Source organism: Artemia franciscana, chromosome 10, assembly GCF_032884065.1.
Source record: "Artemia franciscana chromosome 10, ASM3288406v1, whole genome shotgun sequence".
In the NCBI taxonomy this organism is placed as follows: domain Eukaryota; kingdom Metazoa; phylum Arthropoda; class Branchiopoda; order Anostraca; family Artemiidae; genus Artemia; species Artemia franciscana.
Genome location: NC_088872.1, coordinates 43,503,564 through 43,760,363, shown reverse-complemented (window position 1 = coordinate 43,760,363; position 256,800 = coordinate 43,503,564). Strand labels below are relative to the sequence as shown.

The following is a 256,800-nucleotide window of genomic DNA, read 5'->3' as shown; positions in this document are numbered from 1 at the left end:
ATAAAAATAATGGATTTCTTGTTCTTCAAGTTCAAGTTCTTCCATCATATCAAAATCTTCCAAAGGAACTTCTGCCGAATTCCCCCGCTTCTGCAGCCGAACTTCTGCCGCTAGCTGATTCTCCCGCTTCTCTAACAAGCCAAGCGCTTCCTTTATAAATTTTGCTTTCTTGTTTTGGTCATCCTCATTGTGTGATTTTTGGAACTCCAGTTCTCTTCTTTCACGACGTACAACATAGTCAGTGACCTTCAAAGAAAAATTATTTAGAAACATAATGATTATAATATGTTGTCTAATATGTATGTCTTTCAGCGTGTCTGTCTGCCTTCAACTTCAACCTATTCTTTATTCAACTTAAAAAACACAAAATTGACAAACTGATCACGACATTGATCTTTTCAATCAATGTCGATGAATCCCTAGCTTTAACTGTTATAGCTGCATCATCTGCAAATAAAATTGCGTGGCTAATATTCTCATGCAAACCTCATGGAGAAGAATTTCATGATTTAAAGTGTGAAATGCTTTTTTTTATATCATAGAAAACAGTAGCCACATGGCAATTATCATCTAAACAATCATTTATTTCTAACAAAAGAGCTGCAACTGCTTGTTCTGTCGAACGGTTTGCCCTAAATCCAAATTGATATTTGGTAAAGAAATTTATTTTATCTAAATAGCTGGAAATCCTTCCTTTATCCTTCCTGGAAACACTTATATATAGATAATATAGCGATAATATAGAATATGGCGATAAATATAGATAATGGCGATAAAATCACAATTGGACGATAATTACTTATATCTGATCTATCGCCTTGTTTATACAACGGAATTACTCGGGCAATTTTCCATCTACTAGGAAATATACCTGAATTGATGCTCAAATTGAAAATGTGGATAAGTGGTTCAAAAATAACTCTGACAATACTCTGTGACAAATTTGTTGATAATTCATTCATCTCAGTCTATTCAAATACTCCCTCTTTAAACATATTTCCTTACGACATCCTCCCAGCCCAATTGGGGAAAAACAGCTTTTCATTTGGCCCTAGACGGTTGGGGGACAAGAACAATCGTTGGCGATTTGTCATCACTCATGCGCAGAAGGTTCCCTAGCCATCTCAATCATTCTCTCATTATAGGCCTAGATAACGGGATTGAACCACACTTTTCGTAGAGCATACTATTTGTGATACGGTCAGTCAGTCGAGTTCCCCAAAAAATCCGTAAGCAATTTCTCTAGAAACAATCCAGCAAATCTTCCTCTGCTTCCTCAGAGCACACACACCTCACTGTAGCTACCAATATTCTAACCTTGATTCTCAAACTTATCTTCCTAATCTTCCAAACTGTTTTCAACTGTGAAAAAACACCCTGGACCTTGACTATTGTATTTTTAGCATCTTCATTGCACCCACCGTTCTTACTAATAATTATAATTAAAAAAGAATTGATGACAAGATTTCCATCCAACAACTTTCAGTGAATGCGCAACTTCCACCCTTCAAAAGAAAAGAGGGTATATTATTACATCTTGTTTTTACCCAAGAAAGTACGAAACACGCTCCATCCACTACATCATGTGTCTATTTTATCTGCCTCTTTCAAACTTGTATTCCTAGTCTCAAACACAAAATTCAGAAGCCTCCATTTTTTTGCTATATTTCAATTCTAGGTTTGTACAGTAGGATTTTGACCATCCCTATAGCAGTTCGATTTATTCGTTGATGTACACTAGAAAACTTTCAAAAGTATTGTAACTGTGCCTTTACTTTGAGAAATAAGTACAGGATGATGAATAAAAAGCATGTCTTTCTATTGGAAAGTCACTTGGTAGTATGGTATATTTAGACCTAAATAAGCAGGAGGCATTTCTGTGACTCCTGATCAATAAACTGGGCAAACGTGCTAAAAAAACATGTACAAATAAATTCCTAAAAATTTGAAAAGAAGCATTTAAGGGACAAATTTTAACTCCCTGGTAAAAAAATCCCTTCACTAAAATACTCTTATTTTCTGTCTAAAACTCGAATATTATGGTAATTCGAATTTTTCTAAGGGAAGCCACTCCTTTGGTGCACACTATATTCAGGTTCAGAGTCAAAAGCAGCAAAGCTCTGAACTAGTTTGATTATTTAAATGCTAAAATTAGAATATACGCATTATAACAGTTTCAAATGATATGTTACTCCATTTCATTTTAGAAAGAAATATCAGCTCATGAACAAAAGCGAGAGGGGGGAGTCTATTAAGAATCTACTCAGTTCTAGATCCACAACTATCCTTGCTAAGACCCACATAGACTAGATGTATGTTTATGATGCGGCCTGAGTAATACAACATGGAGGAGGTCCTAAGAAAGATCAAAGAGAAACATGTACATATTTCAAAGAAAAGATTCTTCTAGAAAAAGATCCTTCAGATCCACCCAAGGCTTTGTTTATTATTACTACTACTAACAGTTCATTGGAAAACTAAGCCATATGAGGCCAACATAGCTGCACGACCTTCTCATCTACTAGCAGTATATTCAAAGCTTCACTATCCATCCCCTTCTATTAAGTTCCAATTTTCTTTTGTATCCCTTTTTATACCCTCTTTCCATCCCAATCGTAGACCACTCGATTTTATCCTGACCGACTGCCGTTTGACCATTTTTTTATCTTTCTCTTTTTTTTTAACGACTTGAATTTCGTTGAAACGGATAACCAAAAACCCCCTTGAGATTTTTATGCCAATAAAAGAAGGAAGTTTTTGAGTCTCAAAATCTTTGTTTTCATATATGCCCTCGGTTTTACTTTGGTATTAGTTAAAAAGATTACCTCCTGAGGAGTTGCCAGAACAAGTTTTTGGCCTCTTTCATTGTTCAATCGGCCCAATTCTGTTGTTTGGGGTTGATTTATAAAGCGAGGCACCATTGATTTTTCTTCCCTAAACATCAGCCGGAACGTAATATTTTCTTCAATTTTGTACGAGGGCCATACAACATAGATGGCACTGGAAAAATAACATAAAATAAAATTAAGAAACGTATATATAGGCGAATTTGTAATCCTCGTAGAAAAACAAATAAACATATAATTTGTTCAATACGGGACACAGAGATTAATACAGGATTCAGCAACAGTAGCACACTGCAGGATAACCAGATGATGAGAACGTGGCATTAAGCTAATCCAAACAAGAAGAAGATATCCATCTATTGAATTTGATCCATTCTTTTTCTCCAGTACATTAATCCTGAAAACACAAGTTAAAATACGCTTTTCAATATAAAACGGTTGGACAAAGGTTGTACTTATTCTTGGTTTCTCCCCCCCCCCTCCTCCCTTTTTGCAAATATTATTTTTGGATGACCTTGGCTTATTTTGAACTTACTTTCCAGTGCAAAATCGTAGTGTAGGTACGGTTTAGAGTAGAAAGCTATTAGATTAATTCTTAAGGACTTAGTTTATAATTAATTTTTATAATTTCTATTCAAAATTAATTAATTTGGACTAATTCACTTACATAATATATTTAACTTAATAAACAAGTTATATTAATTTAATTAATTAAACATATTTATTAAATTTACATTAATCTCAAATTTATTTTAAAACAAATAATTTAATAAATTTGTATTCCTGCGCCATTTAATTTGCCAAGCTTCCTGCAAATAGGATCTTCTTGATCTTGCAATCTCAAATTGAAATTTTTTAAAATTTTTAAACAAATTTCTTTTTTAGTTTTTTCTTTTTTTTTAGTTTTGTAGCTTTTTCTTTTTAGTTTTTTACCTTTTTTATTTATTCTTCTTTTTTTAGTTTATTTACCTTTTTCTTCTTTTTTAGTTTTCATTTTCTTCTTTATTTTTCAGATGTCATATGCAAACCCTCAAACATACAAAAACACAAACATGCTTTAATTTTTTTTTTTTTTTTTTTTTTTTTTTTTTTTTTTTTTTTTTTTAGTTTTGTAGCTTTTTTAGCTTTATTTTATTTTTATTTTTTTACCTTTTCTATTTTTTTCTTTTTTTTAGTTTTTTTTTCTTTTTAGGTTTTTCTTTCTTTTTAAGACGTCGTATGCAAACCCTAAAACATACAAAAAACAAAAAAGCTTTAATTTTTTCTCTCTTTTAGTTTTTTTTATTGTTTAATTTTGTAGCCTTTTTAGGTTTTTTTTAGGTTTTTTTCTTCTTTTACCTTTTTTATTTTTTTATTTTATTTTATTGTTTTTCTTTTTAGTTTTTTTCTTTTTTTCCCTTTTTTTTAGTTTTTTAGCTTTTTTAGTTTTTTTCTTTTTCTTTTTATTTTTTTTTTTTTTTAGTTTTCTTTTTCTTCTTTATTTTTCAGACATCATTATTCAGATGCGTCATATGACAAACAAACACACATATTCTGGTTACGCGTTGCTCCAGTGATTCCTCGACACACCTTTTCTTTACTTTCTCTGTCAACTGCAAGCCTGGTTTCGCGTTGCATTCTATCTTTTTCAGTATTTTTCTATTTGTCAATGTTCATTCTAACATTGACACTTGGAAAATTTCGGAAACCCTACTGGTCTCTTCCATCTCATTTTCACATATATCCCAGGCTATCACAGATAGCCTAGTATTTATTATTGGGTGAACATATTTTCGGGTGAATTTTCTTTGTGGGAGGAGGGGGGTCATTTTCAACGGGGATAATTTTCCGAAGAGAAGAAATATTTTGGGGTATTTTCCATGGGAAATTTTAAATTTTACACAGGGGGGGGGAGGATTTCCTGGCATAATTTCCCATATCAAAAGGGCAACATTTATTTAGGCTATTCTAAGGAAATGGCTTTATCTCCTCAAAACAAATTTACAGTTTTTGCCTGTCCAGGTCATGGGCTGAGAAGAACTTCTTTTCTTTCTCTTTTTTTACTAAAATTTGATTCTGTTGCCAACATGCATCTTACTCCAAAACCCTCGTCGATGTATAGCAGTAGAGCTGTCTATCAGTATAAACATTTAGAGACTCTAACTTCATAAAAAACTTTTTGATAGGTATATCTTTAGTCTAAAGCAGGGTTTAACAATGGGAGGGGGGATCCTTTGGAGGTCTAAGTTTCAGCAGTCCCTAGAGAGGCTGCAATGAGTTACGCCAAAACCATCTGAGAAAAGAAGAAAGTATTTAATTAAAATAGTCCATACATCAGATAATAAATCCTCCACGGCCGCCATAATCCCCCAAGGTCCGGGAGCAAGCGGTATAATCTATGTCCTGGGGGCATGTATATTCGTACCTTTCTCAGGGCATACGGTAGATAGTTTTTGTGCATAGTTATTATCTTACTTTTGTCCTCAGAATAAGAATGTTGTTAGCACCTGAAAATTCTGGATAGTATGTATCGTTTGTGGAAAATTGCATTTAAAAAGATGTTGTATGCATATATCAGTTCTTTAAGGAATTTCATCAGCATTGAAGACAAAATTATATCTTTTTTAGCTCAAAAGGGGACATAGACCAACTTTCTAATATCTTGTGTTCCTGACTTACTGGTAGAATTGGCTATAGATGTGTGTATGTGGGGGGGGGGGAACAGAAAGGTACTTGCCCCATTTCCAAGATTTTAAATAAACAATTTAATGGTTATAATCATGCTGTAATTTATTAATGTTATTTTTACTGAAATAAAATTGAGGATGAAGTTAGTAAGTGAAAATAATTAATACATTATGAATTAGTTAATGCAAAACAATAATCATTAAAATAATTGAATTAAAACAATCAATAGTAATTACATTATTACATAAATCAAATCATAAATTCTTAAAAAAAATTACTAATTAATTGATAGAATGAATAACAGTATTGTAAATATTGATTTTGACACAATCAGTTTGGAAGTTGCTGAGGATAATAGTGCTAAAGATAGCTGTTACCATGACCTCTTGTTATCATCAGTCAATTTTAAAGCTGTTGCTATTGCAGTACACTTGAATTTATTAGATGATGGTCATTGTTTAATATATCGAAAGACGCATGAAAGTGGCTGGTATCGCTATTACGATTCGGAGGCGAAAGAGATTAATATTAACGATGCAAATAGAATAAATAAATATTTTGTTCAACAAATGACTTTTCTATTCCTTGAGAAGTGTTAAAGATTTTGAAAGGCCCTATAAACAAATTCCTGCTCTGGATGACACCTGTGGATTCATGATCAACTGGTGCAAGAGCGCCCAGCCAGTTAGGATGAAAAGACCCAAAGCAAATAGAGAACTTTGTAGAGTCATTTTGTTAACACCAGTTCAAAAATCAGATAATAAAACTCGGGAATCAAGAAAACCCCCAGAGCCCGATACAATTGGTGAAATTTCTTAACTTCATTTTTATTGAAATAAAATGGAAAGTGCCGTTAGCAAGTGCAAATAATTAATAAACTAAATAAAATTAATGCAAAAAAAATAATAATTAAAACAATCACATTAAAAGAATCTGTGTCCTTTGAAAACGATTTTTACCAATAAGTCATTTTTTTTTTACAAGTAGGACTTGAAATTTGATTCAAGACATGGCTAGACATGGATATAAGACAAGACTAGGGGCTAATCAAAATTTTACCCCGGGCACAAGAAAGGCCAGAACTGACCCAGCATAATGCTGATGAGCTATTTTGTTGACTGAGTATGCATATTGTCTTTGAATCTACCTTACCGCTCAGTTCCACTGAGGATTGTTGCGCAAAACCTTCTATATGGAACGAATACCGAAAATACTGTATCTTCCTCCTTTCCTTCAATATAAAATGAAATCTCATTCTCCCCCCCCCAAACTTCGTAAAAAAATTCCTTAAGCAGTCCTGAAATACTACAAATCCGTTATTTTAATGACCTTGGGGACACAGGCTCATCAGAAACAACAGTTTCGATGCCCTCCCCCAAAACAGCATTCTAAGTCTTCTTGCCCTTTATCTGAAGCTGAACTCGATCCCGAATATATCCTTAAATATTGCAAAGGAAGTAGTTTGAAAACTCGACTGCACGTAACTTTTGCTCAGATACTTCAGTTGTTTCAGCAATATACTTTTGGGGAGCTCTAAGCAAAATCTTAGCCTAAGATGCGATTCCAAAGGGTTGCAAAGTGATGGGATAGCCATAATCAAATGTGCCCACACTTTTTACGAAACATTTTACGTTTACAACAAGTAATTTGAGTCACTTGAGGCAATTTTCAGGTACTCTAGGGTATTGTTGACCCAGAGGCATACTTGTTAAACCTCCATTACTCTGAGCAAAATGGTCATTTCAAAATTGTGATGTGGTGCTATTTGAAGAAAAATGATGACAAAGACTATATTTGACGCACCGTTTTTAACCATGGAATAAGATGGCCCAGCTTCTTGTTCTGTGTTGCCAATTTCTTCCGTAATTTTTTGGCATTAAACTTAACCGAAAGTATTTGGTGACGTCCCATTTGGTCAAATTTTCCATTTCTGTAAAAATTTCAGATTTCTTTTTTTTAAAACAAATGTGTTTGTCATCATTCTTAAAACAAATATCCATTTGATTGGTGATGTGAGAATAACAGTCAATCAAAAAAGATTTAAAAATGAATAACAACTCTTGAAATATTTTCGTGCAACGTTAATTGTTCTCCCAGAAATGTGCTCATGGCGTCATTCCAGCAGAATGCCCAATACAGGATTAATTATGGCGTCATTTGAGCAAATCAGACATCATAATTTATCATGACGTCATCCAGTGATTAAAACCAGTTGCACTGATCGAATTGGTTCAGTATTAGTTAGTTAATAAAACAATGCTTTCATTTCGTAAATTTGCTATTCCTGCAGTATGTGCAAGTGTAATATACTGGACGTTTAAATGGTGGACGGCTAAAGAAGAGCCTCTTTTTAGTACTGGTAGCTTAACCAATTCAAAAAAAGAAAAACGTAAAGCTTTACCAGAAACTTGTGCTGATAAGGAAGGACTTGGTGTAAATAATTTGATACTGGAAGAACCTATAGGAGAGGCAGAAGAATCTAAAAAACAATCTGCTTCTGCCGAGGCAAATATCAAAAAAGAAGAAGAGCATAAGGCGAAAGTGGGGAACTTAGGCATCTCTGAAGCATTCCTAAAGGCATTACTAGTGAATGACGACAAGAAAACAACAGAGGACTTCGCTGAATCAAAATATACAAGTGCCATTTCTGCTGAAAATTTAGAAGTAACAATGCTGCAACAAGAAAATTTGAAGAAAGAAGGACAATTTTTTGACAAATTAGAACAAGAAGAAATGCATACCAAGAGGAAGAAGAAAAAGAAGAAGTTTATCCAAAGTGGAATATATAGCCCTGACCTCCCTGGCCAGGAGCTATACAACCAGGATATCCGTCATCATAGAATGCATGAAGGGGTAAAAGGATTTGAAAACCTTGACATGGTTTCATGTTATGCAAACTCAGCTGTTCAGTGTCTCTTTAGCATACATAAGAATCTTTTCAACGTTCTTCTCCAATTACGAGGCCCTATTTCCTATGAAATAGAACGACTTGCATTTTCATCCCTTGAGAAAACGGAATCAACGAAACAGCTTAGAAAATTACTTCCGTCTAGGTATGGCTTTGCAGATTCAGTCTATCAGGACATGACTGAATTTTGGGAGACTGTGTTTGATTGTGTTGATAATGAAAACATCCCTAAATATGCCAACCGATTGTCATATCAAAGTTCACTTAGTGAAATTTTTCATTCTGAAAACCGAAAATATTTGATATGTAATATCTGCCGCTGGAGTGAAATTGACGATATTCAGAATAATGGGAAACTTCTTTACTTAGCAGTTCCAGAATCCGATGAGCGTCCTATTCCTTTCAATATGGTTCTTCATCCCAATGCAGTTGACAGAAATTGTCCAAATGGACATGAACTGACTTCTCACATAGTATTTACCAAAACTAGTCCCTTTCTTGCTGTGTCTTTGAATAGAAATTTATCGGGTTTCAAAAATAATACCAGAATTGTAAATATCGATTTTGATAAAATCAATTTGGAAGCTACAAAGGATAACAGTGCTATAGATAGCTGTTATCATGACCTCTTGTTATCATCAGTCAATTATAAAGCGGTTGCTATTGCAGTACACTTGGGTTCATTCGATCTTGGTCATTATCTTGTATATCGAAGGACACCTGAATGTGGCTGGTATTGCTATGACGATTCGAAAGTGACAGAGGTTGATATGAACAATTTAGGTATGACACATAAAAATCGTTTACAGCAAATGACTTTTCTTGTCCTTGAGAAGTGTTAAAGGTTTTGAAAAGCCATAGAAACTAATTCCTGTTCTGGGTGACACCTATGGATTCATGATTAATTGATGCAAGAACACTCACCTAGTTAAGATAAAAAGACGCTAAGAAAATAGAGAGCTTTGTAAGCCAAAATGTATGCTGGTCGAATTAAACAGAACAGTTGAAAAGGAGGTTTGTCTGCTTTCCCAGAGATTCAGCCAAAAGCCCTTAAAACCAAAGCAAATGATATGCAAACGACTGCCTAGTTTATGGTCATTATGTCAGCCCCTATTTTGATTTTCCACTGACTTGCCTTCTATCAAGTGCCAGCGTCACTAGTTGTGAAATTTTGAAGTATTTGACCCATGCTGAATAAGTATTTTGTCTGTGTCCTTCCTGTTTTTCATTTTCTTATACTCCTCTTTAGTGCATTTTTGTTATATATAGAGGGTAACAATAAAATATTATCATTATTTTATATCTATAATTAAATAAGATAAAATTATTTGTATGAAGGTATATAGATCAATAGATAATGAATATATATATCTATATATATATAAATAAGTTCTTTGTATATATATATATATATATATATATATATATATATATATATATATATATATATATATATATATAATCGTTACACGCCATATTAGTTACGCGCCATTGTAGTTGTGTCCCTATGTCCCACCTGTGAATATAGATATATCTTCTATATATATAAAAATAAGTTGTCTGTCTGTGGATGTGTGGATGGATCAGGTGACGTCACCTGAAAAAACTGGATCAGGTGACGTCAAAACTGAAAAAACTAAAAAAAGGCAAAAACTACAAAAAAAACTAAAAACTAATAAAAAAAATAAAAAAGCTAAAAAACTAAAAAAACTATAAAGGTAAAAACCAATAAAAAACTAAAAAAAAAACTGAAAAAACTAAAAAAAGGCAAAAACTACAAAAAAAAACTAAAAACTAATAAAAAAAGTAAAAAAGCTAAAAAACTAAAAAAACTAAAAAACTAAAAAAAGGTAAAAAACTAAAAAAAATAAAAAATAAAAAAAAACTAAAAAAAAGGAAAAAACTGAAAAATAAGCTAAAATAAAGGTAAAAACCAATAAAAAACTAAAAAGAAAAAAAGGAAAAAACTAATAAATGACGACACTCAAAGAGAAAGCGACCAGGACAAAAGGAATGTTCGATTAGCAATCAACAAAGCACCGGGACACAGGGAGTATAAATGACGACCAGGACATAAGTAAAAAAAAAAACTATCTATATATATAAAAATAAGTTGTCTGTGGATCTGTGGATCGTGGATCAGGTGACGTCACCTGAAAAAACTGGATCAGGTGACGTCAAAACTGAAAAAACTAAAAAAAGGCAAAAACTACAAAAAAAACTAAAAACTAATAAAAAAAAATAAAAAAGCTAAAAAACTAAAAAAACTAAAAAAAGGCAAAAACTACAAAAAAAACTAAAAACTAATAAAAAAGCTAAAAAACTAAAAAAACTAAAAAAAAGGCAAAAACTACAAAAAAACTAAAAACTAATAAAAAAAATAAAAAAGCTAAAAAACTAAAAAAACTAAAAAAACTAAAAAAAGGTAAAAAACTAAAAACTAAAAAAAACTAAAAAAAAGGAAAAAACTGAAAAATAAGCTAAAATAAAGGTAAAAACCAATAAAAAACTAAAAAAAACTGAAAAACTAAAAAAAGGCAAAAACTACAAAAAAACTAAAAACTAATAAAAAAATAAAAAAGCTAAAAAACTAAAAAAACTAAAAAAAACTAAAAAAACTAAAAAAAGGTAAAAAACTAAAAAAAATAAAAAATAAAAAAAAGGAAAAAACTGAAAAATAAGCTAACATAAAGGTAAAAACCAATAAAAAACTAAAAAGAAAAAAAGGAAAAAACTAAAAAAAATTTTCATCTAAAAAACTAAAAAAAACTAAAAAAGGTAAAAACTAAAAGAACTAAAAAAGAAAAAAATAAATGACGACACTCAAAGAGAAAGCGACCAGGAGAAAAGGAATGTTCGATTAGCAATCAACAAAGCACCGGGACACAGGGAGTATAAATGACGACCAGGACATAAGTAAAAAAAAAAATTAACAAAACTAAAAAGAAGGTAAAAACTACAAAAAAACTAAAAAGAAAAAAAAACTAAAAACTAATAAAAAAACTAAAAAATCTAAAAATCTAAATAAACTAAAAAAGAAAAAAAAGGAAAAAAATAAAGGAGAAAAACAAAACTAAAAAACGAATGTTTATACAGACCGGTACACCGGGATACAAATGACGACCGGGACACAGGGAATATAAATGACGACCGGGACACAGGGACACAACTACAACGGGGACACCGGGGGAAACAGGGGGATATAAATGACGACCGGGACAAAAAAACTAAAAAGAAAAAAAAACTAAAAACTAATAAATAAACTAAAAAATCTAAAAATCTAAATAAGCTAAAAAAGAAAAAAAAAGGAAAAAAATAAAGGAGAAAAACAAAACTAAAAAACGAATGTATATACAGACCGGGACACCGGGATACAAATGACGACCGGGACACAGGGAATATAAATGACGACCGGGACACAGGGACACAACTACAACGGGGACACCGGGGGAAACAGGGGGATGTAAATGACGACCGGGACACCGGGACAGGGAATGGTCGATTAGCAATCACCATCAACAAAGCTCAAGGGCAATCATTAGAATCATGAGGTATAGATCTGAATACAGATTGTTTTCCCATGGACCATTATATGTTGCATGTTCAAGAGTCGGTAAACCTGACAATCTATTTATATGCAAAGGCAATGGGACAGCAAAGAATGTTGTATATTCGCAAGTTTTACGTAGTTAAAACCATATATATACCTATCTATATTCACAGGTGGGACATAGGGACACAACTACAATGGCGCGTAACTATTATGGCGCGTAACGACTTACGCGCGCGGGGGGGCTTGGGGGGGGCGCGAAGCGCCCCCACCAACTAGGTGTTGGGGTGGCGCGAAGCGCCACCCCAACAGCTAGTATATATATAAAAACTTGCGAATATAAAGTAAAACTTGCGAATATACAACATTCTTTGCTGTCCCATTGTCTGTGCATATAAATAGAATGTCAGGTTTAACGACTCTTGAACATGCAACATATAATGGTCCATGGGAAAACAATCCGTATTCAGATCTATACCTCATGATTCTAATGATTGCCCTTGAGCTTTTTTGATGGTGATTGCTAATCGACGATTCCCTGTGTCGCCATCGTCATTTATATATCCCCCTGAGCCCCCCCGGCGTCCCTGTTGTAGTTGTGTCCCTGTGTCCCGGTCGTCATGTCCCGGTGTCCCGGTCGTCATTTGTGTCCCGATCTGTATATACATTCGTTTTTGAATTGGTCTTTTTTTAGGTTTTAGTTTTTTACCTTTTTTTAGTTTTTTTTTTTTTTTAGTTTTGTTTTTCTCCTTTATTTTTCATTTTTTTTCCTTTATCATTTTATTTTCTTTTTTAGTTTTTTTAGATTTTTAGCTTTTTTAGTTTTTTATTAGTTTTTAGTTTTTTTTCTTTTTAGTTTTTTTGTAGTTTTTACCTTTTTTTTAGTTTTTAATTTTTTTTTACTTATGTCCTGGTCGTCATTTATACTCCCTGTGTCCCGGTCGTCATTTGTGTCCCGGTGCTTTGTTGATGGTGATTGCTAATCGAACATTCCTTGTGTCCCGGTCGTCATTTATATTTCCTATGTGCCGGTGTCCCGGTTGTCATTTGTGTCCCGATGTCCCGGTCTGTAATTTCGTCAGTCGAAAACATGACGTCAGCCGACACAGAAACATGACGTCACCTGATCCACAGACAGACAAACAACTTATTTTTATATATATAGATACTAGCTGTTGGGATGGCGCTTCGCGCCACCCCAACACCTAGTTGGTGGGGGCGCTTCGCGACCCCCCCAAACCCCCCCGCGCGCGCAAGTCGTTACGCGCCATATTAGTTACGCGCCATTGTAGTTGCGTCCCTGTGTCCCACCTGTGAATATAGATAGATATATATATATATATATATATATATATATATATATATATATATATATATATTTTTTTAACTACGTAAAACTTGCGAATGTACAACATTATTGGCTGTCCCATTGTCTCTGCATATAAATAGATTGTCAGGTTTACCGACTCTTGAACATGCAACATATAATTGTCCATGGGAAAAACAATCTGAGTTCAGATCTATACCTCATTATTCTTATGATTGCCCTTGAGCTTTGTTGATGGTGATTGCTAATCGAACATTCCCTGTGTCCCTGTCGTCATTTATATATCCCCCTGTGCCCCCCGGCGTCCCCGTTGTTGTTGTTTCCCTGTGTCCCGGTCGTCATTTGTGTCCCGGTGTCCCAGTTTGTAATTTCCCTTTGAGTGTCGCGGTCGTAATTTATATTCCCTGTGTCGCGGTGTCCCGGTCGTCATTTTTGTCTCGGTCGTCATTTGTGTTCCGGTGTCCCGGTCTGTAATTTCTCTTTGAGTGTCCTGGTTGTCATATATATTCCCTGTGTCCCGGTCGTCATTTGTGTCCCGGTCTGTATATACATTCGTTTTTGAATTGGTCTTTTTTTAGGTTTTAGTTTTTTACCTTTTTTTAGTTTTTTTTCTTTTTTTTTTAGTTTTGTTTTTCTCCTTTATTTTTCTTTTTTTTCCGTTTTCATTCTATTTTCTTTTTTAGTTTTTTTTAGCTTTTTAGCTTTTTTAGTTTTTTATTAGTTTTTAGTTTTTTTTCTTTTTAGTTTTTTTGTAGTTTTTACCTTTTTCTTAGTTTTTAATTTTTTTTTACTTATGTCCTGATCATCATTTATACTCCCTGTGTCCCGGTCGTCATTTGTGTCCCGGTGCTTTGTTGATGGTGATTGCTAATCGAACATTCCTTGTGTCCCGGTCGTCATTTATATTCCCTTTGTGCCGGTGTCCCGGTCATCATTTGTGTCCCGATGTCCCGGTCTGTAATTTCGTCAGTCGAAAACATGACGTCAGCCGACACAGAAACATGACGTCACCTGATCCACAGACAGACAGACAGACAACTTATTTTCATATATATAGATATATATAGATATATTGGTGGGGCGCTTCGCACCCCTCCAAGCCCCCCCCCCCCCCGCGGGCGTAAGTCATTACGTGCCATATTAGTTACTTGCCATTGTAGTTGTGTCCCTGTGTCCCACCTGTGAATAGATATATATATATATATCTTCTATATATATAAAAATAAGTTGTCTGTCTGTCTGTGGATCAGGTGACGTCATGAAATTAGTTGTCGTCATTTTTGCTATGACGGTGACGTCATTAATGGTATTTAAGACATGCGTTCACAGAAAAATGTTTAATTGTAAAATGACTGAAGAACCTACAATGGCAACAGCCGAGGAAGCTGCTCAAAGAGTCTGTGCCAAAAAACTTGCTGCTGATAGAGAAAGTAAGAAAAGAAAGCGTGCCGAGGAATCAAGGAATCACAAGAACAGTAAGAAAACAGGCTTGCGGCTAAAGAGCGCAAAACCGCGCAGTTAGATGAAAATCCACCTGGAAAGCGAGAGTCAAAACATATCAAAACTAACTCTGCCTTTTAAATTAAAAGGCAGATCCGTTGGAATCATGGGAATGCGAGGAATAAGAACAGCCTCACCCTCAAAAGGCCCTGTCAAGATTGTGGCCTCTATTACGTTTTCCATTGTTTTTTTTTTTTTTACGGCAAGTCGCGTGCCATTGCAAAGCTTTGGAGGGTTGATATTTCTTAACAGTATTATTGGTAAGCCTTTTTTAGTTGTAGCACGTGTGGTGGAAACCCTGAAGGATCCACGGAATTTAAAAATTCATATGGATAATAAACCACCTCATTTGGTTCCAAAACTGTGTCGACTGACTTGTAAAGGACTGCCTGGTCTCGAATCTTGGTCAAAATAATATTGTTGATTTCGTGGACGTCTATATTTTTGGGTGCAAGAATCGCTCTTTCACTTAGCCATTTATTATTTTTATAATTTTTTAGAATATTCGGAAATAATTTTTCAATCAATTCATTATTGGACGTCACTAAATTACAGAATTCAGCAGGTAGTTGTATACGTCCTGAAATTGAGTCTACTGGGAGCTTTCCGTTTCCAATTGCCAGCAATTGATCTGAAAATGTTTGTCCAGAGTCATCGTTTTGCAATCGGACACGCATAATTGTAGTTGATTTTAATGTTTTTACGTGTGCCCATAAATTAGAATTTTTTAGGCAAGCATTCATTTCGTCTGCAGGGGTTTATCTTGGTATTATAGGTAATGTTTGCCTGAAATCTCCCGCAATGGTTTCGAACTCCCTCGCAAATCTTTCAAACATTGATCCAGAGCCTCGAGCGATTTTTTGTGTGCCATTGTGCACTCGTCCCAAATAATAAGTTTGTATTGCTGCAATACTTTACCCATCCCAGATGATCTGGCAATATTGCACGTGGGAGTTTCTGTAGAATGCAAATTCAGAGGCAATTTCAAAGCGGAATGAGCAGTTCTTCGACCAGGCAGCAACATTTTGGCTATTCCGGACGACGCAATTGCCAACGCTATATCATTTTTTGATCGAATTGATGCCAGATTCAGTTTTATCACAAACGTTTTACCAGTACCTCCTGACGCATCCAAAAAGAAAATTTCTAAAACGTTGTTATCGACACAATGCATTATCGTATCATAAATGGCTGTTTGTTCTGACGTTAACTTGGAAATGTTATTTTGTACATACGACAATAGATCACTCGTGCTTTAACTTTGTTCACGATCCAATTCTACACATGTCGAAACAGTAGCGGTACGATTAGGTGAACGCATTGCCAAATCCTGAAAAGGTTTGTCATATATACGCACAAATCTTCTATAATAATTAAATTGTAGTTATAAATTTCTGATGTAAAATCAAAAGTCATATCTGACGTCTCTAACCGTTTTCGATGGAGTATATCTTCGGACATTTTTGATTTATATTTTTCCCATAACTCTGTAGGAGATGATGGAGAGCAATTTGTTAGTATGATTCCAAACAATGCACGAATTTGACTTGTAGTTGACGTTTCGTACGCGTCATTGATGCATTTATCCCAGTTTTGGTCAATCTCCAATAAATTCAGAGCTTGGCATGCACTACGGTAAGTGTCATGTATAGTACCGTTTACAGTTCTCAAATACTCGAAGGACGTCGGACTGGGTACATTCACCAAAAGCAGGCGTAGAAAGAAGCACTCATGTTGCTTGGGGTGAACGGTGTAGAGTCTTCCTATCCTGGTATCTTTGAAGATGGTAGGTTGGCCGTCGACTGACTTACCCTGTTTTCGACGTTCAAATACTTTATTTTTAGTATTCCACGTATAATACGAAGGCACTTCAGTATACAGCAGTTTTTTTGCAAAAGAATCATTTTTACATAGCGAAAAGAAAGCAGTTAACTTTGTATCCGGTGGATACAGGAGTTTTACATCAAAACCTCTTGAGCTTATTTCATGAACTAATCATGCTAACATGTAGGGACATTTGACAGGCTTATTTGACAGGTGTACTGAACATGTAAAGCTTTTCAATAGATACACTCCCCTGGAACTTCGTTGAAAAAGAGACTAAATATGTTGCTTTTACCTTTGATCTAATTCATTACATTGACTTCGTTATGATACATAATGTTATCTTCGAAAGTTGGGATTCCCAACTTTTGTAATAAATTAGTAATTTTGCTACTCATGTTTTTTTTTTGCATTGATTCTAACTAACTAATAAACGGGGGAGATTTTTGAACACTATCTGGCGCGGAAATCATTTGCTTTTTTTACAATTTAAATAAAATGTTGTCAGAAAATTAAAATAAGAAATGTAAGTTCTGGCAGTAGATAGTACATTTTGTTAAGTAAAAACACCTTAGCGACGCACTTTGGGATATTTGGATTAAAATTGTGGCAAACACTAAATAATGAAAGAAAATGAAACAAATTAAATTCCTGTTATAATAAGTTTGAAACATTTTGGTTATATGAATCGCTTTAGCTTAATGGGATGATATTTTTTGAAATTGGTACTTGAACGCAAGGATTCTTCAAACCTTTGATTTTATTTTCTGGAACACTTGTCATCAGTGAAGAGAAAAAATATGACGTGAAGGTTGAGGTGCAAGGCATTTTTCACATTCAGAATACAATTTGTTAGTGAATTGGCAATTCTGTGACTGTTCCCCCACCCCCCCTCCTGTTTGAACAATTATAGCTTTTAGATTGTGGCATAAAATGAGAATTTTTAATACTTTCACTTACTGAGCTGAATTTTTTTTTTAGTAGCATAGGTATTGTAAGATCAAACAAAGATATTAGAATCACCAAAACTTCCAAAAAAGCAGAAGATCCTAAAAATTCTTCTGAAGTCTTAATTATCCATACGATTGAGAGACTAACATAAATCGAATCGAAACTTGAATAATTAAGTCTTGATTAATTTCAAGCGTTCATACGTCTTAATTAACTTGCAGTGTAGAAAGAAACCTTGATATTGTAATGAAATGTCCACAAAAATTGTCGAAAGGCCTTATCTATGAATTTGGCAGGCGATATCGGACAAGATTTTAGACAAAAACGTCACGTACTTCCTGTAATATGGACGTCTTGAATAGCTTACTTGATCAATTTTTCCACATTTGATCTATTTATTTCATTCATTCCATCAACAATGAAGAAGAATAGACATGAATTTTAAAAGAAACATTAGGCTTCCTTTTGTCAAAGTGAATGAAGCCACTTTGAAGATCAAAAGCCTACTGCGGGCAATCAAAAAACCTAGTTGGATAGCTCTGACGAAATAAATCAAAAGTAGTATTTTTTTTCCTTGCCGGGTTACATAGAAACAGTATTTTCGTCTCAACAAGCTACGTCCCTTGATATACGGAGTCAGGGTCTCCCTTACTGTTTACAGCTATAATTAAGTACTCTCCACTTTACATCTTCTGGTTAACCCTGTCCAGTGAACAACCCTGTCCTTTCCTTACATGAATTTATCAAATCTATGTCTTTAATCAACACCAAAAGACGCTAAGTCTGCCAAACCCCCATTCCTTTGAGGTGCACCCACCACGGAGGCGGTGGTGGTGGAGAGAGAGGGGGGATCAAGGCCTGAAGTTTGATAAATACTATTGTAGGGCAAATGTTATTATTAAGCAAGACTAATCTAATTAGGATTTCGAGGAACGTTAGAAAACAATTTTGGGCAACTTTTCAGAACACGTACACTCCAATGCAGCGACGACATGCAAATTTCCAGTCGCTTTAAAACTGGAAACGGAGTTTTTTTGGAGTCTTCCAAGAAGATTTTTCGGAAAAAAGACTCCTTTGAATGCTTATGTTTAAAAGAGGGTAGCAATAATACATTTGTGCCACTGTATAAACAAAAACCCTTTACTTTCTTTAAACTTAATTTTGCCTGTCAGAAAAACCAATTTCCAATTCTGATTTAAAACACAAACGAACCACGTGTTAACTCATATAAAAACACGTTTTCATGAGGCAAAGTTAGTCCAGCCATTAAACTCAAGTTAACCCCTGTGAGAACCGAGATTAGGACTTACTTTTCTCTTTTTCAAGACAGCAGATCAGCTACCTGTTTGACACCCTTTAAACTTTTCTGAAATCTCTCTAGCAGCCAAATTGTATATATGGGAATGTATACAATTAAGGATATACTAACTTCAACGGAAACCACATTTGTCACCGGATGCACATTACACTAGATACAATAGAATCCATATACAAAAACTAATCCTGATAAAGAGATAGAAAAATACACAAGCCAGTCCGTAGCTTAGACATAAGCATGTGAACCTGGTCCAAGTTGAGTTTGCATCTGCATTACTAAATTCTTTTCCTGTTTTTTCTGCTCCTTCACATCAATGTGCTCCTTAAAGAAAACAAAACCAGACATGAGTAAAACTAACTATAGCTCCGTAAATATACAGTAGAATAATAAGAATAGTCAGAATGCGGACCCATTACTTTCTTCTTTCGTGCTTTTGATTAAGAGCACCAATTTCGACCAAGATTCTTGAAACAGTTTTCATAGACTTCTATTCGAAATGACCAAATTCAATCAATAAACCTCCAACTATTTGGAAGAAAGGTAGACGTCTTGCACCTAATTTACGTCACAAACTTGCACGGATTTTCAATTTATATGATTGAAGGTATAGAATGGGCACGTAGCCCCAAACTTCCACTCCCCCCATCCCAGCGAAATGTTTATCGGAAAAGTAGACATGCTGTACCTCGTTGGATGCAGCTTCACGCGAAGATTTTCAATCTACAACATTTGTAGTTTGAATTGGCCCCTTGACAAAGAAAGCTTTCAACTAGAAGAAATGTAATTCATTACTCATCTGTGGGTTAATTGTTTTGGGAATAAAGATGGCATACTGATTAGCTATAATTCAAAACTAAATAGTAAACTGGAAAGTATCTACTTGGCCAATCAGTGTTTTGATAGGGTCTATGGGGAATAGGGGAATTTTCATAATTTTTGAGAAGCCCAAAGTCAAAGGAAAACAATATATTACCCAGAGAAACTTTTGAATCATTTCCTGAATTTCCCATTATATTTTAAATTTTACTAAAAGTCTCTCTGGAATATGTATTCTTGAAAGTTTTGATAAGATCAAAGTTATTACCAATCGTCAGTTATCACCAAACGCATTCAGCGACGCATTATCTGTCAGTGTTAGGTAAGGCATTAATAAATTAAATACAGTTAGGGTGGTTTGTACCTCTTCTATTCAATATTTTTCCGATAATAAGAATCGATAGCCTTTACAATAGGAACGCCTCTAAATTCAATTTTTTGGAGTTTAAATGCCTAGTGGGTTTTACTTAGGCTGACTTCAGACGCATATGATTTTGAGAAATTTTCGGATTTTTTTCCTATTTTTAACTTGAAATTTTTTCAAGATACTTCATGAGATTATTCAGAAAACCTTAAAAAGATTTTAGAGCCTTTCACTCTAGAAAAAAAGGCCGTCCTAGCCGAGTGAAAGGGTGCGCTGGATTTATGATCCTTTGTCCGAGAGAGTGAGGGTTTGAATCCTAGTGTACCCAACTATTTGGTTTGGGACGGGGGTCAGTGGTGTGACTCGTAGGCTCAACCAGAGTCGACCCAGCTCTAAACAGATACCTGGAGAAATTTGGGGAAGGTAAACAGGAAGGGTCTGCGAAAGCGCTGGATGGTTGATCCCCAACCCCCCCATTGCATTTCCTAGCTGAAGGGCTAAGAAATGGAGATCAGTACAGCCGATAGGGACTATAAAGTACAATGCCGTATTCTATTTTCTTTTACTCTATAAAAAACCTTATAGAATTTATTGAAAAACTTTCAATTTGAAAATGGCTACAAAATCTGTGAAAGATTTTATCTTTAAAAGGATTTTGTCAAAACTCAGCGCTAAATTAATATTGGATGATATCATTAAACCTTCGCTGGGTTCTACTCCGTACGCTTCAACCAATTATTTGTTTAGATTTCAGAGAAAATTTCATAGTTTTATATGTGCTGTCTGTTGAGGTAAAATATCCCCCCCCCCAAAAAAAAACAAGAAATATTTCCTTTCATCATAAAAAAAACATGTTCAGGGAGAGCGAGTTTTCATGCTTTCAAGGAAAATTGAATCCGTGCAAAATGACAGTCGTGAAAACTGCATAAACGAAAGACTGGGTCTCCGAGAAAAATTCATCTCATCTGGCAAAATGATCACAAATAAAAACGGCAATAGTTTTAAATGCTTTATATAACAAGAGCTAAGAGCTCATATGGAAGGTGTGACGAGGCGAGAAGAGCTAAGAGCCAAGAGATCATATGGTATGAGCTCTAACAAAATTCTATGAATCAATAAATTGATTTAAAAAGGAAAATAAGAGGCTTAATGCCGGTCAAGATTTAAAATAAGAGCTCTGAGTCACAAAGTCCTTCTAAATATCAAAATTCATTAAGATCCGATCACCCGCTCGTGAGTTATAAATACCTAATTTTTTCTAATTTTTACTCTCCCTTTTGCCCCCCCCCAGATGGTCGAATCTGGGAAAACGACTTTTTCAAGTCAAATTGTGCAGCTCCCTGACACGCCGACCAATTTTCATCGCCCTAGCACGTCCAGAAGCACCGAACTCGCCAAATCACTGAACCCCTCCCCCCAACTCCCCCAAAGAGAGCGAATCCAGTACGATTCTGTCAATCACGTATCAAGGACATTTGTTTTTTCTATCCACCAAGCTTCATCCTGATTCCTTCACTCCGAGTGTTTTTCCAAGATTTCCCCCTCCAACTCACCCCAATGTCAAAAGATCTTGTCGGGATATGAAATAAGAGCTCTGACACATGAATTCCTTCTAAAAATCAAATTTCATTACGATCTGATCATCTATTCGTAAGATAAAAATACCCCAATTTTCATGTTTTCCAAGAATTCCGGTTTCCCCCCCAACTCCCCCGAATGTCACAGGATCTCGTCAGAATTTGAAATTAGAACTTTAAAGCACACGATCCTTCTAAATATGAAATTTCATTAAGATCTGGCCGCCCTTTCGTAAGTTAAAAATACCTCAATTTTCAAAATTACCCCCCCCCCCCCCAATTCCACCAAAGAGAGCAGATCCGGTCTAGTTATGTCAGTCACGTATCTTAGACAGGTTTATATTCTTCCCATCCAGTTTCATCCTGATCTCACCGCTTTAAGTATTTTCTAAGATATCCGGTCCCCCCAACTTCCCCCCCAAATTACGCTTGATCCGGTTGAGATTTAAAATAAGACATCTGAGTTACGAGGTCCTTCTAAATGTGAAATTTCATGAAGATCCGATCACTCCTTCGTAAGTTAAAAATACGTCATTTTTCTTATTTTTCAGAATTATCCCCCCCCCCAATTGAGCGGATCCGTTCCAATTATATAAATCCCGTATGCAAGACTTTTGCTTATTTTTCCAACCAAGTTTCATCCCAATTCCTCCAATCCAAGCCTTTTCCATCATTTTAGGTTTCCCCACCCCAAACTTCCCCCAATGTCACCAGATCCGGTCAGGATTTAAAATTAGAGCTTTGAGACACGATATCCTTCTAAATATCAAATTTCATGGAGATCCAATCACCCGTTCATAAGTTAAAAATACCTCCTTTTTCTAATTTTTCAGAATTAACCCCCCCCCCCAACTACCCCAAAGAGAGCGGATCCGTTCTGGTTATGTCAATCATGTATCTAGGACTCGTGTTTTTTTCCCACCAAGTTTCATCCCGATCCCTCCACTCTTAGTGTTTTTCAAATTTTAGGTTTCCCCCTCCCAACTCCCCCCCAATGTCACCAGATCCGGTCGGGTTTTAAATAAGAGCTCTAAGCCACGATATCCTTCTAAATATCAAATTTCATTGAGATCCGATCACCCGTTCGTAAGTTAAAAATACCTCATTTTTTGATTTTTCAGAAATACCCCCCCCCCCCCAACTACCCCAAAGAGAGCGGATCCGTTCCGTTTATGTCAATCATCTATCTAGGACTTGTGTTTATTTTTCCCACCATGTTTCATCTCGATCCCTCCACTCTAAGTGTTTTCCAAGTTTTAGGTTTCCCCCTCCCAACTCCCCGTTCGTAAGTTGAAAATACCTCATTTTTTCTAATTTTTAAGAATTACTCCTTTCCCCCCCAACTACCCCGAAGAGAGCGAATGAGTTCCGATTATGTCAATCATGTATCTGGGACTTCCCATCCAATTTATTTTTCCCATCAAGTTTCATCCCGATCCCTCCACTCTAAGTGTTTTCCAATATTTTAGGTTTCCCCCCTCCAACTCTCCCCAATGTCATCAGATCTGGTCGGGATTTAAAAAAGAGCTCTGAGACACAATATCATTCCAAATATCAAATTTCACTAAGATCAAATCACCCGCTCATAAGTTAAAAATACTTCATTTTGTCTATTTTTTCCGAATTAACCGGCCCCCCACTCCCCCCCAGATGGTCAAATCGGGAAAACGACTATTTCTAATTTAATCTGGTCCGGTCCCTGATGCGCTTGCCAAATTTCATCGTCCTAGCTTACCTGGAAGTGCATAAAGTAGCAAAACCGGGACTTTAGGTTTCCCCCCTCCAACGCCCCCCAATTTCATCAGATTCGGTCGGGATTTAAAATTAGAGCTTTGAGACACAATATCATTCCAAACATCAAATTTCATTAAGATCCAATCACCCGCTCATAAGTTAGAAATACTTCATTTTTTCTATTTTTTGCGAATTAACCGGCCCCCGGTCCCCCCCCCCGGATGGTCAAATTGGGAAAACGACTATTTCTAATTTAATCTGGTTCGGGCCCTGATACGCTTGCCAAATTTCATCGTCCTAGCTTACCTGGAAGTGCCTAAAGTAGCAAAACCGGGACCGACAGATAGACCGACAGAATTGGCGATTGCTATATGTCACTTGGTTAATACCACGTGCCATAAAAACCATAGTGTTTTCTCCAACGACAGAAAAAAAAACGGCAAAGCTTTTTGCAATGACACTTCTGGAAATGAATGCAGATTCGATGACGCAAAAAAAAAGGACTATAAAATGACGTATGAGAATACTCTAGAACTCTAATCGAAGATTTTCTTCAGATTAAAATATACAGAAAATAAATAAGTAATTTGAAGAAGAAGTGGTGTAAAATAAAAAGAAAAGAAAGATGATTTTATCAACTTGTTTCGTCATATTTGGAAGGGAAGGAATCTCTCCAAACAATTGATATAAAGAGTAATCTGATTGTCATGTTAACATGTCCAAATTATTATTAATACAAGCAAACTAAGTCGATGCTAGTGCCACAAATCTCCTTTGGCTCCAATATGTCTAAATTAGAAAATATGGGCTGAACCTTTTGGATTGAATCGTTCCCCGGCCCTTTCCACCTTCACCGGAATTCGTGGTGTCTTGATGACATAATTCCTTTCCTCATTCCAGTCAACATGGGCTGAACCTTTTGGATTGAATCGTTCCCCGGCCCTTTCTACCTTCACCGGAATTCGTGGTGTCTTGATGACATAATTCCTTTCCTCATTCCAGTCAACCAATATCAATGCAGTTTTCTTTTCTAATAACTTCATATTGGCATAATGCTGAAGCTGAAAAGTATACATCATACGCCAGAGATATATAAAAAAAAAGTAAAATTCACTATAATTATTCTATTAATCAGAACATAGATAGAATTCGCAGGATCCCTTGGAACCTCGATCATTTTCTATGAAATATCTACTTTTCTTCGAAATCATATCTTTAGCATATTATGTATAGGCTACAAAAAATTGGCAATGAGATAATTTGTCTTTCTTTATTTTAAATTAACTAACATTACTTTTGCAATACTATTATGCTAGTAAGAATGATTTCAGTAACAATTATAAATGTACATAGTTACAGTAAAATTAGCCTAATAGTCTTGTAAAAAAGTTACCTGATACAGGAGGTAAGCAGACAGTGCAAATCCAAAAAATGAAATCACGGCAAAACCATAAGACCAGGAAAGATAGTTGTAATTCGGATATAATAGCCAATCTCGTCTCCAACATTGACCCCCAAACACAGCCACTGACAGAAACATACAGCCACCTAAATCAAAAGGAATGCTGAACTTAAGAAAAAAATAATCAGTTTTTATTCTCTAAATATTCAGTAAAAACTGGATTTTCTGGAATGATGTCAAATGAGCTTAGAGAGCTCTAACCAAAAGCAGGCAGCCACATTCGGCAGCAAGTGTTATGCAGAACTCACACACAGGGATGACCAAGCTGTATGAAATACGATTGAAGAAAAAATACTCCAGGCTTTCTAATGTGGCAAAGTTGGATTCAGTCAAACTTGGTACTTCAAGAGCGGACAAGTCTTTTTTTTATGGAGTTAATAATGACCACTTCGTACATACCTGAAGCCTCATTAACCTTGGCAAGAAGGACTCTGCTTCTTAAAAGTAAAAGTAATTCAAAGCCGTCTCGGTCCCGTTCTTAGTTTCGCCAGAGCAGCGTTTTCCAACCTGGGAGGCACAGCTACTAGGCACTCCGGACTAGTCTAAGGGGATGCGCGAATATGAGCGAGAACATACAAAAAAGAATCAAACGAAACTGAAGCTACGCAGGCACGTAAATATCTTACAACACTTAGCAGTTGATAATAAGTAATGAAAATATACACACAATAGGTGAAACACTAGTTTTACCAGCAGCTGTTAATATGGGTCAAAACGATGTTTGATGAACACATGCAAAACACCTGCAACAAACACCGCTCACTGATAACACAGTTGGCCGAAGAATCGAGGATATACCTTCCGATGGTCTTTACAATCAATTAGTTTCTCAGATGCACGCTTCAAAAATCGCCTAACAGGTAGATGAAGAAACTGATGTACTCATCAATAATGATGAGCCAGTGATTTTTGTTAGATTTTATTTCGTTTTTTAAGCTATCACTTGCTGATTTTACGTCTTTTTTTTTAATCGGGCTTTCTAGCCAAATTCGGGTGTTTTAGACCATCTCGTTTATAAAACGAGAAAAAAAAATTCCAGATTTCTAGCCTGAAGTCTTAAAAAAAAATCCGAAATTTTTGGTAATGGATAAGCTTTAATTAATTTTAAGATCAAGAGATGACTCCAACAGAAGTAAAACAACAATTTATACCCAAAGTAACAACTGCTGGCCAGGTGCTGTAATCAGCACGACAGTAATGTTATAGAGACAAAAAAAAAATAACTCACTAGTAATGGCATCCAGCATAGAAGCAATTCCAATAAACGTAGATCCATATTTCTGGGTCCATTTCAAGGGCCAACGAGTCAAATACATCGAAATTGTAATCATGGAGGACAAACAAAATATTAGTCCCAAAGTCATGAAAGCCTATACGGCCATCAGCCATGCTAAAACGGAAAAAAAATAGTCTCCTTGCTTAAAAAAAGAAGTTGATAAATGATGAACGAAATGAAAAAAGATACAATTTCTTCAAAAAAAATAAGTTAATTCGTTACGTTACAAAACAAAAAGATGCAACAAACACGACATTGAATGAAAGCGCTATATACGTGGATTTACATGAAAAAGCTAAATCGACCAATTAAAAACTATTTGCATTACAAAGTATCTTTGAAAAGGATCTTCTGAGTAGTACTTATTTTGTAAAATAATTTGAGCTTTAAAAAAAGGCTTACAAGAAAGAAAATATGAACAAAAATGTTAACCCATAGTTTGTTAGTTTCCTTGGATCCCAAATAAAGCAAAGTTTGAAATTAAATGCGTGAAGTTTGAAGTCTGTAGTTTTACAAATCAGGTTTTATCCATCTAAATAAAATAATAATACCAAATAATAATATAATAATACTAAATAATAAAAGCTAAGGTTTTTAGTCTTAAGATCGAATCTTTCTACTTATTCTGCATTTATAGCTTGTATTACCTTTGCATACATCGATTAGAAACCATTCAAATTAGGAAATGCTTCAACCATGAAAACCATGAAATATTTATTCTATAAACAAATTTTCGGCAGCAGCTCCAAACTTAATAAAATGTATAGATTCAAAATCAGTGTCAAAGGGAAAATCTACATTACTTGAACGAAAACTATAAAATCAAAAAAATTGTTAGTAAGTGACCTTTTGATACTTCAGAGCCCCTATTCGCGCACACTGTCCTAAACCTGGAACGTCTAAGTTTCACATTTTTCTTTTTGGAACATAATGAATTGTAAAGAAATTGAGCCGCATAACTTCTCTTAAAAAAAAACCTCTTTAGATTTCGGAAACCCTACTGGTCTCTTCCATCTCATATTCACTTATATCCCAGGCTATCACAGATAGCCTTATATTTATTATTGGGTGAACATATTTTCGGGTGAATTTTCTGTGTGGGAGGGGGGGGGTCATTTTCAACGGGGAGAATTTTCCGAAGAGAAGAAAAATTTTGGGTATTTTCCATGGGAAATTTTAAATTTTACACGGGGGGGGAGGATTTCCTGGCATGATTTCCCATATCAAAAGGGCAACATTTATTTAGGCTATTCTAAGGAAATGGCTTTATCTCCTCAAAACAAATTTACAGTTTTTGCCTGTCCAGGTCATGGGCTGAGAAGAACTTCTTTTCTTTCTCTTTTTTTACTAAAATTTGATTCTGTTGCCAACATACATCTTAATCCAAAACCCTCGTCGATGTATAGCAGTAGAGCTGTCTATCAGTATAAACATTTAGAGACTCTAACTTCATAAAAAACTTTTTGATAGGTATATCTTTAGTCTAAAGCAGGGTTTAACAATGGGAGGGGGGATCCTTTGGAGGTCTAAGTTTCAGCAGTCCCTAGAGAGGCTGCAATGAGTTACGCCAAAACCATCTGAGAAAAGAAGAAAGCATATGGTATAATATGATCAGAGGTTCCCTGAAATGCATAATTTACTTAAAGATTCAAAAGGTAGAAAAATCCGGTGAAAAGGGACAAGCTTTTTAAAATAAAATGTATCATACCTGGAAGTAGCCATTCCCATATGCGCTTATACTCGAAACTAAATATGTAGTTGCACCCATCAAAGACTTCGTCAAACTGAAAGCTTGGAAAGCGGAAATGTCGAAAACAAAATTCCCATAGGCCCATTTTCGTAAAAGGACTATAGGTACTATGCCATGACACCAGCCAATATGGGCTAGAAAAAAAAGAGGAATTTTAAAGAATAAAGAATAATGGGGAAAACTGGAAGCCACAAAATCTAATAAAATACAGTGAAAATATTAAAAGTAAATTTATTTAATATTTGTATTTCCTAAAATATAGAAGAACTAAAATTGTGCAAACAAGTAGACTAATAATTGGAAGTCAGAGAAATAAGCTTTTAAACAGAGTTTTAACAACTTATAAAACACAACAAAGTAGAAAACGAGTTTTATATAGCCATCAAAATTCTTCAGAATTTTTTTCCATAAACTTTAGAATGCTGAGGCGACCATAGGTAATTTTATCAGAATCTTTCCGGGATTTTGCCGGATATTTTTGAGGTTTTGCAGTAGCTTCTCTAGCAGATTTCCCAAGCTAGATTAGTGAAATTATGATAATCTCAAAACTCAATTGACCAGAAACAAAGTTTCAATTACCAAGAGTTTATAACAAAAATGGAGGGAGGTGAGAATTCAAACGAACAAGAGATTCATTAAAACTCATGAGTTTTACTTTAAGATATTAGTAAATTTATTGGTGGGTATTACATTTACATATGATATGTCTACGGTACATATAGTAATTTCTTTTTAAGTGCATATTTTGATTTTCATTTAAAAACTTCTGTTTTCTGTGGTCCAGTCAATTTCATTTGTAGTTAGAGCTTGTCTCAGGGTGGATCCAGGATTTCTTCAGGGGAGGGCGCATAATAATTGCTTCGATAAACTTACGAACAAAGAAAGACCCGCAATTTAAAGGGAACCTTGACAATTATGTGTCGTAGGAGGTAGCTACATACCTACGAAATGGTCGTAAATTTAATCTAAAATCTGGTGAGAGTTAAAGTTCTAACAAATCTGTTTAAATTAAAATGGTATTAAAAGAACTGATACAAAAAATAGTAAGTTGTAAAAACCATCCCGCTATAAAAAAAATAAAATAAAAAGCTGTTCACCATCTATAAAAAAAACATGATATTTAATGTTTTCTGCATAACTTTTTGCCTTAGCACTTCTGACCACTATAGCCAGTGAGTTGAGCTTCGTATTGTCTAAAAAAAAAATGATAATTGGTGTTGAACCAGCTTTTGGAGTAGTATACTGTTTGTGACAAATTGTATGGATCAAACCACTTAGCATGTCGCCTAACTTTTTGGCATCGCTTAGTAACTATGATTGAAATGAAGAGTAGGATATGGGGATAAAGATACAATTTGTATATTCATAAAAGATATATTGCATAGAAGACATTTAAATGAGGGTTCTAAGTATAGGTAGTAAAGCATTAACTAATCACTGTTACTTTAAAAAAAAATGTTTAATAAACAGCGTCAACTTTGACAAAATCTCAAAAATTTACAAATCAAAATTTTACTTTTTATAACTACGTAGCGTTATTTTTAAAGTTCTCTGTATTTCGCCTAAATTTCGTAATTCACATTTTTGTAAGAAAATGTCTATTTCTCTACTTCGACTACCGCCATATCTATTTATTACACGGTTGATGTCTACCTTAATATTTTGGTGAACGATTATAATGGCTAGAGCTCTTCGTTAGTATTTCCTCATCTATTCATCCTAAAATATTCGAATAAAGACCAAAATCGTCAGAAAAATATGAACTCTAATAAAGATGCATGTAGGTATGTGCTTGAAACTTAGTTTATGAATCGAAATACTCCTTAAAAAAAATAATTACGTCTTTTTTATCTTTGTATTATAATAGGTATAGATTGACTATTAAAATTCTGGGGTTCAAGCTGTGAAAATTTATAATTAATCTTTTTTTTTAGTCTTGAGATTTTCAGATATTCAATTCAAACGTTTAAATCTTGATATGTCTGCAGAGCACAAAAATAAAAATTTGAAATTTGATTCAGATTTAGCATTTAGTAAGAGAATCATCCAGTAACAATTTTGATTTACAAGCAACTAATCATAGAAATATGATTGGATGGCATGTATCAAAATAAGTAGAAAGATCCTCAGTGGTATATATTGCAGTTAAGACAATTTTATAGACAAATATATGCATCCCTATATATAAAATACCTATATCTTGTGACTGGTTGGTATTGAGAAGGCGAGAAATTCTGAAGTAACATTGTTTCCGTTTGTGTAACATTGTGTGAATTTCCATTTTTAATCAACATTTTATTAGTAATTGTCAAAAAAAAAAATCGATGCCATTTCACTGATTCAAACTGAAAATTCAGAGACCCATCTATACCAGCTAGATAAAAAAAAATAACACATAACTATTTGCCTCCTTTTATAAACAGTTTTCCGAAAATCTATTCTTCTTAAATGATTACTCCGACCTTTGAAGGAGTATTATTACTTAGTATACTTAGTTTTATTTAGTATACTTAGTTTTAATTATATACTTATATGAACCTTTATTAAAGTTCTATTGGCCTTTATTTAGTGTTTTGGGATGAACAGAGGAGGTGATATGTCATATAATGCAGAGCTTTAATTAGGTGAAAATAGGCAGTAAAGAGGCCATCATTTATTCACCAAAATCCATAACTTAAATTAATAATTTTTGCACTTCTCATGCATTTATTTTCTATTTTACAGATCCACAAAAAACAACAATGTTGTAAAAATCACCCTCGCTTTGCAAAAAAAGCAAACCCAAAAACCAAAACAGACAGCCAAAAAAAGTAATGATATCCATTTCTTCGCCTCAGTGCCATAGCAAGACTCGAAAACAAATTTTTAAAGTAAAAAGACGCAAAAATTTTGTATTTAAGCCCTGTTGTGACAGCACAATCCTGAAATATGATTTCAATAGCCTAAAGAAGTTAGGATTTTAAGTTTCCCCTTCTTGTTATTACAAAATGAAGATTTTCACGCATGGGGACCCCCCCCCCTGGATTGGTCACTTGCTTGTCTCTGATCGTGAACAAGCTTTCAATTACCAAAAGTCCAAATAACCAAGATAAAGGAAGGTCAGAATTCAAATTAACAAGCGACTTGTTAAAATTCGTTATTTTTACTCTACAATATTAGTAAAATTATTAAGATATTCAATTTACATACAATACATTTACAATACATATACAAACTTTAATTTTTTTTAAGCGCATATTCTGATTTTCAGTCAAAACTCCAATTTCCTGCTGTCTAGACAGTTTTTGATAGCAGTTACAGCTAAAAAAAAAACATCACTTGTCTCTCATCTGAAAGCTTTAGAACATACCCGAATCAGTGGTCGTCAATTCATGAAAATTTAAGGGGGAGCAAAATGTATTTTTCAATAACTAAGGAGGCAAATTTGGGGTTTTTTCAACTTTTTTTCATGAAAATACCAAGAAAAAGCATTTTCAATGAATATGCTCCTAACAAAGGTAATTATCAGAATCTAAAGGAAGAACAGACCCCCTTTCCTTATTAAGGCCACTGAGGGTAATTAGAAATATACTTGCCTTAAGCGTTTGATGAAATCTGCTGTTCCTTAAACAACTCTTTTGGAATCCATGGTTTTTCATTTGATGACAAGTTGTGGGTAAGGATTTTCTTTTGTTGAAACAACACAATTTTTCTGATTTTCCAAAACCAAGTGGTTTTATCCACTGCATATCTTTCTAATTGTGATTTGACTGGTCGTTTTGGAAAATTGAAAGCCACTTCTCACTTGCTAAGTCTTTAAATTGTAAAAAATGTGTGACTTGGGTTTTGCCTTCAACATTATACTGCCCATATGAAGTTTTTTTTTTCCTTTAAACTGACAAAATCTACTTTAAATTCGCAAATCCGTCCTTAAAGTTTTCCAAATTATCATCCATGTGGATGGTAAAATGCCAAACGGTAGTGCAGTTTTTTTTTCAAATTGTTAACTCGCACCCTAGTTTTCATTTTCACTTATGGTGAAACAATTATTCTTTCTCGGACTAACTTTGACAATGACATATTCAAAATGAACAAATCAAACAAAACATGGGACATACTTAATATATATATATATATATATATATATATATATATATATATATATATATATATATATATATATATATATATATATCTATATATAAAAATAAGTTGTCTGTGGATGGATGGATGGATGTGTCAGGTGACGTCACCTGAAAAACTGGATCTGGTGACGTCAAAACTGAAAAAACTAAAAAAAGGCAAAAACTACAAAAAAAACTAAAAACTAATAAAAAAAATAAAAAAGCTAAAAAACTAAAAAAACTATAAAGGTAAAAACCAATAAAAAACTAAAAAAAAAACTGAAAAAACTAAAAAAAGGCAAAAACTACAAAAAAAAACTAAAAACTAATAAAAAAAGTAAAAAAGCTAAAAAACTAAAAAAAACTAAAAAAACTAAAAAAAGGTAAAAAACTAAAAAAAATAAAAATAAAAAAAAACTAAAAAAAGGAAAAAACTGAAAAATAAGCTAAAATAAAGGTAAAAACCAATAAAAAACTAAAAAGAAAAAAAGGAAAAAACTAATAAATGACGACACTCAAAGAGAAAGCGACCAGGACAAAAGGAATGTTCGATTAGCAATCAACAAAGCACCGGGACACAGGGAGTATAAATGACGACCAGGACATAAGTAAAAAAAAAAAACTATCTATATATATAAAAATAAGTTGTCAAACTAAAAAAAAGCAAAAACTACAAAAAAAAACTAAAAACTAATAAAAAAGCTAAAAAACTAAAAAAACTAAAAAAAAGGCAAAAACTACAAAAAAACTAAAAACTAATAAAAAAAATAAAAAAGCTAAAAAACTAAAAAAACTAAAAAAACTAAAAAAAGGTAAAAAACTAAAAAAACTAAAAACTAAAAAAAACTAAAAAAAAGGAAAAAACTGAAAAATAAGCTAAAATAAAGGTAAAAACCAATAAAAAACTAAAAAAAAAACTGAAAAAACTAAAAAAAGGCAAAAACTACAAAAAAACTAAAAACTAATAAAAAAAAGTAAAAAAGCTAAAAAACTAAAAAAACTAAAAAAACTAAAAAAACTAAAAAAAGGTAAAAAACTAAAAAAAATAAAAAATAAAAAAAAACTAAAAAAAAAGGAAAAAACTGAAAAATAAGCTAACATAAAGGTAAAAACCAATAAAAAACTAAAAAGAAAAAAAGGAAAAAACTAAAAAAAATTTTCATCTAAAAAACTAAAAAAAAACTAAAAAAGGTAAAAACTAAAAGAACTAAAAAATAAAAAAATAAATGACGACACTCAAAGAGAAAGCGACCAGGACAAAAGGAATGTTCGATTAGCAATCAACAAAGCACCGGGACACAGGGAGTATAAATGACGACCAGGACATAAGTAAAAAAAAAAATTAACAAAACTAAAAAGAAGGTAAAAACTACAAAAAAACTAAAAAGAAGAAAAAACTAAAAACTAATAAAAAAACTAAAAAATCTAAAAATCTAAATAAACTAAAAAAGAAAAAAAAAGGAAAAAAATAAAGGAGAAAAACAAAACTAAAAAACGAATGTATATACAGACCGGTACACCGGGATACAAATGACGACCGGGACACAGGGAATATAAATGACGACCGGGACACAGGGACACAACTACAACGGGGACACCGGGGGAAACAGGGGGATATAAATGACGACCGGGACAAAAAAACTAAAAAGAAAAAAAAACTAAAAACTAATAAAAAAACTAAAAAATCTAAAAATCTAAATAAACTAAAAAAGAAAAAAAAAGGAAAAAAATAAAGGAGAAAAACAAAACTAAAAAACGAATGTATATACAGACCGGTACACCGGGATACAAATGACGACCGGGACACAGGGAATATAAATGACGACCGGGACACAGGGACACAACTACAACGGGGACACCGGAGGAAACAGGGGGATGTAAATGACGACCGGGACACCGGGACAGGGAATGGTCGATTAGCAATCACCATCAACAAAGCTCAAGGGCAATCATTAGAATCATGAGGTATAGATCTGAATACAGATTGTTTTCCCATGGACCATTATATGTTGCATGTTCAAGAGTCGGTAAACCTGACAATCTATTTATATGCAAAGACAATGGGACAGCAAAGAATGTTGTATATTCGCAAGTTTTACGTAGTTAAAACCATATATATATATATCTATCTATATTCACAGGTGGGACATAGGGACACAACTACAATGGCGCGTAACTATTATGGCGCGTAACGACTTACGCGCGCGGGGGGGCTTGGGGGGGGGGGCGCGAAGCGCCCCCACCAACTAGGTGTTGGGGTGGCGCGAAGCGCCACCCCAACAGCTAGTATATATATATATATATATATATATAAATAAGTTGTCTGTCTGTGGATCAGGTGACGTCATGTTTCTGTGTCGGCTGACGTCATGAAATTAGTTGTCGTCATTTTTGCTTTGACGGTGACGTCATTCAAGATATTTAAGACATATGTTCACGGAAAAATGTCAAATTGTAAAATGACTGAAGAACCTACAATGGCAACAGCCGAGGAAGCTGCTCAAAGAGTCTATGCCAAAAAACTTGCTGCTGATAGAGAAAGTAAGAAAAGAAAGCGTGCCGAGGAATCACAAGAACAGCAAGAAAACAGGCTTGCAGCTGATAGAGAAAGTAAGAAAAGAAAGCGTGCCGAGTAATCACAAGAACAGCAAGAAAACAGGCTTGCGGCTAAAGAACGCAAAACAGCGCAGTTAGATGAAAATCTACCTGGAAAGCGAGAGTCAAAACATATCAAACTGAAAATGATAGCGATGATGATTGGGTTTGGGATTTTGACTTGGATAAGGTCATCAATGCCTACCAGATTTAAGTTAAAAAACAAAGGTTCGGCGATATGTACTTCATAGTGACGCTGAAAAATAAAGAAGAAAAAAAACTGAAAAAATGTAAAAAACTAAAAAAAACTAAAAAGAAAAAACACTCAAAGATAAATTACAGACCGGGACACAAATGACGACCGACACAGAGGGAATATAAATGACGACCGGGAACCTCAAAGAAAAATTACAGACTGGGACACCCGGACACAAATCACGACCGGGAATATAAATGACGACCGAGACACAGGGACACAACTACAACGGGGACGCCGGGGGCACAGGCGGGATATATAATTGACGACTGAGACACAGGGATTGTTTGAATAGAAATTACAGACCGGGACACCGGGACACAAATGACGACCGGGACACTGGGACACAGGGAATATAAATGACGACCGGGACACTCAAAGAGAAATTACAAACTGGGACACCAGGACACAAATGACGACCGGGACACAGGGAATATAAATGCTATTTATATGCACAGACAATGGGACAGCGAAGAATGTTGTATATTCGCATGTTTTACGTAGTTAAAAATATATATTTATATCTATCTCTATTCACAGGTGGGACACAGGGACACAGCTACAATGGCGCGTAACTAATATGGCGCGTAACGACTTACGCGCGCGGGGGGGCTTGGGGGGGCGCGAAGCGCCCCTCCAACTAGGTGTTGGGGTGGCGCGAAGCGCCACCCCAACAGCTAGTATATATATATATATATATATATATATATATATATATATATACTAGCTGTTGGGGTGGCGCTTCGCGCCACCCCAACACCTAGTTGGTGGGGGCGCTTCGCGCCCCCCCAAGCCCCCCCGCGCGCGTAAGTCGTTACGCGCCATAATAGTTACGCGCCATTGTAGTTGTGTCCCTATGTCCCACCTGTGAATATAGATATATATATATATATATATATATATATATATATATATATATATATATATATATATATATATATATATATATATATATATATATATATATATATATATATATATATATATATATATATATATATATATATATATATATATATATATATATATATATATATATATATATATATATATATATATATATATATATATATATATATGGTTTTAACTACGTAAAACTTCCGAATATACAACATTCTTTGCTGTCCCATTGTCTTTGCATATCAATAGATTGTCAGGTTTACCGACTCTTGAACATGCAAGGTCGTCATTTATATCCTCCTGTTTCCCCCGGTGTCCCCGTTGTAGTTGTGTCCCTGTGTCCCGGTCGTCATTTATATTCCCTGTGTCCCGGTCGTCATTTGTATCCCGGTGTACCGGTCTGTATATACATTCGTTTTTTAGTTTTGTTTTTCTCCTTTATTTTTTTCCTTTTTTTTTCTTTTTTAGTTTATTTAGATTTTTAGATTTTTTAGTTTTTTTATTAGTTTTTAGTTTTTTTTTCTTTTTAGTTTTTTTGTAGTTTTTACCTTCTTTTTAGTTTTGTTAATTTATTTTTTTACTTATGTCCTGGTCGTCATTTATACTCCCTGTGTCCTGGTGCTTTGTTGATTGCTAATCGAACATTCCTTTTGTCCTGGTCGCTTTCTCTTTGAGTGTCGTCATTTATTTTTTTCTTTTTTAGTTCTTTTAGTTTTTACCTTTTTTAGTTTTTTTTAGTTTTTTAGATGAAAATTTTTTTTAGTTTTTTCCTTTTTTTCTTTTTAGTTTTTTATTGGTTTTTACCTTTATGTTAGCTTATTTTTCAGTTTTTTCCCTTTTTTTTATTTTTTTTTAATTTTTTATTTTTTTTAGTTTTTTACCTGTTTTTAGTTTTTTTAGTTTTTTTAGTTTTTTTAGTTTTTTAGCTTTTTTACTTTTTTTATTAGTTTTTAGTTTTTTTGTAGTTTTTGCCTTTTTTTAGTTTTTTCAGTTTTTTTTTTTAGTTTTTTATTGGTTTTTACCTTTATTTTAGCTTATTTTTCAGTTTTTTCCTTTTTTTTATTTTTTTTTTAGTTTTTAGTTTTTTTAGTTTTTTACCTTTTTTTAGTTTTTTTAGTTTTTTTAGTTTTTTAGCTTTTTTATTTTTTTTATTAGTTTTTAGTTTTTTTTGTAGTTTTTGCCTTTTTTTTAGTTTTTTTAGTTTTTTAGCTTTTTTATTAGTTTTTAGTTTTTTTTGTAGTTTTTGCCTTTTTTTAGTTTTTTTTAGTTTTTTAGCTTTTTTATTTTTTTTATTAGTTTTTAGTTTTTTTGTAGTTTTTGCCTTTTTTTAGTTTTTTCAGTTTTGACGTCACCTGATCCAGTTTTTTCAGGTGACGTCACCTGATCCACGATCCACAGATCCACAGACAACTTATTTTTATATATATAGATAGTTTTTTTTTTTACTTATGTCCTGGTCGTCATTTATACTCCCTGTGTCCCGGTGCTTTGTTGATTGCTAATCGAACATTCCTTTTGTCCTGGTCGCTTTCTCTTTGAGTGTCGTCATTTATTTTTTTCTTTTTTAGTTCTTTTAGTTTTTACCTTTTTTAGTTTTTTTAGTTTTTTAGATGAAAATTTTTTTTAGTTTTTTCCTTTTTTTCTTTTTAGTTTTTTATTGGTTTTTACCTTTATTTTAGCTTATTTTTCAGTTTTTTCCTTTTTTTTATTTTTTTTTATTTTTTATTTTTTTTAGTTTTTTACCTTTTTTTTAGTTTTTTTAGTTTTTTTAGTTTTTTAGTTTTTTTACTTTTTTTATTAGTTTTTAGTTTTTTTTTGTAGTTTTTGCCTTTTTTTAGTTTTTTCAGTTTTTTTTTAGTTTTTTATTGGTTTTTACCTTTATTTTAGCTTATTTTTCAGTTTTTTCCTTTTTTTTTGTTTTTTTTAGTTTTTAGTTTTTTTACTTTTTTACCTTTTTTATTTTTTTATTAGTTTTTAGTTTTTTTTGTAGTTTTTGCCTTTTTTTAGTTTTTTTAGTTTTTTAGCTTTTTTATTTTTTTTATTAGTTTTTAGTTTTTTTTGTAGTTTTTGCCTTTTTTTAGTTTTTTCAGTTTTGACGTCACCTGATCCAGTTTTTTCAGGTGACGTCACCTGATCCATCCACAGACAGACAGACAACTTATTTTTATATATATAGATAGATATATATAAGTTGTCTGTGTGTCGAGTGACGTCATGTCTAAGAAAATCGTTCAAAGACAAATTTTTAATTTTAAGAAGATCGTGGACGGAAAAACGTTTAAATGTAAAATGACTGAAGAACCTGCAATGGTAACAGCCGAGGAAGCTGCTCAAAAGACAAATTTTTAATTGTAAGAAGATCGTGGACGGAAAAATGTTTAATTGTAAAATTACTGAAGAACCTACAATGGCAACAGCCGAGGAAGCTGCTCAAAGAATCAATGCCAAAAAACTTGCGGCTGATAGAGAAAGTAAGAAAAGAAAGCGTGCCGAGGAAAAAATAAAAAAAGGAAAAAAACTGAGAAATAAAGGAGAAAAACAAAACTAAAAAAAAATAAAAATAAAAAAACTAAAAAGGTAAAAACTACAAAAAAAACTAAAAAGAAAAAAACTAAAAAACTAAAAAAAAAGGTAAAAACAAAAAAAAAATAAAGAAAAAAGGGGAAAAACACAAAAATTTATTTCATCATATACCAATTCAAAAACGAATGTATATACAGACCGGGACACCGGGACACAATTGACGACCGGGACACAGGGAATGTTCGATTAGCGATCGCCATCAACAAAGCTTAAGGGCAATCATTAGAATCATGAAGTATAACTAAAAAAAAACTAAAAAAAAGGTAAAAAACTAACAACTAAAAAAAAGACCAATTTAAAAACGAATGTATATACAGACCGGGACACAAATGACGACCGGGACACAGGGACACAGGGAATATAAATGACGACCGGGACACTCAAAGAGAAATTAAAGACTGGGACACGGGGACAAAAATGACAGCCAGGACACAGGGACAAAACTACAACGGGGACGCCGGGGGTTATAGGGGGATATATAAATGACGACGGCGACACAGGGAATATTCGATTAGCAATCACCATCAACAAAGCTCAAGGGCAATCATTAGAATCATGAGGTATAGATCTGAATACGGATTGTTTTTCCCATGGACAATTATATGTTGCATGTTCAAGAGTCGGTAAACTTGACAATATATTTATATGCACAGACAATGGGACAGCGAAATATATATATATATATATATATATATATATATATATATATATATATATATATATATATATATATATATATATATATATATATATATTTCTTGGCCCTCCCTCTTTCAAGACACACCTTCCGGTATACCTACTTTGTTACGACTTATCTCTTCGGACAAGATTGACGGGCGATGTGTACATTTCTCAGAGCCTCCTTCAGGTTGATAGGCCTTACTTCTAAATCCACCTTCTTCTCCATGATAAAATGAAAATTCCGTATAACGTTCTTATTGTAACCCACCCTCTCCCGGACATAAGCTACACCTTGATCTGATTTATTAGCCTAAGCAATTAAGAGCAGTTATTTATTTAATCCCCTAAACGACGGTATATAAGCTGTTTGACGAGAACGGGTTGGTTGTCTCGTGGATTGTCGTTTACGGGGCAGGTTCCTCTAGTAAGTTTAGAAACCGCCAAATTCTTTAGGTTTAAATAATACTACCCAGGTTAATTAAAGATGCACTAATATGGTATCTAATCCTAGTTGTTTGACCATCTAAAGAGTGCTTTATTCAAACAAATAGAGGATAAATACAGATTTCACCCTTATTGATCTAAAATATATTTGTCCCAAAGCTCCTCTGTTCACCTAAAATATTTGCTCTAGGGCCTTGTATGACCGCGGATGCTGGCACAAAGTGATCCCCCTATCTTTTCGTTCGCTATACCTAAGAAGTAGGCAATAATGTAAATCACTGCACTTCTAACCTATAATGGTGTCTTGCATATGACTCGTAGAAAGAGTAAATAAACTAGCTAGAATCAAACTTTTACTACTAGATGCTAAGATGAGAAGGACTGAATAGAGTGTAAAAGTGATATTGTAAAGAAAAATAATAATAACGGGCAAAGAAGTAAGATGAGAGTTATTTACTAATTTGAGTGTATATGAGAATGCAGTTTGTGAGTACAAATAATAGGAGATCAAATGTATAAGGTCATTGAAAGCAGTACCCCCGGCAAGCGACCGAAACCCATTATCTAGCCGCCGTAAAGAGTGAAATATCTCCTCGATAACCTTATTTAAATGTAGAAAATACTCTGGACATTGCTGCAGATGTCTGGAATAAAAAATCAATAGTATAAATAGCTAGTAGCTAGAAGATGTTATATAATTTAACGTGACTACTTATTTGGTTATTAAATCTTGTCTGACTAGGTAATTACCCCGTTACGATGCAATAAATGAAAATGACTATGAGTGATGAGGTTGACAGGATTAAATTTTTGTTGAATAGATATAGATGTGTGAAAATTAAAATTTATTTGAGTACTTGCGTTTACACATTTACGATTGTAACAATGATAAACAAAAATAAAAAGGTTAAATAGGGAATTAACCCACCCCTAAATACCTGAAATTGCCATATAAATGATACTTAATTATATAACCTCACGCAACGAACAACTAGACTTGACGGCCATTTAAAAAGAGAGCGGATGGTGAAATATAGTACATAATGACGTATTTTATGAAATGTAGATGAACGAAGTGATATGTTTAAATACGTAGGCTGCCTCTAAGACAAGACCCCCCCCCATCAGACATGTAGGCATGGACCTACATGTCTGAGGAGGGGTCTTGTTAAAGAGTCAAGCCTACGTACATACATATATATTTGATGTTAGTTCATATGACGTCCTGTATAGTACATTCACCGCTCTTTTATTAGGATAATAAAAGAGCGGTGAATGTACGTTATTTATATCATTTATGTAATATTAAATTTTGTTTAAACCCTCTTAAAAGGGCTTCTGAAATAACCTAGAGATATTGATTTATATTTATCCTGGAAAATTTGGTGTTCCAGGATAAATAAAATCATTATCTCATCTAATACAACCCTCCTAAGAGGGTCTAAAAATTTAATAAAGTTATAAACTTATTTGTAGTATTTTTTGTCCTAACACTAAGTGTTAGGACAGAGAAAAAATACTACGGATAAGTTTATATTTTATTAGATGTAGCTATAATAAAATATAATTTTTTTTATTTCATATAATTACAATGACGTTCTATATGGGTAAAATTGTTTCAAATTACAAATTAAAAAACCCGTAAAATCGCTAAAAATCAGCTTAAAGTTTACGTTTAGGGAATTTTTTCACCCTGGTTTACACGTTTGATGCCAAAATTCTCGATATTGGCCTCAAAATAGCCTTTTTCGAGATCTTACCTTTAATCCTGTAAAAAAGTAAATTGGCCTGCCCCAAATTTAATCTCTCCCCGATAAATTACGGGACTGATAATTTTATCTTATTTTTTTTTTGAGGGAACATCAAGAATCTGACCGTACTGCTAGTGTGTAGGTATAAACATAATCGTTAATTAAAGGGAGAATTAAGTGTTCAATGTAAGTCTGATATTATCTACTGTTAGAAAAGTATGGAGTTATTTTATTTAGATTAACCTGGGAGAAGAACTCCCTCCCTCGTTACGCTTCAGTCTGAAGCGTAACCTCGGGGGGGGGGGGTCTTCTCTCTCGCAGGTGTTAAAGAGTAAGCTAAATTAAGCTACTGGGCTCATACCCCAATGATGGAGTAATCTCTCTTTAAATGATTAAGTGATTATGCCTATTTTTTTTCCTATATTCTTATAGTGTCCTCCCACTCTTGGTTAGGTTTGTGGCTTAGAATAGAAATAAATTCTTTAAGCTTTATCCCTATCATAATTGAAGAAAGAAAAGAAAATAGATTAAAATATTTTTTAATTCAGTCAGTAGCCTCAGTCATCTTTTTAGCGAGTATTCTAAATCAATCCTTTTCATTCTTAATTCCTATTGCCCTATTAATTAAGATTGGTGCGGCCCCGTTTCATATATGACTAGTAAGTATTTCTAAATCTATATCATGAAAGGTTTTATCCCTTTTAATAACTTTTCAGAAAATTGGGCCTCTTCTTGGACTGGCTATACTGCAATTCACAAATTCTTTTTTTATTTTTATTAGAGCATTTATTGGTGGATTAGGGGGGATTAACCAATCCAACCTTCGGCTGATTATAGCGTTTTCTTCCATTAGACATTTATCTTGACTAATAGTTAATATAAGTATATTTTTCTTGATATTAGTTTATTATATGACTTGTTTGGCTATTCTATATTTTGTGGTAATTTTATTACAGCAAAAGGGCACGTACTCCCTCGCCCAAATGAATAGTAATACTAGATTAATTTATAAAGCTTCGATTTCATTTAATCTTCTCTCTTTAGCCGGGTTATCCCCATTCTTGGGATTTTTTATTAAATGGATATCTCTGGAAATAAATATTTTATCCCCTCTTCTTGTGTTAGCCCTTGTTGTGTCTTCATGTTTCTCAGTCTATTTTTATTTTAAGATTGCTATAAGATCTCTTTTATTCCCCTCAGAGGTAAAGTCTAAGAAAATAGAGATTCCGGGTATTCTATCAATAGGGTTCAATATTTTTCTTCCTCTATTCCTTTTATAAAGCTTTAAGTTAATTAAACTACCAGCCTTCAAAGCTGGAAATAAGAAGTTCTTAAGCTTTAATAATTTACTCTTAATATAGATGAGGGTATTATCTACATAATTACAGTATCAACCTAATCCTTTTTATCAGGCATCTCACCTCTTCTTATCAAACAGTTCGTGGTAACGAACTGTAGTAAGGAGCGACCCGGCTCAATAGTAACCAAAACTCTAAAAAATTGAATTTTGATATCAATAGCTACATCAATAGAATCGCATTTTAATGCTGATTTTGAATATATAAGTTTCATCAAGTTTAGTCTTACCCATCAAAAGTTACGAGCCTGAGAAAATTTGCCTTATTTAGGAAAATAGGGGGAAACACCCCCTAAAAGTCGTAGGATCTTAACGAAAATGACACCATCAGATTCAGCGTATCAGAGAACCATACTGTAGAAGTTTCAAGCTCCTATCTACAAAAATGTGGAATTTTGTATTATTTGCCAGAAGACAAATCACGGGTGCGTGTTTATTTGTTTGTTTTTTTTTTTTTTTTTTTTTTTTTTTTTTTTTTTTTTTTTTCCAGGGGTCATCGTATCGACCAAGTGGTCCTAGAATGTTGCAAGAGGGCTCATTCTAACGGAAATGAAAAGTTCTAGTGCCCTTTTTAAGTGACCAAAAAAATTGGAGGGCATCTAGGCCCCCTCCCACGCTCATTTTTTTCCCAAAGTCAACGGATCAAAATTTTGAGATAGCCATTTTGTTCAACATAGTCGAAAACCATAATAACTATGTCTTCGGAGATGACTTACTCCCCCACAATCCCTGGGGGAGGGGCTGCAAGTTACAAACTTTGACCAGTGTTTACATATAGTAATGGCTATTGGGAAGTGTACAGACGTTTTCAGGGGGATTTTATTTTGTTTGGGGGTGGGGCGGAAGAGAGGAGGCTATGTTGGAGGATCCTTCCTTGGAGGAATCTGTCATGGGGAAGAAAAATTCAATGACAAGGGCGCAGGATTCTCTAGTATTACTATAAGAAAACAATGAAAAATAAACATGAAAACGTTTTTTCAAATGAAAGGAAGAAGTAGCATTGAAACTTAAAACGAACAGAGATTATTACGCATATGAGGGGTTCTAAAAATACTTTAGCATAAAGAGCGAGGTATTTAAGAGGAGATAAATACCTTGCTCTTTATGCTAAAGTATTTTTAGTAATTTCAACTATTTATTCTTTAAGGGGTCATTCTTAAAGAATTGGGACAAAACTTACGATTTAGTGTAAAGAGCGAGGTATTAACGAGGGTACAAATCCCCTCGTATACATAATAAAAACATAAGGTTATGAAAGTTTGTTACGCAAGTTAATTCTTAAGTTACGTATATTTTTTACTAATAAAAACGTTCGTTAAAAATTAAAAGTTCTAGTTGCCTTTTTAAGTAACCGAAAAATTGGAGGGCAACTAGGCCTCCTTCTCCACCCCTTATTTCTCAAAATCGTCTGATCAAAACTAAGAGAAAGCCAAAAAAAGAATTAATATACAAATTTCATTTTAATAATTTATGTGCGGAGAGCCAACACCAAACATGCATTAATTCAAAAACGTTCGTAATTTAAATAAAAAAAAATAATTTTTTTAGCTGAAAGTAAGGAGCGACATTAAAACTTAAAACGAACAGAAATTACTCCGTATATGAAATGAGTTGTCCCCTCCGCAATCCCTCGCTCTTTACGCTAAAGTTTAACTCTTTGCCACAATTCTACTTTTTAAAATAATTTAAAGCTTTAGCGTAAAGAGCGAGGGATTGCGGAGGGGACAACTCATTTCATATACGGAGTAATTTCTGTTCGTCTGTTCAGTAAATTCAGTAATTGTAAGTAAATTCTGTTCTGCTCAAGTTGTTAAATAAATAGTTCCCATAGACAAACATTAAAAAGGTTATCGAACTTTTTCTATCGAAGGGCTTAACATAAGATGACAAAGGACTTTAATAGCGGGATTTCAAATATTTTTTAGGTTTCTAAACCAAGTTTGCCAAGTTTAAACCAGCAATTTTTTTTTTGCGGAAGTTTTGTTAGGACAAATAATTTTTATAATATATCAAACAGTTCGTGGTAACGAACTGTAATAAGGAGCGACCCGGCTCAATAGTAACCAAAACTCTAAAAAATTGAATTTTGATTTCAATAGCTACATCAAAAGAATCGCATTTTAATGCTGATTTTAAATATATAAGTTTCATCAAGTTTAGTATTACCCATCAAAATTTACGAGCCTGAGAAAATTTGCCTCATTTAGGCAAATGAGGCAAATCATTTAGGCAATGAATGGGAGAAGGGATATCCTTCTCCCATTCTTTACGCTAAAGTTTGATAAGGGCTTTCCAGAGAGCATTCTAGAATGCAAAAAATTGTCAGTTTGCAATCTGAAGTATGTTATTTGCCTCCTTGAAAAATCCACTTGCACCTTCCTTTTTCCTCCTTCCATTCCTCCTTGAGAAATCTTCGTCCGAAAATCCATTTAAAAATCCATTCCTCCTTGAGAAATCTACCATCTTTTGAAAAATCTGATAAAATCCATTTCAAAGCAGATATGGCTAAAAGAGCTTCTTATTCCCGACCCACTAGGACAGATTAAATAAAAAAAAAAGGTTTTTTTAACTGAAAGTAAGGAGCGACATTAAAGCTTAAAACGAACAGAAATTATTTCGTATATGAAAGGGGATGTTCCCTCATCAACACCCCGATATTTACGCTAAAGTTTGACTCTTTCTCTCAACTCTACTTTTTAAAACAGTAAAAAACGAACAAGATGATCTTTTCGAACAAGATGATCAAAACATTCAAAGTGCTGGACAATCAGAAATTTTGTTAACTCTGGTCCGGGGAAAAAAATTCGATTATTTTCTATGAATAAACATCTTCTTGACCTAGGGACTTGAACAAAGCTTATCAGAAAACACTGGAGGCTTCCAAACCCTTTTTTGATTGAACCAGTATTTTGGAGACAGAGCTGCTAGAGCTCTAGGTAATCTAACCTAACCTAACCCCAACCCCCGTAATGTGCAAATATATAGTCCAAATTATACAAGTCAAATACATTTTATCACCAGTTATTTTCTTTGTGGCTATGAAACCGATTTTCATAGATCGTACATTCTCCTTGTTATCCATAGCAAACTATCCTTAGCATACTTTCATCTCCGGATCTATCCTAAGGGGATACAGGGGTAATTTAAACCTAAGGATATAGTTTTGGAGCCTTTCAACAATGCTAAACAAAATGGATCTTAAACTTTTGATTGAACAATTTGGGGGAAGGGGTGAAAGAGACGTGAGAGGGGGGCTAGTAGCCGTCCAATCTTTTTGTTCGACTAAAAGAGACAAAAAAAAATTTCAATTTGTGTTCAAATTTGCCCTCTTCCGCTGTTCGGGGACAGTTGTTTCGATACGATTACAACTGGAAAAAAAATTAATTAAAACGCGTCCCTGGCTTTTCGGCAAAAACTACAAAAGTCAACATTTCTTGCATATAGGGGCTTGAAGCCTCTACTACAGGGTTCTGTGATGTGCTGAATCTAATGGCATAGTTTATTAACCAAAAAATTGGAGGGCAACTAGGCTTCCTCCCCCGCTCTTTTTTCTCAAAATCATTCGATCAAAATTATGAGAAAGCCATTTAGCCCCCCCCCCCCCAAAAAAAATATGCAAATTTCGTTATAATTATTTCTCTGCAGAGAGCCAAAATCAAAACATGCATTGATTCAAAAACGTTCAGAAATTAAATAAAAAAAACAAGTTTTTTCAACTGAAAGTAAGGAGCGACATTAAAACTTAAAACGAACAGAAATTGCTTCGTATATGAAAGGGGCTGCTTCCTCATCAGCGCCCCGCTCTTTACGCTAAAGTTTGACTCTTTCAACTCTGCTTTTTAAAACAGTAAAAAACTTTAGCGTAAAGAGCGGGGCGCTGATGAGGAAGCAGCCCCTTTCATATACGAAGCAATTTCTGTTCGTTTTAAGTTTTAATCTCGCTCCTTACTTTCAGTTGAAAAAACTTGTTTTTTTTATTTAATTATATATGAAATGTAAATTTCTCTTTAAGAATCAAAATCTTACGTGCACAAAACACTTATATACACATTACCTTACTTACAATAAAATAATTTTTAATTAATTAGGCCCGGGTTAGAAACAACTCAAGATTTGCAATCTTGTATTTTTTTTAAACTACTGAGCCGTAAATTAATCAACGTAAAGGGAATAATCCTTAACTAAATTTACAATTTAGCACCTATAATCGGCCACTTTACTTATGCAACGTTGATTTTATTCTACAAATCACAAGGATATTGGAACTTTACACTTTATTTTTGGGGCTTGAGCAGGTATAGTTGGGACTTCTTTAAGAATGCTCATTCGAGCAGAATTGGGTCAACCAGGTTCCCTGATTGGCGATGAACAAGTATATAATGTTATTGTGACAGCTCATGCATTTATTATAATTTTTTTCATGGTTGTACCAATCTTGATTGGGGGATTTGGTAACTGATTAGTACCCATTATATTAGGGGCCCCGGATATAGCCTTTCCCCGGTTAAATAATTTAAGATTTTGAATACTTCCACCATCCCTGACTCTTCTCTTGGCCAGATCTATAGTTGAGAGAGGTGCAGGAACTGGATGAACAGTTTATCCCCCTTTATCCTCAGCCATTGCCCATGCCGGACCTTCTGTAGATTTAGCTATTTTCTCGCTCCATTTAGCTGGAGTTTCCTCTATCTTAGGGGCTGTGAATTTTATTACTACTATCATTAATATACGAACTCAGTCAATATCTGTTAACCGTATACCTCTCTTCGTTTGAGCAGTGGGAATTACCGCCGTTCTTCTCCTTTTATCACTTCCAGTCCTAGCGGGGGCTATTACCATACTGTTAACTGATCGTAACTTAAATACTTCTTTCTTCAACCCCGCAGGTGGTGGAGACCCCATCCTTTATCAACATTTATTTTGATTTTTTGGGCATCCTGAAGTGTATATTTTAATTTTACCTGGATTCGGGATAGTGTCCCATATTATTAGCCAAGAAAGAGGTAAGAAGGAAGCATTTGGTACATTAGGTATGATTTATGCTATACTTGCAATTGGCATTCTTGGTTTTGTTGTCTGGGCTCATCATATATTTACTGTGGGAATGGACGTGGACACTCGAGCTTATTTTACTGCTGCAACTATGATCATTGCAATTCCTACGGGAATTAAGATTTTTAGATGAATCGGAACTTTACACGGGACACGACTTACTATAACTCCATCTATGCTGTGGGCCCTAGGATTTGTATGTTTGTTTACTGTAGGAGGGCTTACAGGAGTTGTCCTGTCGAACTCTAGAATTGATATTGTTCTCCATGATACTTATTATGTAGTTGCCCATTTCCACTATGTTTTATCAATGGGTGCTGTCTTTGCTATCATAGCAGGATTTGTACATTGATTTCCTCTAATGACTGGATTAAGAATGAATCAGTTTCTTCTTAAGGTACATTTCTTTATTATATTCTTAGGAGTAAACTTAACTTTTTTCCCTCAACATTTCTTAGGTCTCGCTGGAATACCACGTCGTTACGCAGACTATCCAGATACATATGCTTCATGAAATGTAATTTCTTCATTAGGGAGAGTTATATCTATAATTGCTACACTAATATTTATTTTTTGTATTTGAGAAGCCATGATCGCTAAACGAATTAATACTATTTCACTTAATTTAAGATCAAGTGTGGAATTAAATCATCCCCATCCGCCTGCTGATCACTCCTATGAAGAAATTACTATGATCTCTACATTTTAAAGTGGCAGAAACATGTATGCATTGGATTTAAGCTCCAAAGATGGGTACCCCCTTTAAAAGTGTCTCAATGATTCCAACTAGGTTTACAAAATGGGAGTTCACCTCTCATAGAACAACTTATTTTTTTCCATGACCATGCTTTACTAGTGGTAATCTTAATTACTTCCCTTGTTGGCTTTTTCTTAGCTGCATTATTTTTTAATAAATTTCTCCATCGTTATCTACTTGATGGCCAGAAAGGAAGTTAGTTAAGTAAGTTCATTAAGTTAAAATAGCGACGAAGACCACACTGCCTTTCCATAAAATCGAAAGAAGATACTTCACAATGTGAGGCTATTGATAAGCCCTCAAATATTGTCTATCTTCCGTATATCCCAAAGCTTGTAAAATCGAAGAAGATACTTCACAATGTGAGGCTATTGATAAGCCCTCAAATATTGTCTATCTTCCGTATATCCCAAAGCTTGTAAAATCGAAGAAGATACTTCACAATGTGAGGCTATTGATAAGCCCTCAAATATTGTCTATCTTCCGTATATCCCAAAGATTACAACAAAATTAAAAAATATTTGCACAAAAAATAATCTGTACGTAGTTTTTACTAATAATTTTAAAATCATCAATTTCTTAAATTCGGGTAAAGATAAGACCCCAGTTACTCGCCAAAGAGGGGTCTATCAAATACCCTGTGATTGCGGAAAATACTATGTCGGCAGGACCCATCAGAATCTAGACAAAAGGTTACAACAGCATAAAAATGACATAGACAAGGCCTTAATTTCAAATGGTTCCAACAATTCCTTTGATTCTGCTCTAGGTTGGCATATATTTAATAATCCGTCCCACATGATACTTTTTGAAAACTCTTCACTCATTAGTAATGATTTGGGAATAAAACAGGTGGTTCGAGAATCAATTGAAATTAATCTCAAAATAAATAAAAATATTTCTTTGAACAGGGACTTGGGGGAATTCTCACTAAATTCTTTATACTCAAATTTAATTAAAAATGATCTAACAAAATATTTTACTAAACCAATTTATAATAGTACTGAACCAACTATGATATCTTTTATTTTATTAGTCTAGGTAAAAAACATGCTAATATTATCAATCAACAAAAATTTTTAGAATCCTGTAGAAAGGAAAACCTTATTCCCAAGTCTTTAAGATATAAATTACATTTAAATACCCGAAAAGAAGCGCAATTTGCCCATACACTACAGTTAAAAACCCTAGTCCATATTATTAAGGACAAAAAACAGAAACGACATATTATTTCTTCAGAGAGAAAATCGTTGGAAACTTTTTTGCTGGAAAACCTGTCCACCGTTGTTTTTGCTCAAGTTGTTAGATTAGAAAGGAATTTGTTTAGCCACGATTTTCGCTTGTCCAAGGAACGCCTCTATAAAAAATTAGAGGGCTTACGAAATGAATCTTCGATGAGAAACCGTATTTATTCTCCAAGATTCACTCCTGGGCCTGCTATCGTTAACCTCTCTTCTAAAACATTGGAACCCCAGGAAATCGAAACACTAGAAAAAGGTCCAAAATTTTCTTTTCTACCGAAACAGGTTCCTGTGGCAGATATAGTTTCCTCTCTAGAGTCCGCTTTGCATAAACACTATCCTTCTGTCTCTAACCCGGATGAAGTTAGATCTGGTCTAATAAATATCCTCTATAATAGCCAAAAAAAGTTTAAGCCTCCTACTAATTCCACACCGAAAAATTTGCATGACATAAAAATACTATCTAATCTCCGAAAAGATCCTTCTATTATAATAACTAAAGCAGACAAAAGCAATTCACTTGTTGTCATGAATACAACAGACTATGACAACAAAATTTTTTCGCATTTAAATGACACAATTACATATCAAACAATAACTCATGATCCTACTGATCAGTTCACTAATAATATTATAAATGAATTAAAGCAGCTAAAACAAAATGGTAAAATCACCCCACAACTATACAATAAATTTTTTCCCCGTGGTAGTTTCTGTCCTAAACTCTACGGTTTACCAAAAATACATAAACAGGGTATTCCCTTAAGACCTATTGTAGCTTGTACTAAAGCTCCCGCTGCCAATATTGGAAAATGGCTTTGTGCAGCTTTCAAATCTTTATTGTATTCTCAAAATTCCTATATTCATAACTCGGCAGATTTGATTAAAAAACTTAGCAACACAAGTATTTCAGAAAACACAATAGTTAGTAGTTTCGACATTGTTTCCATGTATACAAATATAGATGTAACTATTTCAGAGGAATTATTAAAAAACAAAATAGAAGAAAATTACCAATTGATCGAGACTTCAGCGACATGAATTGATTGTGAAGTTTTAATGACTCTTGTTAAAATTTGTAATAAGTTTTCTATGTATTTTCAATTTCGCGATTCTTTTTATCAGCAAAAAAATGGATTACCCATGGGGGCACCTTTATCCGGGCTACTAGCAAATATTTACGTCGAGAATCTTGAGAATTGGGCATTGAATTCTTATTTTCTAAAACATGTCTATTGGGGTCGTTATATGGATGACGTAATTTCACTTTGGAATTATGGGGAAGCTGAACTTCGGGGCTTCTTAGATCATCTTAACACTTATGACCGAAATTTGCAGTTCACCCTTGAAGTTGAAATTGAAAATAAACTACCGTTTTTAGATGTATTAATTATTCGTAATGCTGATAAACTGGATTTTACTATATATCGAAAGCCAACACAAAACAATAGATATCTTCACTTTAATTCAAATCACCCCCCACAAGTTAAAAGAGCAGTTGTAATTTCCCTCATTGATCGTGCCCTAAATATTTGCTCCCATTCATATATAAATGCAGAAATAAATTTTATCAGAGATATTCTTTTTGGTAATGGATACCCCATTCCTTTTGTAAATAAAATAATTAGCCGTAGAATAAAAAGACATTCTTGTAAAATCGAAGAAGATACTTCACAATGTGAGGCTATTGATAAGCCCTCAAATATTGTCTATCTTCCGTATATCCCAAAGATTACAACAAAATTAAAAAATATTTGCACAAAAAATAATCTGTACGTAGTTTTTACTAATAATTTTAAAATCATCAATTTCTTAAATTCGGGTAAAGATAAGACCCCAGTTACTCGCCAAAGAGGGGTCTATCAAATACCCTGTGATTGCGGAAAATACTATGTCGGCAGGACCCATCAGAATCTAGACAAAAGGTTACAACAGCATAAAAATGACATAGACAAGGCCTTAATTTCAAATGGTTCCAACAATTCCTTTGATTCTGCTCTAGGTTGGCATATATTTAATAATCCGTCCCACATGATACTTTTTGAAAACTCTTCACTCATTAGTAATGATTTGGGAATAAAACAGGTGGTTCGAGAATCAATTGAAATTAATCTCAAAATAAATAAAAATATTTCTTTGAACAGGGACTTGGGGGAATACTCACTAAATTCTTTATACTCAAATTTAATTAAAAATGATCTAACAAAATATTTTACTAAACCAATTTATAATAGTACTGAACCAACTACGAAAAGGCCTTTGAGACAGGCTGCTAAACAAGCAAGATTAGCTTTAAGAAATTGCATCTAATCATTTTATTCTCTTTAGTTTGAATGAGTTTATATTTCTTCATTTCATTCTTTTCGCCAGTCCTGGTTGAACTTCGCTGAAGTAAGGATGCTAGGGCTATATTTTTTAAAAAAAATTGTTTTAATAAGTGTTTTTATATTCAGTTTTAATTCTCACAATTTGATGTAAGTTCTTTTATATATATATATAGTATTGTATTGTGCTGAAGACGGCCCTTGGACATAGGGCCGAAATATCTACATAAATAATTTCCATTGTCTTGAAAAAACTTTCCCTATTGTTTCTACGTTGTATTTGTTTGTTCATTAAGTTAAGTAAGTAATTACAATAATACCATAATTTTAAATGTCATAATATGTTTTAACCACTGGTCACACCAATAAAAATTATTACTTCTCTGTTTTTGCTTCGACTGTTATTCTTTAGATCAAACATTTTCTTTTTTAATTCTTAGCCATTTGAGTAAGTCCCGTATGCTTTTTTTTTCATTTTGCAAACTATATCCTCCCAAATGAAGCAAAATGAGGCGTCACAGTCGAAAACCACGGACAACATCCATAAAATAAAAGAAATAATAGACGAATCGCAGAGGCGCGCAGAGTGGTTAGAAAAAGAAGCAAAACAGTCAAACCTGATTTTTTATAACTTTAAACCCCTGAACCCACCTAGGGGATCACTTGCGGAAGAAATCAGTGAGGTTATTTCCAGCTGTTTGCCGCAGATTGAGATCAGGAGATGGGACGTAAATGACGCATTCCGCTTGAACACTAATAAACGGGGAGAAATCCGTCCAATTTAAGTGAATTTTACAACCAAATATTTGCGAGATTTGATTTTGCGAAACTCGGTTCGCTTCCAGAGTTGCGGTATCTCCCTAGCTCCGGACTATACACGGGCCGAGAGAATTGCTCGCAACGCTCTGAAACCACTTTTGAAGAAAGCAATCAAAGAGGATCGTGAGGTGAAATTCAAGGCCCCTCGTTTATTTGTGGACGGTGAATTGATCACGTGCGAACATGAATCAGGAAAAGTTAGAAAAAATGGAAGAAATAAAACAAAACAGTTTGCGCGATTTCAAGTGCAAGAATACACGGACTCTAAGGCTGAAATGGAAAGCGAAGGTGTGGATCAAGTATCAAAGGTAAACTCGGATATTCGTAGCAGTAGTTTCACACGCGACCAGGCTATTAGCCAGGCAGACGGTAAGAAACCCGGAGTGAGCGGAGTCACGAGCAAACAAGGTTTAGAAGAGATAATCAGCCCTGAAGATCGCCACAGGCAGGATCTTCGGAACGTAACTTGTGACCCACTAAATCGAGGCCTTGGTCGAGAACCCCCACGCCACTCACTCAGAAATAGACGAAGGAGCCCTTTCAGCTTCGAGGAATAGGAAGTAGGGCGTGTACAACAAATTCGGTTTATGACGTGGAACGTCCAAGGCCTAATGAGTGAAAAACAACGGTGTCTAAATGGGTCTTTTTGAAGTGTGATGTAACATGTTTAACTGAGACATGATCCCCGCCTTCGGAGGATCTGTCGGTTAAAGATTACACAGTTTTCCGTGCAAATTTCCCGTAGCGCACGTTTTTACGGCGGGGTCACGGTGTTTGTGAAAAAGCAGAGTTACGAAGTTTGTCATAGAATAGAAAGTAAATCTGAGAACATTATTTGGTTAAACCTTAAGTGTCATGATGGATCGAAAATAGACTTAGATTGGATATATGTTGCTCCACAGAATAGTAGTTATATGGAAGAATGTACGTGGACTTCGATTGAAATTTAAACAACAACAAAAAACAGGTTTCTTTAAATGAAAACAAGGAGCGACATTAAAACTTAAAACGAACAGAAATTACTCCGTATTTGAAAGGGGCTTTTCCTCCTCAACGCCTCGCTCTTTACGCTAAAGTTTGACTCTTTTTCCTAACTGTACATTTTAAAACAATAAAAACTTTTGTGTAAAATCCCTTTTCAAATATGGAATAATTTCTGTTCGTTTCAAGTTTTAATGTCGCTTCTTACTTTCATTTAAAAAAACTTTTTTTTTGTTTAATAAAGATTAGGAGCGTTTGATTAGAATAAACAGCTTTGTCAAAGCAATAGAGACGTTAGTTTAATCAGCAATGGATTTAAGAAAGTGCAGCCCTACTCATATGGACTAATTTGTTTCTTTTTCAATGTTGCTCTGTATAAGTTGAAAAAAGCTGCATCCACAAACACTCCTTCATAACAGGTGATCGCAAATTTAAAAAAAAGAGCTTATTGTTGTGAAAACAATCATTGTGTTTCAGGAGTCGTTCTTAAGAAATTGGGAAAAAAATTCAAACCTTAGCGTAAAGGGCAAGGTCTTGAAGAGGGGGAAACCCCTTTCATATACGTAATAATTTCTGTACGTTTAAATTTTGATGCTGCTACTTACTTTCAGTTGAAGAGACTTTTTATAATTTAATATCTGATCGCTGTTAATAGCACAAAAAATCTGACCCCCCCCCTTGAAAAATTTCTTGCTCCACAGAAAAAATCCACTGTGGAAAGTTGTGTTTATTTAAAAATGCCCTCCCTCCTTTCCAGGGAAATTCCTAAATGGCTTTTGTGATTGAGGAGTCATTCTTAAAGAATAGGGACAAGATTAAAACTGTAGCGGGTAGAGAGAGGAATTGATGAGGGGACACCCCCCTCATATGAGTAATTATATGAGCCTAAGAATTTTGCCTAATTTTCTAATTAAGGGGAGAATCATCTCCTAAAGTCTTGGAGTCGTAATTAAAATCCAACAATGAAATTAAGCATATCAAAAAACTCTATCGTAGAAGTTTTACGATCAAATATAGATAAATGCGTAATTCTACATATTTTCCCCGGAGGTGATTGTATCAAACAGGTGATCAAGAAAATCTGGAGAGAGATCTTTTGATCAGAAAGCAAATTGTCTATCCTCCCTCCCACGTTCCTCTCTGTTATCAGCTTGCCTCCCTCCCAGGCCCATACTTTCACCAAAGTTTTCTGATACAAAAATTGAAATAGTGAATTTTTATTCGAAATAGTCGAAAGATTTAATAGCTCCCCTCGATAACCACGAGGAACAAAGTTTTGAATGCTATAAGCTTTGAGATTTGAGCATTGTTAACATATTTAATTGGTTATTGGGTGTACACAGATATTTTTTCGAGGTAAGTATTTTCGATGGGTGACTAGTTATTTTATGCTGGGAGATTTTCACATTGGAAGGGTATTTTCTGGAGGTGAACTTTCTTGAAGAAATTTTACAAGGAGAGAAAGTTCGCCAGAATTAATATGCCAATTCTATTTTTAATTTTCATGTACGGTGAGCCAAATTCGAGCATGCATTAGTTGAAAAAGATTTTAAAATAAAAATAAAACAAGTTTGAAAAAAGCTTGAAAAAGCCAAAGAAGAGTGGGACAGTGATAGTGGGACAAATGTCCCACTATCAATGGGACAAAAGTCCCACTATCAGATTCTCTAAATAAGAAAATTGTGTAATAAAAGTTTCAAGACCTTATGCATTAAAATGTATAAAGTGTTGACCACTATATTCTTTTGTCAAAACTATCGTTATTTTGAGTGCATGGAGTCCCGCCAGAATGGTTAAGGTCTTATCTGTCAGGGAGATCTCATAATATTTCGGTTAATGATACTTCTTCCTCTATTTTGCCTATATTGAAACGTGTCCCACACGGCTCTGTGCTTGGGCCACTATTGTTTCTAGTTTACATTAATGATCTTGCTGATTGTCTTCATTCCCATGTTCACCCTGTTCTTTCTGCTAGTGAGAGTAACTTTTTCATTGCTGCAGTGGACCTGCCATCTGTCACTGCCATATCTCAAGGTCTTCTTGAAAAAGTTTAGGATTGGTGCTTGTCAAATAGTATGGCTCTTAACAGCTGGAAGAATGCCATTGCCAATTTCAGGACCCCTTACCGTATAACAATTGGTTCAAGTTGCTAGATAAAACAAATTTGAAAAAAAAACAAATTTGAGCATGTAGCCCAAAGCTAGCCCCATTGCCTCATAACCTCATCAAGTAATACGCTTAAATACACGAAATAAAAATATGCGAGTATATGAAAAAATAAAATATGTGAAAATAAAAATATGCAAATTAATAGCTTATAGAATTTAATGGGGAATTACATCCCAATTAACGATACATCACGCCTTGGTTCCAGTTTTTATTTTACATAAAAATCATCCCTACAAGTCTCTACCCCAGAAATACATAATGACTAACGTATAAAAAGTATCTCATAAATTTAAAGAAATTTCAAGTGAACCTAGGCTACTCAAATAGCAGTTAATGACATGAAACCCCTTGAAAACCTCACAGCAAAACTGATTTAATTTTTTATGGAATTCTAGCTTCTTTCTGAAAATTATTGCACATCAGGCACATTAGGACATTTTACTATTAAGACTATAGAAATAATAATTATTCTTTGTGAATCAGCTAGAAAAGGCATTAATTTTTTCTCACTACCCATTTTCGTTTAATAACATGTTTTTAAACTTTTGGTTACTAAGGACTGTTTCAAGCCCTTGTAGCCATCTAAGGCTCAAAATGTAATTTGCCCCAGAAGAGATTGCTGAAAAATGGAGGGGCGTTCAACTTTATCTTGAAAGATCAATGTTTGTGGATTATGTAAATTTAAGAAAATAAATTTATAATAAAAAAGTAAACTAGAAACCAAAGTTTAAACCCTTATTAATACCTTACCCAAAAAATATAGAAACTAAGCAGGAAATATGTGCAAAAGTACAGGATGGTTTTCCCCATCCCCCACCCTCCCTTGCACGTCCTGACTGAAGCACCACGAAACAGAAATCAGTACCGGGGGTTTGGGTCCTAAGGGGCCTGTGGCGTCATAATTCCAAACTTTCGTTTTTCGGTTAGGAAAATGAAACTTTTAGGGACGGGTCTATAGGCTAAAGTATATATCAGGAAGGTATTTTAAAGTACTCATCTCCACTCTTTCTCCCTCTAGAAGGCCCTGAAATTTGCGTTCATGACAGGTTTATACATTTTGAAATTTTGACAAAACAACATTTTACCTGAATTTTCAGTTACCAGTTGCTTTTTCTCTACTTTTAGTTCTGAAAATGCAGTTCCTGTTATTTGTATAGAATTCTGGGTCAATGTTCCTACTACCTGAACAATTGTTTAGGGTCATGAAACTATTGTTAATAGATGCATTTTGACTTTTGGAACATCTTTCCTCTCTTGCAAAACTATCGCAAACTCACCGTTATGGAGTTATTATATATTTTCACATAAAGGGGGGGGGGTTAAGCATGGCATATATTTAATACAGCCATGGTTAGTTTACGGGTTTAATATATGCAATACTTTACCCCCACCCTCCTAATGTGCAAATATTTACCCCAAATTTGTTTCTAAACTATTACAGATTCGCGATTTCAAATATCCGATCAACAAAAACGGAAATGATTGCAATTCTATAGGCTATGTGTAAATACAAGAATATTTGGGTCGGAATAACTCCATAACGGGGAGTTTGCGGTAGTTCTACAAAAGAGAAAAGATTATTAATAAGTCAAAATGCATCTATTAACGATAGTTTCATGACCCAAAACAATTGTTCAGGTAATAGGAACATTGACCAAATTCTGCACCATATCCGTGTTTTTTTTCAAAATTTAGGAAATGTATTTGCATATCTTTAAAACCTTGGATGTGTGCTTATTCTTCCCACCAAATTTCATCGTGACCTTTCCACTCTAAGCGTTTTCCAAGATTTCCGGTCCCCCCCACAACTCCTCCCAATGAAACTGGATTCAGCCAGATCTAAAATAAAAGATCTGAGTTGCAGGATCCTTCTAAATATGAGATTTCATTAAGATTCGATCACTCCTTCGTAACTTAAAAATACCTCATTTCTTCGAATTAACCGTCCAGTGACCCAATGACCCAAATTCATTGAACAAAGAAGGTATTGAACTGATAATCAGCCAGGTTTATGATTCAATCACGCTCGAGTTTAATCCAAAGTTTGCAAAATTGAGCAGGCTCTTGTTAGTCTGAGATTTCAAATTGAAAATTTGGAGGAGAGAATTGGTCGAATAGAAAAAAAGCTTGATAATTATGATCAAGAGTCCATGCTTGATAGCCTTGTATTTCATGGGGTAAAGTAGTTACCTGGTGTAGACACTCATACGACAATATCTAACATTATAAATAGCAAAATGTCTGTGCTGGGCCCTTTACTTTATTCAGTTTATGTGAACAAGATGCGCGTTTATCTAAAGGATACATATATTGCTAACAGTATTTGCAAAATCCGCAGATGATTTAATAGTAAAAGCTCATATTACTCTCAAAAGATTAGAGATGTTTACAAGTTTAAGTTTGCTGTGTGTGAATGTAAAGAAAAATTCTTACTGACATTCTGTAGAGTGGGTGATTCTGTTGATATAAGTAGTAAAGTTCTATTAGGTGAAAAGCCTATTTTACAAGTTAAATCACTGCGGTACCTCGGCTTCCATATTGATTCAAATCTATCGTGGAAGCATCATAGCGACATTATCTCCACCAAAGTTGCACGTGGAGTTGGCATCCTCAAAAGATTGAAGCATATTCTGCCGGAATATACTCTTTGCACGATGTATTTTGCTATAATCTACCCATATATCATACGGATGTTTAGTTTGGAGAAGCAATTTTATGTGAATTACAAGCTAAATGGCTTTCTCATAGTTTTGATCGGACGATTTTGCTAAAAAAAAGGGCGGAAAGGAGGCCTAGTTACCTCCAAATGTTTGGTTACTTAAAAATACAACTAGATTTTTCTATTATATTTTTACAAACGTTTTTGTTAGTTATAAACATACGTACCTTGCGAATTAGCTTATGTAACGAACTTATATATGTGTGTATTTTTATTACGTATATGAGGGAGTTTGCCCCCTCGTCAATACCTCGTTCTTTACACTAAAGCTTGAATTTTGTCCCAAATCTTTCAGAATGACCCTTGAATCACAAAGGCCGTAGAATAACTAATTGAAGTTACTAAAAATACTTTAGCGTAAAGAGCAAGGTATTGTGGAAGAGACAAACCCCCTTATTTAAGTAATATGTTATGCTCGTTTTAAGTTTTAATGTTGATCATTACTTCCATTTGAAAAAAAAATATTTTCTCATTGTCTTTTTATAAATTGTCTTTTTTATATTTTTTAGAAAATCCTGCGACCCCTTCATGGAAATTCTCTTCCCTCGTGAAAAATTCCTCCATGGAAAGATCCTCCCACGTAACCTGCCCACCCGACCCACCCTAACCCAAACACAAAAAAGTCCCCCTGAAAACGTCTGTACACTTCATAATTAACAACTACTATGTGTAAACAATGGTCTAAGTTTATAAGTCGCCGCCCCTCCCCCGGGAACTGAGGTGGATTTAGTCATCCCCAAAGACATATTTATTAGATTTTTGACTGAGTTAAACAGAATGGTTATCTCAAAATTTTGATCCGGTGACCTTGGAGAAAACTGTGCGTTGGAGGGGGCTTCGGTGCCCTCCAGTTTTTCGGTCACTTAAAAAGGACACTAGAACTTTTAATTTACGTTAGAATGAACCCTCTTGCGACATTCTAGGACAACTAGGTCGATACAATCACCCCTGAGGAAAAAAACAACAAAGAAAAAACAAAAAATACGCACCCGTTATCTGTCTTCTGGCAAAAATACAAAATTCCACCTTTTTTATGATAGGGGCTTGAAACTTCTACAGTAGGGTTCTCGGATACGCTGAATCTGATGGTGTGATTTTGTTAAGATTATGTGACTTTTAGAGGGTATTTCCGCCTATTTTCTAAAATAAGGAACATTTTCTCAGGCTCGTAACTTTTGACGGGTAAGACTAAACTTGATGAAACTTATATATTTAAAATCAGCATTAAAATGCAATTCTTTTGATGTAACTATTTGTATCAAAACTTCGTTTTTTAGAGTTTTGGTTACTATTGAGCCCCTTCGCTCCTTACTACAGTTCGTTACCCCGAACTGTTTGAAAATGTAACTTGTACATGAATAAAAGTAATATAATCTACAATAACGTTGGAATAGAACTTACCAATGTCTCAGGTTTTCCCATCCTTTATTTGTTCGTATTTTTTTTCTGCCCATTGTGAAAATTCAAATGCTAAACTGTTATCTGACTTGTAACCAACCAAATTTCAATGGTCAGCTGTTACCAATTAGACATGTGAAAAAAATTTAAATTCCCTTTAAATCCGATCGTAATAAACAACAGTATTTAAATATTCTGGTACAACCCTCAAGAGAGCAATTAAGCCAATGAGAAAGGAGAAAATCTCGTTGCGTATTTCAATGCTATAGGAAATAGAATTTGCTTCAAACCTCGGAGATCCACCTTAATATTGGAATTCTCTATAGCTATTATTCAATCTTATGTTTTTATGACTCTAATGACTCTCTACGCAAGAGAATAATGAATCAATTAAATCACCCATATCATTTGGTTAATATTAGACCTTGACCCTTAGCTACCGGAATAGGAGCTTTTGCAATGACTTCTGGACTTGTCAAATGGTTTCATTCGTTTGATAGAATGCTATTTTTTACAGGATTAATCACAATCATATTTGTTTCGTATCAATGATGACGAGACGTATCACGAGAAGCTACTTTTCAAGGAATACATTCAACGAAGGTCGGATTTGGATTGCGATGGGGAATAATCCTATTTATTATCTCTGAAGTTTTCTTTTTTGTCTCTTTCTTTTGGGCATTTTTTCACAGAAGTTTGTCGCCTAATGTTGAAGTTGGGGCCTTATGACCCCCGATCGGAGTGGAAAGCTTTAATCCATTTCAAGTACCCCTGCTTAATACAAGTATCCTGCTGGCTTCAGGAGTTACGGTAACTTGAGCCCACCATGCCTTAATAGAAAATAATTTTGATCAATGCCTTCAGGGACTTCTAATTACTGTATTGCTGGGGTTATATTTTTCATTTCTTCAAGGGTTGGAATATATAGAAGCCTCATTTACTATTGCGGATAGAATCTATGGGTCTACATTCTTTTTGGCGACAGGTTTTCATGGTTTACATGTGCTTATTGGTACTATTTTTCTTATAATTTGTAGTTTACGTCATGTTAAGTGCTACTTTTCTCCCCAACATCATTTCGGGTTTGAAGCTGCAGCTTGATATTGACACTTTGTTGACGTTGTCTGATTGTTTCTCTATCTTTCTATCTACTGATGAGGTGAATAGAATCTTTCTAGTATAAATATTATACTTGACTTCCAATCAAGAGATCCTGTTAGGGAGAGATAATTATTTTAATTTGATTAAGAATTTTTATGCTTGTTTTTATTATGTTAACCCTCGGAGTGTTTGTGAATAAGAAAGTCTCTCTGGATCGCGAAAAGAGTTCACCATTTGAATGCGGGTTTGATCCTTTGAATTCTTCTCGCACCCCCTTTTCTATTCGGTTCTTTGTTATTACTCTAATTTTTCTTATTTTTGATGTAGAGATTACTTTACTCCTACCTATAGTACATTTGAACATATCTTACCCGACAACCTACCTGATTATCTTCTTTTCTTTCATCCTTGTTGCAGGGGTATTTTATGAGTGAAGGGAAGGTGCCCTAAGATGAATTAAATAATCATTAACTTTATCAAAGACGCCTTATTCAGGAGAATAGTTTAAATATAACATTGGGTTTGCATCCTAAAAGAGGGATGTTCCTTCTCTCAGAGTGAGAATTGATGTTATCAAATCCAGTTTCGACCTGAATTTAGGCCTTTCGGTCCCCACTCTTTAGCAGAAGCTAATTAATAGCGCTTCATTGTTAATGAAGAGAAAGGGATGACCCCTGTTAAGAGGCAGAAAGAAGGATGGGAGCTGCTAACTCTTCAACCGGGTAGTTAAATTCTACTCACTGCCTATTTATATAGTATACTAGCTGTTGGGGTGGCGCTTCACGCCACCCCAACACCTAGTTAGTGGGGGCGCTTCGCACCCCCCCAAGCCCCCCCGCACGCGCAAGTCGTTACGCGCCATTGTAGTTGCGTCCCTGTGTCCCACCTGTGAATATAGATATATATATATATATATATATATATATATATATATATATATATATATATATATATATATTTTTAACTACGTAAAACTTGCGAATGTACAACATTCTTGGCTGTCCCATTGTCTGTGCATATAAATAGATTGTCAGGTTTACCGACTCTTGAACATGCAACATATAATTGTCCATGGGAAAAACAATCTGAGTTCAGATCTATACCTCATTATTCTTATGATTGCCCTTGAGCTTTGTTGATGGTGATTGCTAATCGAACATTCCCTGTGTCCCTGTCGTCATTTATATATCCCCCTGTGCCCCCTGGCGTCCCCGTTGTTGTTGTTTCCCTGTGTCCCGGTCGTCATTTGTGTCCCGGTGTCCCAGTTTGTAATTTCTCTTTGAGTGTCGCGGTCGTAATTTATATTCCCTGTGTCGCGGTGTCCCGGTCGTCATTTTTGTCTCGGTCGTCATTTGTGTTCCGGTGTCCCGGTCTGTAATTTCTCTTTGAGTGTCCTGGTTGTCATTTATATTCCCTGGGCCCCGGTCGTCATTTGTGTCCCGGTCTGTATATACATTCGTTTTTGAATTGGTCTTTTTTAGGTTTTAGTTTTTTACCTTTTTTTAGTTTTTTTTTCTTTTTTTTTAGTTTTGTTTTTCTCCTTTATTTTCATTTTTTTTCCGTTTTCATTCTATTTTCTTTTTTAGTTTTTTTTTTAGCTTTTTAGCTTTTTTAGTTTTTTATTAGTTTTTAGTTTTTTTTTCTTTTTAGTTTTTTTGTAGTTTTTACCTTTTTTTAGTTTTTAATTTTTTTTACTTATGTCCTGGTCATCATTTATACTCTCTGTGTCCCGGTCGTCATTTGTGTCCCGGTGCTTTGTTGATGGTGATTGCTAATCGAACATTCCTTGTGTCCCGGTCGTCATTTATATTCCCTTTGTGCCGGTGTCCCGGTCGTCATTTGTGTCCCGGTCTGTAATTTCGTCAGTCGAAAACATGACGAACCTGACAACTAATTTCATGACGTCAGCCGACACAGGAACATGACGTCACCTGATCCACAGATCCACAGACAGACAACTTATTTTTATATATATAGATTTAATACAATGCATTTTCAATGCATAAATGGATAAATGTCCTTTAAATATTTCCAGGAATCATCCACCCCAACATCTTCAGTGTTGTGCTCTTGTTAAGCTATAGAAATATATAAATAGTGTGAATAACAAAGAAGCTAGGATAAGTACCTTATACGGAGAGGAGGTTAGAAACGAAAATAGAGATGACCCCCGTAAGCTATTCTGATAGATTAATGACGGCCCCGCTTCTTCTACCCAACCACAATCACCCTCATGATAAATGAGTTCACCCATAAATAACGGTATGAAGCTTGTTCGCCCCGTAATAAATGGTAAAAATAATATTCTGCTTACATAATGTCTTAGGCTTAGACTAAATGATTTGACAAAGTAAGGTAAGATCACCCCTACTATAATAAGAGAGAGGAGGAGAATCTTTTCAAATGGGCCTAAGACGGTTCTTACGTCCCCCAGAAAACATCAATAAAAAATATATCCCCCTATAACAGCCCCTCAATAAAGAACAAAGAGAGGAGTCAGATAATCCCCTTCTTCGTCCCTGTATTGACAGCTTAAATTATAATTGTAGGAGCACAGTCATATTATTGCAATTCGTGAAGAATAAGTTCTTGTTAGAAGACATGAAACTAATATGAGTACACTAGGAATTAATATATGTAGGCTCTCTGAAGATTCAATAATTAGATCTTTTGAAAAGAAACCCGATAAAAATGGGAATCCTATTAATCTAAGAGAGCAAACTAAGATAATATAGCTAGTGTAAGGGAGATTGCTCATAGTTTAAAAGATTTGTCACTGCTCTGAATCCAATTAACATGATAATCAAGTTTCTATTTTTTTATTTTTTTTATCTATTTTTTTTTTTTTTGCGAAACGAGGGACGAATTTCCAAATCTTATAAAAGTGTATTTTAGGCCCTCATACCCTGGCTTTCAGAAGAAAATTAGCTAAGTTGGCAGAGGGCGTATTATAGAATAGTGTTCAAGGGTGTCTTAGTTTTCTTAAGAAATGGTTTTAAGAAACGGCTTTCATGGTTCTTAAAAATAGCTTTAAGAAAGCGGTTTTGTTCATGGTAACAGCATTACAAACGTCTTTAGCTCTATGGTAATCAATTTTACGTCATAAACTCTATGATAAAATAATGATTATGCTAAATAGCAAAGGTGACTAGATTCATCACTGTTCCTGTATCAGAATTAGATATTTGCAAGTCCTTATCAGATTCTGTTTACTGAATTGTTTTTGCTCTCATCTTAGAAATTTTTCCTGAAAGCTTACGAATTGAAAGAAATCAATGGATGGATGAAGACCGAATGATGAGCGGATTCATGCTTACTGCATATTCAAACTTAGCTCGTTTTGGGTACATGTACAACCTTAAATGTATAACTGCTTTTATAGATAACAAACTGCAGACTGGTTTGCAGGGGCATATAGCGCTGGGAGAGTGTCATAATTTTTCGACATATTAATATTTTCACTCATAATATATTAAAATCAAATATTTTGACCCCTTTTCTCTTCTGTTCTAGTCTTTATATTCGGGTAGTTGCAAAATTTCTTGCCAGAAGCAAGATCATGGATGCGTGTTTATTGGGTTTTTTTTTCTGGGTTTCATTGTATAGAACCATTGATCTTAGAAGATCGAGAGAGGGCTCATTTGATAAAAAAAATCAAAAGTTCTAGTGCCCTTTTTACGTGACCAAAAATACTGGAGGGCAATCAACCCACTCCCAACCCCTTTTTTACCCAAAACTGTCCGATCAAAATTTTGAGATTGCCATTTTTTCAGCTTGGTCAAAAGATCTAATAACTATGTCATTGAGGATGACTTGACCCCCCCCCCTCCCCCAGGGAAGGGCTCCAAGTTATAAACTTTGCCTATTGCTCACAAATAATATTGGCTATTGGAAAGTATAAAGATATTTTCTGGGGGGGGGGAGGGCTCAGGTGGGAGTGATGACGTAGGAATATCTTTTCATGGAGGGTTTTTCGTGGGGGAAAAGAATTTTTCATTGAGGGGGAGTTGGATTTCAGGGTATTAAATAAAAAAAAACTATAGAAAATTAAATAAAAAAAGTTTTTTCAGCTGAAAGTAAGCAGCAATATTAAAACTTAAAACGAACAGAAATTATTCCGTATATGATGGGGGGTTTCCCCCTCCTCAGTACCTCACTCTTAACGCTTAAGTGTTTTTTTGATTTTTTGGAAAAAACTTATTGTTCAAATTAAACAGTCTTTGTTTATCAGGAGTCATTCTTAAAAAATTAAAAAAAATTCTAACCTTAGTGTAAAGAGCGAGGTATTGAGGAGTGTGCAGTCCCTCTCATATACATAATAATTTGTGTTTGTTTAAGTTTTAATATTGCTCCTTACTTTCAGTTGAAAAATTGTAAGTGAAGTATACTGTATTTTTTTTATCATTTCATTCTATTTTTAATGGGATGTGTGCTTTAAGAAGCAACTAAAGTATAATTGTTTTTGTACTGTATATAATATTGTGCCACTGCGTCACCGCTTCTCAGTATGTCGCCTGGGACTGGAAGGCTGTATGAATATCCTTCCGTATAGTTAAAACGTAAATGGCTTAGATTAAACTCTCTTAGAGTGGAAGACAATATTTTTATTTCACAGAACAAAAAGACAGAAATCGTCACTTTGATGTGGCGTGCTTCTTTTGTTGCACACCAGATCTTTTAAATCTTCGTTTGAATGAGGCATCTCTCGACAACCTGTTGCCGCTTGTTTGATAATATCCCTATTGGAGAAAAAATAGCTATAAAATAAATATGTCCCTTTGACCACCCTTCCCGTGAAAAATTTCAAATTTTACATTTTTTTAATTAAGGGCTTCTGTAGATTTTCATTTTATACTTTTCACAAAGACTAATTGTTTATTTTGTTCTAATTTATGTACCATTGTATAAGTTGTATAATCACACTCCATATTGGGATGTCTAACCCTGCTTTCAAAATTATGCAAATACTCTTATGCTAATAATTCTTGATTAGAGAAGTTAAAATTAATGAATTTTGTAGATAACTTCGAAGACCACACTGACTTTCTATGGCGAAAGTATAATAGTTCAAAATAGGGATGAAACCTTTTAATTGACAGTGAACAGATATAAAATTTTTAACTGAATATTTCGAACACATATAGAGTATTCATCATCAGCAGTACTGCTGATCGATTACTGCTGATGATGAACACTGTATATGTGTTCGAAATGTTCAGTTAAAAATTTTAATATCTGTTCACTGTCGGTTAAAAGGTTTCATCCCTATTTTAAAGTGTAGTACTTTCGTAATGAATTTTGTATAGTTAAAACCAACATAAAGTCCATAGTTTGTTGGTGCTTATATTGCAAAACTTTGCTCGTGCGTGTGCAATTATGACCACAGAAATTACAAGGCTGAATATTTGCTCTTCATAGCTTTTTCTGAATTTTATTTCGATAGAATTTTGGCCCTCTGCTGGTCAAAATTGCTGTTTTGCCCCACAATACGTTGTAAAAGATCGCCTTCCTCCTATGGGTTCTATTTTGTTACTCAAAAAGGACACTATAGGAAATGACCTCCATTAAACTGACCCTTTTCCTGCTATTCAGGATTACTGATTATATACGAAGATCCATAGAAAAAACAAAACAAGTAGAACGTATTTGCCACCCTCGTCTTTGAAAAGGGGCTTGAAAATTTCTTCTACAGGGCTCTCTAATGTGCTGAATTTGAGGTTGTCATCGTAACTGAAATCAGTCCCTCTTTTGGAGTTGTTTCCCCTCTCCCTTTTCTTAAAATTGTGAAGTTTTTTCAGGTTCTTAACTTTCAATGCGCACTTTTAAAACTAACCGAACCACCATGAAAGGTGGCTCAATCAAATACAATGATGTGTATGAAATCAACAGATCAGTTTTAAAACTAACTGAACCACCATGAAAGGTGATTACTGCATAAATCACAGCTAGATGAGATTTATTTACAACAAATAGGATTTCACCAGATAATCTCTAAGGTCGTCTACGCCACCGTTTCTCATCCTTCAAGGTACCGTCATCTCCTTAAAATGGATCCAAAATAAAGCCAACCGACTCAAGAGTTCATATAATAAATCATAACTCGAGCCTAAGTATCTATTCCATCAGAAGAGGCAAAATGTCTCATTAGTTATTGCCTGACACATACTATATCATTTTCTAATTTTTCTTTTTTCGTTTTTATATAGACTGCAAATTTTTACTTAAGAACTGAGAGTGTTGGTCTTGCTTTTTTTTCCTTTTTTTTGGTCTGACTGCCTGTACTCCCTTCCTTATTAAATATCAATACCAGTGAAGTCGCGGCCCAATTTGAGAAATGATACGCCTAGGTACTTAAAATATATGTTGTTTTAATAGAATAAATTACATAGTTATTAGTGACTATAGACATTCATCTTTTAGTCCTGTATGAAATTAGTAATTACTAGAGGTGTATGCTGTATTTCAGACGTACTGCAAGATTTGTATTGCAGAGATAAATATACCTCAGACAAGCTTTACGCTCTCGGGAATTTGAACTTTTGGAACTCTGATCTCATCCCTAGAACGACAAGGTTTTCGTGAGAACTTACCATTCTTTCTTGGCAATTTTTCTATTCTGTGGCATTTTTTCTAGTAATCACTATGCATGTATGCACATTCCTTCCTCTTCCCTAGGATTTACCCAATATTTTTCTTATTTTTCAAATGTAATTTTTCTATTTTTGTGATTTTATAAGCTCGCACCCCCTCTATCGGAATACACTCCTGCTTGAGTTCTCGGCACAAGAAGATGGTATCTGATTAGATACTAGCAATTCTAAAGCACTAACTTTGGCCATGCATGGTGAATTTTCGTTCAGTGCACCGCAAGGTCCATGTATCATATTTTTTACAATAATATCATGTAACCCCTTATCGACATTTTTATCAGGTATTTCAGCGGAAATCACATCATCAATTTCGTTCGAAGTTATTTTTTTATGTAGCCAGATTAGTATATGTGCGTGTGGCAAACCTCGTTTTTGCCATTCCACTGAGTACATCCAGCATCGCACTGACCCAAACACTTCAAGTTTTACTATGTAGTTTATCATTGATTTCAACTTTTGCCGGAAGAAACGGGCCGTAATGTCATGCCTATGAACCGCCGATTGGCCTTGAAGTAAAAGCTGCAGTATCTCGTCCCAAGATTGATTACATGTAAATGTAATAAATAAATCTGGACGACCATAGAGACGAACATACGCAATAGCATCATGAGCATATTCATGCATATGACGGGGACTGCCAGCATATGACGAAGGTAAAATTGTTAATCTTTCAACGTTTGTGGTATTACCGTCATTTATAACTGCATCTCGCAAATGAATGTATTGTTCAGAACGGAGCTTGGTCTGATTCAGGCGGATATATAGCAAACGTTCTGATTCAATTTTATCATACACTAGCTGTTGGGGTGGCGCTTCGCGCCACCCCAACACCTGGTTGGTGGGGGCGCTTCGCACCCCCCCCCCCAAGCCCCCCCGCGCGCGTAAGTCGTTACGCGCCATAATAGTTACGCGCCATTGTAGTTGTGTCCCTATGTCCCACCTGTGAATATAGATATATATATATATATATATATATATATATATATATATATATATATATATATATATATATATATATATATATATATATATATATATATATATATATATATATATATGGTTTTAACTACGTAAAACTTGCGAATATACAACATTCTTTGCTGTCCCATTGTCTTTGCATATAAATAGATTGTCAGGTTTACCGACTCTTGAACATGCAACATATAATGGTCCATGGGAAAACTATCTGTATTCAGATCTATACCTCATGATTCTAATGATTGCCCTTGAGCTTTGTTGATGGTGATTGCTAATCGACCATTCCCTGTCCCGGTCGTCATTTATATCCCCCTGTTTCCCCCGGTGTCCCCGTTGTAGTTGTGTCCCTGTGTCCCGGTCGTCATTTATATTCCCTGTGTCCCGGTCGTCATTTGTATCCCGGTGTCCCGGTCTGTATATACATTCGTTTTTTAGTTTTGTTTTTCTCCTTTATTTTTTTCCTTTTTTTTTTCTTTTTTAGTTTATTTACATTTTTAGATTTTTTATTTTTTTTTATTAGTTTTTAGTTTTTTTTTCTTTTTAGTTTTTTTGTAGTTTTTACCTTCTTTTTAGTTTTGTTAGTTTTTTTTTTTACTTATGTCCTGGTCGTCATTTATACTCCCTGTGTCCCGGTGCTTTGTTGATTGCTAATCGAACATTCCTTTTGTCCTGGTCGCTTTCTCTTTGAGTTTCGTCATTTATTTTTTCTTTTTTAGTTCTTTTAGTTTTTACCTTTTTTAGTTTTTTAGATGAAAATTTTTTTTAGTTTTTTCCTTTTTTTCTTTTTAGTTTTTTATTGGTTTTTACCTTTATTTTAGCTTATTTTTCAGTTTTTTCCTTTTTTTTTAGTTTTTTTTATTTTTTATTTTTTTTAATTTTTACCTTTTTTTAGTTTTTTTAGTTTTTTTAGTTTTTTAGCTTTTTTACTTTTTTTTATTAGTTTTTAGTTTTTTTGTAGTTTTTGCCTTTTTTTAGTTTTTTCAGTTTTTTTTTTAGTTTTTTATTGGTTTTTACCTTTATTTTAGCTTATTTTTCAGTTTTTTCCTTTTTTTTAGTTTTTTTAGTTTTTAGTTTTTTAGTTTTTTACCTTTTTTTATTTTTTTTAGTTTTTTAGCTTTTTTATTTTTTTTATTAGTTTTTAGTTTTTTTTTGTAGTTTTTGCCTTTTTTTAGTTTTTTTAGTTTTTTAGCTTTTTTATTAGTTTTTAGTTTTTTTTGTAGTTTTTGCCTTTTTTTAGTTTTTTTCTTTTTAGTTTTTTTGTAGTTTTTACCTTCTTTTTAGTTTTGTTAGTTTTTTTTTTTACTTATGTCCTGGTCGTCATTTATACTCCCTGTGTCCCGGTGCTTTGTTGATTGCTAATCGAACATTCCTTTTGTCCTGGTCGCTTTCTCTTTGAGTGTCGTCATTTATTTTTTTCTTTTTTAGTTCTTTTAGTTTTTTACCGTTTTTATTTTTTTTTAGTTTTTTAGATGAAATTTTTTTTTAGTTTTTTCCTTTTTTTCTTTTTAGTTTTTTATTGGTTTTTACCTTTATTTTAGCTTATTTTTCAGTTTTTTCCTTTTTTTTAGTTTTTTTTTATTTTTTATTTTTTTTATTTTTTTACCTTTTTTTAGTTTTTTTAGTTTTTTTTTAGTTTTTTAGCTTTCCTTTTTTTTAGTTTTTTTTTAGTTTTTAGTTTTTTTAGTTTTTTACCTTTTTTAGTTTTTTTAGTTTTTTTAGTTTTTTAGCTTTTTTATTTTTTTTATTAGTTTTTAGTTTTTTTTGTAGTTTTTGCCTTTTTTTAGTTTTTTAGCTTTTTTATTAGTTTTTAGTTTTTTTTGTAGTTTTTGCCTTTTTTTTAGTTTTTTTAGTTTTTCAGCTTTTTTATTATTTTTATTAGTTTTTAGTTTTTTTTGTAGTTTTTGCCTTTTTTTAGTTTTTTCAGTTTTCAGTTTTGTCACCTGATCCAGTTTTTTCAGGTGACGTCACCTGATCCATCCACAGATCCACACACAGACAACTTATTTTTATATATATAGATATCAACGACAAATTGGTGGAACAATTCACGGCATTTAAAATATAATTTTCTTCATCCTGCCGAATCATTAGTCTATAGGAATAATAATGCATTGCACTGCATTTCTTATTCATTTCTTTGTAAGTGGCTGGATTCATCAATTTAATATTAAAGTGATAGCCGTCGGCTCCATCCCCAAAAATGATAGGACATTGTAGGGTATCGTAGCATCGACGAGTTTCAGCAATTCTTAACAACTGAGCGTTTCGCTTATGAAGAATAATATCTCGAGGTAAAAACTGATCACCGACCATAACGATTCCCACTTTGTCGATAGTTGGAGCATTGTATCTACGAACATGTTGGCCAGGAGACGTTTTGTCAGCGGAAATAACAATTTTATTCGTATCAGTAGGCATCAAATCGATGGCTGTTTTGAACAGACGCACTAAATAATTATTTTCGTGGAAAAGATGTTGCAATTGGGAAACGATTGTCCTTTCAACCTTGGGAGAAATTTCGCAACGTGCATTCAATCCAGAATTTCTATCACTGATGAAGTACAATTGTAAAAATTTATGATTCTCGCCTGAGAATGGTAGAAAGGACCCTGCTCTACGATAAATTTGCCCTTTTACTTTGAAAGTAGACATAAATTGATCTGGATTTTCGATTTGGGCTCCAAACGACGTCATTTGGAAACATGAGTTGCATTTTCTGATTTTTGACAAAAAACGCTTAGATTCTGACGTAGTTCCAGTAAGGAAAGTCTTCAATGGCTCTGGTGGTGCAGCCAATAGAGGAAGTTTAACTTTTCCTGAGGCGCAACACATTCCCATTGTTTCACCATTGAATTTCAAGGCCTTGCAATAGGGACAAATTTTAGACATTGTCCCGATTTGAGCACATCTACTCAAGCTATAATCATCGACTGGGCTGTACCTGAATGCCAGGCGATAACTTTCAGGTTGCTCTGATTCCTCGGCACGCTTTCTTTTCTTACTTTCTCTATCAGCAGCAAGCCTGATTTCTTGCTGTTCTTATGATTCCTCGGCACGCTTTCTTTTCTTACTTTCTCTATCAGCAGCAAGCCTGATTTCTAGCTGTTCTTGTGATTCCTCGGCACGCCTTCTTTTTTCACTTTCTCTTTTAGCAGCAAGTCTGCTCTCGCGTTGCTCTGGTAGTTCCTCGGCACGCTTTCTTTTCTGACTTTCTCTATCAGCAGCAAGTTTTTTGGCATAGACTCTTTGAGCATCTTCATCGGCTTTTGCCATTGTAAGTTCATCAGTCATTGTAAACTTAAACATTAAGAGATTTCTACGTAAACATATATGTCTTAAATATCTTTAATGACGTCACCGTCATAGCAAAAATGACGACAACTAACTTCATGACGTCAGTCGACACAGAAACATGACGTCACCTGATCCACAGACAGACAACTTATTTTTATATATATAGAAGATATATATATATATATATATATATATATATATATATCATGAAAAGAGAAATCACCAATGCAACAGCACAAACACACAAAAAAAAGAAAAAAAAGACAGAAGTAGAAAAGGAAGACTGTTTTCCTAAATTAGTGATTAATATAGACCAGCACTTGAATGAGGCCTTAACCCTACTCATCCATACAATCACATAGGTCAAACAGCACAGCCACACACAATCAGCCATAAAGAATAATCCAAGGACAGGCAGTCATGTCGTCGATAAGTATAAGTCGTCAATTACCAAAGAATAGAAAAAATAATATAGACAAATAATTCAGAGGCAACGCCCAACACAAGGGCTCATCAGGAGAATACACTGGCCTATATAGGGTTTCGCCACTTTAAATTCTCTACCCAGCACAGTGATATTGCTACCACAGAATATCCATGGCATCCCCGTGTCAGGTATCACCCCCAAAATACATGCCTATGAAAAAAAAGCAAATGTAAAACAACCAAGTAAAACCAAAACAAGCTTATCCTGTTAATATATCCCTCTTTTTAGCAACAATAGGTAAACTAAATATTATAAATTTTACCAAATCACTAATATTAACACATTGCAAAAAACCTGAATGAACTAAACATTTATAGAATTCATCTTTACCATGTGGCTAATTTAAAAAAAAATCCGCTCAATTAGAAACACAATTCGAAATAAATGGCACTGCGACAACATTTCTCGAACCTCCGAAATTAGTTGAAAATTTCTTTAAGTATTTCTAGATAATTCTTTTGATATTTATTTAAAGTTCGTTATAATGAAAACTAAATTTTTTAAATTGCCAAGTTAATTTATTTGCAGAAAAACCTCTTGATATCAATTTTTGGCTTAAGATTTTACATCTATTTTTAAAATCAATATAATTACTACAAATCCTTGCATAACGAAGTAACTGTGAGAAAAACGCTGAATATGTGCTATTTGAGTGTATATTACTTTCAGGGAATGGGAAGCTAATCAATTCAAAATCAAAATCATCCGTTTTATTATACATTTTAAAACTTAATTTATTATTATCACAAATATTAATATTTAAATCTAAGAAATGATCTTCATGACCAGCGCCATGACTAGGCTCAAGAATAAGCTCTGATGGATATATATTTTTAGAAATATCAATGAAATCCTTACAATTTAAGACCAAAATATCATCTAAATATCTTTTATTATTTGACAAAGCATGTTTTAAATTAATTGGATTATTCTTATCCATCATATATTTATATTCTAGTTGACTTAAAAACAAGTCAGCAATAAATGGGCTGGTATTCCCCCTCATGGGAATTCCCACAATTTGCTTGTACAAATCACCCCCAAATCTTATATAAGTATTGTATATAACAAATTCTAATAACTCAAAAATCATATCCAAGCTGTAACATCTCAAGTTAACTGTAGTATTAAAGCAATTTGGCCATATAGCTTTTTTATTATAAGTGTCTATTTTTAAGAACCTTTTACTAGATAAGAGGAAAGATTTCTTGATAACAGTTTTTAAATTATCAAACACTACATTAAGTGATAAATTAGTATACATTGTTGCAAAATCGAAAGACTCAATTCTTTGTAGCTGAAACCATTGTTAAAGAATCTATCACCTGCAGTGAATTATTAACACTCCAATATGGATTAAAATTCGAAAATTTTTTAATACCAGAGCAATAGGTTTTAAGTTTATTTACAATTTCCTTTAAAATTAAAGAGAGGTCAGTAGCAGCAATGCGGGTCGGACATTTAGCTGCTCCAGCAATAAACCGTGGTTTAGGAGGATTCTTATGAAATTTTATAGTCCAATATAGGAAAGGGAACTTTTTATCATTGTCATTTATTTTAATATTAAAATTTTTAAAAAGTATTTCTTCAGTCTTTTCAATTAAATTCTCATCCTCTATATTTACCTTTTCGTAAACATTAGTTGTGCATAACTCCCTTTTGAAGATATCACAATACAGCTTCTGACAAATTATGGCAAAATTGTTATTAGCTTTATCCACTGGCACAATTACAAATTCATTATTTAGATTAGCAATTGCTTGTTTAATCTTCGCATTATAAAATAATGATTTAGTGTTACTGTTTTTTAAGTTAGAATATATTTTATTTCTTATTCTACTAATAATTAAATTCTTCCAACTTCGAAAACTCTCTTTATATATATATATATATATATATATATATATATATATATATATATATATATATATATATATATATATCTATATATATAAAAATAAGTTGTCTGTGTGTGGATCTGTGGATCTATGGATCAGGTGACGTCATGTTTGTCCGCATATGACGTCTGAACTATTTCACACTAATACAAAAGAAGAAAAAAACTAAAAAAGGTAAAAACTACAAAAAAAACTAAAAAGAAAAAACAAACTAAAAAAGCTAAAAAACTAAAAAAAACTAAAAAAGGTAAAAATCTAATAACAAAAAAAAAAACTGAAAAAAATAAAAAAAGGCAAAAACTACAAAAAAATTAAAAACTAATAAAAAAACTAAAAAAGCTAAAAAACTAAAAAAACTAAAAAAAGGCAAAAAACAAAAAAAAACTAAAAACTAAAAAAGAAAAAAACTAAAAAAAAGGAAAAAACTGAAAAATAAAAGAGAAAAAGAAAACTAAAAAAATATGAATAAATATATATAAAAATAAGTTGTTTGTGGGTTATGTCTGTCTGTCTGTCTGTCGAGTGACGTCGTGTTTGTCCGCATATGACGTCTGAATTATTTCACACTAATACAAAAGAAAAAAAAACAAAAAAAGGTAAAAACTACAAAAAAAACTAAAAAGAAAAAAAATAAAATAAAAAAGCTAAAAAACTAAAAAAAACTAAAAAAAAGGTAAAAAACTAAAAACTAAAAAAAACTGAAAAAACTAAAAAAAGGCAAAAACTAAAAAAAAAAACTAAAAACTAATAAAAAACTAAAAAAGCTAAAAAACTAAAAAAACTAAAAAAAGGTAAAAAACAAAAAAAACTAAAAACTAAAAAAGAAAAAACTAAAAAAAAGGAAAAAACTGAAAAATAAGAGAAAAAGAAAACTAAAAAAATATTAATAAATATAAAAAATATAAATATAATATAAATTAGCAATCAACAAAGCACCGAGACACAAATGACGACCGGGACACAGGGAGTATAAATGACGACCAGGACATAAGTAAAAAAAAACAAAAAAAACTAAAAAAAACTGTCTGTCTGTCGAGTGACGTCGTGTTTGTCCGCATATGACGTCTGAATTATTTCACACTAATACAAAAGAAGAAAAAAAACTAAAAAAGGTAAAAACTACAAAAAAAACTAAAAAGAAAAAAAACTAAAAAAGCTAAAAAACTAAAAAAAAACTAAAAAAAGGTAAAAAACTAAAAACTAAAAAAAACTGAAAAAACTAAAAAAAGGCAAAAACTAAAAAAAAACTAAAAACTAATAAAAAATCTAAAAAAGCTAAAAAACTAAAAAAACTAAAAAAAGGTAAAAAACAAAAAAAAACTAAAAAAGAAAAAACTAAAAGAAAAGGAAAAAACTGAAAAATAAGAGAAAAAGAAAACTAAAAAAAATTAATAAATATAAAAAATATAAATATAAATATAATATAAATTAGCAATCAACAAAGCACCGAGACACAAATGACGACCGGGACACAGGGAGTATAAATGACGACCAGGACATAAGTAAAAAAAAAACTAAAAAAACTAAAAAAATGGTAAAAACTACAAAAAAACTAAAAACTAATAAAAAAACTAAAAAATCTAAAATCTAAATAAACTAAAAAAGAAAAAAAAAGAAAAAAGGAAAAAAATAAAGGAGAAAAACAAAACTAAAAAACGAATGTATATACAGACCGGAAAAATGAAAAAACCTGAAAAATAGAATTTTTTCAACAAAAACAAAATATTTTCCCCATTTTCGTGTTGCATGTTGTATTGCCGCTCTATGTTTGCTATTAAAAACTGAGTTTGCGGTTGGTATTGGAAGCAACAAGCCATATAGGCTTGGCCTTGGGTACAGGAAAGGTGTTGGGTACACAGAAGGCTTTGAATATAGACATTGGGTATAGGGAATGCCTTGTGTATAGGGAATATCTTGAGTATACAGAATGCCTTAGGTATAGTCATTGAATATACTCCAAACCTTACCTATCTCGTTTATAAGGAAAGCCCTTATTAAACGAAAGCCTCTGAGTGTAGGGAGCACCGTGGATATAGGAAAGGCCTACGGTATTGGGAAAACCTTGGGTATAAGAAATATCTAGGGGATAGGAACTAGCCGCGACGCTATAGCCATTTTTCGGGGATGTACTGCCGATGAATGACATGCTAGCGTGTCGAACTTTTGTAATGAAGTTGAAGTTCAATCAGATTAATTTTAAAATGAAAGGGAATAAAATAACATAAGACACTGCGCTGTGACACAATCGACATTTATACCCATAAATATAGGGATTCATCACTATCTCGCAGAATGACTCTCACTTCACTCCCAAGACAACCACGCGCCTCCTCCACAATTACTTGTAATTGCCTTAACTGATGGTTAAGAAGAATTGTGCCTAAAATACCAAGCATATGAAGGAGTTCAGTTTATATAGAAAGTAATTCTGAAATTTTCTCCAAAAAATCTCTCAAATAAACATATTTTGTTTTTTTAATCTTGTTTTAAGGGAAATGATGGTTAATAGCCAATTGCCATAATTAAACCACCTTAGTTGATTGAACTTCTGATGCATTTTATTTTAGAAAATAGAATGTAATTGTTAAATACTAATTTTTGACTTCTTCTCCCCTGCCCGAAATGAGTATTTGATCGCATAAAATTAACAAAAACCATATAACGTAAAAACCATAAACGTTTAAGCATGTTTAAATTTTTTCACCCCCCCCCCCCCCATAGCAAGTCCTTTGAAAAGTTTACTCTCAGATTCTACTATAATCTCTGGAATTATGCATGATTGCCATCTATTCTTCAATACGGTCTTCTCGCTAAACTGTGTCTTGAAAAGTGCAATACCCTTTATGACAAATTTTGTGAGGTCAATTGCGTTACCAACAAGTCAAACTAAAATTCCTTCATAATAAAAATCATCCCTTCCTTTAGCTACAAGTAATTACTTTGAAACAGTTCAAAATACAATTTGATGTAAAAAAAAAAAAAAAAAATGGCCCCAAATACAACTGAATGGCAGCTTTCCTAACTTCCAACTCCGAAGAGAAGTTAGCCGATTTTATCTACCCTTGCACAACCAATCTGCCAGAGACACTTGAACGAAAAATAATTTCAACTACATGGTTGCAAATCATAAACAACAAATGAAACAAAAAGTCCAAGAAACAGGCATCCTGTTAAAAGATTATCATAACTAAGCCTCGAAATCTAATGCTTGTATATAGAGTACTGCTTTTTATTTTTTTGTAAAGCTTAATCTACTTTCAGACAATTAGTTGCATTAGAAAACAAAAATTGGCTTTACTAGCTAAAAAGAATCTAGTGATTTTTATTGTGAAACATTTTCGTAAACATGCGTTTGTTGACACATTTTAGCCTTTGTTTCGCATTTCACTCCACCTAATTTATTTTGAAAGCAATTCGCAAGAAGTTAGATTTTAACATATCATATTTATCAGGCCGGGGAGCTTCTCTGAACTTCGAGGAGGCACTCCCATGGTGAGGCGTTTCCATTGCACTTTGGATTAGTTTCACCATATGATTTGTCCATTCCGGAAGTCCGAATTTGGCCCTTAGTGGGCTTGTGATAGAGATTTTTTAAATATAAATATCTTACCTCTGCCTGTGATTACCCATATTGGAGAATAAATCAACCGTAGTTTTGTTAGCGGGGGCTGCGTTTGCGTGGACCCCTGTCTATATATTCCTTCGGGCCTTTTCATCTGTCTGACATCATGCAGTTTCAATGATAAACTAGGCAATTTCTTTTTATTAAGACAATAATGCAACATATAAAATTTACCATCGGGCCTTTTTGAAAAGTTTAACATCTTGATAAATTTACATGGAGAAAATTTATTGGAATAATTGTACCTAAAATAACAAGTATATGAGGGAGTTCAGGGTATACTCTATGCAAAAAAAAAATTCTGAAATTTTCTCCGAAAAATCTCTTAAATCCATTTTGTTTTCCTTAGTCTTGTTTTAAGGGAAATGATGGTTAATGACCACTCGCCATGACTAAATCACCTTAGTTGATTGAATTTCCGATTCATTTTATTTTAAAAAGTACTCTAAACAGTTTAGATGGACTAATTGTTAAGTCCATCATTTTGGCGGATTTTTTTTAAGGAGCACAATGGGACAAAAACGGAATCAAATAGAGAGGAAAAACTCTCCTGGACTTAGATTATGCTGATGATTTAAGCATCCTAGATGAAAGTGTGTGTAAAACTAATGAACTTTTCAGGGTGCCAGAATAGGTTTGAAAATTAATGTTAAGGAGACCAAGTCGCAAAGGTTAGGAATAAGTGAAGATCAAAAGGTGACGTTGGGTAACGAAAATATTGATCGGGTGGACACCTTCACTTACCATGGTAGTGTTATTAGTAAAGACAGTGGGAGCAGTGAAGATGTTAAAAGTAGAATAGCGAAGGCTCAGGTTGTTTTTTCACAGTTAAAAAAAAGTTTGGAAGAGTAGGAAGATAAGTCTACACACCAAGATTAGAATATTGGAAGCTAGAGTGACGACACTGGTCATAAATGGTTCTGAAGCATGAGCCCTTCAAAAAGAGGATGAAGGTTTACTAGATTTTTTTCCAGAGAAACTACCAATGAATTGTTCTGAGTACCCGGCTGACTGATTGTATTTCAAACATTAGGCTGTGCAAAAAGTGGGGTTCCATCCCACTTTCAAGGGCTGAGAAAAGTTGAGATAGCTAGGGCAGGTTTTGCGGAGGGAGGATGACAGATTACCGAAGATTGTCCTCTTTGGCCAACCGTTAGGGCTAAACGGAAAGAAGGCCGTCGACTGTTGCGGCGGGAGGAATTCATAGAAAAGGATTTAAGGGAAATAGAAACTTCCTGGGAGGATGTAAAGAGAGTAAAACAGTTCAAAAATAGGGATGAAGTTATCTATGTAAAGAGAAAGGCTTTAAATAGATTGGGATGAAAGAGGAGCATGCGTAGCTGTGTTGGTCTCGGAGGCTTGGTGCTGCGGTGAGTTGTTAGTAGTAGTAATAGTAGCAGAATGATAGGGGTAGATAGGTAGGCTAAGAGACAAACAGCTTTCGACTTACATACTATCCTTCTGGGTAGAAGGCATCCTTCTTACCCCTTCTACCTTATCTACAGCCCACTGCTCTACCGTGCCTCTACCTCTGTCCATCTGGGCAGAGAGATATTCTACTTAATCGTAAGAATGGGTAGGTACAACACCCTTCAAGATGAACCATAGATTCAGGTTGATAGTAGATCTTTTATGTATGGCTTTTAGGCCATAACCTAGAAAGCAAGAATCAGCAGACAGCTCAGTTAAAAAAAAACAATTAGATGTAAAAGCAACAATATGTAATCAAACAATTCGTGGTAACGAACTATAGTAAGGAATGACCCGGCTCAATAGTAAACGAAACTCTAAAAAACGCTGATTTTAAATATATAATTTTCATCAAATTTAGTCTTACTCATCAAAAGTTACGAGCCTGAAAAAATTTGCCTTGTTTTGGAAAATAGGGGGAAACGCCCCCTAAAAATCAGACGATCACACCATCACATTCAGCGTACCAGAGAACCCTACTGTAGAAGTTTCAAGCTCTTATTTACAAAAATGTGGAACTTAGTATTTTTTGCCAGAAGACTGATCACGGGTGCGTGTTTATTTGTTTGTTTGTTTTTTTTCCAGGGTGATCGTATCGACCAAGTCGTCCTAGAATGTCGCAAAAGGACTCATTCTAACTGAAATGAAAAGTTCTAGTGCCCTTTTAAAGTGACCAAAAAATTGGAGGGCACCTAGGCCCCCTCCCACGCTCAATTTTTCCCAAAGTCAACGGATCAAAATTTTTAGATAGCCATTTTGTACAGCATAGTCAAAAAACATGATAACTATGTCTTTGGGGCTGACTTACTCCCCCACAGTTAACGGGAGGGGCTGCAAGTTACAAACTTTGACCAGCATTTACATACAGTAATGGTTATTTGGAAGTGTACAGACCTTTTCAGGTTTTTTTTGTTGGGGGGGGGGGGGGTTGAGGGGAGGGAGCTACGTGGGAGGGTCTTCCCTTGGAGGAATTTGTCATGGGAGAAGAAAAATTCCAAGAAGAGGGCGCAGGATTTTCTAGCATTATTTAAAAAAAAAACAATGAAAAAGTTTTTTCCACTGAAATTAAAAAGTTCATCTCTTCCTAAATACCTCGCTCTTTACACTAAAGTATTTTTAGTAATTTCCACTATTTATTCTACAGTAAATGTTGAAGAATTGGGACAAAATTAAAGCCTTAGTATAAAGAGCGAGGTATTAACCAGGGGGCAAACCCCCTCATATACATAACAAAAATATACGAATATACAAGTTGGTTGCGTAAGTTGATTCGTAAGTTACGTATATTTTTTACTAATAAAAACGTTCGTTAAAAATTAAAAATTCTAGTTGCCTTTTTAAGTAACCGATTTTAAAACGTTCAGAAAGTAAATAAAAAAAACAAGTTTTTTTAACTGAAAGTAAGAAGTGACATTAAAACTTAAATCGAACAGAAATTACTCCGTGTATGAAAGGGGCTGTTCCTTCCTCAACGTCCCGCTCTTTACGCTAAAGTTATTTATTGTTTTACGAAGTAGAATTGAGAGAAAGAGTCAAACTTGAACGTAAAGAGCGGGGCGTTGAGGAAGGAACAGCCCCTTTCATACACGGAATAATTTCTGTTCGTTTTAAGTTTTAATGTCGCTCCTTACTTTCAGTTAAAAAAAAAACTTTTTTTTTATGTAATAGTAAAATAGAATGAAGTTTAAAAAAGTTTACACACCCACATTTGTTTTTGTTCTTCTTTCAATGTTTTTCGGGCCATGGAGCCCACAGAGAGGGGGGTGGGTGTGTCTTTTTTATATGTAACAAACGAACTTCAAGAGATACAAAGTTTTGGCTCAGCGTCAGTTTTGGCTTGGTTCAGCGTCATGTGTTTATGTGAAGCTCGTAGAATTCTTGAGTATATCACTTCCACCCTTAAAAAAAAAAAATTGAAGAAATTTAAGAGAGTATGACTACAGAATACTCGAAAGCAGCTTCTTCTTTTTCTTTTAAGCAGAATTTCTACTCCCTGTGAAAGTTGGTCGCTTCATTTAGAATGATTCAGAAACAATAGGAGGAACTGGTAAACTAGAAATTTTAATTCAAAATAAACAAGATATATATATATATAAAAAAAAAAAAAAAAAAAAAGACCACAAAGCGCCACTTTTTCAAAAATTACGCCACTTTTTCTCAATAAAGCATATAAATAATCATTTCATAGGGTGGCAATATTTCTAAAATATTCGCATACTTATAAAACAAACTAATCCGCAATCTATCTCCTTCTTGTACCTGCATAGCCTGTAGCTGTCCTTGTTTGAGAGGTAGTAGCTTCTGAGGAGTAGGTTGTTGAAGAAGTACCTCCCCAAGGATCAGGAGATACGTAAGCTCGACGGGTTGTCCTTGAGTAAGTCGGTGGACCTACCGTATCACTAAAGAAAAAAAAGAAACTGAATATGCAAATGTTATAAAACTGAAGTAAATGGAAGGATAAAAAATTCAATTAAATCAACAAACCATCTCACGTCATAAAAGGTCCTCAATAATAAATAATTTATAACTCACTGTCGTTATAAGTTTGAATAGCCTTTGAAAAACCGTTAGGCCAGTTTTGTATCATAAGCAGGGTTACCACCACGGCCAGTTCCTAATGCGCTACAATAGCCCAAATTTGCGTGCTACACAACGATTTTCGGCGCTACAGTAAAAACATTGGTTGTAATAGTGCTAAAATAGTACTTTCGTACTACAGGTGGCAACTCTGAGCACATGCTACTGTGCTACACATAATGAAATAATCCTTGAATAGATATCAAAGATTAACAGAATCAGGAAGACTTTTATTCTACTAAACGATTCAGTGTGCCTGCACCTTATGTGTTATAAAAGGTTTCAGTGGCACCCCCCAGGAACCATATGGTGTCAATACAAGGCCTCTCCACTTGAAGTTGTCTTTTAAGCGACGAGAAGCTTTAAAAATGTTTAAATCAAAATGGGATTTTAGTTAATATATATAAAGCGTTGCCAACTCTTCTTGGTTGTCTGAAGCATCTATTAGCCGAGTAATAAAAAAAGATGCGGGTAAATTTTGTTAAAAAACTACTCATAAAGCGATCATATTATTGATCTTATTTGCTTATCCAATACTATTCAGCTAATCGGGTCTTTTTTTGACAGTTGAAACAAACACTTCATGGTAACGAAGGTTAGCGAAGGTAACGAAGGTAAGGAGGGACCCGGCTCAATAGTAACCAAAACTCTAAAAAACAGAATTTTGATATCAACAGCTGCATGAAAAGAATTACATTTTAATGCTGATTTTACATATATAAATTTCATCAGGTTTAGTCTAACCCATCAAAAGTTAAGAGCCTGAGAAAAATTTGCCTAATTTTAGAAAATAGGGGGAAACGCCCCCTAAAAGTCAAAGAATCTTAACGAAAATCACATCATCAGATTCAGCGTATCAGAGAACCCTACTGAAGAAGTTTTTCCACGGTTTTTGTTTTTGTTTTTCCACGGTGATCGTATCAAACCAGTGGTCCTAGAATGTTACGAGAGGACTCATTCTAACGGAAATGAAAAGTTCTAGTGCCCTTTTTAAGTGACAAAAAAAATGGAGGGCACCTGAGCCCCCTCCCACGCAAACCATTTTCCCAAAGTCACCGGATCAAAATTCTGAGATAGCTATTTTATTCAGCTTAGTCGAGAAACCTTATTACTATGTCTTTGGGGATGAATTACTCCCCCACAGTCCTCGTGGGAGGGACTACAAGTTACAAACTTTGACCAGTGCTTACATATAGTAATGGTTATTGGGAAGTGTACAGACGTTTTCAAGAGGATTTTTTGTTGGGAGGGAGGGGTTGAGAAGAGGGGGATATGTTGGGGAAGCTTTGCCTGGAGGAATTTTTCATGGGGGAAGAAAATATCCATGAACGGAGCGAATGATTTTCTAGCATTATTTAAAAAGAAACAATGAAAAATAAATATGAAAAAGTTTTTTCAACTGAAAGTAAGAAAAGCATTAAAACTTAAAACGAACAGAAATTATTTCGCATATGAGGGGTTCACCTCCTCCTAATACCTCGCTTTTTACGTAAAATATTTTTAATAACTTCAACTATTTATTCTACAGTCTCTGTGATTGAGAGGTCATTCTTAAGGAATTGGGACAAAATTTAAACTTTAGTGCAAAGAGGGAGGTGCTGACGAGGGGGTGAGTCCCCTTATATCCGTAATAAAAACATACGAATACAGAAGTCCGTTACGTAAGCTAACTCGTAAGTTACGTATATCTTTTACTAATGAAAACGTTCGTAAAAAATTAAAAGTTGTAGTTGCCTTTTTAAGTAACCAAAACATTGGAGGGCAACTAGGCCTCCTCTCCCGCTCCTTTTTCTTCAAAATCATTCGATCAAAACTAGGAGAAAGCCATTTAGTCAAAAAAATAAATGTGGAATTTTCGTTTTTATTATTCATCTGCGGAGAGCCAAAATCAAAACATGCATTAATTCAAAACGTTCAGAAATTAAATAAAAAAACAAGTTTTTTTTTAACTGAAAGTAAGGAGCGACATTAACACTTAAAACTTTAAAACGAACAGAAATTATTCCGTATATGAAAGGGGCTGTCCCCTCCTCAACGTCCCGCTCTTTACACTAAATTTTTTTACTGTTTTAAAAAGTAGAGTTGAGAGAAGGAGTTAAACTTTTGCGTAAAGAGCGGGGCGTTGAGGAGGGAGCAGCCCCTTTCATATTACGAAGTAATCTATGTTCGTTTTAAGGTTTAATGTCGCTCCTTATTTTCATTTTTTTATGTTTTTTTTTATATTTAATTATGTGTAAAAACGATCCTTCATCCTGCAATATTCTCGAAGTCTTATCTCAATGTTCATCAATTAGTATTAAGAAAATTAACTATATAGTTTCTTAATATAAAAATATATTTTAACTGTACAAAATAATAAATATAAAATATAACTATATAGTTTCGTTTGATGCTGATTGTTTAAAATTTAAGACATTTTTTACTTTTCTGAGAAATACCCTATTCAGAGGATCAATCATGATGGCATTTTGTTAACATCAAAAATCACCTTGTTCCAAAATCCTATCTACTGTTTACAATCATACTTTATGGCTTATCTAAAGGTTTAAACAACGCAATTAAGCAATAATGGGCCACTATTTCAAAGACGATAGCCAATCAAAGTTTTTTGGATAATTTAAAAATCGGTCAGTCCTAACTAAATTCAAATATTGGCTAAATCCAAAACACCGACTAAACTTTTACTGTAAAAAGGCTTACGAAGCTTATATGCTATCAGATACAAAACGACCAGTGTCAAAGCAAAGAAAAAAAAAAGTTAGCTCTCAGTGGCGATTGTCAGATCTACTTTATTAATGTAGTTACATATTTAACCAAATGCAATTAACTTGCTTTGATAAAATCAAAACTGCCTGTCTTAAAGTAAAAAAAAGAGAAAGAAATACATAAAATAAACAAAGAACTAGCGATCCAGTGATAGTTTTCAAATCATCTTTAAAAATAAAATAAAAAAACGTGAAGATATGAAAAAAGAGAAAAAAGGAAAGAAACAAAGGCGATCCAATAGAGGTTTCCAGCACTACTTAGATAATACTTTTACATTAATACATTTCACTAATTAAAACTTACTTTGCTTTTAGGAATTTACAAATATACGTCTTAAAAATTTATGCAACAAGATTTTTTTTCCAAAATGTTGATGACACGCCCGATCTTTTTTGCCTTGAAAGATCTTTTTTGCCTTGAAAGTGTTTTTACCTTGTGTTTGAGCACGTTAAAGCTTGATGCCCAGTTTCGGAGTTAATTTCCGTTTAAAAGGAAATTTAACACGTACTGGAATTGCAGAATTTAATTACACATATTTGCCCACAGCTATTTTTCAAACCGGTTCTGGTGACAAACTGTAGAAAATATGCCGGATTTTCGAAAGAAAGGAGAAACACCCACAAAACGTCAAGCGATTTTAATGAAAATCACACCATCAGATTCAGTATATCAGAGAATTGAAATGTCAATGTTTCAAGCTCTCATCTACATAAATGCGGATTTTTGTATTTTGATTGCCATTTGATTCAGCATAGTATAAAGGTATAATAACTATACCTTTGGAGATGACATGAATCCCCCATGGTCCCTAGGGAAAAAACTGCAAGCTACGAAACTTGCCCATTGTTCACATATAGTATATGTTATTTGTATATATATATATATATATATATATATATATATATATATATATATATATATATATATATATATATATATATATATATATATATATATATATATATATATATATATATATATATATATATATATATATATATATATATATATATATATATATATGTATATATATATATTTTCGGGGAAGGAGAGATTTTCTGGGGGGGGGGGAAGATTTTTCCACGGGGAGAATTTCCGTTAGGAGGAAATTTTCTGGGGAACAAACTTCCAAGGGAAAAATTTTAGACATGAAGGGGGGGGGGGGTGAATTCTTGGCATTATTTGAAAAATGTTCAGAAATTTAATAAAAAAATAAGTTTTTTTCAACTATAAGTTAGTTGCCGCATTAAAACTTAAACGAGCCGAAATTGTTCTTAGAGTATCCCTTCCTCAACCCTCGCTCATTAAGCTGAAGTTAGACTTTGTACAACAATTTATTAACAAAAGCTGCTCAAACACATGGACCGTTGAATTTGAATGAGAAGTATTTTTTAAAGAGCTTTATAAAATTAAGCATACAGAGCGAGGGTTGAGGAAGGGGCAGCCCCCCTCAAATACGGAATAATTTCTGTACATTTTAAGTTTTCATATGAAAACTTAAAACTTACTTTCAGCTGAAAAAAAGCTAGTTTTTTTTCCTAAACGAAAAATGCGAAATAAAGGATAGTATTTACCCGTGTTTTTATATTATTTATTCTATTTTTCCTATTACTGAGCTCAACTTGTTGTTTTGACAATTTAGTTCTGAGGGCCATCACCAGCTGCCAGGGAATATTCTTGTATTTTTTTTTTCTTCAATTCCTCTTAACTAGTCCTATGATTAATGATTTTTGGGGTCCTGGTTCAACAGTCTTTAAGACTTAGCCTTAGCTGGGCCCCAGTGTTACTCCAGTCTCACTGTTGATACCTCAGAAAAATATCAAAGTTTTAAAACACATAAAGGCTAACGATATCTCTTTCATGAGTGCTATAGATATGATGTTTACGCCTTTTTTTATTTGAAATATTCTTTTGTATTTGATGCGATACTTTAAGATTTCTTTGTTTCTTTTTTTTAAATTTAAACATCTCAACAAAGACCTGACCAGCCCTCGATGATTCTACAGCTAATGGTCCAATTTTGGCTTACTTAACTTATAAGTTTTCATCCCTTTCAAATATAGTTTCTTTTAAAGTGCCTACGTCAAAAACTGGAAATTCTTTCTTTTATAATTTTGGTCTGTTGAAACTGCCTGACCCATTTTAAACAAAATAGCCAACAATTTTTTTTCTAACACTACCAGTTGGATAAAGCCATTTAGGATACATACCCAGTTCTGGATCCAAATAAGTACCCTAGAAGACCCCCAGTCGCGGCACCACTCCAAAATCCAGGTCCCGAACGTCTTGATTGGGCTCCACAGCTTGCATCACCTTGAGTGTAAGTACTTCGAAAACCAGGAGGAGGCGGAGCAGATGGCTGGCCTCCAAAGAATTGGCCGAAACCACTACCAAATCCAGGATGTCCTGGGTAGTCATCATTGGTAGAACTAAAAAGAAATAAAAACTGTTAAGCTCAAACAAAGAGACTTTCTCTTTTTATGGCACTTGGTATTAACCAAGTGACATATAGCAATCACGAATTCTGTCGGTCTGTCTGTCGGTCTCGGTTTTGCTACTTTAAGCACTTCCAGGTAAGCTAGGACGATGAAATTTGGCAGGCGTATCAGGGACCGGACCATATTAAACTAGAAATAGTCGTTTTCCCGATTTAACCATCTGGGGGGAGTGGGGGGCCCGTTAATTCGGAAAAATAGAAAAATAGAAGTTTATTTTTAACTTACGAACGGTTAATCAGATCTTAATGAAATTTGATGTTTGGAAGGATACCGTGTCTCAGAGCTTCTATTTTAAATCCCGACCGGATCTGGTCACTTGGGGGGGGGGGGTTGGGAGGGAAAACCTAAAATCTTGGAAAACACTTAGAGTGGAGGGATCGGGATAAAACTTGGTGAGAAAAATAAGCAAAAGTCTTAGATACATGATTGGCATAACCGGAACGAATCCGCTCTCTTCGGCGTAGTTGGGGGGGGGGGGTTAACTCTGAAAAATTAGAAAAAGTGAGGTATTTTTAACTTACGAACGGGTGATCGGATCTCAAAGAAATTTGATATTTAGAAGGATATCGTCTCTCAGAGCTCTTATTTAAAATCCCAACCGGATCTGGTTACATTGGGAGGGGGGGGGGGGGTTGGGAGGGGGAAACCTAAAATCTTGGAAAACACTTAGAGTGGAGGGATCGGGATGAAACTTGGTGGGAAAGATAAGCACAAGTCCTAGATATATAATTGACATAATCGGAACGGATCTGCTCTCTTTGGGGTAGTTGGGGGGGGGGGTTAATTCTGAAAAATTAGGAAAAAATGAGGTATTTTTAACTTACGAACGGGTGATCGGATCTCAATGAAATTTAATATTTAGAAGGATATCGTGTCTCAAAGCTCTTATTTTAAATCCCTACCGGATCTGGCGACACTGGGGGGAGTTTCGTGGGGGGCGACCTACAATCATGGAAAACGCTTAGATTGGAGGGATCAGGATGAAACTTAGTGGGGAAAATAAGCAGAAGTCTTAGATAACGTGATTTACATAATTGGAACGGATCCGCTCTATAGGGGAGGGGGGGGGCGGTGATTCTGAAAAATTAGAAAAAATGACGCATTTTTAACTTACGAAGGACATAGGATGGGATCTTCAGAAAACTTCATATTTAAAAGGACCTCGTAACTCAGATCTCTTATGTTAAATCTAAACCGGATCCACTGTCATTTGGGGGGGGGGGCAGTTGGGGGGATACTGGAAATCTTAGAAAATACTTAAAGCGGAGAGATCGGGATGAAACTGGATGGGAAGAATAAAAGCCTGTCTAAGATACGTGACTGACATAACCGGACCGGAGCTGCTCTCTTTTCTAGAGTTGGGGGGAGGGGTAATTTTGAAAATTGAGGTATTTGTAACTTACGAAAGGGTGACCAGATCTTAATGAAATTTGATATTTAGAAGGATCTTATGCTTTAAAGCTCTAATCTTAAATTCCGACAAGATCCTGTGACATTGGGGGGAGTTGGAGGGGGAAACCGGAATTCTTGGAAAACGTGAAAATTGGGGTATTTTTATCTTACGAATAGGTGATCGGATCTTAATGAAATTTGATATTTAGAAGGGATTCATGTCTCAGAGCTCTTATTTCAAATCCCAACCAGATCTTTTGAAATTGGGGGGAGTTGGAGGGGGAAATCTTGGAAAACACTTGGAGTGGAGGAATCGGGATGAAGCTTGGTGGATAGGATAAGCAAATGTCCTTGATACGTGATTGACGTAACCGTACTGGATTCGCTCTCTTTGGGGGAGTTGGGGGGAGGGGTTCAGCGATTTGGCGCTTCTGGACGTGCTAGGACGATGAAAATTTGTAGGCGTGTCAGGGAGTTGCACAAATTGACTTGATAAAGTCGTTTTCCCAGATTCAACGATCTGGGGGGCTAAAGGGAGAGGAAAAATTAGAAAAAATTAGGTATTTGCAACTTACGAGTTGGTGATCAGATCTTAATGAATTTTGATATTTAGAAGGACATCGTGACTCAGAGCTCTTATTTTAAATCCTGACCGGCATTAAGCCTCTGATTTTCCTTTTACATCAATCTATTGATTCTTAGAATTTTGTTAGAGCTCATACCATATGAGCTCTTGGCTCATAGCTCTTCTTGTCTCGTCACAAGTGCCATATGAGCTCTTAGCTCTTGTTTTCTTGAGTCCAGACGGCAGTAAGTCAAATTCAAAAGAAGACTAAAAAAATTAAAAACTATTTAATAACAATTTCAATCAGGCACATTGGCATAAACCACACTATCTTCCCGGCACATATACGACAAAATTACTTTCTGAGGGACCCAGAGGGAGAGACAAAAAATTCATTTAAGAGCAAAAAAGGCCTGTTTTCAAAGAAATAAAATGATATTTAAACTGATATTATAAAACTAATGAACACACTTAATAAAATTAAATCAAATAAAAATATATTTAACTGGACATTTCGGCGTTAAATATAAAGCCCATTAGCATAAGACAAAAACAAATTTATTAAAATAGATGGTCCTTTCTAAACTGTTCACGTTTAACAAAACCAACTTTTATTAACTTTTCACGCTCTTGATTACAAAATGGTCTCAAATTTATATTCTGTTTTCTTCACAGATTAAATCCTTCTTCTATAGATTTAGAGTCTATATTTGACATAAAGCTTGCACATAGCTGACAACGAAGAACTATGCAATTCATTTCTTGAGTTACAAAAAATTTTTGCAGAGAAATAAAAAAAAAGGTTAATTGGCATTTGTAGCAAAGTACCACCGATTTTAAATAACAGATTAACCGTATACTACTCACTAATTTCCATTATTTACTAATTTACATTCTTAGAAAATCTACAAAATTACTATCACTTCGATGTAATCTAAGATTAAAAAAAGACACCTAATTTTGCTTAAACGCCGTGCAAAATAAAGGTTGGGAAAAATCAAAGATTAACATAGTTCCGGTATGAATTCAAGATTATATTTTAAAACACATTTCTGAAAATTTGGCTTTGTTACAGTGTTATTAGTAAATTAAAATCAAATTCCCCTGGAGCAACAAAATTTAGAATAGCAGTCTTTGACAACAAGGGAAACAATAGGACTGACAAATGAAAATAAATAAATAAAAAAACAGTAACACAAGATTTAGTTTTGAAATTATCACTCTAATCCTCCTCAAATGACTGCAGGGTATTTCATGGAGAGGGCCATTGGCAGCTATAACTGAAAGGCATTAGTAAAAAATGAAGTTTTTTTTCAGAGACAGATTAAGGTAAGATATCTCACCCCCATCCAAAGAAAAACTGAATTGAAGCACCGGTTTCAGCTTTATTTTATTGGGGAAGGGAGGGGCAAAAGGTTCTTTATCAATTTTTTCAGGATTCTTGCAGAAATTAAAAAAAGGTTGGTAAACGTTTATTAATAAAACTAGCTACAACAACTTCCACTTTAATTTTTTAACAGTCACGAATAATTAAATAAGAAAAAAAAAACACTTTTGCACTGAACAAAAAACTTATGAGGGTTTGCGGTCGTGCGACAAGTCCATGTAACTACTGGCCTATCAAATTAATTATTTAATTAAATTAAATGAAAATATTAAAAAAAAATATATAGATATATAATAAAGAATCAATAAAAAAATCGAGTAAAAATAATAATTAAAAATATAAAATAAAATAATAACAAAACCATTCTTCATCAATTTTCGATACTTTACCTAGTTCCATAATTATACAGATTACTATTAACTGGTAAAAACTATTTTAAAAATCGGAGGCTAAACCATTTATGCACTGAAACAAAAATACTGCAGCTTGGTAATCTCTTATCTGACCTACATACTAAATATACAGTATTACTACACATAGTATATTTTACTATATAAATATGTAGTATATTAAGTATTACTTTTCCACTCACACAATATCGGAACTAAAGACGGGACAGCACAAAGAATAAAATTGCTCACTAATATCGAAGCATTTTTCCTGGGTTATTGCAATTATTTGTGGGCTTAATTAGATTGCTTTCTGAAATGAGTGACTTGTTTTTGAGTGACCAAAAAGATGTTAATTTTGTATTGCAGATTCTTCTGATTAATAAACCTAGATCTGTATAAATATAGCTAGGAGCTGATGAATATTTTCAGTAATGCGATAAATAGCTGATAAAAATTCTTTCGTACAAATTTCCTAAATTACTCTGGCTGACTTGTTTAAACGCGTCGAAAATCTATTTAAGTCTTAATAATTAATCACTGAATGTGTCCTTACAAGGCTATTTACTTCTACTGATGGATTGGGAAAAGCAAAACGAGAATGGAGCTTTTATAGTAAATATGATATAGCCTAGTTTTACCTACTTTGTCAAGTTTTCTAGAGCGCTTTTTACAGAATAAGATGGAACTGATCTGTTATTAGCGACCAAAAAAGTACTTAAAATCAATATTTTCACTCTTAGGAAACAAGTACTGGAAGTAAAAAATACTGTCAATACAATCAAAGAACATGTGCAAATTAATACTAAAAATAAATACTTTTTTCCCATTGTATGTGTTACAGAAACAGGAGACCTATATTGATTCAAGGCGTTAACCCCTTCCCCCCACTTTGTGATTAGACACCCTAACATTTTCGAATTGGGTGATAAAAATAAACTAGAGCCCAATCTTAAAAATATGACTTCACAGCCTATGTTGTAGATGTACAAAAACGGGTAGATACAAAACTCTGAAATTAAGGGACAAAACAACAACATAGATACAGCCTATGTTGTAGATGGCTACAACAGCTAATTTTGTAATAGGCTACAACAGCCTATGTTGTAGATGTACAAAAACGGGTAGATACAAAACTCTGAAATTAAGGCACAAAACAACAACATAGATATGACATGTACCAACGAAAACATTTTGTTTATTTGGAAGATTCAATGATAACAAGCTATTGGAAGTTTGAAAAATTTTGATAATTCATTAAAGGCTTAAAAACTGCGAAGTTACATTAGCAGAATCAGTCCTTACCTGGTATCAGTTCGCTGATCTGTCCTAGGTCTTAAACATGTTCTATATAATCCATAAAAAATCAGCCCAACAGCGGCTACCAGTAGTAAATCAGCAAATTTAAATCCTCTGCTTTTCCCCTTGTCCTCTTGGTTAAGGTAACTATCCCTCCAGCCATACGAAGGTTTCTCGTGAGATTTAACTTTGTTTCTTAAGCCAGACTCAGTGTAGTCCAAAGTATATTCCAACTGGAATACAAAAATTCGAAGATATATCAATCCTACTCAATAGCAAGTATTAAAGTTCTAAGAATCTGAAGTTGTTTCTACCTTAAGTAAGACAACATAGTTTGCTGTAATTTTCAAAAGTGTGGCAAGACAATAAAAAACAAAAGAGATGCAGGATATTTCGGACCATTTTCATGGACATTCTTATGAACCGATTATAAAAAGCCATAAAATGAGGGTAGAATAGAACAATTTAAAAAGGAACGTCTTCACCCTTTTTACTTTTTTGTCTGACATCAAAGGGGACGACAATAGCTTTTTCTTCCCATGATCAGTCAATTTGGCCTTATGAATATGAAGATAAAAGGACTTTCTTAGTTGGCAGGAGACAATGCCACTTCATCCCCTCCCCCGCCAACTTGCAAGTATTTAGCCATTACGCTACAACCAAGTGAATTTATACTACAATATATAAAAACTAGACTTTGGAACATATTTTGATCGGTAAACTACGTAGTCTACTTGACAGATATACACGCTTCCCAGCTCTTAATACAGGCCTAATCAATCCCCGAGAATTTACTGAATAAGGTTTTACGACAATAATACACATTTGTGACAATAGTAACTACGCAGTTTCCAAACTTTGAAATAGATTTTTTAGATAACAACTAGCCGAAAAAAATATGCAAATATTTTCTTTTCTTTCTTTCTTTCTTTCTTTCCCAGTAAATTTCTTATCAATCCCAATCATTTTGTCTTTTCTTTCTTTCTAGTAAATTAGCTGTCTCTCCAAAATCGTCTTGCTATGCATATACTTCAACATCACCAGTTCTGAGAGGTATTTTGTTGAATGGTATGAAAAATACTACCCATGTTCAGATTTAAATAAAATCCAGATGCTATACTCAATTGTTTATACCATTTTAAGATTAATTAGCACTTTTGACATTATACAATTTTTTTAAATATTTTTTTTATATATATATATATATATATATACATATATATATATATATATATATATATATATATATATATATATATATATACCGCGATTTGTTTATTTTACACCACTCGAGTTTACTTCTGAGATGATCATTTCTATTTATTTAATTTTTTCTAATTTAGTTTAGCAATATAAATTAATTGATTGTCTGAAAAGGTTCGGGCAACGTTGATTCTTCAAGTCAAAACTTTTTATTTGGATTCTAAATAGACTTGAAATGAAGCTGTTTACGAATAATGTGCGATTTCTATGTCATTCGAGAGACAATTGTGGGTTCTAAAAAAACAAACCTTTTGCCCAAAAATTTATTTCTACACAAGAATCTTTGCACTTCTGTTTTTACATTTTTGTGGAACACCCAAAGACATCTTGTTATATGTACAAAATAGTTGGGAAGAAAAACATAGCTGTAGAGTTATTTATATTGAAAAAAAGGGATTACAACAAAATCTTAAAAAGTAAATATTTAAACAAATATTTTAAGATTAACAGTGTTTTTAGCTTAAGGGTAAGCAGATTTTCAAAAAAAACTTTTTTTTCCAATGAAACTAAACAATAGCCTTAAAACTTATAAAACAAACAGCAAATGTCCAAAATATGGGGCTGACGTTTCAACAAATTATTATATATGCTACTTACGCTCTTAGATGGATCGTCCAGACTAAACAACAACGAATCTCTTAGCAGATCATGTTATCAGTTTTCATTATTAATTGTTTCTATACCATTTTAAATACGGGTTCTGCAGGAATCTACTTTAATCCCTAGTGGTCTCCGCATCCTAATAGGGAAAAATGAAAACACAGATTTAAACCCCAAAAGAGATTACACAGTCTCACAGCTTAAGATACCAAATGCAATTACCCTAGTTGTACCTAGTAGTCTGCAAAGTTTTAACAGGAAGAAAAATTTGAACCATTAATTTAGAAATTTAATGAGAATATCAGTAAATACCAAATAAGATCTTCAATCTGTTGTATCTTAACCGTCCTAGCCAAGTGGTTGGGGCGCTAGACTTGGCATTCTTTGTCGTGAGGACAGGGGTTCAAGTCGTGGTGTCGCTGGGTATTTGGTTTGGAACGGGGGTCGGCGGTGTGACTCCATAAGCCCAGCCATAGTCAACCCAGCTCTAAATGGGTACCAGGAAAAATGTATTCCCCAACCACCATTGCATTCCCGGCCAAAGGCAGAGAATCGGGAGATCGGTACCTGTGCTACTCAGAGCATTGGTCCGCATACGAAAAAGTGAAAAAAAAACTATTTGAACTTCGAATTATCTAGACTTGAAGCTCACTTAGATTTATTTCAAGGATTTCTTTTATATTAACTATGAAATGAATCGAATACCAACTGACCAAGAATTTTGAAAAAAGAGAATAGTTCCTTTTCAAGATAAAAGGCTAAAAACCGACAAGCGAGGTTTTTTTTTATGAAAAAAATTACAGCCCCACTCCCTCCTCCGCACTACATTCATATAACCTTATATAGGTGTATATCCTTGCATAGCAGAACATGGTTATGTTAAATACGAGGAGGGATTTCCATCTTTTTATTGCAGCGTTCAGCTTTTTATCCCAGTATTTCAATTTTTTAAATTTTTATTTGATGTTCGAAGCAACCGTTTTTGTAATAAGGGAAGAGCTAAGACTTGTCAGTACCTGCATCGCACACTTAGTCAAAATTGGAACAATTTTGTACGTTAATGTAGACATCCGAATGAAGGAAGGCTGGGTTGTAAATCCCCGTCCGCATCCTCACTGATCCGAACAGCTTCTCACAAAAATTGGAGCCTATGAATGTACAGCACGTTTTGAGGCTTTGTGCACCACACTCAAAAAACATTACCCCCTCGAAAAAAAACAACACAAGATTGCATACAATTTCCTACAATAATCCTTATTTTTCTATATGATAAACATACAGACATTAGATATATTTGGGACGGAATGCACCAACACACAGATGTATATTATCAGAAACATGTTTCATACATAGGTTTTTGACATTTCAAAACTGACAAGCAATCTCATAGTTTGTGCTAACCCAATATTATATGCCTACTAGATCGACATGATAACGTTGGTGAAAAATCAAAATAAACACGCGTCCGTGACGGGGCTTCTAAGAAAAACTGCATTTTATATCGTCATAGAGGGCTGAAACCTCCGTTATGGTGGGGTGGGGGGGGGGGGTTATTCTTATAGTTTTTGACAGCTCATTATAAATCTAAAAGTTTATATATTGGAAATCTGTGCAAAAACCGATTCTTCTGATGCCTATGCCATTTCCAAAATGACAGCTTTAGTAGTTAAGTTAGCACTGACAAGGTTTTTTTTTTACCAGGAACCGTTTGAATGAGCTTTACGCTCTTGTCCTGAATTTTAATATCTAAACATACTTCGGGAAGAAATTTATCTTTAAACATGTTTATTTTACAGCATTTATAGCACCAAGCAATTTCAACTGGCACTTTTTCAATTCAATCTCAGCGCCAGCCTAGTGTTGAATACCTATGCTAATCTTTACAGAAAATCCCGCAAACCCTCCCAAAATTCTCCTAGAAATGAGTGTTGTCAAAATTTTCACAATAAGAATTACAATCTCAATAATTGTGTTTAAGTATTACTCTTGGCCAGATTAAGGGTGATTTGGCCCAATCAGGCCCTGTGTTACCGTCAAAATGAACAAAAAAAGATTTTGAAATTTAAAGCAAATTGTTTTTGACGGTAATGCATAAATCATGAATTATTCAAACAATTAAAAATATTTTTATTTTAAATTTGCATTGCTGAATGAGATTTACTAATGTCTTTATTATTATATAATATATACTTTACAATATAGAAAGCTGATACCAGTAAAAGTTCATGCAAAAGTTTTTCAATTTAATCGGGATAATCCTATATTAAAGATATTTTCCTCTACCTACAAGTTTACGTACGTAAACTACTAGGCAGGTATAATTTATTTAAATATTTAATATACAGAGAGGCCCTGTTAAATGAAGAGTTGTCCGTGTTTCTGTTCTAGTTGATTGTTTTTGTTTGTTTTTTTTTTATCTTTTTTTCATGTAATTCATGACTCCGCTTTTGTATTGCTGTTTATATTGAGCTTCAAATAAATTATCATTATAATTACTACTTACACCACAAGAGCCTTTGAGAACGTATGGATCTTCTGGGTATCTATAACCTTCGCAAACTACATCCATTTGTCCAAAACGATAATCCGAAGACATGTCTGCTTCACACTTCCACTAAAATATACAACAATTGATTAGCTTGGTAACAACTACAATAACAAATAAATAGAAGAAAGCAGAGCTTGAAACTGAATGGATGCAAGGGCTTAGAACGACTCTGCTTTCCAATTACAAATTTTCTGGTTTTTTTCTAAAAGGTTTTTATTTCTTGAGAACTTCGATTGATTTTTTTTTTTTTAAACTGAAGACGACTTTGCGGGGGTCCTTGCCGAAATGTCTACTGTGCTTTTATTTTTCTCGTTCATTGCTGAAAATTGTCATCATTTTAGACTTTCCTTTTGTCTTTTCTTCTTCGTTTTTCATTTATTATGCATAGCCACTGTGGTCTTGCGGCCTATTTAAGGTTTGATGTGGCTTCACTGGCCGTCCTCTGCAAGTGGAATCCCTCACCAGCTTTGAGCAGTTGTCTCTCTTTTTCAAGCCAAAGAGATAGGAAAAAAAGGAGACACTCAGGCCCACAAATGAGATAAAAATTTGAAGGTATTCAAGAATTTTGACTTGCATCTTCAGGACGCTTTTTTTAATGGCTCTTTTTCTCTTAAGATAAATTTTCTATGGAATTCAAATTAGCATATATTATCAAAAACTAACGTTAGAAAAAAATGGATTATTAAAATGAATAGATTTTGAAATGAAGATCTTTATTTCTTTCACAATATTGACCCATTCTTCACTAGCATTTGATATTTTACCATTTCTGGTGGCTTAAGGTCGCATTTCCGCTCCTGGTTCCTGACACCCAGTCACCTCTGTTTGATTATTTTATGTTATTTATTTATCTTACATTGTTTAGTTTAATTGTCATTCAATTATTGGTGCTACAGTGAGTTGTTAATAGTAGTAGCATTAATTAAGGAAATAATTCTAATCTTTGAGCACGCATCACTTAAGGCAAGTGTCTCTACCTATTATTTTCTACATAAAAAAGATTAATTGAAAAGCATTAAAAAAAAAACAAAAAAAACAAAAAAAAAACAAAAAACGGATTTTTCCGGCTGTTTTCAGAGGAATACCCTAATTTCCCTAAATAAGACTCCAAGGGGAAACAGAGATATCTAGAAATTACTAATTCAATTGCGAGTAAATAAGACTGGAAATCATTCATTCCACCAGTAGGCACGAGCCTTATTGGTGACCTGAAGGACATTTTCATAAGATTTCTTTATTCCCTGAAATAGTTTAGTAGCCGTTTGATTGGCAAAAAAGGCGCTTTACAATAAAAACAATTTAGATATACAGGAACTGGATAAAAGAGAGAAAGAGGGGCAAATAGAGGAGAAAACTTATAGGGTTGAACAGAAAAGATAAGATACTTTGCTGGCTCTCTGGGAGTCTAAAGTAACTCCGTAACTCAAATTCCGCCAGATTGTGCAGCAGGAGAAACTTTAGTGATGCATCTATTTAACTAAATACAAGAGGGGTACAATTTCGTATTCCTTCCTCCTTAAACAGTATCCCTTACCAGCCTGAAAAATAGAATTAGCCAGCATTTGCCAACTTTAACTCGACTAATATCCGTAGACGGTACATTCTTCAGAACATTTCATAGACCGATCTTCACTGCTTGCTTATTCTCTCCTAAAGTCCTAACTTATCTACCGATATGTGCCCTTACTAAACGATTAGGTGGATTTCCTTTGTTATCAGATGCTTAAACAAACCGTTCCACCATGGAGGCCAATACGTGATGTGGGGGGGGGATCGTTAGTTACTCTGCGATTCCCACCTTATCTAAATATCACATCTCTCCATCCAATAATTTTATATATTTTCCATATAATTTGCCTATTTGTGATATTTTCCAAAGTTGCTCCCCCTCCCCCCCCCCAATCAAATCGCTTTATTTTAATTTTTAGAACAACAAATTGCATGCAAACATCAACAAGTACTTCAGTGTCAAAATAGAGCATTTAAACTGACATAAATGCATAGGCTCTAGAAAAACAAAAAAACATGATCAGAAGATTTTAGTTCAGACACAATCATGTGGTAGAGCCATTGTGGCTAGTAGTAATTTAGAAGAAGCGTATTTGAGACCAAATCATGCTATGATTTTTTAACACTGAACATAACTGCTCGTTTGAATCAGCCAAAGACCTTTGAAATTAGCCTCAAAATGTCCACGTCAGCAATACCCAATTTAACAACGACAACGATGTAGCAACATCGTTGTCATCGTTGGTTAGTAAACCAAACGCTTTCTTGAGTCATAAGTTCAGGCACATTGTTAAAACGATTTTAAAACCTGTAAAAACGGTGTAGTGCAGTGATGGAATATTTGATATCGGAATGGCATATTTAACAAACAAACTCTCGAAGAATTTTTTTTCCAATGTTACAAGAGGAGAAATAAACAGAGAGTTAGGGAGCTCTTGGGAACTCTAGGGAGCTAGAATATCACTCTTTCCAGTTAAGACAAAAAAACAGGAACTTTTTTCAAGGTCAAACATCTGTATTGATAGGCTACGAGACCATTTTCCAGAGTGCTATCGTTAGAACTACTCCATAACTCACAAAATTACTGCAAAATTGAAGGCTATGGATACTATTAGCTAATTTTCGACGGAATTTCTAGCTACCAAGCAAATAGAGTAATAGCAAAGAATCGTTTACAGAAAGAATTCATCAAGCCATTCAGGATCCTAACAAGAGGTAGGTCTTGGAGATGCATCAACAGTGTCTTGAGGAGGTAGAGCAGACACTTTCAAACGCCAATTTTGTATACATCATTTCTCGAAAGGATAAGCTGTAATACTACTACCACAATTACAAACTTGTCACAGAGTTAAACCACCCAATGACAATATACTAGCAAACCCTCCTCCTTCATCCCAACCATTTCAAAGGTTCTGCTTGGGCAGTATTGAAAGAGATCAACAAAAATCTTAAACACTTTTCAATAATATCAGCACAGCCTAAACTGGGGCTGACAGGTCAAAGGATGAAATACCAGGCCCATTAACTACCTACAACAGTTGCCGGGTCTTGTGAACTTCCTCTCTACTGGCTATGGCACTGGCACACCAGGGAGCTATAGTTTTTCACAGTTAGACTTCTAACCTTAAACTCCTTTAAATCTAGTATTTAATGTTTTCTAGAGCAGTTTTCAAAGAGTTTTGTCATGTACGACACCCTAAATGGTAATTTATACTTCTCTTGTTTTATTGTCTTTCCATTTTTTACTTTTGAGAAATTACATGCAATACAATATTTAAAACTGAATAAATACATGCCTAGATACTAAGTCTTTCCAGTTGTTAGGAGACGAAGCTTTGGATAAAAATATCCGAATTTCCACACCAGAAGTTCTTTATTGTTTCAATAATTTATTTTAATTTCATTGATGCTTTACTCTCTTTCCTAGATATATACGTCCATATGGTTTCTTTTAAGTAGCCCAAATTCAGGCTTGCCATTGTTCTTCACGAACTTAGTCACCGAAGTCATTTATCCCTTCGCAAATGACCTTTGGGAAGAACCTTTGTTCTTCGCCTTGACCTTTGAACACATAAGTGTATCCTTACCTGAACGTCAATGCCATCAGTTCCAACATTTTTGCATTGTACAACATCAGGTTTGAAAGCTTTGGCAGCCGTTCCTCCAATACAGTTCAGTTGTGGAACTGGGCTTGATCGACGACCTGTCGTCATACGGTCTTTATGAAGAGTCAAAACTTCAATATCAGAGAGCCTTACAGACTCGTCTGGAAATTTAGAAAAAAATATATAAGAAAATAATTTAAATGGTATTAATACTCGGAGGTAAATAACATTTATGCCTAGTAATATGTTTATGTTACATTATCATATACATATAAAGTGCCGAAACCCTATAGGCAAGTGTATTCTCCTGATGAGTTCTTGTGTTGGGTTGTTGCCTCTGAATTATTTGTCTTTACTGTTTTTATTGTTTGGTAAATGACGACTTATACTTATTGACGACATGACTGCCTGTCTATGGATTATTCTTTATGGTTGATTGTGTATGGCTATGCTGTTTGACCTATGTGATTGTATGGATGAGTAGGGTTAAGGCCTCATTCAAGTGCTGGTCTATATTAATCACTAATTTACGAAAACAGTCTTCCTTTTCTCCTTCTGCCACCCCTTTTTTTCTTCTTTTTTTTAATGTGTTTGTGCTGTTGCATTGGTGATTTCTCTTTTCGTTATATAATATTATGTATATAATATTACGTTATATATGCCTTTATATATAGTAAACATATATTATACGGTGCTATATTACCATCACATTACATATATATATATATATATATATATATATATATATATATATATATATATATATATATATATATATATATATATATATATATATATATATATATATATATATATCTGCGTATGTGTGTGTATTAACATTCAAAGGAATATTTCCACGATTTTATAGAGGAGATATGAGAAAAAGGGATGGGAAAATAAGAATCTATATTGAAAATAATGGAAGGTCATCTATTTCATTATTTAAACTGAATTCATCTGTCCGGTATAGCACAGAGAATGAACTCGTCAATGGTAAATTATTCTACCAAGAGCCAAAACACCTTAAGTAGATTGTTCACAGTTAGAGTAGAAAGTGATCTTAGAGAGTGGAAATTAGCTTTTTTTGTAATTTTATTCTATCTCTTCTCAGAAAACTATTCTTGCTGGGGGTACTTATGAAACCAGTGTTTGAAACAATTTAGAGCTGTTAAATAAGGAAAATTGATAATATAGAATTATCTAATTTTTTTAGGACAGGAAAAAAAAATTAAAGTGTAAACACTTTATTTAATTGCAAATGCAGCATACTCGTCTATTAAGTAGCAAATTTTACGTTAACAATATTAGCTAGTAGGTTATCGATTTTAGTCAAAATGTTTCTAATTTATGCAAAATTAACAAGCATATGGTATTACTTTTAACCTATTTTTGCTGACACGGTCAAGAAAAATAAAGAGTTTTTTTTCTTTGTTAATATTAGAATAATGGATATACGACACTCTTTGAATATTCTATATCACTTTATGGTCATTATTATCCATGATAGAATAAACAAGTAAGGAGAAAAGGATGGAAAATAGGGCGGCATATCTGAAATTTTTATCAAATCTTCCATTGACAAATAAATGCCCCAGTTTTTTTTATTTTGTTCTTTTATTATCACCGACATGTAGAGCCAATGGAGTCTAAAACCTGCTTATTATAATAAGTAATAAGTTATTCATTACAATAAGTTAGTAATTAGTAATAAGTAATAGTATATAGTAATAGCAACAAGTTATTCATTACAATAGGTTAGTAATAAGTAATAATAGCAATAGTAGCCTATATAGTAATAGTAATAAGTTATTCATTACAATAGGTTAGTAATAAGTAATAGTAATAGTATATAATAGTAATAAGTCATTCATTACAATCAACGCAACGTCGGGTGATATTATTTTTTATTACAATTATGATGGATAGGAAAAATGATTCCAGTATCATGCTAGTGGTTGGTGTGTGGTGGTTACAACATCAAACAAATGCAGGTCTTTCTTACAAACATCGTGCTATTTTTTCTTAAGTAAGTCATTCGCAATTTTATTATTTAAAAAGCGCATATTAATTAAAAATCCAAAGTAAATGTTCAAAAGTATGGTACCACAACGCAGTTTTCGAAAAGAAATATATATTCAAACGAATGTAACAAACCAAAGCATACTCGTTAATTTTTTAGTTATGCTACATTACCAACAGTTAGCAAATGAGACACAAAATAATCGGAAACGTTCATTGTTCGAACTAAAAATGCAATTTTATGAACTTGGCCCAAGCAATTTTTTTCCAGAAAGACTTATATCATAATGGCTACAATAATAAAAACGTTTTTAAAAGCTAATCACCGAAATTAAAACAAAACACACATACATACCGAAATCATCCCTTAAAACTGAACATAGCATTTTATTTGCAACAAGTTCAGGCATCTACCGTTCACGCGTAAAATTCAATGCTTGGCAGCATCTTAGCATCCACCTCTAGAGTCTAGAACTCTGCATCCGAGATTCAAAATTCTACCAATCAGGTAGCTTCTTTTGCACCAAATTTAACATATGCGATTAAAAGTGGCGTTCATATGTAATGTCTGGCTGAACTTCTATGTTTGATCAAGTATATGATCGAATATATATGTGTAGGGATGGAAGTCTTGTTGAACATGCATACAAAAGCCCCTTGTCAGATTCTTGAAAGAGGGAGGGGCGGCTCCCCTTTCCTTCCTATTCCTAGGGAATATTCCTATATTTCCCGTTCCTATGGAAAATCTATTCTAAGTTTTTTAAAGCAGCTACCAAAAGTTGGCAGTGTGGGCTAATTTTTGCTTTGAGAGTTTTACATGACCTTTTGTTTGCGGAACAGATTTCGAGATGGAACCTGTGGAATGGGGGAGGGGGAGCCTCTTCCTTCATATCACCTGTTCATAAGGAACTATTTTACGTTTCCAAAATTTGCCACGAGAGGTAGGTAGTGCAAGCTAATGTTTGTCTTCTGTGGTTTAAGTGGGTGTTCCAGCTTCCCTGAACAGATTTATTATTTCAGATTTATTATTTGCTTATTTCAATTTTTGCACTGAAAATCCTTTGTTAGTTATAACAATTAAATAGAATAAAATGATTCTGGGCTTTTAGAATTCGATCTAAAATTAAAAATATGGTTCAACAAAATAATGTTTTGGTACCAGTAAGATCAGAGAAATTGTACTAGCAATTATCTAGAATAAAAAAAGGTTACACTAAATAAGGTAAGAGACTGCTACTGCAAAAAAAGCATTGGCCAAAATAAAACAAAAACGATAACTGTTATTATTCCCAAAACTAAACATTAAATATTCAAAACAGCTCCCCCCCCCCTCCTGAAAAAGTTCAAAGAGTCCTTAATCTGTCGTTGTTGGTCTAACTCAGATTTACAAAGAGGAAGTATATTAGAATCGTAACTGATAAGTCAAGTTAAAGAAATGATTTAAATGCATGTTTTTTTTTTTTGAACAACATTGAACTCAAAGATGGTCTAACCCAGATTTACAAAGAGGAAGTATATTAGAATCGTAACTGATAAGTCAAGTTAAAGAAATGATTTAAATGCATGTTTTTTTTTTCAACAACATTGAACTCAAAGATATTGTAAATCACAGAAATTTTACTTTAATACAACGAGGCCACACTAAGAAGGCTACAAAAATTTTGATTTGAAAGAAATACTAGTTTTTGCCAAAGCTCAGAAATTTATAGCAATAACGATAATTTGATATTTTTTCCAAACACATTCCCGTGAATATTCTTGTCGACTAGAAACAAAACTATCAAGGGTTCCTATTTTCTTTCGGATGGAAAATCTGAAACAGTTCAACAAGCTAGACATTCCATTTTTCGAATATTTTAAAATCGGAAAAAATTATTTTTGACAGCGAGTCAAAATTCAGGTCAGATATAAAAACACTAGGTTTATAGATACTGAACGGGCTGTCTAACTGAGCATTTTAAACGTTTAAAGGGACTTCTTGGTAATAAAAAACAGGTTGTATCTGAATGATGTTTCTTATTAAAGTTAAAGGGTATTGTCATTTCAGTCAGAACTAAAATGAATTACAAAAGGAAAATAGTTACCTTTGCCATAAGCGTGAGCCAATGAAAACAAAACGAAGGCCAAAATAATGAATTGAGCACACACCAACCTCATGCTATAGCGTTAAGTTCAGGATTTACCTACAAAAACAAATTAAGTTGTATACTAATTGCCAAAAAAATGAAGACAACATAAACCTTTTAGTTTGAATACATCATTAAAAGACGAAGAAGTTTTGAGAGTTTATAGTATGTAATGGTGCAATTTGATCTCAAAATTCAGGGTCACAGAAGTTACTATAACTAAGGGAATAGTAAAAGCATTGAGCACCCTCTGAAGTTTCTGTGACCATGAGGTGGAGGCAAAGATGAGGAAGGGGCGGTCCCCCATTTATAGAGAATAGATTCTGCTCATTTTAGGGTTTAATGTTACTCTTTACTTTCAAAATAACAGCGTAGACTAGACATATTCACAGAAACCAAGAGGAATTAAATATAAATTTCATATTTTTGTTGCGTCTTAGAAAGTTGTTTGTACCCATCTTAGTCTATCTCGTTAGGTTCAGGGTGTGCCTGCAAAAGCAAAGTAACGTTATATATTTATTGTAAAAAAAAAAATGAACAACACAAAACTTTTCGCGTTAATACATCATTGATTGACAAATAAATTTTAGCAGTTTATAGTATATACTGATGTCATTTGATCTCAAAACTCAGGATCACATAAACTGCCATAACTAAGGGAATAGTGAACGTTTCCAAATAATAAAGTAGTAAATCGAACATAACTGTTGGCTCATGTTACAGTGAAAACCCTGGTTTCGACCCTAACCCTTTGATGCCTGAATGTTTACTTATGAAACCACGAATTTCAGAATCTTGTATTATCAAAGCTATAGAAACTAACCCCTCGGGCTAGTTATAATAGTGTAAAACTCAACCAGTTCAAATTTTTAATGTTTTTCTCAGTTTATGGTCGTCCGCGTTTGGGTGAGATAATCACGGTCGAAGCAAGTGCTTTCTGCCTCCTTAGATTATTCCAAATGTGGGCATAGATTGTTGTAATTGGCAACGTAGAGATTTTGTCTGGAGTTCTTGTTTCTTTGACCTGACGCAGAGATAGGTCTGGTGGTTAAAATCAAGCATCAATAGCATGAAAACTAAGGAAAGGGGGGAGCCCTAAAAATCGGGGTTCCTAGAGTTATCATCCGTCAAAAATGGGAACTTTTCAGGCCACCGGATGTATATAGAATAGAATATGTTAAGATATCCCGTAACCAGTGTTTTAATGCTAATATCTTATAATTTCTGATGGTTTAACCATGGTAGCTTGAACCTTGGGGTTGCCTTTGTATTTAGTAAAATGCTGAACGTAAGATTGAATAAATTCCTCAAATAATATGTCTTTACTGGGGGACGAATCTACACCTACTGCAACAAAACAGCAGAAGGCGAGCGCTCTACAATTATAAAGAAACTACGTTCATTCTCAATTTCATTGGCATAAGTTGTGAATGTCGTCCTTTGCTCAGATCACACTCCAAACCTGGAAGATGTATCAAAGGAAGATGAAGACATATCTGCTTCGCAGTATGTTTTTCCTGATGAAGATCGATTTTATTTAAGAACTGCTAGAAGCTGGAATCAAAAACCGGTCCAATTGAAACCGATGACTGTACAGTCAAGATGAGTATCAAGCTAATGGAGGTGTATAAAACCAAACACAAAACACATGCTATGTGTGCTACAAAACATGGATGCTAGCTAAATCTACCATAATAAACGGGTTTGGATTCAATTGATTCTGAATACTGATGTGTTAAAAATCGCTGTGTTTTGACTGATACGCTGCGTTAAAAAAGGGTAATTATGAATGGGCGAAAATGTAAAAGAAAAACTCATCCGGAAAAATTGCAAGCCTCGAGAATTCCAAGGGGCACAGGCCTGAAGGTCTTGATCCTGTGTTCATATCTTGCCTTAAGAAAGTTCACAGACACCTTGGCCATCTAGGACGGAATAAAACTGAATACAGAGAGAGTCACCAGCCGAAGTTTCGGGTCCATATGCAGCTAGACAGCCATAGATGCCTATTACAGATATTTTAAAGTTAAGCTTGAATACAGTAAGAGATCAAATACAGTAATACTAATCGAAGAAGAACTAAAAACGAGAAAAATAATAGAAAAGTGAAACTTTTCAAAGCAAATTTTGCTTTCACGAATGTAATTAAATGAACTTTCTGGTTAAAAAAAAAATCCCTTTCGTAGCATTTTCACCCAAAATATTTAAAATTGTATTTAGTCTATTAAGCTATACCTTAATGAACTTTACTCAACATTATGCGAATTTGTTTTTATAACCATCTAGCTATCAGATCAAGCGAAAATGTTCAAAGCAAAGGCGGAAGACAATGTTCTGCTACTGTTCCAAAAGACGCAGGCAGCTGGTAAAATGATGGGGCTTCTCCAAGTTGCAAAGATTTAGAAAGAGGCTTCAGTCACACGACGGAAGAAAAAAAGGACGGAAAAAAACAAAGAAAATAGACAAAGCAATAAAAATGTTCTTGAATTCCAATTTTTAAGATCAATATCGATTTTTAAGAGGAAAACACATGTTTCCTCAGGTAGAACACATTGTCCTAGGGAAAAACTACCCTAGAAAAAAATTTGCCCCCTCGCCCTTCAGCAAATGAAATTTCTGTGTGCACCAAAGGCGCATCTTCCGTTACAGGCTATATTACCATAAAAAAAAAAAATTACTGGTCATTAGACAAAAATCAAAACAGTGCAAGCAACATTTGTAAACTTAATAGGAAACGTAAAAAAAATGATAAATTTTCCAAGTTGCTAAACCTTAAACAACAGGTTTAGATTTTTTTATGAAAAATAAATAACATAGCTTTGGCAATTTAATTTATTATTTGTTCGAAACGCAAAATTATTGTTACGGCACTAAAATTATCAAATCCTGGTCAATTCGACGGGATTAACCTTAAGAAACATTGTCAACATGGATAAGATTCGACACAATTTCTGTTATTTTGAAAATAACGGTGTATTTAGAATGTATTCCAAAGAGTTTGTATAATAGAACCCCTTTTAATTTGTATATTTTTCTTGAAAGTTTGATGAGAAATTAAAGAGGAATAGGAAGTTCGAAGGAGCAAAAGTCACGAAAATATACTTGGAATACCGACAGAAAAAAAGTAGCTCTAATGAGCAGAATACTCGCACTTAATCTTCATTTTTTCTGTATCACTAAATAAACACATAATACTTAACAAGCAACAAATGTTTTTGTGTTCAACGTAAGGATCTATTTTGTTTGTGACTTATAATATATTTTTCGAGATATTTGCTCAGAAAGCTTCAATGGATCATAGGTTTTTCAACCAACAAATGGCACAACCATTTTTAAAATGCCTTTTCACAGATATTTAGAAATGCTAATTACATTGTTTATTCCACATCACTATGTTCACATAGGATGCATCAAAGTCATTTTCGAATTGAGATTTTTTTTTTTTGAAAATATTGAGAGCAAAAACAAAAATTGGTTTCTATAAACGATTTCACTAGGTTTTAACTGATAAATTTGGGTTCCATTTGGATTTTCTGTGCAGGTGCTCAGAAAATTCACCGAAATTAAAAAAAAAAAAATACCCTTGTACTGGGTACCAAAGAAATATATCTATACGATGTTGTTAGGTGTAAATTATTTTCTTGAGCAATACATTACAGATGCTATCTGTGTGCTAGTATTTTATTTTTATAAAAAGGGAGTTACTTAACGTTTCGTTTTATAAGTCAGGTATGTTCAGGTATATTGCTACTGAGCCTTAACTACCCTTTTCGTTTTAAATTTTTCAGCAAATAACTGACATCAACAAGCAGCCAGGAACACGAAATGATGGGCATCCTTTATACTGATAAATATACAAAAACAAGTTTTTTCAACTGAAAGCGAGCAGCAACACTAAAACTTAAAACAAACAGAAATTATTACGTATATGAGGGGTTCGCCCCTCGTCAATACCTCGACCTTTACGCTAAAATTCAAATTCTTTAAGAATAACCCTGAATCATAAAGGTCGTTTAATTAGCATAAATAGCTCTTTTGAAAGTAATAAAAGCTTTAGCGTAAAGAGCGATATATTGACGAAGGAGCGAACCTCCTCATATACGTAATAATTTCTCTTCGTTTTAAGTTTTAATGCTACTCCTTACTTTCAGTTGAAAAAACTTGTTTTTATTTATTTAATTTCTGATCGTTTTTTAAATAATGCTGGGAAATCTGGCGCCTCCTTCACGGAAAATTCTCTTCCACATGAAAAATTCCTCCATGGAAAGATCCTCCCATGCAATTCCTCTCCCCCTTACCCCCCCACCAGGAAAAATCCCCCCGAAAACGTCTGTATACTTTCCATTAACCAATACTATATGTAAACAATAGGCAAAGTTCATAACTTGCAGCCCTTGCCCGGGTACTGTTGGAGACTAAATCGTCCACAAAGGCATAGTTATTAGATTTTTCGACTATGCTGAACAAAATAGATATCTCAAAATTTTGATCCGGTGACTTGGGGAAGAAAATGTGCGTCGGAGGGGGCCTAGTTGCCCTCCAACTTTTTGGTCACTTAAAAAGGGAACTACAACTTTTTATTTCCGTTCAAGTGAGCACTCTCCCAGTATTCTAGGACCACTGGGTTGCCATGATCACCCTTGGAAAAAAAAGAAACAAACACACATCCGTGATCTTTTTTCTAGCAAAATAAAATAAAAAACTCTCCATTTTTGCAGATAGGAACTTGAAACCTGTACAGTAGGGTTCTCTGATACGTTGAATCTGATGGTGTGAATTTCAGTAAGATGTTATGGATTTTAGGGAGTGTTTCCCTCGTTCTTCGAAAATAAGGTAAATTTTCTCAAACTCGTAACTTTTGATCAGTAAGACTAAACTTGATGATACTTATACATTTAAATTAGCATAAAAAATACGATTGTTTTGATGTCTATTGGTTTCAAAATTCCATTTTTTAGAGTTTCGGTTACTATTGAGCCAGATCGCTCGTAAATTACAGTTCGTTACCACGAACTGTTTGATAGTGGGGAGCCCCTCGGTATTTTCAAAAACAATGACTTAACGCTCAGTGAATTTCTCGAATGATGACTAAGGTGCGGGCGGAACAGGTTTTTTCATGGACAAATTTTGATTGAATTTTAAACTTAAAAACTGTACTTTGATAGGAGTCTTTTAATACATTTCTTTATATTTTGAGTAGGCCTATATTTCTCAAAAATTTACTTTCCGTTTCAACCAAATAACCTATCACTCAGCCTGATATTGTTACTGAGCTTGAACAATCGCTTCAAAATTAAAAGTTATCAGCAAAAACCTGAGAACAGTGTTACCAGATGTTTGGTTTAAAGTTGCGCCACCACAAAAGTGAAAATGCGCCCAAAGCTCCATTTTTCAAGTGAAAATGTACCAAATGAACGTTTTATTCCATCTAAAATATGCGCCGAATTTAAAAATTCAATGTGACACCACCTTAAAAAAGCGCCCCATCTGGCCATAGAAAACGGAATCAGCACACATTCAGGATGTACATTTTCTACATAGTGATATGCCCCTTGATTTTTTTCAGAAACAATGATCTCTGCTTAATGCTCAACGGGCAAAGCAACTGCTGACTAAGATATGGGCGGAACTTGTCTTTTTCATTAATGAGAAAATGACTTTTCTTTTACTTGCATCAAAGACAAGAATTAAAAATGCTTTTATCCATTCAAGTTTGTGTCAAATGATATCATTCTTACATCATGCTTGCAACATTCCAGAAACTATTCACAGCTAAGTAAAAGATAATTTATGCTCAGAAAATGTTTTGACACGTTTCATTGTATACTATGTAAACTGGATTCCTTCCAAATTGTTTATAGCTATAGTAAATATTGCGTAAAAACTACAATAATAAAACTTCATAGCCATTTCCTTTTACTATTTTATGAAAACTGCTGGGAATCCATGAAAAAACAAGATCATCTGGGTTTTAAGGGAAAGATTTTTTTGCGAAATTCTACTATTTATTATTGCTATCATGATTCACATTTAATGTGAAGATAAATATAACTAGGCCTGTAGGTGGGGAGGGGCCCTGTCTCCCCCACCGAATAATCGATATTCTTTATTATAATTTTCCTACACTTTAAAGAGTTTTTCCACCACCCCCTCTGCTGATAATAAAGTCATACGTGCGTCTTGGTACAAAGAATGCTATCTCAATTTTTTAATAATGACTCCTGGATCACAAAGGCAGTGTAATTAGAATAAATAACTCTTTTAAAAGTACTTTAAAAAAATAGCGTAAAGAGCGATTTAGTGACGAGGGAGTGACCCCCCTCATATACGTAATAATTTCGGTTCGTTTTAAGTTTTAATGTTGCCCCTTACTTTCAGTTGAAAAAACTTGTCTTTTTGTTTAATCTGGTCGTGTTTAATAATGCTGGGAAATCCAACTCACCCTCCATAGAAAATTCTTCTTCCATAGAAGGATCCTACCAGGTACCCCCCTCCCAACCAGAAAATCCCTCTGAAAACCAGTGGTGCAATTTCGTCAAAATCACGGGGGGAGGGCAGAGTTAGAGCCACTTTTCCCAAATCAAGTGAAAATGACGGTAAAACTGAAGAATGAGCCATTTGGTACCATGAAAGTACTATATAGAGCTATAAAAGCACGATAAAGATACTTTACATTACTATAAAATTAAATAGCCTATATACTAAGGAAAACTGATCCGCTTCTGTTGATCTTGGAATTATGAAGCCTAGCCTTAGTTTTGACGAAACTTTTGAAGAAATTAAATTTCAGCTGGGGGCAAACTCAGGTCTGGGACGGTGAACTGAGGTCTGAGAGGGGCAATTGTCTCCCCAACCCCATAGCAAATTACGCCCCTGCTGAAAATATCTGTATACCTCCGAATTTACAATATTATATGTAAATAGTGGGCAAAGTTCATGACCTGCCCTTTCCCGGGACTGTGAGGGGGAAGTCATCCTCAAAGACAAAGTTATTAGATTTTCGACTATGATGAACAAAATAGCTATCTCAAAATTTTGATCAAGTGACTTTGAGGAAAATGAGCGTGGGAGGGGGGCTAGAAGCCCTCCAATATTTTTAGTCACTTAAAAAGGGCACTAGAACTTCTGATGTCCATCAAATGAGCCCACTCCCGATCTTTCTACGATAACTGGTTCGATATGCTCACCCCTAAAAAAAAACAAATAAAGACGTATCCGTGATCTTTCTTCTCGCAAAAAACGCAAAATTCCACATTTGTGTACATGGGAGCTTGAAACTTCTACGATAGGGTTCTCTGGTATACTGAATCTGATAGAGATTTTCAATAAAATCACTTGATGTTTAGGGGGTGCTTCCCCCCTTTTCAAAAATTGGGCAAATTTGCTCAGGCTCGTAACTTTTGATGGGTACCATTAAATTTGATGAATCTTACATATTTTGAACAAGCATCAAAATTTTATTCTTTTGATGTATCTATTGTTATCGAAACTCTGCTTCACAGAGTTTTGGTTACTATTGAAACAGAAATTACTTCGTATATGAAAGGGGCTGCTTCCTCATCAACGCCCCGCTCTTTACGCTAAAGTTTTTTACTGTTTCAAAAAGAAGAGTTGAGAGAAAAAGTCAAACTTTAGCGTAAAGAGCGGGGCGTTGATGAGGAAGCAACCTCTTTCACATACGAAGTAATTTCTGTTCGTTTTAAGTTTTAATGTCGCTCCTTACTTTCCGTTAAAAAAACTTGTTTTTTTTATTTAATTTCTGAACATTTTTGAATCAATGCATGTTTTGATTTTGGCTCTCTGCAGATGAATAATTAAAACGAAATTTGCATATTTTTTTTTTTTTTTTTTTTTTTTTGGCTAAATGGCTTTCTCATAGTTTTGATCGAATGATTTTGAGAAAAAAGGAGTGGGGGAGGAGGCCTACTTGCCCTCCTGTTTTTTGGTTACTTAGAAAGGCAACTAGAACTTTTAATTTTTACGAATGTTTTTATTAGTAAAAGATATACGTAACTTATAAATTAGCTTACGTAAACAACTTCTGTATTCTCATGTTTTTATTACGTATATGAGGGGGTTCACCCCCTCGTCAGTACCTCGCTGTCACACTAAAGCTTAAATTTTGTCCCAATTTCTTACGAATGACCCCTGAATCACAAAAGCCGTAGAATTAATAGTTGAAATTACTAAAAGTAATTTAGCATAAAGAGCGAGGTATTAGGAGGAGGTGAGCCCATCATATGCGTAATAATTTCTGTTCGTTTTAAGTTTTAATTCTGCTCCTTACTTTCAGTTGAAAAAACTTTTTCATATTTATTTTTTCATTGTTTTTTTTTAATAATGCTAGAAAATCCTGCGCTCCCTTCATGGAAATTTTCTTCCCCCATGATAAATTCCTCCAAGGAAAGTTCCCCCAACATATCCCCCTCTTCTCAACCCCCCCCCCCAACCAAAAAATCCCCCTGAAAACGTCTGTACACTTCCAAATAGCCATTACTATATGTAAGCCCTGGTCAAAGTTTGTAACTTGTAGCCCTTCCCACGGGGACTGGGGGGAGTAAGTCGTCCCCAAAGACATAAATATAAGGTTTTTCGACTACGCTGAATAAAATGGCTATCTCAGAATTTTGATCCGGTGTCTTTGGGAAAATAATTAGCGTGGGAGGGGGCCTAGGTGCCCTCCAATTTTTTGGTCACTTAAAAAGGGCACTAGAACTTTTCGTTTCCGTTAGAATGAGCCCCCTTGCAAGATTCTAGTACTACTGGGTCGGTACGATCACCCCTGGGGGAAAAACAACAAACAAACAAATAAACACGCATCCGTGATCTGCCATCTGGCAAAAAATGAAAATTTCCACACTTTTGTAGATAGGAGCTTGAAGGACCTATCATTCTATTGTAAAATGATTCTATTCTATTGTAGGAACTTCTACAATACGGTTCTCCGATACGCTGAATCTGATGGTGTGATTTTCGTTAAGATTCTATGACTTTTAGGGGTTGTTTCCCCCTATTTTCTAAAATGAGGCAAATTTTCTAAGGCTCGCAACTTTTGATGAGTAAGACTAAACTTGATGAAACTTATATACTTAAAATCAGCATTAAAATTCGATTCTTTTGATGTAGCTATTGATATCAAAACACGATTTTTTTAGAGTTTTGGTTACTATTGAGCCGGGTCGCTCCTTACTACAGTTCGTTACCACGAACTGCTTGATTCGCATAAATGGCTAGTGTCTTAAAACTAAAAGGTCTAATATATTAAGACCTAATTTTTGAAGAAAGAATTGAATTTGTTAAATTGTAATATATTTAACAAGTCGGATCCATCCTGGAGCTGGGGGGGGGGCTTATAGCTGGGTAGGGCCAATTCATGTAAGGATATTAATGTTGACAGGATTAGTTTATTCATGAAAATACCAGTATGAAATTCCAAATAAGGAGTTAATGCTTTTCTAGAACAAAATTTATAAAACAAGGTGTAATAACAGGTTTTAGAACACCCGTCATTTTAAATTAAATACGGAAATATAACTGAAAAAACAAGTATTTGGATACAAGAACACAACTGCATATAGCTCCTCCCAAAGCTCAATATTAAAGTCTTAAGTAAAAGCTGTTGACTTTAGTTTCTGATAAGATGCCGAACTGTCCACGTTGTGAAAAACCTGTATATTTTGGTAAGTACTTTTTTCTGTGAAAACAATTATAATTATACAACAGACGAGGCTTAGTTTAAAAATCTTCGATGTATCATACATCTTCTTCCAGAACAAGAAAGTTCAATGGATTACATTAGTGAATAGGTGGACAAAAAACCTGTATGACCCATTTATAATGGATATACTGGTGGCCGGCGTTTACCGGCCTTTTCTAAAGTAAAGAAAAAACTAACGAAGAAACCGGTTTGTTCTTGAATTTTACACATCGTCACTTGAGTGGCGTGTAATGCGCAAATACCGGAATTTTTCAAGGAGAGCAAGTATTCCCGGTATTATTTAAAAACAATCAGAAATTAAATTTAAAAAAAAACAAGTTTTTCAACTGAAAGTACGGAGCAACATCAAAACTTATAAAAGAACAGAAGTTATTACGTACATGAAAGGAGTTGCCCCTTCCACAAGACCTTGCTCTTTACGCTAAAGTTTTAACTTTTTGTCCTGTTTCTTTAAGAAAAATTGCTGAAACACAATGACCGTTTAATTAGAACAATAAGCTTTGTTTTCAAATTATATATAAAAAAAATTATTATTAGATCTTTCGACCATGCTGAAGAAAAGAGCTATCCCAAAATTTTCATCGGACAATTTTGAGTAAAAAAGGGGGTGGGAGGGGGGCTAGTTGCCCTCCAGTGTTTTGATCACTTAAAAAGGGCACTAGAATTTTTGATTTCCGATCATATGAGTCCTCTCCCTGTCTTCAAGGATCACTGGTTCAATACAATCACCCCTGGAAAAAGAAAACAAGCAACCATGATCGTGCTTCTAACAAAAAAAAATCAAAATTCCACATTTTTGTATATAGGAGCTTGAAACCTCTACAGTAGGGATCTCTGATATTTTGAATCTCATGGTGTGATTTTCATTAAAATCACTTGATTTCTTAGGGGTGTTGGCCCCTCACTTTTCAAAAATTTGACAATTTTTTTCAGATTCGTAACTTTTGATGGGTAACTTTAAACTTCATGACTTTTATAAATTTTTAGTAAGGATAAAAATTCGATTCTTTTGATGTATCTATTATTATTAAGACTCTGTTTCTTAGAGTTTCGGTTCTAATTGAGCCGCATCGCTCCTTACTTACAGTTCGTTACCACGAAGCCTTTGATAGCGACCACACTCAAGTTCTTGATCTGAGTAAAACCGGTTTCTCCGTCTATATTCGGAGATAATTAGCTTAGTCTCAGTGAGATAAACTAATAAGCAGGTTTCATTTAATTAAATTTAATATATAGAGTTGGTCAGGTTAGGTATTTAATATAATGCGTTCTGGGCGGCCTGCTTTCCATAATTCTCTGTTTTAGTTTCCATAATTTTGTTAATACACTATTATATTTTCAGCACATTTTAGTATATTTCATTAGGATTAACCCAACTTCACTTCTTTGGTGTAGTCACTATAACACATAAGTATCCAGACCTTTTTTATAAATCTGAAAAGATGATGTATGACATCCTATTATGCGATAACACTTTATCGGCATGACTAGAGGACCAAAGGGCCACATCAAACCACGGACCTTTTAGTAAAAAGATAGGCATGCGGCACCTTGTTTCAACCAGAATCCTCCATGGATTTTTAATTAGAATTATTATGAAGCACTAATATGAAGTTTTTTAAAGTAATTTAACAATAACAATTCAAACTCAGGACACATCAGATTCAAAATTATGTTCCAAACGCTAATTCACAGAACTTTAATTACGACTTGGTGTTATCTTTTGTTTATTTTATCGAAAAGAATAAAACATCAGTTGTAGTCTAACTTTGACAGGTCCGGACAAACCAACTAAATTCAAGTTGTCGGAATGACAAATAATATTTCGAAAAACATAAGAAAGGGGTGACAAAAAAGCCTTTTCTTATTTCTTTGATTGTAGTAGCCTAATAGAAAGGAAGCCTAGAACTTACGCTGACTTTTGAGTCATCAAAGAGGAATTCAAAGAAATAGAAGGGACAGCATAAATAAACAAATACAGATCAAAATAGTTTAAAAAGGGTATTACAGCGTATTTAAACCCTGTGAGGCATGCCTCTGGACCTAGCCCCCCTCATATTTCTCAGGATTTTTATACTGCTCGCAAAATTCCTGTTATTGTCGTAAAATTCACCTGTGTTGTTTTCATGCCCATCTCTCTGCAATACAAGTTCGAGTGTACAAACGTACTTAAAATATTCTTCTACTTCCTGTGTCTGTTATCTTTGTGATGCTGAACAGTAGCGTAATTTCGTCAAAATTCTAGGGGGGAGAAAGCAAACTTTCCTAAATCACACAAAAATGACAGTGAAAACTGAAAAATGAGCCATATAGTATCATAAAGGTAAATATATACTAAAGTAAACTATCCCGTTTCTGTGGATGCTTGAATTATGCAGGCATACCTTAGTTTTGATAAGATTTTTAAAAGAAACTGGATTTCAGCTAGGGGAGTGGGTAAACTGGGGTCTAGAGGTTGCAAACCGGGGTCTGGGAGGGGCAGTTGCCCCCTGACCCATAGAAAATTGCGCCCCTGATGTTGAAGTGACCTCACGTTTATTTTAACGTTACTACAATCATGAAATTGCATATAGCAGTTTTACATAATAAACTTACGTATTATTTCTTTTATATAGCTGAAAAAAAGACTTCTCTTGGAAAAGACTGGCACAGTTTCTGTTTGAAATGCCAAAAGTGTCAGAAAGTTCTCACTCCTGGCAGCCACGCTGAAAAAGAGGGGAAGCCCTACTGCCACAACCCCTGCTACTCAGCACTTTTTGGGCCTGGAGGTAAGTTTATGTGTAAGAATTTTGTCTCATGAGTATTAAAGTAATTATATGACTTCTACCTACTTCAAAATTATAAGCTAGAACTCATGATGACGAAAAAACTGAAAAAACCCAATGACATTTTTTTTTTAAATTCAAGAACAAATTTTCTCCAAACAAAAGCACATCTATTAGAAAATCGAATCAATCAGACAAAGATGAATTCACTTTCACCATATACTTCGTAAAGGCATTATACAGCGTTGAGCTACATTAAATATTTATAATAATGTTCACAATATTGGAAAAAAAGTCACTATAAAAATAAATGATGTTTAGCTCCTTCTCAACGTACCTGTACATCAAAAGAGACGGGAAATTTTCCCCATTACTGGTCCAAGGGAACACAAACATCCCCACCTTAAAAAAAAACACCTGACCCCTCTCTAAAAAATCGAGTCGGACCCGTATGTGCAAATAATAATCAATAAATTCAGAAAAAAGTAAAAGGTCCTCTTCTGATTAAGCATGGGACTAATAAAGCAGACATTCAGCTTTTTCTATAAATAGATTAAAGAAAGACATTTTATAACACAAAGTAAAGAGAAATACTAAAACTTAAAACAAGCAGAAGGTAAGTAATGTTGGAATACAGAACGGAAACAAAAGAAATTTTCACAAATGTCCCCCTCCCCCTCCTTCTTCTAAGAGTGGATGACTATTTACGTTTTACTGAAGACAAAAACAAGACTAAACTAATTGCCAATTGATCCTTTTGAAAGCTTTATTGAGCTCTCAATCTTCTATACATTTTAATAAAATGGCTTCAAAATGGAAAGGATAGCAGCGCAATTTCAGTTTTAAAACAGTAAAACTAAATTGACACTTGTTTTTTAAATCAATATTTTTTTCAGGATATTTGACGGGTATTTTAAGCCTTTTCAATTTTTATAATGCAAGAATAAACGCTGTTTAAAATGTAGACTACCTCGTTTTCATCAAAACCAAAAGGACGCAAGCTAAAGGAGGGTTTTGAGGGGGAGGCATCAGCCCTATTTTTTTTGTTCACAGTTTATGTTCGTGTTAGATTTTCTTTTTATGGGTAGAACTAAACTTTCAGTAGTTCATTCAAATATTAAAAATCGCTTTGTCCCGGGTATTTTATCCTGGCTATCGAATTTATCCCCGTTTGAAAGATACGGTTTCAAAAAAAGAAAACACAAATAAAAATTCATACTAAATCATATCATACTAAAATATAGATTTAGTATCAACTACATATCATATCGTACTAAAATATTGAAACAAACCTCATTGTTAAAAGTACATATATATATTGCTCTAATAATGGCTTTTGTTCTCCTGAACAAATGACTAGTATTTTTATTTCTTTTTCTCTATAAAACTTGATATAAGAAGTAAGAAACTGTTGAAAATAAATCTCGTTTTTAGTCAACTACAAATGGAATTATAGATTTTTACTGAATAAAAAAAGAATATATTTTTTCAAAAAGGAAATTTTTAAATGAAAAATGAAGAGCCATACGAAAACCTAAGGGGAGCACAAATTAAGTCTTATAACAATTCAAACTTAAAACGACAACAATTACTTTTAATAAATGAATGAAACCAAAAACGAAGAAAAACTAAAATAAATAAAAACACCAAACACAAGGGAAAAGAAACTGATGTAGATGAACAATCAGATCCCAAAACGAATAAAAATTAAAATGAATAATCAAGCCCAACTCAAAAGCAAGAGAGATTACTAGACAAAGGAGCTGGCTACTGCTCTTCCCCCTTATACCTTCTAAAGGCTATTGCGTCACATTTGCTGTATTGAAAAACTATATGTATTTTGAACAACACATATTAATTTGCCCAACATTGACAAAAAAAATCAGCAACAAAAACAACAAAATCACTATAGTAGTTAAGATGACTGAAAAGAACTAATGAAAATATACTACTACTACTGCTACAACTACTAACAATTCACCGCAGCCTCAAGCCACCTGAGGTCAACACAACTACGCACGCCCCTGCTCCATCCCAATCTATTCAAAGCCTCCCTCTTTACCCCCTCCCAGGAAGTTCTCAATTCCTTTAGATTTTTCTTTATGACATCCTTCCACCCAGACGAGGGCGACGTGCTTTCCGTTTAGCCTTTTTGTTGGTCGAAAAGGACAATCTTCGGCAATCTGTCATCATTCATCGGCAAAACTTGCCCTAGTCATTTCAACCTTTCTTTCATTATAGCTTTAGAAAGCGGGATTGAACCAAATTTTTCTTGCAGCCTACTGTTTGAAATATGGTCAGTCAACCGGGTACCCAGAATAATCCGTAGGCGACTTATCTGAAAAACATCTAGTAAATCTTCATCCGCTTTTCGGAGCCACCAAACTTCAGATCCATATTTGACTTCTGTCATCACTATAAATTCCAATATTCTAATCTTGGTTTGCAGACTTATCTTCCTATCCTTCCAAACTTCTTTCTAACTGTGAAAAAAAACCCTGAGCCTTGGCTATTCTACTCTTAAAATCTTCACTGCTCCCACCATCTTTACTAAAAATACTACCAAGTTAAGCGAAGCTGCCCACCTGATCAATCTTTTCGTTGCCCAACGTCACGGTTTCATCTTCACTTATTCCTAGCCTTAGTGACTTGGTCTTCTTAGCATTAATTTTCAAACCTATTCTGGCACCTTGAACTCGCTAAACCTCTAAAAGTTCATTCATTTTGCTCACACTTTCATCTAAGATACTTAAATCATCAATATAATCTAAGTCCAGGAGAGTTTCCCCTCCCCATTTGATTCCGTGGTCTCCCATTGTCTTTCCTGTGCTCCTTAAGACAAAGTCCATCAAAATAATCCATATAAGGGGGGTTAGAACACAATCCCGCTTAACTCCTGATTTCATACAAAACCTGCTGCTAACCTCATTTCTTACCTTAACCGCAGAAGTGTTATTCTCGCAGATAGCACTAATCACTTTTATGTATTTGTGTAGTATACCATATTAGGATAAGACTTCATAAAAATGTAAAACTGTATAAAACTATAAGGCTCATAATCTATAAAACTGAAGACCAAAGGTGTTTGACAACTAAGGCACTTCTCGATTATAAACCTAATTTACTATTATAACAGAAAAAGTTTCAAATGTATTTGGGTTCCAGTAAAGCGTTAATGACGCAACTTTATTTAGAAGGTCTAGACGGGGGAAGCAGTCCTAATTCCGTTTCTAGCAATTTCTGTCCGTTTTAAGTTGGACATGATCATTCATTTTAATTTTCACTCATTGCAGAATTTATTTATTCATCAATATAAGTATGTTATCTATGAGCTTGATGTGAATATTCATTTTAATTTATGTTCGTTTAATATTTCATTTATTCATTGATAGTAATTAGTAGTCGTTTCAAGTCTGAATTATTATAATAGTTCATTTCTGCTTGTGTTAGGTTTACATACTTTTTTACTTTCTTTACTCTTCTTTGAGTAACTTCTTTTTCCAAAAAACCTGTCTGGCAAGTTCTTAAGCAAATAAATCAACGCAAACCTCCATTGACAAATTCATATTAGCTGATAATTCATCTTATTGGACCAATTATCATTTTTTTAAAATTAATTTCTGTTCGTTTTTATTGCCAAACTTTTATTGATGGTTAATATTAAGAATATTTTTTTTTATCATATCAGATTTTGACAACGTGGATGCACATAGTGTTTTTAAATTTAGTTCAACATCTCCCTAAGTATTTCATAAAAGTTACAGCTTAATACCCTCAGCTGTCCCTGAGAAAATGAAGATACGCCCTTTTTACTGTCTGGATGGGTATGTCTTTTAGTCTAGCTCAACATTCCCTGAAAGTCCAAAACTTCACCATTGTACAGATATTACAGGTACATAATTTTTACAATCTCAATGCACATAGTGCTTTCGATTTAGTTCAACATCCCAGTCAAAATCCCCTAAATATTTCATCTTAATACCCTTAGCCATTCCTAAGACGTTGCATATACATTCTATTGACAACTTGGATGCAGATAATGTCTTTTGATTTAATATCTCTGTCAACATTCCCTAAAAGTTCCAACTTAATAGCCTTACCTATTCCAGGCATACTGAATATTCATCATTTTGACAACCTGGATGCAGACTGTATCTTTTGATTTAGCCTATCATCCCTGTCAACATTCCCTGAAAGCTTCAACTTAATGATATTAGCCTTTCCTGAGGTACTGTAGATATACCATTTTGACAAACTGGATGCATATAATGTCTTTTGATTTAGTTTGAAATAAACGCCCTAACCATTCCTTAGGTATTGCATATAAGCCCTTTTAACAACCTGAATGCACATAGTGTCTTTGCTTTTCTCTAATGTCCCCTTCAACATCCCTAAAACTTTCCATTTAATACCCTAAGCCGTTCTTGAGATATTACAGATACATGCTTTTGATAGCGTGAATGCATCGCTTTTGATAGCGTGGATGCATATATTGTTTTTAATTTAGTTCAACATCCCCCTCCAAATTCCCTGAAAGCTTCAACTTTATACCCTTAGGCATTCCTGGGATATTGCAGGTATACTCCTTTGAAAGCCTGGATGCAAACAGCGTCTTTTGAGTTAGTTCAACGTCCTCTATAACTTCCAATTTCTAATCAAATCAGCTCATTCCGAGTTTCTACTGTATTATAAACCCTAAAATTCATTATGAGTCTGACCATAATCAATTGTTTACAAAAGCATCCAAAGGGGTTTGTACCAAGAGAGTAGTCCCAAGGCTTTACGTTCCTATTAACCTACAGCCATGTTAAAGACTGTCTTTTGGCACCATTATAACCTTATAAGAAATAAAAAACGTTATCCATTATACATTCTAATAAAATTTCTCAAATGGAGTAGAATTTTCAAAAAAAGATGTACAGTGTTAAAATTTCCAACAAAGATATTTTAGATCCCATGGTTTAGTTTCCTTAATTTGTGCAGGACGTTGTGATGAAAATGTTAAGTTATTTTACTACGCATGTTAGTACTGCACTGTACAACAAATCCCAAAACTCATAATGAGCAAAAAAATTTGTACAGGGATTTGTGATATAGCGTTAAGTCATTTTGCAGTACAAATTAGCACTGCACTGTACCATATACCCCAAAATTTCTAATGAGTCTGAACATAATCCATTGTATACAAAAGAGCATCCCAAAGGGTTTGTACCAAGTTAGTAGTCCCTATACCTTATATTCCTATTAACCTACAGCACCATTCAAGACTTTCTTTTAGCACCATGTTACTTTATACGAAATAAAAACCCTTTCAATTATACATTCTAATCCATTTCTTCACGATATTATTCAATATTAGGGTTTAAGGCTAACTTTGGAATTATCATCACAACACAAAATGCAATAAAAATTAACGAAATAGTAGTACAATTTTCCTTTATTTTACTGATGTTCTTCTTTCAGGTTTTGGCCGAGGTGGTGCAGAAAGTTACAAGTACTAATGTCAGAAGAAAAAACAATTTGCTGAATTTCCTTTTTCATGAATATATGAACTATTATTTTATCTTATCTATAAATAAACGATTTTTCTAGTTATGATGCTCCAGTAGTCACTGGCGTCTAAAAACATGGTCTTGACTTGATATAAATAGTTCGACTCAAAGTCTATGGAAGTTTAAGAAGCACTGTAATGCAAAGAAGACTTTAAAGACCACAATTTCCATATAAGCAGTATCGCCATCTATATTTATAGTTTACCGAGGTAGATTCATCAGTGAACCACTTAGTGGCAATTCCTATAAAGAACTGATGAAATTTTGCCATTTCACTAAAATAAACTTAATGTTCTGGTGGTATTTTCCTCACAAACAGGAGAACTAGTGAAAAGGTACCATGCTTATAGGAGGTATATTACCTTGTTCTTTTTTTTTTTTAATTTTTTTTTTTTAATTTAATTTGACATAACAAGTAGTAAAGCAAAAGAGTGAAGCGTTTCTTCTCCTGTTCTTTATATTGCTGCTATGCTATGCTATGATTTTTTTTTTCAAAACTAAAGCAGATGTAGTAACCTATAAAAAGCAACTATAAAAAAGCTTCTAAAAAATTCTAAATTCCTGGTAATGTGGTAATGACTATTTCATTGAAGCTACCTAATGGATCTCCTTAGACTAGGGTATGCCCTACTCCATTAGAGATAATTCTTCGTTTCTGGATATGATGTGGATTTTTTATTAAGGGATATGATTGATTGACTCCTCGAATAGCCTACACTCTCAACCATGATAAGTATGTTTAAAGAAACTGTAACTTATGACAGTGAGGACTTTAACTGAGTAAATCCAAACATTGAGTATCCTCAAATGGATGGTCCTGTTTAGCCCTTAGTTCCAGAGCCCAAAACAATTGGTTCTGCAGACCATGGAGGCTGGAGGTTTTCTTCTAAGCAAATTTTTCAGCTCAAAAGTAAGCTAATACTACAAATACAGAAGAGAGAATAATGAGGACTTTTTTCCCAAGACATTGAACGAGTCAGTGTCAATTTCGTTCACTGTCTCGGGAAAAAAGTCCTCATTATTCTCTCTTTTGTATTTGTATTATGGAAAGGCAGTGTGTTCTTCATCATTATTTAAGCTAATACTGTCTTGTATTTCAAATGTGTGACAAGTAAAATAGACAATGAACGTCAATTCTTTGTATGCATCAGGTTACAGAAACAGCAGAGGTAGGGCTGTCACCAAAATTTTATAAATCAGAATCCCAAAGCTGGTGGAAACAATACTGATTTTGATTAAAAGTAGTACAACCAACTTGCAAGTTTTTAGAAGAAAATTTGCCTAATGTCTATGGGCCCAATGAGGGATATTGTTGAACCATGGCATGTAGGCCTAAACCAACTTTAAAATTTTAATAGCCTTGAAAAAAAAGGCATATAAATACATCTAAACAGTCCCCAAATTATCAAAAGATTTCCCAATAAGGTTGGTAAAATAGACATAAAGGGAATTTCAGGCAAATGTATTTCAGGCACCTTTGCATGATCTTGTTGGAGAATTCTCCCTTATGCTCTAGAATACAGACCAGCTGTTATTCTTTTATTACCAAAGCATAACATATTCAAAGAAACCCTTCGAAAAAAAAATGTCAACATAAAATCAAACATGTTGCATTTCTTAACTCTGCCCTTTAACTAGAAACAACAGTATTGACTTGACCTTGGACTAATGATACCAAAGTTATTAGAATATCACATTGATTATCAGTCCCCTTCAACACCAGACAATTGCTGTTTTTAGATGCCAGAGACATCTGTTTTATTATGATAAGACTCAACAATCTGAGCTGAGGCGCTGTATTAGTAAAATAAGTTTGGCTTGCAACCACCTAAATAGGGAATACAGAGTTATTGTCTTCAATCAGAAATTTGTTTTGAGGATGACAATACAGATCTTTCTAGGCAAGATCTGTTACGGGGGGGGGTTTCTTATAAAGTAAAGTTAATTGGTTGTGCAAATTGGAACATGGGAGCTTAGTAGTTAAGGGACATAGACTGAGAGGGTTCTTTGGACAAATCTCTATAACCATGGAGACAGAATCATTATCGTGATGTTCAGGTCTCCCGAGTAGGGCAAATTCCCTTGGGGACAATCCAATAGACAATAGGAACTGTACCTGATACCTTGACTCATAGACAAACACAATTATTGACAATAACTTTATTTTCTTACTTCATACACCACTTCAAATAAAATGTGTTCAATATGAATTAGCAGTATAATGCGCATCAAAGACTGAGCTTTACTGAATACACTCCTGGCTTTTGGTCTACCTTATATATCCAGAATCAACCCGGATTTCTAAATTAAGCACTGGGTAGACTCACCTCTGAGATGTTGCAATACAATTGTTCTTTTAATTATCCACATATGGCCTAATCTCCTTGCAAAAGATTTATTACAACGAGGATTTTCACCTCTAGTTTGTTGACCAGACCAGAAATAGAAATCTGGTTTCTAATTGGCTTTAATCAAAAGTTACATTTTTGAATCCAATTTTGATAGTTTATAGAGTATCATTTTTTGCTTGCTGTAAGACTTGTGTCAAAGGTAAAAAGTATCATTTTTTGCTTGCTGTAAAACTTGTGCCAAAGGTAAAAAGTATCATTTTTTGCTTGCTGTAAAACTTGTGCCAAAAAGCACAAATCCTATGAGATGATGAATTTACCCTTTAAAATCTTTAGATGTATAAGAGATTCTTATTTTAAAACTTTCTAAAGTGAACGAATGAGGGATTTGGTTCCGAGTTCTGTAAGGGGGAGGGGGGTTGCTGGTCCATATATCACAGATCCAAACCTATACCCCTCCCAGCTACACCCAGTAAGTCCTTTGGGCAGAATATTAGAACAGTATATTTTGGATTGGGAAGCTGTTTTAAAGCTTACAGCACTATTATATTTGGAAAGAAAAAAAATATCAAATTTCACCCAGAGTCTGCTTTTTGTTGACTATAGGCCTAGGCAAAGCAGTTCCCAGTATTTGGGCAAGATTTCAAGGCAAACCTGAATTTTGTAGAAAACCAGGACCAATTTCCTAGAACCTATTGATCAAAGGTTTCTTTAGAACCTGGTCGAGATCAAAAATTGAAAGCACCTTTGTAGGCTGCAAGTCCTATTCTCAAGGATGCATTTATCTAGCAAATGATGCCAACTTTATTAGAAGTCAGTGTTCTGGGAAGGGGATGAATTGTAAAATGGGTGCTTGAAAACACCTTTCCTAGCCATAGTTTGAACTATAACTCCATTACCGACAGTTTTGTTCATCTTACAAAACAACCTACAGAGCTATCAAAAATCAATTTTTTGATTTTAAATCATAAAAATCATAACAAAAATCAAAAGTCCTATTTCTCTCCCTTTCCTCCTTCTTGCTTTTCATGAAGTAGCAAAAAGTGTGTGCTAGGTAGATAACTTCCAGAAATCATTCTACAGCTCAATAATGATCTGGAAATGTTTTCAATTTCAAATCTTGACTCCATCTATATTAATAAGGTTTGAATCATTATAGCAAACTAAGTCTAAATAAAAATTAAGATTGATAAATTTTAGAACATTGACTATTCAATGCCTTGGAGAGTTGGTGTGAATATAACTTTTTGGAAATAACAATATCATAATATGGGGCCAAAAAAGACCTTATCCCATTCCTTTTTCAATCTATCCCACTTCAGAGTACTCAATTTTAAAGGACTAGGACAGACTTTGTGTAAGGTGTATACAATTTTCAGACATGGATCTAGATCCTAAATATTAACCTGGAAAGCTGTTTCAACCTCATACCTCTATTCCTTTCCCACTTTATAAATTTGAAATAGCAGAGAAACTACTGTTTATGTGTTTTACTATCCTGAAAGCTTTAAGTGTACACATCCTGAACAACACTGCACTAAAATTGAAGAATTATATACCACCCTAAATAAAACTATAGCAAAATCTAGATTATGGGCTTCTGGACATCTTGGAAAACACTTCAGTTAAATGGCTCAATTAAAGCTATTGCTCATATCTATGTACCTCTTATAAACTTGGCTTATCAGTGCCCCAAGACACAAAAAACAGTACTTTATGGTCAAAAACACTGATCTGGAGGTTTAGATTCCCCCTCTCAGCCCTCCTGGAACATCAAGGCTACAAATAGTGACTTGGTGAAAAATTGCCAAATAAAAATGTATCATTTATTTATTTTCATAAAACAATTCATTGTTTTTGATGTGCAAATTCTCCATGATACCAGTTTAATTTCATTACATAAATTATACAGAAATCTATTTGCTTACTGTTTAAAAAAGAATTCCATGTTTAATTGCAAGATAAGACAACAGAGAGTTGATTTGTATGGAAATTTTTATTATTTTACATTAAACATTAGAAAATTGGTAGGAAGAAAATAATAACACTATTGTAAAACATGGGCCAAGAAGAAATATAGCCTTTATATTGCTCTGACATAAATAAGTATTTATTATTGTTTTAAAGTAGTTTTCAGAATTTTTTAGGGCTTTCTTCTTCAAATTGATAGCTTCAGGCTATGCAGACAACATCTATATGCTTTATCTTTGAGACCATTTACCCATTTTGTTGCCAGTCTTTGAACAGATTCAAGTGCCACTTGGTTTGATTTATTAACTAAAGGGGCCTGGTTAGCCCCTGCAGTAAAATTCTAGTTAAGTGACTTCTTGCTATCTTGGAAAGGGGTTAGGTTAGGAAAATGAAACTTTTGGAGATGGGTCTACAGGCTAAAGTATATCCTGGGAAGGTATTTTAAAGTACCCAGCTCTAATCCTTCTCCCTCTGGAGGGCCCTGAAATTTGCCTACATGACAGGTTTATACTTATTGAAATTTTGACAAAACAAACATTTTACCTTAATTTTCAGTTACTAGTTGCTTTTCTCTGCCTTTAGTTCTGAAAATGCAATTCCTGTTATTTGAGTAGAATTTTGAGCCAGATCAATGTTCTTCTATCAAAATTTAGGAAATGTATTTGTATATCTTTAAAACCTTATAAATTGGGATGGAGCAAAGTTGTGAAGCTGAAAACAATTTTGTTGTACTTCATTTAAGCAGAAGATCTATTTTGCAAAGTTTTGCTTTTAAAACGCACCTATTTTAAAGGTCATCAAAGGTCAGGGCCTCCTAGAGGGAGAAGGAGTGGAGGTAGGTACTTCAAAATGCCTTCCCAGGACATACTTTAGCTTGTAGACACATCCCTGAAAGTTTAATTTTCTTAACCCAACCCCTTTCTGAGATAGAAAGAAGTCACATAACTAGAATTTTACCACCCCTGCTACTGTGGCAGTTGAATTTGAGTTCTTCATCCATAACAACCCCAAATTTCTGTCTGAGGTAAATTTTCATTGGCAAATTTTTTATTCCATCCCCCACAACTCAAAACCCTAGCTTTGTACCTGGAGATTACCCATTTTGATTTAGTTTTTTTGCTTATATTTGAGTAAAGAGGGGACATTGTAATTAATTTTGGTACTTAAGTATTATACAAGAAACATTTGTGAAGTGAAGTTTGGTTAATGCTAATGAAATATACCTAAGTAAGATAAAAATATAAAAAATATAGTTTGGAAACAAATTTGGGCTATATCTTTGCACATTAAGGGCAGGGGGATGTTGATAAAGCATAAACCTAAACAAACCAATTATAACCTAACCAAACCAAAATACCAACTAAATATTTGATAGAAACATAGCTATCCATTTTCAGGCTCTAAACTATATCATAATAGCCTACATTGTAAACAAACTGGGATGAAAACCAGGTAATGTCTCAAGTATTTCTGATATAATAGGCAAGTGCCTTAATTTTTCTCTAGGCGCAAACAACCCTCGAAAGAGTTCTGCATGCTTAAGTAGTATGTTAGCCTATATACATTTCAAGAGGTTTCATTTTTGCCTACAATGAAAAGACATAAAAATATAATAAAAGGTAAGCAGCCTTTAAACGGGGGGTGTGGATTGTGGCAGTGGGTACTTCAAAATCATTTCTGAATTATTCATTAAGGTTCTGGATTCAATCCTTCTGGAGTTTTATCACATTCCTCACCTAGGCCTGTATTAGCCCCTAGAGAGACAAAATCCCCTCTTCTATAATTTTATGCAAAACATGGAGTTTCCTTCGCCTTTTCAGTAGTATAACAAGAGGGGGGAAGTTGAATAAATTCACAGTAGGCTGGCCTAAGCTAGGGTATGATTTCTACAGATACCTGAGGCTTTGCAGCTGATAATTAGTATCTCCTGTTAGATGTACCAGCCAAACTAAGTTGATGAAATTATTTCAAGCACGTTTACTAGTATCTTATCCTTTATGTGCACTAAGTTGATCTCGTTCAGTAACAAATCTGGGAAGTTGAGTAAGCTTGTTCGTATCTAACCTGACGTGGCCTAATTTTATAATGTTTGCTGGATAACGACACCTTATTTTAATTAGAATAGAGGACCTTCTTTACGCCAGAAAAGCCAAAGCTTTGTAAACAGTGCTTTGTTGGTAAATTTTGAGTTTTTTCCATAAGGCCCCCAACCCCTCTCTCGGATATGTAGGCATAACCCTATATGTCCGAGAGGGGCCTTATTCAGAAGTCAAGTCTATGTAACTATGTATATATCTTCTATATATATAAAAATAAGTTGTCTGTCTGTGGATGTGTGGATCAGGTGACGTCATGTTTGTCCGCATATGACGTCTGAATTATTTCACACTAATACAAAAGAAGAAAAAAACTAAAAAAGGTAAAAACTACAAAAAAAACTAAAAAGAAAAAAAAACTAAAAAAGCTAAAAAACTAAAAAAAAAACTAAAAAAAGGTAAAAATCTAATAACTAAAAAAAACTGAAAAAAATAAAAAAAGGCAAAAACTACAAAAAAAATAAAAACTAATAAAAAAACTAAAAAAGCTAAAAAATTAAAAAAACTAAAAAAAAAACTAAAAAAAGGTAAAAAACTAAAAAAAACTAAAAACTAAAAAAGAAAAAAACTAAAAAAAAGGAAAAAACTGAAAAATAAAAGAGAAAAAGAAAACTAAAAAAAATATGAATAAATATATATAAAAATAAGTTGTTTGTGGGTTATGTCTGTCTGTCTGTCTGTCGAGTGACGTCGTGTTTGTCCGCATATGACGTCTGAATTATTTTTATATATAAAAATAAGTTGTCTGTCTGTGGATGTGTGGATCAGGTGACGTCATGTTTGTCCGCATATGACGTCTGAATTATTTCACACTAATACAAAAGAAGAAAAAAACTAAAAAAGGTAAAAACTACAAAAAAAAACTAAAAAGAAAAAAAAACTAAAAAAGCTAAAAAACTAAAAAAAAAACTAAAAAAAGGTAAAAATCTAATAACTAAAAAAAACTGAAAAAAATAAAAAAAGGCAAAAACTACAAAAAAAATAAAAACTAATAAAAAAACTAAAAAAGCTAAAAAATTAAAAAAACTAAAAAAAAAACTAAAAAAAGGTAAAAAACTAAAAAAAACTAAAAACTAAAAAAGAAAAAAACTAAAAAAAAGGAAAAAACTGAAAAATAAAAGAGAAAAAGAAAACTAAAAAAAATATGAATAAATATATATAAAAATAAGTTGTTTGTGGGTTATGTCTGTCTGTCTGTCTGTCGAGTGACGTCGTGTTTGTCCGCATATGACGTCTGAATTATTTCACACTAATACAAAAGAAGAAAAAAAACTAAAAAAGGTAAAAACTATAAAAAACTAAAAAAACTAAAAAAAGGTAAAAAACAAAAAAAAACTAAAAACTAAAAAAGAAAAAACTAAAAAAAGGAAAAAACTGAAAAATAAGAGAAAAAGAAAACTAAAAAAATATTAATAAATATAAAAAATATAAATATAAATATAATATAAATTAGCAATCAACAAAGCACCGAGACACAAATGACGACCGGGACACAGGGAGTATAAATGACGACCAGGACATAAGTAAAAAAAAAAAAACTAAAAAAATGGTAAAAACTACAAAAAAACTAAAAACTAATAAAAAAACTAAAAAATCTAAAAATCTAAATAAACTAAAAAAGAAAAAAAAGAAAAAAGGAAAAAAATAAAGGAGAAAAACAAAACTAAAAAACGAATGTATATACAGACCGGGACACCGGGATACAAATGACGACCGGGACACAGGGAATATAAATGACGACCGGGACACAGGGACACAACTACAATGGGGACGCCGGGGGGCACAGGGGGATATAAATGACGACCGGGACACCGGGACACAAGGAATATAAATGACGCCCGGGACACTCAAAGAGAAATCACAGACTGGAACACCGGGACACAAATGACGACCGGGACACAGGGAATATAAATGACGACCGGGACACAGGGACATAACTACAAAGGGGACGCCGGGGTGCACAGGGGGATATATAAATGACGATGGCGACTCAGGGAATGGTCGATTAGCAATCACCATCAACAAAGCTCAAGGGCAATCATTAGAATCATGAGGTATAGATCTGAATACGGATTGTTTTCCCATGGACCATTATATGTTGCATGTTCAAGAGTCGGTAAACCTGACAATCTATTTATATGCACAGACAATGGGACAGCAAAGAATGTTGTATATTCGCAAGTTTTACGTAGTTAAAAACATATATATATATATATATATATATATATATATATATATATATATATATATATATATATATATATATATATATATATATATATATATATATATGTATATATATATATATATATATATATATATATATATATATATATATATATATATATATATATATATATATATATATATATATATATATATATATATATATATATATATATATATATATATATATATATATATATATATATATATATATATATATATATATATATATATTATATATATATATATATATATATATATATATATATATATATATATATATATATATATATATATATCTATATTCACAGGTGGGACATAGCGACACAACTACAATGGCGCGTAACTAATATGGCGCGTAACGACTAACGCGCGCGGGGGGGCTTGGGGGGGGGGCGAAGCGCCCCCACCAACTAGGTGTTGGGGTGGCGCGAAGCGCCACCCCAACAGCTAGTTATTTATATTTACCGTCCTGTATCGTACATTCGACGCTCTTTTATTAGCATTAATTTATAAAAAATTCCCACAGGAAAAGTTTTTCAAAGAAACGTAAAAAGCTCCATTAAGCCTAGAATAAGCAAAAATAAATCCAAATAAACTTCCAAGCGTACAACTACCACAAATCACTATCAATAAATAAATGAAACTCAAAACAAAGAGAAATTACAATAAATGGCCAAGTCAAACTCAAAACGAGCAAAAATTAAAACGAGTAGAGATGATAATCACCTATGCCTTCTCAAGATCATAACACCATTTGCACTTTACTGAAAAAAGAAACAAGCAAACAAATGACCATAGATTGTCAGTTCAAATGACAAATGCTGAGATTTCTTTCTAAGGTTTTGATAATTTTTCATTAATGAAAGTAAGAAAGGTGAAAACATTTCAAATGTATTTTTTTTTCAGTAAAGCGCAAATTGTGTTCTGGTCTTAAGAAGGTATAGGGGTTATCTGCCCTATTAATGTTAATTTTGCTCGTTTTGAGTTTGACTCAGCTTTATTATTCTTTATTTTGTAGTGGCCCAATTATGGCGAAAGGGCCTATTTTCCATTATTCAGATGAGTGATAGCGCTAGACTAACTTATAAAGCTTTGACTTCATTTGGTTTCCTCTCTAAAAATGAACATTCTACCCCTTCTTCTTGTATTGGCCATTGTCGTATCTTCATATCTCTCGGTGTTTTTCTATTATAAAATTGCTCTAAGTTCTCTGCTATTCCCCTCAGAGGTTGAACCTAAGAGCATAGAAACCCTGAGAGTTCTTTAAATACGGTTTAATATCCTTCTTCCCCAATTTTTCTTGTACTCAGATGAATGATAGTGCTTAATTAACTTATAAGGCTTTGACTTCATCTCTTATTCTCTCTTTTGTTGGGCACCCCCTTTCTTAAGATTTTTATAAAGTGAATATCTCTAGAAATGAACATTCTACCCCTGTCTTCTTGTATTGGCCCTTGTCTCCATAAGTTTTCTGCTATGCCCCTCAGAGGTAGAATCTAAGAGCATGGAAACCCTGGAGGTTTTTAAATAGGGTTTAATATACTTTATTCTTAATTATTCTTTTACTAAGATGAGTGATAGTGCTAGACTAACTTCTAAGGCTTTGACTTCATTTGGTATTCTCTCTTTGGTTGCCCCCCCCCCCTTTATTAGGATTTTTATTAAGTGAATATCTCTGGAAATGATCATTTTACCCCCATCTTCCTATATTGGCCCTTGTTGGATCTTCACGTCTCCCAGTCTATTTCTATTATTAAACAATATTCCAATGAAGTGGGGAGGGGAGTGAGAAAGAAGAAATTCAATGTTGGTGATGCTGTTTGAATTGAACTAGCAATGTTTTTAAAAAGTGTAATTACTTATGGTACACTGGAATTTTTAAAGTGTCCAGACTTTTAGACACTAAATCCATAACGTATCGTCTAAGTGACATGAAAGAGGATGATATTCTTGGCAGTTTTCATTGTTATAAATTACAAAAAGTTAGAAACACTGACACATTGAAAAGATATGAAAGGGTCTTACTTATCTGGGGAAGAAACATTTGCTCTTTCGTTGGCTACGATACAACTCTAATTTTAATTTTTGGATGTCTACTTAAGATGTACACAATGGTCAATGATTGCTTCGTGACGTTAATTTCTAATGTCTTTGACCCCTTCTACAATGGTTTAAAAAATAAGCAATTTTTGGACAAAACTATCCCCGCTATCAATTTCAAGCAGGGAAATTATGAAGTTGATCTTGTCAATTGTATTCTCAAAAATACATATGATATCCTTAGAAAATACCGTACATATGAAATAAACATTAAACCATTCGATTGGCCACTCCTTGTCGACTATAAATGGATAAAAACACTTAAATCTAGTGAATCTAAAATACAAAGAATTTGATAGCATGACTGATTCGTATCGTGCAATCAATAGAACATTCTCTGCTCGTATGAATGGTTTATACCAGTTTAATTCTTAATAGGATATGGCAAGATTTACATTAGCTCACCACTTGACAATGAAATGATTTATCTCAACGATAATCTGAGAGATGTTCTTGGTTTTAAACAGAATGTATTCAATGGTAAAAATGCTGGAACTGTCAGTAGGGTGGATCGTTTTATTTTTGTAAGCTATCCACCCAGTTTCTCTTCGGACAGTTGTATATTTCCTTATGGACCATTTGTTGAGGCATCGAGAGTTGGTAATTCAAATTTCCCCCTCCTACGTGTTCTTGTACGAAAAATCACTCACGAATACGTTCATCACTACAATATAAAGCATCTTCAGTATGATCCTGTAAACACTTCGCATTTTGAATTCAGCCAGTTAACATTAAGAACTGAATTAGGTGATACTTTAGCAATAACAAAAGGTTCCGCTGTGATTACACGTCATTTTCGACCCAGTCAACAACAAGATGGCTAACAGAAAAAAAAATACACTTGTTTGTCCTGATATTGCTTGCGATGTTACTACTCTCAGACCCCGACATTTTGCCCATTGAATGAACTATTACAAAGGTCGTTCGTCTTGGCAGTCGGTTGCTAAGTTGTTTCACTCTGTACTACCTCTGGCTAGAAAATACATTGCTCCGGTTGTTGTGGATTTTACATCCCCTACATTACAAGATTGGGGGGCTGGCAAAGATTTTGAGGAAAGCTTCTTACGAAATCTCAGGTCCAGTGCAAGTTCATTGGGAAAGTGATTGAAATCACGACAAACTGGAAAAGGTTAAATAGGTCAAGAAACACCTCATCACTCATCAGTATCTGCTCAGGTCACCAACTAAAGACATCGCCCTTGTCAAAAAAGAAAAAGAAACCATGAAAAAAATTGTTTGATCGAAAAGGTTTTTTTTCCGAGAGTGAAACGACGCATCCACACACAAGGAATCTCATCCCACAGTCACCAAATCTCTAAGTCTTTTCAATGCTGAAAGTGAACATGTCAGTGTAAAATATGATTACTATGAACAGTTCTACCAACAACAACCATTCTCTGAAAATATACATTTTCAAATTTATTCCAATGCAGACTACTTCATAGACTTATCGTCCACAATTATTGATTTAAAAGTTGTGGTAAGGAAAAAGTCTGGCAATCCAACTCCCACCGCCACTGATGGATTATCCTAGGAAAACTGCAAGGAAAACTGTTGTGTCCTGCACAACTTGTTTAGACAAATATGTGTCTACATAAATGGAACATTGGTGATCACTAGCAACAATCTATCAAACTATGCAAGCTACATACAATTTATGTTGATGACTCCAAAGTCCTATAAGAATTTGAGAGGTTTAGCGATAGACTATGATTGCAGATCCAATGTTGACACTTAGGGTGAACTCACTTGGGCAGTGAGCAAGGAGTATCATTTAGCAGGTAAACTAAATCATGAAACATTTAATATACCTCAATAGATGCCTCCCAATGTTAAAATTGATATAAAGCTACAACGCGCCCCGTCCAGTTTTATTTTGAGAAAAACACTTGATGCAGCACCCGATGAAAATGTCAATCTCACCTCGGCAATTCTTCATGTACGGAAGTGATAGGTTATCAATTCTGTTGCTTTGGCAATTGAAAAATTAAGAGGCACTGGAAATAATATCAAACTGCTCGTTCCTCAAAGTATCACCAATCAATGACATATTACCACTGGTTCAAGTACCTACATCGACTCTTCATTTAACAGTGGTTAAATTCCTTCAAAAATTGCTTTAGCATTTATGCAAAACTTCCAGTGCCATAGAATCATGATTAAGTACTCCACACGAATTTGAAATGTTTGGATTTTCCTGCCTTGTGTGTAAAGTTAATAGAATTTATTTTTACAATTTATCCTTTGATAAATCCTTTAGGACCCTGCATGGATTGAAAATGCAATCCCTGGATCGAGATTCACAACTATTTGGAAATGGCACAATCGATACAATGTTGGCAAAATTCATGGGACTTGTCTGGTACTCAAGATAACATCAATCTCACTAAATCAATTTGAAACCTTTTGGGAAATAGCCTTTGACGGTAGTGCTCTTTTAGACTGAACACCATGAACACAAAAAAAATCTATGTTTTTAACTTGGATCCATGAATGTCAAATACAGATCCAATTGTATACACTCGAATTTCCTTGTACTTTTTCATAGTACTAATAATACCAGTATCATTGTTAATAGTAGTCAATCGACTGTGCAGACGGGGCATAGGCTATTTATCTTTCAAACAACGAAGAATATGAAATTTTTTTATATTTGTTGTCTACCATATGCATTTTACAGGCCTCACATCAAAAGCGTCGTTTAAAGAAGTGGGGAATAAATTATTCAAAATCAGAAGTGATGACAGGATTTGTCAACACACGGCTGTAGTTTCCCTGCATTATTATATTTTATTTTTAATTTCGTGACTATGCTTACAAGGAATTTCTTAACACTTATATAGGCAATCCTCGATCAAATGTTTTAAAGTAGAAACTACTCTGTCCTACCTGTATAGTATTGATTTCAGTGCCCTAAGAACAAAATGTTTAAATTATGTTTGTAAATTTGCTTATTGATACAAAATATATGTACAATAAAAAAAAGTCTTTGTCTTTCATCTTTTAGATTTCTCACACTTCAATTTGCTCATACTTTCATCTAGGATGCTTAAATCATCAGCAAAATCTATGCCCAGGAGAATTTTTCCTCCCCATTTGATTCCGAGTTATCCCATTGCCTTCCTTGTACTCCATAAGACAAGGTCCATCAAAAAGATCCATATAAAGAGGAGGATAGAACACAACGAGATTTAATACAAAACCAGCTGCTAGCCTCATTTCCTACCTTAACCACAGCAGTGTTATTTTCGTACATAGCACTAATCACTTTTATGTATTTGTCTGATATACCATACAAGGATGAGACCTTTGCTAAAGCTCTTCTATCAAGATAATCGAACGCGTGCTCATAATCCATAAAACTGAGGACCAAATGGGTTTGATAACCCAGGCACTTCTTTTTTATTAAGCTAAGAGTGAAAATTAGGTCGACTGGTCGGCACTTCTTCTACCTTCTCTAAGACTGCACTGTTCTTCTCTTAAAACTTTGTCTTCAGTATCTCTCAGTCTAAAAAGTACTATATTACTAAGCAATTTGTTACCTACGGAGATAAAAAGTAATGCCTCGATAATTACCATACTCACTCTTATCATCTTTCTTATACGGTGATATAATTAAGGTTTCCCTAAATCATTTGGTAGTTCTTTTTTTTTAAAATCAGATTCATAATGTTCAGTAACCCATTTCTACTCTCAGAGCCACCTTATTTAAGAAACCCATTTGCCAACCAATCAACACCAGAGACCTTGTTATAATTTATTCCTTTTAGTACTGTCACTAATTCTTCCTCACAAAAAAAAATCTTCCTTCACATCAGATGTATCACAAACTTTTTCATTTTTCTCTATATCTTTTCCTGTCACTCTTTCTCGGTTTTCGTACATTCTCAAAATCCTATCTATACCTTATTATATTATATAAGTCTTTCCTTATCACTAATTCTGGCCTCATTCCTATCTTTACCTGGTACAAGTGCGTATTGACTACTCCTTCTAAATTTATTAACATGCCAGAAAAATATTTTACTATTATGCCGTCTAGCTGTATCTTGCCTATCATCGGCAACTTTATCCATGACCTCAACTTAATACCTCCATAGTTCATATTTTAATACTCTCTCCACTTTCTTTACATTCTTTTTGCTTTCACATGATCTATCATTCAGATAATTCTTATACAAACCGCATTTCCTCTCTATCAAAGATAAAGCTTTTTCACTAATATTCCTAGCTCTAGTCCTATATTTTTTCTCTTAAAAAAACATCACCAACTTCACTAATTGATTTTCTAAAACTAGCCCAAGCATCTTCCACATTGTCAAATCTTGAATTCTCAAGTCTAGCATTCAACTGTTCCTGGAAAGTTTCTCTCAAATTCTTATCCTAGAGTCTACCTACGTCCTGATTTCCTGGGAGGTAGTTACCCTTCCAAAAGCTTAGCTTTTAGTTAACCGTAGACACTACTAGATGGCGGTCTTTACTTTTAACATCAATAACAGCACTCCTATATACCCTAGTATCTTGTATTGGTCCACTTTTCTGTGAAAAACCTATGGAGCAGAAAAAGTTTTTTTTTTAATTAAGTAGTACAGTGAAGACGTTAAAAGTAGAATATCCAATACTGACTGGTTTTTTTTTCACGGTCGACAAATTTTAGAAAAATATGGAGATAAGTGTGCAAACCGAGATTAGAATATTGGATGCCACAGTGATGACAGTGGTCAAGTATGGTGCTAAAGCGTAGGTTCTCTGAAAGACAGAGGAAGATTTGCTAGATTTGTTCCATAGACATTGCACACAAATTGTTTAGGGCACGTTACTAAGTGTCTCTATCTCAAACAGTAAGCTGTGAAAAATTTGTGGTTTAATGCTGCTTCTTAGGGCTATAGCGAGAGAAAGGTTGAGATGGTTAGGAAACATTCTGCGGATAAAGGATGACAGATTACCAAAAATTGTCATCGTCGGCCAACTCTCTAGGGCCGAACATAAGGCAGGTCGTCTTCGAGCGGGATGGGAAGATGTCATAAGCAAAGATTTAAGGGAGATAAGGGCGTCATTGGAGGATGTGAAGGGGAAGTTTGAGATGGTTGAGATGGTTAGGAAACATTCTGCGGATAAAGGATGACAGATTACCAAAAATTGTCATCGTCGGCTAACTCTCTAGGGCCGAACATAAGGCAGGTCGTCTTCGAGCGGGATGGGAAGATGTCATAAGCAAAGATTTAAGGGAGATAAGGGCGTCATTGGAGGATGTGAAGGGGAAGTTTTTGAATAGACTGGGATCGAGAAGGAGCTAGCGTAGCTGTGTTGGTCTCACGAAGCTTTGTGCTGTAGTGAGTTGGTTATTATTGACAGTTGTAAGTTTCACCTTAACCTATTTAAGGAATCAGAGTCCATTTTTAGGGTCATTGGTACTTTAAGGTGAATCAAACAACATAAACTTATGAATAGAATGTGAAACAATTTGCGCTAACGAACTGTATTAGAAAAGAGACATGAACGAAAGTCTAAAAAATAGAATTTTGATAGAACCGCAAAAATGAAAAGAATCTCCTTGCTACAGAAATCCCAAACATGGAATTCCTGATAAATTTGAAATTTAAATAAATAGAATAAAAACATCAAATGAGAGTAATGGGTTAGATTAAAACTTAGAACAAACAAGAAATTAGTCCGCATATAAGAAAGGCTGACACCTCCCCAATATCCCGGTCTTTACACTGAATTTACTTTTTTTTTAATTGCGATGCTATAAGAACAATTGTTCGTTCATGCCTGGAATAGGGTAAAGAGTGCTCTATATGGAGCCCAAGAAATGGAAGAGCTTATTGATGGGCATTTTCTTTAAACAATAGCACTCTGAGTTCAAGTGTTTTAAAATCGTTTAAAAAAATCAAACAATGTAAATTAACACTAAAAGTAATTATCCATTTGATTCCATTTGTTGCACTCAAAAATGGCTTCAGTAATTCACTATGAAACTTTGACGCAAATTCCAGGGAAAGGAAGAGGGGGCTGCCTCCCTCAAATACAAAATAATTCTGGTTTTCGTTTCAAGGTATAACTTGGTTCTTTATTTCATTTGAAAAACTTATCTTGTATTTACTTCATGTATAATAGAAAAACAAAACAGCAACAAGTTGAAAAAGAAAGTAAATGTAAAATGATCAACCAAGTCATCTGAGACAAAAACGATAATGCACACTACTTCGCCATCCCAATCTATTTCATGTCTCACTCTTTACACCCTCCAAAGTTCTAATTATCTTTAAGTCATTCCTTAAGACCTCATCCTACCTTATTCAAAGACAATGCTGCTTTTTGTTTGGCCCTAGATGGTAGGCCAAAATGGCCAACAAGGGCTAAAAAATATCACCGAAAGAGGGCCAAAATTTATAGAACTGCGATTCCTAAGATGACTAATCTGTTTATCAGAGTCTAAGACCCTTAACCAGAGTTTTTGGATCCTCTGCGTAGAAAACAAGGGAAACCACTTGTCCGCATGGTTTGCATACATCTAATTTAACTTATTTATTTCAAATTTATCTCAATTCAGTTTTTCTGCCATGACTAGCAGGCTACTATAAGATGTTTGTGAAAATTAAAAATATATTGTGAAAATATATTGTGAAAATAAGATGGTTGTGAAAATTAAAAATATATTTCGAAAAAAAAGGACTGCCTAATGAAACAATGTCAGTTGCTTACTTTTATGGAAATAAGCGACGTTTTAAGTATTACATTACCACGATAAAAGTACATAGTTATCCAATAAAGCTAGTTCGTGTGAATTGTTTGGCAATGCAATAACAATAGACTCAATTGTATATCTACTACAAATAAAAAAAAAAAACCTTTAACGAAGCTTTCAGCTTCTTGACTCAAATCCCATATTTAATGTTTTCATATTGGATCTAAATACATTGAATGTTATATATTTACATTTACATTCAGTGTGTTCGTTTATAACTTATAACTCCAGTATATTTACAATGTATTCGATATATTACAGTGCATAATGAAAAAAAAATATCAAACACAGAGATAATTTACTTGGTTTTTACCAAATTTCAGCTTAATAGTATTAAACTGACAAATTCTGAGCTGTTGTCAAGTATTAGCTTTTTTTTCCTTTTAGTTTCAGCAATCCCTTTACTTGTGGTGAAATAAAATCTAATTCCACGTTTCCAAGGCTCTTATTGAGAATGTCTAGCAACAAATCGGATACGGCTACGAGATTGTCCATTGCTATCCCTTTGAAGGTCATATTATGACAAGATGGAGATAGAAGTCGTCAATATGGTTGTACCACCGATTTCATTACTATTTGGCTACAGGGCCAGCCCTTAACACTTTTTTCATCATAGTCGGTGTCTTTTTCTTATCCAAGTCTCTATTTAAGCTTCTCGAAAGTCGGGAGTTAGGATTTTCCCCTCTTTATAATTTCTTTCCTGGCTTTTACTAAACTAAGCTGAGCTCATAAAGAAATTTCTCGTTTTAGATTCCTTTTTTTAAACATGAAAGAAGTAATTTTATTTGACATGTGAAATATACGAAGTTGGTCACGCAGGGTTATGGCTCGTTACTATTGTTTTCAAGTCAATCTGATTAATCCTAATTCAGGAAAAAACCATATATCAATTATAATCTTAATAATAAAAAAAAAACTATGCTACTTCCCTACTGTGAAAACTCATTCATTCGTGTACCAACTATATTTCAGGCATGGTAGGAATAGATAATACATTTCGTCAAAAAATAAGTAACAAGTGACGAAATGCTGCCCCGTAGACATCGAGAGGCCATTATTTTAGATAGAAGTCAATATTAAGTAGTTAAGTAGTGATCAAATTTTCTGTTGCACGCAGGAAACTAGGGCTTAGGGGCCGAGCACACCACGTACTTTTTTTTCATAGTAACCGAGTTACTGGTTAGTGTGTTAGCCGAAGGGCACTTGGGCCAGAAGATAGAAGATGTGGAGACCCTTTCAGCTTGGGGAACTATACAGGTTTGATCAGACCCTGTAAATTTGTACTCGCTAGGCACACTTAACTGTAAAGAAAATAGATGGACCGAATCTTTGCATACCTTTTCACCACCCAGGTAGGGATTTGCAACGGTTAAGATGTTTTTTATGGCACTTGTTTTAATATGACATTGGTATCAAGGGTTTATTATGCTGGGTTTGCCAAAAGTCAGCCAACGCTGTTGTGAAATCTGTCACATTGACTTTTTGAAGAGATCGTTGTCAAATTTAGTGCTGTTGGGAGAGCCCTCCAACCTATTTCATACAGACTTTGAAGACATCTTAAAAACTTTAAGTAGCAATAAGGTTACAGGCAATGATTCTTGAAGAAAAAAGGCTGTGAAAAATGCTAAAGATAAGAAACATTTGAAATTTACAAGTGGTTTGCTATTGCAAACATGTTAAGAGAGTCACGTTTTATTTGCAGAAAACATATTATCAGAACACTTTAAAAAAAAGTAACATCTACTTCATAGGACAAAATCTACTTCATTTAAAGGTAGAAAGTGAACATTTGTCATTTGGGCTCTTGAAATTGTGGAAAAACCTGAATCATTTTTTTTATTGAAGAACTTGAGCCCCTCTAAGACAATTCATTAGTTACCTCCTCAAGGGCAATTCCCAAGCCTTAATAAAAAGAGAATTAAAGCATTCAATTTCAGAGAATTATGTAATCAATCTTTGAAATCAACGGGTGAGATAATACTACTACTACTAATGCTAGCAACTCACCGCAGCCCCACGCCACCTAAGGCCAACACAGCTATGCAAGCTCATCCTCCATCCCAATCTATTCAAAGCCTCCCTCTTTACACCCTCCCAGGAAGTTCCCACTTCCTTTAAATCTTTATTTATGACAACTTCCCACCCCAGACAAGGACGACCTGCTTTCTGTTTAGTCCTAGACGGTTGGCCAAAAGGACAATATTCAGTAGTCTGTCATCCTTCATCAGCAGCAAGGGCCCTAGCCATCTACACCTTTCTTTCTTGAGATAATAATAACTAAAAAAAAAAAAAAAATACACAAATATATGAATTTGTGATTCATGATTAATCAAAAACTTTTCTCTCTTGCTTTTTTCCTCGCAACTGAACAGGGGTATTCAAAGGCCCAGATTTACCATTAGGCCCGGGCTTAGGGAGGCACAATGCCAGGGAGCGCAATAAATTGTCACTGAGTGATTGTTTTTCTTAACAAAAACTGGATTGATGTGATTTATCGTCGAGGTGCTATATGCACTTCGCCGCCACATTGCCTTTTCACAGAAAAGTGATTTTGAAAAATCACATCAATTCCATGGTCACTTATAAGCTGTCAGACGTATCTTGAGAATAGCAGCTGAGAGTTCGGTATCACTTCTCTCTTTGATTACTTTTGGCTCATCAGTTGCGTTCTGTTCAGTGCTTCCGCTATCCTCAAATTTTCGGGGATTTTCAGAAAACGTGTTTTTGTTTTTGTTTTTTTTTACCGTTCTAAGATGTGAACTATCACATTAAAATATGCGTGTGTTGATTTGAAAATCAACATACGCATGAGTGTTGATATGAAATACACATATGAAGACGACATTCGACGTTTTGGGGCAATAGATTTTTTACCATTAAAAATTTCACAGGTTTTGTCACCGGACAAAGTTCTATGTTTTTTCTTCATCATAAAAAGAGTGAATAAGTTAATGCGTCATATTTTTGTTCTCATTAGAAATACTGTCTCATGTGTGGTGTTTCCCCCTTGGGTTAATTTTTTATTATTGTTTTTTTAAGGATAAATTTAAATATATCTTCGTGGACGACATGACTTTAGCCGTAGGGTAATATTTCTAAATTATGCAATAATGATTGTTTACTCGTATGTTTTATAGTGTAAAAAGGCAGGGGCGGATCCAGCCTTTCGTCCTAGGGGGGGGGGGGGGCGATTCTTACCGAAAAGAGTGGGGGTAGTGTCCGTTTTGTCGGTCACAAGGCTGACTTTATTTTTCACGTTTTAAGTTTCCCTGGCGGTCTCTTGTTTAACGAAAATGTGGTTTTCATATATTACAATAATGATTACAAAAACTGTACTTGATCAACTGACAACTGTTTACAAGCGAAATTCAAGCTTCCTGGCTCCACTGTTCGCAAACCTGTCAATTACTCTGTCAATGCTGATATCGATGTCGCGGTGCACATTAAGGACGGCCAAACCACTGAGTCTAGTTTGCCTCATCTGTGCTCTGAGCCAGGTTTTCAGTTTGCGTAGTAAAGTTGAGAAGCTACGCTCGGCAGATGCCACACTCACCGGAAGAGATATAAAAATATCAAAAAGTGAGCTGACATAAGGATATAGGTGCCTGTCACATTCCTTAGCAGTTTCTTCCACTGAACTAGGAAAAATACCTCCTTCTCTCTTAACTCGAAGCCATCTACTTCTCCACACATGCACCTCTGCCAAAATAAGTGTTGCCCTGGTAGACGGCACTGTTAAGCCAAGAAGTTGACCGTACATGCTAGAGATCTCTTTGACGGAAGATTGCAGCAAATCATCGGTACAATTCACAATATTTGATGGCAGCAGTACGGTTAACCGGAAAGAGTTCAGCGTGTCTCTTGAGAGTCGGCTCTTTAAGTCAATTATGACTGAGTCGAGCATAGGTATAAAAGCAACACGTCGATAATATTCTTCAGGCGTAGTATGAGGATGATTATTTCAATAAACCTGTCTTTGTGTAATCCTTGGAACTTCATCAGCCAATTGGATTTTATCTGACAATTCTTTTACTTGCTCGAATACTAATGCGAACTATTCGTCACACGTTTCCCGTCGCTTTGCTAGAACATCCAAAAGATCGGAAACGTGGCCATCGACAGCGCCCAAGTCCAAAGTCTTCTTCTGGAATAGCCGACTAAGAGGCAAGGTCAGAGCGCAAATACTGTGTAGACACTGAAGGGAAACCACAAATTCCGCACTATGTAACGCTGTGAAAAGCGTTTTTGCCTTCGGAGCGGTCACTGATTCACTCCAGTGATTAATGTGTTCCGAACAAAGGCTTTGGAACACTAATGTGTTCCAAAGCCTGGATGATTTTTGGAAGTTCGTACACAAACTGCATAAGTGACTCGTGTCGCTCGATCCACCTCGTCTCGCTGATTCCCGTGAGCTGAGCTTTTAGAACTTTATTCAAGACGTAATTTCTCTTCGCAGATACATTAAAAAATGCAACAACTTCTTTTATAATGCCTATGGCATTTCTGATGCTCGAAACAGCTGAGCTTCTTGACAAAGAAAGGTTCAGGGCGTGGTTAAAGCAGGGACAATGTGACGCATTTTTAGCTTTTTTCTGAATTTCGACTACAGCACCACAGTTATTTGATACCATCATTGCACATCCATCCGTCCCGATTCCAACACAGTCGAGTAAATTCAAACCCATTTCTTCTAAAAGGCTCAGAACTAGCTGGCCAACCACTTTTCCGTTGATTGTCGGCTCTTTGTCTGCAGTGGAAGGTTCAGAGGTGGCATGATGAACGTCAACAAAACCTATGAAGTCATCGCGTCCATGGCTATCGAAGGCATATCAGAAAGCTTAACTAAGTTGCGATGAATGTGACACATCTGTTGTCTCATCAAAAATGATGCTGTAATACCTTGCTGACTTTACTCTTTCTAAAATGACACCTATAACTTCTTTCGCACAACAGTCAATCAACTGGTTTTGAGTTGTTTTGCTGATGTAGGTAGCATTTTTTCCTGATGTTTTCAGTTGATCCTTTAATTTACTGTCACCACTTTCAGCACGATAACGTAGTAGTTCTCGGAAGTTTCCTTCATTGGAAAGCGGCATGTCATCCAAGTTTAAGCTGCCATCATCCCGATGGCCCCTCAGTGAAATATTCTGCCTTCCTAGAAATATGATTGATTCCAGAATCGGCTTAAGCCTCTCTCGGTTTTCTGTTACTTGCTTCATTCGCTGTTCGTTGACGCGATTATTTACAGATTCGTGCGGAGAATGGTAGACTCTTAGAAACGACTTTCCAGCCTCTACTGCGTCATGATGGTACTGGGAAGTATCATGTACAGTCAGGTCTCCATCTTTTCCCAGTAACTTAGCAAATTTTGTGACAGGCTTTGTGACCAGCTTTTGTAGGGGAACCTGTCTGTTTGAACCCCCCCCTCTAGCCCCAGTTACAAAAAGAGGGCAGTATTTGCAAACAAGGCCTTTCTGGGCAGCAGAATATACAAGCCAGTGGAAACTCTGCAAATGAGAATCGTTCAAGTACCTTTTTTCGTCTTTCCTCCGCTTTAAATGAACAGAACATGGCATTTGGCATCCAATCGGGAGTTTCCATGGCCTCTCCAGAAGCTCGCACTTTATTCGGTCGTCAATGGCATGTATTGTACCGATGTGGATCCGAATATCATTTTCCGGAAACAGGGTAGGGGGCGGGGTGTTGATGGATGATCATTCTGAACCCTAACGGGGTTAACAGAAGATTGCAAAGTGTTAGGAATTTGCCCGTGTTCGCCACTTCCAACAGAACTAATTGAAGAGCTACTTGCAGTTACAGTTACACTATCTATTCTGCGAGACTTTGAAATGACAAAGCTGTCAAGCGTCTTTTGTCCGCGTTTTCCCGACATCAATATCGTTTAAACGACGAAAATCCTCGTGACACATTCACATTCAAATTTCATTATACACTGGAAGTGGAACGAAATGTTTGTTTTGACACTTCAGATCCGGTTGCGTTACGCAACCCCACCCACTTCCAATGTTTACATCGAACAGGGAGGCGAGAACTAGCTAAAATTTACCGGGTGAATTGTTGCTATGCTATGAGGTGACAAAAAATACTCGAGGCTAGCTTGATAGTGGAAAGGCTGTGGAATGAACGTAATGTAAAAAGGTTTTATAGTCTAGTTACAGTAGTTAGAACATGCCTTAACGCAGACTTCCGTAAGTGCAGTAAAAAAATTACAGCCCGTCTAGGGGGGGGGGCGATCGCCCCCCTGGATCCATCCCTGGTTCCATGACACTAGACTCAGTATATGACCCTCTATATCCTATGTTTCTACGCCTTCTGTTAGCACGTTAACATCACTAGCCTTTGGTTGAGATTGCTCGTTACTAGTCTTAGTCGGGGGAAAGGCAACATGATAATACTCACGAGTGCGGTTATTTATATCCGCTAACTCACTTCGGTGTTTATTGTCATAAAAATCACGTGAAAAACCACCACGATGTCTTTCATTAAACTTCTTTCTTGGCGAATGGCTTCCTTTGGGTGCTACATTACGAGTACCTGGTCGAAACAAGTCATTTGGGCTGACAATAGCACTAGCAGGTCTTTTAGCTGTCGATACTGCCTGAGGAGTGCTGGTTGATGGTACTAATGTCTCAGTATCACTATCACTGGCATCACTAACTAGCCTCATCAGAATATTATTGGGAGCCTAGCACTAAAGGGTGGACCAGAATTTCGTACTGGCTTCAAATTACGCTTAATCTTGACTATTGAATTTCCAACATACCTGAATATTCGGCCTTCGATGAATAGTTTGTCACCACGTAATTTTGCATTACGGCCGTCATTTAGCGCAGTAGTCAACATAACCTTTAAATGTTTACGGGCCTCTCTTTGTATAGCTGTGTAATCCGGAGCCACCGATAAACCAAACCTTCTTAATACGGAGCTGTTTCTTAAAATATAGTCTCTGATTTCAACCGAGTTTAGCTTTACTACTATCGGCCCTGATTTCAATCTAAAAATGTCACGTATATCACTTCGATTTATTCCGAGAGACGGCATAGTACGATTTAATAACCCCGTTATTTCTTGCTTCAGAGTATAATCGCCGAGTTGTTGAGGGGTGTAATTATAGAAGACTAGCTGTTGGGGTGGCGCTTCGCGCCCCACCACGCGCGTAAGTCGTTACGCGCCATATTAGTTACGCACCATTGTAGTTGTGTCCCTATGTCCCACCTGTGAATATATATATATATATATATATATATATATATATATATATATATATATATGTTTTTAACTACGTAAAACTTGCGAATATACAACATTCTTTGCTGTCCCATTATCTGTGCATATAAATAGATTGTCAGGTTTACCGACTCTTGAACATGCAACATATAATGGTCCATGGGAAAACAATCCTTATTCAGATCTATACCTCATGATTCTAATGATTGCCCTTGAGCTTTGTTGATGGTGATTGCTAATCGACCATTCCCTGTGTCGCCGTCGTCATTTATATATCCCCCTTTGCCCCCCGGCGTCCCCGTTGTAGTTGTGTCCCTGTGTCCCGGTCGTCATTTATATTCCCTGTGTCCCGGTCGTCATTTATATTCCCGGTGTCCCAGTCTGTGATTTCTCTTTGAGTGTCCCGGGCGTCATTTATATTCCTTGTGTCCCGATGTCCCGGTCGTCATTTGTATACCGGTGTCCCGGTCTGTATATACATTCGTTTTTAAATTGGTCTTTTTTTAGGTTTTTACCTTTTTTTTAGTTTTTTTAGTTATACCTCATGATTCTAATGATTGAGCTTTGTTGATGGTGATTGCTAATCGAACATTCCCTGTGTCGCCGTCGTCATTTATATATCCCCCTGTGCCCCCCCGCGTCCCCGTTGAAGTTGTGTCCCTGTGTCCCGGTCGTCATTTGTATCCCGGTGTCCCGGTCTGTATATACATTCGTTTTTGAAATGGTATATGATGAAATAAATTTTTGTATTTTTCCCCTTTTTTCTTTTTAGTTTTTTTTTTGGTTTTTACTTTTTTTAGTTTTTTTAGTTTTTTTTTTCTTTTTAGTTTTTTTTTATTTTTATCTTTTTTAGTTTTTTTTCTTCTCCTTTATTTTTCATTTTTTTCCTTTTTTTTCTTTTTTTTTCTTTTTTAGTTTTTTTAGTTTTTTAGCTTTTTTAGTTTTTTTATTAGTTTTTAGTTTTTTTTTCTTTTTAGTTTTTTTTTGTAGTTTTTATCTTTTTTTTAGTTTTTTTTAGTTTTTTTTTTACTGATGTCCTGGTCGTCATTTATACTCCCTGTGTCCCGGTCGTCATCTGTGTCCCGGTGCTTTGTTGATGGTGATGGCTAATCGAACATTCCTTGTGTCCCGGTCGCTTTCTCTTTGAGTGTCCCGGTCGTCATTTATATTCCCTATGTGCCGGTGTCCCGGTCGTCATTTGTGTCCCGATGTCCCGGTCTGTAATTTTGTCAGTCGAAAACATGACGTCAGTCAACACACAAACATGACGTCACCCGACAGACCCACACACACAGACAACTTATTTTTATATATATAGATTAAATTCGTTCTTTTCTGCTCTGCTTCGAGCTTGTTGGCTCGTTCATAAGAGACTGCTAGGTTAGATTTCACATTTTCCAGCTCTTTTTTAATTTCATCATTTGTCTTAGCATTGTTAGATAACTGCGTAATAACGTTAACTGTACTTGTATGGCATCAATGCTATCCGAAAGTTCAGGAATCGTATTAACTTTCTGCGAAAGCACCGGTAATAAATCCAGTTTAAAATTAAGTTCTTGCAAGAACTGGGCACTTTGAATTTTCTCGGCCTGTCGTGTTTGGACTGCCATTTACATCCTTATAAACTTAAAATAATATGAAAAAAACTTCGTTTTCTTAAAGAGTTAAAGAGGCTGCGTCCCAAAGTCGAACCTTAAAACGTACAGGAATTAGGAGAGGCAGTTGGGGGGGCTGCCGCCCCCCAAACCCCCCGCTTTTAAAGACACTTTTGTACAGGTTTTTTGTTGTGGGGGGACTTCATTGTTACTAATTACTAGTTTCGGCGCAATGGTTCTCCTGTCCTCTTGTGTTTAACATTTTTCGAAGTTATTCCATTATTCATTCATTTCAATTTTTTGTTAATTAAAAGAGGGCCTTTCCGAAGCCAAGAGCGGGGGGTTAGTGGGGCGGCAGCCCCCCACAACAAAAAACCTGTACAAAAGAGTCTTTAAAAGCGGAGGGTTTAGGGGGCGGCAGCCCCCCAACTGCCTCTCCTAATTCCTGTACGTTTTAAGGTTCGACTTTGGGACGCAGCCTCTTTAACTCTTTAAGAAAACGAAGTTTTTTTCATATTTTGTGAAAAAAACCGCCCGATAAGGGAAATGAACCCTTGACCTTAGGATTAAATTCCCACGCTCTACCGACTGAGCTAACCGGGCATGTTTGAAGTCGAAATACCTGCATGTGTATAAATATAACTTTTAAAATGTCAAAAATTAACATGAGGAAATGGGTTTTTCTTAAGCTAGAAAATCGGGGGGTTAAGATTTTCCGACGAAACTTTCCAGGAAAATTACTCGGAGAATTCCGCGTCGAATGAGTCTTCGTACACCCAGATCCAATGTCGGCTGTGACCTGTAGGCGTGGCAGAAAAAAAACAAAAGGAGAACGTGAACATTAAGTGGCTATGCGTGGTTTCTGGAAAACAGGGAAAAAGTTATCGGATCGAGCTGAAATTTCGCGGATAAGCTCCTGGGCCCTAGGGGACCTTAACTTGTGAATTTCAGCCCGATCGGACAACGTTCAAGGGGGGGTGGGGTTGGGGTGTCGAAACTTTCAGCCAGATTTTCCCCATGAAGGAAAAGTCGGAGGGGGATGAAATTTGGCAGGTTTTTTAGTTGGATTTCGGGCTACGAAATGCATTCCTCCCCATCCCTCTGCGACCACTGGAACCGAAGATCGCTTAACATTGTCGTGGTTCGCCTCTTTAAAGAGGCACGAGTGCGCCTCCTTGATCAAAGTGCAAAATGCAAAACCTTTATCACTCCTTGATTTGATCCAGTATCGTTAATTAGCAATAAGACGTTTTTTTCACCATTCGAAAAAAATCACACTATTGGCTCAAAGCCACGCGGGAGAGAAACGTTATTCCAATCTTGGTTTAAACTAGTTAGTTACACAATTTGTCTAAATGTAAGCATGGATGTTATCCGAAAGAAATGAAATCTGGTTTTGTTGTTAACTGCTTGAACTCTGAATGAAAACTGATATATTTGTCTTATCCACCTTTAGAGCTAACACCGTTACTTGGCGTTTTAAGGACTTACAATAATTCTCAGTTTTAAGGATTTGAATCCTTTTGGTTTCTCACAAAGTGAACAAAACGAATAAAGTTTTGTTCATAACGCTATGAACGATCCTTATGACCTCCGGAGAAAATTGTGAAATTGGCGTAATTTTTCTCTTAGTTAATGATAAATATAGTGCTGCCGCTTCTATTTTTTTTTCTAAAAGTAGAGTTTTCTATCTATTCAAAAGTAGGATTTGGTGCGACAATGGATTATCTTTTCAAAACGAGAAGGAAATTCGCGAAAAACAATCATCTCAGTATACTGAGATGGCTGGCACAGGTTGGCTGGCCCCCAACCCCCCATTGCACTTCCTGGCTGAAGGGCCAAGAAACGGAGATCAGCACTGCCGGTACGGACTGTAAAGTCTAATGCCGTATCCTTTACCTTTTTTTTATCCTTTTTACCTTTACTTGGGTACTTGTGTTATTTTGTGTACTTTTACATATGTCGTTGGTTTCGCTGTTAAAAAGCTGCTCGCTTGGCAATAGTGTCCGATGTGTGCAAGGCAATAGTAAATTTGTCGACGAAACTTATCCTATTATGGCAAAAAATGATCAAGAGAAGTCAAGCCTGCATTTATCTAGCCTTCAAGCTCCTTCGCTAGGTGTTGTTTCTTTTCTGCAAGACTGTGACTCCATTTTCCTCAAACATCACAGAAATTTTTATTGGGGACCAGGACTAATACATCGAATTTGGCTTGAGTACAAAGACCTGAACTGGGAAGCTGGCTACGAGAACTTTCCCCTTGAACAATTTATACGATAGTTTTTGCGCAAACATGCATATTACCAAGTCAAATTTAAGAATAGTCAATTGTGCAGAAATCCCTATCAAGGAAACCAAACTAGCAAGTAATTATTTTTGTTTTAGTAGTTTAAATATCTGATTATCTCCTTTTTGAACAAATAGACAAAATTTTTAAAAATTAGCATTTGACTATCTCCTTAATGATCTCCTCAGTACAAGAAACAGTGAGAATCAAACCATTATCATTAAATATATGTGAAAAGAGGAAGTGGCTAATTTAATTTACCTGCGAGTCTGCATTCATACCGGCCACATAATTTCTGTTTGAGGAAAAATTGACAAAATTAACTGAAATATCAATACGAAGCGCCAATTTCCTAATGAAATGTCATCACGCTATGGCATTGTTCAAATAAAACTTATTCTTACTTAGATTAGCCTTATAAATTCATTCTTTGTGTTTTTTTTCCATTCTTAAACTAATGTTATTTTTACCTTTTGCATTATTACAGGCATACTAATTATTCTCCTTTGCCACACACGTGCCTACCCGTGAAAAAATCTAATGTCGCTTATGTTCATACTTGTTTAAATGTCCTCCGTGACGCTTGCATCTCGGTCCGACTTAGTCTAATGGTTAAGATAGGAAGTATCATGAGACTTCATGTCTGTTTGTTTAAAATTTTGCAATGGCTCTTTACTTTTCTTTGAAACTTTTCGGGAAAAACTTTTTTTTATGTTGTACGTCTCAAAAAATGAGTTTTCAAATGAAAATTAAATTAGGGAAGATTTTTCTTTTTCGTGATAGAAGAGAGAGCTTTTTAGACGACGAAGAAAATGGCAGGTATACTTTGCTATGAACATTGCCCAGTGACAGATTGGAATGTGACCCTATTCTGCAGTGACTCTACCAGGTTTTGAGGTAAAGTTCGAAACAAGAACAAAAAGGGTAAAAACAAAATAAAGGTGAAGAACAAACATATTTAAAAAATAAATAATGACTTAGAAAAATGAAGAAGTGCGTACGAATGGAAGATCAATTAGATAATTAAGCACAGCAGAAACAACCCTAGCAAGAATATTGTACTCGAAAGATATATTATATAGGTGGAAAGAAGTATCAAGCAAAGATTATTCTTAACCCAGTTTTCAAGTTTTCAAGTTTCAAAGGCATCCGATGAAATTTGAGGTGGAATTTTGATTCATCATAGTTGAAAGGTCCAATGACTGTGTTTCTGGGGACAGAGACAGATCCAAACTCATCAGTGCCCGGGGCAAGAATAACATTTGACACCTCAGGGCAACAAACCATTATGGATACCAAATTGTGGTTATATCATTTCTTTAAAGAATATATTTACTTATTGTATATTTATTTCATTGTTTTTCTATCTACAATATATTTTTTATGTAAATCCCGATATATACAATATGATTCAAGAAAATCTCTAATATTCCAGGAAACAACATTTCATTAGCGACACAGTAAACCTACAATTTAAATTACACCCAATCTTATTGTGGAGACAAAGGGACATAGGGGGAGGGTAGTTGCCATATAGTCCTTAAGATCGGTTTAAGAGGGCGCAACAAACATTCATTTCCGTTTGAATGAGCACTGTACCGATATTCTAGGATCATTGGTTTGATACGAATATCCATAGGGGAAAAATGAGCATACATCCGTGATCTTTTTCATCTTACAAAATAAAAATTTCCAAATTTTAGTAGATAAGAGCTTGAAATCTGTATAGTAGGTTCTCTGATATACTGAATCTGGCGGTGGTATTTTATTAAGATCGTTGGTATTTTTAGGGGGATTTTCTCCCCGCTCCCTCTTTTCGTAGATCAAGAAAATTTTCTCGACATCAGGTAATATTAAACTTAATTAATTTTATATATTTAATCAGCATAAGTGTAAGTGTTAGGATGTATTAAATGTTATCAAAATTCTTCATTTTGGAATTTTGGGTTATAATTGTTCGCGCATTTCTCCTTGCTTACAGTTCCTTACCACAAAACTATTCGATTGGTATAGCTTTGATAATTATATCGATAAATTGAAATTTTTCCTTGAAATATTTCCTTCAAAATCCTTATTTGATGTCTTACTTCCAGTTTATGATCCCAATGCTATTGATACTTCATATTCTTCTATTCTAAGCTTACTGATTTAATCAGTTTGCCTCATTATTGCAATATTCATCCAAGTGTTATATTCTAATATTTTTGCCCCAAGTGTCTCTTGTAAATGCACTGTCTACAACTTTTGAAGATTTTTGCTCACTAGAGAACCCGCATGCCAATAAAGATCACTCAGTAGTATACGCATGACACTAGATTTGTAAATATAGAAAAATGACCAATCGCTGTAGATGTGTTATCCCCTTCAAGTTATTTTTACCAGTTCCAAAGAGATCATCTAGTTAGTGTTCGTTCTTATTCTCAAGGCAATAGAAAGGGATTAACTAGCAAAAAAGTAAATCTCACTACTGGTGAGTAATACTCACTGAGTATTTAAAAAATAAACAATATAAAACACATAATGAAATCAATAAATAACAAGTTTTAGTCATATGGAACATATTTCAAAAAAGCTGAATCAACCTTACATATGCAAACTATGCTATTTTAGGATCAAATATTTTTTGGGATTTTAATATTGTGCACTGTGAGCTTCCTTTTAGAATCTGCAAGATCTGGGACTTAAAATATGCTCAGTCATTGGTCTCCCTAGACCATGAAAGGGCCAAATTAAAGATCCTCCTGTCATAAGAGAATAAAAAACAATCCCCACAAAAAGGATTAGAAAAAAGGTAGAAAAAAGTCAATAGAAAATGTGTAGACGACTGAAACTTGTTCCCCTCTCTTGTAAGCCAGGAAAAGAAAAAAATGTACATTTTATAAGAAATTGTGCATATAACCAAAAATTGTAAAAAGGCAAATTAAGCAATCATAAATTAGTATTGGTTATATACTGCGTGTTATGTTTTCATTCTCTGATTTCAGGTATTTATAATAGAATTATCTTTGATAAAGTAAAAACCCTCTAAGTTCCGAACTTAGTTTTTGTAATTTAAATAAGTAATTTTTAGTTTAGTAATTGCATATCGCAGTGGAATTTAAACACGGATTTTTGAACAATATCGGTAATGAACTGTAAGTAAGGAGTGAGTCGTTATAATTTTAATGAATTTCATATTAAAGGAGTTTTGATAACAATAAAGCTATCAAAAGTCAAAACAATCAACTTTTTATGGTGATTCTAAGACCGCAAGGTTCATTAAGTCGAAAGCTACCCATTAAAAGTTTCACGCCTAAGAAAATTTGCCCTTTTTAAAAAAGAAGGTAAATAATTTCTGAACTAGAGTAGTCTTGATGAAAACTACACCAACAAATTCAATATGTCAGAGAACCCCTATGCGGATGTTTTAAGTTTGTATGTATAAAAAAAAAAAAAAATTGTGCGTACCCAACATTGATGATCACGGATATGCGATTATTTGTTTGTTTATTTCCCTAGCAGTGATCGTATCGAATATATGGTCCTAGATTATTGATAGAGGAATTAGTCAAACGGAGATGGGTGACTAAAGTACTATTTCAAGTAGTAAAATCGATTGTGCCAAAAACATGGCGTGGTGCAAAAAAATCCTTTGGAATAAAGAAGGCCAAAAACCATTCGAGTGAAAATTCTGAGATAGCCAATTGATTTAGAACTATCAAAAAACTATATACTGAGCTTCCCACTTGCAGAAGCGACAATGGCACGTGGTGGCGCATTTGTTCCTGAAACAGTCCATACAAAATATACGGTTAACACAGACAATTATTTTTAAGCTTTATTTAACAAATTTGGCTTATTTGAGGTATGAAAAAACATTTCGAGAGGTGCATAATTAAGCGTTACCTATTATTGCGTAGCACCGGTTGATTTCTGTGTAAGTGGTTGAGAGATTCCTTAAGCCTCAAAAAGCACAATTTTATGTCCAAATTTTCTAACTCCCAGTGAGCCTTTAAGTAAAAAGAGAATCGGGCTCAGAGGATGGGGGTTAGGAGCTAATCACTAATCTCCCTTGATATTCAGGAATTTTTTTGGACTATGCCTGTAATATCGGTGCTGCGTCTGAGAGCCCCCTGTAATTGCATAAATAATTTTTCTTTATAGCAAAGAATCAAATTTATATGCTTATCTGTACAAAAGGCTAGCAGCTTGTAGAGGGTGAGGGAATCGATTATGAGTGTCGCAAGGAAATCTTCCAGGGCGAGTGTGTGCTACGAGATGCTTTGTTTTTATTAAGATTTAATTGGGAATATTTTTCTTTTTTCTATTTATATAAATTTTCTATGTCTTCTGGTTTCGGGAGAGGGGATTTACCCTCTTGGTACACCTACAGGCATTCATGAGGGATTAATTATTTGTTTGAAGAGCTCATCTTGAAAACTATGGAAATTACTGCTCTATGATTTATTTTGATATTTCAGACCCCCCCCCTTTTTGTCAATAGAAAAGCAAACATGCTAAGTAGGGTATTCTTCTAAAAAAAATTCCCTGTAAGAGTTTAACATTGGTGTGGAGAACAAAGTTTGAGGGGATGGCCCTTGTTTTCAGTGCCCTCCACGCTCATCCGCTTTTGATGTATTTAATACTTATTATCCCATTCCAATTGTCCTTATATTTCAACAATTCCCAAGGAACTGGGACAAAAAGTCAAGCTTTAGAGTAAGGAGGGACCCTGGGGGTAGCCCCGTCTTATGCTCAATGAATTCCCTTTCTTTAAGTTATGCTGTTACTCTTTAATCTCATTTGAATTTTCTTTTTTTTGTAAACAAAAGAGAAAGAAGTTTTGATGCATGTTTAATCAAGTGATTCGTAATACTGCTAACACTACTATTAACAATTTATTACTGCAAAAAACCCGCCTGATACCAATTCCTCTACGTACACTCCTTCGCCACCGTCAATCTATTCACAGCTTCACTCTTTACTTCCTCCCAAAAACTTCAATTTCCTTTGAACCCTTTCCTCTTACCTATTTCCACCCCACTCGGGAGCAACCTGCTTTTCTTTTAGTCCCAGGTGGATGGCTAAAAAGAAAAATCTTTGTAAACATGTCATCCTTCGTCTGGACACACATTTTTTCATTATAGCCCTAGAAAGTGTATTATAATCGTATTTTTTGTAAAGCTCATTGTTTGACATACGTTTAGTCAAACAGGTATCTAAAACCATCCGTACACAATTTCTCTGGAAAATATTTTACACATCTTTCTTCTGCCTTCTGAAGAGCCGACGTTTCAGAACCGCGCTTGACCACTGTCATTATCATAGCTTCCAATATTCTAGTCTTGGCTCACAGATTTATCTTCCGATTCTTCCAAACTTTTTTCAACTGAGAAAAACACCATGGACCTTGGTTATTCATTTTTTTATCATATTTACAAGTTTAAATTATAATCAAATTTAGCAAGCTAAAATCTTTATTGGAAAATACTAAAAACTTTTGTTTTCCGTTTTTCTTTCTATAATTTTTAAGAGTTAAAAATGTAGGACATTAAGACATAGAGGACATGTAGGGCAATTGCACTTTGCACTGTTGTGCAGCTGGTTCGTCAAAACATAAGTGTTTTACATCAGTTAGATCATCTCAAAAAATTGAAGTTGCTATGCTCTTGGTTATCTACTACAGTGGGAGATTAAGGTAAAAACTTCACAATATGGCCTACAAAAATAGTCTATAATTCACATCAAAATTTTTCAGAGGGAGCAAAGGGCTGATGCTGCATGTCCTGTTTTATTAGAAAGGCTTCATAGGGATTTGGACGAGAAAATGTCGTTCTAGAGAACGAAGAACTCCGTTAGCCGTTGTCTTATAACGAATTAGAACATAATTGAAGGTTCGAAACAGAGAGAAATTATGAAAATGCGGAATTTATTAATGGCAAATTTTATGTTAAATATCAACTTTCAGTTGATTTTTACAGGATAACTGAAAATTTTAGATAAATTATCAGTAAATGAATCGTTAACACTAAAACGGTTAAATTAAAATTTGAAATGCTAAAATTGATTTTTTAATTCACAACATATGCTATAAACACCCAGTTAATTTTTATAGGGCTAGCAATTGGGTGAAAATACTATATTAATTATTTATAAATGAATGATATTAGCGCTAAAATTGAAGATATTAAAATGCTTTTATTTTTAATGGCACAGTGAATGTTACGACTTCCTGTTAATTCTTACAGAATTAAACTCATTGAAAATAATCAATAAAAATCACTCATAGTATACTCAAATGCTTAAATTAGTTGATTATCTTAGTTCCTTTCCTTTGTAAAGTATATCAGTGAAGTTTTTTGAACCGAACTAACAGAACTATGATTCTAAATTATTTACAATAACTCGCAATAATATTCACAATAACTATTGTAATAGTGTTATAATAGGCTTCGACAGACTTGTCATCCAGTAGATTTAAACCCCGGAAATTATCAGTTAAAAAATAGGATCTTCACGAAAAGCTTCCGAACGCACATTTTGAGATGTTCTAGTCACCTTCTCATTACCCAGTAACTTCTATTTACTTTATTCTATTTACTATTTTCTGTTTTGCTTTCTTAGAATGCTCTTTATAATTCATGATCCGAACATTTATTTCTGTTTTTCCTCACAGAAAAGGGGCAAAAATAACAACTGTGCATCTTTCTTGGTAATAGTGAAATTTACAATAGTTTACCTTCTTTACGGGTATGTTGGCCACCAAGGAGTGGAATGATAAACTTTGAGATCGGATTCACTCTCACTCAGAAATTTTCAAGCTAAGCCTCCAAGTAAATCCTCTAATTCCTGAGCCTAAGCCAATAATAAAATTGTTTCATTATTTCAATTGCCTTATATGCGTTTTGTAAAATTTGCAAATAAAATTCCAAAAATTTCACAGAATAAAATTTGCGAATACTTTTTGTACCATCGAAACTATTGAAATAAAAGGAATGTCTACTCAAGATTTTAAGTGTACGTGTGCATTATAAAGTTGTTGGTCGCCTGTGTTGTCTCATTTATTGATATACTAGTGTTGAAATTGTCTCTTTTTGTAATAGTTGTTTTTTTTTCGCCAGGCTCCCATTCTGTGGGTAAATTTTTTTGTCAAATCATTTGTCATTTTTAACAACCCATTTTTTCACATGTAATTTTGCCACCACATAACGTAAAGGAATTCAGCATATAAGCTTTTTACAAACAAAATTTAAGATATCTACCCCCCAACATTTTATTCCACTAAAAACAAGTTTTATGTGTTACTGCTCTTTAGGAGCCTCCCCCAGACTAGTCAGCGTGTCTCCAGGTGGTGATAGTGGAGCGCCTACAGATTTGTAGGTTACCTCCATAGGAGGCACGGACCAAAGGGGCTTTGTCTCTGGGGGTCCAAAATAGAAACTGGGCCACCCTCGCCTGGGGCCAGAAATACAGGTGGAGGAGGAAGAAAGCCCCTCAAATGTACACTCAACAGGGCCCAGTGGCGTATCCACACGCCCCATGACTTGCAAACCTTCTCCCGTTAATGGGTTAAATTGTATGGTGACACAGACACCATCGCGAAAGGATCCTCCATAGGAGGACAACTGCGACAGGGTGTAAGATCCAGATGAATGAACAACGGCCTCTGCAAAGGGCTTCCTCGGCCCTTTCGGGGTATCTGTAAGAATGGGGACCTTGCGGTCAACTCTATTCCCATTTGAGGAGCGACGCCCCTCGAGGAAATTATAGCCTAGTAAACGACACAGCATTCGAACGGGATTCTGATTAATGGATAATCCTTCCAGGCTTGAATTGTTTTGACGGGCGTTTTCGGGCCAAAAACCTCTTTCTAGCTAATTTATCTGCTATGGGTTGCCTTCCCGTAGTAACATAGTATTTGTAGGAATGAATATATAATTAGTCGAAGGTAATAGGCTTGGGACTGTCTGTGCAGGATTTCGACTCTTGTTGAAAGATGAGTATCGCCAAGTGCTAAAAACCATGTTGTGATCAAAATGAGCCCAAGATTGCACAAAGTCTCGATTGATACTGGAAATCCCAGGGACTTCTTGCTATCCGGTTCTAAGCCGATTTAAGCGCTTCGGGTCGACTTGATCCCCGTCCTGCACCGGTATCCGAGATCGTTGCTTTTCCTGAGGCCAAAATAATTTCAATGATTTAAAGAACATGAAAATTGGAACATGGAATGTTACGACGTTAAAAAGTGAACATCGTATCGACGTTTTGACTGAATAAAGCAGAAGATTCAAACTGGACTTATTAGGAGTTTCAGAAACTCATATCCCAGGGGTAGGAAGCATGAAATTAGGTGATATAGAATTTACTTACTCAGACAGGAAGGATGGGGTACGTAGACAGGGAGTAGGGCTCCTGATGAATAAGGAAGCTGCCAAGACTTGTTTAGGCTGGGAAGGTATTAATAATAAAATACTGATTGCTCATTTTATGAGGAAAAAGTTCGGGATATCAGTTATAGTAGTATATGCCCCTATTTAACTGACTGACGGAGATACTAGTGACTCAGATGAATTTTACTTACAGTTACAGGAGCAAATACACAGGGTTCCAGGTAGAAATAGGGTGTTTTTACTTGGAAATGTTAACGCCCTGGTTGGTAGATATAGGGATAGATGGTATTTTAGCCTAGGTAAAGTTGGTGTAGGAAGAGAAAAGAGTAATGCCTACAGACTTTTGCAATTTTGTAGGTATAAAAATCTAGTTATAACCAATACGGTGTTTGGTCATAAAATGGCCCATAAATGTACATGGTATTCGTGTGATGGTCAGACAGCAAAGATACTAGGGTATATAGGAGTGCCGTTATTGATGTTAAAAGTAAAGATCACCATCTAGTAGTGTCCAGGGTTAATTTAAAGCTGAAATTTCGGAAGGGTATCTACCTCCCGGGAAGTTGATGCTGGTAGGCTCCAGGATGATAATTTAAATGAAAATTTCCAAGAACAGTTGAATACTAAACTTGAGAGTTTAAAATTTGACAATGTGGAAGATGGTTCGAATAATTTTAGAAAAATCAATTTGTTGAGTTGCTGATGGTGTCTCAGGGAAGAAAGTTAAGATTGCAGCTAGGAATATTAGTGAAAAAGCTTCATATTTAATAGAAAGGAAAAGGGGTTTGTACAAGAGAAATCTGAGTGATAGATCATATGAAACAAAGAGAATGTAAAGAAAGTGGAGAAAGTGTTTGAATATTAACTAAGGAGATGTGAAGTGGAGGCCATGGATAAAATTTCCGAGGATCTGGAAGATGCAGCTAGACACCATAATAGCAAAATACTGTACTGACATGTTAATAAATTGAGAGGGAGTAGTCAATCCGGACTTGTTCCAGTTAAAGATAGAAAAAAGGGCAACAGTTAGTGATAAAAAAAAGAGTTAAGGAGAGACGGGCGGAAAATTTTGAGAATGTGCTTAACGGATATACAGTCGTAGGAAAAGATATAGAGGATAATGACAGAGTTTATGATACCTTGGATGTGAAGGAAGAACGGTTTTGTGAGGAAGAATTAGCGACAGTACTAAAATGATTAAGAAATAATAAGGCTGCAGGTGCTGATAGTGTGGTAAATGAGTTTCTTAAATATGGTTGCTCTGAGGTTATAAATAAGTTACTGAAGTTCATGAATATGAAAAAGGGGAAGTATCTAATGATTTTAGGAAAACCTTAATTAAACCATTGTATAAGTAACGTGATAAGAGTGAGTGTCGTAATTATCGAGGCATTAGTCTGGTCTCTGTAGGTAGGAAATTACTTAGTAGTATGATACTTTTTAGACTGAGAGATGCTGTAGACAAGGTTTTAAGAGAAGAAGAAAGCGGTTTTAGAAAAGGTAGAGGATGTGTCGACCAAATTTTCCCTTCTAGGATAATAATTGAGAAGTGCCTTAGTTGTCAAACACCTTTGGTCTTCAGTTTTATAAATTATGAGCAAACATTCAATTCTGTTGATAGAAGAGCTCTAGCAAAAGTGTTATCCTTGTATGGTATACCAAATAAATGCATTAAACTGATTAGTGCTATATGCGGCAATAACACTGCTACGGTTAGGGTAGGAAATGAGGTTAGCAGCTGGTTTTGTATTAGAGCTGGGTTGTGTTCTATTCTCTTTTACATGGATCATTTTGATGGACTTTGTCTTAAGAAGCACATGAAAGGCAATGTGAGGAAAAACAAACAGAATCAAATGGGGAGGAAAAACTCTTTATGCTGATGACTTAGATTGTGCTGATGATTAAAGCATCCTAGATGAAAGTGTGAGCAAAATGAATGAGCTTTTACAGGTTTTGTGAGTTCAGGGTGCTAGAATAGGTTCGAAAATTAATGTTAAGAAGACTAAGTCACTAAGGCTAGGAAAAAGTGAAGATGAAAAGGTGACGTTGGGTAACGAAAAGATTAATCAGGCGGACAGTTCCACTTACCTTGGTTGTATTATTAGTATAGACAGTGGGATCAGTGAAGATGTCAAAAGTAGAATAGTCAAGGCTCAGGGTGTTTTTTTCACAGTTACAAAAAGTTTGGAAGAATAGGAAGATAAATCTGCCAACCAAGATTAGAATTTTGGAAGGTACAGTGATGACAGTGGTCAAACATGGCTCTGAAGCATGAGCTCTCCGAAACCGGATGAAGATTTACTACACGTTTTCCAGAGAAATTGCATACGGATTTTCCTGGGTACCCGGCTGACTGATCATATTCCAAACATTAGCCTGTACAAAAAATATGGTTCAATCCCACTTTTTAGGGCTATAACAAAAGAAAGGTTAAGATGGTTAGGGCACGTTCTGTGGATGAAGGATGACAGATTGCCGAAGATATTTATTTTTGGCCAACCGTACATGAACGGAAATCAGGTCGTCCTCGTTTGGGGTGGGAGGATGTCGTGAAGAAAGATTTAAAGGAAATGGGAACTTCTCGGGAGGGTGTAAAGAGGGTGGCTTTGAGTAGATTAGGATGAAGGGATAGCATGCGGGTCTGTGTTGGCTTCAGGTGGCTTAGTGCTGCGGTGAGTTTTTAGTAGTAGTCACTCAGTTTCATCTAAGTAAAACAAATCTCTGAAAGATTTAATGGATATTGTATAAAATTAATTGTAAAAAATTTAGCTTGAAGTCTTTACGAGAGTATTAGACCCAATACTAGTTAATTTATGAAGCCTTATAATTAGACCCATTTAATAAATAACCCCAATTAAGATTTAAAAAATAATCCTAACCATTAAAAAGGGCCTCGGTAAAAAAGGCTTTAACAATTTCTTTTTGCCGTAGTTACACGAGATTTTGGGCTCAACCATTTCTTAGCTTTGGATATACAGGTTTGTTTGGACTAAGTTTTGTTCATTAAAGATAGTCAAATTGAAAAAGAGTGCAAAAATCACTTCAAAATGGTTGTGTATTTAATAAGAAAATTTTGACGGAACTCTCTCCTTATCCCCCTATAGATGTACTTCGGACTATGGGGTTTTGATAATGAACTGGAAAGACAAACTAACTTTCAGAACCACCAGAAGTTTGCAGAAACATCAAAACAATAAATATTTGTATAATTTCTCCTGGAAGGGTGAATTCTTTTTAAAAGTTGAAAACTCGACAATTTTATATTGGAAATTTATGAAATTATTGTGTACTTTCTGATAGTCTTGAGATTTAGAGGATCCAAAGACCTCCTCCTGTGATTCGACGATAATTGGTCTCGTATTGGTGACATATGGATACTATTCTAGAGAAAATTAGAATTTAGCCGATGTGATAGTTTTTAAATAAACTTTTCAAATGTATTTTTCAAGAATTCTGGCTCCATACATATTCTATTGTTTTAAGCTTAGTATTTATTCTGTGATATAACCGAGGGTTTGAGGTTTTCAGAGCCCTGCCCCAAAAACTTCTCTTTTCAACCAAATACGAAAATTCTAAATGTATGTATAATTTTTGGCTATACAGCGACTCAAATTATGTTTGGTGCTTTGGCTCTTCCCTTAATAAGCCACTCTCTGCAACTTCCAAGATGTTTGGTCACCCCCCAAAACTAAACCGGTACTTTGCCCTTGTATCACTGCTATGCTATCAGAATGGGTGTCATTCATAATTAGTGCTTTCTTTCCCTCTTGGCCGAAATATCTTCCGATCAAGCGTCAATTTTTCTTTTGATGGTTATTTTGTTATATATTTGTTATTTTGTATTGTTTATTGTTATTCGTTATATAGTTTTTATTTTTCAATCACCCGGCTTTCGGAAAAAGCTAGTAAATACTAATTTTTTTACTGAACTTATAAACCCTATGAAAAAGCACCACAGCAAAACTATCCCCTTTTCTTTCTCCTCACGTGCAAAGTCTTTCAGCTCTCCTAATTCTTTTTGGTTATTTATAGTATTCGTATAATTTAATGTGTTTCGTACCTTCCTTTGTCAAAAATTTCCATCAATCATGTTTTTTGAACTGTATCTAATTTTATATGTAATACCAATTTCGATAAAATATCATAACTTAAGCTTTGCCAATGTTTTGTGGGCTATTTTTGATTATTTAAGATTGCCAAACAAATTAAAAATATTAATAACTTACAGAATAAGTTGCTCTATCTCAAAAACATCTGACAGTTTCCTCTAAAGATAGAAAAATAAAAACAACTAGAATCACTTCGTCAAAAATGGTTTGGCAACATTAAATTTGTGCTTGTAAATTGGTTTATAAATTTGTCATTCACTCGTTCGTAAATAGATTTCCCCTTGAAATTTTGTAATAAAGTCTGTCATTCACAAATTTTAAATTCTATCTGAACAACACCGACAGATTTGTGTCATTCGTCAATTTAATCAGACTCATAGATTATTATTGAGCTTGGGAATTATATTGAATTATTTTCTCAGTAAAGTAGCCACAGCAGGTTTTGGGAACCTAACCTCGCCCAGAAATAAAAAAACAAAAACAACTTAAAATACACACTTTTCGTTAAAGAGTGACAACAAAATAGCATTATTTGTGATAGGATCCCTCCCCTCAGGAAAAGATTGTTACTCCTCCAAAATGGAATACCAACTGATTGGATTAATAGTGCAACAAATTCTGCTGCCAGGAGATCAAAAAATCACATAAACAAATTAAAATAAAAAAACTACTACTCCTTTCAGTCTATCACTCTTTCTGTTAAAACTTAACTTGTGCTTTATTGAAAAAAGTAAACTTTCGTTTATCGTTTACATATATCACGGTTGTAGTAGCAGCTGCAACCTAGTAAAGAACAAGTTACCGTCCATAGTAAACGAAAATTTATAAGTGCCTTTTAAAAGAAACAAATGCCAAGTGAGGAAGAATTGACATTTGAAGATGACTTAGGAATGGTAACCTTTGTTAATGCTGCTCCTTACTTCCAGTTAAAAAACTTTTTTTTATTTATTTTCCCATTTGTTTTTTAAATAATACCAGAAAATCCTGCGCCCCCTACGTGGGAATTCTCTCCCTCGTGTATAAATTCCTCTACGGAAATATCTTCCCGAATACCCCCCCCCCCCCAACGTGAAAGAGTCCCCCTGAAAACCTCGGTACACTTCCCAGTAACCATTACTAGCCTATATATAAACAATTCTCAAAGTTTGTAACTTGCAGCCCTCCCCCGGGGACTTTGGGGGATTAACTCGCCCCCAAAGACTTCGCTATTAGGTTTTTCGACTATGTTGAACAAAATAGCTATCTCAAAATTTTGATCCAGTGACTTTTGGAAAAAATTAGAGTGGGAGGGGGCCTAGGTGCCCTCCAATTTTTTGGTCACTTAAAAAGAGCACTAGAACTTTTAATTTCCTTTAAATGAGCCTCCTCACGACATTCTAGGACTATCGGGTCGGTACGATCACCCCTGAACAAAACAAACAACAAAAATAAATAAACAGGCATCCTTGATCTGTGTTCTGGCAAAAAATACAAAATTCCACATTTTTATAGATAGGAGCTTGAAATTTCTACAGTAGGGTTCTCTGATACGTTGAAGATAGTGCGATTTTTGTTAAGATTCTATGACTTTTAGGGTATGTTTCCTCCTATTTCCTAAAATAAGGCAAATTTTTTGAGGCTCTTAACTTTCGACGGGTAACAATAAACTTGATGTAAGTTATATATTTAAAATCAGCATAAAAATACGATTTTTTTATGTAGCTATTGGTATCAAAATTCCGTCTTTTAGAGTTTTTGTTACTACCGAGCCGGGTCGCTCCTTACTACAGTTCGTTACCACAAACTGTTTGATGAATGTGGCTCTAAAAAAAAATTAAAGAAAATAATGGAAATTACTGGAAATAGTATTTGTTTTCATTAAAATAAAAATACAGGGAATATGATGAAAATTTTTATTTTATTCAAATTTAACTGAAACATCATGTAGTCTTTAGACAAAAATTAAATTTGTTCTAAGTAAAAATTTCCCAGAATTGCTAAAACACAAATAGAATTATTAGAATATAAAGAGGATCGTTACTAGAGGACCAAGAGGATCACTGTGTTTGGGAAACTATTGTCACAACCAAAGTACCCCGGTTTAAGAAAAGGTGATTGCAAATTATTGTCCATATTCGGTAAAGTAAACTGTTCAGTCACTTTAAATCAAAAATTAGTAATTAACGGAACTAATCCGTACCGTGTAAACGAACTATGAACCTGCTCGACCATTGCTTGAGCACGTATGCCATCTATTAGGAAAAAGAAGCTGCCATGCAACAAAATTTATATATGTGCAGTATTTGTTTGAAGAGTTACTAAGGAAAATAAAAATTCCACAACGGCTGATATTTTTGACATTTCATTTCTATGGTGGCTCTCATAACGTGAGATTATTGGAAACTTAACCTGTAGACATCTTTGGTCTATAGTACGAGTTTATACTAACATCATTTTTATACAATCCTAATAAGGGGGTTAAAGCTAGATTTGCCTCTCAATCAAACATACTATCTGTCTTGGTTTTTACTTCAATTACCCATTGGCCTAATGCCCGTAACTATTCGATTTTATTTGGCTTTCCAGTTGAAAAAACTTGCTCTTTTTTGTCTAAGGATCGTTTTTGTTTACCCGACTCAACGGTAACCAAAGCTCTAAAAAAACGAAATTTGGATACCGATAGTTACATTAAAAGAATTGTATCTTTATGCTGATTTTAAATATATAAGTTTCATCAAGCTTAATCTTATCCATAAAAAGTTGAGAGCCTGAGAAAATTTGCCTTGCTTTAGAAAATAGGGGGATACACACACTGAAAGTCATAGAATCTTAACGAAAATTGCACCATCAGATTCAGCGTATCAGAGAACCCTATTGTAAAGGCTTAGGGACTTTTTTGCGTTGGGAAGAGGAGGGTGGGTTGGGGGGAGGGGGTTACTCGGAGGGCCTTAGCTTGGAAGAATTTACCACGAGGGAAGAGAATTTCCACGAAGGGGGTGCAGGATTTTCTAGCATTACTTAAAAAAAACAATGAGGAAATAAAAAAAAGTTTTTCAACTGAAAGTAAGGAGCAGCATTAAAACTTAAAACGAACAGAAACTATTCCGTATATGAAATATGCCCTCCTCAACGCCTTGCTCTTTACGCTAAAGTTTGACTCTTTTTCGTAACTCTATTTTTTAAAACAATGAAAAACTTTAGCGTAAAGAGCGGGCGATGAGGAGGGGACAGCCCCTTTCACATACGGAATAATTTCTGTTTGTTTTAATGTTGCTCCTTCCTTTCAGTTGAAGAAAACTTTTTTTTTTAATTTCTGAACGTTTGTGAATTAAGTCCAGTTCATTCAATGCTCTCGTCAGAGTAAGACGCATTTAAGACCTCTGTGTGGATTTAAGTGAAAATATTATTTCAAGAGCTTTTGGATACTCATTCAATGCTGAAAAAATTATTTCAAGAACTGTTGGATATTTAGTAATACGTATTAATATTTGGATATTAGTACACGAAACCGGAAATATCAATACTAGCTGCAGATTTTAAACAAATTCTTGAAATCGTAAAAGAAAATGGTAATAAATTAGACAACTTATGCAATGAATTAGGTACTTTTACTACAAGGTCGATAATATTGCGATGATATTGATGATGCTAAAGCTTTATTCACAGAAGTTGTTCGCCATGGATTAGAATTGCCCGAAGTAAATTTTACAATCTCGCAATATGACAGAAATCGTAAATTTTTAAAGGTGACACTAAATAAAAAAGACGACAAGTTTTCTATTATAAAAAATGCCAGCAAGCTGAAGGACAAGACATTTCATGGAAATAATAGCAACTTGTGTATTAGTGATTATGTGCCAGCCGAAATTCGTAAAATACGTAAGCTGATTTTGGCGAAATGGGATAAATTGCGGAAGATTCCTGGATATCAAAGGGGATTCAGACAAATTTGTTTGTGAAAAGACCTGACGGCTAGATTACAAAACATTCATTTAGTGACAGCATACCAGAGGTTGACGACTTTCCTAACACCCGAGGACATGTACATCATAGTTTTCCAAGTGATGTTTCAGTGAAATAAAATCATATCGTCTAATAGTAAAGCGCCCTGTTAGTATGTTTTAAAATATACAAGTAGGAAGCGTTTAATCATGTTTTGTCTCGTATTTATCTGTTTTTTATTTATCTTCTCACTAATTTTTGTTGCTCTATATATTTATTACTATTCTTTCTCTTAAGTTATCTTTTTTTACTGCTTGTTTTGAAGCACATAGAGGTCTTTATGAATAGCGGTAGAATATTGAAAGAATTTGCCTTAGAATGAAGACATTTCTTTTTTCTTTTCTTAGTTGTTTCTGTGTCTGTTACCTTTTATTTTTGTTTGTTGGGCGCATGGGTCGTGGTGTGGTTATTCTTGACATGGTGGTAATATTTGATAATGGATAGAGGTAGTGATGGAATGCCATCATCAAAGTTAAAAGAATTTGAGTGAGATTCTCTTTTGTTTCATTCAGTTTTCCAAAACATTGTACCTAGTGATAATGAAGATAATAGCAGCATTTTAGATATACCAAAAAATCAATATTTATTTTTGAATGAATTCTAGAACAAGGAGGATATCGTTTTGGAATTGCCGGGGCTGGAGGACTGCAAGGGATACAATTGACACTTTTCTATCGACATCTGATACGGATATATTCGGTTTATGCGAAACTTTTTTAGATGAGTTTTCAATGGAAAGTGTTCATGTTGATGGTTATCAATTGTTTCATGTTGGGAGGAGTACGCAAAAGAAAGGTGGTCTTGGTGTTTTAATTAAAAGTTGCATACCAGCCTGCGCAAGACTAGATTTTTTGCCAATGAATATTGAAATGTTATTTGAAACTTGTGTTGTTGAATGTTTTTTTCCAAATAATGAGAAGATTCTAATCGCAGTTATTTACCATAATCCGTCAGCTAGTCAGATAGAATTTAGGAATTGTTTTGAAAAATTCTTGGATAAATTAGCTAGTCTTAATACTTCTTATCTAGTTATGAGAGATTTTAATATTGACTTAGTGAACCTTGTTTCTGCTAATCAGAATAGACTGGATAGTAACATTTTGAGGTTTTTAGAATGTCCGCTATCTCATGGATTATATCCTGTATGTCTTGTACCATCCAGAATAACTGATGTGTCATATTCACTAATTGATAACGTTTTTTCACCTGAAAGTGCTGTTAGTACATATGTCATTCCTGATGATTCATCTGATCACTGCATACTTATGGCTGATTTTTCGCTATATTTCCCATATAATAAAAAGAAGTCAACAAAGCGAAGAGACTTTGGGGAAAAAAATTTGTTAAAATTAAAAGAAGCCCTCAGTGACGTAGGGTGGAGTTCAGTAATTGATTAAATGGATCCAGATCAATCCTTAGATAATTTTTATAATATATTGACTGAAAAGCTTGATAAATCTTGCCCGTATAGAAATCTGAAAGGAAAGAGGCAAACCATGGGTAAATGCATCGCTTTTGAGATCTATTAATGAAAAAAATCGTCTATATAAAATCAAAATGAAGTATCCCATTGAAATAAATATAATACGTTTTAAAAACTATAAGAATCTGTTAGTAAGGATTCTTAGAGAAAATGAAAGAGTGTATTATGAAAATTCATTTAAAAATTCTGATTTTCCTCGAAAAACTTGAATTTAATTAAGGATAAAATTGGAAAAAATAAAAAGTTATCACATCCTGAGGTATTAATTAGTATAAATGGTGTAGAAGTTAGAGAACCGCAAGATGTTGCTAATATGTTTAGTGATTATTTTGCTGGTGTTGGTCAAGAAATTGTTTCAGCAGGATTGGATTTGTCCCCTTACAGGTCGCATAAAGAATATTTACCCCCCCCCAATGAATGTACGAGCATATTTCCGCCCCCTGTTAGTTTTGCAGAATTCCATTAAGATTATCAAAAATATAAAAAACGGTAATTCAGTGGCATATGATGAATTATCAACAAATTTTTTAAAGAGTATTGCCGGAGTTATTTTTGAACCACTTGTCCACATTTTCAATTTCAGTTTCAATTCAGGTATATTTCCTAGTAGATGGAAAATTGCCCGAGTTATTCCGTTGTATAAACAAGGCGATAAATCTGATGTAAGTAATTATCGTCCAATTGCAATTTTAGCAACATTATCTAAAGTGTTTGAAAAAATTTTAAAAGAAAGGATTTCTAGCTATTTAGATAAAATAAATTTGTTTAACAAATATCAGTTTGCATTTAGGGCAAACCTTTTGACAGAGCACGCAGTTGCAGCTCTTTCATTAGAAATAAATGATTGTTTAGATGATGATTTCCATGTGGCTACTGTTTTCTATGATATAAAAAAAACAATTTACACTTTAAATCATGAAATTCTTCTTAACGAAATGATAAATTCCGGCATGAGAGGGAAAGGATTACAAATCATTAAATCATACCTGTGCGGACGCAAAATTACAATAGATGTAATTTAGTGTCCCCCAAGGATCAGTATTATGTCCACTTTTATTTCTGATTTATATTAATGATCTTCCACGAGGTTTGCATGACAATATTAGCCATGCAATTTTATTTGCAGATGATACAGCTATAACAGTTAAAGCTAGGGATTCATTGACATTGATCGAAAATCTGACTATAAGTGTTACCTCAGTAAATCGATGGTTTGTTTCCAATAATCTAGTACTAAATTTTACAAAACCTAATTTTATGGTTGTTAGTCGTTCAAAACACGCCACTCGAGAGATTTCTTGTCAAGAGCTTCAGGCTGGTGACCAAAAAATTTGTAGGGTCCAATCATAGCGTTATTGAGGAGTTTTTCTTGATCCCTTTTTGTCATTTCGTAATCATATTGAGTATTTAAGATTAAAACTTGCTCAAAATATTGGGTCGATGTACCTTGTGAAGAATATTTTTCCTTTTACTATTTTAAAAATAATTTACCACTCTCTAATTACTTCTTATTTGAATTACTGCTCAGTTACATATCTTAATACATTTTGGAAGCATATAAAACCCTTAAAGGTACTACAAAATAGGGCAATAAGAATACTTGGAAATTTCTTACATCGACCTTCAAAACTTGAAAATAATTCGGAAACTAAAACATTATTCCTCTTCTTAAATTTGTTAGATTTAAATGATATACGAGCATTAAATACTTCCATATGGCATTTTCAAATCCAAAATTCTAAAAATTATTTCTATGACAAATCTCTGTTAATTTTACTTCCTCGTTCGGAATTTCGGAGATCTGGGATGTATCGAATTCCTTTTGTAAGTTCTGAAAGGTCAAGGTTTTCGATTAGGTACCAAATACCCTTCATTGCTAACAATTATAAGCTGAATGATAAAATTCTGTCTGATCCATCCCAAAAATCTCAACTAAATTTAAAAAAGCAAATATTAAAGATTGTTTGCTAAATTTTTGATTATTCACCATTGATGATGGAAATTTAAATTATTTGATCTTCTTACTTGTATGTTTTGTTTTTCTGTCCCTGTGTCTGGGATGGCCTCCCACGCCCCTCCTGCCCGATATTTATTTATTTACTTATCCTTGTTACTTCTCTTTTATAAGTTCTTTCTATTTTGTTTGTCTTTTGCAGTGTTAAATTTTGGAATCATTATTACGATGAGACGTTGATGTTTTTTTCTATATTTTTGCGCTGTCCCAGCCTTACGAGCTCTGCTCTCTGTTAGGGCATAATACTGTTTTTGTATTTTTTTAAGGTGAATAAAGAAAAAGTTGAAGTTGAAGTTAAATGCATTTTTGATTTTGGCTCACCGCAAATGAATAAATAAAACGAAACTAGCAAATAAATTTTTTTTTCGCTAAATGGCTTTTTCATAGCTTTAATGGGATGATTATGATAAAATAAGGTTGGGGTAGGAGGCCTAGTTGCCGTCCAAATTTTGGTTACTTAAAAAAGTAACAAGAAATTTTATTTTTTTTAGGAACGGTTTTATGAGTAATAAATATATGTAACTTACGAATTAACCTACGTAACGAAGTTCTATATTTGTATATTTTTCTTACGTATATGAGGGGGTTCGCCCGCTCGTCAATACCTCGCTTTTTACATTAAAGCTTGGATTTTGTCCCTATCCTTTAAGAATGATCCCTGAATCACAAAGGCCATAGAATAAATAGTTGAAATTACTAAAATCACTTTAGCGTAAAGAGCGAGGTATTGAGGAAGAGACGAACCCCATTATATAGGTAAGGATTTCTGTTTGTGTTTAGTCTTAATGCTGCTCCTTACTTCCAGTTGACAAAACCAATTTTTGTTGATCTTTAAATTGTTTTTTTTTAAGTAATTGTAGAAAATCCTGCGCTCCATGGAAATTTTCTTCCCTTATGATAAATTCATCCATGGAAATATCCTCAACGTAACCTCCTCCACCCGAACAACCCTTCCCTCCAACAAGAAACAGTCCCCCTGAAAACGTCGGTACCTTCCCCAATAACCATTGCTATGTACAAACAATGGTCAAAGTTTGGAACTTGCAGCCTCTCCACTGGGGACTTCGGGGGGTTAAGTCGTTTCCGAAGACATAGGTATTAGGTTTTTCTACTATGCTAAGCAAAATGGCTATCGAAAAATTATGATCCGGTGACTTCGGGGAAAGAATTAAGATTGCAGGGGTCCTAGGTCCTCCCGAATTTTTTTGGTCACTTAAAAAGGGCACTAGAACTTTTAATTACCGTTAGAATCAGCCCTCCCCCGACATTCTAGTACTACTGGGTCGATACGATCACCCCTGGCGAAAAACAAACAACAAATAAACACGCATCCGTGATCTGTGTTCTGGAAGAAAAAAAATTCCACATTTTTGTAGATAGGAGTTTGAAACTTCTACAGTTGGGTTCTCTGATACGCTGAAGATGGTGTGATTTTGTTAAGATTCTACGACTTTTAGGGGATGTTTCCTCTATTTTCTAAAATAAGGCAAATTTTCTGACGCTCGTAACTTTTGATGGGTAACACTAAACTTGATGAAACAAATTTAAATCAGCATTAAAATACGATTCTTTTGATGTAACTATTGGTTCCGTTTTTAGAGTTTTGGTAAATATTGAGCCGGGTCGCTCCTTACTACAGTTCATTACCACGAACTGTTTGATGAATGTGACTCTAAAAAAAAATTAATTCAAATTAATGGAAATAGTATTTGTTTTCGTTAAAACGAAAATACAGGAAATGTGATGAGAATTTTTATTTTATTCGAATTTAACTGAATCATCATATAGTCTTTAGACAAAAAATTAAATTTGTTCTAAGTAATAATTTCCCAGAATCACTAAAACATAAATTGAATTATTAGAATATAAAGAGGATCCTTACTTGAGGACCAAGAGGACAAACTATTGTCACAACCAAAGTACCCCGGTTTAAGAAAAGGTGATTGCAAATTATTGTCCATATTTGGTACAACAAACTGTTCAGTCACTTTAAATCAAAAATTAGCAACTAACAGAACTAATCTGTACCGTGTTAACGAACTATGAACCCGCTCGACCATTTTGTAAGCACATATGCCATCTACCAGGGAAAAGAAGCCGCCATACAACAAAATTTATATATGTGTAGTATTTGATTGAAGAGTTACTAAGGAAAATAAAAATTCCACAGCGGCTGATGTTTTTGACATTTTATTTCTATGTTAGCTCTCATAACTTGAGATTATTTGAATGCGACTCCACCTGTAGCCATCTCTGGTCTATAGCACAAATTTATAATACAACGTGATGGTTCACTTCGTTTTTTAGAATTTTTCTGGGCTGGTTACGTCTCATAAGGGTGGGAAACAAGGATGTACTTTATCTCCTAAGCTTTTCTCCTTGTTTGTGAATGATTTAGATAGTTTTGTGAAAAGTATTGGAGCCCTGGCTTAGGGTATTATGTATAATATTCGCGGATGACAGAGCTCTAGTGGAAGATAGTAGAATAATCTTCAGAAACAATTAAATATAGTAAAAAATCATTTGAAAAAGAGGGATTTAGAGTTTAACACTAAGAAGTCAGTAGCATTAGTATTTAGGAGCAAAGGGGCTGTTGATTCTGAGGTTAATTTTAATTTCGAAGGAATGATGTTAGAGGTTAAAGAAGAATTTGTTTATTTGGGCGTTAAGTTTAGTGCATTAAAAACAATATTTAGGCATATAAAACATTGTAATTCAAGCGGGTAATAAGCTAATAAATATGCTTTTGAGAAGTAATTTAGGTCAGCTAGCTGACATGAGGATCCCAAAAAGAGTTTTCCAGACAAAAGTAGCTTCTAGTTTACATTGGGGTTCTGATGTCTGGGGTTTTCCTAAAGCAGCTATGTTAGAAGTAACTCAGCTAAGATATTTTAAGAGAATTTCAGGCTTGAAGGATCCATTTAGTTCAGTGGGACTAAAAGGAGATTTGGGGCTTTTCACTTTAAGGAGGGTTAGATTGGTTAGAATTGTGAAATTCTGGGAAAAACATAATTAGGCTACCTAGAGTTCGGCTTCTTAAGGCAGCTTATTTGGAGAGCTTGAAGGACGGTAGACGTGATTCGTCGCCAAGTCAGGTCACGAAAATACTGGACTTTTATGGCCTTTTGGAGATGCGGAATGCCGAAAAAGGCCCAATGGTTGAAAGTGTGTCAGTATCGAAGGAAGTCAAGTGAGCCCAAAATGACCAAGAAATCCGAGATTGGTAGGCTCATAAGGACCAATCTATGTCTTTGAGGTTTTACTTCCAAGCTAAAGACTATTGGGAGGAGGAGGTTTATTTTAAATCTATGTTGAATAAAAAGGATTAGAAGAAATTGTTGTTGGTAAGAGAGGATAGTTTGGGTTTAGGTGAGAGAAGGAAATTTCTAAGAAAGTTTAGACTGGTGGATAGCCCCTATTTTTGTCCTATAATAATAATAACTTATTTAAACCCTCTTTACAAATATAAAATGCACTTAGAGGAGTTCAAAAATACAGAAAATAAAATGGAAACAATAAACAAGAAAAAACTCACAAAAAAATGAGAATTTATTTCATTTTGTATCCGAGTGTGAAGAGCTGTTTGAGTTGCGGAATGAATGTTTTGGAAGAGTGTTCGGGAGTGAATGCTGGTCAAGTGAGCGGATGGCTGAGAGGGACACATTTGTTATTAAACAGTTGTCTAAGTTTCTTTGCTGGGGATTAAACATAGGGAATCAGGTTTGAGGTGATAGCTCGTTACGGTTTTTAGGAGTTGAATTTTTTATAGTTGGTTAAAATGTTGAACCTTGGTGTGTTTCTTTTTTGTCTTTTTTTATAATTATATTATTTAAAGTTTTATTTTTTCCTGAGCTTTGATTGTAGACCGTATTCAGTGTTGCTATGGCCCGCAGACTTTTTGCAATAAATCTTATCTATACTGCCACTCTAAAATCCACTCTAAGATTGATTAAAGATGATAACAGTTCTTCAAGAGCCCTTCATATAACTTGAGGGTTTGTCTTTATTACTCTCAGCTGGGATTTTATTTTCTGTAAATAGCAGTGACTAGTCTCGTAATGTTGTTTTTAGTCAAACCTGGACACTCTTAACTGATGGAGCATTTTCATATTCTTCCTGATAAACAAACAGTTCGTGGTAACGAACTGTAGTAAGGAGCGATCCAGCTCAATAGTAACCGAAACTCTAAAAACCAGAATTTTAATACCAATAGTTATGTCAAAAGAATTCCATTTTTATGCTGATTTCAAATATGTAAGTTTCATCAAGTGTAGTTTTACCCATCAAAAGTTACGAGTCCGAGAAAATTTGCATTCACTTAGAAAATACGGGGAAACACTCCCTAAAAGTCATTAAATCTTAACGAAAATAACACGACCAAATTCAGCGTATCAAAGAACCCTACTGTAGTTTAAAGTTCATGCAAACAATGTGGAATTTTGTATTTTTTTGCCAAAAGACAGACTACTGATGCGTGTTTATTTGTTTTTTGATGTTTTTTTGTTTTTTTTTCCCAGGAGTAATCGTTTCGACCTAGTTGTCCTACAATGTCGTGAGAGGGCTCATTATGAAGGAAATTAAAAGTTCTAGTGTCCATTTTAAATGACCAAAAAATTGGAGGGCACCTAGGCTCCCTCCCACGTTCATTTTTATTTCCCAAAGTCACCGGATCAAAATCCTGAGATAGCAATTTTGTTCAGGATAGTTGGAAAACCTAATAATTACGTCTTTCGGGACGAAATAATCCCTCAAAGTCCCCGGGGGAGGGGCTACAAGTTACAAACTTTGACCATTGTTTACATATAGTAAGGGTTATCGGGAAGTGTAAAGACATTTTCAGGGGGACTTTTTCGTGTTGAGGGGGAGGTGGATCGGGGGAGGGAATTTACGTGGGAGAATCCTTCCATGGAGGAATTTATCATGAGGGAAGATAATTTTCATGAAGGGACTGCAGGATTTTCTATAATTATTTAAAAATACAACAATGAGAAAATAAAAAAAATAATTTCAGCTAGAAGTAAGGAGTGGCATTAAAACCTAAGAAGAACAGAAATTATTGCGTAAATAAGGGGGTTCATCTCCTCCACAATACCTCGCTCTTTACGCTAAAGTATTTTTAGTAATTTCAACTATTCATTCTACGGCCTTTGTGATTCAGGGGTCGTTCTCAAAGAATTGGGACACAATTCAAGCTTTACTGTAACGAGCGAGGTATTGACGAGGGGGCGAACCCTCTCATACACTTAATAAAAATATACAAAAATAGAAGTTCGTTACGTAAAATAATTCGTAAGCTACATATATTTATTACTAATAAAAAAAGATCGTAAAAAAATAAAAGTTCTAGTTGCCTTTTTAAGTAACCAAGAATTGGAGGTTAACTAGGCCTCCTCTCCCACCCCTTTTGTTATCAAGATCGTCCGATCAAAACTATGAGAAAGCCATTTAGCTGAAAAAAAAGAATATGCAAATTTCGTTTCAATTATTCATGTGCGGTGAGCCAAAATCAAAACAAACACTAATTCAAAAACGCCCAGAAATTAAATAAAAAAAGGGTTTTCTTTAGCTGCAAGTAAGGAGCGACATTAAAACTTAAAACGTACAGAAATTGTTCCGTATATGAAAGGGTTGTCCCCTCCTCAGCGCCTCGCTCTACGCTGAAGTTTTTTATTGTTTTAACAAGTAGAGTTGTGAGAGAGAGTCAAACTTTAGCGTAAAGAGCCAGGCGTATAGGAGGGGACAACCCCTTTCATATACGGAATAATTTTTGTTCGTTTTAAGTTTTAATGTCGCTCCTTACTTGCAGTTAAGAAAACGTTTTTTTTTTAAATTTAATTTTAATGGTAGATCAAAGACAATTTATGCTATTTAAGACACCGTAAGACTACTTAGTGTTTAAATTCTTGACCACCAGCTACTAAATGAGAATAAATCCCCCATAAATCATCAAGTAATTAAATATTCTCGAGAATTAAAATGAGCGGGTCCTTGTACAGTGGTGCTAAATTACATAATTTAGGGGGATAGGGAACATATTTATAAAAATTAAGGGGATGGGGAAAATTTGCCAATTTTTCAATTTTTTTCATTGAAAATATCAAAAATATATTTTCAATGACACCCCCCAAAAAAGGTACTTTTCGAAATCAATGGGGGTAAACAATATAGGGGATCATGTCCCCTGAGCCCTTCCCTAAGTGACACAACTGTTCTGTTATCTGCTATGTGGGAAGGATAAGTAATAAAGCCCGTCAAACAAGGCCGTATCCAAGGGAGGGGCTAGGGAATTGACCCCCCCCCCTGTAAACGTTTGTTTAATTCGTAAAAACGTAACAAAATGGATATAAACAAGTTTTTGATACATGTTTTAAAGTAGCCTATCTTCTTGTTATAAAAATACCCATGAAAAAGAAACCCAACCCCCGGTGTTTTGTTATTTTTCAAAAATTAAACAAATTTATCGGACCTACTGCTTTTGATGCGTAAAAATGAACTTTTAAATATTTTAATTTTTAAATTTTAAATATTTGGAATCAGCAAAAAATAACAATTATTTTGACGTGTTAATTGTTATCGAACCTTGTTTTTTAAGGTTTTGGTTAATATTGGGTTGAGTCGCTCCTTACTTATATTTTGTTACCATGAACTGTTTGACACTGTTGGTAATTAAATAAAAAAAAACTAGTTTTTTTAACTGAAAGTAAGGAGCGACATTAAAACTTAAAACGAACAGAAATTACTCCGTAAATGAAATGGGTTGTCCCCTCCGCAGTCCCTCGCTCTTTACGCTAAAGTTTGACTCTTTGCCACAATTCTACTTTTTAAAACAATTAAAAACTTTAGCGTAAAGAGCGAGGGACTGCGGAGGGGACAACCCATTTCATATACGGAGTAATTTCTGTTCGTTTTAAGTTTTAATGTCGCTCCTTACTTTCAGTTAAAAAAACTAGTTTTTTTTTATTTAATTTCTGAACGTTTTTGAATTAATGCATGTTTGATTTTGGCTCTCCGCACATAAATCATTGAAATGAAATTAGTATATTAATTTTTTTTTGGCTAAATGGCTTTCTCTTAGTTTTGATCAGACGATTTTGAGAAATAAGGGGTGGGGAAGGAGGCATAGCTGCCCTCCAATTTTTCGGTTACTTAAAAAGGCTACTAAAACTTTTAATATTCAACGAACGTTTTTATTAGTAAAAAATATACGTAACTTAAGAATTAACTTACATAACAAACTTTTATATTCTTATATTTTTATTATGTGTACGAGGGGGTTTGTACCCTCGTTAATGCCTCGCTCTTTACACTAAATCGCAAGTTTTGTCCCAATTCTTTAAGAATGACCCCTGAATCAAAAAGGCCGTAGAATAAATAGTTGAAATCACTAAAAATATTTTAGCATAAAGAGCGAGGTATTTATCTCCTCCTAAATACCTCGCTCTTTATGCTAAAGTATTTTTAGAATCCCTCATATGCGTAATAATCTCTGTTCGTTTTAAATTTCAATGCTATTCCTTACTTTCATTTGAAAAAACGTTTTCATATATTTTTTTTCATTGTTTTTTTTATAGTAATTTTAGAAAATCCTGCGCCCTTTTCATTGAATTTTTCTTCCCCCATGAAATATTCCTCAAAGGAAAGATCCTCCCACAAAGCCCTCTCCCATCAACCCCACCCCCAAACCAAAAAATCCCCATGAAAACGTATGCACACTTCCCAATAACCATTACTATATGTAAACACTGGTCAAAGTTTGTAACTTGCAGCCCATCCCTCAGGGATTGTGGGGGAGTAAGTCATTCCCAAAGACATAGTTATTATGGTTTTCGACTATGCTGAACAAAATGGCTATCTTAAAATTTTAATCTGTTGACTTTTGGAAAAAAATGAGCATGGGAGGGGGCCTATTTACCTTCCAATTTTTTGGTCACTTAAAAAGGGCACTAGAACTTTTCATTTCCGTTAGAATGAGCCCTCTCGCGACATTCTAGGACCACTTGGTCGATAAGATGACCCCTGGGAAAAAAAAAACAAAAAAAAAACAAACAAATAAACACGCACCCGTGATTTGTCTTCTGGCAAAAAATACAAAATTCCACATTTTTTAGATAGGAGCTTGAAATTTTTGCTATAGAGTTCTCTGATATACCGAATGCGATAGTGTGATTTTCGTTAAGATTCTATGACTTTTAGGGGATGTTTCCCCCCTTTTTCCAAAATAGGGCAAATTTTCTCAGGGTCTTAGCTTTTGATGACAAAGACTAAATTAATTGAAACTTATATATTTAGAATCAGCGTAAAAATTCAATTCTTTTGATGTATCTTTTAGCATCAAAATTCTGTTTTTTAGAGTTTCATTTACTATTGAGCCGGGTCGCCCCTTACTACAGTTCCTTACCACGAACTGTTTGAAAAGAAAATAATTCGGTGTTTCGGGGCTTCTGACATTATTACTCCTTTGCGGAAGTTAGGCTCAAAATTGAAAAAGGATTATATTTTTTCTCTGGGCCCCTTCCACCTCTTAGTTCGTTTATTTTCCCGTTAGTTTTCACCTGTTTTCGCTTTATAGTTGTGTTATCTCTTAGCAGTTCTTTCGTTAGTTGAGTTATGGCTGTGGTATATATGTTTTATCGCTCGTATAGTTGTGTTATTTTCAAATTATACTCCATAATAGAGAGGCTCCGAACACCCAGCATTGTATATTAAGCTCTTAATTTGACGTTTTTTTCTAACGTGACCAGATTCGTCCTGCGACCTTTTCATTGAATTTTTTCCCCCATGGCATATTTCTCCAAGGAAAGATCCTCCCACATAGCCCCCTCCCTCAACCCTACCCCCAAAACCAAAAAAATCCCCCTGAAAACGTCTGTACACTTCCCAATAACCATTATTATATGTAAACACTGGTTGAAGTTTGTAACTTGCAACCCCTCCCCCATGGACTGTGGGGGAGTAAGTCATCCCCAAAAACATAGTTATTATGATTTTCGACTATGCTAAACAAAATGGCTATCTCAAAATTTTGATCCGTTGACTTTGGGAAAATATTAGCGTGGGAGGGGGCCTAGATGCCCTCCAATTTTTTTGGTCACTTAAAAAGGACACTAGAACTTTTCATTTACGTTAGAACGAGCCCTCTTGTGACATTCTAGGACCACTTCGTCGATACGATGACCCCTGGGAAAAAAACAAAAAACAAAAAAAAACAAATAAACACGCACCCGTGATTTGTCTTCTGGCAAAAAATGCAAAATTCCACATTTTTGTAGATAGGAGCTTGAAACTTCTACAGTAGGGTTCTCTGATACGCTGAATCTGATGGTGTCATTTTCGTTAAGATCCTACGACTTTTAGGGGTTGTTTCCCCCTATTTTCCTAAATAAGGCAAATTTTCTCAGGCTCGTAACTTTTGATGGGTAAGACTAAACTTGATGAAACTTATTTATTTAAAATTAGCATTAAAATACGATTCTTTTGATGTAGCTATTGATATCAAAATTCAATTTTTTAGAGTTTTGGTTACTATTGAGCCGGATCGCTCCTTACTTACATTTCGTTACCACGAACTGTTTGACACTGTTGGCAGTAAATCAGCAGTTATATTTTGCATACTACAACTGAAAGTCACATGACTTTGCTTGCATAAGGTCTCTTCTTTTCAAAAATAAAATAAAATCTCTTGACAACTGGTCAACTTGGGATCCGTTTTAACGGTTTGGTTGACTCCAAAGATACTAAATTAAAGTGCATTTTTTATCTCGCAGACGTGTGTCATTAAATTTTCATGTATTTTAACTGTCTCTCGAAACCAAAAACTATGGAAAAAATACGATGTATTTATGACATATAAACAAAATGAAAAAAATTTGGTGTTTATCCTTTTCAAATGTCACAATTATTTTTACAAAATTCTAGTTTGTTGCCCAGTCCCATTTTTCGTATATGAAAATTAATTCGCATATGAGAAACCTTTAGCTTTAAACAGTGGCAGAAATTCACGAAAATGTATTGGAGTGGGTAATGAAATATATTTTCAAAATCCAGCGGAGAAGTTTTGATGTTTTCTCTAATTTTACAAAAAGTTTTACTAAAAATAGAAAAAAAGTGTTTTTAATAATCCAGGGGATAAGACCCCTCTGATCCCCAATTGGCACTCATAATGTAAAGACAAGAAGTGTAAGGAGAAGGAAGCCCCTCAGATGCTAAATAATTTCTTGCCATTTTAATTTTTAATACCGCTCTTTGCTTCCGTATATTTTGAAAGTAAAATATGTATTGTGATTTTGTATTTTGAACAGTATTTTTGTTAAAATATTGACGAAAAATAAAACAAAATTGCCATAATAATCAATCTGACTGGAAAGAACTATTAAAAGTAAACTAATGTATAATCGATAATAATATTAATTCAAGGATATCTCATCAATTAAAGATTCAAGATTTAATTTAACAGAATTTTGTGATTTTACAAGTTTATCAAGCAGTTCGTGGTAACGAACTGTAAGTAAGGAGCGATGCGGCTCAATAATAGCCGAAACTCTAAGAAAGAGAGTCTTGATAACAATGTATACATCAAAAGAATTGAATTTTGATGCTTCTTCAAAATATATGTAAAATTCATCAAATTTTATACTACATATCACAAGTTACAAGCCTGAGAAACTTTTCCCAATTTTTGAAAAAGGGAAAAAACACCCAAAATGTCAACGGAACTCTATGAAAATGACACCATCAGATTCAACACACCAGAGAACCCTACTATAGACGTTTCAAGCTCTTATGTATAAAAATGTGGAATTTTGTATATTTTGCCGGAAGAAAGTTCACGATTGTGTGTTTATTTTTTATTTTATTTTTTTATTTCTTCCCGGGGTGATCTTATCGAAACAGTTATCGTAGATGATCGGAAATAGATGATCGTAGATGATCTAAACTTAAAAAGAGATCAGAAATTAAATAAAAAAAAAATAGTTTTTGCAACTGAAAGTAAGGAGCAAAACTAAAACTTAAAACGAACAGAAATTATTACGTATACGGGGGGGTCACCCTCTTCTGATTAACTCGCTCTTTACGCTAAAGCTTTTACTAGAACTTTTAAAAGAGCTTATTAATCCAATTAAACGGTTTTTGTGATTCAGAAGTCATTCTTAAATAACTGGAGCAAAAAATAAAATTTTTGAGTAAAGAGCGAGGTATTGAGGAAAGGCAACGAGGACACTTAATAATTTATGTTTTTTTCAAGTTATAATGTTGCTTATTTACTTTCATTTGAAAAAACTTGTTTTTCATATTAAATACTTGAAATAGACGACAGTTTGAAATGCATTAGGTTTTCGGTAAAGTATGACTGACGCAATAGCACATAGGATGTTTAGCGAAGGCTAGTTGCCCTGCTACTGTTTTTGATAATTTTTGTTTCACTTATCAATTCTTTTTACTCTTTTCAATTATTTTGGGCTTCATTTCTTCATTGACAGTCATTTCTGTTTTTTTAAGGTTAAATTATTATAAAACTTTATTTTCGCCCTTTTTAGGTTTTCATATGCTTTGGTACTTTTTTTTGAGAAGCTTCTTACTAGCAACTTTTTTTTTGAAATCTTACTAGCCTACTGGTTCGTATTATGAACATTTTTTTTGTACATTTCGAAAGTCTGAATGCATGCTGTGTCTTTAGATCAAGGTCAACATTCCCCTCTATATGATCTGAAAGTTTCAACTTAACAACCAATCAGGAGATATTGCACCTACGTCATTTTTCAACCACCACCTCAATATCCTCGAAAAGTTTTGATTTAATGTACTTAGAATTTCTTGTGATGCTGGAGATAAACAATTTTGATAATCTAGGTGCACATAGTGCCTACGATCTAGTTCAAAACGCCCCTGAACTTTCCTGAAAATTTCACCTTAATAACTTTAGCCACTCCTGATATATTACAGCTAAATCCTTTTGACAAACTTCCTCCCATCTAATTCGGAAGCAACCTGCTTTTTTGGGTACCACTATCGTTACTACAGCTTCCAATATTCTAGACTAGGTTAGCAGACTTATGTTCTTATTCATCCTAACTTTTTACATCTGTGAAAAAATACCTTGTGTTTTGGCTATTCGACTTTTAACATCTTAACTGCATCCACCTTCTTTGATAATTATACTGCCTATCTAAATGGAGCTATCCACCTGAGCGACCTTCTCGTTATCTAACATGATTTCTTAACCTTCACATATTTCCAGTCGAATCGACTTAATGTTCTCAACTTTATTTTCAAGCATATTTTTGCACTCTGAACTCTGAAACCTCCAAAAAACTTTCTAACATTTAATCTGAGACACTCATCTAAGTCTAGTCCAGACTTGGTCTAAGTCTAGGAGAGTTAATTTTTTTAATTTGATTCCGCTCTCCCATAGCCTTCTCCGTATTCGTTAGGACAAAATCTATCAAAATTATCCTGGTAAGTCGGGATGAAACGTAAATCTGCTTAACTGCCGATTCAATACAAAACTAGCTATCAGCTTCATTTCCTACCTTTACCGCAGCAATGTTATTCTCGCACATAACACTAATTCAACTACAGAAGAGAGAATAATGAGGACTTTTTTCCCAAGACAGTGAACCAACAAAACACTAATTACTTTAATATATTTATCTGGCATACCATACAAGGATAAGACCTTTGCTAAAGCTCTTCTATCGGGTCGTATAAGAGTTGATGAGTCTAAATTTCTCAATTTTTTCTGATTTTTTTTTTCTGAAAATTTCGTATTTTGTCCGAATACATTAAAATTGGCAATGTTTGTAAAATTTGATGGATGAGCATCAAAATTCCTTACCCCCTGAAAGTTTAAGTAAAACTTTGTATATTTTTTTTTATGTGTTAATTTATGGACACGAGAGAAATGGTAGATGGCGAGGGACAACCTTTCTAAAGGAAATTCCAAGGGGGATGGGTAAATGTTAAAAGAATGGTTTTCTTTTTTAGAAAAGATTGCAATACAATTCTACACTAATTTGGCCGCTTTAATTGATGAACACAAACATTTATTATCTCATGAAATAGGCCAAGTGTAAGGAATATCCGTGCAGGCAAAAGTGAGACTGGAAATTATCCAAAATATTACTAAATGATAATTCAATCAGTTAAAAACGTCTTTATCAGGCGTCAGTAAGCTAGACCAAGAAGCTCTGAATGCAAATTTCTTTATGTCTTTTTTTATGTTATGATTTTTAAATTTAATAAATGTAAATACTGATAGTCGTCAAATAGTTGATGTCAAAGTAAAATATCTTAACTAACATTGGAGTTTATCGTTAATAATCGTTTTCTCTCGTCTATGTTGTTTCTCTTCGTCCATTGCTACTCTGATACAAGCTAATACACTTCTACTTTTAGACACTTCAATCAAACAATGTCCAACTTGACGATTTTCACAGATTCCCAGAGTAATCAATCTGCAGAGACTAATAACACCCATGGTGATATCAACCTCTGGAGGCACTCACCGTCCGTTACAGTTCTATGCATCATTGCATATAGCATCGTTTTTGTCGTGGGACTCGTTGGAAACTTTTTTGTAATATCTGTCGTTTGGAGAGCTCCAAGAATGAAAAATGTCACCAATTTGTTCATTGTCAATCTTGCTTTTGCAGATATACTTGTAATTCTATTGGCGGTACCTGGGACCCTTTTGTCACACATCTATGTTCGTAAGTTAGATTTAATATTCCTAAAATATTTGACAGGAAAGTCTGAAAAACACACTTTAGAGGCGCTTTTTTTGGAAGAAAAGTAATACGCAATAAATACTTGCCCATCCCATTCGACTTGGGCTACAATCTGGTGATTAATTTGAATTCTAGAATTTCACCACAATTCGTAACTGACAGTTTTGTGGTTCCACAAAACTGTAAAAAAAACTGTAAAAACTAAATAAGAAAACAATTTTTTTAAACTGAAAGTAAGGAGTTTCATTAAAACTTCAAACGAACAGAAATTATTATGTATATGAAAGGGACTGTCCCCTCCTCAACACTCCAATCTTTACGCTAAAGTTTGAATCTTTGTCACATCTCAACTTTTTAAAACAATGAAAACTTTAGCCTGAGCGGGCGTTGAGGAAGGGAAATCCCCTTTTCCTATGCAGAATGATTTCTTTCGGTTTCAAGTTTTAATGTTGCTCCTTAATTTCACTTAAAAAACTTATTTTTTTATATTTAATTTCTGAAAGTTTTTGAATCGATGCAGGTTTTGAATTTGGCTCACTGTACATGAATAATTAAAACGAAATTTGTATATTAATTTACTTTTTTAAGTTAAAAATAACCTTATGGTAACCTAGGTTTAATTTGTGTTTCAGTTGTTTAAGAATGACTCCTGAATCACAGGGGCTATTTAAGTAGAGTAATAGCCTTTTTTAAAAGTTAAAAAAGAAACTTTAGCGTAAGAGTGAGCTACTGAAGAGAAAGCTTCAGTGGCGTTCATTAGCGAAACGAAATATTTTCTGTTAGTTGTAAGTTTTAATATTGCTTCTTACTTTAATTGCTGATCGATTTTTATATGATGTCGGGAAATCCAGCTCCCCCCCCCCCATGGAAAATTGCCTTCCCCTACGAGAAATTTCTCCCTGGAAAAATTCTCCCACGTAATATAAATTAGCGATATTTGCAGAACTAATTTTGTAAGGCATAGTAACAAAACGACCAAAGAGGTCAAAACTATTTTTATGAAAGAGAGTCACAAGTTGAGCAATTCTCAAATGACTGAAATAAATGAAAGAAAAGATCTTGAAAGAAAAGATATAAGTAATAATTTATGTTCGCTTTAAGTTTTAATGTTATTCCTTGCTTTCAGTTGGAAAAAAGCTTGTTTTTTCTTTATTTAATAACAACCACAAGCCGAACACAAACAATCTCTTTGGTTTATTATCAAATGAAAAACATAGTTATGAAGCTGCTTAAGGTAAAATTTAATGCTAAGATTGGCCGGAAAATAACACAAGCAAACTATTGCTTATATCGGCTATTATTTTACAAAATTCGAACTTTATCGTAAAGAGCGAGGTATTGATGAGGGGGTTAACTTCCTTATATACGTAATATGACGGGGTTCTCCCCCTCGTCAATACCTCACCCTTTAGGCTAAAGTTCAAATTTTATTCCAATTCTTTAAAAAAGACCCCTGAATCACTAAGACCGTTTAATTAAAATAAGTAGCTCTTTTGAAATTACTAAAAATACTTTAACTTAAACAGCGAGGTGTTGAAGAGGGGAAGAACCCCCTCATATACGTAGTAATTTCTCTTCGGTTTAAGTATTAATGCAACTCCTTACTCTCAGTTGAAAAAGCTAGTTTTTTTTTATTTAATTTCTGATCGTTTTTTAAACAGTGCTGGGATATGCAGCACCCCCTTCACAGAAATTATCTTCCCCCATGATAAATTCTTCCATTGAAAGATATTCCCACGTAACCCAATCTCTCCCCCCACCAGAAAAATACCCCCTTAAAACGTTCTGTATACTTACCAATAACAAATACTATATGTAAACAATTTGCATAACTTGCAGCCATACCCCTGGGAAATGTGGGGGATTAAGTTGTCCTCAAAGACGTAGCTAATAGATATTTCGACTATGCTGAACAAAATGGTTATCTCAAAATTTAGATCCGATGACTTTGAAAAAAACGAGCGCTGGAGGGGGCTAGTTGTCCTCTAATTTTTTGGTCACTTAAAAGGGCACTAAAACTTTTAATTTCCGTTTGAATGAGCCCTCTTGCAAAATTCTAGGACAAATGGATTGACACGATCACCCCTGAAAGAACAAAAAAGCAAAAAAAAACTTCGTCTGATTTTTCTTCTGACAAAATCTACAAAATTCCACATTGGTGCAGATAGGAGCTTGATATCTCTACAAGAGGGTTCTCTGATACTCTGAATCTGATGTTGTGATGTTCATTAAGATTATATGACTTTTAGGGGTGTTTCCACGTTTTTACGAAATCTCGAATTGGTATCAGAATTTCATTTTTAGAGTTTCGGTTACTATTAAGTCTGGTCGCTCCTTACTTGCAGTTCGTTACCGCAAACAGTTTGAAACAATTTTTAAAAACTTTGCGTCAAAAAATGTGAAGTGATACTAGCCTGAATCATAGCATGAATTACATAATAATTTTCAAATGAGCAAAAAAAAAATTGTGAATCATCAAACAGTTTCATTGTTCTACCAATAACAATGGATACATAAAAAGAATTGTCTTTTCATACTGATTCCAAATGTATTTTATTCATTTAGTATAATGTTACTCATAAATAGCTACGAGCCCGAACAAATTTCCTAGATTTTGGGAAAAAGAGAAAAAACAAACCCTGATAGTAAAGAAAATCTTGTTTCTGAAATTAATGAAAATCATACCCTCAGATTCAGCAGAATAAGGTATTTGACTCGGAAATCCTGTTTCTGGAAATTTTGTCATTAGATTTGGATTAGAAAAATAAATCAAGGAAAAAAAAATAATGGATTACCATATTAAAGGCATGTAAATATGATTTCTATATCTTTAATGACATTATTTCTCAAACTTTTAAGTTGGAAATGGAAAAAGCATTAATGTTGCTTGCATGAAATACATGTTCTATCTATACATTCAGTTTATTACCCTTAACCCTACTTGAACCTTCTTACATGTTTTTTTTTATTGAACTTTATCCTAAACCTAAGGACAATAAAGTATGACACTCCCCAATTTTATAAGCCAATTTCAACATAATTGGCTAAATTTACGGAGCAAATTTACACTGGGATTTCTTTTGAAATCACTGTTCTTTTCTTGTTAGAGGCGAAATGGATTAAGCAATAACTTTTGCTTTCCTTTTGATATGCTGTTTTAGCTACTCGTTAGAGAAAGCAGGAAAAAAGCAATCAACTTATCAGCCAGAGCAAGGTTAGGAACCAGCATGTCTCTGACAGATTAGGAGCTCGTTCCACATGTTATTTTGACCATGGAAAATACACAGAAAAAAAGGCAATGCAATGAATCCATCAAGCTAGTGCGTGTAATTATAAATAACTGCAGATTTTGTTAGAAAGAAAAGTATAAGAATCGAAATACTTTATTTTTTTAAGAAATATTATTTTAATATTTTAATCAAAATTGACAGCGAGTGAATTTATTATGATTTACTCAGTACATTGAATCCAACATATACGCATATTTGAATGGAATTATCTCTCTGGCCAAAGAAAATATTTGAATGAGATTACCTCTGCAATAAAAACCAGTTTTTTAATAAAAGCGGTTTGAGTTACATACACAAGCCTGCATTTGTGGAGTGGGAAAGATATATGTAATACTCCTTGCAGCACATAACCACTTGAAGCCAACCCAGCAGCACACATCCATTTAAGTTTTTATTTACCTCAAAAGGTAGATATTTTCCACGAGTGTCGACAATTCTTCAGTGCTTTGGGAAAGCAGGCATGAGCTGCAGTTCTTAGAGTTTCCAAGGTCTCGTTACTGACGGAACTTAAAGCCCAGGAAAAGCGGCGAAGACCACACTGTCTTTCAATCATAAACATTAACAACCAGAAAAATCATACATCGTTCTTTTCGAAAGACAATTGAATTCTACATATGAATGAATATTTCGACCCTATGTACAAGGGCCGTCCTCAGCAAATCATATGACAAAAACTACTACTACTTGCGGTTACTATTAATTCTTTCAACCACTATTACTAATTACGACTATTACCACTAATTATTAATGCTACAACTACATGCGAATATTACTATAAATTATGAATGCTACTTCTACTTTCGAATACTATTACTACTTGTGACTATTGATACTACTTGCGGCAACTACCACTACTTGTGACTACTACAGCTATTTGCGGATAATGATAATAATAGTAGCGACTGCAACTACTACTACATGTGACAACTAGTGCTACTACTAACCACAACTACTACTACTACTTGTGGCTACTACAGCTACTACTACTACTACAATCACTGTGACTGCGACAGTGAGTGCAACTATTTTCAACTGCGACTGTGACTACTTGTGACTGCGGCTTCTTATAACTGTGACATTGACTACTTAGGTAGGTAGGTAGGTAGGTATGCGTTTATTTCATAAGAAAAATTACTAAAATTTCACTTATAATCAATAATATACTGCTCAATTTAGGGACCTAAAATGTCCCTGTTCAGCAGCAAAACTGCAACAAATAAATGATAACTATTCATTCTAAATCAAAGAAATACGCAAAAAAAAAGAAAAAGAAAAAGACGAAACACTATACAATCTCTAAACAGCCATCTCTCATCATAAAAAAAAGAGAAAAAAAAGGGATAAAAATCTTAATTTATAATTTATTCAAAAAATAATTCTTTATTCTTACTTTAAATGACATTTCAGAACACCTAACACTCTCTGGAATTGAGTTCCAGATAACAACACCTACATGTTTAATCATAAACCCAGATCGCGTTGTATGCCTGATTTCACTAGTCAGCTGATCAGAGCTCCTAGTAGAATAATCGTGATAATTTGAATTGTATCGATAAAAACTTCTAAAATATTGAGGAGACAATCCATTTAAAATCTGGTATACAAAAATTAAAATCTGTTGAGATTTAATAAAATCAATATTCAAAATATCTAAATCTCTAAAACTATCTCTAGTACTGCCACACGCAAGATACTCACCCAAACTTCTAATTGCCTTATTCTGCATAATCTGGACCCTTTTTACATGACTAGAAAAATTGCTTGCATACAATGAACAACCATACACTAAATAAGGATGGACAATTGAATAATAAATTGCTTTCAGGACATGTAGAGGAAAAAAAATTATGAAATCTTCTTAAAATACCGACTCCGCGAGCCAATTTTGAAGATAAAACTTTGCAATGATGAATCCACCTAAAATTTATATCAAAATAAAATCCTAGATATCTACATTGAAAAACCTGACTAATGGAAACACCTTGTAAAAGAATACTATGACAGTTATTTACAACTTTACCAATACGACTAAATATCATATAATTAGTCTTCTCAGTATTCACTGCAAGAAAACTATGCTTTGTGAACTGAGATAAATTCTCCAAAGCTACATTAGTTATCTCTATAAGATCTTCGACAGATTCCCCAATCACTGTAAGCGCTGTGTCATCTGCGAATGATGTAACTACGGCACCAGGAAGGTAAAAACGCATTGTATCCACGTATATAAGAAACAGTAAAGGTCCTAATACCGAACCTTGGGGCACTCCACAATTCACATTGAAGGGTTTCCCTACCACATCATCTATCATAACTTTGATGGACCTACCATGCAAGTAAGACCTAAACCAATCCAAACACTTCTCACGGACTCCCAAACAAGCTAGCCTACTTAATAAAAGATTAAAATCAACGGTATCAAATGCTTTTTTAAAATCTATGAACACAGTAAGAGGGATAAGATTCCTTTCTAGGGCACCATTAATGCACTCCATTAGATGGTATGCCGCATGAACAGTTGAATGTTTAGTTCTGAAACCGAACTGTGACTCACTTAATATTCCGAGCTTGTCTAAATATTCATACAGCTGTCGATGTACTATTTTCTCGTATATCTTTGAGAATAGTGGTAACAAGCTTATAGGTCGATAGTTCGTCATATCTTGCTTATTTCCTGATTTGAACAGTGGTAGGACCTTTGCTTGCTTAAGCGCTTCAGGGAATTGGCCGACTTCAAGTGACAGGTTAACGAGGTAGAGAAGACATGGTAGTAGATACACTGAAACTACTTTGAATGCTTTCAGATTCAAACCGTCAATACCAGCAGCATTTGACTTTAAATTCTTCACAATTTTTGTTCATTTTTCAATTGACGCTTTTTCAAATTGAAATTTATGATGCTCACCTCGATTATCTTCAAAGAGCGTGTCACTTTTCGCTGGGTCTCCGTGAGAAGTGTCTTCCCTGATTCTACTTCCAATACCAGAGAAGAATTTACCAAACTCGTCAGCAATCTGCTGCTTATCAGTAACTGTAACACCCTCGACAGTGATAGCATTTATGAGGCCATAATGTTTACCTGTGCCTTTAATCACGCCGTTAATGGTCTGCCAAGTGCCCCGCATATCACCTTTTTGTTCATTAAATTTTTCGATGTAAAATTTTTTTTTTTTGAACGTCTTAACTTATTCACTAAATTTCGTTGGCGAATATATTCATTTTTACTTTCTTCAGATGAGTCATTTAAACTTTTAAAGAAGCAAGCGTTACGAGCATTTATAGCTTCAACAACTTCATCATCAATCCAGGGTTTTCGGGGGATATCTCGTTCTTTTTTTCTAGTAAGTTTCAAGGGACAAGCAGACTCAAATATTGGAGTAATTATCCCAAGAAAGTTGTCGAGGGCACGCGAGGGATCCGGTTCTTCATACACTTTCTCCCACGATATTACACTTATTTGTTCACGGAACTCGTGTAAATTTGCCGGCCGAAGATCTCTTATAAGTTTACGCCTAGACTTTTCGTAAGTCGGGCTCCGTTGCTTTATCGTACATGAAACAGGAAGATGATCAGATCCCGGATGGATCATGATATCACAATAAGAATCAGGAATTAAATTTGAAGGGAGAAACACATTATCAATAAGAGTAGCAGAATGTTCAGTTATTCTAGAAGGAAGGCGATTCATTGGAAAATAACCATGCGATAACATCAAGTTAAAAAACTCAAAATTATAGCTATTCAAACATAACAAATCAAAATTAAAATCACCCATGATTATGCATTCATTTTTTACAGACAGAAGTTTACGTAAATAATCATCAAATAAATCAAGGAACTCAACCGAGGGAGTGCTAGGTGGTTTATAAACCAAACAAATTACTATCTTTTTATTCTCAACAAATGCAATTTCCACAGAAAAAATTTCCACCTTCCCTTCAATCCAAAGGCATAAATCATCCCTTTCTTCAAATTTTATTCCATTTTTCAACAGAAAAGACAAACCTCCTTGTCTCATCCGATTTCTAACCTTCAAAATCATTTGGTAACCTGGAAAAATGTAAGACGAGAGACAGCTGTCCATAGATAAAAACGTTTCACAAATACCTAATACATCAATACTACTATTCATAGCAGACAAAAAATTTTCAATATCCTCAGACGATGACGTAACATGGCAATTCCATTCAGACACACGTAAACTCTTATTTTCTTTCCGTATTGGAAATTCAAATGATACATACTGACTTTTTCTTACTGGCTCAGGGCATTTTACAACACTATCTTGAGCAATTTTACACTCTAAAATTTCATTAACATCTAAAGCATTATTTTCTAATTCATCCAACCGATTCTTCTGGTGTAACGGCAAAACTAATTATCAAGAAATAAGAACAATATAAACTGTACTGATTCCTATTGGAAAAAAAAAATCAAAAAAAAAAATCTAAGCGACATCTTGCAACGACCATAGGCGACGGGGGAAAGCATCACTCGCAAGGCGTATATAAATTCGGCCTTGATCAGACCACACTTGTTTATTACCGTATTTTTCACGTGCTAGGTTCAGAATATCCCGTCTCTGCTTTGTTAAATTTTCTGATACAAATATACCAGTGCGCACTAGTTTCGACTTAAGCTTAAAAACTTTTTGGGCAATTTCTTTCGACCTGAATTTGACTAGGACCGGAGCTATGGCATCTTGACGAGTTGTAGAACTGTTTATTTTAAATCTTCTCACTTCCACAATATCACCATCAGACACTTCAGATACTTCCATTTTATTGCAAATCACACCCCTGATTACAGACTTTAAGTCACTACTTGGAGGCTGTTTGATACCATTGAAAAGAAGACTATCTAGCCTTAAGTCCTGATCATACATATCTAATTTCTGCTCTGCATTCTTAACTCTCTCCTCAAGAAATATTATTTGATTTCTTAGGAATTTCAGCTCATTACTGAGGGCTAAGAATTTCGGTTCAAACTCAACAATCAAAGCTGAATAAACTTCACTAACGATAGTTGAACTCTGAGCTTTTATGGCATGCAAAGTGTCACTGGATAGAGACTGCCTACCAGCAGCAGTGGCCACTAGTTTTTCATCCAGCTTTTCGTCTATTTTTTTAGCAAGATTTTCCATCACACTTTGGATTTCCTGTTCTGTCGCGGAAATGCGAGTAATAATAGCCGACGATCCCGCTATAGTTTGTTGCCCAGGAATTGGAATTTGGGTTTTTAACTTCTCTTTGCAAAGTTCTATATAAATGTTCGGTTGATGAATAAAATCATCAAATGCTCCCTTTACACCCTTGCTAGTAGATTTCATAGCTTCAGCCTTATTTGCTTCAAACTGCATAAGCTGTGACTCGAGAACAAACTGGGTGTCACGGGACCCGTAGCAAAAAAACCAGATACTTAAAGACTTTTGACTTTGAGTTCGCAGTCTTTGGATCCAAAACCTCAATAATACGAACTGGCCAATCGGGGAATCCTCGAAACTTTGCTAGAGCCAGATCATGAATACTAAATTTAGCCATTATCTGTAGCTCAAATTTATCAAAAGTAGTTTACAGACCTGCTAATTGATTTCTTCACCGTACTGTTAAAAAATATCCAAGCATCCAAAATACTCGTGCCAAAAATCACACGTCACTAATTATCAGAGCTAGCGAAATGCGACTGCATTGAATGAATGCTAGATGCGAACTGTGGGAGACTACTTGAGACTACTTGAGCAACTACTTGCAACTGCAGCTTCTTGCTGCTGAGACTGAGACTACTTGACATTGCGATTACTTGTAACTGCAACTGCGACTACTTGTAAGTGGGTTTTTCGATACTTGCGACTGGGATTACTGCTATTTGTGACTACTTGTGGCTCTGACTTCAATTACTTGCAGCTGCGACTACTTATGATTACGACTGCAACTATTTGTGGCTGCTACCCCGTCTGCTGTTGCTACTGCTATATCCACAGTTGCGACTACGACTTTAAATACAGATGTTACTTCTACTGTTACTGCAACTGCTATAATTATTGAATTAAATCAAAAGAATTTATGTACCTCCGGGTTGTCAAAATGGTATGGATCCAATAATTTAGAACCATAATTGTGTATTAAGTTGAAACCGTCAAAGAAAGTTGAGATACTTGTAAAACCAATCAAAAGACAAAATATGGTGGCTCTGAGGTTAGGAATAAGCTACTGAAGATTATGAACATGATTTTTGAAAAAGGGGAAGTACCCAATGATTTTAGGAAAACCTTAATTAAACCACTGTATAAGAAAGGTGACAAGAGTGTGTGTCGTAATTATCGAGGCATTAGTCTGGTCCCTGTAGGTAGCAAATTACTGAGAAATATGATACAATGCGGTTTTAGAAAAGGTAGAGGATGTGTCGACCATGTTTTCACTCTTAGGTTAATAATTGAGAAGTCCCTTTGTTGTCAAACACCTTTGGTCCTCAGTTTTACCAATTATGAGCAAGCTTTCGATTCTGTTGATAGAACAGCGTTAACAAAGGTCTTGTCGTTATATGGTATACCTGAAAAATACATTTAAGTGATTTGCGCTATGTACGAGAATAATACTGGTACCGTTAAGGTAGGAAATGAGGTTAGCAACTGGTTTTGTATTAAATCAGGAGTTAAGCAAGGTTGTGGTCTATCCCCCTTTATATGGATCATTTTGATGGACTTCGTCTTAAGGAGCACAGGAAAGGCAATTGGAGACCATGGAATCAAATGGGGAGGAAGAACGCTCCTGGACTTAGATTATGCTGTTGATTTAAGCATATTAGATGAAAGTGTGAGCAAAATGAATGAATTTTTAGAGGTTTTACGAGTTCAGGGTGCTAAAATAGGCTTGAAAATTAATGTTAAGAAGACTAAGTCACTAAGGCTAGGAATAAGTGAAGATGAACAGGTGACATTAGGTAACGAAAAGATTGATCAGGTTGGGAGCTTCAGTTACCTCGGTAGTATTATTAGTAAAGATGGTGGGAGCAGTGAAGATGTTAAAAGTAGAATAGCTAAGGCCCAGGGTGTTTTTTCACAGTTAAAAAAAGTTTGGAAGAATAGAAAGATAAGTCTACAAACTAAGATTAGAATATTGGAAGCTACAGTGATGACAGTGGCCAAATATGGCTCTGAAGCATGGGCACTCCGAAAAGCAGATGAAAATTTACTAGATGTTTTCCAGAGAAATTGCCTACGGATTGTTCTGGGTACCCGGCTGACTGACCGCATTTCAAACAGTAGGTTGTACGAAAAGTGTGGTTCAATCGCACTTTCTGGGGCTATAATCAAAGAAAGGTTGAGATGGCTAGGCCACGTTCTACGGATGAAGGATGACAGATTACCGAAGATTGTCCTTTTTGGCCAACCGTCTGGGGCTACACGGAAAGCAGGTCGTCCTTGTCTGGGTTGGGAGGATGTCATAAATAAAGATTTAAAGGAAATGGGAACTTCCTGGGAGGGTGTAAAGAGGGAGGCTTTAAATAGATTAGGTTGGAGGAGGAGCGTGCGTAGCTGTGTTGGCCTCAGGTGGCCTGGTGCTGCATTGAGTTACTATTAGTAGTAGTTGTAGTAGTAGTAGTAGTTAGTGCCAGGTTTGATTCTCACTCAATTAGAATATCTGTCTTGGCTTTTTCTACAATTAGCCATGACTTGATGCCCACAACTATTCCATTTTAATTCAAAAATCACCACATCCTGATGAAATATATCAGGGACGGATAAGGTTATTGAGTTGAAACTTTTGGGGCATGTTGAGGGGAATTTTGAACTGAGGGGAATTCAAAAGAAACTATGTGCATCCATGTTGTCAAGAGTGCGTATATAAATATATCAGGTAACTTTAAGGGCATTAAGTTGAAACTTTCAGGGAATGTTGAGGGAAACGTTGGACTCGAAGAGATTATGCACATCCAGGTGATCAAGGGGGAGGGTCTGTAATATTTCAGATACAGCCAAGAGCATTAAGTTGAAAATTCCAGGGAATGTTGAGGGAAACGTTGGAATCGAAGAGATTATGCGCATCCAGGTGATCAAGGGGGAGGATCTGCAATATTTCAGATACAGCTAAGAGCATTACGTTGATGCTCATAATATTGATCAAATATTGATCAAAATGTTCAAAATATTGATTTTTAAGTAGAAAAACAGAAAAAGTCTTATAAATATACATTTTATTAACTAATAGAAAAAAAAGTTATGTCATTTAAAAGTTAAGAGGAATTAATGAATTAAAAAATTATTTCCACAAAAGAAGTGTCTAAAAGAGAGGCAAAGAGCTGCACTAAATTAAGCCTATTTTTGATTTTAATATCTGTTGGTTTGTGGCTTCATTAATTTATTGATGTGATTTATATTAGTTTTATGCTTGAATTATTATTTGATTTCATTTCTATTACACATTTATTCAAAGTGGCTATGAAAAACTCCAGCAAACTTATTTATGACTAGTATACATTTACTGGTATAGATACCGATCTGCTTTAGATCTTGGCCCATTAATCTAACAAAAGGTACTTCAGATAGCATTCGAAGCTACAGCACTCGTTGATCAAACTTGATACCTGATACTGGATACTCCTATTCTTAATACTTGTTTATTTAACTTGACACTGATTAATTGCAATATTATAATTTGCAATGTATCATTGCTTAGTAATTGTTCTGTATAATAATCACATTCAAGTACTATTTTGTGTCTTACAGCTTGGATTCTGGGAGAAGTCATGTGTAAGCTTCTGGTCTATGTGCAAGGTGTATCTGTTATGGCCTCTCTGTATAGTCTTCTAGCCGTTACTCTCGATAGGTGAGTGATATTTTCTTTTGCTTTAGACTTCTTTATCGTAGATGATTATTGTTCATCCAGCATTTACCTTTTGGGGTTGTATTGCTAATAGAAAAAAAATGCTATATCAGGGATTCCAAACTCTTACAAAAAAAAGAGCGAGAAACATACATGTCACAAGCAAAGTTCTTTGATACACAGTATTTCAACTAAGCCATTTCCCTTTCCGAATAAAAATAGCTTTTATCCTCAAGTTTTTCACCTCAAGCTTTAACCCTCAAGCTTTACCCTCAAGCTTTTATCCTCAAGATTTTACTCTCAAGCTTTACGGCCAATGAATAGAGTCAATCGACTCTCTGGTCCCCTTCTTAAGTCTAAAAAGAAATTGTTGGGTAATTCTGTTTTTGGAATTATACGGAATTGCATTCATTAAATAAGTATAATTTCAAAGAAATATCTTTTTCTTTTCGGAACTGAAGCTGAATGGCTCCTTGGCTTTTATAATAATAATAAAAATGATAATAATAATAATAATAATAATAATAATAATAATAATAATAATAATAATAATAATAATAATAATAATAATAATAATAATAATAATAATAATAATAATAAAAGAAAAACAAAACATAAAAACAGACATATCGTACAAGTATTTTAAGATTCTACCAGCACCACTATTTTTTTTTCTTCTACAATTTGTTTTTCAAGTCTATGCTGTGCACGTAGTCTTCGTATTACTACTACTTCTACCACTACTGCTACTACTACTACCACTACTAATAATAACAATAATAGCATACTGTAACACTAAGCCGTTTGAGGTCAACCCAGCTCTGTATTCAGCTGCCCCCCCCCCTTTCTTCTCAAAGCTTCACTTTTTACGCCCTAAGTAGTTCCAATTTCACTGAAATAGTTTTTTATTACTTCTCCCCATCCCGTTCGGAAATGCCCTTTTGCCCTAACGGTGAATGGCCAAAAATCACAATATTGGGCAATCTGTCATTCTTCACACGTAAAATAGAAAGTGGGACCAAATCATAAGCTTACTGTTTGATAATTACAGTGAGTCAAACAAGTACCCACGCTGTCTACAGACGATGACTTTCGAGCACATTTAACAAATCTTCCTTATACTCTCAAAACACCCAAGCTCCAAGGCTATGCCTGACCAATATATTGACCGTGGCTTACAATACACTCATTTTTCTTCCTCTTAAATGCAACGGAGGTATTGGGGCTCTCTTTTGAACCCCTTTTACTTCTCTTTTTCTTCAGATCCCCTTATAATCTTCTTCTTCCTTCATTTTAGGACATGCCTCAGAATTTTTATCAAATTTTGATAAAGTCTGCCTAAATCTTTCATTGTTAGATCTTTCCCCAGCTTTTGGAAAATAGCATTGTAAAGTATAAGAGCTCAAACAGTCTCCTTCGACTGAGAGATGGTTTCTCTCAGTCGCTAAATTTGAAAAACTCAAATAGAAGACGTCGTAGGGTCTCAACTTCTTCTGCACAAACCCCACTATTCTCCATATCACTTAGATTCCAACTCATTCAAAGGGGATTTAGCATTAATTATTGAGCCTTTAACCACAGAACAATACATACTTTTCTTGCTTTAGGAACGGTGATATTTTGAGACGGGTTGAATTAGAGGACTATCTTGCCACGAATTCTTATTGTCTCCAGTAATGTCAGGTTACCTACGGCTCTAATGAATCCTGTCAATTGCACCTCACCCTATAGGCGTGACTGTATACCCCTACTTAACGCGGGATTCTGGCATGGCTGAGAATGTGCTGAAAGAAAATCTTCTTTCCAAGTTTCTGAAGGTTTATCATTCCAATTCTCGACTTTTGAAAATCAGTATCTTTTGGCTTTTTATTTGTATTCTGAATTAATTGGAGACACGCCTGGGAATCGATTAATAGAACCGTATTCCGAAATTTTCAAGGTTTCGTAAGCTTTGATGCCTTCTAACATCGCTGTAATCTCTGTGGATAGAAGGGATAATATTGGAGGCATAGGCTTAAGAATAATGATTGAACATAAAGCGCAAATTGTGTTTTAGTCTTAAGACAGGTGTTATCAGCCCTACTCACGTTAATTTTTGCTCGCTATGAGTTTGACTCGGCTATTTATTGTAATTTCTGTTCGTTTTGAGTTCCATTTATTTGTTGACAGTGATTTGTGGTAGTTTCATAATTGGAAGATTATTTTATTTTATTTTTGCTCATTCTTGGCTTAATGGAATTTAAAGTAATTCCTCATAGTTTTTTTTATTGACATAGTCTTTTTCATGGAACAGATTTTGTTTTATATCTTTTCATTTTTTTTTCTATAAGAATTCATAGTATGGGCTGCTGTTTGAATGCTGGAGAAACTTTCTCGACAATTTTTGATCCTGACACAAACAGTATTCTTTAATTTAATTTTACAGCTTCTCAAGTTGACCTGAAAAATAAAACTTAACATCGTTCCCAAGAGATTTTATCTGTGCTCTTTGACAACCTGAATACATTTACACTTTTTTGTTTATTTAAATTGTAAAAGTAGAAGTAGTAAAAGTACTATCCCCAAAATTTTCAGCTTAAAATTTCAACTAACACTTTTTTGTTTAAAAGTTGAAGTAGTAAAAGTACTATCCCCAAAATTTTCAACTTAACATACTCAGTCGTTCTTGAAATCGTTTGATAGTCGTTCTTGAGGTATCTAATTGGCAATTATAACTATAATGCCTTTTGATCTAAGGAACATTTAGTTTTAAGGCATAATTGGCCAACTGCATAAATGTGGGGAGTTGATATGCTTAATATCCCTAAAGACATAGTTGCTGGACCGTTCTACTATACTGAACAAAATGGCTGTCTCAAAATTTTAACTGTAAGCTTTTGGAAAATGAATGGGCTTGAGAGAAAGGCTGCTTACCCGCCAATCTCTTGTTACTCTTATAAAAAACCACCAGAACTTTTAATTTTGAACTGAATTAGCTCCTTTAAAAGTTTCAATGATATTTCTAGCTATACTAGGTTGATGCAGCCTATGATACTTCTTATATGCCCTTTTGAAAACCTGCATGGATACAATTTTTTCCTTTAGTTGAAATTCCTAAGCGTTCCCTAAAAGTTTCATCTCAATACTTTTAGCGTCATTAGTTACATTATCTGTAGTCGTAGCATTTAAAGTATATGCTATATATATACTATATGCTATATATATACTACTATATGCTATAGTGGTAGCATATAGTGCCTTCAGGCTAGTTCAAAATCCCCCCAACTTACCCTCAAAGGTCGGAATCAATAATACAAGTTGCTGTTTAGACACTGCTTTGTCAACTTTTTGAAAGTCCACATGCTCATAGTTTTTTTTTTTTTATTTACTTCAACATCCGCCTTAATATTCCTTAATAACTTCACATTAATACCCTTAGCTTGCGCAGTAGTAAGCTAAGCAAGCTAGTAGTTGTAATAGCATTAGTGGTAGAATGCGCATAACACCTTTGATTTCTCCAACATCAAATTCAACACACACAGAAACTTTCAGCTTTACACATACCATCGACCGTTTCTGAAGCACGCCCCTAACACACCCCCCAGGGCAAAACTTACAACCCTTGCCCTGAGGACTGGGGGAGGGAGGTTTGTCATCCTCAAAGACATAATTTCTGGTGGGTATGGGAGGGGTGCTGGTTGCCCTCCAATCCCTTTCGACTATGGAAAAAGACACTAGCCCTTCCAATTTCCAATTGAATGAGCCCTCTTCAAAATTTCTACAACATCTTAGTTACGAAGTACCAAGGTCTAAACCCCTCCCCCCCAAAAAAAATAATACATAGTTCCCACATTCCTCTTTACTTCAGTAGCTCTATTGCACCACCTATGACTAGTTTGGCTGCAGAAAGACTATTTTTTTGGTGGTAGTCCTGATAGTGACTATGATAGTGACGCAGAAAAGTAACGGCATCAGTCCACACAATGGATAAGTTGATAATCATTCACAATAACTATAGCCACATCCTACAGATTTAATAAACTTCTGAAGTTTGTCTGACAAGTTTTCTTTTCGCCTTGCACTAATATGTGAAGATAAATGATGCATTTTATAATATAATATTCGAAGTTTTGTATACAGCAATTTTCAACGAACGAAAATACAACTAGTTTTGATAATTAATTCTGTTAGGAATGCAAAGCTTTTAGATATTTCAACTATTCTGCATGGGTTCTGAAATGCACCATTTATTTCATTTCGACCGGATTTCTACTTCTTTGATTAACAACGAAGAAGAACAGCGTCCCGCGAGTTATTTGCGAATTTCGTACCTAACTAATACGCCCAAAAGATGGATAAAAAGAAAACATATATTTCTGGTAAACCATGATCGCGTCGGCCTTTCCTTATAGATGCAACGCCAGGGACTAGTGGCAATTGTAGTAGCAGTTTTAGCATACAGATATTCCCTGTTTGATCATGTCCTTCATCATTTCCTGAAAATTCTAAATTGATATATCGAGTCGTACATGAGTGACGCCCTTTTGACAATTCGTAAACACATAATATGTTTTGATTTATTTCAGCACTTTCTTCAAAATTCTCTGAAAGACTCACCTGTTTTCTCTTAGTCTTTTCAAAAAAATGAAGTTCAAACATGAATACCTTTCTCAGTGACAGTGCGTTTTAGAAAATGGTGGGCGTGAGAGTGGAGTTAGTTGCTCCCCAATCACTTTTGACTGTTAAAAAGGGCACTAGCCCTTTTCATTTCCAATCGAATGAGCCTTTTTCGACGTATAACAGCAAATGGCCATCTCATAATTTCTATCAGATACATTTCGGGAAAATACGATGTGTGCGGGTGGATATCCACCCTCCCATCCTTCTGAATCTACAAAAGGCCACTAAATTTCTGATTAGCAATCCAATAAGTCCCAATCCAAAATTATACAATCACCCTTTCTATATAAGCCTTATTTGCGCCACGGCATAACTTACAACCCTTTGCCTGAGGGCTGTAGGGGGTTCGTCATTCTCAAATACATAATTTCCGGAGCTTCCAACTACGTTGAACAAAATAATTATCTCAATTCTTGATTGGATATGTTTGGGGAAATTGTGGGCGTGGGAGGGGGCTAGCTGCCCTTTAACCACTTTCGAATATTAAAATGGACACTAGCCCTTTCAGTTTACAATCGAATGAGCCTTTTTAGAAGTTTCTATGACAATAAATGGCCATTTAAAAACTTCTATCAGAATGATTTCAGGAAAATACGAGATGTGAGGGGGTACCCTACCTCCGGTTACCTTTAATCTTACATAGGATGCTAGAACATCTGATTACCAATCCAATGAGCCCTCTCAGAAGTATCTACGACCTATACAAACTTTATATACCCCCTGGGTATAACTTACAATCCTTACCCTGAGGGCTTTGGGGGTTTGTCTTCCTCAAAGACATAGTTTCTGGATTTTTTACTACGCTGAACAAATGGCTATCTCTAAATTTTAATTGAATATGCTTCGGTAAACGATGGGCGTAAGAGGGGAGTTAGTGGCCCTCTAATCACTTTCGATTTTTAAAAGGGGCACTGATCCCCTCAATTTTGAATCTAATGAGCCTTTTTAGAAGTTTCTACGACAACAAATGGCAATCTCAAAATTTCTGTCAGATGAATTTTAGGAAAATACGAGGTATGGGGGGGGGATCCACCCTCAGATTCATCTGAATCTTAAATAATTCACTAGACCTTATGATTACCAATTCAATGTACCCCCTCTGAAGTTTATACGATTACTGTTTCTATGTAAACCTTAAATACCCCCAGGGCATAACTTACAACCCTTTCCCTGAGGGCTGTGGGGGGCTATCTTCCTCAAAGACATAATTTTTCGGGTCCTTCAACTATGTTGAACAAAATAACTTTCTCAAAATTTTAATTGAGTGTGTTTGGAAAAATGGTTGGCGTGGGAGGGAGACTAGTTGCCCTTTACTTGCTTTCAACTATTACAAAAGGGACTAATATTTTGAATTCTCAATCAAATGAGCCCTTTTCGAAGTTTCTGTGACAACTGCCTTGATACAAAGTTCCCTGACCTAAACAAAAATCAACAATAAATCAGCAAATAATACATTGTGCCCACAACGCTCTTTACTTAATCAGCGCTGTTCCGTTGCCTATGATCTAGCTGATTTCCAGAAGTTTAAAATGTAGATAATACCTACGAGGATATTGATGGAGCTACTCTTAGATATTTCATTAGAAAGCAGTCAAATATTAGGGGGAGCAAGAAACAAATTCTTTGTCCGATTTTTGTTTTCTATGAATCTATTTTCTTTTCTTTGTTTTCTTTGATTTTGTTTTTTTTGTCTGATTTTGTTTTCTTTGTTTTCTATTTTGTTTTCTTGAACTGTGTGCAGTTTGTAAATTATGTCTTTTAACAGAGTCTTCTATCGCTATTGAAGCATAGGGAGTGAAGTTAGCGCTGTAAAATTTTATTAACAGTGCCCATATCTCTACCATCATGATCAAAATACAAAGAAGTAACAACAGTATATGTAACATACTTACTTTTCTGTTACCCCTACGCAATTAATTAATCGAGAACAGGAAGCTTATCTACTTCCTTCTCTCTTGAAAATTACATTTCCAGTAAGGATTCGACAGCCCTTATCTAAGGACGAACTTTAACTAACCTGGCTTAAACTTGTCCACGGAAAGGTTCTTTCAATTTTGCTGACTTTTGCATTTCTACTTTACACTTTTGTATGTCAAATAGGTTTCATTTAGTCACGTTGAACTCCCAGAAGTTTTAGCCACGTTTCAATATCTGGCGGGATATCTCAGTGCTGAATAATTGATATATTCAATGATTCGAACAAATTCACTTTGGGTAGTCAGATCTTGTATAGACAATGTTGTGTTCCCAAACCTAGTATACATAGAAGAATTGTTCGTATTGTAATCTGTTTTAGGTCAATCCCTTATTCATACTTCACTAGCTTTCTAATTCAAATCTCAGAGGAGTGAAGCAGAGGACAATCGCAGCCATTTTATCTTCATTTGGCTCTAGTTTCCTATATTTTTCCCACGTTGCATATGTTTCGTGTCTTTTCAAATTCCCTATTCTATCTGAAAATAAAATCCTGGGTACTATATTGTATTTCTAATATTCGTTCATTTTTTTCTTTAAATTCCTCAGCTTTTTTGAGCATATTTTTCAAAAATAAATCCCTCATTTTTCATTAATTTTTCGTATATTTGCCCATAATACTTCTACAATTAATATTACGGTTTAAGAATTTATTTCATCAAGCGGTAAAGGAAAAGAGGAGTAACATAAGTGCTTTCCTTGCAAAAAAGTGGTTTTCCTTTTTTGTTGTAGGTCCAAGACTGTAATTATCCAACAAAAGGGTTTTTGATCATGGTGATTCCAATAGTGTTCTTCTCATTTCGATCTAAGCACATCTTTGAAGGGTTTCAGGTTAATTTTCAGCTTGAAACAAAACAAAATTTTTATCTAGCCATAGAGGTTTTTCATCTTGACTTACTTGACTTAAGTTACATCCGGCCTTGGTGGTCGTCTCGGGGCCTCTCTTCTGACGAGCTAATGCTCTTTGTCGCCTATACTGCTCTCTGTTTTGTGCCAATCTTAGAAGACCAGGGAGGTTGCAATCGAAAAGTTCTCCTTCTAGCGCTTTGGAGGGCGACCGCGACGGTAAGAACCGTGGATGCGAGCTTCGAAGGCAATTTTTTGTAGTTTGGTCGTTGCATATGCGCTGGACGTGGTCAAGCCTCCTGAATTGTTTGACACGGACCCTATTCAGGATGGTGTGTTACACTGCAGTCTTTTGATTAGGTAGGCATTTGAGACTAGATCTATGCGTGTTATGCCAGCGATTTGACGCAACAGCTTAGTCTGAAACGCCGCGAGTCGCCTGGGGTCATCTTCTCTGACTGTCTATGTTTCACAACCGTACATAGCTACACGAATGATGATGGATCAGTTTAAGTCTTAGCTTCAAGGAGATTCGATTCTGCTTCAGAGCTTTGAAGCTGGCGCTGCCCAGAGCGAGGCGTCTTTCGATATCCATTGAGTGGTCGCTGGTAAATCTGGCTCCCCAGATATGTGAAGCTGTCTACCCATTCTATTTCCACTCGATTAAGCTTTACTTTTGGTGGGGACGGGGCTATTGAAGCTTGACACGCACATTGCTGTCGCTTTATCCTCGTTGATTTTGATTTCGAAAGGTCCTTGTAACTACTTCCAGGCTATCTGCTTTGGTTTGGAATTCATCGACGGATCCAGTGATCCCTCCTATCATTACCCCAATGGTTGCTTCAACATGCGACATTACAAAATGGAGGAAGAGCTTAAGCATGCGAGGTGCGATGATGCATCCTTACAAAACACTGACAGAAGTTTTGGAATTCTTCGGTCGTTCCCTCAACTGTTTTTACTTGACAACTGAACCGCTCATATAGATTACGAATGGGTGATAAAATATTTGACGGGACGCCACAATGCAGTAGTGTATGTCAAAAGCCTTCTCTCCAAATTAAGTTGAAAGCTTGTTTGAAGTCAATGAAGAGTTGATAGAGGTCCAGACCGTATTCAGCGTATTTTTCCATTACCTGACGGATGACAAAAATCTAATCTATCGTCGAACGGTTTGCTCGGAAACCTGCCTGATGCTCAGGAATGATGTGACTGGTTAATATTTTTATTTTGTCCAGTAGCATCTTGGTCAACACTTTGGCAGGTAGGCTTGTCAGGATGATTGGACGGTAATTGTCAAACTCGCCTTTGGACCCTTTCTTATGCAGAGGATTTGTGATAGCTGAAAATTGGGTTTTGGGGGAAATATTCCTTGTGCCAGGAAGCTGTAGCAATTCTGTGGTAGAGGTCTGTTACGACTTCTGAGTCGACTTTCAGGAGTTCTGCTTGTAATCCATGTGGTCCAGGCGATTTATTTGGTTTGAGTGAAAGGCAGCTTCAAACATGCTTCTGAGTGGTTTTGGGCTTGGTTTCAATAGGGAGATGGTTAAATTACTAAGAACAGGAGGGTTAGGATCAATTGGGGGGCTTAACTTTTCATGACAATGTTGTTTCAACCTCTCTCTTATTCCTTTTGCGTCTTTGACGGGAGTCCCGTCCTTATCCTGGATTACATTTGTTAGTCTAGTTTTGCGCCTTGATAGCTCTTGTATTCTTTTCTACACGGCATGGGTATTGCCTTTTTAGAAGTTGCGCTCGCATTGGTCACACTTGTTATGAATCTACGTGGTTAAAGCTCGTTTGATCTTCTTTTCTGCTAGTCGCTTAAGATGCTTATAAGTGTCTCCGCTTTCTGGGTCTTGCCTATTATCGACAGCACGCCAGTCTTTACACAGTTGAATGATCTCATCGATGATCCATGGCTCTTCGGAGACATTAGTTCTTCCAAGGACTGTCTCGGCTGTCTCTATCAAGATCTTGGTACTCTTGTCAACTAACGCGTCTAAATCTTATTTCCTATGGATTCATTGAAGAATTCTCTAACATCGTTTTGAGAGCCAAATCCAGATTCATCCGTTAACGGTTGCGAGTTGATTCGTCTTTCAGAAGCTGAGTACGAGGCAGAAATATGCCATTACCAGTATGTAATTGCTCTCAGATTATCCTCCTGCAAGAGCCAATTTGTCTAGCGTGCTAGTTTTCTAGCGTTTCGGGACGAGTACATAATCGATGAAGTTTTTGGTGGTTCCACCGGGTGATCTCCACGTGACTTTTCGTCCCTCTCTGTGTTTGAAAAGAGTGTTGGCTGATACCAGCTCGTTGTCCCGACAGTATTCTAGAAGGCCTTCACTTCTTTTGTTTCTGGTACAATGTCCAAATTTTCCCATGACGTCTTCATTTCCGTCTGTATTCGAGCCCACTAATGCATTAAAGTCTCCAATAACAAGAATCATGTCTTTTTTTGGAATAGAGTGTGTGAGGCTTTGGAGTTGGCTGTAAAATTCCTCTGATTCTTCATCGCTGTGAGAAAAAATCCGGCGCATAAACCTGGATGATTCTCAGGTGCGCAGTCGAACCTTTGAGCCGGATAGCAAATATACGTTTGGAGACTGGAGTTTTTGAGATAAGTGATTTCTTTGCTTTCTTCGAAATGATAAATCCTACTCTTTGGTGATGAATTCTATCGTTACGACCTGAAAAAAGTAGTGTTGTGTCCTCAGTCCTTTCAACGCCAGATACTGGAAGATGGGTTTCTGACAGACCAATGATGTCCCATTTCTACCTGTTGATTTCTCGTACAAGTAGATCCTTCTTTACTTTCTTAGCCAGGGTCTTTACATTTAGAGTTCCTATTGCCAATGTTGTCTTAGGGGTAACAAGGGGTGGAGGCGGGGGTGCGATGAAGGATTTGTTGCGTTGGAAATTGTAGTTGCGTCGTAGCCGGTGGTCAAGCTATCAGTAATCTTTCCAGTGTAGCTGGTCGTCACATCGTCAGCTACCCCAGACATGGTATCTGGTTCTTCGGTTGCCTCTGATGCGGTAGATGGTTCGTCAGTTGCCCCTGACGTCATAGATGGTATCACATGATCGTCGGATCAACCCGGACGCGGTAGCATTGGTTCTTTTGAGTTTTCTTGTCTTCATCGTTATATAATTTGAGACCAATATCTGAGAAGAAAGGATGCTCAGCTAGATTTCGAAACAACGACAAGCTACCCCTCTCTGTCTCTAGAAGCAGCCATTGACTCGTGTACGAGTTCATATGCCCTTTACACTTGCTTTCCAATAGGGAGTTCTTCCATTTGGCGTCCTGCATAGCCAGTACAGTTTTCTCATTGATGAGAGGAGGTCTGGCATCTACCGGGACATATCCACACGCCAGAGGCCCCTACGTATCACCGTCCTTAGGGGCCTCCTTCCTCCTGTGCACACGTTTATATCCCCCGTGCATAGGTGCCTCAGTTTCATTTTATGGACACCCGAAGGCTGGGTCCCCCTGGTCCACGCCTCCTTATTTTACATTCGGAGGTATCCTTTATATCTGAAGGACTTTATCCCATCCGCCAAATGAGGACGCCCCTGGTGCCTGAGGGAAGGCTTTCAGGCTTTCAGGCTTCCATTCTTAAAATTTCAGTCTCCATAAACCATGGTTCGCTCTTAACTCGGGTGCAGATACCACTGCAACCATGGAGGATATTAGAGCGTTTTACGTTTCTCTTTCACGATTTTAAATCTATTTACTATCCTTAGCTTATTGGGGTAAAAATATTTAGATTTCTTGTAATTTCAATACTCATGAGAGTAATCTAAGTTTAACAATCTTAGTAATCTAAATTTCAATTGTGGCTGCTGTAAAGCGTTTTTCTTTTATCCTAGTTGTCTGCTAGAAATAAATAGCTCCCTATTTGTAAATTTTTCTCCCTATTCAGTTTCCTCACCTCAAATGGCGGACTTGTCACCTTTTTTACTTTCAACGTACCTATAAGTAGAAGGCATTAAAAAAAAGAAAAGCAAAACTTTCTTTTAATCTACAGAAAATAGCAAGTGTAAAATTGCGAAAAAAAAAATATTTTTATTAAAATTTTACCATACTATTCTGAAAAACTGAGTTTATAATTTTTTTTTGTTTATTCATTTAACGGTTTTGGCTATCATAAAAAAAAAGAAAAGAAAGATGATTTCGTAACCAGACTGGAAAGATTGTATGTCCGCTTATATTTTATTGTGTATTATTACCTGGAAAAATAGTAATGATATCAGTGGTAGTGTGCTTCTAATGAAATATAAAAACTATCAATTACTAAATTTCAAACTTTAAATTCCACTTTAAACCTCAAGAATGTCTTGGAAACACTATAAAAGTTGACCAGCCCTGCGATGTTGTTCGTCTTACCGACCATTTTTAATGAAACATAATTTAACTTTTAAAAATACCTTGTTTTTCTCTAGCTATAACATAGAAACTAATTCCCGTAGAAACAATTAGGTTGTTCAGGTTTGAAAATCAGATAAAGTAAGGCTTATGTCAATAAAAACGAGAAGCTATCAGATTTACCTTGGAAACGTAAACCGACAAATCGTTGTTCCTGGTTACTGTTATTAAAAATGGACAGACAGTGTTTTTTTTAGGTCTGGTATTGGATGTGTATATGAGATTCGTCTCCAGTAAAAAATTAAACGGAATACAGTCCTTACTTTATTCCTCTGAGCTTGGAAATATGTTACAATGGAACATATTCTCAAAAGGCAAAAGGTGGAGGTTTTGGCCCCTTCTCTTCCACTTGATTCAAGAAGCCTCTAGATTAGGAAGGGTCCGAAAATAAATATGAATATCAATATATCTCCATTTTTCTCACCTTCCAATAGTACTTTTCGTTACCTTGTGTATTTTAGCCGGGCTTGATTTAAGTCCTAAGATATGATTACTACTTTCTGGCACACAATAAAAGTTTTTTCGGGCAGGGGGGGGTGGTTGTGGAAACGAACTCTACTTGATAATTTCCCCAGGAATTCGGGAAATTTAGGATTTTGGGTTGAGGTGGTTGAATTTTTGGTGATTTTTGGTTGTGGTTGGGGTGGGACCCCCACCCCATGTAAATACCAGCTGTTATTGATTTATGATTAATATTCGGGTAATTGATTTATTTTAAAGCACATTGACAGTGTCAGGCAGCAGTAGCAGCTCTTAAGGGCTGGTGCATATTCCCAGTCAATCCAAATAGTATAAAAGGAAGGATAAGGGCTTTGTTAAAAGAGGCTTTAGTAGTGATGCCATAGGCACTACTAATTGCACACCTTGTTTGGGCTCTAAGGATTGCCTATACGATATTGCCTATATTGTATCCTCGATGACGCAAGAATTTTAATTTGTATTTTATTGTCGGGTGATGTGAGGGTTGCTATTTCGTGGGGACTGCCGGTGAGTTGATTTCTTTTCCTTACATATTTATATTTAGATGTTGGTTAGTATGTTTATGACAAGTTTTATGATTCTTTATTTATTGTATGCCGTTTCCCAAATAACGGGCCACTGAGCCCTTTGGGATATTGTTTTTGTTATTGTTATTTTATGAAATAAATAGAACTTGAACTTGAACCTACCAACATAATCATTTTAAAAGAGAGATACCTCATGAGCATAGCCGATTTGCCTGCCAACCGGATTCAATCATGGACCTACTCTATTTGTATTTATTTGTGTTTGTATATTAATTTGTATTTTATTGTCGGGTGATGTGAGGGTCGCTGTTTCGTGGGGACTGCAGGTGAGTTGATTTCTTTTCCTTATATATTTACATTATTAATATATTATATTATATTATTATTATTATATATATATTACATGAAATTAAATAAAAAAAACAAGTTTTTTTTAATGGAAAGTAAGGAGTGACATTAAAACTTAAAACGAACAGGAAATACTTCGTATATAAAAGGAGATGCTTCCTCATCAACGCCCCGCTCTTTACGCTAAAGTTTGACTGTTTCTCTTAACTCTACTTTTAAAAAAAGTAAACAACTTTAGCGTAAAGAGCGGGGCATTGATGAGGAAGCATCTCCTTTCATTTACAAAGAAATTTCTGTTCGTTTTAAGTTTTAATGTTGCTCCTTACTTTCCGTTAAAAAAACTTATTTTTTTTATTATATTTTAGAACGTTTTTGAATCAATGCAGATTATGATTTTGGTTCTCCGCAAATGAATAATTAAAACAAAATTTGAATGTTTATTTTTTTGGCTAAATGGCTTTCTCATAGTTTTGATCGAATGATTTTGAGAAAAATGAGCAGAGGAGGAGGCCTAATTGCCCTCTGGTTTTTGGTTACTTAAAAAGGCAACTAGAACTTTTAATTTTTTTACGAATGTTTTTATTAGTAAAAGATATACGTAACTTACAAATTAGCTTACGTAGCGAACTTCTGTATTCTCACGTTTTTATTACGTATACAAAGGGGTTCACCCCCTCGTCAGAGCCTCGCTCTTTGCACTAAAGCTTAAATTTTGTTCCAATTTCTTAAGAATGACCCCTGAATCACAAAAGCCGTAGAATAAATAGTTGAAATTACTAAAAATAGATTAGCTTTAAAAAGAGCGAGGTATAAGGAGGAGGTGAGCCCATCATATGCGTAATAATTTCTGTTTGTTTTAAATTTTAATGCTTCTTCTTACTTTCAGTTGAAAAATTTTTTTCATATTTATTTTTTCATTGTATTTTTTAAATAATGCTAGATAGTCCTGCGCTCCCTTCATGAAAGTATTCTTCCCCCATGACAAATTCCTCCAAGGAAACCTCCCCCAACATATTCCACTCTTCTCAACTCCTCCCCCCAACCTAAAAATCCCCCTGGAAACATCTGTACACTTCCAAATAACCATTACTATATGTAAGCACTGGTCGAAGTTTGTAACTTGTGACCCCTCCCACGGGGACTGTGGGGGAGTAAGTCGTCCCGAAAGACATACTTATAAGGTTTTTTGACTACACTGAATAAAATTTTGATCTGGTGACTTTGGGAAAATAATTAGCGTTGGAGGGGGCCTAGGTGCCCTCAAATTTTTTTGGTCACTTAAAAAGGGCACTAGAACTTTACATTTCCGTTAGAATGAGCCCTCTCGCAAGATTCTAGGACACTGGGTTGATACGATCAGCCCTGGGAAGAAAAAACAAACAAACAAATAAACACGCACCCTTGATCTGCCTTCTGGCAAAGAATACAAAATTCTACATTTTTGTAGATAGGAGCATGAAACATCTACAATAGGGTTCTCTAATTTGCTGAATCTAATGATGTGGTTTTCGCTAAGATTCTATGACTTTTAGGGGTTTTTTCCCCTATTTTCTAAATAAGAGACATTTTCTCAGGCTCGTAACTTTTGATGGGTAAGATTAAACTTGATTAAACTTGTATATTTAAAATCAGCATTAAAATGCGATTCTTTTCATTTTTAGAGTTTTGGTTACTATTGAGCAGGGTCGCTCCTTACTACAGTTCGTTACCACGAACTGGTTGAAAAATTTTTAAAAATAGTCCAAGTAAAAAAAATATTTAAGTAAAAAACTTCAAAAATATGTAAAAAGGGGGGCAAAATGTTGAGAATATGGGTATGGGGGGTCTTGGAGGTTGAGACATGGATGACCATGCGTATCCTCTAAAAAAAAGTTTGATATAAGCGCTCATTTCCAGGAATAAGATGATAATCCAGCGCTAAATTAGATCTGGTTGCTATGTGCAAATGAAGTTCTCACGGAAGTATGCAAAAGAGATGTAGCCTATGTAGTATAGATAATCTGGTTAGTAGAGTAGGACTACGATTGAATCTGGTTGGTAGGTAAATCGCCTATGCTAATGAGGTATCTCTATTTTAGTATGGTTACGTATGTAGGTCAATGCTCTAGTTTAGTATAGAAAATCTTTAGAGCCCAAGCAGGGTGGGTAATCAGTAGTGCCTACGGCATCACTACTGGCTTCGGCTCTCGCCAGGAAATCTTCCACGCTGGAACTTTTAAGGTTTTGAGAGAGGAGGTGCAATTCAAGTTTGAAAAAAAAACAACATAAAAGTGGCATACTATTTTGCAAATGTTTCACTTTTGTAGAGCCTTTGTCATTCAGTAGGAGGAGCCCTGATGTGATCTCTGCTACAGATTTAAACGAATAAGGTAGTGGCTGGCACTCTGCTGGTAAAATAAATGAAGTCCGGTTAGTCTAAGACTTTCCCAGAAGAAGTAATCTCCAACTGTTTACCTCTGAGCTGCTTTTAGAGGGATTCAAATCATTTTATACAGAAAGAAAAAGCAATGATGTGGACTACCAGCTTATCGCTGTCGTTGCTGTTTCCTCGAAATCTGTGGTGCCAATTCTCAACAGTTATAAGGGACGGAGCAAAATGTGATTTCCAAAGTCTTGAGATTGATTTCTTAGATTTTTTTTTTGCTTCAATAACAAAAAAAGAGAGATACAAATGGCTCAACTAAACGGAATGTGCTTTAAACAAATTTACTATTGAATCTCTTGTCCATCACATTGAAGATTATCTTTAGTCTCCAATGAGTCTAAACACGGTAGACTTTTAAGTATACAAGCTAGAATCCTTGTTTGTTAATTTAGACGCTGTTGAGTATTCTTTGGAGGACTTTTTATAATATTCGAACATGTCAACTATTAAATCAACATGGCCATTAAGGCTGCAAAAGGACTTCCTTACTCAATATGTCAAGAAGTTCCGACAGTAAGAGAGAAAAATCTGAAAAGCCCTCATATGGCGTGTGATGAGGAGCCTGTAAAAGAAAGCTAAATCCTTAACATAATGAGAGAGCATGTTAGAAAATCAACTAGCAGGAATTAATAGTAATTACGGATTCTAGTGATTGAAATAGGCGAAAATCAGCTTTATATTGAACCTTCAACTTATTTTGTGTTTAAATAACTAGTGGGTTAAACATTTTGCCAGTTTGGAAAGGCTGATTCAAGAGAGTAATTCAATCGGAAAATATGGGCTGAACAGTCGTGGATGAGGTTCTGATGCGACAACAAACTTAATAATTTGGCATGGAGTTGTGGGTAGTTTTATTATCCTATTTAATGGTTATCATATTAATTAATGGTATTAATGGATAATTAATGGTATTAGCAAAAATATTTTTTGTCAGCGTGGATTTTTCTTTGTAAAGAAAATCTTTGTAATTGTTCTTTGTAATTCTTTGCAATTGTAATTTATTTGTAATTGTTCAATAACAAGTTGAATTGTTGAAATTGATCCAGTTGCTCCAAAATTACAATTTTTTTTTTGTTGAGATGAAGTTTTACAAAACACAAAAGAAAGACATTGTTGACATTCGCTCTTCTTTGCAAAAATTCCATTAAAACCTAAAAATACTTGGTGTGTGACGATTGCTTTAAAACACCTAGACGTTGGCGTAAACATGCAATGTAATATTTCCGAAGTGCAAAAAAAAAGAAAAGAAAACCTATATGCAACAGAATTGCAAAAATCAGAAGCGATCGCGTTAATAAATTAATATATCTTCTCTTTGTACAAGTACATAAGTAATTTATTCTTTTGTAATCCTTTCTTTTGCAAAAAGAGGATAAATATGTATTTAATTTTCTTCTGTTTAAAAAATACTAAAAGCAATTGTTATATGAAGTCGTTTCATTACTTGAATACGTGCCATTACATATTATTTATTTATTTTTCTTACCAACATTAAAATCCAAAATTGTTTAGCCTTAAGAAGATTCTGAGTGTTACGGTACAAGATTTTGTTTATCATCTGCCTATTATATTTTTTTTTAGCTCAATTAAGTGAACCCCTATATTTTGATTATAGGTATTTCGCAATATGTTTCCCAATGAAATTTCAAATAACAACCAGAAGGGCACGAGTGATGCTGATATTCATTTGGATTCTGGCCTTGTCTGTTGCATCTCCATGGCTTATATACTTCACATTAGTTCCGTACAAGTGAGTACTTTGATTCACTCTCCATATTTGTGTTTGATCTTTTGGTGTCAATTTTTATTTTTACATACCGCGGTCATAACGAAATTCTTATTGTTGACTTTCGTTGTTTTTCATTCGCGGTTTATAAATTTGGTGGTTCCCTAGATGAAAGAAAAAATCAGGTAAAGACAATTTTTTCTTCAGAATAAATGTTTTTTTCTAACTGCTTACATTTTGGCTTACCGTTAAAATTTATATTAAAAGTCCGCGATAATGAACTGTAAGCAAGGAGTGGCCCAGCTCAATAGTAACAGAAACTCTAAAAAACGGAGTTTGATACCAATAGATATATCAAAAATATCGGTCTTACCGATATCATTAGTCTTACCCTTAAAAGCCTACGAGCCTGAGAAAATTTGACTTATTTTCAAAAAAGGGGTAAAGAGTCCTTAAAAGTCAAAGAATCTTAATGACCAGCATGTTAGAGAATTCTACTGTAGAAGTTTCAAGCTCGTATCTGCAAAAACACGAAATTTTGAATTTTTTGCGAGAAGAAAGATCACGGATGTGTATATTTTTTTCTTTACCGAGGGATAATCATATTGACACATGGGTTCTAGGATATTAAGAGAGGGCTCAATCGAACGGAATTTAAAAGTTCTAGTACCCTTTTTAAGTAACCAAAAAGATTGGAGGACAGCTATGCCCCTTCACACGCCCTCGTTTTGACAAAACGGCCTGATCAAAATTTAGAGATAAACATTTTGTTCAGCATAGTCAAAAGGCTGAAAAACTATGCCTTTGGAAATATCTTGACCCCCCATAATCCCTGGGGAAAGATCTTTATATTAGATAATATGCCCATTGTTTACATATAGTATTTGTTATCGGGAAGTATGCATACATTTGTCACGGAGGTGGAGACAAGTTTTGTGCCGGGGAATTTTCCACGGGAAGAATTTTCCTTGGGAAGGGAAGTTTCAAGGGGGTGAATTTCTTAGCGGAAGTTTTACACTGGGAGAATTTGCCAGAATTCCTATACAAAAATCTTCTTCTGTCTTGATTTCTCTTTACCGACTCAATTTTACGTGTAGAGATGCTAAGGGTAGTTGCCCGGGGTAAATTTTTATCAGGATTGAATTGTCTAGAGAAGATATTCCTGGGGAGGACAGATTTTCCGTGGATGTGGAGCCAGATTTCATGGCGTTTATTAGTAAAGCGATCAGAAATTTAAAAAAGAAACAAAACAAGTTTCTTCAACTGAAAGTAAGGAGCAACAGTAAGACTTAAAACAAACAGAAATTGTTACGTATATGAGGGGATTGCTCCTCCTCAACACCTTGTTATTTACTCTTAAGTTTAAATTTTGTCCCAATTCCTTAAAAACGACTCCTGAGGCACAAGATTTGTTTAACCGGAATAATAAACAGCTTTTTTAGAAGTACTAAAAAACTTTATCGTGAAGAGCAAGGTGTTGAGAAGGAGTATCCCTCCTTACTTTCAGCAGAAAAACTTGTTTTCTTTTATTTTTTCTACAATGAAACGTGTGAGGTTCTAAATTCGAAGAAAATCAGAAAAACTGAGTTAATTATTAAATGGATGGTATGTGATGACTTTGTTTGATTGTTTATATTAATGTTTTCAATTGGTTTTTCTTTCTTTAATCTTCTTGATCAAAAATCCAAATTGAGTCTTTTAATTGTATTTTTATGTTGTTCTCTTTTTTTGGTCATGTAATATAATATACCATAAGCAAATAATAATTCTGGCTTACTGTTATGAAGTTGTACTAAATATTTCGTGGAAACGAGCTGTAAGTAAGGAGCGACCCGGCTCAGCAATAACTGAAACTCTAAAAAAAGGAATTTTGATACCATTGGTATGTAAAAAAATTGGCTTATGTTACTGATTTCAAATATATAGGTTTCATTAGTCTACTCGTCAAACCCTACGAGCCTGAGAAAATTTACCCGATTTAAAAAAATGGGAAACATCCCCTACAGTAAAGGTAACAAATATAATGGGTAAACGAAGAAATAACAGCTTTTTATTCAATGAGAAGTCCCGGACAATAAGACTACCGCTAGGAGACTTTCCCAGGGGAACTTTCCTGTTAAAATTATCGGTTTTCTCAAATATTAGGAGTATGTCATATTATTATTCAATTTATACAGATTAATTAATTTTCTTTCTTTTTTTTTTAAAGAGAGATTGTGTCTTAGGAATAAAGCACCTTAGATAGAATTTATAGATTGATGCCATTGATGAAACACTCAAGGAAACAATTTCGTTCCAATTAATTTCAAAATTGAAAATTCAGGTCTAAAGTTAGGAAAAACGATGTCAAATTTTAGTTTATTTAAAGATTAAATAGAGAATGAAATAAATAGAATTGGAATCTAGTCGTTTAATCTTGAAGCATATCTGTTGAAAGGCGATTGGCATGATTAATCCAATTCTTGCTTGATTGGAATCATGGTTGCAGCAATAGCTGTAGCCTAGTAAAGAGCGAACCATGGCCAATAGTAACCAAAAGTTTGAGACTCGTTTTGAAAGAAATTGTCTATTAAGAAAAATATTGTCGTTTGTGGCTTATTCAGGAGGGGTAACTATTATTTCAATTAATATGGACAGTAAAAATCTATTTTAAAAAAATATATGTACCAAAATGATTAATGCAACATTACAATGGGTATAGTTAAAAACCTCTTACGTGAGGATCAAAGTCCCCCCCGCCCTTCGCCATTCTAAGCAACGATGAAATTCATTTTTATGCAACGGAAGCACTGATGTGCCTCTTTTTTCTTCTCACTTTTTTTTTCTTCAGCGCAAAAGAGGCATCGGAAAATTGTAGAGAACTGTTTAAGGGGCCATTTGAAAGCTAATTTGTATATTTACATGTGTATGCACATTTTATATTCCATCCGTTCATGTGTATTTATCTACGTGTTTTTTGTATACCTGGATAAGTGAGGCTGGGAAGCCTGAAAAGGATACCATCATAATATCCATGGTCAGGACTCCGAGCCTATGGTTCGGGGTCTCTTGTGCACTCCCTATTTCATCTCTCATGCACTCCCCATCTGATCTCCCTTAGCAAGTTTCACAGTCGTCTGCTGACAATCAGATTTAGCAGGCTACTGCAACATCATAGATAGATATTCAATGGCTCAATTTAAAGCTCTTGATCATATCAGCGTGTTTTTTTCTCATTTATCCTGACAAAGCCATCATAGAGTGCCATATGACACTGTTTATGCTGTGTCTAGAGCCGAAGGGTCTGGAAGCATAAAAAGGATACTATGGTTTTTATTGTCATTCAGTTTTTTAAAATCTCTACGAAAATTTTCCAATGCTGAAAGAAAAAAAACGCTAAAGTTTTTTACTGTTTTAAAAAGCAGAGTTAAGAGAAAGAGTCAAACTTTAGTGTAAAGAGCGGGGGGTTGTTGAGGAGGGCCCTTTCATACACGAAGTAATTTCTGTTCGTTTTAAGTTTTAATGTCGCTCCTTACTTTCATTTAAGAAAACTTGTTTTTTTATTTAATATTGTGGTAAAGGCAAGTGGACAAGCAAATCATCTGTATGAATTATGTTTCTGATCTCGATCAATTTGTGCTTCGGATAGACAATAGCAAATAGGTAAATGTAAGTTCCTTTTTTAAATATATTTTTGGGTTTGATATACTTTCGGCCTACTAAAATCAGTTCATAATGCAAAATAACAGCTAAACTTAAAGAAACTCTGAAAATTTAATCAATATTCTCTGAACTTGCTGAACGGCGGCTCTACAGAAAGAAACATCACGATAAAATAGAAATAATACCACTCAGGATTCCTTATTTTACGCTCCTTTTCAATATCATACTCGATTTTTCGACAATCCAAGGGGTCATAAACTTCGCAAAGATGAATTGCATCCCCCACCTTGAGCAACAAGGAAAATACATCTTGTGTATGGTAACAACTGACGTGGCTCTTTTTTTTTCTTTGTCGCCAGTGTGGCAATAAGACAGTGTAGAAAAATGTCGAAGGCTCCTTAATTTTTATAGCTACAAACTTTTTGCAGATTTGACCTGGGAATTTCTTCATTAAGTGCCATATACCATCCGAAAATGGCATTTTGGGTGCCATTTCCGGTGAGCAAAGCTCTCGAAGCATTAAAAGGTTAAAACAAGAGCTAAGAGCTCATATGGCGCTTGTGACGAGACGAGAAGAGCTAAGAGCCAAGAGGTCATATGGTATGAGCTCTAACAAAATTCTATAAATAAATAGATTGATTTAAAAAGGAAAATAAGAGGCTTAATGCCGGTCAGGATTTAAAATAAAAGCTCTGAGTCACGATGTCCTTCTAAATATCAAAATTCATTAAGATCCGATCACCCACTCGTAAGTTATAAATACCTAATTTTTTCTAATTTTTCTTCTCCCTTTAGTCCCCCAGATGGTCGAATCTGGGAAAAAGACTTTCTCAAGTCAAATTGTGCAGCTCCCTGACACGCCTACCAATTTTCATCATCCTAGCACGTCCAGAAGCACCAAACTCGCCAAATCACTGAACCCCTCCCCCCAACTCCCCCAAAGAGAGCGAATCCAGTACGATTCTGTCAATCACATATCAAGTACATTTGTTTATTCTATCCACCAAGCTTCATCCCGATTCCTCCACTCCAAGTGTTTTTCCAAGATTCCCCCCTCCAACTCCCCCCAATGTCAAAAGATCTGGTCGGGATTTGAAATAAGAGCTCTGAGACATGAATTCCTTCTAAAAATCAAATTTCATTAAGATCCGATCATCTATACGTAAGATAAAAATATCCCAATTTTCACGTTTTCCAAGAATTCCGGTTTCCCCCTTCAACTCCCCCCAATGTCACATGATCTGGTCGGAATTTAAAATTAGAACTTTAAAGCACAAGATCCTTCTAAATATCAAATTTCATTAAGATCTGTTCACCCTTTCGTAAGCTACAAATACCTCAATTTTCAAAATTACCCCCCCCCCCCCCAATTCCACCAAAGAGAGCAGATCCGGTCTGGTTATGTCAGTCACGTATCTTAGACAGGTTTCTATTCTTCCCATCCAGTTTCATCCTGATCTCACCGCTTTAACTATTTTCTAAGATTTCCGGTCCCCCAACTGCCCCCCCCCCAATTAGGCTTGATCCGATTGAGATTTAAAATAAGAGATCTGAGTTACGAGGTCCTTCTAAATATGAAGTTTCATGAAGATCTGATCACTCCATCGTAAGTTAAAAATACCTCATTTTTTCTAATTTTTCAGAATTACCCCCCCCCAACTACCCCAAAGAGAGTGGATCCGCTCCGATTATGTCAATCATATATCTGGGACTTGTGATTATTTTTCCCATCAAGTTTCATCCCGATCCCTCCACTCTAAGTGTTTCCCAAGATTTTAGGTTTCCCCACTCCAACTCCCCCCAATGTCATCAAATCTGGTCGGTATTTAAAATAAGAGCTCTAAGACACAATATCATTCCAAGCATCAAATTTCATTAAGATCCCATCACCCGCTCATAAGTTAAAATACTTCATTTTTTCCGAATTAATTGGCCCTCCACTCCCCCTCCCCAGATGGTCAAATCGGGAAAACGACTATTTCGAATTTAATCTGGTCCGGTCCCTGATACGCTTGCCAAATTTCATCGTCCTAGCTTACCTGGAAGTGCCTCAAGTAGCAAAACCGGAACCGACAGACCGACAGAATTTGCGATTGCTATATGTCACTTGGTTAATACCAAGTGCCATAATCATAATTTACATGGTCAAAACCAGAAACTGGAGATTTGCAACCTACCCTCATACTCAAACCTCTTGATCATATCCACGTACGTTTTTTTTGATTTATGCAGGAAAAGAGTATTAGAAAGGTGCATCTAGTCGTGATAGAACTTAGTGCGACACAGAACATGCAAATACTCTTAATAAATTTCAATCTTACACCTGTCTACTATTGATTTGCTTGCGAAAATTGGTAAGTAGTATGTCAAACTATATCGCACTTGATCTATACCGTAGACGTAAAAAAACTTTAATTTAAGACTCAAGTGAGTCGTTGTGCCTAATATCCTCCTCAGTAGACTATAGCATGGCTCTAAGGCATCCTCATGTTGCTCTTGAAGTTGAAGCGCAATCATTCTAGTAGAGTGGTTCTAGGCGTTTACCCCCTGCGATTACCCCCCCCCCACCCCTAGAGGAAATCACCCGGAAAATACCCTCCCGAAAAATACCCCCGTTGAAAATGCCCCCTGAAAATCCCCTGAAAAATATCCCCCCAAGAAAAATACCCCATAAGGAAAAATACCCCCCCCCCCCCCGCAGAAAATACTCCCCCGGAAAAACTGAAAATACCCCCCCGTGGAAATAGCCTCCGTGGAAAACACCCCAAAAAAACAAATTTGAGAATTTTATTTCAATTTTTTTACTGCAGGAGGAAAGAATTTTGGTACTTGTGTAATATGCACCACTCACTCAAGTTTACGCTATGTAAAACTCGAGAACAAATCGGTTTCTTCGTAAGTTTTTTTTAGCTTAGCGCTAGACAAAACAAAGAAAGTGACAGAATATATGGGAAATATATAATTTAGGCTATATTTTTGCACACAATGGAGGTGGTAAAGTATTGGGGTTGGCAGTTAAAAATCAATTCTTACTTCATAATATGCAGAATAATAATACCTAACATGTTTCGCATGAAGACCCGTTATACTTCATCCTTCATCCCCCCCTTGCCCTAGTGTGCAAATCAATAGCCCGCATTTGTTTCTAAAGTAACGAAGAAACTAATAAAAAAAAATCCGGTTTATACTCGAGCTTTATACACAGCGTAAACTTTAGTGAGTGGCACGTAATACGCAAGTACCCAATTTCTTCCCCCTACGGAAATAAAAAAAATAAATTTCAATAAAATTCTCAAATTCTGAAAGCCTTATATTCCATAGGGATTATTTCTGTGGGGGGGGGGGATATTTACCGGCAGGCATTTTCCGGGGGTTATTTCCCAAGGGGGTATTTCCTAGTGGGGTATTTTCCGGGGGGTATTTTCCTTGGGGGGGGGAGGTGTAAAAAATAGTTTATTCTGGATATTAAGAAGCTGTTTAGCAAGTTTTTGTTTTTTATGAATTATTTTACCAAGTGAAAGAAACAGACTTTTAGCTTAGTTATTACACTGGTTTTGACAGTGACTCGGATTGAGTGAAAAGACTGCTTTTAGTTGTTTAAAGTAACCCAAATAGGCAAGCAGAACAGGGGCAGTTCCTAGTCACAAGCGCCGTTATACCTGCGGGGAGAGTCTCCCTTAAACTGTGGGAATTAGATTAACGAGGACTGACGCTTCCCTTGTTTATTGGGGTGCGTCCCATCTAGTTTGTTTAAGCGAACGCTTCGTGAACATTTACTAGAGTGCGCAATATGCAGACAGGTGAAGAGCTTGTTTTAAGACCTGTATTAAATTTCATTACGTGCGCTAGAATGGCAGGCTCCTTAACCAATTATATTGTAAAGACAGCTAGCGAATTCTTCTCAGAGGAAAAGATAATGGAGGCTAAGGAATTACTTTGGTCGCGTGCCATTAATACAAGACCTAATAACCCTAAAATCTCTGACATTGTCTTTGATATTGTCCGCTCTCTTGATAAGTGTGATAAAATTGTGCCCGATGAAATTGCGATACTTGAGTCCAATCAAGTCCCCTTTGTGCCTGGCGAAATTACAGCTGCTCTAACAAGGAAAGTATACAAACTGTATATGAAGTTTGATAACTTTGTAGAAGCAGGATAGGGGAAATCTGCTCAGTCAGTAGAGCCGATTCAATCTCAAATGAATAAGCTGCTTTACTCTGTTATAGTAAGGCACCCGCCAACAAAATTTGACAACTTGCTAGCCCATAACGATTACTTGGAATCTCTCAGTTGGCCTATAAGTTCGAGTTTAGTTAACCTGGAGACTCTTAAAGATCCTTGGAGTGTAGAAATGGCCGATAAAAATACAGCCAGTGAGTTGGCAGCTGCAATAATTAGTGGTGACAATTCATCTGCAATAAGGGCTAAATTCCCAGCCTTCTTTAGTATAATCCACCATGTGCATGCTAACTTATATTGTGATGAACTTTGCGGCCTGATAAGAAACTTTGTGGCGGCTGATCGTCTCGGTCTTTCAGGGTAAAATTTGAATAACAGGTCCACCTGAAGTATGCAACGGACAATCCTCCTGTTGTTGGTTATGGGCGGTTCTGAATCTCTGAATACAAGTTACTCCCTCCCCGTTGTTATAATTCTCTAGGTGTGCCATATTTAGAGGTGAGCATCTTCACTCTAAGGTAAGCCCATGTAACCTAGCTGTGAAATTCGTTCTATGTGGATCTAATGATCATCACTGCTACTGATATAAGTGCCCAATCGCCCAAGTATTACTTTCCAAAAAATGAATTCTCATCTACTTAGCATTACAAGCTGGATTATTAATGGTCGTGTGCCTGATAAAAGACTCTTTCTGCCCAGCTGTTGGAAACTAGTGATTTACTTTGTGTGCAGGAGCACTTCTTATCTGAGGAAAGAATGAGCCTCTTCGAAGCTCATTTAGTTTCTTTGGTGTTGCAGCATGCGTTTCTTACAGAGGCAGGCCTTCCGGCAGTGTGGCTATTATCACACGCAATGAGTTATCTCCGTCACTGGTGTCATCTTCTGGTATCCATATTGCAATTCTTGTAAAAACAATAATTGTATTTTCAGCATACATGCCAATGGACTACAAGAATGACAAGTATGAGCGAAAGTTTGTTCTTCCCTGTGAGAAATTGACAAAAGCGATGGCTGATGCTCACAGACGAGGTTTTAAAGTGGTTCTTGCTGGTGACATGAACTGTGACCTGAGAAAACCAGACAGCCCCAGGACACAAGTGTTTCTCAGCTCTTGTGAGGGTCTTGAAGTCTTATGTAACGATCAAGATTTTACATATGTACATAATTCTAGCTCTACCTCTGCAATTGACTTTTTTCTACAATCTATATCGAACTCCACGAAACCTATTGCTCATGTCAATACAACAATCAGTGCATCTGATCGCTTCCCCATCACCACTTGATTCAATCTTGATATCCTGTCTTTACCTGCTGTGGAAGAGAAGAAATGAACCACTAAATCTGAATGGGATAAGATAGACTTACCGCCATATCAAACTGTGTTTGAGGATGTATTAGCAAGAATTAAGGTTCCTTACCATCTTCTTCAGCTCAGTTCAACTTTCTCTAGCATGGAAAAACAGATAGGGTTAAACGTATACTGTGTTGAATCAATACACGCTATGCGGGTTGTGGATACAGCCGCAGCTCCGTCTCGTGAGGTCTGTGTTAACACCGAAATATGCAAATGTAGCCAGAATGCTGTTCTAGTAGAAATTTGCAGGGCTCCTAAGTTCTGGTATGGAATATGGTGCGAGAGTGGTAGAACAAGGTCAGAAGTGGTTAATGATGTTTGCATTCATTTGAAACGTAAGTTTTCTGAAGTGCTAACTGAACACTGTTCTAGTCTTAACGATGAAAATAGCGCAAAAATTGATCTAAACCCAAAATCATTGTGAAAATTTTTAAAAAGTAAAAAGCGGAATGGTTGTAACGACGCTAGTCTGTTACCGTCTGAAAGGGATCGGGTCAAGTGTTTTCAGTCTGAATTGCCCCCCCCCCAGATTCATACCTTACAGATAAGTTTAAGTGTGAGTTAGACCTGCAGCTGCAGAGTACACCTGATTTACTAGGTTTTGTGGTAACTCTCCCTAGTGTTCGTGCTGCAACATCAAAAGCTAAAAAAAAAGTTTTCTAGTGGTACTGACAATATTTGTGGAATGCACTTACTGAATGGTAGTCTTAAACTGATGGAGCACCTAGCGCTATTGTACCAGATGATTTTTATAAAGTGTCTTGTGCCTGACCTCTTTGTCACAGGAATTATTACACCTGTCCTGATGAAGGGGAAAGATCCCAGCCAGTGCTCTTCTCACCGTCCCATAACTGTAGCGCCAGTATTGTGTAAAATATTCAAGCTGCTTATGATTAGCTTAATTGATCAAGTTTGTTTAACGCCTGATTCAAATGTTTGGTTTCGAAAAACTTGCCAGTAGGGAACATGTGCACCGTTTGATGTGTAATATCTTATAGAGGGCGACAAACTTAAAGAAAAGTTATTTGCAGTTAGTCACGATGTGCGTTGGGCTTTCGACTCGTGTATTCATAGCCAATTACTTCTCAGTGCTTCAAAACGTGGCCTTGGTAAGTCAATCATGGCACCACTCCGAAACGTTTATAGTAAATTGAAGGTATTTGTTAAGGTTCCAGGGCAAAGTGGCCCTGTTACTTCGACTACTGTTATTTCTGTGAGAAAAGGAATTAGACAGGGAGCAATATCCTCCCCACCTCTGTAAGATAACAATATGATAGATGCACAGGCAACAGTTGTTCGTACATGTTTTATTTTTAGAATTTTAGATATTTCGCTAATGAATTATGCGGATGATATTTTTAATTCTAATAGGACTAGAGTTTTTACTGAAAAAAAATTGGCAGCATTATGTGATTCTTATTTGGCAATAGGTATTTCTCTCAACGAATCAAAGAGTGAAGTTGTGTCTTTTAATTCGAATTGCCAGATGGTGCTCCAGATGTGCATCTTGGAGTCTATAGTATTAAACCTCTATCTAGCCTCATGTATCTCGGACTGTCTATTGGTAATGATTTGAAGTCGACACGGCACTTCTTAGTAGATAATTTTAATAAAAAAGCTAGAAAGGGCTATGCCATAGTCCTTTTAAGCTTCAATACTCCTATATGGAGTACTTGTACTCTACTTAAGTAAAAAATGTCTAAAGGACTTAATACTTATACTTAAGTAAAAATTAAAGTACTTAAGGGTACTTAAGTACTCAAGTACTTTCTTCATGGCACAGAAAAATTATACTTGCATGAAGCAGGGCCATTGCGAATAATTGAATTGCCTATATGTTAGTGGATGAATGGATTTTAGTCTTGGAGAACAGCAGCTCCTTGCACGACATCAAACAGTTCGTGGTAACGAACTGTAGTAAGGAGCGACCCGGCTCAATAGTAACCAAAACTCTAAAAAATGGAATTTTGATATCAATAGCTACATCAAAAGAATCGCATTTTAATGCTGATTTTAAATATATAAGTTTCATCAAGTTTAGTCTTACCTATCAAAAGTTACGAGCCTGAGAAAATTTGCCTTATTTAAGAAAATAGGGTGAAACACCCCCCAAAAGTAATAGAATCTTAACGAAAATGACACAATCAGATTCAGCGTATCAAAGAACCCTACTGTAGAAGTTTCAAGCTCCTATCTACAAAAATGTGGAATTTTGTATTTTTTGCCAGAAGACAAATCACGGGTGCGTGTTTATTTGTTTGTTTGTTTGTTTTTTGTTTTTTTTCTTTTTCCCAGGGGTCATCGTATCGACCAAGTGGTCCTAGAATGTTGCAAAATAGCTCATTCTAACGGAAATGAAAAGTGCCCTTTTTAAGTGACCAAAAAAATTGGATGGCATCTAGGCCCCCTCCCACGCTCATTTTTATCCAAAGTCAACGAATCAAAATTTTGAGATAGCCATTTTGTTCGGCATAGTCGAAAACCATAATAACTATGTCTTTGGGGATGACTTACTCCCCAACAATCCCTGGGGGAGGGGCTGCAAGTTACAAACTTTGACCAGTGTTTACATATAGTAATGGTTATTGGGAAGTGTACAGACGTTTTCAGGGGGATTCTATTTTGTTTGGGGGTGTGGCTGAGGGGAGGGGGCTATGTTGGAGGATCTTTCCGCGGATGAATCTGTCATGGGGGAAGAAAAATTCAATGAAAAGGGAGCAGGATTTTCTAGCATTACTATAAGAAAACAATGAAAAATAAACATGAAAACGTTTTTTCAAATGAAAGGAAGAAGTAGCATTGAAACTTAAAACGAACAGAGATTATTACGCATATGAGGGGTGCTAAAAATACTTTAGCATAAAGAGCGAGGTTTTTAGGAGGAGATAAATACCTCGCTCTTTATGCTAAAGTATTTTTAGTAATTTCAACTATTCATTCTACGGCCTTTCTGATTCAGGGGTCATTCTTAAAGAATTGGGACAAAACTTACGATTTAGTGTAAAGAGCGAGGTATTAACGAGGGTACAAACCCCCTCGTATACATAATAAAAATATAAGATTATGAAAGTTTGTTACGTAAGTTGATTCTTAAGTTACGTATATTTTTTACTAATAAAAACGTTCGTTAAAAATTAAAAGTTCTAGTTGCCTTTTTAAGTAACCGAAAAATTGGAGGGCAACTAGGCCTCCTTCTCCACCCCTTATTTCTCAAAATCGTATGATCAAAACTAAGAGAAAGCCATTTAGCCAAAAAAAAGAATTAATACACAAATTTCATTTTAATAATTTATGTGCGGAGAGCCAAAACCAAACATGCATTAATTCAAAAACGTTCAGAAATTAAATAAAAAAACCAGGTTTTTTTAACTGAAAGTAAGGAGCGACATTAAAACTTAAAACGAACAGAAATTACTCCGTATACGAAATGGGTTGTCCCCTCCGCAATCCCTCGCTAACTACGCTAAAGCTTTTAATTGTTTTAAAAAGCAAAATTGTGGCAAAGAGTCAAACTTTAGCGTAAATAGCCAGGGACTGCGGAGGGGACAACCCATTTCATATACGGAGTAATTTCTGTTCGTTTTAAGTTTTAATGTCGCTCCTTACTTTCAGTTAAAAAAAACTAGTTTTTTTTATTTAATTTCAAAAAAGGACGCTATTATGGCAGAGCTACCATATATTTTAAACCTAAAGTTTTTGTGATAAATGGGAAAATTCAGAAGGATGGTGCAGTATCTGCTACATGCAAAAACTGTCAACACAAAATTCGACAGAGCTTACTACGGTATTTTTGTAGTTAGTTTAATTTGAATTTTTGTTGCATTGTATTGATAATTGCATTGATAAAAGTAATTCAGGATGAACTCCAAAAGAAGAATGAAACAAAGATAAGAATTGGTTAGCTTTATTTAAAGCAGAAACAAAGAATATAGAAATCATGATACAACAAATCTCCTTTATTCTCTTAGGCCTACAACAGGAGCATTAAAACAAAAATGAAGAAAAAACAAGCAATCTGAGGTCGCTAGGATAGGATCAAGGTAGTAGTCGATCAGGAGATTTTTTTCAGAGAAATTAAGGATCACGATTTGGAATTTTCTGTATAGTCCATGTTAGTTGTTTTAAAAAATTCAAAGAAAAACCCTTTGGGCACATTTTCAGAATGATTACAGCTGAAAAAAAATCCTGCTTCCACATAAATCTATGATTTCCCATCATTTGCATGAAAAACTTCAACCTATTCCCCTCTCTATCCTGTGCTATGGGTAAAATTCAGAGAAAAAGTTAGTTTTGTTTAGTTTTAATTTCTTAATAAGAAATAATTTAACATTCTTTGTTTACTAGAAAGGACTTCTGTTTACCAGAAGTTTGCTGAGCTGAACAAGGCTAGTAATGACAAAAGGAAATCAAGTAACAAAGAGGGTAGTGAACTTTTACTCTCACTTTAAGGGTCGTCTGAAGCTGAAGATAATGAAGATAATCTACTGGCCCTGATTACAGCTCACCTTCTAAAAAGTTAAGGGAGATTTCTTTGCTGCAAGACCGTTGAAACTGGCCCAGCCAAAAGTGAATTCTTTGGTACTTGACTAGTGGATGAGATGTGACCACTGTATACTGTTGAGGAGCCATATCTCAAAAATTTGATAACAGGTCTCGCACCTTATGCAAAAGTTCCAGGAAGAAGAGCTTTAGCAGTGTAAATTTAAGCTAAGCTTGTTGAAGTACATAAAGATATGGTTCGTGATTTTGAACTCACAGACTACATGTCGATGACAATAGACATTTGGTCTGCCAACAACAAAAGGTACTTTGGAATGACTTCACACTTGCTCAACGAGGATTTGAAATGGAAATCTTATGCCCTTGCTTGTTCCCGATTCAAGGGCTCACACACCTATGACAGAATTACTGAACAGCTGAATGGCGTATTTGCCAGGTACAAAATTGCAGTTGATAAAATGGTACGAGGGTTGGACGTATAACACCTCTAACTTTATAGTAAGGCATTCAGGTAATATCCGATGGTTTCCGATGAATATGTTCAAGTCAGGGATGAAGAAAATGAAGATGAAGCTGGCTGGAATGGCTCATTCTCTTTCAACAACGTTGGAGAGATACTCGATCCTCATGACGACCCCTAATATTTCCAATTTTCAGCGCATTTCAGGTGTCTAAATTATACACTTAACCTGCTTGCCTCCACCGATGCTGATAAAGCCCTCTGTGATGTTGCATACAAGAGACAGTACCACGTCTCTTTTTCGAAATATTTTGCTCTCTGGGATGCTGTGAATTAGAGTTCAAAAGCTGCAGATACTGTGAAAGAGGTATATGACACCCAGCTTGTAAGAACTGTGGTAACCAGGTGGAACTCGAAGTATAACAGTGTCAAACTTCTGATGGATTGTCACAAAATTGGAAAGCTTGCTGACGCATGTGATGTTTTCCAAAAACCAAGGCTAACTTCTTGTGAAGTTGAAATTCTTGAAGAATACATGAAAATTGTGCAGCAAATAGCAGTGAGACTGGACATTCTTCAGGAGGAGGAAAAATGCTACATCAGTTCTATTTATCCTACAATCAAATTCTCTTGAAAAGAAGCTAAAAAAAAATGACAGATTTGCCAAACGTCAGGCAGATATTGGTACATGCTCTACTTCTGGGTCTTGAAAAAAGATTCCCCGTGATCCCGGACGAGAGAGTTCTTCATGCAAGAGACTATGTTAGGCCACTGCAAGTCATCCATTCTTCAAACTGAAGTGGTTCCCTGGTAACCAGAAGAATGTAGCAGTTGAACTCTAGGTGGACGAAGCGAAAAGGTTGAAGATTTCAGAAGTACTGACAAGGCTGAAAAAGATAGCTGTTTGTCTGGAGATGAATACTTTGATCTTAGAAATGGAAAAACAACTCGTGATAATTCTGACAGCCTTTGCTGTGAAACCAATTGTGTGAAGGTGGAGGTTTTGTCATATTTGAATGAGAGGCAAAAAGAACTCTCTTTGCTCAAAGTGTACCCAAAGATAATGGAAGTTTTCAGGAAGTACAACTGTACTTCCTGAGTTCCTTCGACTTCCTTCGTCTGCATCTGCAGAACGACTTTTTTCGGTAGGTGGTGGAATTGTTATTCCAAAAAGAAACATGCTAGGAAATGGTATGTAAAGGAGCAAGTAAGAAATTAAGCTAAGTTATGATGAAGCCGAATTTTCTTTGTAAATTCTTTTCTTTTTGTATCTTAATTGAAGTAAAAGTCATCTTTCGTGAAACCAGTTGATTTTTTATCATGAAACCTGTCGGTTTTTCGGAAAAACGGTCGATTTCTCGTCAGAATCTTGCTTATCTTGTCTACTTGGAAAGGAAACGTTTAATAAGAAACTTATATATTTAAAATCAGCATATAAATGCAATTCTCTTGATGTTACTCTTAGTATCAAAGTTCCGGTTTCTAGGGTTTCGGTTACTACTGAGCCGGGTCGCTCCTTGCTACAGTTCGTTACCACGAACTGTTTGAAAGTGGAAAATAAAATTTTATTCATTCATTCATTTATTTCTTAAAGTTTTAATCATTTTTGATTGAATAAAGTAAAAAAGTGAAAACCTTTAAAATGTATTTTGTTTTCAGTAAAGTTCATATTATGTTCTGGTCTTGAGAAGGCATGGGGTTTGTCAGCTTTTCCCATGTTACATTTTGCTCGTTTTGATTTCGGCTCAGTTATTTCTTGCAATTTCTGCTCGTTTTGAGTTTCATTTACTAACTGACTGTGGTATGTGGTAGTTTTACGTTTGGAAGATAATTTGACTTTATTGCTCATTTTTGGCTTAATTGGGCTCTTTACTTTTCTTTGAAAAACTTGTTTTGTGAAAAAATCTTGAATTATTTAATTTTGTTTTTTATTGATATAGTCTTTTTTCATGGAAAAACATGTTTTATAGCTTTTTTGTGTAATAATCCATAGTTTTGCTTGCTATTTGTATGTTGGAGACACTTTTTCAACAATTTTTAATCCTAACACAACAATCCTAACACACAGACTCTAGAACTTCTGATTACCAATCCAATGAGCTCACTTAGTAGCATGGGGTCAATACCTTTAGGTGCAGACCACGCCCTTCTATATCTGGTACCGGCACCTTTTTTTTAACAATCATACAATATGGGGACTCCCCGAAGATGTCATCTACATAACCAAAGTCATAGATGGCATTATTGTTAACTACAACTATAGATAGTGGACTGTTTACTTTTCTAACAGCATATTTTTTAGCTTCTAAGCAATTCTCGATTGATTCTATGAAATTTATGCCTAATATATGAATCAAACATGACATCCATGAACTCCTATGTTAAAAGAAAGAAACAATACTCAACTTGGCCAATGAGTCATTGATGATATTACGTTCTAAGAAATATATTCTAAGCACTAGTGGCACTACTCATGAGGACTAGTCAACTGATGTTAAGCGTCACAATATCGTAACAAGTTAGTTGCGCAATCGATTTCTCATTTGCAGTTGGATATAATATAAATATTTTCAGCGATTTGTTTCCGGGCGCCTTTATGGCATCATTCCAAAAATATGTATACCATGTTGATTTGAGATGATTGCTCCAGAGAAACATTCTATATATGGTTAACGAAACTTGCTTTGACTCCAAAATTGTAATAACTACAACTGCCCAGGTGTCATTTTTGTAATATGATGGTCCTGAGCACATCAGTTTTCTCTTACCGGGGCTTCTGCATGAGTTTGGGCCCTCACATTCCCCTCCAAGGCCCCATATTCTCTTCTGGGGCTCCGCATTTTTAGCGTCAGATTTTTTATTGTTTTTTTGGTGGGGGACTTGCTTTTTAGGGAGGGGGACCTTTTTTAATTGTTTTTTGGACACAAACACACAAAGACTGACACAAAAACAGGTAAACAAAGAGTCAAACACACAGGCACGGAGAGAGAGAGAAAAAAGCATGTAAACACAAAGTCAGACACACAGACATACAAAGAAAGACACAAAGACAGGCAAACACACAGTCAGACACAAAGGCACAGAGAGAGAGAGAGAGAGAGAGAGAGAGAGAGAGAGAGAGAGAGAGAGAGAGAGAGAGAGAGAGAGAGAGAGAGAGAGAGAGAGAGAGAGAGAGATGAGAAAGAGAGAGAGAGGTAGAGGGAGAGAGAGAGAGAGAGAGACGGAGAGAAATATACAGAACAAACAGAATCAGACACATAAAGAGAGACACAGAGAAAGGCAAACACACAGTCAGACAAACAGGCAAGGAGAAAGAGAGAGAGAGAGACAAAGTACACAAACACACTGAATTAGACACATAAATACACAAAGAAAGACACAGAGACAGGTAAACACACATTCAGACACACAGACGTGGAGAGAGACAGAGAAAGAGAGAGACAAAAAACGCAAACAGAGTATGACACACAAACACACGATGACAGACACAGAGACAGAAAAACACATAGTCAGACTTACAGACAGGGAGAGAGAGACAAAACACACACACAGGGTTAGACATACAAAGACGCAAAGACAAAAAAAGAGACAGGGAAACACAAAGTTAGACATACAGGGACGGAGAGACAGAAAGAGGCAGAGGGAGAGAGAGAGAGAGAGAGAGAGAGAGAGAGAGAGAGAGAGAGAAACAAAAACACACACAAACATCAAGATTCAGACACACGAAAACACAAAGAAAGACACAAGGACAGGCAAACACATTAGTCAGATAGACAGGCAGGGAGAAAGGGAGCCAAAAAAGACCCAAAAACACACAGAGTCAGACACACAAAAACACAAAGACAGACATTGAGACAGACAAACGCAAAATCAAACAAACAGCAACGAAAAGAGAGACAAAACACACACACACAGAGTCAGACACAGTCAAACAGGAACAGACGCAGAGACAGACAAATACAAAAACCAGACACACAGACAAAGAGAGAGAGAAAAAAACACAACACAGTCAGACACACAAAAACACAAAGACAGAAATGCCTTTTGTCTCTGACTTTGTGTCTGACTTTTGTGTCTTATTTTTTGTTTGTCTGCCTCTGGGTCAGTCTTTGTGTGTTTTTGTGTCTGACTCTGTGTGTGTTTGGGCGTGTTTCTGTCTCTCTCTCTCTTCGTACCTGTGTGTCTGACTGTGTGTTTACCTGTCTCTGTGTCTGTCATTGCAAGTTTTTGTGGCTGACTATGTGTTTTGTGTGTGTTTTTCGCCTCTGTCAGTGTCTCTATGTCTGACAATGTGTTTGCCTGGCTCTGTGCCTATAATTCTTTGTTTTTGTCTAACTCTGTGTGTTTTTGTCTCTCTATCTCTCCTTGACTGTTTGTCTGACTTCATTTTTGCCTTTCTTTGCATCTATCTGTGTGAGTATGGGTTTCTAGCTCAATGTGTTTTTGTGTGTTTTGTCTCTCTCTCTTCGTGCCTGTGTTTCTGACTGTGTGTTTGGCAGTCTTTGTGTCGGTCTTTGTTTGTTTGTGGGTCTGACTGGGTGTGCTTGAGTGTATCTTTGTCTCTCTCTCTCTCTCTCACTCTCTCTCTCTCTCTTATTACCTGTGTGCGACCGTGTGTTTGCCTTACTCTATGTCTGGTTTTGTGGGTTTGTGCGTCGGACTCCATGTGTTTATGTGTTTTTCCCTTTCTCTCTCCATGCTTGTGTGTCTGACTTTGTGTTTCCCTGTTTCTCTGTCCGTCATCGTATGTTTATTTGTCTGAAACTGTGTGTTTGTGTGTTTTTGTCCCTCTCACTCCATGCCTTTGTGTCTAGCTGTGTATTTGACAGTCTCTAGGTCTGTCTTTGAGTGTTTTTGTGTCTGACTCTATGTGTTTGCGTGTGTTTTTTGTCTCTCTCTCTTTCTTCGTAACTGTGTGTGAAACCGTGTGTTAGCCAGTCTCTGTTTCTGGTTTTTGTATCGGACTTTGTGTGTTTTTCTTCGCTCTCCATGTCTATGTGTCCGACTGTGTGTTTGCCTGTCTGTGTGTTCGTCTTTGTTTGTTTATTTGTTTTACTTTGTCTGTTCATGCGTGTTTTTGGTCTCTCTCATTCCATGCCTATGTGCCTGACTGTAGGTTTGCCTGTCTGTATGTCTGCCTTTGTGTATTTGTCTGTCTAGCTCTTCGTGTTTGTCTGTGTTTTAATTTCTTTCTCTCCGTGCCTGTATGTCTGACTGTGTGTTTTTCTGTCTTTTTATGTTTATGTGTCTGATTCAGTGTTTTGTGTATGTTTTCTCTCTCTCTCTTCTCTCTCTCTCTCTCTCTCTCTCTCTCTCTCTCTCTCTCTCTCTCTCTCTCTCTCTCTCTCTCTCACTTGCTACAATATTTTGACCCTTAACATTAGTTGGCTTGTGCCCAGTAACAATAAATTGATTGCCTAGAATATACTTCTAAGAACACAGTATCGTCAATGACTTGTTGGCCCAGCCAAGTAACGCGCCGTTCTTTTACCATAGGGAAAAAATGGGTTTAACCTTCGATTCACGCATCAGACGTAAATTTTATAAAGACAATGGAAAACTGCTTAAAAGCTAAAAAATATGTCGTTTGAAAAGACAACATGTCACCATTGATAACTGCAGTAAACAATAACGGCATCTCTGAGTTTGGTAATGTAGATTGTAGCATTAGGAAAATCTTCATTCTGCGCGAACCTTAAAAAAAATGCCAGTAACATGAATTGAAGTGGGTAGGCTGTGCTTAAGGATATTGAATTCATACTACTCTCTTTCTAAGTTTATACGACCACCCTTTCTATACAAACCTTATATAGTCCCAGGACATAACTTAAAACCGTTACTCTGAGGTTTTTTTTGTGTGGGGTGTGGGGGGGAGGGAAGGATATTGTTCTGAGAGAAATAATTTTGGACCATTTCTATCCCAAAATTTGCATTGGACATGCTTGGGGGAATTATGGGCGCGGGGAGAGGGACAGGTTGTCCTCTAATCACTTTCAATTATTCAAAGGACACTAGTCCTCTCAAATTATCAATCAAAAGTCCTTTTCGAACTTCTTACGATAACCACTTCTATACCAATTGCGATGGTCTAAAGAAACCCCCTACCCCCCCCCCCCCAAAAAAAATATTAATAATAGATAGTGCCTATATCGCTCTATACTTAGGCAGCGCTATTGCCAGGCCTATGATAAGGGTTTTAGCTTGAAAAACTTGTGTAGGCATCTGTTTCTGGGTAGGGGAACTTTCTAAAATAAATTAAATAAAAAATAAAAAGTTTTTTTAAATGAAAGTAAGGAGCGACATTAAAACTTAAAACGAACAGAAATTACTCCGTATATGAAAGGGGCTTTTCCTCCTCGACACCCCGCTCCTTACGCTAAAGTTTTTTATTGTTTTAAAAAGTAGAGTTGCGAGAAAGAATCAAACTTTAGCGCAAGGAGCGGGGTGTCGAGGAGGAAAAGCCCCTTTCATATACGGAGTAATTTCTGTTCGTTTTAAGTTTTTAATGTCGCTCCTTACTTTCATTTAAAAAAACTTTTTTTTTATTTAATTTCTGAAAGTTTTTGAATTAATGCATGTTTGATTTTGGCTCTCCGTACATAAATTACTAAAATGAAATTTGCATATTAATTCTTTTTTTGACAAAATGGCTTTCTCTTAGTTTTGATCAGACGATTTTGAGAAATAAGGGGTGGGGAAGGAGGTCTAGTTGCCCTCCAATTTTTCGGTTACTCAAAAAGGCAACTAGATCTTTTAATTTTTAACGAACGTTTTTATTAGTAAGAAAAAAACGTAACTTAAGAATTAACTTACGTAACAAACGTACATAACTTACGTAACTTACGTTACGTTTTATCCCAATTCTTTAAGAATGACCCCTGAATCAGAAAGGCCGTAGAATAAATAGTTGAAATTATTTAAAAAAATTTTAGCATAAAGAGCGAAGTATTTATCTCCTCCTAAATACCTTGCTCTTTATGCTAAAGTATTTTTAGAACCCTTCATATGCGTAATAATCTCTGTTCGTTTTAAGTTTTAATGCTTCTCCTTACTTTCAATTGAAAAAGCTTTTTCATGTTTATATTTTCATTGTTTTTTTTTTTATAGTAATGCTAGAAAGCCCTGTGCCCTTTTCATTGAATTTCTCTTCCCCCATGAAATACCCCTCCAAGGAAAGATCCTCCCATATAGCCCCCTCCCCTGAACCCCACACCCAAACCAAAAAAATCCCCCTGATAACGTCGGTACACTTCCCATTAACCATTACTGTATGTAAACATTGGTCAAAGTTTGTAACTTGCAGCCCCTCCCCCAGGGACTGTGGGGGGTAAGTCATCCCCAAAGACATAGTCATTATGGTTTTCGACTATGCGGAACAAAATGGCTATCTCAAAATTTTGATCCGCTGACTTTGGGAAAAAAATGAGCGTGGGAGGGGGCTTAAGTGCCCTCCAATTTTTTTGGTCACTTAAGAAGGGCACTAGAACTTTTCATTTCCGTTAGAACGAGTCCTCCTGCAACACTCTAGGACCACTTGGTCGATACGATGACCCCTGGGGAAAAAAAACAAACAAAAAAACAAATAAACACGCACCCGTGATTTGTCTTCTGGCAAAAAATACGAAATTCCACATTTTTTTAGATTGGACCTTAGAATTTTTTTATAGGGTTCTCTGATACGCTGAATGCGATGGTGTAATTTTCGTTAAGATCCTATGACTTTTAGGGGGTGTTACCCCCTATTTTCCAAAATAAGGCAAATTTTCTCAGGCTCGTAACTTTTGATGACAAAGACTAAATTTGATGAAATTTATATATTTAAAATCAGCATAAAAATCCGATTCTTTTGATTTATCTTTTAGTATCGAAATTCCGTTTTTTAGAGTTTCGTTTACTATTGAGCCGGGTCGCTCCTTACTACAGTTCGTTACCACGAACTGTTTGATAAGCAAGAAGGAAGCTATGATATTTAAAAATATTGAGAAATATGGAATATTTGTAAAAGATGCCTGATATATAATCCTGCCTTATAGTCCTACATTCGAGAAGAAACCTAAATATACTAAAACATTGTAGTGCCCGTTTATTTACTTTTTATTAGAATACTGAAGAGCCCCAGTATTTTCGGCTTCTAGCTTTAATCTTGTATCTAATATTAGTGAACGAAATATTTTTCATATCAGGAAAAACCAGTAAGGGGCCTAAGGATGGGTGTCTTGAATGCAGACTTTGGTATATCTATAATAAAAAAAAACGTAATGACAGGTGTTAACTCTGATAATTTTTCGACGTCTAAACATGAGTTTCTTTGCGTAAATTGGTTCATATTCGTTTTATATCGGTGCTATTCTTTTGCAGAAATGGCATTCTGACATGCACAGAAGAGTGGCCCTTGCCAGAATACGGCACCGTATACTTCATTGTTGCCAATCTTATATTTTGCTATGTTTTCCCTTTGGCAATTATAACAGTTTGCTACATAGCGATTTTTATTCGTGTTTTCAACCGTTACATACCAACCGATTCAAAAGATGGCCATATGGAAAAAATAAAACAAAAGTCTAAGGTATTTAATGTTGTTATTCTATTCTTCAAAGTTTTGGGTGAGATTAATGTTTGTTTTATTTAAATGTTTACAAAGCTGTCCTACGTTTAAAATATTTCAAATATTCCACTCGATCAGGAAAATCTGACGTCTGACGCAGTGTGTCGCGGAAGAAAAATAGACTATTTATAAATGAATATAAGAATTTATCCTTGTTTTCAAATAAAAACCTGTTGTAATCCAAATTTTTAAAGACCAATTGCATTGTATTAAACCAGTTTAATACAAGCTTCTTTGGATTTTTTTTTCTAAGGCCTACCAACTACTGTCTCTAAGTAGTGTTCGATTTTTCCCCATTTTATTTTTTGTATTTTTGCATGATTCGTAGAGAATTCCTTTGATTACCTATGAAGAATAGAAGCACAAAAAAAGGATGAAAAACGAATCAATTTAAACACCTTCTATAATACCAGCTTTGAATGTAGAAATTATCCTTTCAAGTGCAGGAGAAAAGTCCGTAATACTCTACTTATTGAAATACGTCTATATCTAAGCCAGAAATGAAAACATAAAAGAAACTTGGAGTATCTATAACTGACATGCTCATACCACCTTCTACTCAGTTGGTGCAAAGTTTTCTTGAAAGAAGCTAGAGCTACTAGATGAGAAGCTGCATAAGCATCTAAAAACCTGGCAAGCAAGTAGACTAGAGCAGTTCGTTTTGGCGGCAAGTATTAAGCTTAAAATAGCATAAAGGTAAACATTTCAGGGTATATTAAAGGGAAGTTGAAAAAAAAACTATGTACAAGCAAGTTATCAAAAGTTGAAACTTATGGGGCATGTTGGGGGGGGGGGGGTATGTTGAACTAAACGAAAGGCATTTTGTGCAAACTATTACAGCTAGGCTATTGCTACTACTACTACTACTACTACTACTACTACTACTACTACTACTACTACTACTATGACTACTTCTGCTCTTACTTCTGCTTTCAAATGCAGGAGAAAAGTCCGTAATACTCTACTTATTGGAATACGTCTACATCTAAGCCAGAAATGAAAATATAAAAGAAACTTGGAGTATCTATAACTGACATGCTCATACCACCTTCTACTCAGTTGGTGCAAAGGTTTCTTGAAAGAAGCTAGAGCTACTAGATGAGAAGCTGCATAAGCATCTAAAAACACGGCAAGCAAGTAGACTAGAGCAGTTCGTTTCGGTGGCAAGTATTAAGGTTAAAATAGCATTAAGGTAAACATTTCAGGGTATATTACATTGCATGTTGGGTACATTGCATGTACCCAACATTTACAGGGTACATTTACAGGGTACATTGCATGTTGGGGGGTATGTTGAACTAAACGAAAGGCATTTTGTGCAAACTACTACAACTAGGCTATTACTACTACTACTACTACTATTACTACTACTACTACTACTATGACTACTTCTACTCTTACCATTACTACAGATAAGCCTCTATTAATCGTGCCTTTACTTAGCAGTGAGGTGTTGGAGCTGAAACAACTGACCAGAAATCACATCTAAATAAAACTGTTTTTGATTTTTAATTTTGCCTGAGATATATCATCAGAAAAAGCCCCATTGCAAAGATGAATTCAAAAAATTAGGTAAAATGCACTGAAAATAAAAAAAAGAAAGAAAAATTAATAGAATGTCAAAATTTTTTGGGTATTCAAGACTGAATTCTGTCCTTTCCTTCTTACACAGATGCCTGTGATCACTCGGTGTTCTATTGTAAAAAGAAACCAAAAAGACTAAGAAAACTTTTTTTTAGTCTGTAGTTGTCTAAATGGACATTAGAATTGCTGGTCTAGGTGAAGGAAGCACCATGAATTGCTTATAGGAGGTTAATACTCAGGAAAGGTTACTGCCTTTATTAACATTTTCTCCTGTTTTGTAAATATCTTTATTCTGTAGCCTTTTAGTAATGCCTTAGCTCACTGGCCGAGCCCTCATCTAAATGGAATCGCCTTCCATATTGCCTTTAAAACCAACCCAAGGGACTTGCTTTGCGAACTTTGCCTTATACAAGTAATCTTTGACTGCGCTTTGAAAATCATCGAAGATTCTAAACCAATTTAGATATAATCGGTTAGAAAACGAAATCTAAAACGGTTAGACTTCACAAAAAAAGAAAAGACTTTATTGCGCAGAAATTGTTTCTATGTTTTTTCTTTTAAAAAAAGATTATACTGGGAAAAGCGTTACAATTTCTCCTGAAAGTTTTCTATCCACCAATGTAACTATTTTTCCTATTTCATATGTGGATCATTCATGGTAGAATTAAACTACCATATTTAATCTTTGCATAATTAAACTACCGTGTTGCAGCCAATTCTGGTGTTTCAGGAAACCCTTCTGATCCAACAGAGCGTTATGCCAGAGAGGCCTTTGAAAAAATTTTTAAAGTAGGTAAAGCCCCTTGACCCCTATCTTCTTGGAGAATTGAAACATCATAGAATAAAGAAGCTAATTTTTGTCTTCTGATATATGCCCATAAGCTGTTCTCCCTTTAGGCTCTAATCTCCTCACCTCGTCTCACAACCACTTTCCTAGTTGTCTTCAAAAATTTTTTAATGTTACTCCTGGAAAAACAACAGCTAAGAGCTCATATGGCACTTATGACGAGGCAAGAAGAGCTAAGAGCAAAGAGCTCATATTGTATGAGCTCTAACAAAATTCTAAGAAACAATAGATTGACTTAAAAGGAAAATCAGAGGCTTAACACCGGTCAGGATTTAAAATAAGAACTCTGAGTCACGATTTCCTTTTAAATATCAAAATTCATTAAGATCCGATCACCCACTCGTAAGTTATCAATACCTAATTTTTTCTAATTTTTCCTCTCCCTTTAGCCCCCCAGATGGTTGAATCTGGGAAAACGACTTTATCAAGTCAATTTATGCAGCTCCCTGACACGTCTACCAATTTTCATCGTCCTAGCACGTCCAGAAGCACCAAACTCGCCAAATAACTGGACCCCTCCCCCCAACTCCCCCCAAGAGAGAGAATCCACTATGGTTACGTCAATCACGTATCAATGATATTTGCTTATTCTATCCATCATGCTTCATCCCGGTTCCTCCACTCCAAGGGTTTTCCTAGATTTCCCCCTCCAACTCCCCCCAATATCAAAAGATCTGATCGAGATTTGAAATTATAGCTCTGAGACACGAATTCTTTCTAAATGTCAAATTTCATTAAGATCTGATCACCTATTCGTAAGAAAAAAAAAACAGTTTTCACGTTTTCCAAGAATTCCGGTTCCCCCCCCCAACTCCCCCCAATGTCACAGGATCTGGTCGGAATTTAAAATTAGTGCTTTAAAGCCCAAAATCCTTCTAAATATCAAATTTCATTAAGATCTGTTCACCCTTTTGCAAGTTACAAATACCTCAATTTTCAAAATTACCCTCCCCCCCCCAACTCTACCAAAGAGAGCAGATCCAGTTCGGTTATGTCAGTCACGTATCTTAGACAGGTTTTTATTCTTCCCATCCAGTTTCATCCAGATCTCTCCGATTTAAGTATTTTCTAAGATTTCCTTTCCCCCTCCAAGTGCCACCCTCCCCCCCCCCAATGACGCTGGATCCGGTTGAGATTTAAAATAAGAGATCTGAGTTACGAAGTCCTTCTACATATGAAGTTTAATGAAGATCCAATCACTCCTTCGTAAGTTAAAAATACGTCATTTTTTCTAAATTTTCAGAATTAACCCCCTCCCCGAAGACTTCGTATCTAAGACTTCTGCTTATTTTCCCACCAATTTTTATCTCGATCCCTCCAATCTAAGCGTTTTCCGTGATGTTTGGTTCCCCTACCCCAAACTCCCCCCAATGTCACCAGATACGGTCGGAATTTAAAATAAGAGGTTGGAGACACGATATCCTTCTAAATATCAAATTTCATTGAAATCCGATCACCCGTTCGTAAGTTAAAAATTCCTCATTTTTTGTAATTTGTCAGAATTAACCTCCCTCCGCCCCAAATACCCCAAAGTGAGTGGATCCGTTCCAGTTATGTCAATCATGTATCTAGGACTTGTGCTTATTTTTCCCACCAAGTTTCATCCCGATCCCTCCACTCTAAGTGTTTTCCAAGATTTTGGTTTCCCCCTCCCACCCCCACCCCCCAAATGTCACCAGATCCAATTGGGTTTCAAATAAGACCCCTGAGACACGATATCCTTCTAAATGTCAAATTTCATTGAGATCCGATCATCCGTTCGTAAGTTAAAAATATCTCACTTTTCTAATTTCTCAGAATTAAACCTACCCAACTACCCCAAAGAGAGCGGATTCGTTCCGGTTATGTCAATCATGTATCTAGGACTTGTGCTTATTTTTCCCACCAAGTTTCATCCCAAATCCCTCCACTCTAGGTGTTTTCCAAGATGTTAGGTTTCCCCCTCACAACTCTCCCCTCCCACCAATGTCACCAGATACGGTCGGGATTTAAAATAAGATCTCAGAAACACGATATCCTTGTAAATATCAAATTTCATTAAGATCCGATCAGCCGTTCGTAAGTTAAAAATCCTTATTTTTTCTAATTTTTCAGAATTACCCCCCCCCCCCCCAACTACCCCAAAGAGAGCGGGTCCGTTCCGGTTATGTCAATCATGTATCTAGGACTTGTGCTTATTTTTCCTACCACGTTTCATCCCAACCCCTCCACTCTAAGTGCTTTCCAAGATTTTAGGTTTCCCCCTCCCAACTCTCCCCCCCCAATGTCAACAGATCCTGTTAGGATTTAAAACAACAGCTCTGAAACACGATGTACATCCAAACATCAATTTTAATTAGGATCTGATAAACCGTTCGTAAATTAAAAATACTTCAATTCTTCTATATTTTCCGAATTAACGGACCCCCCACTCACCCCCAGATGGTCAAATCGGGAAAACGATTTCCAGTTTAATCTGGTCCTGTCCGTGATACGTCTGCCAAATTTCATTTTCCTAGCTTACCTGGAAGTGCCCAAAGTAGCAAAACCGGGACCGACAGACAGACAGACCGACTGACAGACAGATAGACCGACAGACGGACAGACCGACGGCATTTGCGGTTGCTATATGTCACTTGGTTAATACTAAGTGCCATAAAAACAAGTGGTTCCTTAATAACTAAAATAATAAAGCAAGGAATTCTACTGTAACGTCTTCTCCCTATTCCCGTTTGTTTGTTCGGCGATTTGATTTATAATCAATAGATAACGTAACTCTTAGTTTTTATGGCACTTGATATTAACCAAGTGACATATAGCAATCGCAAATTCTGTCGGTCTGTCTGTCTGTCGGTCTGTCTGTCCCGGTTTTGCTACTTTAGGCACTTCCAGGTAAGCTAGGACGATGAAATTTGGGAGGCGTATCGGGGACCGGATACGCCACCGGATTTCGTGATTTGACGATCTGATGGGAGTGGGGGTCGGTTAATTCGGAAAAAAAAGAAAAACGAAGTATTTTTAACTTACGAACGGGTGATGGGATCCTAATGAAATTTGATGTTTGGAAGGATATCGTGTCTCAGAGCTTTTATTTCAAATCCCGATCAGATCTGGTGTCATTGGGGGAGTTGGCGGGGAATCTAAAATCTTGGAAAACAATTAGAATGGAGGGATCGGGATGAAACTTGGTAGGAAAAATAAGCAGAAGTCCTAGATACGTGTTTGACATAACCGGAATGGATCTGCTCTATTTGGGGGAGTTGGAGTTAATTCTGAAAATCAGAAAAAATGAGGTATTTTTAACTTACGAAGGAGTGATCGGATCTTAATGAAATATGAAGTTTGGAAGTATATCGTGTCTCAGAGCTCTTGTTTTAAATTCCGACTGGATCCGGTGACATTAGGGGGAATTGAGGGGGGAGCCTAAAATCTTTGAAAACGCTTAGAGTTGAGGGATCGGAATGAAACTTGGTGGCAAAAATAAGCACAAGTCATAGATACGTGATTGACATACCCGGAACGGATCGGCTCTCTTTGGGGGAGTTGTGGTGGGGGATTAATTCTGAAAAATTAAAACAATGAGGTATTTTTAACTTACGAAGGAGTGGTCGGATCTTAATGAAATCTGATTTTTGGAAGGATATTGTGTCTCAGAGCTCTTATTTTAAATCCCAACCTGATCCGGTGACATTGGGGGGAGTTGGAGAGTGACCTAAAATCTTGGAAAACGCATAGAGTGGAGGGATCGGTATGAAACTTGGTGGTAAAAATAATCGTAAGTCCTAGATACGTGAATGAAATAATAGGAACGGATCCGCTCTCTTTGGGGGAGTTTGGGGAGGAGAGTTAATTCTGAAATATTAAAAAAGTGAGATATTTTTAACTTACGAAGGAGTGATCGGATCTTAATGAAATTTGATGTTTAGGAGGATACCGTGTCTCAGAGCTCTTATTTTAAATCCTGACCGGATCCGGTGAAGGAGAAGTCTGGGCGGGGCGGAACCTAAAATCTTGGAAAGGCTTAGAGTGGAGGAATCGGGATGAAACTTGGTTCTAAGTTATAGATACGGGATTGACATAACCGGAACGGATCTTCTCTCTTCGGGGGAGTTGGGGCGGGAGGGTTAGTTCTAAAAAATTAGAAAAAATGAGGTATTTTTGACTTTCGAAAGAGTGATCGTATCTTAATGAAATTTCATATCTAGAAGGACCTCGAAGCTCAGATCTCTCATTTTAAATCCCGATCGGATCCAGTGTCATTAGGGGGGGGGGCGGAAATCTCGAAAAGAGCTTAAAGCGGAGATATCAGGATGAAACTTGGTGGAAAGAATAAACACAAGTCCAAGATAGGTGACTGACATAACCGGACCGGATCCGCTCTCTTTTGTGGAGTTGGTGGGGGGAGTAATTCGGAGAAATTAGAAAAAATGAGGTATTTTTAACTCAGGAACGGTTGATCAGATCTTAATGAAAATTGATATTTAAAAGGATGTTGTACTTAAGAACTCTTATTTTAAATCTCGACCAGATCCGGTGACATTGAAGGGAGTTGGTGGGGGAAACCAGAATTCTTGGAAAACGTGAAAATCGAGGTATCTAACGAATGGGAGGTCGGATCTTACTGAAACTTGATATATAGAAGAATTTTATGTCTCAGATGCTCCATTTCCAATTTGAATCGGATCCGAGAACATAGAGGGCTGGAGGGAGAAACAGAAATCTTGGAAACCGGAAATCTTGGGAAACCCTTGGAGTGGAGAGATCTGGATGAAACTTGATGGGAAGAATAAGCACAAGTTATAGATACGAGATTGGCATAACTGGTATGGATCCATTCTCTTTGAGGGAGCTGAGGGTTGTTAATTTGGAAAAATCAGAAAAATTGAGGTAATTTTAACTTTAACGATTTTTAGAATGAACTCATGTTTCAGAGCTCTTATTTCAAATCCCAACCAGATCTTTTGACATTGGGGGATTCCGAGGGGGAAACCGGAAATCTTGAAAAACGCTTATAAATGTCGTAGATACGTGATTGACGTAACCGGACTGGATCCACTCTCTTTGGTGGAGTTAGGTGGTGGGGTTCAGTGCTTTGGCGAGTTTGCTGCTTCTGGACGTGCTAGGACAATGAAAATTGGTATGTGTGTCAACGAGCTGCGTAAATTGACTTGATAAAATCGTTTTCCCCGATTCGAACATGTCGCGGGGGGGCTGAAGGGAGAGGAAAAATTAGAAAAATTGAGGTATTTTTAACTTACGAGTGGGTGATCGGATTTTAATGAATTTTGATATTTAGAAGGACTCGTGACTCAGAGCTCTTATTTTAAATCAATACCAGCATTATGCCTCTGGTCTTCCTTTTAAAGCAATCTATTGATTCTTAGAATTTTGCTAGAGCTCATACCATATGTGCGCTTGGCTCTTGGCTCTTCCGACCTCGTCACAAGTGCCATTTGAGCTCCTAGCGCTTGTTTTGTTATCATTAATTCGACCAACATATGATGATTTATACCTTTATTGTAATGTTTCTAGTTTTTAACTAGAAAATATCAATCCTGCTTTTCGTGTGATTTGTGCTTTCTCAACAATCTCCGTTATACGCATTTTCCGGAGGCGTCATGTATAATAGATTATAAGACCTAAAACCGAACTGGCCAGCCATGACAAAACAGAAGGAGAATAAAATCTCAAAACTAAGAACAAAACAATGGGCGTAGGCCAGTAGAAGGAAAGAAAAAGACGACTAAATGAACGATATTTCAGCAGTATAAAACTAGGCGTAGATTCGTTGTATGGCACTTAGTATTTACCAAGTGACATATAGCGACCGCAAATTCTGTCGGTCTGTCTGTCCGGGTTTTGCTACTTTAGGCACTTCCAGGTAAGCTAGGACGATGAAATTTGGTATGGTTATCAGGAACTACACCATATAAAATTCGAAATTTTCGCTTCCCCGATTTGACTATCTGGGGGGAGGGGAATGGGGGGACGGTTAAATCCGAAATATTAGAAAAAACAAGGTATTTTAAACTTAAGAACGGGTGATCAGATCTTAATGAAATATGATATTTGGAAGATTATCGTGTCTCAGAGCTCTTATTTTGAATCTTGACCAGATCTGGTGACATTGGGGGGAGTTGAGGAAACATAAAATCTTGTAAAACGCTTAGAGTGGAGGGATTGGGATGAAACTTGGTGGGAAAAAATGATCACAAGTCCTAGATACGTGATTGACATAACCGGAACGTATCTGCTCTAAGATCCGTGATCGGATCTTACTGAAATTTGATGTTTGGAAGGATATCGTGTTTCAGAACTCTTATTTTAAATCCCGACTGGATCCGGTGACATTGCGGGAGTTATGGGGGACCTAAAATCTTGGAAAACGCTTAGAGTGGAGGGATCGGGATGAAACTTGGTGGGAAAAATAATCACAAGTCCTAGATACGTGATTGACATAACCGAAACGGATCCACTCTCTTTGGGGGTATTGGGGGGGGGGGGGGTTAATTCTGAAAAATTATAAAAAATGAGGTATTTTTAACTTACGAAGGAGTGATTGGATCTTAATGAAATTTCATATATAGAAGGACCTCGTAACTCAGATATCTCATTTTAAATCCCGACTGGATCCAGTGTCACTGGGGAGGGACCGGAAATCTTGGAAAACGCTTAAAGCGGAGAGATCAGAATGAAACTTGGTGGGAAGAATAAGCACCACTCCAAGATATGTGACAAAAATAGCCGGACCGGATCCGCTCTCTTTGGTGGAGTTGGGGAGGGGAGGTTAATTCTAAAAAAATAGAAAAAATGAGGTATTTTTAACTTACGGAGGAGTGATCAGATCTTAATGAAATTTCATATTTAGAAGGACCTCGTAACTTGGATCTTTATTTTAAATCCCGACCAGATTCAGTGTCACTGGGGAGGGACCGGAAATCTTGGAAAATACTTAAAGCAGAGAGATCAGGATGAAACTTGGTGGGAAGAATAAGCACAAGTCCAAGATATGTGACAAAAATAGCCGGACCGGATCCGCTCTCTTTGGTGGAGTTGGGGGGGAGGAATTCGGAAAAATTAGAAAAAATTAGGTATTTTTAACTTACGAACGGGCGATCAGATCTTAATGGAATTTGATCTTCAGAAAAATCTTGTGCTTAGAACTCTCATTTTAAGCCCCTACCACATATGTTGACATTTGTGGGAGCTGGAGGGGGTAACTGAAAATCTTGGAAACTGCATATCTTGGATAACGCTTAGAGTGGAGAGATCGGGATGAAACTTGATGGGAAGAATAAGCACAAGTTTTAGATATATGATTGACATAATTGGAACGGATCCAGTCTCCTTAGGTGAGCTGGGGGTTGTTAATTTGGAAAAATTAGAAAAACTGAGGTATTTTAACTTAAGAACGGGTGACCGGATCTTAATGAAATTTAATATTTAGAAGGAACTAATGTCTCATAGCTCTTATTTCAAATCCCGACCAGATCTGTTGGAGGGATTTGGAGGGGGAAATCGGAAATCTTGGAAAACGCTTATAAATGTCGTAGATACATGATTGACGTAACCGGGCTGGATCCGCTCTCTTCGAGGGAGTTAGGGGATGGTGTTCAGTGCTTTGGCGAGTTTGGTGCTTCTGGACGTGCTAGGACGATGAAAATTCGTAGGCGTTTCAGCGAGCTGTACAAATTGACTTGATGAAGTCGTTTTCCCCGATTCAACCATCTGGGGGGCTGAAAGGGAGACGAAAAATTAGAAAAATCGAGGTATTTTTAACTTACGAAGGAGTGATCGGATCTTAATGAATCTTGATATTTAGAAGGATCTCATGACTCAGAGATCTTATTTTAAATCCCGAGCTTCTGATTTTCCTTTTAAAGCAATCTATTGATTTTTAGAATTTTACCAGAGCTCATACTATATGAGCTCTTGGCTCTTAGTTCTTCCAACGTCGTCACAAGTACCATATGAGCTCTTAGCTCTTGATTTTTTCTTAATTTTTAGATAAAATATTAACGATTGGTTACCTTTAAAAGCGGTTTTTAAAGAAATTATATTCCTAGTATTTTGTTCCAAGTTATACTAAATAACATCAAAAATAAATTAAATAAAATTTCGCTCAAAATTTGTAGTGTGTTGTTTCGTACTATTGGTTCCCAAACATTTACTACTGCTAAACACATGTTTTTTTCCAGTGCTGTTCTATTGCTCTAGGCGCTGCTCCTCCGAAATGGGATTGTCTGATCTTGTGGATTTTTTGGAATCTAAAAACATTCATTTTAGTTTTGAAAAATCTGAATCATGATGCACATTTTATTTTTATTTTTTAGTTTTTAGTTTTATTTTATTGTTTAAAAATCACCAAAATCAGCTTTTAACTCTGTGTCAAACGTAGCTCCAGCAAGTTCCCTCTTTGCGAGACGTGGCAATTTAGCTAAATGTCAGAAATATCTGTCATTTCAAGCCCTTGGAATCGGTAAGAATGAAAAATTGGTCTGTAAAATGAATGCTGGTCAAAAGGGAATTCATCCAATCAATACTGATGAAGACTGGAGGCTTCCAGGGGTATCCAAGAGGAAGAAAGGCACGCTGGAAGAGATTTTTGCACCTCAGTATCCTTGTGACTTAAAAAGCGTGCTAAAACTTCCGGTTTCCAAGCGAGCTCCCTCCCTACAGAGTTTCTGTAATTGCCTCTTCTGTAAAAAGTGGCCATTTGTAAAAATAATCATGCAGAATAACACATCAGTGGCTCTGAAACAGAAACTGTCCTTAAACAAGGGAACTTGCTAATTTGTAGAGGTGTAAACACCCACGGCAAAATTGGGGCTGGAGCATTGTGACAAATAACTTTGACCTTCAACTCGACCAAGCAAAGCTAATCGATCACCTTATTATAAACAGAATAATAGCCTTCGTTTTTGACTACATTGCTAACCAGGCAAAGGCAGTGTGGTAAATCCAGGACGATTCTTAACTCCGACACCTTATGAGTAGAAGAGCCAACCGTCCCAATTTGATCGAACTGTGTCTTCAAATAGTTATGCCAATATTTTAAGAGCATAAATCCCAATAAAACTATAAATACATCAGAAGATATGTATTGATTTGATGATTATACATCATCAGAACAGAATTTGCACTTTACTGAAAACAAATTATATTTCATATGTTTTCACGTTTTTTACATTAATAAATGAAAAATTATCTAAACTTTAAGGAATAAATATTAATGTATGTAAATTCACCTGACAGTCCACGGTAATTTGTTTTTTGTTTTTTTTTTCAGTAAAGTGCTAATTATGTTTTGGTCTTGAGAAAACATAGGGGTTGCCAGCCCTACTCATGGTAATATTTGCTCGTTTTGAGTTTGACTCGGTTATCTATTGTAGTTTCTGTTCGTTTTGGATTCCCTTTATTTATTGATGGTGATCTATGGTAGTTTTACGCTTGGAAGATTATTTAAATCTATTTCTGCTCAGTTTTGGCTTAATGAAGCTCTTTACTTTTCTTTGAAATAATTGTTTTGTGGAAAAAAAAAATATTAATAACTCTAAAAGACAATGTTATTTTTCAGGTCAAAGTTGTCAAGATGTTGGTTGCTGTAGTCGTTGTTTTTGCTCTTTCGTGGCTACCCCTTTACATTGTTTTCTGCCTCGACAAATTTGCTACCTTGAGCAAAGAGGGGCAGGCCATTATTTTCATTGCAGCCCCCGTTGCACAATGGCTGGGTCTAAGCAACTCATGCGTCAACCCTATCCTGTATGCATTTTTCAATGATAAGTACCTTAAAGGGTTTCTTGCTATAATTCGAAGTGGTTCTTGCACATCAAGACTACGAATTGAAGACTCTGTTCGATGCACGAACACTGAACGATCAACATTTCGTGAGGGGAGCTGTAAAGAAAGCATTAAAAGGGCAAGGAATGTCAGCTTTCAAGGAGATGATAATGTGATGCTCTGAGTCTAATGTAAGAGCAAGGGCTATATAGACGCTTAGAAGAACGTATTTAAAAGAAAATCGAGCTCTACCCAGAAACTAAGCGTAAACGAGTTCATTGCCCATGGCATATTAGTCCAGAAGTTCCTCCATTTCACCTCTACAACCAAAAATTGCTTGTTATTAAAGCGAAATTTTACATTTAATTACAAACATTGAGAAGAAAATTGGCTTTTCTAAAAAAAAACATCGAATTTTCTTGCTTTGGACTTGAAACTTCTATTTGGTCAGGTTAATTGATCATAGTAGTCTTGAAACCAGTTTTGATAGTGAGAAAAGAGGAATGGATCAATATTTACAAGGCAGAGAATTGAAATATATTCAAATACGCAAGGATAGTAGAGATTTTGTTTCTGCCAATAAATACTAGAATAGTGGTAGTTTTTCGTAAATTATTCTTTTTACCGTTTGTACATATAATAAGATAGGCACTTCCGTACTGTATTGTATATTTGAAATTCATAGATATTTTTTTACGCCCTTTTGATGAAGTGAGATAAATTAAAAAATTTGAAATTTCAAGGAGATTGTCGATGTTATGCTTCTCAAGTTGATAATGACCCATATATTGAGATCAAAGAAACTTTAATGCTGTTTTTCTTAACTTAACGAGAATAAAGGTCAAATAAACAGAAGAAAGGAGAAAAGAAAAGGATTTGAAACTTTTAATAGCCCTTCCGCGTATTCACGGTTTTGAGACATCACATGTGTTTCCCTATCTCAACCTTTTTAATTACAACATTACGAGTGAATGGGCTTCATCAATCAAACTATACATAAACTCAATTTTCTGTGTGCGTCCGTGTGGCAAAAATAGCCAAGCTCTTCAAGTTACAAATTTTTTATTTCCATAAACGGATTTTGTTACTGTGAACATTGTTGTTAACTATGAAAGTTCCCAAAGGAATTCATTTGAAAAAAGGAAAACCAGACATTTAATTGCAATACGGTTTTCTTAGTAATCTTAGAAATTCAGGTACTAACTGTAAACAATAAAAGTCAAGGAAAAATTTCTCTTAAAATGAAGCGACTAGAAAGCTATCTTGGAATGGCATCCAAAAAGGACTAAGGACCAAAGCTACCCACCGGAGAGACCAAAGTGAGGGGAAAGAGAAAAGTTTCTGTATGGCAGAATGTCTGAGTCTTCTTCTGTGGTGCGAGAGCCATTTGTAACGTTTAAGCCCTTGGCTGGCAACCATAGAAAGTGATGCGAATGAAAGATGGGAAAGCCCATAAATATGTCTTTTTAATAAACAGATAGCCAGCGAAGTTGGCTCTTTGGCTAGATAAGTATAAAAATATAACCCAAAAAAGTATATAGCTTAATTCATAGTTTTAATCATGTTTCCTCTTATCGTATGGATAGGGCATTTCTGTTCTCACACCTGTATACAGGTAGGCTTATAAAAATGTTTGAAATGTATTTTACAACCTCTTTCACTTATGATTGAGTTTTATCAGATAAGCATGCTTATCTGATTGCTGTAGTAAGATAAGATCATTAGGTAACACTTAGATAACATATAGTAAGTAACATCATTGCCTTTGGCACTACGTATTTTAAGCTTTTTCGAATGACTTCGTTTGTTAATCCTTCTGAAGTTACATTTTTTTTCTTATTATTGGAAATTTTTTAGTCTATTGTTAATAACTGAGTGTGATACTAAAATAGCCTGGTATAGTTTTTTACGAATTTTGGCAAGAAAAAATCAAAATTTTTCACTTTATTGTTGAACTTATGATTAATGTTTTTCATGCTTATCCGATTGCTGTAGTAAGATAACATCTTGCCACAGCTGATCTTACTGAAAGAAAATAGAAAACCTTACTACAAATGTATTCTTCTTGAGGTCATTATTATTGTATTTTCTACGATTAATACTTATTGTCAGTTTTATGTTTTATTCTTTATTAAAAAAAATAAAATCAGATTATGATACTTTGCTTTTCATGTGAATTCAAGGAGGCCTGCCTCTTCCACACGCATTTCGGTAGTCCGATGAAACAAGCATTTATCTGATAGATATCCACGGATATTAACAATATTATTTTTAGATTGCCCGCCCAAAACCATAGAAGCCCTAGCAAAAAAAATAAAATAGAAACGCTGAGAAATGTTATAATCTAATAGACATCAAACAATACGAGTAGGGCAGCCCTAATGTGGACCCTGAGTATATCATTAGCATAACCGGTTACTATCCAGCTAACAGGGTCGACGACTGCATAATCTGAATCGTCCATGAAAACTTCATTTGCATACATACACGAGGTCCTAGCAACCAGCCAGCCAGATCCAATATAAGGCTGATCTTCAATGTATTTTGTACTAGTAAACAAACAGAATTCAGAGAGGGACAAGTTTGAATACGTCTTTTTTATCAAGTTCTTATTTGACAAGAAATACTAGCGAAAAAATGAGTGGTTTGTCTACACTATTTGAAGTTGGTAGTGGAGCTAGCAGTAGCAATGGTAAAAAGACAAGAGTCCCACACTTGGCAGTAGAATTACAAGAGGGTATCTACTATACCAAAAATGTGATGAGGTATAGGCAAAATGTGCAATATCATTGAGCAAAGTCAGATTGGAGGAGCAGTTATGTTTTGCAGCAAAACCTAATATAATGCATATACATAGACTTCAAGCTGTTTTAAATCCAAAAGTAAAAATATAGTAAGACAATAAGTTGAGTCAGCATGACATTTGAGTGCTATATAATTGCAATTATGAAATAAAAGTGTTCCTAAATCAAAAATGTATTTCTTGTTAAATTTTTTTATTAGATTACCGCTCCTTTCCACTAGGGATATTCCCGAAGTAGAAAAAAAAACTTTGGGTTTGTTAGTTAGTATGTAGTCACATTTGACAGTGTTAAGATTGAAAATGGATGTATTTATGAAATATAAAATCATGCGGATTCTTGTGATTTTGGAATAATGTGTGAATCTAAAAAAACTAAGCTAAAAAACTAAAAAAACTAAAAAAAGGTAAAAACTACAAAAAAAACAAAAAAGAAAAAAACAAAAACTAATAAAAAAACTGAAAAAACTAAAAACTGAAAAAGAAAAAACTAAAAAAAGGAAAAAAACCGAAAAATAAAGGAGAAAAAGAAAACTAAAAACCCGGACACAAGGAATATAAATGACGACCGGGACACTCAAAGAGAAATTACAGACTGGGACACTGGGACACAAATAACGACCGGGAGATATAAATGACGACCGGGACACTCAATGATAAATTACAGACCGGGACACCGGGACATAAATGACGACCAGGACACCGGGACACAGGGAATATAAATAACGACTGGGTCGCTCAAAGAGAAATTACAGACTGGGGCACTGGGACACAAATGACGACCGGGATACTGGGAATATAAATGACGACCGGGACACAGGGACACAACTACAAGGAGGATGCCGGGGGCACAGGGGGATATATAAATGACGACGGGGACACAGGGAATGTTCGATTAGCAATCACCATCAACAAAGCTCAAGGGCAATCATTAGAATAATCAGGTATAGATCTGAATACGGATTGTTTTTTCCCATGGACAATTTTATGTTGCATGTTCAAGAGTCGGTAAACCTGACAATCTATTTATATGCACAGACAATGGGACCTCGAAGAATATTGTATATTCGCAAGTTTTACGTAGTTAAAAACATATCTATATTTATAAAAATAAGTTGTCTGTGTGTCTGTCGAGTGACGTCACTGTCCGCATATGACGTCTGAATTATTTCATCACATACCAATTCAAAAAGAATGTATTCAAGCCGAAGTAGCTCAGTTATATAACTACTTGTGTTGGCGCAGTGGTTTTGACCTTAGCGTGGTAATACGGGACCCAGAGATCAAACCATGCTGCAGGAATGCACTACAGGGCCGACGCAGGGACCTTAGTAGTCAAGAAGCGTCGTTAATCCGATACAAATACAAATACAGTAGCTCAGTTGGTAAAGCGTTATGTTCCAGGTTCTAGGTCCGAGAGGCTCCAGGTTCGAAGCTTGGCTTTAGCATTAATACAAAAGAAGAAAAAAAACTAAAAAAGATAAGAAATACAAAAAAAACAAAAAGAAAATACTAAAAAAAATCTAAAAAAGCTAAAAAACTAAAAAAAACTAAGAAAAACGGTAAAAAACTAAAAACTAAAAAAGTAAAAAAACTAAAAAAAAACTAAAAAAAAGGTAGAAATACAAAAAAACTAAAAAGAAAAAAACTAAAAACTAAGAAAAAACTAAAAAAACTAAAAACAGAAAAAGAAAAAAAACTAAAAAAGGAAAAAACTGACAAATAAAGGAGAAAAAGAAAACTAAAAAAAAAAAAATAAAACTAAAAAAGGTAAATGTATTCATACAACAACAAAAGAGAGAACAATGAGGACTTTTTTTCCCAAGACAGTGAACCAACAAAACCTATTTGAATATTTCGGCCCTATATCTAAGGGCCGTCTTCAGCAAAGAAAAAATAAAAAACAATAAAACACTTACAATAAAAGTTCTCAGTTAAAAATCCATTCTTTATTTTAAAATAGCCTTGGCATCATTACTTCTTAACGAAAAGTTCAGCCAAGACTCAAGTCTTGGCTGAACTTGGTTGGGGTGGCGCGAAGCGCCACCCCAACAGCTATTCTATATATAATCTTGTCGATTACGGCCTACGATTATGATGTCATCCATCAAGCTTGTACATGAAAATACAGTTTTTTGTAAAAAGTGATGTTATTTTTAAACTTTTTGTTTTTAATTTAAAAAAGTACTAGATATAGCAAAAAAAGATGGTCAATGCCGAGTATCGTAGTTCAAGACACTTTTATTGCGTTTCAAGCCAATACATTTTCTTTGTTGTTCAATCCTAGAGAGTGTAAGTTTCCTATGTAGGAGCTCCAGACAATGCGGCTCTAATAGTGTACTTTGTGCTTCGATCCCATTTTATTTTTAGAAGTTAAGGGATATGGTATTTCTTAGCATAGGGCGTGATCGTCTCTTACTAGATTGCTAGCTACCGCTGCGGCACGGATTTATACTAAATATTTTAGTTAGTATATGCTAGAGTTTTTCGTTTGTTATAATTTTTTACTATGTTTTGGTTTTATTTTTATTGTATTCTTGGTTTGTTCTTCACTTTATTCTTGGTATGTTCTTTATTTTATTCTAGGTTAGTTTTTTAGTATATACATGGTTTTTTTATTAAGCATGTTCTTAGTGTATTCTTTAATATAATATTTCTTAGTATTGGACGAGATCGTCTCTTACTAGGTTGATAGCTACTGGCAACGCTACTAGGCTTTTGTGGGAGAATCCAACAAGAACTTCAAAGGCAAAAATGAAGCCAAGAAATCATATGGAACTGATTCTCCGTTAAAATCATGCAAAGTTTGAGCGACACTCCATACCATGGGGAGCTTGTGGTCAATTTTTGATTATTATTTCTGAGCACCTCGTCATTAGAATTCGACCAAGCAGGTCCTTCATAGAACTAAATTTTCCCTGCTTCGAATTTTGTTATTTAAATAGGTTGAGGATTTGTCGACCAAATTTTTACTCTTAGGATAGTAATTGAAAAGTGTCTGACTTATCAAACACTATTTGACCTCAGTTTTATGGATTGTGAAAAAGCGTTTGATTCTGTTGATAATTTGCATAAACTTCATTTTTCTATAGTATTGTAGTAGATTATGTTATTATAACATCAGGAATCATTGGATCCATCGGATCATCGGATATACATGAAACCTAGTAAAAAATTTTACGTAAAGGATTACAGTAATCCGGGCTGCAGTGGTAGCTTGCAACGTAGAAAGAGACATTCATGTCCCATAGTAAAATCAAAATAGCCCATAGCTCCTGAAACTAGAGTTAAAAAAATATATTAAAACCGCCTTGCCCACTACCCCTATGTAGGAAGCTAATTGTCCCTTGCCTTGAATTTATTTTAAACTAATAATAATGAACAATGTTGATCCTTTATGTAAAAAAACTACAAAAACGAAAGAGCCTATGGCTTTTTCTTATTTGATATTGCAAGAGAAGAGCCTCAAAAAGTCAGACAGCAAAATTTCCATTCAAAAGATCATTTTTATCTTAGCTTTTAGCAACTATATCCGTGGTTTGTTCTTAACTAGGTTTTCCGCTATATCCGATTAAACTAGAATAGGCCCCATTTATAATTAATTGTATCGGTCCTTTATGTTAGAAACTCTTTTTCGATATTGTCTCAAAATGTATATTCTTTCATAACATACAAGCATTGGTGGCTCGGTCACTAGACTGTAGGTCTTGTGATCCGAACGTCTAAAGTTTGAACCTTACCCAGGGCATTTTTATCTGTTAATTATAAATTGAGATGCTGGTTTCAAAGAAAACAAGGTTTTACTACAAACTTCTATTCTAGTAGTAACTCAATCATTACAGGCTTTACTGTTCGTTCTTTACTATAATTATATGTGATTTATATTTCACAAGTCTTTGGTAGTACAATTGAATGCATACCCACTTGTCACGCGGTAAACCAGGGTTCCACTCCCCGTCAAGGATTCACTTTAATGAATTTAGTTTAAAGTATACCTTTTAAACTTAAAAACCCACAGGGGTTCAGTTCCTTTGGGCTTGAGTTCACTCTTTACTATAATCTGATTCTTTTGATGTATCTATTGGTATCAAAATTCCGTTTTTTAGAGTTTCGGTTACTATTGAGCCGGCTCACTTCTTAATTACAGTTCATTTACCATGAACTGTTTGATCCTGTATCATTTTAAAAATAGCTGTTTCTTTAGAGCTGCTGCTTCCTCATCATACATATATCTGTTTTTATCACTCAATTTGAGATCATCTATTCATCCAGCTACTACATAAAAATGCAGTTTTTTAAACAAAAAGTTGTGTAATTAAAAAAGGCAGTAGAACTTTTAATTTAAGTTCCAATGAGCTCTTTTGCATCATTTTACAACCACTAGGTCGATACGATCACCCCTGGGAAAAAAATAAACAAACGCACGTCCGTGATTTTTCTTCTGGCAAAACAATAAAGAATTCCACATTTTTGTAGATAGTAGCTTGAAATCTCTACAGTAAGACTCTTTGTTACACTGAAGCTGATAGTTTCATTTATTTTTTGGAAAAAACCTCATTTTTCATAGCACTGCAGTATCTTATGTTTTATCGAGCCGTTCATTCCAGTCGTCACACCCCCTAAAAAGAATCTTTTAATTAACCTCTTAAAATTTGGATTCT

General features: G+C 35.0%; 5 protein-coding genes and 3 pseudogenes across 10 annotated transcripts; 5 read left to right on the top strand and 3 right to left on the bottom strand.

Moving 5' to 3' along the window:
• Positions 1-6: 6 nt before the first annotated feature.
• On the bottom strand, positions 7-26,212 carry LOC136032227 (uncharacterized). Its single transcript, XM_065712446.1, has 5 exons — positions 26,073-26,212; positions 24,776-24,930; positions 18,884-19,212; positions 2,826-3,000; positions 7-246 (listed from the first exon to the last, which is right to left on the bottom strand). Exons 1-3 carry the CDS (start codon positions 26,206-26,208, stop codon positions 19,117-19,119), a joined length of 387 nt encoding a protein of 128 aa, XP_065568518.1. The 5' UTR covers positions 26,209-26,212; the 3' UTR covers positions 7-246; positions 2,826-3,000; positions 18,884-19,116.
• A 20,315-nt stretch (positions 26,213-46,527) lies between these two features.
• On the top strand, positions 46,528-47,949 carry LOC136032226 (cytochrome c oxidase subunit 1-like; annotated as a pseudogene).
• On the top strand, positions 47,573-48,316 carry LOC136032225 (cytochrome c oxidase subunit 1-like; annotated as a pseudogene).
• Positions 48,317-60,381: 12,065 nt separating this feature from the next.
• On the top strand, positions 60,382-61,167 carry LOC136032480 (cytochrome c oxidase subunit 3-like; annotated as a pseudogene).
• A 20,449-nt stretch (positions 61,168-81,616) lies between these two features.
• Positions 81,617-153,310, bottom strand: LOC136032223 (store-operated calcium entry-associated regulatory factor-like). 5 transcript variants are annotated; one of them, XM_065712442.1, is made up of 7 exons: positions 153,288-153,310; positions 104,502-104,600; positions 100,381-100,559; positions 96,740-96,850; positions 92,380-92,606; positions 87,054-87,272; positions 81,617-81,899 (listed from the first exon to the last, which is right to left on the bottom strand). In XM_065712442.1, exons 2-7 carry the CDS (start codon positions 104,572-104,574, stop codon positions 81,743-81,745), a joined length of 966 nt encoding a protein of 321 aa, XP_065568514.1. In that variant the 5' UTR covers positions 104,575-104,600; positions 153,288-153,310; the 3' UTR covers positions 81,617-81,742. The 5 variants fall into 5 exon arrangements, with proteins under 5 accessions (XP_065568514.1, XP_065568511.1, XP_065568513.1 ...); XM_065712439.1 differs by lacking the exon at positions 153,288-153,310 and adding an exon at positions 128,791-128,995; XM_065712441.1 differs by lacking the exon at positions 153,288-153,310 and adding an exon at positions 128,959-128,980.
• LOC136032224 (cysteine-rich protein 1-like) lies at positions 114,069-122,618 on the top strand. Its single transcript, XM_065712444.1, has 3 exons — positions 114,069-114,220; positions 116,874-117,026; positions 122,487-122,618. The coding sequence occupies exons 1-3, from the start codon at positions 114,181-114,183 to the stop codon at positions 122,522-122,524; spliced, it is 231 nt and encodes a 76-aa protein (XP_065568516.1). The 5' UTR covers positions 114,069-114,180; the 3' UTR covers positions 122,525-122,618.
• LOC136032222 (neuropeptide SIFamide receptor-like) lies at positions 122,717-249,902 on the top strand. 2 transcript variants are annotated; one of them, XM_065712437.1, is made up of 6 exons: positions 122,717-122,928; positions 184,549-184,862; positions 196,896-196,995; positions 214,299-214,433; positions 236,903-237,110; positions 249,137-249,902. In XM_065712437.1, the coding sequence occupies exons 2-6, from the start codon at positions 184,565-184,567 to the stop codon at positions 249,521-249,523; spliced, it is 1,128 nt and encodes a 375-aa protein (XP_065568509.1). In that variant the 5' UTR covers positions 122,717-122,928; positions 184,549-184,564; the 3' UTR covers positions 249,524-249,902. The 2 variants fall into 2 exon arrangements, with proteins under 2 accessions (XP_065568509.1, XP_065568508.1); XM_065712436.1 differs by lacking the exon at positions 122,717-122,928 and adding an exon at positions 153,582-153,670.
• Positions 144,909-145,646, bottom strand: LOC136032479 (uncharacterized). The gene has a single exon (XM_065712790.1). The coding sequence runs from the start codon at positions 145,644-145,646 to the stop codon at positions 144,909-144,911; it is 738 nt and encodes a 245-aa protein (XP_065568862.1).
• Positions 249,903-256,800: the final 6,898 nt, after the last annotated feature.

Coding starts and splice junctions, on each gene's coding strand:
- LOC136032227 (XM_065712446.1), bottom strand. CDS start 26,208: ATGACTTTGGGACTAATATTTTGTTTGTCCTCCATGATTACAATTTCG. Junction 24,931..26,072: donor TATGCTGGATGCCATTACTA/GTGAGTTATTTT, acceptor CTTTTGATTTAG/GTGGCTGTATGTTTCTGTCA. Junction 19,213..24,775: donor CTGCTTACCTCCTGTATCAG/GTAACTTTTTTA, acceptor GTTTTCTTTAAG/GAGCACATTGATGTGAAGGA.
- LOC136032223 (XM_065712442.1), bottom strand. CDS start 104,574: ATGAGGTTGGTGTGTGCTCAATTCATTATTTTGGCCTTCGTTTTGTTT. Junction 100,560..104,501: donor GGCTCACGCTTATGGCAAAG/GTAACTATTTTC, acceptor CTAAATTTCCAG/ACGAGTCTGTAAGGCTCTCT. Junction 87,273..92,379: donor GATCAGCGAACTGATACCAG/GTAAGGACTGAT, acceptor ATTTCTTTTTAG/TTCTACCAATGATGACTACC.
- LOC136032224 (XM_065712444.1), top strand. CDS start 114,181: ATGCCGAACTGTCCACGTTGTGAAAAACCTGTATATTTTG. Junction 114,221..116,873: donor TGAAAAACCTGTATATTTTG/GTAAGTACTTTT, acceptor TCTTTTATATAG/CTGAAAAAAAGACTTCTCTT. Junction 117,027..122,486: donor AGCACTTTTTGGGCCTGGAG/GTAAGTTTATGT, acceptor TTCTTCTTTCAG/GTTTTGGCCGAGGTGGTGCA.
- LOC136032479 (XM_065712790.1), bottom strand. CDS start 145,646: ATGCCATGTTCTGTTCATTTAAAGCGGAGGAAAGACGAAAAAAGGTAC.
- LOC136032222 (XM_065712437.1), top strand. CDS start 184,565: ATGTCCAACTTGACGATTTTCACAGATTCCCAGAGTAATCAATCTGCA. Junction 214,434..236,902: donor TTCACATTAGTTCCGTACAA/GTGAGTACTTTG, acceptor ATTCTTTTGCAG/AAATGGCATTCTGACATGCA. Junction 237,111..249,136: donor AAATAAAACAAAAGTCTAAG/GTATTTAATGTT, acceptor GTTATTTTTCAG/GTCAAAGTTGTCAAGATGTT.